The sequence below is a fragment of the Staurois parvus genome, unplaced genomic scaffold, assembly GCF_062004578.1.
Source record: "Staurois parvus isolate SC_StPar_1 unplaced genomic scaffold, SC_StPar_1.0 ptg000267l, whole genome shotgun sequence".
NCBI classification, from domain to species: Eukaryota; Metazoa; Chordata; class Amphibia; order Anura; family Ranidae; genus Staurois; species Staurois parvus.
In genome coordinates, this window is record NW_028318063.1 from 2,750,500 (window position 1) to 3,038,857 (window position 288,358).

General features: G+C 42.6%; 1 protein-coding gene across 1 annotated transcript; it reads left to right on the forward strand.

The window, feature by feature from the left end:
• Positions 1-39,336: 39,336 nt before the first annotated feature.
• Positions 39,337-182,272, forward strand: FSIP1 (fibrous sheath interacting protein 1). The gene is made up of 10 exons (XM_089681490.1): positions 39,337-39,527; positions 53,655-53,844; positions 65,038-65,200; positions 70,066-70,235; positions 85,233-85,326; positions 110,125-110,226; positions 127,312-127,418; positions 142,379-142,486; positions 147,711-147,872; positions 179,965-182,272. Exons 2-10 carry the CDS (start codon positions 53,662-53,664, stop codon positions 180,166-180,168), a joined length of 1,293 nt encoding a protein of 430 aa, XP_089537616.1. The 5' UTR covers positions 39,337-39,527; positions 53,655-53,661; the 3' UTR covers positions 180,169-182,272.
• The last annotated feature ends 106,086 nt before the right edge of the window (positions 182,273-288,358 follow it).

A 288,358-nucleotide genomic window follows, 5' to 3' on the forward strand; every position in this document is an offset into this window, starting at 1 on the left:
TTTGCTGCAGATTCCTGTGTTTTATTGCTGTGAAGAAATATCTGTGTGTTTGTCTATGTTGATACGCAAAGTGAGTCTGAATGGGCGTGATGGTCATTAGCAATCAGCTGATGCACTTGCAGGGTTCTAATGCGGGAAATTGCAGTCTGAATCTCTTTAAACGTGAATAACCCTTTGGTAATATCTCATCTAAAATGACTTGCATTTTAGTGCAGACTTTTGGGAAATCATTAGGCAATCGCACAAGCAGGAAATGACTTCGGGGGGGGGGGGGGCGTCATTCTATATAACTGTGTATAGAACGCCTCCAGTTAGCCATATTGCATTGAATTTTACAGAAAATTACAGCACTGCAGATTGAAATGGAAAAGTCATTTTTTAATCAATTACAATATGGCTTGTGTAGCAATTGTATATGCTATATTTTATTTTCCCCACAAATGTGGAGTTACCTTTTAAATCTAGAACATAAATGGGTAGAAATCCTAAACCATTTTGCTATATGCAAATATGTGTATGAACCATTTCATACCTTGAGGGTTATGTGGATTTAATGCTATTTTATATTTCTGATTGTTCAAGGCACACAGGAACCTTAGGATATTGTGCTGCTTTTACTAGGAGTTGGGCACTAGTAAACAAAAGTATAGCCTTCCATTATGCTTCAGTTTTGCTAGTGTCCATTCAAGATCGTGTTTTTTTTGTTTGTTTGTTTTTTTTTCCTCTTTTTGGAGAGAAGTATACCCATTTGTTCTAAACATTCCTACTTATTTTTGTTTTTTTTTTTTGTTCATCTTCTTCAAACTTCTTCCTTGTGCTGCTGAGATAGTACTCGTTATGCAGCTATCCAGATAGACTGATCCTCTGCACTGCCTTAAAGGCCATACCCAGAACCCCCTGGACTGAAGATTGCATTTCTAACCTGCAATGTGATCCTTGGGCACAGGGCTCTGCTTGTTGCACTCCCCAGACAATTTGTGTGCTTTGCAGGTCCAGGGCTGTAACAAAGCCTCTGGTATTATCCTTATCCCTGCAGACTCGCTAGGGAATATGCCCATACTAGAGATTAAGATTGCCTGCAATGTTGCATGTTCAATGGGTTCTACATGTGGCACCGTCCACTGCTTACTGTGCTTGATAGCTGCAGTATGCTTTTCAGGATTACCACATTGGTAAGTCTGGGACTTGTCCCTGTTAGAGCATATCACATTATCACAGTTTTCTCCTGTTATTCCTTGGAAGAGTTAACACCCTGGAGAATGAATTACTGCATCCCAAGTGCCCCTCACACTGCCACTTCCTGCCTTTTCAATGTGAATTAGTTTTCCACGACTGCTCTCCTCACAAGAGAGTCACAGATCTACCTCAGTTAGTCCTGGCTGCCGCTTTTATAGTGACTTTTCACATTGGGCCATATTGGTTGTGAGTACCATGGGTGCTCTGGCTGTGTGTTGGCTTTGTGCTTTAGTATCTAAAATACTGTGGTACAATAAGGACAAAGGAAGTTGTCCAGAAGGCTCCTCTAACACCTCCTGGGGTGGCCGGGAGCATTATTCCTAGAGGACCTGACACCCGTTGTTTAGAAAGTTTGGAGAACCCTGATCTGAGCTAAGAGCCAGTTTACTGTCCTTCATACTTTAGGGGAGCTGGACTGTGGCCAACAAGACTAAAAAAATGTCCTGGTGTCAGTGGCGATAAACCATGCCTCATTTCTTGTATTGGGGGAGAAACAGTGCCCCATCATTGGTGTCAGTGGGAGGAATAGTGCCCCATCATTGGTGTCAGTGGGAGGAATAGTGCCCCATCGTTGGTAGCAGGGGGAGGAATGGTGCTGCATTGTTGGTGGCAGAGGAATAATTCCCCAAGGGCCAGATAAAAGCAAGCAATGGGCTGCATCTGACACTCATGCCACAGTTTGGTGACAACTGGCTTAGATTGTTGTCCCGTTTGAATCCATACACCACTCAGATTCTGACCTGGCTTCCTTTTCTGCTTTGTCCAAGTAGGAGTTTTCTATGGCTATGGAGGATTTTATGACCACAATTTCTGCCAGGATAGTGACTCGGAAAGCAGAGACCATAAGTGTACTTCTATGCTATCTATTGGATTCAGGCAGCAAAGGTGCAGTCAGCTGCAGGTGAGTCTCACTTGCTATTCCTTTTTGGGTGAGTTTGTGCCTGAAGAGACTGCGGAAAAAACTCCTCCAAGTCTTGGAAGATTCTATTTCACTTCCATGTTTAAAACTGTCTGAAACCACCTTTGTTACGATTTTAGGGTCCTTTACAAGTTTTAAGAATGTCAATGTTTCTATTACATTTGTTACTGAAACTCATTATGTTTGGGAATGGAATACTCCAGACAAATTGTTTCTCTAAAATGCTTTGCCGAGCAATATCCCACGAAACAAGAATTCACTAAGCGTGTACTCAACCATTTCTTGCCTAACCAAAATGACTGTTCTGTGGAGGACATTCCTGTGTTTAGAAATCAAGTTGAAAAGCATCTGTAACTCTTCTCAGGTTTTTTTCCCTTATGCCCTGCAACCTGCTATTATTGTCATCACAATTTTCCAAACCCTAGGAATGTGATCCAAGGACATATCTAAAAAAAACTGAAAGCAATTCTTACTGATCATTTATGGAATGTTTGCATATTTTGTCTGCTGCACTGCACTATTGTGTTGATGGGTTAGTAAACATTGTCACCTTTCCAGCATGAGCTCCCTTGTCTATTAATATTCTATGGACTCTGTTGTTTTGTAGGCAAGTATTTTGGCTACTATGTAAAAACAATTGCTTTGCATGCTCTTTGATGGACGTTTTTTTTCTTAAACCACAATATGCGAGCCCCAAACTGGAAATACTAATTCCACCTCTGAAGGCAAAAAGGTTCACTTGTTTCTCCCAGCTCTCTAAATTGAGGCCAAAACCTAGGACCAGCTGAACTGTAAATACTGGACTCCCATGTCCTTCAACCCTGGGGACAAATCCTCCTAACAGTAAGGGGTTACCCGCACTTTACAAAATGGAGGGACATCTGTTAGCCTTTATGAACACCTGGACCACCAGCATTTCTGATGCATGGTTAAAAGTTGTGGTATCCAGGGGCTACAAGCTGGAGTTTCCAACCTTTATTCTTGCTTCCTGTTGCCATATCTACCAATCCAGGCTGACAGATCTCCATCCTGAAAAGGTATGTACCTGAACTTGTTCATTGTTTCCAAAGCATCTGCCCCATTCAAGATCTTAAGGCACTTGGTGTATTCATTTGACTGCAAAACATTACCATTGAATCCCAAAAATTTGGCCCATCCGTAGGACTATCTGGCCTCTCGACATCAAGGATGGATGCTTGCATACTCCTCTTTCCAGATTCCGTTTGTTATGATATGGCCTGTCTTCTGTACTCTGAGTGTTCAAGGTCCTAGCGCTGGCCTTGCTACACTCACAGGTCATTCCCATAGTGGGATACTTAGATCTCCTGCTAAGATCAGTCATATGGGACAATGTCAGCTGGAAGGTCCATCCACTAGGTTTAGGGTCCAACTGAACTGCAGATGTTGTCACTGGAATGGACTCTACCTTTGGAGTACCTGGGTCTGATACTGGCTATATGGCTCAGTCCAGGGTTTTCTTTCCTCAAGAGAAACTCCTGTGTCTTCACTCCTAGCAAAGGTCTGCTTTTGCATGAGAGTTCTAGATCCTGATGGTAACCTCCTTATTCGAAGCTGTCCCAATTGCTCGGTTCTACTCTAGAACTTTGCAACTCAACATTCTGGCTGTATGGAACAAGAAGGTACAGCCTCTATACCTACCAATGCACCTGACTCCTGGGACCAAGTTGTTTTTTGGCCTGATGACTCAACAACTCAGGCTTAGAATTTGGTAAATCATTTCTTACACTGTCCTAAAAGAGCCTAACAGGGTCTCTAGGATACCTCCCTGACCAGACTGTACAGTGAACTTGGAGTTCCAGAATTTTTATATAAGTAGATGAGCTTTGCTGGTGACCAAGTTATTTGTCTGTCCTTTCAGTAGTGGACTTTACGACTGCATGTCTTATGATCAGAATTCAGTCAGAGAATGCCGTGCACATCCTTCATGAAGGAGGAACTAGAAGTCTTGCTGTGGAAAGAGAAACAAAACAGATTCTAGCTTGGGCAGAACTGCAAGTTCCCGCCTACTCTTCTGTCCACATCCCAGGTGTGGACAATTGGTAAGTGGATTACCCAAGTTGTCAGCACCTGATCTCAGGATAATGGTTTTCTCACCCATTATGTTAAAAAAATCTGTCTTAGGTAGGGGATGCCAGATGTGGACCTTCTAGTCTCCAGGTTCAACAAACTGGTCAGGTTTTTCCCCAGTTGGGATCCACTAGTAGAAGTCATAGATGCACTGGTCCAGAAAGATGTGGGTTCAAGGGCCAGTTTACTCACCACCCTGCTTCAGTCACTGGCTTGGACATGACATGGTGGTTGATACTATGCTTGGTCTAACACCACATGTTGAAATACTCCTTTGAACAAACCATAAAATCTCCCCCTTTTTTTTTTTTTTTTTCTTCCTTGATTGATCCACAGATGGCAAAAGTTCATCTACAAGGAACCAACATGTTTTTTGCAAAACGATTCTCCTCCATCAGGGCTTTAACCTCTATCACAGTATATACTGTACTCACAGTGACAACTTTGATCTATCAGACAAAGCAAGGGAGAGCTTCATTGCTCTGATATACCAAGATTGGCAGTTTTTGTTTTGCCAGTGTCCAGTTACATCTATAGGCAGTAGTATCTGAGTTTCCTGAATTCTACTGTTCTTGTGTCTCTTGAACTCAAAGAAAAGGATTGTACAGTGAGTTCAAAAATCCTATTTTACTATGCAGTCAGTTGAGTCAATGCTCTCAGTAATTGTCAGTTTTATGATGTAGGAGTCCAGAGGGTATCTGTAAGAGCCTTCAGTGTGCTAAGTGAATTGCAGATCGCTTGAATAGAAGAAACTTTCCTCCCAATAGACATATTTTTTTTTTTTTAATACAAGTCACTTTGACAATCACCAGAAAAGTTTTATATTTTTTAGTGTAATTCTTAGATGAAGTTGTAAGTTAGAATTATTGGTCCTTGTGGGTCATCTTAAGCATATTCTAACAATTGGTCTTGATGTCTCAGAATAGCTGTTCTCAGCTATTTAAGAGGACAACAAATTTATAGCTATAAATATAACCTCCCAATTAGATTTACATGCAAGAACAGGGAAACTAATTAAGAGACCAGCCTACCCTAAAGTGATATTCAGTTATAGCTAGGGCCAAGTGGTCTGCGTTAGCTTCTTTTCACTTGGATATTCCATTAGTGATGTTTTGCTGATGTTTCTAACTGTTCCTTTCCACTTGGGGATATTGGGCTATTCCACCTTTTTGTCTGGGAACAGAATGATCGGTATTGTTCCCTGTACCATTAACCTATTTGCTGCCAATGATGTGTACCACATTCTTGATATGGGTTCTCTGTTTTGGGAAAATGTCTTTATTTTTTAATTTCCTTTTAGAGACTGACCTCGCCTCCCCTCCCAGCTAGCCTCAGTTTTGTAGCAAGCAATAGGGAGAGCGCACAAATTATGGGGAGATATCTGTGTCCTATACTGTACTTCAAGAAACTGGTAAATTAAAAATCCTGTTTTTAATGTAATAAAAAGGCCTGGCAGTGAAAGGGTTAATGGGTCACACAAGGTTTTATGCTTGTACGGTACTTTGGATAAGAGGCCATTATAGAAAGTGAGCCAATGTTTTTTTTTTGTTTTTGTTTTTTTTGATTATTCCTTCAAGTTGAACTTTAATAGGTTTAACACACATTGATTAAAAGTTGTATGTGATGTTTCAAAACCTATAGTTTAAATACTTAAAGTCCCCTTGTTACATTAACCCCTGCACATTAGAACATAGAATAAGAATGTAATGTGTTCCTATTCTTACAGCGAGTTGTTTTTTTTTTTTTTTTTTTCTTACCTTTTTGGATGTTTCTCAGGAGAAGGTGTCAAAGCTGCCCAAGATTTTTTGAACAATGCCTGAGTCTTTCCTAAGTCTGTCCTGGCCCCTAAACCTTTAACCCTTCGTTAGGAAAGAATGTTTAAATCTGTTGCCTGCACAATACAGAAAGGGTACATTTTGGCAAACACAAGTGCCCAGCCTCCTCATAAACAAAGAACCAAGCAGGATTTTTTCTTGCTGGATGGTCTGGAGTAAGGCATCTAAAAAAAGGTAACCTGCAATTTTACAAAAAACTGGAAATATATTTTAAAGCACAATTCTGTGAAAAAAGTTTTTTCCATGCAGTGGGGCTGTGACCACACGGCATGGGTTAACTGCTTGTTTCTCTCTAGGGGAGAGGAGAGCAGACATGTACTTGCCTAATCTGCCAATCCTGCCAGCACAAGACCGTGCACCCCACTTCCCCCCTGCAGTATACTGGACTGTTCTTAGACTGGATATGAGGACAGCAGGAACAGTCCACTGTTGGATGTAGGGGAGTGCTGTTTGTTTCTGTAATATTAAAGGATCGGGTGAGAAGTTCTGTGCTCCCCTATAGACAAAATGTGCAGTTAACTCACACAGTGCAGGCACAGCCCCACTGCACGGTGGGAAAAAAACATTCCCGGAGTTCTGCTTTAAGGCTTTGACTGCTTACAGAAAGGAAGCGTAAATGGATGGCCATATCAGTAAGAAATTTCAGCCAGTAGAATTGCCAAGCTGTATAGTTTGTCTGTGCTAGAGAAATGTAATTGCTCATAGTTTTATAGTGTGGTTAGGGTTATGTGAATCACAAGTTATTTAATAGAATCACAAATATTTTGGGGGGAAAATAGAAAGTAAAACAATTTTACGTATATATTTAAAGGTATGAATTAACTTTTGGTCATGTTTTGATTGTTTTTGAAATTGCTTGCAATTTTAACTGTTAAAAGCCCATGCAGGGCAGCTGAGTAATATTGGTGGCAACCATGTTCAGAAACCCTTCTCAGTGAGAACAGTGCTGCCATTGCCATACCTTTTGTTCACCCACAGCATTACATTGGCAGACTACATAGTTTGTGTTACTCCAAGGGTGGAACATGACCAGTGTTTTTACTAAATCCCTTCCTGGAGCAAGGTATGTATTAAAACTCTGCAGCCAGACTACTGGGCAGTACAATAAACTAAAACCTTTTATATCATTGAAGTGCAAAATGTAACATTATGGAGCTTACCTATCCTTGGGCGCCTGCCTGCATTCATTTTCTTTTTTTTTTTTTTTTTCTTCAGCTGGTAATCCTGTAAATAGCACTCTTCCTCTCCCTGGTTGGTGATATTTACTCCTCTAATGTATCCATGAAGGGAATCATGATTGTTATCCAGGCCGGGCTACTTATGTTTTTTTTTTGTTCATCTCCATTACCGGAGATTAGTAGTTTTTATGTAAGAACTTTTTTTCTTCAGTGCATCTCACAAGACCTGACAAAAACATTGTATTTCTGGCGTTACCATTACTTTTTGTACTTGCTGAAAATGTTCTTGGCCTGACCAAATTAAAGTAATGCAGCCACCACCTCTAAAGAATGTTAAGCTGTGATATTACACTTTTGTTCTCTGCTGTAATTACTCTTTTAACTTTGGAATGACAAAAGTTAATCCAGCTGAATTATATGGAAGTTTTGTAGGTGACTACTGATCTACATTTTACATGAATAATTAGGATACACCAACATTAATTTTTTGAGTTAATAAGATCTCTATCTTGTCAGGATTAAGTGATAGTGGGGTTTATTTACTAAAGCTGGAAAGTGCAAAATCAGGCTCACTTCTGCATAGAAACCAATCCGCTTCTAACCTCAGCTTGTTCATTAAGCTTTGCAATAAAACATGAAAGCTGATTGGTTTCCGTGCAGAAGTGAGCCTCGTTTTCCACTCTCCGGCTTTAGTAAATAACCCCCACTGTTAAACTAGACCGAACTCCTTCAGGGGTATGTAAAAAAAAAACATAAGTCTGTAGATCCCCTTTCATTTGTGCTGATTGTTGTGACATACACTTGTGTACATACATTGACATGTAGGTGATGTCATTCCCTAGAATGATTGGTGTCCATTTGTTTACAGGCTGTAAATTCTGTTTTTGTTTTGTTTTTTCCAAACTGCACACATATTGGCATCTTCTATATAAAAACCAAAAGTTCTGTTGATATAGTTTGCATATATTGCTCTCAATAACAGGAAATAAAATGTAATATTTACTACTTGGTAATGCGTGTCTCCACTTATTACCATGTTTGGGATATATATTTCTGAAGCCTTTTTGAAAAAAGTGAGAATTGAATTAAAGGACAAAGATTTATTTGAACAGGTAATGGATTCCTAAGATTCATTGATTATAACCACCACTTGGTGGTTGAGGGCTCTTTAGTCATCTGAATGTTAAAATTAAAGCCAGTGTTTTTAACTGAATGGTATGGCAGAAATCTGTGAGCAAATTGTTATTGGATAACAAAAGGTGGACAATATGGCTTTAGTTTATTTAAAACAAAAAACTAAGATAAAAATGTTGATTTTATTTTTCAGAAAGGAGTAAATGTGATCTAGTTTAGACTGGGCTTGTAATGGTTCTTACTACACCAGCTATAAACTCTGTTGTGCTGTCAGCTGTGATCCTGTTCCATTATTTTGTTCCTGCAGCCAGTGTCTGTACCCTGATCCTGGTATCTTGCTCCTGCATTCAGAGTTTGTATCCTGATCCTGTTACCCTGTGCTGTATCTCTGCTATTTTGGATTCTGCCCTTGGCCTGTCTTTGGAATACTTGCACTCTGTCAAGACTGACCTTGGCCTATCCCTGGAATGCTTTCTAGTCTGCTGCCAGCCCTTACATTGGCCTGTTTCTGCTTACTGATTGCCTCTATGCTGTCCCTGCTGACTCCAGTTTTTATGCTCCCCTCCAGGCTCTGGTTTTATCTATACTGGTAAAATTAGGAAATGAAGGGCTCATAAAATAGTACTTATCGCTAGACGTACAGTAGTCGCCCAGTAACCAAACATCAAAAACAAGGAAATGTGAAAAGAGATTCACAAAAAAAAGGTTACATTATGGACAGAAAGTGATACTCAAAGTAATTTCAAAAAATTATGCTTTATTACACAATGCATATATAGACATATAAGGTAAATACCTTAGACTTGAGGGTGACAGGTTAGTTACTAAAATGTTCAGAAAACCAACTGTAGCTAATACTCTACTTGAGGCAAGGAGTTATCATCCACGTTCATTGATTACTGGGATACCTATTGGTCAGTTCCTGAGGTGTCGCAGAAACTGCTCCAACATCAATGATTTCAGATTAGAGGCTGAAGACCTTTATAAAAGATTCAGGGAATTTGGATACTCCCATTCACAGATTAGGAAGGCAAGAAAATAAGCATATCAAACTGATCGGAAAACCTTACTGTCTTCAAAAGAGGAAGCGAGTTCAGGTAAACGGACTCCACAACCAGTTAGAATGATCACCCAATTTGGAGCACAATGGGGGGGGGGGGGGAGGAGTAAAACTTGTACTTTAAAAACATTGAAAGATTCTTATGCAGTGCCCCAATTTAGGTAGAATTGTTGGTGACCATCCATTAATGGTAGCAAGGAGAGCACCAAATCTTGATTTACTTATCCACTCAGACTATCGGCCAATAAAACAATCAACATGGCTTACGGCATGCACCAAAGGGATGTTTAGATGTGGAAAATGTCAGATCTGTAAATTTGTAGATCGCACTGTTTAGGTTCTCTGATTCGAACAATAAGGCCCATTTTAAAATTCAAAGCTTTATAAATTGCTATACAGCTAGAGTACTATATATGTTGACTTGTCCTTGTAAAAAAAATGTATATTGGTAAAACTAAAAGGCAGCTTAAAGTGCGAATAGGTGAACACTTTAGAGATATTAACCTCCCTAGCGGTCCAATTATGTCCATATTTCTGTGCTCAAAGCGGTACTTTTTTGCATGGAAATATGTATTTTTTTTATTGTAGGCCTGTAATTTTTAGGAATAACTCACTGAAATCTGTCCGAACAAGTCTAGTAAACATCCCGGGTATGTTAAAATTTGAAACACGAAATCATAATTTAATAAATCAAAAAATATAATAAATTTAATTTAATAATATAAGCAAACCAAAAACACTGACATTTGAAATATAGCGCCAAGTTCGCACATCACTGAGCAAAGTCGCAAAATTGTTTTCAGTGTCTGATCATGAATTTCCCCACGAATCATCACTCAATTCTGCAAGTAGTTCTAATTTACTATCACTGTTCTATAGCTGGTCTAAAACCGATTTTGACCTAAAGGGATGCTTTTTGAACACCATGGATGTTTCTCAGTTTCCAGGCAGAAAGAACAGTAAAAATGCAGGCAGGGCGCAGGACAAAGCACTAGGGACAAAATGTATGTGAAATGGTTTGATACAGTAATGTTTTACTATGTGATTTTAGTGTATTTAGTGAATGTCACTTTTTGCCATTTTCAAATTTCCCGCCGTTACGTCCCGACGTCACAGGGGACGGAACCCAGAAGACAGATGCTCGCATCCGCAGGAGGACATTACAGGGGACACTGCAGGAGGGACATCGCGGGAGCGCAGGACAAGGTAAGTGAAGAAAAAATCCTGGAGCAGCGCCACATAGTAAGCCCGAGTGTAGCTCGGGGTTACCGTTTTTGGTACTGAAACTTTACCCCGAGCTACACTCGGGAATACCGCCAGGGAGGTTAAATCGAATGACCCTGAAAGTAATTTAGCTCAACATTATGCAAAATACCATGGGGGTAAACTAAAGGGCACTAAAGTTAAAGGAATTTATGCACTTAATTTCCCGCAAAGGAGAGGTGACTTTGACAGAGAACTTTTAAAACATGAAAAACATTGGATATATAAACTTGATACTTTATCCCCTAAAGTGTTAAATGTGAACTTGACCTCCAACTGTTTTTGCAAAAATAAGTCAATATGAAGATTTGCAGCGTAAGTCTGCCTTCTGCCATCTGTGGGTGATTAAGTTTATCATTAGGATTGAGTTCTTAATAACTTTGTGTGACTATAAGAATATTTTCTTCCCACTATGGAGCCAAGTACCTCTTTATTTATGTGTTTTATGACCAGTTATCTGCTGACTATTTTAGTTTTTTCTCAATGAGTTAAATTGCCACCAGCTGATTTACATATATGGGCGGTACAAGCCTATTATAAATAATGTATGTGAGGTAGGCATCTTATTGGTCCTGACGAAGCTGAGTAAGATACGCCCATCGGCGAAACGTGTTGACGTCAGTTACGTCACTTCCGGTCGGACGCTTTGGCGCCACACACATAGTCTTGCAGGGGATGCGGTAACACACACCGGTATTCGGCGTTACCAGGCTGCACGAGTACCAGGATGGGAGCGGAGCCCGTCTGCTTCTAGTCCCGATGGTGGCGGCTGCCTCCGGGACCATGGGCGGTTATCCCGATGAGAGAAACTTCACCGAAGGCAAGGCTATCACCTAAGGCATGGGTGGTGAGTGATATACAGCATATATAAAAGGAAATACGGAGCACTACGCCATTGCCTATCTACCTAAAGTGACAAACTCACTGACTTTCAATATGTCACCTATTTATTTCAGGATGGGGACATCATGTTACACAACTTGAAAGGTGCACAGCACCCCATGTTTACAATCGGGCACAGATGCTCCTGTATTCTATATCACAGTATTATTATAAAGGAGGTGTGAAGCCCTTTACATATTGGCAGGGCCCTGCCATTTCTACTACATTGTGTAAGTCACATGGTGAAAATACTATGGCTATCAAGCTCATCTTATCAAGTATTATGGACATGACTGCTGCTGTTTGAAACCTCACCACCGATATTTTCCATTAACCTCCCTGACGGTATTCCCGAGTATAGCACGGGGTAAAGTTTCAGTACCAAAAGCGGTAATCCCGAGCTACACTCAGGCTTACCATGCGGCGCTGCTCCGGCATCTGTTCATCACTTACCTTGTCCTGCGCTCCCGCGGTGTCCCCGACAATGTAATCTGGCGGATGCCGGCATCTGTCATCTGGGTTCCATACCCTGCGAGCGTCGGGACGTACGGGGGTACAGAACGGCGGGAAATTTGAAAATGACAAAAACTGACATTCACTAAAATCACATAGTAAAACATACCTGTATCAAACCATTTCACATACATTTTAACCCTAGTGCTTTGTCCTGTGCCCTGCCTGCATTTTTACTGTTCTTTCTGCCTGGAAGCTGAGAAGCATTCAAAAAGCGTCCCTTTAGGTCAAAATCGGTTTTAGACCAGCTAGAGAACAGCGATAGTAAATCTGAACTACTTGCAGTATTGAGTGATAATGATTCGTGGGGAAATTCGTCATCAGACACTGAAAACGATTTTGTGACTTTGCTCAGTGATGTGTGAACTTGGCACTATATTTCAAATTTCATTGTTTTTGGTTTGATTATATTATTGAAAAATATAATAATACATTTATGATTATTTATTAAATTATAATTTTATGATTTCGTGTTTCAAATTTTCATACCCAGGATGTTTACTAGAATCTTGTTCGGACAGATTTCAGTGAGTTATTCCTAAAAATGACAGGCCTACAATAAAAAAATACATATTTCCATGCAAAAAAAGTATCGCTTTGAGCACAGAAATATGGACATAATCAGACCGCTAGGGAGGTTAAGCCTGCTATAACCACTACCTGATTTGGTTATTACCCAGCTAGTGGTTGTGGGGGTAGATTGCTTCTATATATCGCTCTACAGTCACTATATACCTATTTAGGTTATTGGGCTATCTTATCCATTGTCTGGTACTTATAATCAGCTATAATACTGCATTGCTTGCTTTACCTGTTGGTACAATTTTTTTAAACACCCCCTACATGGCGGTGTAAGCATTGTGTCAGTGCTGTGTATGTATATATATATATATATATATATATACATACAGTCAGGTCCATAAATATTGGGACATCGACACAATTCTAACATTTTTGGCTCTTTACACCACCACAATGGATTTGAAATGAAACAAACAAGATGTGCTTTAACTGCAGACTGTCAGCTTTAATTTGAGGGTATTTACATACAAATCAGGTGAACGGTGTAGGAATTACAACAGTTTGCATATGTGCCTCCCACTTCTTAGGGGACCAAAAGTAATGGGACAAAATAATAATCATAAATCAAACTTTCACTTTTTAATACTTGGTTGCAAATCCTTTGCAGTCAATTACAGCCTGAAGTCTGGAATGCATAGACATCACCAGACACTGAGTTTCATCCCTGGTGATGCTCTGCCAGGCCTCTACTGCAACTGTCTTCAGTTCCTGCTTGTTCTTGGGGCATTTTGCCTTCAGTTTTGTCTTCAGCAAGTGAAATGCATGTTCAATCGGATTCAGGTCAGGTGATTGACTTGGCCATTGCATAACATTCCACTTCTTTCCCTTAAACTCTTTGGTTGCTTTTGCAGTATGCTTTGGGTCATTGTCCATCTGCACTGTAATGCGGCGTCCAATGAGTTCTGAAGCATTTGGCTGAATATGAGCAGATAATATTGCCCGAAACACTTCAGAATTCATCCTGCTGCTTTTGTCAGCGGTCACATCATCAATAAATACAAGAGAACCAGTTCCATTGGCAGCCATACATGCCCACGCCATGACACTACCACCACCATGCTTCACTGATGAGGTGGTATGCTTAGGATCCTGAGCAGTTCCTTTCCTTCTCCATACTCTTCTCTTCCCATCACTCTGGTACAAGTTGATCTTGGTCTCATCTGTCCATAGGATGTTGTTCCAGAACTGTGAAGGCTTTTTTAGATGTCGTTTGGCAAACTCTAATCTGGCCTTCCTGTTTTTGAGGCTCACCAATGGTTTACATCTTGTGGTGAACCCTTTTTGTATTCACTCTGGTGAAGTCTTCTCTTGATTGTTGACTTTGACACACATACACCTACCTCCTGGAGAGTGTTCTTGATCTGGCCAACTGTTGTGAAGGGTGTTTTCTTCACCAGGGAAAGAATACTTCAGTCATCCACCACAGTTGTTTTCCGTGGTCTTCTGGGTCTTTTGGTGTTGCTGAGCTCACCGGTGCGTTCCTTCTTTTTAAGAATGTTCCAAACAGTTGTTTTGGCCACGCCTAATGTTTTTGCTATTTCTCTGATGGGTTTGTTTTGTTTTTTCAGCCTAATGATGGCTTGCATCACTGATAGTGACAGCTCTTTGGATCTCATCTTGAGAGTTGACAGCAACAGATTCCAAATGCAAATAGCACACTTGAAATGAACTCTGGACCTTTTATCTGCTCATTGTAATTGGGATACTGAGGGAATAACACACACCTGGCCATGGAACAGCTGAGAAGCCAATTGTCCCATTACTTTTGGTCCCTTAAGAAGTGGGAGGCACATATGCAAACTGTTGTAATTCCTACACCGTTCACCTGATTTGGATGTAAATACCCTCAAATTAAAGCTGACAGTCTGCAGTTAAAGCACATCTTGTTTGTTTCATTTCAAATCCATTGTGGTGGTGTATAGAGCCAAAAATTTTAGAATTGTGTCGATGTCCCAATATTTATGGACCTGACTGTATTAGACTATGTGTCAAAATATTTACAGCACCTTACTATTTTGACCGGCCATGACGTCTGTTTTTAATTGATTTTAGGTCATACTTTGATGTATTATCTCATTCTGAGGTGATGGCTAACTGAGGTATTTACCTTATATGTCTATATATGCATTGTGTAATAAAGCATAATTTTTTTTTAAATTACTTTGAGTATCGCTTTCTGTCCATAATGTAACCGCTTTTTTGTGAATCTCTTTTCACATTCCCTTGTTTTTGATGTCTGGTTTTATCTATCCTTTGGTCACTTGACTCTCAATAACTATAGGTCTCATTTACGTTCCTGCTTTGCCTCCAGCGCTGCTTGGCACTGTGTATTAAGTAAACAAAAGCAAACAAGGGCGTACTCTCATCGAGCATTATCGTGGTACGCCACAAATTTATTTAGAAAACATGGATGTATACTCACAAACCAAAGCGAATAAAATCAGAGCAGATAAATCTGTAATGTCAGTCCAATGGAATACTAGACCCTTGTAGGGATAGGCTAAAGCATTTTAGGGAGACAGACACCCAGCAGCTTTACTAACAATAAGGGTTCCAAAGTTGTGGATACTGGTACAGGCCTGAGGCCTACTAAAACAGATGTTGCCAAGGCCCCCCACCCCTCTCAGGCCATATAGGCATAGAGGAAACCACAAATATATAGAAAATGGGAAGGGCAAACATAGGAGTCAATACAATCATAAACGATTTAATAGAGTCTTTCAATATCCTAGAGAGGCCCACCATTCTGATACATTTCCCTATGCCCATACAGGGGATAGACAGGACACCTCTTTGTTCGCACGAGTGCATCACTCTGACATCTGCCCTACCGGAAGGCTTTCCCAGTGAGCCCAACACATCAGTTCAGGGCACACTAAAGGAGACACATTTCATCATCTAAGACACTGCCGGCACAGGATGAGCAAGGTTCTATACCCTCAACCTCGCTAGCCCCTCCGGGCAATTTTTAGAGAGAGGACCCCTCTCAGGGGACCAACACAGACAGAAAAGATCCGGAGAACCCGTAGAGGAGGGAGAGGTGGGGTCAAGTCCAAAAAGAGGAAAAAAATAATACAACATAGCACTATCAAAATCTTTAATTTGTCCAAAGCCACCTTCAGTGCGTCCGAATACAGTTTATTACAGAAGGGTCTTAATTTTGCACCCCCCAATTTGCCCAATCTTTTTGAGCTTTTCATTGACCTCAACAAATTTACACAGGAGTCTCACCCTCCAGAGGTATTTCTCTATGAAAAATAAGAACACAGAGATAGAAGGTCATAGTGAAATCAATGATTTAAGATCTGACATTGATTTTGATGGGGAGGCTCTGGCTATTCTAGAGGACCTTTGGACGGAAGGTGGTGAATCAACAGAATACGGAGAAGTCAATCTTTATGGTCCCTGGACCACTGACACACTTGGGCTTACACATTGTGATCACATACAACAAACTACCTTCAAACCTAAATCCACATTGGGCCAAGGGATGTTACATTTCCTCTTTCTATGAGGGTATACACAGAGTTTAAAACCATGTGTCTCAAGTCTGGGCTTGATCATAATGCCAATATGACTCCCACAGATAAAAAATATCTCCAGTTATTGAAAAAGAATTTAGATGTTGTTATTAGACAGGCGGATAAAGGAGGGGGCCTAGTCATCTTGGACAAAGAAGCATATCCAGCTGAAGCTGATCAACTCTTGGGGGACACTGACACATGAACGTCTCCCTGGAGACCCCATTGTGACATACAGATCTATTCTTAAAAGTCTGCTAGTTTCAGCTGTCCATGACAAAATCCGCAATAAGCAAGAGTTGGCCTTTCTTTATAGACCATTTCCAATGACACCCCACTTCTACCATATCCCTAAGATTCATAAGGATGCAAAAAATCCCCCTGGAAGACCTATCACATCGGGGATAGACAGCCTTACTAGCAATCTGGGCAATTACATTGATAATTTTTTGCAGAAACTGGTAGTTGATTTACCCTCATGTGTGAGGGATTCAGGCCATATACTTGAGATCCTATCCAACTACCAGTGGGAGGAGAACTATAAGTGGGTGTCCCTAGACATGTCCTCTTTGTACACCAGCATTCGCTATGAATTTGGCCTACAGGCAGTGCAACATTTTCTATCTAAGTATCATTCTTTAAAAGAAACAACATTTGGGAAGGCTGTAAAGTGCATTGAGTATACCTTTACCCATAACAATTTTATTTTTATAGAACAATTTTATAGGCAGATCAGAGGCACAGCTATGGAAGCAAGGTTTGCCCCTAGCTATGCCAATCCTTTTTATGGGTTTTTGGGAGCAGCATTTAACAACATAACCCGTTTGGCGCCAATCTGGTCTTGTACACCCGATATATAGATGACATTTTCATTATATGGGATGGCGATCTAACCAGGTTGAAGGAATTAATTTCTTATTGTCAATCAAACCCAAATGGGATCGAATTTACATACATTGTGGAGGACTCTAGTATTGTTTTTCTAGATCTGGAACTCAGAGTTGGACCAAACTCACGGGTGGTATCTAAGACCCACTTCAAGCCCACAGCTGGGAACGCATATTTGTATGCCAGGAGTCACCATCATCCGAGATGAATTAATAGTGTCCCTTTAGGGCAATTCTGTAGACTAAGGAGAACATGTACTTTAGTAGAAGACTGACACTCAGGGGTTTATTTACTAAAGCTGGAGAGTCCAAAATCAGACTCCCTTCTGCATAGAAACCAATCAGCTTCTAACCTCAGCTTGTTCAATGAAGTTTTGGCAATGAAACCTGGAAGCTGATTGGTTTCTATGCAGAAGGGAGTCTGATTTTGGACTCTCCAGCTTTAGTAAATAAACCCCTCAGAGCCTGGTCTTAAAAAATACATTTTTGGAGAAAGGCTATGCAGCCACTAACGTAGAAGAGGCATACAATAAATATAAATCACAATATTCCAACATAGCAGTTACAGATGGAGACCTTCACATTTCACCCAAGGCAAATACCTCCAAAAACAACAGGAATACACATGGTGCCGCATTTTGTACCAGGTATAATCAAAAGGCTTTCAACATCCAGAGGACACTCAACAAATATTGGGGTATTTTGGCTCAAGATCCTCACCTTTCTGCACACCTGTCACTTCGGCCGAAAGTGATCTTCCGACGCCCCTGTGATCTTAGAAGTATTATTGCTCCAAGTAGAGTTAAACCCACTACCACACGTTTCACCTCGGTATGGAGCACTTTGTTTGCTCAGAAAGGCAGTTACAAGTGTGGGGTACCGAATTCTGTGGCCTGTCCATATTTGGGGCACAGGAGGAGGGAATTCATGGATACTGATGGTAGGATATCCTATCAGTTCATCAACTGTGGCACGCAGTTTGTAATCTATGGTTTGGTTTGCCCATGTGGGCTCCTTTATGTGGGTCGCACCACACGTTCACTTATTGCGTTTTTGTTCGCCAAAACGAGTCCTATCGTACATGGGTTTGATAAAGTGTCCTACCACTTCAGTGAGATACACGATGAGAGTCCTGTTGGACTCAACGTATTTTGCATAGAGACCATATAAGGGGACAAAGACACAGGCAGAAGGTTTAACTCTGCCAAAGATAATCGTATTGTATACACAAATTAGATACTTTGTTGTCCAAGGGTCTTAATGATGCACTTGACATTCAGTCCCTTATCTAGCATCATATTGACAGATTGGTTTCCAATGGTTTGCCCTACTACTATTTGTGACTTCACCTTTATTGTTATATTATTTTTTTATTTTGACAATGGTACATTAAGTGCAGTGGATGTTTTTTTTTTTTTTACCACTGGTCTTTTCCACTGTGCAATATTTTATATATTCTCCCCCCCAAATTTTTTTTTTTATATGACATTTGTAGGACAGTGGATGTCATTGTCAAGCATATATTGCATGAAAAATTTTCTTATTGCTTCTCGTTTTTTCTTGGTGTTTGATTAACACTTAATAACAGCATATATTATTTCAGATTCTGCTTCCATTTTATTTTATGCTATATTATTTTTTCATATATATTTTTTTCCCCCCCAAGGATGATGGAATTGCTTATGCACCTTCTCTCACTTTTTTTTTTCTATTATGACTCTTCCATTATATATATATATATAATTAATTTATATATTGTGATTTTAAATCATATTGTTATATATATTCATTCATTTTTTACATGGTTTTTATACAACTTTTATATATGTATTGATCATTATTTTATGTATGCCTGCTAGGCCTATATACATCTATATTAGAGGGTCACACTCTCCTTTTGGGCACCTGTCAGCATTTAACATCATTATTTATATATATTTTTTTTATATTTTTCCATTTTCATTTATACTTTATATTTATTTTTTATATTTTTATTATTACCATTATTCATTATTTTTCTATATTTTTCTCTATTATATCATCATTCTTTATTATATCATATTATTTTACTAAACCTTTGTATTGCATATAATTTCTATATAATTACCATTCTATTTAATTTTATGAATTAATATTTTTATTTATTATTTTTTCATTTAATTTATCATTTCTTCTTGACTGGCATTCATGGTGTTTGGGGCTTGCTCCTACACCCCCTCACAGCATGGTACGCTTGTGCATTCATCCCTTTGCCTTTTACATCAGCAATTGCTAGTAGTGCTATTCCAGCACTACATATGGAGTCAGGTTTCTCCTTCCGCCCCACCTCTGACACACTTCCTTGGAGTGTGTCAGTCAGAATGGCTATCGGGCGCATGCGCAGACCCTTACGGCACAGTGCGGACGGGGCGCCGTGTAGTGTGCATGCGCACCGGCATGCCCATTCACCATCAGTCACGTCCACACCATTACAGCTTGGCGAACAGTACAGACGCCATGATAGTTCCTCCATGTATATCTGGCACATATAAACAATCAGTTATGTTCACTTTACTACATGGTCCATTCAGATTTCCGGCATATGTCCTAATGTACAAGTTATTTATTCATGCATATCCTGGTACTTCTTGTGAGTAGAGTTCACTCATTTATTATTTATTGTTAATTATTTATTTCTTATGTATTCTTTTAGAATCTATTTTTTTTTTTTTTTTGCTGGAGGTGGATTTGATTGGCTCTTCTCAGATTGGGCTGTCGTGTGTGGGGGTGTGGTTTAGTCCTCTTCACCATTTTTAGGTTATAAATGTGGGATCAGCAGGTTTACATTTTAGCTCTGAAGAAGGGAGTCCGTCTCCCGAAACGCATTAGCCTATCCCTACAAGGGTCTAGTATTCCATTGGACTGACATTATGGATTTGTCAGGGCAGGAGCTGGGAAACGGACAGGCAGGCCTAATATCAATGTAACGCACAGGCTGACGACAACCACCACCCACAGACCGAAGTCCCTCAGGGCGCGGAGTCTAAGTCCCAGGCTGCCCTTCACCAGGGCCCCTGATGGTGGGGATGGACTTGACGCAGCCAGGAACCAGGTCGCGGCCCCCGAGGCACCCCAGCTGCGGTAATGGCCGACGCCAATGGCGTGTAGCTAGTGGTAAAGACAATAGAGTAGTCAGACAGGCCGGGTCAACAACAATGAGACAAAAACGGTACAGGACAGCAGACGAGAATCACAGGTCACGAGCCGGGTTCAGCAACGGAGGGTCAGATCAAAGGAGACCACAAAGAATGGTCAGGTCACAAGCCGAGTCAGATTCCAGGAGAGTCACGAGAGTCAGAACAGAGTAACAGCAACACAAAGACACAAGTGCAAAGAGCATGTGCGGAACACAGGCTTATATGTCATCAGCCACACCCCTCTGGGGGATGGACCTCAGAGACCTGAAGGCATAAAAGATTCCCACCATGCTCTGCAGAAATCCAAGATGGATGCCAGCACATGGAGTAACATAACCTCTGGTAAAAAGGTAGGACCTTGACAGTACCTCCTCCTCAAGGGCCCCTCCCCCTCCGCGGCTATACAAAAGGTTTCTGAGGAAAGCGGGTATGAAAAGCGCGGAGGAGGGCAGGAGCATGGACATCCGCGGAAGGAACCCAGGAACGTTCCTCTGGACCATAACCACGCCAATGGACCAGGAACTGCAACCGACCGCGCACCAATCGAAAGTCCAGGATCCGGCTCACCTCATACTCCTCATGACCATCAACCCGGATGGGACGGGGCCGAAGCAGAGAGGTAGTGAAGCGATTGCAGACCAGAGGTTTCAACAGGGATACATGGAAGGTATTGGAGATCCGCATCCCAGGAGGAAGGGCTAAGGCATAGGCCACTGGATTCACCTTGCGGAGAATGCGAAAAGGACCAACAAAATGGAGCTAGTTTGGGTATGGGCACCCAAAGATTGAGGTTGTGAGTAGACAATCACACCCGATCGCCGACCTGATATGAAGGGGCGGGCAGCCGTCTGCAATCAGCCTGGAACTTCTGGTGCTGAGCTGAGTCCCTCAAGGCCCTCTGGATCTGCCCCCATGAAGAATGCAGAGCAGCAAGATGGTTCTCCACAGCTGGAATGTCCTGGGGTGAGAACCTCTCAGGTAATACTGCGGGTTGGAACCCATAGTTGGCCATGAAGGGAGACATCCCGGAGGAGGAGTTGACCGCCGAGTTCCTGGCAAACTCTGCCCAAGGCAGGAAATCGGCCCAATCGTCCTGATGGTCCGAGATGTAACAACGAAGGAATTTCTCTAGGGCCTGATTGGAACGCTCCGCATGCCCCATTGGACTGCGGGTGGTAGGCTGAAGAAAAGGAGAGCCTAATACCCAACTGGGAACAGAAGGCGCGCCAGAACCTAGACACGAACTGACTCCCGCGGTCCGAGACAATCACCTTGGGCAACCCATGCAGGCGAAAAATCTCCCTGGAAAAGACTGTGGCCAGTTCTTGCGCTGTTGGTAATTTCTTGAGTGGAATGCAATGGCACATTTTGGAAAAACGATCGATCATGAGAATGACTGTATGACCCCAAGACACCGGGAGCTCTACAATAATGTCCATACCCAGGTTTGACCAAGGACGCTCCCCATTGGGAATGGGTTGCAGGAGACCCAAAGGGAGATGCCGCAGATCGAACATGCCGCTACATACGAAGCAATGTCGGCACGGAGAGTTGGCCACCAGAATAAGCGAGAGACGACCCAGAACAACTGGTTCCTCCCCAGATGCCCGGCCGTTTTGGAGTTATGGTATGTACAGCAGGCGGGTGCGCAATTCCTCAGGTACGAAGCATCTACCCTCCAGTCTCTCGGGAGGAGCGTCAGTTTGAGCCGCCAAGATCTGCTCCCCAAGAGGAGAAGTCAGACTGGTGCGAATGGCAGCCAGGATCTGATCCGGAGGTATAACCGAGGTTGGCTCAGAGTCCTCGCTGGACAACTCCGAGTATTGCCGTGATAACGCATCAGCCCTGACATTCTTGGAACCAGGCAAATAGGACACCACATAGTTGAAGCGTGACAAGAACAAGGCCCATCTGGCCTGACGAGGCGTCCACCTCTTAGCCTCCGAGAGATAAGTGAGGTTCTTGTGGTCAGTGAGAACTAGGACCGGAACCACAGAACCCTCAAGCAGATGCCTCCATTCCTTGAGAGCCAGAATAATGACCAACAACTCCCTGTCCCCGATCTGGTAGTTGCACTCTGTGGCGGAAAGCTTCTTGGAGTAGAACCCACAAGGAAGTAGGGGTCCCTCGGGTGACCGACGCCGAGACAAGAGGGCTCCCACTCCCGTCTCAGATGCATCAACCTCGAGGACAAAAGGCAACCCAGGATTGGGATGAGACAGAATCGGGGCCGAAACGAAGGTGGACTTCAGGGCCTCGAAGGCTGAGATGGCCTCGGGTGGCCACTCGTGAGGGTTACTCCCTTTTTTGGTTAAATCAGACAGAGGTTTCGCCAACGTGGAGAAGTTCCTGATGAACTTCCGATCGTAGTTGGCAAAACCCAGAAAGCGCTGAATGGGCCGAAGACCATTGGGATGAGGCTACTGCAGAACCGCCGCAACCTTCTGAGGGTCCATAGAGAATCCCTCCAAGGAGATGATGTAGCCCAAAAAGGCAACTTGGGATCGATGGAACTCGCACTTCTCGAGCTTACAAAAGAGTTCGTTCTCCCGTAATCGTTGCAGCACCCACTTGACATCCTGGATATGGGACTCCATGGAGGTAGAATAAACCAGGATGTCATCCAGGTAAACCACCACGCACTGCTGCAACAAGTCACGAAGGACATCATTTATGAATTCCTGAAAAACCGCAGGCGCGTTACACAACCCGAAGGGCATCACCAGGTATTCATAGTGCCCCGTTCTGGTGTTAAACGCGGTCTTCCACTCATGTTTGATCCGTACGAGGTTGTACGCCGCCCTGAGGTCGAGTTTGGTAAAGACTGTTGCTCCTTTAAGGCGGTCGAACAACTCAGAAATCAAAGGAATTGGATAGGCATTCTTGATGGTGATCCGATTGAGACCCCTATAGTCGATGCAAGGCCTCAATTCCCCACCTTTCTTCTTCACAAAAAAAAAACCTGCTCCTGCTGGAGAGGTAGACTTACGAATGTGCCCCCGAGAAAGCGCATCCGTAACGTACTCCTCCATGGCCTTATTCTCCGCAACCGAGAGAGGATACACCCTGCCACGCGGAGGAGTGGCACCGGGTTGCAAGGATATGGCACAGTCGTAATGACGATGCGGAGGTAAGGCACCAGCGCGTACCTTATCAAAGACGTCCAGGTACTCCCCATAGTTGGTGGGCAATGCAGCGTCCGAGGAGGCACACAACACCTTAACCGGCCCCCAGATGCAGCCGGCCCCACACTGTGGGGACCATGAGAGGATCTCGGCTGTTTGCCAATTGAAGGTTGGATTGTGCCTCTGGAGCCAAGGATACCCCAAAACCACCGAATAGTGTGGGGAAGAAATCACCCTAAAACAGGCCAACTCCCTGTGAACAGCCCCAATAGCTACCTCAACTGGCAGAGTCTCGTGGGTAACCTGCGGCGGTTGCAGGGGCCTGCCATCAATTGCTTCGAGAACCAATGGGGTGGCACGAGCCTGCAGGGGAATGGAGTGCTGCGCAGCAAACGAGCTGTCCAAGAACAACCCACCGGCCCCAGAATCTACCAACGCCTGGCCGTCACCGAGCCCTCCTTCCAAGAGAGGACAACGGTGATCAGTGGTTTATCCTTGCGGCACGCCGGGGATGACGAAACTCCACCCAAGATCTGTCCCCGACAGGATCTCAGGTGTGAGCGTTTCCCGGACGGACCGGACAAGACCGACGAAAGTGCCCATCGAGGCCACAGTACAGGCAGCGACCCGCTCTCCCTCGGAAAGGCGAGCAAACCCCAGCTGCATGGGCTCACCTCCAGACAAGCTATCCCCAGGAGGTGTGGGAGGAGAGGGAGGAACGGGTGGGACAGAAAACGCAGGTGCCAGTCGATTGGAAGGCCTCCGCAGGCGTTCCTTGAGTGAAGGCCTCTCCCTGAGCCTGGTGTCAATCAGGATCAGGAAAGAGATGAGCTCCTCCAACTCCACAGGCAGTTCCTTAGCTGCAATCTCGTCCTTCAATGCGTCAGAAAGACCATGGGAAAACGCAGCCACCAGAGCCTCATTGTTCCAACCCACATCTGCCGCCAGGGTACGAAACTCTATGGCGTACTCGGCCACGGTCCGTGAACCCTGATGCATGGTCATGAGCAGCTTGGCCGCCGAGGCGGAACGAGCCGGTACGTCGAATACCCTACGGAAGGCATCGACAAAACCGGAAAAATTTTGAATCACCGGGTCGTTCCTCTCCCATAAGGGATTTGCCCAGGCCAGGGCCTTGTCTGAGAGCAGCGATATTAGGAACCCTACCTTTGACCTATCAGATGGAAAGGCGTAGGGTATTAGCTCAAAATAAATGCCCACCTGGTTGAGGAACCCGCGACACTAACTCGGCTCACCCCCAAAGCGCTGTGGAAGAGGGGCAGAACCAGTCATACGTCTGGGTGCCGCCGATGACGCAGCAGCCGAGGTGGTGGGCGCAACAAGCGGAGTCGCAGTGGGAGCGACCACCGGAGTGACTACCGGCCTAATAGCCCCAGGAGCAAGGTGCGCAGTGCGTGCAAGCAGAGTTTGCAACGCCTGAGCAAACTGATCCAACAGGTGATCCTGTTGATCGAGTCTGGCAACTAGCGGTGGGAGCGAAGGCGTACCTGCACCGTCAGGATTCATGGCACTTGTATAATGTCAAGGCAGGAGCTGGGAAACGGACAGGCAGGCCTAATATCAATGTAACGCACAGGCTGACGACAACCACCACCCACAGACCGAAGTCCCTCAGGGTGCGGAGTCTAAGTCCCAGGCTGCCCTTCACCAGGGCCCCTGATGGTGGGGATGGACTTGACGCAGCCAGGAACCAGGTCGCGGCCCCCGAGGCACCCCAGCTGCGGTAATGGCCGACGCAATTGGCGTGTAGCTAGTGGTAAAGACAATAAAGTAGTCAGACAGGCCAGGTCAACAACAACGAGACAAAAACGGTACAGGACAGCAGACGAGAATCACAGGTCACGAGCCGGGTTCAGCAACGGAGGGTCAGATCAAAGGAGACCACAAAGAATGGTCAGGTCACAAGCCGAGTCAGATTCCAGGAGAGTCACGAGAGTCAGAACAGAGTAACAGCAACACAAAGACACAAGTGCAAAGAGCATGTGCGGAACACAGGCTTATATGTCATCAGCCACACCCCTCTGGGGGATGGACCTCAGAGACCTGAAGGCATAAAAGATTCCCACCATGCTCTGGAGAAATCCAAGATGGATGCCAGCACATGGAGTAACATAACCTCTGGTAAAAAGGTAGGATCTTGACAGGATTTATCTGCTCTGTTTTTATTCTCTTTGGTTTGTGAGTATACATCCATATGTTTTCTAAATAAATTTGTGGTGTACCACGGTAATGCACGATGAGAGTGTGCCCTTTTTTGCTTTTGTTTACTAGTACCAAGATTTCACGATCTTTGAAGGGCTGCACCTCAACGTTTGAAATTCAAAATTCCTTCTAGTCTGCATGAAGATTTGAGCGCTGGTTTCGTTTGTACTTTTGCACGGTGTATTGAGACCCAGGGTAACCAAGTACTGGGAATGGTGGCTGCAAAAGGCAGAAACTAATTTCCACTTCCAAGCTTTACTAGGCAGACCTATCTGTTCTGAATTAAAACAAATATTTCCTGTATGTGTTAATCTCCTTGTTGTGTCCAGTCCTTTTTGTGTCTAAGTCCACCACTTTTGAATGTGAATTGGCCTTTGTCAAATGTGTAACTTCCTTTTTTCTTCTATTTTTTTTTCTAATAGTGAGAATTTTTTCTCTGCTTTCCTGAGACTATGCTAGTGCCACACACTCCTGAGACTCCACCAATACCAAGCTCTCGTGCTACGTGTTATGCCACCACTTGGAAATGCTTGTGCACTGGCAGTACTCCTCACTGTAGAGAAGGCATCCTTCCTGCAAACTGACATCCTGATTGCATCTCTGCAATCCACACAACACTGACAGTCTCTTTCATTACCAGCACAACCACTGCAAAATCCTTAGGGAAAGTCCTGGCCTAAGCCCCCACATGTATTGCTTACTCCCAAAGGAGCTGCTGGAAATTTGCCATGTTCTTCCTCAGTTTGTTTTTATTTTTGGAGAACTTAGATGGAGTTGAGGGAATTGGGTGGGATACTCCAAAAAGAGAACTACACTATATTGCCAAATGTATTTGGATGTCTGCCTTTACACGCACATGATCTTTATTGGCGTCTTAGTCCGTAGGGTTCAATATAGAGTTGGCCCGCCCTTTGCAGCTATAACAGCTTCAACACTTCTGGGAAAGTTGTCCATAAGGTTTAGGAGTGTGTCTATGGGAAGGTTTGACCATTCTTCCAGAAGCGCATTTGTGAGGTAAGGCACTGATGTCAGACGAGAAGGCCTGGCTAGCAGTCTCTGCTCTAATTCATCCCAAAGGTGTTCTGTCAGGTTGAGGTCAGGACTCTGTGCAGGCCAGTCAAGTTCCTTCACCCCAAACTCGCTCATCCATGTCTTTATGGACCTTGCTGTGTGTACTGGTGCACAGTCATGTTAGAAAAGGAAGGGGCCATCATCAAACTGTTCCCAAAAAGTTGGGAGCATGAAATTGTCCAAAATGTACTGGTATGCGGACGCCTTAGAGTTCCCTTCACTGGAACTAAGGGGCAAGCCCAATCCCTGAAAGATAACCCCCCCCCCCCCCCCCCTCCACGAAACTTTACACTTGGCACAATACAGTCAAGCAAGTACCATTCTTCTGGCAACCACCAAACCCAGACACATCCATCGGATTCCTAGAGAAGTGTGATTTGTCACTCCAGAGAACACATCTCCACTTCTCTAGAGTCCAGTAGCGGCATGCTTTACACCACGGCATCCACCACTTTGCATTGCACTTGGGTGCAGCTGTTCGGCTATGGAAACCCATTCCATGAAGCTCTCTATGCACTGTTGTGCTAACCTGAAGGCCACATGACGTTTGGAGGTCTTTAGCTATTGACTCTGCAGACAGTTGGCGACTTCTGCGCACTGTGCTTCAGCATGCACTGACCACGCTCTGTCATTTTACGTGGCCTACTACTTGCGTGGTTGAGTTGCTGTTGTTCCCAGTTGCTTCAACTTTGTTATTCCACGGTCAACTGTTAGTGGTATATGTAGTAGCAAGGAAATTTCACAGATATCACAGTACCACGCTTGAATTTACTGAGCTCCTTAGAATTATTATTATACAGTATTTATATAGCGCCAGGGTATGCTCAGCACTGTACAGTAGCAAGGGGGACAAAACAGTACACGAGGGGTTCAAGGGCCCTGCTCTTTTGAGCTTACAATCTAGGAGGGAGGGGAAGGTGATACAGGAGGAGATGGCTGTGAGGGATGGAGTGGTGGGAGGAGTGGAGGAGGTTGTTAGGTGAGGTCAGGTGTTAGGTGAGGTTGGGGTAGGCTTCCCTGAAGAGGAGGGTTAGAATGACCCATTCTTTCACAAATGTTTGTAGAAGCAGTCTGCTTCCATAGGCGCTTGATTTTATACATCTGTGGCCATGAAGGTGATTAGAATACCTGAATCCAATGATTTGGAGGGGTTTAACAATACTTTTGGCAATATAGTGTATGTACAGGTTGTAGACCGTGAACTAAAGCTGAGGTCCTTGCATATAGCAAACTGTGGATTTGTAGCAGAAGCAGTTAAATGTACAGAACTTTAAGCAGGTATAGCAGTAGCCTTTTTTTTCCTTTTGGGATACTTTTTTACTAAAAGGGAATAACAGCTGCCCGTTGTAAGTACCCCTGTCAGTATTCAATGGTTTATCCTAACCCTCTATCTGCCACTTTTGCTGGAGAGCCTGATCTATTAAAGAAAGTTGAAATTTAATATGCTTACTGGCCAGATCACCAGGTACTAAATTATATTACAACTGGAGATCAGAAAGATTGTCTTTTTTTTTTTAATTTGGCCATAGTTATTGATAAATCTAAATTATGATTCGGCACTTATATTGATGGCAAGCTTGCAAAATATTTGGTTTTTATGATTAGTCATAATTAATATTAGTATGTGTAAATGGTCTTTTGACAAATGGTAGTATTACTATTCTTCAATTATAGCTGAGACCAAAAGATATACAAGTTAGGCTGAGTATACTATATTTAGGCTGGTAGTATATTTCAAGGTTATTAGGAGGACTCATTACATTATGTATTTTAATAGTATCTGTGTGTATTTAGTATACGTTTCTAACATTGATACATATATAGTTTAGTGATTATACATTGATATGTTCTTAAGCTATACTATTCTTTAAATATATAGCTGAGGGTTATAATATTATTTACATCAGCATACATATGTTCCTGTCCATCAAACATCATATGTATAGCATCAGCTCCTTTTATGAAATGGCTTTGCTAAGCAGTGATAATTTCCATAGAAGGTATTAAGATCACTAACTATGACGTACATTTGCCTCATAAAAGACCATGAGACAATGGACAAGGAGGAACTCGCTCACACACACACGCTAACACACACGCACCTACCTGTTCATAAGAACTTTCTGAGATGCTGGAACAGGTGCTGCAAGACAAGAGATCATCATTAACGTCACGTCCGGCTTCTTCTTTCTCGGACTCTGTGTTGGACAAGGACAGCCATGACAGATAATGGTGACTCTTTCTTTGAACATTTGCTTGTTATTTTTACAGTAGTTTTATCTACATGGAACTGTTCATAATACGCTTTACATTGTTATTTGACACCATTGTGTGATAGAATAAAATCACACTTCATTTTTTATTTCAATGGCTCTTTCATTCATAATCGCCTCAAGACACTAGAAGAAGTATTATATGTGTCTAAAAATCCAACAGTTATATTTAAAGGCTAAGTTCACCTTTTGTAACATGTTACACCCATATTCAGGGTGTAACATGTTAGGAAAGGACTGGGATCTTCTCCCCCCCCACTAGCTATCACAAAAGAAATGTCTGTGCAGAGCTCCACCTAGCCTTGTCACTCATTCACACTATTCTGTAAATAGGAAACCTACAAGTGGTAGTTCCTTGATTCTTCCTGTCAGAGTGTATCTGTTTGCCTGTTCAAGGTACGAGCACATAGATAAACGGACAGGTCTGCATGAGTCCTGCATGGCACCAGTGATCTACTGATTGCTGGTGCAATGCTTTCCAGACTCTCAAAAACAAAAAAACCATAAATGCACTTTTTTTTACCTGCAAAAAGCTTGTTAAAGGTGAAATTATTCTTTTAAAACACCTGTCAGTTTGCATTTTTTTTTTTAACTACAGTTCCACTTCAATATTTTCTTCTTCATTTCTTTTTTTGCAGCATTTTTCAAATAAGCAGACCTAGTTTGCTTTAGATACTAATTTGACCTTTATGACCATGTTTCATGTTACTTCCAGAATCTGAATCAAGTGCATCATCCATTCACAGATGCACTCACACAAATCTGTGAATGGAAGAATAAAAGTCTCATGTACTACGGCAGCAGAGGGACTCTTAGGTTATGAGTGTGAGTTCTCAGTAGAGTACAGGGAAGTGAAATCCTATTGACCACTGGACAGGTTGTTCATAAACAGGCTCCTGCAGTTTACTTCTCTGCGCAGAATAAAAAAAGCCATATTTTTCGCTATCTAGCAATTTTTTTAATTTTTTTTTTTTGTTTACGTATCTGAACACTGCATTGTTGTCTATGGAACAATGCACACAGCTGCGTATACAGCAGCGATGAGTTCAGAGCCCTAAAATAAAAAAAGAAAATTTTACATTTGAGTGAGTGCATTAACTTGTTGCCGACCGCAGATAGCCGAATGACGGCTGCACTGCGGCCGGCCAGTTCTGAGTGGACGTCATATGACGTCCCCCCAGAACGCGCTCTGCGCGCACCCGGCGATCTCCGTGATCGCTGTGTCTTACGGACACAGCTGATCACGTGATGTGGTAAAAGGCAAATCACAGCGGCCTTTTACCACCTGATCAGCGGTGTCCAATGACACGCTGATCAGAGGGAAATGCAAGTGCCGGTTCTCGGCTGCACTTTCCTCACGCTGTCAGATCGTGAGGAAAGTACTGCCGAGAACCGGCAGTTGTCAGAGCGGGGATCGGCACCGATCATCAGGGCACTGATGATCAGTGCCCTGATGATCGATGCCCAGCAGTGCCACCCGCAAGTTCCGCCCACCTGTGCCCAGCAGTGCGCCCACTAGCTCCGCCCACCTGTGCCCAGCAGATCACCCACCTGTGCCCAGCAGTGCACCCACCTGTGCCACTCTGCAATGTCACACACCTGTGCCCAGAAGTGCCACCTACCTGTGCCCAGCAGTGCCACCCACCTGTCCACCCACCTGTGCCCACCCACCAGTGCCGCCCACCAGTGCCCAGCGGTTGTGCCAGTCAGTGCCGCCAGTCAGTGCCCAGCGGTTGTGCCAGTCAGTGCCCAGCAGTGATGCCAGTCAGTGCCGTCTATCAGTGCTGCATATTAGTGCCGCCTATCCGTGACACCTCATTAGTACTGCCTATCAGTGCCGCCTATCAGTGCCCATCAGTGCTGCCTCATCAACGCACATCAGTGAAGGAGAAAAATTACCTGTTTGAAAAATTTTATAATAGAAACAAAGAAACTTTTTTTTTTTTTTTTTTAATTTTTGGCAATTTTTTATTTATAGCGCAAAAAGTAAAGTGCCTAGTGGCGATTAAATACCACCAAAAGAAAGCTCTATTTGTGAGAAAAAAATGATCAAAATTTTATATGGGTACAATGTTGCATGACCGCGCAATTGTCAATCAAAGTGCGGCAGTGCTGAAAGCTGAAAATTGGCCTGGTAAATAAGGGGGTATAAGTGCCTGGTAGGCAAGTGGTTAATGTATGCATATATGTGTAAATCATGAACACTGGCAGTTAGAATATGATGAGGAATGTTATGCATGTTTATGCACAAGGTCTTTATGCAGCATATAACTTGTGTTTTTAACTGAAGATCTTTCTGTCTGCCAGCAAAATCCTGTGTATGCGTATAAACATCCATAAATTATGACATCTGTGCACACGAGCTTGCTATATTCCATCAGGACTCGGTGTGGTTGCAGGAAATAAATTCAGTTGTTCTGTGGCCTGCCTTAGGTCAGGGAACCTGCTGTCTCCATAAAGAGTACACGTGACCTGCCATAATCTATTACAAGGGGGCTTGTTTGTGGTGATAGTGATAAAGTTGAGTGAAAAAATAAAGCAACTTTTTTTAAATAAAATAAATAGAAATTATAAAGAAAAAAAATCAATCCACAAAATATTAGCTCCATTTCTATTGATATACAGTAAGTGGTTATGTTTTTTGTACATCGCCCTGTTACTTTAGCATAATGTAGATTTTTGTATGAGATGAAAACACAAAAAAAAAATACATGTATTGTGGGAACTCGCATCAAAATGGTAGAGCTTTCTTTTTAAAGCACACAGCAACTTGCTTCTTCTTTTTAAAGGCCTTTTAGCCCAATTTTATTTAAACAAAAGTTCAATAACATGCTTCCCAGGCAGGGGTATCCATCATCAAACAATTGCAACAAATATTCAGCCTCCTGCCTTGTACACCGATCTACGTCTGTCTCTTGCAGACTATCCAAAATGGTTGTTTTGCACACAGCAAGCCTCTAGCACACAGCTACTCTGGCTTCCACCTCTCCTAGGTGAAGCCCACCTGACTCCAAGGCAGTGACCTCCCGTCTGCCAGGGTGGAGCCCTCCTGACTCCTGTCTGCTGTGGTGGAGCACAGAACCCTGGTCCTGATTCTAGAAGAGAGCCACACACACCTGACCAATCAGTATCCTGGCCATTCCCAAAACCTGGTCCCAGGATTGGAGATTTCATCCCTCCCAAATCGCTTTGAAATCTCCAGGTCCCAAATTGGACCTAACAAATGAGGAAAGTGAAAATCCACTTTCCTCTGCATCAAACAAGTACCCTGGAGCCCCTCAAACTGCCCTGTTGAGAATCTTGGGTGAAATATCCTTTATATACCGTGACAGATCGCCACACTGTCACAATATATATATAAAAAAAAAACCCTTTCCATGTGCAAGTTCCATACGCATATGTAAATAAGAATTGCACCACACGTGATGTCATGAAGAAGAGCTTACTCAGGGTTCTAATTACACTGTTCAACAAATTTTTATTTTTTGCCAGTTTTGGAAACAAAAGGATCCATTTCTTAATGAATTTCACATTCTGAGTTCAAATATAACAATGAAATTTGTCAATTGGCTCTAGTTTTTCTGTAAACGGAAAGTTTTCTACTATAGGCGTAATGACTACATAATGCACAATAATTATATAGATAGATGTCTTTCCACAAATATAAAGCAAGTGATATTGACTACATAACAAAGCCTAAATGGCATAATATATTGCATAGGATTACCAAGAAAAATTATAGCCATAAGCTAAGTTGAATCATTTTAATACTTAGGATTCTCACTAGTTTTGTCTTCAGTTTGTGTCAGTTTTGCTTCTCTTGGCTTTTCTCTTGTATTCGAGGAAAAGGCTATCTCTTACAACTGCACGTGACTACACGCTTCAGGTTCTTCCTCACTTGACTCAACCACGAAGGATTCTGGTGCTTTAGGAATTGGTAGCCCCTCTCCATGAGGAACTGGACGTATTGCCGATGGAATATTTGGATAGTGCACAGATAACTTTTTCTTCTTATTTAGCCCTTTTACAATTGGAGGCACCATACAAAAGTAACAATTACTAACATGATCTGTTGGCTCTCTCCAAATCATTGGCACAGCGAAAGGCATAGATGCCTTTTTTCCATTCAACCATTGCTCCAGTGCCGTCCCACAAGAATTGCAGCATATATGTGGTGCCCAGCTCTTGTCCTGGTCTCCTATCTTGCAGCCAAAATACAAGTTGTAGGCTTTCTTAATCATTCCTGTTATCCTCCTTTTTTGTGAGATAAAAGTTATTTCACCGCAGATATAGCAGAAATTATCTGCTTTATTCACACAAGTTCGAGGCATTACTGAGTAGCCTATATAAGCATAAAACGAAATGTAAAGACGCTGTCGAACTACAATCAGCTACAGATACTGCAGCTTTTATGCAGTGAAGTGATGCAATTAAAGGCTAATATTGCATCATCTCAGTATACATGCAATTTTCTATTGGTCACCAGTATCAATTGCGCAATATGCAGCTGAAGTTGCATCATAATTTTGAATGGCTTACGTCATTAGATGGGTGAATATATCATGGAAACTAGAGCCAATCAACATTTTTTAGGGTCATTTTCGTTTTCAGCACCCCAAAATTATGTAAGATTAGCTAATTTTATTCCCAAAACTTTTTACCTGTTGAACAGTGTTATTAACTAACCTTAAAGTGGTTGTAAAGGCTCAAGGGTTTGTTTGTTTTTTTTTTACCTTCATGCATTGTATGTCAATCACAGCCAGTCGGCCAATGAGGAGAGAGGGGGCGGGGCCAAGCTGCCGCTCTGTGTGTGAATGGACACACAGAGCAGCGGCTTGGGAACACTTCTGCTCGGCAGCAAGCTGCTTGCTATGGGGGCACCCGACAGAAAGGGGGAGGCAGAAGCATTGGCAAGGAACCAGAGAAGAGGAGGATCAGGGCTACGTATTGCAAAACCACTACACACAGCAGGTACATTGCCTTGAAAAAGTATCTGTACCCCTTGCAGGTTTCCACATTTTGTCTTGTTACAACCCAAACCATAAATGTATTTTATTTGATAGACAAGTGGCACATAATTGTGAAGTGGAAGGAAAATGATAAATGGTTTTCAAAATTTTTTACAAATATCTGAAATGTGTGGCGTGCATTTGTATTCAGCCCCCTTTACTCTGATACCCTTAACTAAAATCTAGTGAAACCAATTGCCTTTAGAAGTCACCTAACTAGTAAAAAGAGTCCACCTGTGTGTAATTTAATCTCAGTATAAATACAGCTGTTCTGTGAAACCCTCAGAGGTTTGTTGGAGAACATTAGTAAACAGCATCACAAAGGCCAAGGAACACACCAGACAGGTCAGGGATAAAGTTGTGGAGAAGCTTAACCACTTGCCGTCCGGCCGCTGTATATAAACGGCTGGACGATGGCAGTCCAGGGGCGGGTTGCCGTTCAGAAAACGGCGCCCGCCATTTTGGACTGGGAGAGCGCAGCACTACGATCCGGTGCCTGCTGTGTCCTCCGGACACAGTGGAACACCGATCGTTGTATGGGACCTCTGTGCGAGGTCCCGATCATGTGATCACTGATTGGCCAATCAGTGATCACATGCAGAATAGTAACCAAGATGTCACTTCTGACATCATTGCTTACTACGTGTGAAATCTGTGAATGATCACAGAGGTCACATGGTACAAGGCTATTCACAACAGCCTTGTACCATGTGACAAGCTCTGACCAATCACAGCTCACACAGTAGTTCTCAATGGCTGCAAGAATACAGCCAGAGAGAAGGAGAAATGATTGCTTTTACAGCCTTTATGGTTGTAAAAGCAATCGGTGTAAAAAAATAAAAAAATCTTCATCACCCCCCACAAGTAGTACAGTGTCACCATGGTGACACTGTACTGCTAGGGCGACAGTATGTAGGAAAAAAAAAACAAATAATATAAAAAAAATAAAAATATTTTAAAAAATTATAATTTTTGGTTATAAACTAATTTGGGTTTTTTTTTTTTTACTAAAAAGATAACTGAATACATTTTCTGCAAGATTTATGATGAAATATTATTTATTTGCAAAATTTTATAAGAAAAACACTTTTTTTCAAAATTTTTGGACACTTTCATTTATATAGCAAAAAAATAAAAATCCCAGTGGTGAATAAATACCACCAAAATAAAGCTTTATCTGTCTCAAAAAAATGCTAAAAATTCATATGGGTACAGTGTTGCATGACCGCGCAATTGTCATTCAAAGTGTGATAGCGCTGAAAGCTGAAAATTGGCCTGGACAGGAAGGAGGTAAAAGTGTCCGGACTTGAAGTGGTTAAAGTAGGGTGAGGTTATAAAAAAAAAAAATTCTAAGCTTTGAACATCTCATGGAGCACAGTTCAATCCATCATCCAAAAATGGAGAGTATGGCACGACTGCAAACCTAACAAGACATGGCCGTCCCCCTGAACTGACAAGACAGGCAAGGAATGCATTGATCAAAGAAGCAGCCAAGAGGCCAATGGTAACTCTGGAGAAGCTGCAGAGATCCACAGCACAGATGGGAGAATCTGTCCACAGTACATTAGTTGTGCACTCCACAAATCTGGCCTTTATGGAAGAGTAGCAAGAAGAAAGCCATTGTTGAAAACCATAAGAAGTCCAATTTGCGCAAAGCCATGGGGGGACACAGAAAACACGTGAAAGAATGTGCACTGGTCAGGTGAGACCAAAATTGAGCTTTTTGGCCTAAAAGCAAAACACTGTATGGTGGAAAATTAACACTGCACATCTCCCTGAACACACCATCCCCACTGTGAAATGTGGTGGCAGCATCATGTTGTGGGGATGCTTTTCTTCAGCAGGGACAGGGAAGCTGGTCAGAGTTGATGGAAAGATGGATGGAGCCAAATACAGGGCAATCTTAGAAGAAAACCTGTTAGAGTCTGCTAAAGACTTTGCGGAGGTTCACCTTCCAGTAGGACAATGACCCTAAACATACAGCCAGAGCTACAATGGAATGGTTTAGATCAAATAATATTCATGTGATAGAATGACCCAGTCACAGTCCAGACCTAAATTAAATTGAGAATCTGTGGCAAGACTTGAAAATTGCTATTCACAGATGCTCTCCATCCAATCTGACAGAGTTTGAGCTATTTTGTAAAGAATGGGCAAAAATGTCACTCTCTAGATATGCAAAGCTGGGAGAGACATGTCCAAAAAGACTTCCATCTGTAATTGCAGCAACAGGTGGTCCTACAAAGTATTGACTCTGGGGAGCTGAATACAAATGACTGTCACACTTTTCAGATATTTATAAAACATTTATCATTTTCCTTTAACTTCACAATTATGTGCCACTTTGTGTTGGTCTATCATAACATCCCAATAAAATACATTTACGTTTTTGGTTGTAACATGACAAAATGTGGAAAGTTTCAAGGGGTATGAATACTTTTTCAAGGCACTGTAAATATAGACATGTTTGTTATTTTCTAAAAAAAAAAATAAAAAAATAACATTTTAGTATTACTTTAAATTGATAACCTGTAAAGGTCTCACTTATGGACAATCTTGGATACCTTCGTTTGTCACCATTTCACAGGCACGCACAATTTTAAATCTTGCCATGTTTATTATCTATTTACTTGACTCAACATCATCTTTTTTATTTGACAAAAAAGTAGGTATGATATTGCACTTGTGTGTACTAAATTTAAGTGTATTTTTTTATTTGATGTTAAAAATCTGAAAATTGCCCCAATAGGCGATGATCACATGAAAGACATCGTTCACATCTTATATATAATATTTAGTTGTGCTCTACAGTTTGCATACCCTGGCTGAAATTGTGAAGTTTTGGCATTGATATTGAAAATATGACTTATCACGCCAAAAAACATTTGTTTAACAGGTTCCCGCCCGGCCTATAGCCAGATGGCAGCCTGCAAAACCCCTCGTCCCTCCGGGTGGATGCCATATGGCGTCCTTTCAGGCATGCGCAGTTTGCATGCCCACAGAGCCACGCAGCGGCGCGATCTGTCACCGGCCGCGTACCTCGGACACGGCCGATGACAGATCTGAGTACCAGCCCCGTTGCCGGTACCATGTGACCTACTGTGACCAATCACAGCAGGTCACATGACAGTTGTATACAATGAATGGCTTTCTGTCATGCCATCCATTGTATACTAGTGTGTCTAGCTGTGAATAGTCACAGCGATCACGTGCACAAGCTGGGCCAATCACAGCCCAGCTGTGTCATGTGATTAGCCATGGCCAAATCACAGCGAAGCACAAAAACCCCCCCTGAATGAATCAATGTCATTCAAGTAAATGTTTGCTTATAGCAAAGTAATTTTTTGCTATAATCAAATTGTGTAAAAAAAAAAAAAAAATACTGAGGTATGTATGGTAACATTATACTACTTTGGTCATAGTGAAATATGAAAAAAAATCTTAAAAAAAAAAAAAATGTAATGAAAAATTAAAACTAATAAAAAAATTATATTTTTTTTTCATACTGTTACCAATCAGTGTCCCTGATCACCGCCATGTCAGTTATATGATGACGCTGTACTGCACTGATGACAGTATGTAAAAAAAAAAATATTGAAAATAATTTTATTTTTTCATTTTCCAAAAAATTGACAAAAAATTACAACTTCAAAAAACTCGCCATGCCTCTTATAAAGTACATCGGACTGTCTACTCTGCAAAAAGGGGTCATTTGGGGGATATCTGTACTGTTCTGACATTCTTGGACCTCAAGAAATTAGATTGGCCGTCAGTACTTCAGGATTGATCAATTTTCAGATCTATACCATAGTTTGTGAACTATATAACTTTCCTACAAATTATATAATACATCCTAATTTGGGTTATTTTCACCAAAGACATGTAGCAGAATACATCTTGGCCTAGATTTATGAAGAACAATTATTTATTTGCAAACTTTTATAACAGAAACAAAGAAAAACGTGTTTTTTTTTCAAAATTTTCGTTTTTTTTTGTTAATTTAGCAAAAAATAAAAACCCCAGTGATGATTAAATACCATCAAAGGAAAGCTCTAGTTGTTTGAAGAAAACTATAAAATTTTAGTTTGGATACAATGTATGACCGCACAATTGTCATTCAAAGTGTGAGAGCGCTGAATCCTGAAAAATGGCCTGGGAGGGAAGGGGGTAAAAGTGACTCTAAACAGTTTTTTTTTTTAAAATAACAAATATGCTATGATTACCTGCTCTGTGCAGTGGTTTTGCATAGAGCAGGCCCAATCCTCCTCTTCTCGGGTCCCCCGCTGGTGTCCTGGCCCCACCCTCCTGCTCAGTGGCCCCAGGGCAAGCAGCTTGCTATGGGAGCACCTGAGCAGGCTCACTTCTCTGACTCTCCTCTGTGTGTCCATTCACACACAACCATTCTTTGGCCCCACCTCCTGCTATCTCCTCATTAGTTCACTGGCTGTAACTGACAATAGCAGAAACCAATGGCTCCTGCTGCTGTCTCAGCCAATGAGGAGGAAGAGACCCAGGACAGCCAAGGCTGTTGTACAGAGACGAAACAAGACCTCGACCAGACCACAACCAGACCAGACTAGAACCAAACCGATCCAGACCACAACCAACTAGAACCGAACCAGACTACAACCAAACCACGACCAGACCAGAACCAGACCAGACCACAACCAAACCAGACCACAACCAAACTAGAACCGAACCAGACTACAACCAAACCACGACCAGAATCAGACCAGCCTAGAACCAGACCACGACCAGACCATAACCGAACCAGATCAGACCACAACCAAACTAGAACCGAACCAGACTACATCCAAACCACGACCAGACCAGAACCAAACCAGACCCAGACCACAACCAGACCATAACTGAACCAGACCACAACTAAACTAGAACCGAACCAGACTACAACCAAACCACAACCAGACCAGAACCAGACCAAAACCATGACCAGACCATAACCGAACCAGACCACAACCACACCACAACCGAACCAGACTAGAACCAAATCAGACCAGACTAGTACCAAACCGAACCAGACTACAACCAAACCAGACCACAACCAAACCAGACCAGACTAGAACCAGACCACAGCCGAACCAGACCACAACCAAACCAGACTAGAACCAGACTAGACCACAGCCAGGATAGCACATCTTTTGGTCCTAGCTATCTCATTGGCACACATCCTGGGAATAGATAGATTAGGTTAGATGAAGTCTAACCAGGCGAACACTGTGGTTTCTACCCTCAGTCTATACAGATAGGAAAAGCGCTGTGAGAAGGATCTTGAACCATGAGAGGCACCGTAGCCCGCATCCAATAATGAATGCACCGTAACCTAGCAACCATGAACGCTGATAACAGAACACAGCTGACTCCGGCGGATTCTCGAGTAAAAGTCGGGCGGGATGTGCGGACATATGGCGGATGAGTGAATGACACAAGTATTTTCTTTGTGAATGGTCATTTCATAGAAGCGTACACTGTGTGCAGGAAACGTTCATCGCTGTGTTTCGGGAAATATCTGGAGGCCCCGTGTGTGAGCTCAGGTACGTGTCACGTGATTCCAGCTCCGGCGGCGTGTTCGCCGTCCAATGGGCGCTCAGTACTACATAGATGCTGTGTTTGATAGAAGGGGATTTCCCTATTGAAATGGCCACACTCTCTCCGTATATTACCTGTGCTGCTTCCCGCCCTCCAGGACCATCGTGGACACATTCGTTTTACGTCTAATTCTGGACAAGAGCTGAAGATGCTTTGTGTTCCACATTTGTATGTCATCTTTAACCCTTTCACTGACAGCCATTTTTCGTGGTTTTTTGCACGTTTATGTAACCACTTGCCCTGAAGATTTACGCTCCTTCCTGACCAGGCCATTTTTTGTGTTACAGCGCTGAGCTGCTTTAACTGACAATTGCGCGGTCATGCAGCGCCGCATCCAAATGAAGTTTACTTCCTTTTTTCACCACAAATTGGGCTTTCTTTCAGTGGTATTTGACCACCTGTGCATTTTTTTATTTTTTGCGCTATAAACAAAAAAAGACTGACAATTTTGGAAAAAAACCCCAATATTTTGACTTTTTGCTATTAAATATGTCCAGTAAAATATTTAAAATTCAAGTTTCTTCATAAATTTAGGCCAAAATGTATTCTACATCTTTGCTAAAAAAAAATCCCAATACGTATAAATTAATTGGTTTACGTGAAAGTTATAGCATTTACAAATGACGATATAGAAACTGGGATTTAAATTTTTTTATACTAGCAATGGCAGCAATCAGCAACTTGTGGCGGGCATTCTGACACTGGGGGGGGGAACTGACTGTCACTGACATCCCCAATGACACCAATATAGTGATCAGTGCTAATGAAAAGCACTGACACTGTACTAATGACACTGGGCAGGAAGGGGTTAACATCTGGGGTGATCAAAGGGTTAACTGTGTGTGGTTTTACAACATGTGTTGTGTGTGTTTTACTAGAGAGACATGCTGCTTTGTATTTTTCTGCTGGGCAGGGAAATACAAAGCAGCATGTCCTTGCTGGCAGGAGAGAGATGTGTTTACACACAGGTCTCTCCCCTGTCAGTTTTACACGGCAATAGCCGGGTGCCGGCTGGGAATCCCTGGCCGGGACCTAGTGCTTGATATCCGTAGCCGCCAATGGCGCTGCAGGTAGGGCGCTGCGCACGCCCCCTACCCGGAAATGCAAATCGCATATATATACGTGCTTTTGGACAGCCCTGAAGCAGTAGTTCTACTATATATATTCAATACCGGGCACTTTCACCCCCTTCCTGCACAGGCCAATTTTCAGCTTTTAGCGCTCTCACTTTGAATGATGATTGTGCAATCATACAAAACTGTACGCATACACACTTGACCTCTGGAAGGTTTTACCCCTTTCCTGACCAGAGCATTTTTTTTGCTATTCAATACTGTGCTACTTTAACTGGCGGTCATAAAACACTGTACCCTCAGGAAATTTTTATAATTTTTTTTCACACACATAGAGCTTTGTTTTGGTGGTATTTAAACTGGTTTTAAAGGCTCAAGTTTTTTTTACCTTCATGCATTCTAAGAATGAGGGTAAAAAACCTTCTGTGTGCAGTATCCCCCTCAGCCCCCCCTAATACTTACTCAAGCCCCCTCTTAATCTAGCGGTGTGCACTGGAGTTTCAGCTAGCCCGGGACTCCCTCTCCTCATTGGGTGAGACAGAAGCGGGAGCTATTGGCTCCCACTCCTGTCAGTCACAGCCACTGAGAAGAGAGAGGGGAGGCCCCATGTTTAAATGAACACACAGAGCAGCGAGTGCCCCATAACAAGCTGCTTGCTGTGGGGGCACCCGACGGAAGGGAGTGGCCAGGAGTGCCAGCGGGGGACCTGAGAAGAGGAGGATCCAGGCTGCTCTCTCAAAACCACTGCACACAGCAGGTGAGTATAGACAGGCTTTTTTTGCTCTAAATATAAGCCTTTAGAATCACTTTAATTACCACTGGGTTTTTAATTTTTTTCAAAATAAACAAAAAAAGAGAACATTTTGAAAGAAAAAAAAATGTTCTTTTCTTAGTTTCTGTTATAACATTTTGGAATGAAAAAATTGTTCTTCATAAATTTAGGCCAAAATGTGTTCTACATTTCTTTTGTCAAAATAATCCATAGTCCACAAACTATGGGATATATATCTGAAAATCGATCAATCCTGATGTACTGACGACCTCTTATTTCTTTCTAAAATGCCAGGATAGTATAGATATCCCCTAAATGACCCACCTTTTGGCAAGTAGACAATCTGAGGTATTTAGTAAGAGGTATGGCGAGTGTTTTGAAGTTGTAAGTTTGTGTCATAATGTTTTGGAAAATGAAGAAATAAAAAAAAAAATTTTTTTTTTCTTACATATACTTTCACTAGTGCAGTACATGATCGTCGTCTAACTGGTGTGGCGTTGATCTGGGACACTAGTGACAGTACGAAATTTTTTTTTCCAATTTTTTGTTTTCTATTACATTTTTTTTCTTTATGATTTTTTTTGTTAACACACTGTAGCCAGAGCAATATAATGTTACCATGGTAACATTCTACTACTCTGGGAAAGTAATCAGGAGGTTTTTTTTTACACATTATGATTGCTTACAGCAGTGAATTTCACTGCTATAAGAAAGCTTTTATACTGAGTGAAATAGATTCATTTAATGTGTTTTCTTGTGATTAGCAGTGATTGGCCAAAGCTAATCACATGGTACAGATGGGCTGTGACTTGCCCTTTCTGTACCATGTTGTCACTGAGACCAATCACAGCTAGCAACACAATTGTACTCAATGAATAGCATGAATCAAATCCATTCATTGTGTACACTTGTGTCCTGCAGTGATTGATCACAGCAATCACACGGTATCGGCAGTGGGCCGGTGGACACAGCGGGTGACAGATCGCGCCCACACAGCCATGTCATATGACATCCACTCGGAACGACAGAAGTCCTTCCTCATGACACAACATCAGGAGTACCTAGGCCTTATCCTGAAAATAGCAAGGGTTCTTTTACTGCCTAACGCTTCTAAATGCTGCAGATCAAGTGTATCTGGGTGCAATACAGGTCCTGGGGCTGGTGTCATCTTTTTGAGACAGTCACCTTTGATAAGATACACACTAGGACTTTGCAGAGGGACATACTGATTTATTTATTTATTTCAGGTACTTATATAACGCTGTCAATTTACGCAGCACTTTACACATATATATTGTACATTCACATCAATCCCTAACCCTCAAGGGGTGTACAATCCAAGGTCCCTAACTCACATTCATACATACACATATTAGGGCCAATTTAGACAGGATCCAATTAACCTACCAGCATGTCTTTGGAGTGTGGGAGGAAACCGGAGCACCCGAAAGAAACCCACGCAAGCACAGGGAGAACATGCAAACTCCATGCAGGAGACGCCATGGTCAGGAATCAAACCCATGGCCCATTTACTGCAAGGCAAACGCGCTAACCACTAAGCCACCGTGCCGTCCTGTTTAGATGAGAGAGAGGTCTATCCTGTAGACATGTGCACACCGTAAATTTTCGTGTAGTTTTGGGTGCATTCTTTAATTGAAGAATTTCCTTTCATCACATTCATTATGTTGAACCAATTCATTTTCAGAATTTGTTTTGCATCTTTGGCATTCGTTTTGTATATTCATTGACGGATTTGAAAAACGTTGCCGTTTTTCCAGAAGACTGCTATATCTTCAATATAGTATTGAATTGGACAGATTCGAATTGTAAGGATTTGATCTTTTCGGACACTAGTTCAAAGCACCAAGAGAAATGGCATGAGCTGATTAATCACTTCAATACCAGACACTTTCACCCCCTCCTGCCCATGACAATTTTCAGCTTTCAGTACTGTTGCACTTTGGCAATTGCATGGTCATGCAACACTGTTCTCATATGAAATTTAATCACCACTGTTTTTTTTTTTTTTGCCTTTACCTCGGTCTGTGATCAGCTGTGTCTAAAGGACACAGCAGTAATAGGATGCGTCCCAGGGGGAGAGCGGGTGACTTTTTCTGGGAGGAAGTTCATGGATGCCCTCCCAGAACAAGATAGAGGCGCTGTAGCCATCTTTCAGCTATGGAGCAATATTTAGATGGCTAAATGTCAACGACTGTCGTTATGTGCACCCAAATTAATGAATGGAACAAAATTCGGATCTGTTCGTTATACTAATCCAAATTATAAAACAAGATCTAAAATTTTATTTATTTTTCCTTGGAGCTAATGTTCTATTGCATCATGTGATAAACAAATGCATTTGTTATTTTGATATAACTTTTTTTTTTTGATTGGTTGATATTCGTTGCTATATCCATTCGGAGATTTGTGTACATTCCAATCTCCAAAAATGAAATTTTTGCCCGAAAAGCAAGTTGTAACGAAGTGCACATTTCTACTCTCCCGTACCTTCTTCTATTGCTGATGGTATTGCAGGGCAGATTCATATTGAGGTCCTCACCACAGATACAAGGTTCTATGTCACCTGTCTTTACAGGGACATTGCAATTAAGGGAAATCTAAACTATTGAGCAACCTATTAAAAATTTGTGTGATACACCTGTCTTTCCTACCATGGACCTAGTAACTGAAGCAACCCAATGAGGATCCAGTCTAGTTAGAACAATGGCTTACATAAAGAGCACAAGAAACCTGGTCAGAAGTGGAGAACACATCTTTTGCAGAGTGAAATGCCAAGTCCCGACTATCTCATTGGACATGTGGACTTGCTTCTACAATGCAAGAGGTGTTGCATCAAATTTGCCAGTGGTGGGGCACCCTGGATGTAGATCTGATGGTATAACTTAATGATTGCAGGGTTCACAGGTTTGTAGGAAGGGCAAGAGATCCTCTTTTAAGTTAGCAATTTTCCCATCCTTAAGAGATTTCTCTGCACATGCTAGACATAGTTAGAGCCGTCAATGTTTGCCTGAATACAGAAGACCGTACCTTTGTTTATCTTTCTGAAAGTTCCTTGCAAAGGATTCCCAACATCCAGTGCAACCATCTGAAGATGGATTTGCCTGACTATTAACAGTTATATTCCCTGTGTGGTGGGCAGATCTCTTTCCTCTCACGGCCCTGTCTAGTAGTGGAGTGAGCGCAATCTGGGCCTTTCTTCACCAGGCGTCTCTTTTCCAGCTATGTACAGCGGCTATGTGGCCATCGATTCACAGTTTAACGCGTTTCACAACATGAATGTTACAGTAGCAGTAGATTCCAGCTCTGGAAGTAATGGTGAACATTTCTATCACACAAACATACTGTGTATGAATGTCTCACATATGGGTAGCATGAGTATTTTGGGGTTGCTGGTGACACTAACAGCCAAAAGTAACTAACTTTTAAACCTCCTGTCCTACACTGCTATGCCGTGAGTATAAAACAGTTCACAGCCATCAAAGACACCTTTTAATAAACCAACCTAAAGAAATGTCCAGTACTCCTTAAAGTGTTACTAAACCCACAACAGTAAAATCAGTCTGTATATGCAGTAAAGTATGCTTGTTATACTCACTGTGGAACCTAAGGAGTTCATCCTCTGCATTGTGTAAAAACACTGTTTAATCCTGACTTCTCTGATCCTCCCCTTCTTCTACTGTCCCCCGACAAGATATATTGTGTGGAGTCACTCTGCACATGCTCAGTTTGGTGTGTATTGCTAGAGAGGGTTTGTTTTTTGTGGGGAGAGTGCATGTGGGTCAATCAGCACTTTCCAGACAGAGGTCAGGGGTCCTGCATCCTCCTAGAGCAGAATGAAAACTCGTTCTACAAGCTTTAGCATGTGCTCAGGTGGAAACTGATAGAAGTCACAAGACTGCTCTAACTGCTGATGAGAAAAGGTATTTAGCAGTTTATATTTACTAAAATAATTGTACTTCCATGTTCTGTGTACCATGGGAGACCAGATATAGTGAATGCAGGGTCCTGGGTTTAGTAACACTTAGTAAAAACTTAGCTTGAAAATAGAGAGATGATTACCTCAGCCAAGGGACACAGCGGATCACGGAAAGAGACGAAGATGTTGGCTCGGTCATGTGATCAGCTGTGTCCAATCACAGCTGATCACATGTAAACACGGAAATGCCGGTTATCGGCATTTCTCTCCTCTCGAGCTGCCACGCTGACAGCTCGAGAGGAGAGCCGGTAATCGGCTTTCTGCGGAGGGGACATGTACACTGATCATCAGGGCACTGATGATCAGTGTGCCCTGATGATCAGTGTGGCCCCAGAAGTGCCACCTGTCAGTGCTCATCAGTGCCAGTGCCTATCAGTGCCACATCAATGCCACATATCAGTGCATACCAGTGCACATCAATGCCACATATCAGTGCCCATCTGAGCTGCCTTTCAATGTCACCCATCAGTGCCAGTCAGTGCCACCTATCAGTGCTGCCAATCAGTGCCACTCAGTGCTGCCTAACAGTGCCACTCAGTGCTGCCTAACAGTGCCACTCAGTGCCGCCTAACAGTGTTAGTCAGTGCTGCCTATCAGCGCCGCCTATCAGAGCCATATATCAGTGTCATGTATCAGTGCTGCCTTTCAGTGCCCATCAGTGATGCCTGTCAATGCCCATCAGTGCAACCTACCAGTGCCTCCTCATCAGTGCCGATCAGTGCCACCTATCAGTGTCCATCAGTGCAGCCTATCAGTGCCCATCACTGCAGCCTCATTAGCGCACATCAGTGAAGGAGAAAAATCACTTATTTACAAAATTGTATAACAAAAACTAAGAAAAACGTTTTTTTCTCAAAATTGTGGTTTTTGGTTTGTTTAAGGAAAAAAAAAAAATCCCAGAGGTGATTAAATACCACCAAAAGAAAGCTCTATCTGTCTAAAAAAAAATGATAAAAATTTCATATGGGTACAATGTTGCATGACCGCGCAATTGTCATTCAAAGTGTGACAGCGCTGAAAGCTGGAAATTGGCCTGGGCAGGAAGGGGGTATAAGTGCCCTGCAGGCTAGTGGTTAAAATGGCAACCAAAACCTGAAAGACGTGGAAGAAAGTGAAAAACTACCATTCGAATGGATAGAAGAATAGCCAAAATGGCAAGGACTCAACAATCAGCTCCAGGAAGATCAAAGAAGGTCTAGAGTTACCTGTGAGTACTGTTACAATTAGAAGACGCCTATGTGAAGCCAAGCTATCTGCAAGAAGCCCCCGCAAAGTCCCACTGTTGAAGAAAAGACGTGCTGAAGAGGTTACAATTTGCCAAAGAGCACACTGACTGGCCTAAATAGAAATGGTGCAACATTTTGTGGACTGATGAAAGTAAGAATGTTCTTTTTGGGTCTAGTGGCCGGAGATAGTTTGTCCTTAAAGAATTGAGCTCTGTCATTTCAAAGCCATGGTTTCTAATTTTTAGGGACTCTTTAATGACTGGCATAGTACCATTGGATTGGCGTAAAACCATCTATAGTTGGGAAGATACTGGAGAGTTTAATAAAAGACCACATAGATGAGTTCTTGCTTGAAAAAAAGATTTTAAGCAACAGACAGCATGGATTCATGAAAGACAGAAGTTGTCAAACAAATCTGATTTCTTTTTATGAGGAGGTGAGAAAAACCTTGAACAGAGGGGTGGTGGTGGACGTGGTATACTTGGATTTTGCAAAAGCATTTGACACTGTTCTCCACACACGGCTAATGTGTAAGGTAAAGTCTACAGGATGGAAAAATCTGTATGTAAATGGATAGAAAACTGGCTAAAAGACAAAATTCAGAGAGTAGTGGTTAATGATTCACACTCTGAATGGTCTCTGGTTGTCAGTGGTGTCCCCCAAGGTTCAGTGTTGGGACCCTTACTTTTTAACATTTATAAACGATATAGGGTCTGGGATTATAAATACTATTTCAGTCTTTGCAGACGACAACAAGCTGCGCAGTGGAATAACGTCCTTACAGGATGTCTCCAATTTACAAGCCGACCTCAATGCACTGTTTAATTGGGCAAATATGTAGCATATGAGGTTTAATATTGATAAATGTAAGGTTATGCACTTGGGAGCTAAGAATATGCATGCATCATACATGCTAGGGGGGAGTAAAACTGGGGAAATCAATGGTGGACAAGGATCTGGGAGTTCTGGTAGATCGTAAGCTTAATAATGGCATGCAATGCCAACCTGCAGTTTCTAAAGGGAGCAAAATCCTCTCTTGTATTGAAAGAGGTATAGACTCCAGAGAGAGATCATATTACCCCGGTACAAATCATTAGAAAACCTCATCTGGAATATGCAGTTCAGTTTTTGGCACCAATTCACAAAAAGAACATTGGGGAAGTGGAGAAAGTGCAGAGAAGGGCAACCAAACTGATAAGAGGCATGGAGGAGATCAGCTATGAGGAAAGATTAGAGGAACCGAATGTATTCTCTCTTGAGAAGAGGAGATTAAGGGGGGATATGATCAACATGTATAAATACATCAGTGGTTCATATAGTGAACTCGGTGTAGAGCTATTCACCCTGAGGTCACCACAGAGGACAAGGGGACACTCTTTAGGTCTGGAAGAAAAGAGATTTAATATCTAAATATGTAAAAGGTTTCTTCACAGTAAGAGCTGTGAAAATGTGGAATAGACTCCCTCAAGAGTTGGTTCTGGCCAGCTCAGTGGATTGCTTTAAGAAAGGCCTGGATTCTTTCATAGATACACAGAATATAACTGGATACTAACATTTATAGGTAAAGTTGATCCAGGGAATGTCCAATTGCCTCTCGGGGGATCAGGAAGGAATTTTTTCTCCTGCAAGAGCAAATTGCATCATGCTTTGCTGGGGTTTTTTTTGCCTTCCTCTGGATCAACTGTGGGCAGGGGTGGACTGACAACTCATGGGGCCCCCGGGCAGTAAGATATAATGGGGCCCTCTGTGCTCCCGCTTGCACTCAAGCCACAACCACACAACAGCCAACCTACATATTGCAGCTCAGCTGCATAGAAGCGGCATTTAAATATTTACTGCAGCAAAGACTGCATGAATGTTCCTGGCTTCTTTCCGTAGAAGCCACTGGGCACTTCCAGGTTTAAAAATGGCTGCCATGTAGGGGAAGTGAAAGAGAGAGAGGGTGAAAAAGAGGAGGGATGTGAGAAAGAGAGGAGGCGTGAGAGAGAGAGGAAGGGATGAGAGAGGAGGGGTGTGTTTTAAATTGTGCTAAACATTGGGCATGGCTTAAAAGGGGTGTGGTTAAATAGTGTCTGATATTACTTATATAGTGCAGAATGGGGTAATGTTAAATAGGGAATGTACAGTGTGGTGTGTATGACAGTGGGTAGTATGTACAGGGAGAGGAGTGTGGAGTGTATGGCTGTGGGTAGTATGTGTAGGATGGTGTCAGTAGTTCTTCCTTTTTAATTAGTATTTTTTTTACAAATTGTTTTACTATTTTTATCATTTTTTTTCAAAATGCTTTTGGGTGGCCAGTGGATGGTGTCAGTAGAGCAATGGTGTGGGTGTCAGAATTTATTAATTTTTATTATCTAATTTATTTATTTTTTACAATTCATTTCTGTATTATTTTTTCACAATGATTTTGTGGGGGCAGTGGACAGTGTCAGTAGGGAGTGAACAGGGAGCACTAGTATATGTTGGGCTGTCACTAGATTGGGATGAATAAACAGAACCTGTACCCCCTTATAACGGAAGGGAATGGATGGAGAGAAGGAAGGAAGGAAGAAAGAAAAGGGTTGGAGGGAATGGGTGGAGGAAGGAAGGGGAGGGAGGAAAGGAGGGATGGGAGGAAAGAATGAAGGAAGGGGATGGAGGGAGGAAGGGAAGGAAGAAAAGGGAGGGAATGGATGGAGGAAGGAATGAAAGAAAGAAAGAAAGAAGATGGAGGAAGGAATGGGATGGAAGGGAGGGAGGAAGGAAGGAATAAAAAGGGAGAGAGGGAATGGATGAAGAAAGAGGAGGGAAGGTAGGAGGGGTGGAAGGAAAAAATGAAGGGAAAGCAGAAGAGGGAGGGAGGGAATGGATGAAGGAAGGAAAGAAAATGGATGGAGGAAGGAATGAAGGAAAAGGAGCGAAGGGAGGAAGATAGGGAGGGAATGGATGGAGGGGAAGGAAGGAAGCAAAGGGAATAGATGGAGGGAGGAAGAAAGGTGAGGGAGGGAGGAAGGAAGGAAAAAGGAGGGAATGGATGGAGGAATGAAGGGAGGGGATGGAGGAAGGAAAGGAAAGAAGAAAAGGGAGGGAAGGAATAGATGGAGGGAGGGGAGGAAGGAGGGGTGGGAGGAAAGAATAAAGGGAGGGGATGGAGGAAGGAAGGGAAAGCAGAAGAGGGAGGGAATGGATGGAGGAAGGAAGTAAAGAAAATGAAGGGAGGAAGTTAGGAAGGGAGGGAGGAGGTAAAGGATGGAGGAAGGAAGGGGAGAAAAGAATGAAGGAAGGGGATGGAGGAAGGAAGGGAAGGAAGAAATGGGAGGGAATGGATAAGGGAAGGAAGAGGAGGGAGGGAATGGATGGAGGAAGGAAGGAAGGAATGAAGGAAGGGGAGGGGAGAAAGGAAGGAGAGGGAGGGAATAGATGGAGGGAGGAAGAAGAGGGAGGAAGGAAGGAGGGGTGGGAGGAAAGAATGAAGATAGGGGATGGAGGAAGGAAGGGAATGGATGGAGGAAGGAAAGAAAGAAAATGGATGGAGGAAGGAATGAAAAAAAAGGAGGGAAGGGAGGAGGGAATGGATGAAGGAAAGGGAGGAAAGAATGAAGGGAGGGAATGGAGGAAGGAAGGGAAAGCAGAAGAGGGAGGGAATGGATGGAGGAAGGAAGGAAAGAAAATGGATGGAGGAAGGAAGGAAAGGAAGGGAGGAAGTTAGGGAGGGAGGAGGTAAAGGATGGAGGAAGGAAGGAAGGGGAGGAAAGAATGAAGGAAGGGGATGGAGGAAGGGAAAGAAAAAAAAAACTGAGGGAGGGAATGGAATGGAAGGGAGGGGAAGAAGGAAGGAAGGGAAGGAAGAAATGGGAGGGAGGGAATGGATAAGGGAAGGAAGAAAAGGGAGGGAGGGAGGGAATGGATGGAGGAAGGAAGGAATGAAGGAAGGGGAGGGGAGAAAGGAAGGAGAGTAGGGAATAGATGGAGGGAGGAAGAAGAGGGAGGAAGGAAGGAAGGAGGGGTGGGAGGAAAGAATGAAGATAGGGGATGAAGGAAGGCAAAGAAGAAAAGGGAGGGAATGGATGGAGGAAGGAAGGAAAGAAAAGGAGGGAAGGGAGGAAGTTAGGAAGGGAGGAGGGAATGGATGAAGGAAGGGGATGGAGGAAGGAAGGGAGGGGATGGAGGAAGGAAGGGAAGGAATAAAAGGGAGGGAGGGAATGGATGGAGGAATGAAGGAAGGGGTGGGGAAGAAGGAAGGAAGGAAAGGGAGGGAATAGATTGAGGGAGGAAGAAAGGGGAGGGAAGGAAGGAATAGATGGAGGAAGGAAAGAAGGAAGGGGAGGAAAGAATGAAGGGAGGGGATGAAGGAAGAAAAGGGGAGGGAGGGAATGTATGGAGGAAGGAAGGAATGAAGGAAGGAAGGAAAGAAAATGGATGGATGACGTAATGAAGGTAAAGGAGAGAAGGAAGGGGAGGGAAGGAAGGGAGGAATAAAAGGGAGGGAATAGATGGAGGGAGGAAGGAAGAAAATGGATGGAGGAAGGAATGAGGAAATGAAAGGAGGGGAGGGAAGAAGGAAGGAATTGAAAGGAGGGGAGGGAGTAAAGAATAAAGGGTGGGGATGGAGGAAGGAAGGAATGAAGGAAGGGAAAAAGGAAGGAAGGGGAGGGAGGGGGAAGAAAGGAAGGAATGATTGAAGGAAGGGGAGGGAGGGAATGAAAGAAGGAATGGAGGGGATAGAGGAATGTAAGGAAGAAAAGGGAGGGAGAGAATGGAGGCAGGAAGGAAGGAAGAAAATGGATGGATGGAGGAAGGAATCAAGGGAGGGAAGGAAGGAAGGAGGGGAGGGAGGAAGGAAGGAAGAAAAAGAAGGGAGGAAATGAAGGAAGGAAAGTAGAGGGGAGGGAGGAAGAACGAAAGGAAGGGAGAGAGGGAGGGAAGGAAGGAAAGAAAGAAGGGAGGGGATGGAGGAAGGAAGAAAAGGGAGAGAGGGAATGGAAGGAGGAAGGAAGGAAATGGGTGGAGGAAGGAAGGAAGAAAAGGGAGGGAATGGATGAATAAAGGAAGGAGGGAAGGAAGGGAGGGAATGGATGGAGGAAGGAAGGAATGAGGGAAGAAAAGAAGGAAGGAAATGAAAGGAGGGGAGGGAGGAAATAATGAAGGGAGGGGAGAGAGAGATATGACGTGGTACATTCAGAAGCATCACAGAGCTGCCAGCTGATCTGGATAGGGGAGGCAGAGCAGATCCCCTCTCCTCTGCCGTGGAGGCTGGGGGGAGGGGCTGGACACTGTCAGAGAAGACAAGGCATGAGAGATCTGCGAGGGGGGGGGGACTGAGGAGCACAGAGGGAGGGGGCAGGAGGGAAATCCGATGCACAGTTTGGGATGATTGGTGCAGTGGAGGGACAGTGACAGCACCGATCTCTCTGCATGGATTTCAAGGAGGCAGCTGGAAGTCTCTCCCTCCAGCAGGGAGATTGATGCTGTCACTGTCCCTCCACTGCACCGATCACCTCCGACTTTGTTCCTGACACATATCATCCATGGGGGGGGGGAGGGTGTGCGCAGGGTGTGTACGGTAAACACACTGCACCATGGATGATATGCCTCTCACCTTCCCACTTCCCACCGGCTCCATCACCAGCACGGACCCTTCACACGACTCATTCTGCCCCCATGTGAAGTTGTGAAGTAACAGGTGAGGTACTTCTGGGTCGGGATCTGAGACTGCCTCCTCCCTACACTGTCACTGGACAGTGATCCTCTCACGGGCCCCTACTGACCCCGGGCCCTCGGGCAGTGGCTGCCCCTGACTGTGGGTATAGGATTATAACTTTTTTATGGTTGAACTAGATGGACTTTTTTCAGCCAGAATAACTATGTACTGCTACAATGGTGGTGAGAGGTTCCCCTATATGCTAGGCTGGGTGACAGAGCGTGAGCTTTCATACTCACAGCTTTCTGCTTTCTTGGTTAGCTACTGCTAGAGGTTGATACCAGGTCAAATTCAGGCACTGCTTGCATTTAAGCTCCATGCACACTAACACTTATATTTAAGCTCAAAAAATGCTGGTAATAGCATTTTAGTAGCTTTTTAGTAGCGTTTAGGAACGTTAGCGTTTTATTAGCGGTTTTAAGGAAAAAAAGCTAGAAAAAAAGCTGTTAGCATTTTAGTAGCATTTGGCAGTATTTAGGAGCACTTAGTATTTTTTCTGCTGGAAAAACACTTAAAAAAACTCTACAAATACAATGTACTTTTTGCTCCTAGACGCTGAAGCTAAAAAAGATGCTAAAAGCCTAAAGTAGTGTGCATGAACACATAGGATAACGCTATTTAGCTTCTAGGAGCAAGCAGAAAAAAATGCTAATAACTTCTAGAAACATAAAAAAATGCAAGTTTGCATGGAGCCTAAAAGAATCAATGTATAATTAATTATTCTGTATTAAAGGAGAAGTAGGCCAAAACAGCTTTGGCCCTACTTCTAGGGATCATAGAAGTGCACTTTATTCTGCACTCTTGTGACCTATTTACAGCCGACAGCAAGCTAAAGCCCACTGTTGGCTGACATCAAACAGCCACCCCAGTCTCTGGAGAGATCCCGACTTTAATGTCAAGATCAACCCAGATGCCTGCACTGGCAGCTGGCTTATCCTTTCAGTGTGCCACTGAGAGCCTGAGCCAGCCACTTCCACCCCCTTTCCGGCCCAGTGCTCCAGTGAGTGCTGGAAGGGCAGAGCAGAGAGCCGACTCTGCTCAATGAAGTCTGAGAACTGAGCAATCAGCAGTCTTTGATTGCTCAGTTTTCAATGTAGAGACAGCATCAGATTGATGCTGCATCCACCTAGGAGAGTATGAATGTTGAGGGTTTTTTTTTTAATTCCAAACTTCTCTTTTAAATTAATACAACACTGTATTCATTTGTGTCTTATATCTGCCAGGAGTTCAGATTAAATACAACCATTCCACTTGTAATTGCAGGGATTAAAGTTTGAAACCTATCTATAATAATATGTGATAAATGTTTTGTATTTGTATTTAGATTTTAGATGACGAGTGTTCTGGAGATGGATATTGTGAAAGGAAACCTGGATGACATTTCCAGACCTGCTTCAGTGTCTCGGTCCCGTCCTGAAAGCCGTATCTCAAGTTCACTGCATGCAGAGAACCCAAAAATGTTTTCCACAGTAGGCTCTTTGGAAGTGTTAACTCCAGAACTGTGTCTTTCAGAGGTAAAATTATTTAAAGTATCTTGAATCACTGTCTACCTTCTGCTATGCAATTTTTGATCAAGTGCTTAATGCATTGTTGAGGAAAAGAGAATCCTTTGACTAGATTCCTGTATTTATTTCAATATGTCCATAGTTTTGTTGGTGTCAAGAGAAGATCTAACATTAGTGGATGTTTGATTAAATGGCCCACAGTTGAACCATCTTATTAGTATATGTAAAATAAAAACCATGTTGATCATACCTACCAATCAGATTCAGATTGATTGTTTTGGCCACCTTCTTGGACAGCCATCACTAGCTCCTATTAGCATACATAGTTAGTCTGGCTGAAAAAAGATAAAAGTCCATCTAGTTCAACCAAAAATAAAAAAGTTATAATCTTATACCCACAGTTGCTCCAGAGGAAGGCAAAAAAACCACAGCAAAGCATGATCCAATTTGTTCCTGCAGGGGAAAAAATTCCTTCCTGATCCCCCGAGAGGCAATCGAATATTCCCTGGATCAGCCTTACCTATAAATGTTATTATCCAGTTATACTCCATGTATCTAGTAAAGAATCCAGGCCTTTTTTAAAGTAATCCACTGAGCTGGCCAGAACCAACTCTTGAGGGAGTCCCCTTGTCCTCTGTGATGACCTCAGGGTGAATAACTACATCGAATTCACTATATGAACCACTGATGTATTTATACATTTTGATCATATTCCCCTTTAATCTCCTCCTAGAAATATTTAAAGTAAACCTGTCCTGGAAAAAATGTGGTGCTGCCATTGCTTACCCCAGACACCCATTAACTCACAGACCCCTTATATCAGAGCCCTCCCCCTTATAGACCTCCATTAGATCAGTGAGACCCCCCCCCGTATCAGTACCTCTGCCCATAGATTCAGGACATGGGAGCTGCTGCAAGTTAGTAAGTGAAGTGGAGTTTAGGGGTGGAACAGGGATGTGGAGCTGCGGCTCTAAAGATATATTTGTTCTTGCGTTCTCCAGTGTGCACAGGGTGCAAAGGAGATCACTGAGGCTGGGGAGCCTACCTTGGGCTGTGCTCCCTGCATGGCTTGGCCAGTTCACTCTTGGCCATCGGACAGAGCTGGAGATCACGGTCAACTCCTTCGTGCACCGTCCTCACCATCTTCCCAGCCAGCCAATTGGAGAAGCCTTCATCTCCCAGCTCCCCACCCAATTAGGGGAGGGTCAAAAGGGGCATCCAGTGGAGAGGGGAGAGGCTGACAGGCTGGCCAATCATCGCTCCCCCACGTAAGGTAGGCATATAATACATGGCCCATCAGAGAAGACAAGGTGAGGAGTTCAGTGGACGGCTGCCCTAGAAGGTTGCTTGTGCCTAGTGACAGTGGTGGATGGTGCTGGACCGTGATTTCTGGTCACTGCGGCGACCTGGCACCTTTGATTTGTCGAGCCCTGGCTTACCCTCTACAAATATCTAGCTGTTATGCTGACTCATTGACTTTAATACTTTCCAAGTCATTTATCCATTTTTTTTTTAATAGATTACAGTTTTTTGGGTTTTTTATTTAAGAAAATACATAAAAGTGATCATATACACTCACTGGCCTCTTTACTAGACCTGTTCAATTACTTTGTAACACAAATTGCTAATCAGCCAATCAAATGGCAGTAACTTAATGCATTCAGGAATCTAGATGTGGTGAAGACGACTTGCTGAAGTTCAAACCGAGCATCAGAATGGGGAAGAAAGGGGATTTGAACGTGGCATGGTTGTTGGTGCAAGGCGGGCTGGTCTGAGTATTTCAAAAACTGCTGATCTACTTGGATTTTCACACACAACCATCTCTAGGGTTTACAGAGAATGGTCCGAAAAAGAGAAAATATCCAGTGATCGGCAGTTGTGTGGATGAAATGCCTTGTTGATATCAGAGGTCAGAAGAGAATGGGCAGACTGGTTCAAGATGATAAAAAGTCAACAGTAACTCAAATAACCACTCATTACAACCAAGTTATGCAGAATACCATCTCTGAATGCACAACACTTTGAACCTTGAAGCAGATTGACTACAGCAGCAGAAGACCACCCCGGTTGCCACTCCTGACAGCTAAGAACAGTAAACTGAAGCTACAATTCGCACAGGCTCAACAAAATTGGACAATAAAAATTGGAAAAATTTTGCCTGGTCTGATGAGCCTCGATTTCAGCTGCAACATTTAGATGGTAGGGTCAAAATTTGGAGTAAACAACTTGAAAGCATAGATTCATCCTGTCTGGTATCGATTCAAGCTGGTGGTGTAATGGTGTGGGGGATATTTTCTTGGTACAGTTTGGGCCCCTTAGTACCAATGGAGCATTGTTTAAATGCCACGGCCAACCCGAGTATTGTTGCTGAACATGTCCATGCTTTTATGACTACAGTGTACCCATCTTGCACCATGTCACAGAGCACAAATCATCTCAAACTGGTTTCTTGAACATGACAATGAATTCACTGTATTCCAATGGCCTCCACAGAAACCAGATCTCAATCTGATAGAGCACATTTGGGATGTGGTGGAACGGGAGATTCGCATCATGGATGAGCAGCCGACAAATGTGCAGCAACTGAGTGATGCTATCGTGTCAATATGGACCAAAATCTCTGAATAATGTTTCCAACACCTTGTTGAATCTATGCCATGAAGAATAAAGGCAGTTCTGAAGGCAAAAGGGGGTCCAACCTGCTACTAACATGGTGTACCTAGTAAAGTGGCCGGTGAGTGTATATACTGTAGTTCAGAGTTCTAGCATATTGACCTCAGATGAAACTCGAAAAATTAGAATATTGTGCAAAAATTCATTTATTTCAGTAATGCAACTTAAAAGGTGAAACTAATATATGAGATAGACTTATTACATGCAAAGCAAGATAGTTCAAGCCGTGATTTGTCATAATTGTGATGATTATGGCTTACAGCTCATGAAAACCCCAAATCCACAATCACAGAAAATTAGAATATTGTGAAAAGGTGCAATATTCTAGGCTCAAAGTGTCCCACTCTAATCAGCTAATTAAGCCATAACACCTGCAAAGGGTTCCTGAGCCTTTAAATGGTTTCTCAGTCTGGTTCAGCAGGAATCACAATCATGAGAAAGATTGCTGACCTGACAGTTGTGCAGAAAACCATCATTGACACCCTCCATGGGAGGGAAGGCCTCAAAAGGTGATTGCAAAAGAAGTTGGATGTTCCCAAAGTACTGTATCAAAGCACATTAATAGAAAGTTATTTGGAAGAGAAAAGTGTGGAAGAAAAAGGTGCACAAGCAGCAGGGATGACCGCAGCCTGGAGAGGATTGTCAGGAAAAGGCCATTCAAAAGTGTTGGGGACTTTCACAAGGAGTGGACTGAGGCTGGAGTCAGTGCATCAAGAGCCACCACACACAGACGGATCCTGGACATGGGCTTCAAATGTCGTATTCCTCTTGTCAAGCCGCTCCTGAACAACAAACAACGTTAGAAGCGTCTTACCTGGGCTAAAGAAAAACAGACCTGGTCTGTTGCTCAGTGGTCCAAAGTCCTCTTTTCTGATGAGAGCAACTTTTGCATCTCGTTTGGAAACCAAGGACCCAGAGTATGGAGGTAGAATGGGAGGCACACACTGAAAGATGCTTGAAGTCCAGTGTGAAGCTTCCACAGTCTGTGTTGATTTGGGGAGCCATGTCATCTGCTGGTGTTGGTCCACTGTGCTTCATTAAGTCCAGGGTCAACGCAGCCGTCTACCAGGAGATTTTGGAGCACTTCATGCTTCCTTCCGCAGATGAGCTTTATGGGGATGCTGACTAATTTTCCAGCAGGACTTGGCACCTGCCCACACTGCCAAAAGCACCAAAACCTGGTTTAACGACCGTGAGATTACTGTGCTTGATTGGCCAGCAAACTCACCTGACCTGAACCCCATAGAGAATCTATGGGGCATTGCCAAGAGAAAGATGAGAGACATGAGACCGAACAATGCAGAAGAGCTGAAGGCCGCTATTGAAGCATCCTGGTCTTCCATAACAACTCAGCAGTGCCAGAGGCTGATAGCTTCCATGCCACGCCACATTGAGGCAGTAATTGCTGCAAAAGGGGCCCAAACCAACTACTGGGTACATATGCATGCTTATACTTTTCAGAGGTCCGATATTGTTCTATGTACAATCCTTGTTTTATTGATTGCATGTAATATTCTAATTTTCTGAGATTGTGGATTTGGGGTTTTCATGAGCTGTAAGCCATAATCATCACAATTATGACAAATCACGGCTTGAACTATCTTGCTTTGCATGTAATGAGTCTATCTCATATATTAGTTTCACCTTTTAAGTTGCATTACTGAAATAAATGAACTTTTGCACGATATTCTAATTTATCGAGTTTCCACTGCCTGACAATTAGCAGCAGCATTATTATGCGAGCCAAGCAAGCTGTATTTTTCTAGTTTGACTGCCTTTCTGAAAGATGCAATAAGCAGCCCAATGGTCCACCTCATGGAGCGCACATGGTAGGCTGACAATGCTTCTGCTGTTTGCAAGGCAGTAGATTTGTATTGTCAGTCTGCAGGAAGGAGTGCTATTACCCAAAAAAGGAAATTTTGGAATATATTCACAAAAATGTATACAGTGAGACACAATATCAAATATTAAAAAAACAGAATAAAAGAGACTTTACTAAATCTAAAAAGTATTAAAGTGTTATACCAATTTGGCTGCAAAAGCGGAAAAATAGTTTATCACCTACTGTGCTTTATATTTTGTTACGTTACAACTTTTTTGCTGGTTACTTGTTTTTTTTTTCTTTAACACTCACTGCATTTTAGACTATATGCACAATAGGAGCTGAAAAAAAGCTGGAAAAATGCTGTATAAGAACCGCTCAATATTTTTATAGTGTTTTTTTTATGGCAGTTTTCCCTTCTGTTTGCCAGCGTTTAGCAGTTTTAGCTGGTTGTTAAGGATCAGGCTGGCAAGGCAGCCACCATGTCCTTAACAACCAATGATTCATCAGCTGTAAACAAAATAATTGCTGGCAATTGATATTTGAGAAAAAAAAACAACGTGAGGGTCCCCCTCAATACATTCTAGGCCCTTGGGTCTGGTATGGATTTTAATTTAACCACTTGCCTACCGGGCACATATACACCCTTCGTGCCCAGGTCAATTTTCAGCTTTCAGTGCTGTCGCACTTTGAATGACAACTGCACCCATATGAAATTTTTATAATTTTTTTCACCGAAATAGAGCTTTCTTTTGGTGGTATGTACTCGCCACTGGGCGTTTTTTGCGCTATAAACAAAAAAAGAGCAAACATTTTGAAAAAAAAAAAAGTTTTTCTTTGTTTCTATTATAAAATTTTGCAAACAGGTAATTTTTCCTTCACTGATGTGCGTTGATGAGGCTGCACTGATAGGCAGCACTGATAGGCGACACTGATGGTCGCTGACTGGCGGCACTGCTGAGCACTGACTGGTGGCACTGCTGGGCAGAACTGATGGGTGGCACTGATGGGCACAGATCATCAGGGCACTGATCATCAGTGCCCTGATGATCGGTGCCGATCAGTCCTCTGACAATTGTCGGTTATCAGCAGTACTTTCCTCATGCTGTGACAGCGTGAGGAAAGTGCAGCCGATAACCAGCTGTAACTGTATTTACTGGTGATCTGCTGTGTCATTGGACACAGCTGATCACGTGGCTGTGATTGGCCTTTTACCACATCATGTGATCACGGAGATCACCAGGGGCGCGTTCTGGGAGGACATTACAGTGGGGCAAAAAAGTATTTAGTCAGCCACCATTTGTGCAAGTTCTCCCACTTAAAAAGATGAGAGAGGCCTGTAATTGGCATCATAGGTAGACCTCAACTATGAGAGACAAAATGAGAAAAAAAATCCAGACAATCACATTGGCTGATTTGGAAAGAATTTATTTGCAAATTATGGTGGAAAATAAGTATTTGGTCAATATCAAAAGTTCATCTCAATACTTTGTTATATATCCTTTGTTGGCAATGACAGAGGTCAAACGTTTCCTGTAAGTCTTCACAAGGTTGGCACACACTGTTGCTGGTATGTTGGCCCATTCCTCCATGCAGATCTCCTCTAGAGCAGTGATGTTTTGGGGCTGTCGCTGGGCAACACGGACTTTCAACTCCCTCCAAAGGTTTTCTATGGGGTTGAGATCTGGAGACTGGCTAGGCCACTCCAGGACCTTGAAATGCTTCTTACGAAGCCACTCCTTCGTTGCCTGGGCGGTATTTTTTGGGTCATTGTCATGTTGGAAGACCCAGCCATGTTTCATCTTCAATGCCCTTGCTGATGGAAGGAGGTTTGCACTCACAATCTCACGATACATGGCCCCATTCATTCTGTCCTGTACATGGATCAGTCGTCCTGGTCCCTTTGCAGAGAAACAGCCCCAAAGCATGATGTTGCCACCCCCATGCTTCACAGTAGGTATGGTGTTTTTTGGATGCAACTCAGCATTCTCTCTCCTCCAAACACGACGAGTTGTGTTTCTACCAAACAGTTCTATTTTGGTTTCATCTGACCATGTGACATTCTCCCAATCCTCTTGTGGATCATCCAAATGCTCTCTAGCAAACTTCAGGCGGGCCCGGACATGTACTGGCTTAAGCAGGGGGACACGTCTGGCACTGCAGGATCTGAGTCCCTGGCAGCGTAGTGTGTTACTGATGGTAGCCTTTGTTACGTTGGTCCCAGCTCTCTGCAGGTCATTCACTAGGTCCCCCCGTGTGGTCCTGGGATTTTTGCTCACCGTTCTTGTGATCATTTTGACCCCACGGGGTGAGATCTTGCGTGGAGCCCCAGATCGAGGGAGATTATCAGTGGTCTTGTATGTCTTCCATTTTCTAATTATTGCTCCCACAGTTGAATTGTTCACACCAAGCTGCTTGCCTATTGCAGATTCAGTCTTCCCAGCCTGGTGCAGGTCTACAATTTTGTTTGTGGTGTCCTTCGACAGCTCTTTGGTCTTCACCATAGTGGAGTTTGGAGTGTGACTGTTTGAGGTTGTGGACAGGTGTCTTTTATACTGATAACAAGTTCAAACAGGTGCCATTGATACAGGTAATGAGTGCAGGACAGAGGAGCCTCTTAAAGAAGAAGGTACAGGTCTGTGAGAGCCAGAAATCTTGCTTGTTTGTAGGTGACCAAATACTTATTTTCTACCATAATTTGCAAATAAATTCTTTCCAAATCAGCCAATGTGATTGTCTGGATTTTTTTTCTCATTTTGTCTCTCATAGTTTAGGTCTACCTATGATGCCAATTACAGGCCTCTCTCATCTTTTTAAGTGGGAGAACTTGCACAATTGGTGGCTGACTAAATACTTTTTTGCACCACTGTATATGGCTATCTTCGGTCGGCAAGTGGTTAAGGGGAACCCAGTGCCAAAATAAAAAAAACAAAAAAAAACCAGCATGGGGACCCTTATCTGAACCTGGCAAGCCAGGAAAGAGGGGGGGGAGGGGTGAGCGTCCCTCCTCTTAAACCATACCTGTCCACATGCCTTTGACATGGGCATTGGTTGTGGGGGTCTGTGGACAAGGGGCTTATTGAAATGTGGAAGCCCCTAGATCCCGATTCCCACCCCCCATGTGATTGAGTATCCCTACTCGTTCACCAAAAAGTGTTACGCGAGTAAGAACACAGAGCCGGTTTTTGACAACAAGTCCTTTATTAAAAATAAATAAATAAATGTCCCACAAATGTTCCATTGTCAAGCATGAAGTAAATCCAACATCACCTGAACAGAAAAAAAAAAAGAAAAGTCCGTACCTGACGCTGGCTCCCACTGACAGATTCGCCGCCTTCCGTCGCTAAATAAACTAAGGTGCAGGCATTCACAGCCAAGCAGGCCCAGTCAATGATGTCACAAGGTGGCTCCACCCCCTTGTTTAATTAGCGGCGGAGCTGTGAGATAGCAAAAGTAAGCGTCAGGTGCGGACCTTTTTTCTAAATTTTTTTTGGGGTCAGCGGCCGACACTCATCGTGATTGATGTTGGATCTACTTTGGGGGACATTTATCTATTTATTTTGAATAAAGGACTTGTCAAAAGCCAGCTCTGTGTTTTTACTTACTTTTAACACTTTTTTCGTAAATGATTAGAGGTACAATGTACCCCACACTCATTCACATGGTGATGGCTGGGTTCTGGGGGCCCCTTTGTTAAAGGAGGCTTCCAGACTCTGATAAGCCATCCACCCAAAAACCACCACCACAATCACCGCATAAGGTTGTGGGGAAGAGGTCCTTGTCCCCATTAACATGGGGACAAGGTGCTTTTGGGGGGGGCCCAAAGCACCCCCTATGTTAAGGGCATGTGGCCTGGTATGGTTCAGAAGGGGGGGCTGCTCGCTTACCCCCTCCTTTCCTGACCTAAAAGGCTGCATGCTCGGGGTCTAGTATGGATTTTGGGGGGGACCCCCACACCATATATTTATTTATTTTTTTTAATTTTGGGCGTTTTTTTTCTCAAAATTTTAATTGCCAGTAATTTTGTTTACATTCAGCTGTCAGCCGGGAAGCCAGCTGACAGCTGGTGAGTCAATTGTCGGTAAGGATGCAGCAGCCGCTAAGAAAAAAACAAATCACTGGAAACCAGTTCTTAGCAGCTTTTAGGATAGTTTAGGGGCATTCAGTGTTTTGTTTTGTTTTTTTGTGCCGACAAATCGCTCCCAAAACATGCAAAAAAGCCCTAGTAGCTGAAGCTTGAAAAATGCTTCTAGCTTACAATAGTGTGAATGGACACACAAGATAACATTTCTTGCTTCTAGGGGCATAAAAAAACCTCATCAGTAGCTGCAAGGGGCATAAATAAGATTGTGTGCATGGAACCTTAAAGTAGAGCTATGGACAAAACTTTTTTTTTTATTTTATTTTGAATAGAGCAAGGGACTGTCATAACCCGTCGGGTTTTTTTTTTCGCCATTTTTGTCCCATTGGGAAGATTTACCTTCACTTCCTGTCCCATAGCCAAACAGGAAATGAGAGGAAATCCCTGCAAATTAAGGGAATTTCTTGGGGACCCCCAGGTCACCAGAACTAGTGGAAGATTTCCCCTCTATTACATTTCCGGGGACAACCCAAAATTTGGGATTTTCTTTTACTTTTACTTTCAATGATAATGGCAAACAGGACAAATAGAGAAGGTGAATCTGCTTAATGGGGACACAGACAGCAATAAAACCTGACAGGGGTTCTAATCCCTCTGCATTGTATCCAAAACAAAAAAAGTTTAGTTATAGTAGACGGTGTTCTGAACTGTGCTAGCAGATCTTCATTATCCTTTGTAAACTAGCTTTGAACACTGTCTGTCCTAACAAAGGACTAAAATGTAGAACCATTGTATGTTAATGAGGGATAGCTCCGTGAGTCCCCACCGAGTGGCAGACACCGTGAGATTCTGCCAAGACACCTTCTTCTCCAAAACATCAATTTTTTTAGGTATACTTCTGAACTTCAGATACAGTTTCATTGCATAGTTACATTGACCTAGCTTGTTCACTGTAAGTTTATACAGTATTCGATACCTGTGAAACTGGAGATTTACTGCAGTAGTTACTGCTACTACAGTGATTGTCGTGGTCCTCTGGGTCCTGTGTTGAGCAGCTAGTTTTGTACATAGTGAACACAGGGGTTCCCTTGCTTGGCACAGCCACCGTTCACAGGATGCCAAGCTGGACAAGTGTAACTAAGTAATAGAAACCATACATGAAGTTCAGTTTTAACATGTCATAAGGCTGTGACACATTGGGGTTAATTTACTAAAACTGTAAAGTGCAAAATCTGGTGCACCTATACGTGGTAGCCAATCAGCTCCTAATTTCAGCTTGTTCATTTAAGCTTTGACAAAAAAAAAGACCTGGAAGCTGACTGGTTTCTTTGCAGAGCTGCACCAGATTTTGCACTCTCCAGTTTTACTAAATCAACCCTACTGTCTGATTTACATTATGTAAAGCATGTAATAGTTTCAGTCACTGATCATAAAAATTCGAACCTGTCATAGCAGCTGTTGCTTAGGTATTGGGACTTCTGGATTACCAGGAAAATCCTCGGGAGCATGTACAGAATGGTGCAATGTGGTGTCTCTCGGACAGTACCTACCTATGTTTTCACCAGCAGAAGTTTCCTTTTATTATATTTTAACCGTAATCTGCAAGTTGGGAAGCAGAAGGTATGATTTGAGTGGTACCAGGCTCTTGGTTGGCATACCATAGGGCAGGGTTTCTCAACTAGGTTTCCTCCAGAGGTTGCTAAGGGTTCCTTGAGCAATGAGAAATTTCTCCGTCAGATAAATTCCCTCTGACACCACTGATCCTTTTGAGGAAAGTGGAAAGATAGCGCTGGACCCGTAGGTTTATTTTATTGGTATTTTTATTTATGGTATTAATGTTGGTGTAAATGATCTGGTTCCTGTGTAGGTGGCTTCCATGCTCCTGAGAATCTCCACAGTCTCCCTGGCTTGTACCACTGATAAGAGGTCCAGATACAAATTTATTCCATTAAAGGTCAGGGGTATAATTCAAGAAGTAGCCAACGCATTTCGGGGATCTAAGTGCCCCCTTCTTAAGGACTAGAAAGAACATAAGAATATTTTCATATCAATCTGACATCAATACAATGTCCCCCCCCATGGTGTCATAAATAAATAAAACCAGTCAATCGTAATGAGAATATTAAAATAATTACATAAAAATGAGAACATGAGTGCTGAACAAAATTGAGAATATGGGTACTGAAAACCAAACCTACAAATAAATACATAAATTATAACAAAAATCATAATAATAATCATTACTATTATTACAATGACACATTATAGGTGATATGTTAACCTAATAAAAGGGAGAGGGAGAAAAAATTGGGTAAAAACTCTCAAAACCATTGATCCTTTTAGCTATCTGTAAAGTGGGAATTCTTTCCAATGACCACAAGCGTAAATAGCATTCTTTCTACTGACCATCACACTAATATATCATGAGTTGTAGATGTAGAAATTTTTAGAAGGGGTTCCCTGAGACCGGCGTGCATTAGTATGTTTATTAGTTTTGATGTGAAAATAAACTGGTGATTCATAAAATATATATAATACATATGAAATATTACAGTATGTCATGTAACCCTTGATTAAACCGCTTTGTTGATCTGTATATAAATGTAAATTCAAATTTTTTTTAAAGCTGCAGAATTTTACTTCAGATGATGAACAAGAAACTCTTAAAGCTCAAAGTCCAGAAAACCGCTTAAATGGTCAGAGGTCACAGAGCCCTACAGTGATCTCATTAAACAGCGAGCAAGAGAGAGTTAATGAAAATCTGAAATCAACAGCGGCTGAGGAGTCAGGTAGGTAATGTGTGGTCTTGAAAACATTTTTTTCTAAGGATAACGACCATTATTTAGCAGAGGACAGAGGTAGCGATATGTGTGATCATCTCATCTCACGTAACCGCACACTGCAACAGAAAGACCCTCTTGGACTTTTTGCATTCTCGTGACAGATCACATTGCACCAGGTTATTTTAAAATAAAGAATGAGAATTACAGTGCCTTGAAAAAGTATTCATACCCCTTGAAATGTTCCACATTTTGTCATGTTGCAACCAAAATCGTAAATGTATTTTATGTGATAGACCATCTCAAAGTGGCACATAATTGTGACGTGGAAGGAAAATGATAAATGGTTTTCAAAATTTTGCACAAATAGGTCCTTACTGTGTAGAACCACCTTTCCCTACAATTACATCTGCAAGTCTTTTTGGGGTTTGTCGCTACCAGCTTTGTGCATCTAGAGAGTGAACTTTTTGCCCATTCTTTGCAAAATAGCTCAAGCTCTGTCAGATTGGATGGAGAGCTTCTGTGAACAGCAATTTTCTAGTCTTGCCACAGATTCTCAATTGCATTTAGGTCTGGACTTTGACTGGACGATTCTAACACATGAATGTGTTAGGTTGTGTGTTTAGGGTCGTTGTCCTGCTGAAAGGTGAACCTCCGACCCAGTCTCAAGTCTTTTGCAGGCTCTAACAGGTTTTCTTCTAAGATTGCCCTGTATTTGGCTCCATCCATCTTCCCATCAACTCTGACCAGCTTCTCTGTACCTGCTGAAGAAAAGCATCCCCACAACATGATGCTGCCACCACCATGTTTCACAGTGGGGATGAAGTATTCAGGGTGATGTGCAGTGCCAGTTTTCCGCCACACGTTTTGCTTTTAGGCCAAAAAGTTCAATGTTGGTCTCATCTGACCAGAGCACCTTCCACATGATCACCGGGAATTATTATTATTAGAATTTTTTTTTTTTATCAGGGCAAGTAGATTGTCATTAGGAACAAGTAGATTGGGACCCCAATTTAGTCCTTGGGCAAGTAGTTTTTTTTTTTTTAAATTTCCACACCCCTTTATTACACCAATTGCTAAAGAGTCTCTAAAATTAGAAACAATGGCTTGGAAACAACAGAGCTCAACAATTAGAGGACATATGGGTGTATGCCATTTGGTCCAGGTGCTTTATTCACATTTAGTATGTGTATGTATGAATGTGAGTTAGGGACCTTAAATTGTATGCCCCTTGAGGGTTAGGGATGGATGTGAATGTACAATATGTACGTAAAGTGCTGCGTAAATTGACAGTGCTATATAAGTACCTGACGTAAATACTTTGTCTAAAGGTTTCTGGAATTGACAACACATTGACTCTGGTGAGTGGTTCCTGCATCAGGAGTTATTTCTAATCAGGTCTCTGAATGCTGGGGCACATAGATAAGATGTTGTCCTGTTACAATTGCATGAATTACAGGGTTGTAGCCTAGGAGTCCTGCGAATGTCCTGGTAGCACCATGAATGCAGTACTTCCTGCTATATCTTTTTCCACCACTAAAATGGCTCCTTAACCCCTGCAAAAGATTAATGCTTGGGGCTCATGAGACTTCAAAGATTGGATTTGCCAGACACGTATTTATCATATTCTTTTACAGGTTGGTTCTGCTTGAGTGGTTTTATTCTAGCGACAGAGTTGCTTTAAACCTGGCACAAACTTGGTAGTAATACATATAGTAAGCTGTAGTTTCCTTCTACCCATATCTCTGCATATACGTTGATCCGAGGTTTTTGCTGAAAATTTCTGCTCAGCATTTTATTCTTTTACAAAATAGTTTATTAGTAGAATTAATTAGTAGAAAAATTTTACATCCAAAATAAAATGGAACATTTTGTCAAGCATACAGTAAGTAGATTGAGTTAAACAAATACCCTGTTTCCCCGAAAATAAGACCTAGGAATATTTTTGGGAATTGCTAAAGTATAAGACCTAGTTGTGATCAGGGCTTCTGCCACCCCTGGCACTGGCCCTGTGCACAGTAATATCTACTGTCTCTTATTAACACAGAAGTGCGACTTTTGTGTTTGCAAGTGACAGTCCCTCTTGTAATATAAAATATATGCAGCGCAATATTGTATAATCCAGTCATCAAAATGTACATACACCTTGCTGTGTGACAGTACTAAATTATCATACAGTGCATATTCAGTGCTACCAACATATCTCCTTATATAACATAAACGCACTTAATTTCATATACATTCCCCTATTGATCATGTGTTTACCAAATCTTGTATACTGTGCATTTACATATAAACAGTGTCCCACTTCGACAAAATGATATATTGTGAACTTCCCCTTTAAGGCTCTGTGCTCCACGTGCTCATGTGCAATCGCTTCTCTTTAAATAACCATCCAGTGTATTCGTGCGACCCCCCCCCCCCCATGTTGTAACCATCTCCGACACACTTATGCACTCACCTTATGGTTTGACCCGAACCGTCAGGTCAAACCTAGCCTTTCCCTTTAACCCGGGCGGGTGTAATGGTATGCCAATCTCCAATTGCTCCTGCTCCTCCAAACTCCACAACGCACTGCTCAGAAGTGGGTCCGAACCGTTTGGTCAAAGAACGCTCCTCTCCCTTTCCACAGATGGGAACGCTGGCACATACAATCTCCAACTCCTCCTCACTCCAAAACGCAATTCGTTTGTGTCCTCCTGGGACACTACAGGATCAAATACTCTATGTCAGTGCTTTTGTGAATGAAACAGCATACATTCCCGTATCCAAGATGGCGGTATGTACACTTCCGGTTATGGCTTGACGTCATCGGCGTGCTCTACGCTTTACGTCAACACGTGACTTCACCAGGACTCCTGATGAAGTCACATGTTCCTGCATCCCCTTTCCTCAACTCACCACTGCACCCTGTCTGAAACTCACCTGTCAATTCACCTCTGCAACACCTGACTGCAGCTCACAACTGTCATCAGTTGGCCCTCTCTATAGTAACCATCATCCACAACTGCCTGCAGCTCACCTCTGCACCCCATGTCCACACCTGTACATTAAAAATATAAGACCTACCCTGAAAATAAGACCTATTTGTGTTTTTTTTGAGGCAAAAAAAATATAAGACAGTATCTTATTTTCAGGGAAACATGGTAGTATAAACACGAATAATCGCAGTGGTAGAGATTGTGGCTTATGAACTTCAAAATAAAAAAAAAATGTAATCAGGGTATACAGCTTATCAAGCATGGGAGGTTCATAAAACTAGCTTATGTAAACTGTAGCATTTGGTTTAATCATATGCATATTGTACTGTCCAGATACACTATGTGACAGGTTAACTATTAAGGCCCCATGCACACAGGACATTTTCCCAATTCTCCTAGAAGCATTTCCTCCTGGAAAAAAAAAGTTTCAAGGCTGTGTTATCTGTCCCTTGCACCCAGAAATGGTGGCAGTGACCCATGTACTCAGATGGTAGAGTTATGTGAGTAACACTTGCTTTATTAGGTAAAAAAGAAAATGCATGCTAAATGGACAAGTTAATTTTTTGCCCAGACATGGGCCTTAAGCCTCCAGTCACATCTAAGCCAGTTTTGAGTATGGTATTAAAACCCTAGCGAGTATTATGCCCTCTGGGGTGCTATTAACATTTTCTCAACTTTCCTAGAAGTTCCGACTTCCGCAGAAGATGTTCTTCCATTATTTCCAACTGCGACATGCAGCCAGGGCCCAATTCCCACAGCCACCTATCCTTCAGGGAGACACTGTTGACTCAGGAGGACCTCCCCAAACCACTGTCTGCCCTCTAAAGAACATTGCTTGGTGTTAATTCATCTAAGGTTGAGAAATTATGGGCTATATGGAAAGAAGATATTCCTTCTCTGGATGAGGAGGATTGGGCGAAGGCTCTGGAACAGGGTCCTACGTTGGTTATCTCCTCCAGGGATAAGCTCATACAGGTCAAATTTTTACATAGGGTTTACTTTACCCCCTTGAGGCTCTCTCGGATATATCCAGAGCGGGACCTTACCTGTCCTCGTTGTAGGTTACATCCCGGTACCTTTCTACATATGTTTTGGACGTGTCCTAGAATTGTATTATATTATTTTGGACTGATGTTTTTGAGCTAATTAATGTACGGCTTCAGTTGTCCTTGGCCCTCTCACCTGCCTTAGCATTGTTGGAGCTTCATGATGATGTGCAATGATCCCACCATCTGAAGTTGTTGATATCCTACCTCTTTTATTATGCCAAAAGAGAGATTCTGTTAAATTGGAATTCTGAGGATCCCCTGGTGGCATCGTCCTGGGAAATGGCTGTGGATGCGGCCCTCCCAATGTACAAGCTTACCTATATCAGTAAGGGCTGTCCATGGAAATATAAGGTGTGGCTGCTCTGTACGTCTTACTGAGGGATTTTGGAGACCCATTTTTCTCTACTGGAATTTGAGTGGGGACTTATGGTAGCATCGCCCTTCTTTTCCCCCCTTTTTCCTCTTTCTGGTGCTTTTTTCCTTCTCCCTCCCTTCCTTTCCATCGGGTGACCTGCCAATTTCAGTTGCGATTTGCAAGGCATTTGACACCGATGTCTATGCAAATCACAAAAAAAGTAGTGCATGCACTACTTTAGACAATCGGTGCGACTCCGACCAAGTCGGAACCGCACCGATATGACCACACTAATAACAGACAATAGGGTGCGACTTGGTATACGATTTGCAAGTCGCATGGCATGCAATTCGCATGCCAAATCGCACCCGATGTGACCAGCGTGTAAGTCAGTTTGCACTGCAGTTTTGTTTGCATGTGTGAATGGTTACTGACCTATTTACATGCGTGAATGACTTGCATTTCTCTCCAATTTTGTTGTTTGAACAGATTCTTCTGAGATTCCAGTTGCTGCAGAACCCAACATTGACCCCAAACTGGAAAAAGCTATAAAGAGAATGAAGGCTCTAGATGAAATCTTGCTTAAAAAGACTGCAAAGGAGAAGGAGGTTTTAGCTCAGAGCAATGCACTTAGAAAGCAATTGTGGGAAGAACTACAGGTACAGAAATTTTAATTGAAATCTTCACTGCAAACTCCAGTTTTATAAAAAAAAATAATATTATCCAGGCCATCTATATACAGCATGTTGCATCACATTTATTAGACTTAATTGCATATTTCTAACTGCTTTTCCCTTATCAAGATACTGAGACAGGCTACTGCAATAATGTTTTGAAACTGATGGCTGCTTGGGGGAGGCTCTTCCTGCTGTAATTGCTTGATCAGCCTCTGGACTGCAATAAAAGAAACTTAGCAGTCCTAGCATCTCTTTATATTTAAATATTTTTATTGGAAAATTTGAAACATACAGAATAATTGAAAACATTGGTATAAAGAGGTGCATCTTTAATACAAAATCTTGTATAGGTAGGATAAAATGGAGTAGGGGTACCTCGCCATCTGGCCGAAGTACATTGCAAAGTCTAGATTCAGTTACATGAGAGGTATGCTCAATTTTGTGCACCTTATTGGACTGTAGTAGGAACATTAAGGGGGAGATTAGAAAAGGGAAAGAAGGGGGAAGAGGGGGAGGTAGAGGCACCTAGAGTGTCAAAATCATGTAGTGTGGGTGAACATTATATAATCATTTTATTGAACAGTTGGGGTTGTGTAACCATCGGGTCCAATGAGTCTCAAATTTGTGGTGTGAGAAGGTATGGAGGGCTGTTCTCCTCTCCATTTCACATAGGAAGTTAAGATCGGACAGTAGTCGGGACAAAGAGGGAGTGTTAGTAGATCGCCATAGCCTGGTGATATTGAGCTTTGCAGCTGACAGAGTGTGTATGGTAATGGTGCGTGAGGGCAATGGAATTTTGTCTATTCCAATATGGAGGAGCGCTAGAGCCGGGTTTGGGGTTATTGGAGTCTTTGTAATGGAAGAGATTATTTGAAAAACTTGGTTCCAATAAGAGGTCAGGGACTTACATGTCCACAGTAAGTGCAGAAGAGTACCTGATTCCCCACAGTGTCTCCAGCAGGATTGTGAATGTTGTGGATAGAATAGGGCTAACTTAACAGGAGTTAAGTACCCTTGGTGGAGTACTTTCAGATATGTTTCCCAGTGTGAACTGCACTTTGAAGATTTGTAAGTAATGGCAAAAGTGCTGAGAGATATGGGTTGTTGAATTACTTTTTCCCAGTTTGCTATGGACGATGTGTGTGTATTAAATTGTGATTCAACTAGAGTCGTGTAGAACGTTGAAATACCTTTTTTTGGATAGGTTGTTTTTTGCAAGAAATGCTGTGTAGTAGCTGGGATTTTTATGTTGCATGGTACGTTTGCCTTGTAGAGGGTATGGGTTATACGTATATAGGTAAAGTATTCAGTAGCTGGGATTTGGTATTTTTCTCTAATAGTCTGAAATGAATGTAGTGTATTGTTAGTGTACAGGTTTTGTATGTAAAGTAATCTATGGTTTATCCATAAATTTAGGTTTAAATGAGGAGAGAGGAAGTGTAGGGACGAAAGCGGAGTGAGAATTTGAAGGTTGTCTTTACGTAGTTGGGTATGAGAAATAAAGTCATACCAAGCTGTTAGAGAGGCTAATATGCAAGGGTGATTATGTAGGTGTGTAAGGTGAGCCCCGCGAGGTATGAATAATTAGTCTGACAAAGTGTGCGGTAGGAATAAGGAAATTTCCATAAGAGTCCAGGTTTTGTTGATTGTGGGCTGCCACCAGAAGAAGAGCTGATCAAGTAAAGTGGCGAGGTAATAGGATTTCATATGTGGGAGTCCCGCTCCGCCTCTGGAGGTTGGGCGGATTAGGAGATTTGTGGCATATCTAGGCTTTTTCGAATTCCAAAGAAATTTGTTCAGTATTGCCTGAAGTTTTGTAAAAAAGATGTGAGGGACTGGGATAGGGAGCGTGCGAAAGATGTAAAGTATCTTGGGTAATATACACATCTTAACTGTCGCCAATCTGCCTAACGTCGAGAGAGTAGTGGTGCGTAGTGCTTTAATCTCTTGTGGAATAGATTCAAGTAGTGGTTTAAAATTAGCGGTATATAGTTGGTTGGTCTTTGCAGTCAGTTTGATTCCCAGGTATGGGATGCTAAGTTTTTCCCAAGTAAAGGGGAAGTGTTTGGAAATTAGATTTTGGGTAATCTCAGGTGTGTGTAAATTTAGAATAGAAGATTTCAGTTCATTAAGTTTGTAGTAAGACACGGATGCGTAGTTTTGGATATGCGTTCGTATGGTGTTAAGGGATTTGTATGGATTAGTAACCATTAGGATAATGTCGTCTGCAAATAGACTGATCTTGTGTTCGGATTTTAGGCATTTAATTCCCGTGAAATTGGGGTCGTTTCTAAGGGTGGTTGCTAGTGGTTCAATGAGTAGCGCAAAAATTATAGGGGATAGTGGGCAGCCTTGCCTAGTTCCGTTGGAAATGTAGAAGGGTTGAGATAGTGTGCCGTTAGTTTGGACTCTGGCCGATGGCTTGGAGTAAAGGGACAAAATGGCCGATAGCATCCAATCAGATATTCCAAATTTTTGGAGTGTATGCGTCAAACTTCCAGTGGATTCGGTCAAACGCTTTTTCTATATCAAGCGATAGCAAGAGCGAAGGTTGGGTATCTAATTCAAGGTGGTGTATCAGGGATATGATCCGTCTGGTGGCGTCAGGAGCCTGTCTACCAGGAATAAATCCTACCTGGTCTGGATGAATTAAAGTCGGTAGGTAAGGGATTAGTCTTAGGGCGATTATCTTAGCGTATATCTTTATATCTGTGTTAAGGAGCGAAATTGGTCTGTAATTTTGTACTAGTTGAGGGTTTTTACCTGGTTTCAGGATGGTGGTAATTATTGACTGTAGCATGTCTTGGGGAAATGCGCCACAGGTGGCGACATGGTTGTACAGGGGGGATAGGTGCAGAGAGAGGTCGGGGGCAAATGTTTTGTAGTATTCATTAGTGAAGCCATCATTTCCTGGTGACTTGTTCAAAGGGAGGGTGCGTATGATTTTTTCAATCTCAGCCGAGGAAATCGGTATAGAGATAGATTCAAGTTGAGATGGGGTTATGTGTGGGAGATTAGTGTTATGTAGAAATTTCTCTATTGAGTGTGTCTTGGGTTGGGTTGTATTGGTGTCATCTTTTAGGCTATATAGTGTCTGATAGTAGGCCGCAAAAGCATTTGCGATATCCTGTGGGTTTGTCAGAGTGTTGTGCGAGGTAGGATGTCAGATTGTGGATATTTTGGTTTTAAGACGTTTTTGTTTGATAGTTTTACTAAGGAGTGAGTTTGCCTTGTTACCGAGTGCATAGAATTTAGCTTTTGTTTTTTGTAGGTTGGTGTCGTATGCGTGCAGTAAAATGGTACGTAATTTATTCCTGTCTGAGTTTAGGGTCGCTGTTATAGCGGGGTTTGGATTCTGTTTGTTGAGTTTTTCATTGAAGCGAATGGAGGTCATGAGCTGATCAATTTGTTGAGAACGCTGTCTCTTAGTGCGGGCGTTTAACTGGATGAGGATACCTCTCATGTAGGCCTTGTAGGCCGACCAAAGTGTGGTGATAGATATATCATGGGTGGTGTTGATGTCAAAAAAGAGCTTGTGGGCTTCTTGGATACGCTTCTGGTTATCCGGTGCTGTTAAAAGTGAAGAGTTGAGTCTCCAGATGGGTGGGAGCGCTGTGTTTTGGTTGTCGTCTAATGATATGTGGATTGGAGCATGGTCCGACCAGGTTATAGTCCCAATTTTGGATGCTGTCACTTGTTGCAATGTCCATTTGTCTGTGATAAACATGTCTATGCGTGAGTATGAAAGATGTGGAGGGGAGTAATAAGTATAATCTCTTTCAGAGCCATGTTGACATCTCCAGATGTCATAAAGGTCATTGTCGTGCAGAAACTGATTAAGAGTTGGTTTCGTGAATTTTGAAGTGGAAGATGAGTCCATGTCCGAGTTTCCCGTAATGTTGAGATCACCACCGATGATGAGTTTCCCTTGTTTAAGCATGGAGATGGTTTTGTAAAGTTTACGGTAGAAACATAGCTGTTTGCAGTTCGGACCATAAACATTTACTAATGTATGAGTCTTGTCGTTTATTTGGCATACTAAAATGTGGAAGCGTCCAAGTGGATCCGCCTTCTGTGATAAGAAACGAAATGAAAGAGAGTCCTTAATGGCCGTGATCACTCCATTCTTCTTTTTGGGGTTGGTTGCCATAAATGTTTGAGAGAAACGATGAAGGTATAATTTGGGCGCCTTTTCGGTAGCGAAGTGTGTTTCCTGTATGAAGAGTATGTCCGCTTGTGACTTCCGTGCTTCTCTAGAAAGTAATGAACGTTTATATGGCGAATTAAGGCCTCGGACGTTGAATGATGTAAAATTAATCATTTGAAATCATGGTTCCACGCTTTTTTGTAACCTGAGGTGGTGTTTGGGAGAGGCATATGATTATGTATCTTGCGAGAGGATAAACATTTAAGTGGAGGTGATAGGACTGAGACTCAATCGGAGTGTTGAGGGAAGTATTCCGAGGTGTGTCGAAGTAAGTGACATATGGGTGTTGCGTGGGTATCCAAAGGTGCCATGGTAGGGAAGGGGTAAGGATATAAAGAACAACAATAAAAAAGGATTTGCGAAAAATGCAAATATCTCGAGTAGCCAACTTTGCTAGCTCAAAACCGGGGGGTGCGGGTGGGCTTGACCGCCAGACGGGGGTCAAGCCAGTTGCAACCATTTTAAACAAACTTTGCAAAATTTAGGCCAAACGCCAGACAGATCGGATGAAGAAGTGGCTCCTGGGAGAAAGTGTGGACATATTTTAGTAAAAGAGGAAAAACATGTCATGTAATGATTATGTTGCCTCCATAGAGCTATCCGCGGGTTCTTGCGGTTCCACAGGGATGATATTCCAGGTTTTCAGTAGATCCAGGCCTGCCTCCAGTGTATTGATAGTGAAAATTCTACCATGTTGCCGCACCATCAGTTTGGTGGGGAACCCCCATTGGTATGCTATGCCATGGTTTCTTAGGGCCTTGGTGATGGATATCATTCGTTTTCTGTTAAGGAGGGTAGCTTTAGATAAATCAGCGTATAAGCGGAGATTTGTGTACAATGGTGGGAGCGGCGGTGGATTTCGGGCCGCCGACATAATTTTATCTTTCACATGGAAAAAATGAATGCGGGCTAGTACATCCCTAGGGGTGGATGCCGGCAAAAAGGAGGGTTTAGGTAGGCGATGTGCCCGGTCAATTGCGATCTCTAAATCAGTGATGGGAGGAGGATTTTGATATATTGCTGTATGTATGGGAATAAGTCAACGTTGGTGACAGATTTGGGAATTCCTCTGAATTTGATGTTGTTGCGACGTGATCTGTCTTCTAAATCAGCTAATTTTTGATTGATTTGCTCAATGTCGTTCGAGTGCTCTGTGTGCGCATCAATTAGGTTGTTGTGCGCCTTTATTATGTCTCCCATGCTATTCTCAATGTGGCTGATTCTGTGTTCTTGTTGTACTATAGTTGACAGTTGGTTGAGTGGCGTAAAGATGTCATTATGCAGAGATTGGCGTAAAGACGTAAGCATGTTTTTCATGCATATTTCTGTCAAGGTATGTCTGACGCAGGGAATGCGTCTAAGTCAGGCATAGCTACGTGGGGTGGCTGTAATGGAGGATTTGAGGCCTGGTAAAGTGTGCTAGGGTTCTGTTCTAGCCGTGGCCTGGATTTAGCTGGGCTGCGTAATGTAGGGGACAGTGGGGGTGACAACTCACCAGGGTCCCTGGGGTATAGCAAGTTCTGCAGCCTGGAGTCTTGTTGCTGGGCCCTTTAGTCCTCCTGCTGAGCGCTGCTGCTGTCTCCCTGTTTGCAGCCGCGGGCGCCATCTTGGACTCCCGGCCCGACGGCCGGGAAGAATTGTGTCAGCTTTCCTGGCTGATCCAGGGATTTTTTCCTCCTCGACATGCCTGCGGATGGTTGTGCACCTTATATTGTCGGTGCAGTGCTGGTTTGGGTTCCCAGGGCCGGTTTGTGCCGCTTATAGGCTGGCGGGTGGACGGCGCTGTCTTACTGCACGTCCACCTTCAGTGCTGGCCGCGCATGCGCCCCCCCTAGCATCTCTTTAAATACATGGACAAATTATCAAAGATGAAAGCAAATCATGCTTGCTGCAGCAAATATAATGACAGAGCTAGGAAAAATTAAAATGTTACAGCTCCTCGAACTTTGTGCAGGTGGCTAGGGTAAATAATGCGCATATCGCACAAGGAGAAGTGTAGTTTTTTGGAAGTGTCTACGCACAGAGTGTGGACAGATCCCCCAGAAATCCATTGTGGTAGCTACAAGAAAATGTGTGCATTTTTTTTTGGTAGTTTGACATTCATGACTGGCTGAATATTGATTATCTTTAGTGATATTTATTTCATTATGTATAAACCCGCATGTGTAACCATTACATACTGTAGCCATTACATAATTTGGCAAATTAACAAAGGTGAAAAATCCCTTCGAAAGAATGACTAACCCTGCATGTTACCTGTACATAAAAAGAGCTACAAATCTTTCTAAACAATTGGAAGACAGACAGCAGGAAAACATTCTCAGAGATCAAGTCGGATTGAAGACATCAAAAGGCATAGAACAGGACCCAGTGTAAGAAAAACCCAGTACGTATCAGAACAAGAAGACTTTTGCATGCTCATGTGCATCATAATTCGGAGCAAAGGCTCACTGCAAGGCATGTACTAGCTACAAATGTATTAGTTTGCATGCACAGGTACACACTTGGCATTGGCATTGATACCAAATTACCTATTTAAGATGGATTGTGACATGTACAGATTGCCAAGTGGTCTTCAGCTAGTTCCTGCTTTACCTGTGACCCGACCTGCTATATTTGCCTTCCTTTTCTTGACCTGGCTTGCCCTTGGCCTGTTTTTGGATTCCTGCCTACCTGTTGTGATCTCGGCTTGTACCCTGCTTCCGCTTCTGCCTTATGTTCCTGTACCTCACTGCCCGGCTGTGAACAGATCCCAGCTTGTATCCCAACTCTGCCTCTGACTTATGTTCCTGTACCTTGCTGCCTGGCTGTTGATGACCTTTTGGCTTATGTCCTGACTTTGCTCCTGTCTGCTTGTCAAGTGTCACCATATTCCAGTCTGTAGGTGTTTTCTGGTAATCCACTGTCATCTGTATCCTGCAACCAACAGCTGGTGCTTCCTACTACATAGGCTTTTGTGCCACATTGTGTCCTTACACCTCCTGTAACCACTACCATGGCTGTTGGAGAAAAGGTGCAAGAGAAGCCCCCTTTCCAGTTTGATCTTCGCTAGGTATGTGATACCCAGTGTTACCAGTAGTAGACCCAGCTTGGTCATCATTACCCTCTGAGGGTATGTTAGGAAATTAGCAACAGGTTGTTTCAATTCTTCAGTTCCCTATGGTCATTTTAACGGGAACAAGCTGGAAAATATTAGCTTTGGAAATGAAGAAGCTACTCTTTATATCAGAGAATCAAGCAGAGATGATATCATATGCAGGCCAAAATCATAGCCCAAATGAATAAAAGAAACTAGACATAACAAAGCTTTAAACCGAAAGACGAGGTCAAAATCTGGACGCAAAGGGATCAGAAGCCAGTTATGGTCTCAAGGACACAAGGAAGAAGCTGAAGCCAGGAACTAGAGTCCATTCAAAAGATAAAGCGATAATATAGAGAGGCAAAGAATTGCTGTACATTTAGGAAGACCATCCAGCAACTTGCACAAGGTCTTGGCTTCACTGAATTGAAGTTGTACATGTGTTGGCATGAGAGCAGGGCTGAGCTGACACAAGGTAGAAGAGACACCTACCTCGGGTGCTGTGGTGGCGCAAGGCTGGGATTGGGGCCTCTCCTGGCTCTGTAGGGTCCCAGCCTTTCCATGCATTGTGCATCATGACAGTACAGTCCTGCTGTTTACATTGGCAGAGTGGCTCTTCCAGTGTTATCATTGGGGCTCTTCTATGAGGGTGAGAGGCAGCCCCACTCTGTATCAGGATCACTGTGTGCTGCTGATATATAGAGCATAGCAGACCAGTTACTAACATGACAGCAGAGCTTTACTTACTCTGAGAGAGCCGCTCTCCTTATGTAATCTGCAAGGCTAGGCTGTCAGTGTGAGAAAGGTCGCAATATATAATAAGGGCTCATTCACACCATATTGTAGTGCAGGAAAGGCGCATTCTGTGTATTCTACATTACAGGTGAATGTGCTGCCATTGTGAGACACATGCAGGTGCCAATGCGTTGTTAATGGTACCCCAAATGCAGTACCATTCAGTGTGGTTTACAGCCCATTCCAATAAATGAGCTGACAAAACTGGATCATGCGGGAGCATGTGCTTTCTAGTGTGAGCTTGTCCTACAAGTTACTGCACTAACTCTTCCACTAGAGCGGGCTGGAAATGAACAGTATATCAGCCCAAATCAATATGCTTGGGTTTAGTAATGCCTGCTACCTCCACAAGTGAAGGATAAGCAAAGCATGACCCAAAAGGTTAACTACTAGTTGGATAGACGTAATTAAAACATTCTAAATCTATCAATTTAACAGTTTCCCAAAACGGTTGCACTCAAGGCATGCTGTGAATGATCTCTGTCACAGCTGCTTGTGCTTTCAACCAAACTATCAAGCAATCAAATGGCTGGTGTCATAACTGTCTACTTATGCAGTACCACAGACACTGCCGATCAAACAGGCTAAAATGGCAGCTTGAGTGTAAAAGATAAGGAAGGTTTAGCTCCACTTTAAGTCTAGATGGAGCACATTGTTTCTATGAAATATTAGTTACATATAGTCATTTTCAACCACCAAGAGTCCTTCTGTTCCTCCTCTTCTGTCAAGCCCCATAGCCATAATGAATGAGTCATTTGAAAATCTCTGAAACATGATGGATTCTATAATATGAGAAAATAAACATTTTGTTTGGTCTCTCAACTAAAGGCATTTTCATCAGAATGCAGTGCGCTGCAACATATGTATTTTTTTATGTTGAGGCACTTTGGTACACATTTTCCATTGTGTTCTGTAAAGATGTTTTCACATATTTTATTTATATACTGTGTATATATATATATATATATATATATATATATATACATACATACATACATGATTTTGCATTTCCGGGTAGGGGGCGTGCGCGAGTTGTCAATCACCAGGTCCTGGCTTGCTTTACTTGCTGGCACCCGGTGATTACTGAGGATCTCCAACAGGGAGGAGGACTGTTTTGTTTACTAACAGTTATCCTCCCTGTCAGCACACTGCTTTGGATGGCTGTGCGCACAGCACAGCCAAAGCAGTATGCTTACAGTAAAGCACACAGACCCCCCCCCCCCTAGTAAAACACTCCCTACACAGTTAACCCTTTGATTGGCCCTCATGTTAACCACTTCCTGCCCAGTGCCATTAGTACAGTGGGTTTTTTTTTTTTTTTTTAGCACTGATCACTGTATTGGTGTCACTGGGGATGTCAGTGACACCAAGTCAGTTCCCCCCAGTGTCTGAATGTCCCCCCCCCCGCAGTCCCGCTATAAGTCTCTGATTACCGCTAGAGATGAGCGAATCGAACCAGGCGAACCGGAATTCGATACGAATTTCAGGAAAAATTCGATTCGCGTCGAATCCGAATATTTGCCTACTTCGGGTGCGCGAATCGGATATTTCCCGATCAGCCGGCAAAAGTGTCCCTGCAGAGAGCTCCGCTATTTCTGACAGTTCTCTGACAGAAGGAACACATGTACAGCGGTTGAAACATTGTATCTATTAGTTTCCATTTAGGATACAGATGTTTCCACCGCTGTACATGTGAAGAAGCTGTCAGAGAACTGTCAGAAATAGAGGAACTCTGCACATACACTTTTTGCCGGTTTGGAATTCTTATTTTCATCCTACTTCTTCTTCTTCTTCTACTTCCTCATCCTCATAAGAAGAAGAAGAGGATGAGGATGAGGAAGAAGAAGAAGAAGTAGGATGAAAATAAGAATAATTCCAAACCGGCAAAAAGTGTATGTGCAGAGTTCCTCTATTCTGCAGATACACTTAGAGGAGCTCTGCAGATACACTTAGAGGAGCTCTGCACATACACTTTTTGCCGGCTTGGAATTAATCTTATTTTCATCCTACTTCTTCTTCTTCTTCTTCATCCTCATCCTCAGAAGAAGAAGAAGAGGATGAGGATGAAGAAGAAGAAGAAGAAGAAGTAGGATGAAAATAAGAATAATTCCAAGCCGGCAAAAAGTGTATGTGCAGAGTTCCTCTATTCTGCAGATACACTTAGAGGAGCTCTGCAGATACACTTAGAGGAGCTCTGCACATACACTTTTTGCCGGCTTGGAATTAATCTTATTTTCATCCTACTTCTTCTTCTTCATCATCCTCATCCTCAGAAGAAGAGGATGAGGATGAAGAAGAAGAAGTAGGATGAAAATAAGAATAATTCCAAGCCGGCAAAAAGTGTATCTGCAGAGCTCCTCTAAGTGTATCTGCAGAATGTCATTTATGGAAACAAATAGATACAATGTTTCAACCGCTGTATGGAATGAATGTCCCAGAAATGTCAGAAATAGACTATTTCTGACAGTTCTGGGACATTCCCTCCATACAGCGGTTGAAACCGCTGTATGGAGTGAATGTCCCACAACTGTCAGAAATAGACTATTTATGACAGTTCTGGGACATTCCCTCCATACAGCGGTTGAAACATTGTATCTATTTGTTTCCATAAATGGATCCATTTATGGAAACAAATAGATACAATGTTTCAACCGCTGTATGGAGTGAATGTCCCAGAACTGTCAGAAATAGACTATTTCTGACAGTTCTGGGACATTCCCTCCATACAGCGGTTGAAACCGCTGTATGGAGTGAATGTCCCACAACTGTCAGAAATAGACTATTTCTGACAGTTCTGGGACATTCCCTCCATACAGCGGTTGAAACCGCTGTATGGAGTGAATGTCACAGAACTGTCAGAAATAGACAGAAACTGTCACAGAACTGTCCTTCTTCTCATCCATCTCCTTCTTCTCATCCTTCTTCTCATCCTTCTCCTTCTTCTCATCCTTCTTCTCATCCTTCTCCTCCTTCTCCTTCTCCTCCTTCTCCTTCTCCTTCTTCTCATCCTTCTTCTCATCCTTCTCCTTCTTCTCATCCTTCTCCTTCTTCTCATCCTTCTCCTTCTCCTCATCCTTCTCCTTCTCCTTCTTCTCATCCTTCTCCTTCTCCTTCTTCTCATCCTTCTCCTTCTCCTTCTTCTCATCCTTCTCCTTCTCCTTCTTCTCATCCTTCTCCTTCTCCTTCTCCTTCCTCATCTCCAAGGGCATTTAAATTAAAGGTACAGTGTTCTGCACTAATTTAAAGGCTCTCTGAAGCCTAGAAACCCTTTTTATAAGTTAACTTCGTAGCGAATTAATTCGCATCGAATCGAATTTCTTCCTGGAATTCGCCGAATCAGCCGAATCGAATTTTTGAAAAATTCGCTCATCTCTAATTACCGCTATTACTAGTAAAAAACAAAAAACAAAAACAAAATTCCAGTATCTATACCGCCATTTGTAAACGCTATAACTTTCACGAAAAACAATTAATTTACACGTATTGGGATTTTTTTTACTGGACATGTTTAATAGCAAAAAGTAAAAAATATTGTTTTTCTCAAAATTGTCAGGTTTTTTTTTTTTTTTTTAATAGCGCAAAAAATAGAAACCGCACAGGCAATGGGTGTAGCATGGCAGGACAGTCAGTTAAAGTAACGCAATGCCGTAATGCAAAAAATGGCCTGGTCAGGAAGGGGGGTAAATCCTCAGGAGGGCAATTGGTTAAAGGGAGTACAAAAATCTTCTTATATTGCCTATTTCACTTAATGTACAGAATATGTTCAGTTTACCTTGTCCTGAGCAGTTCCACTTGATCACAACTCTCAAGATAAAAATCCTTTGATCAGCAGCTGCTGGCAGTGTTATACTGAACCTGCAAATCCTGGATATTGACTCTAGTAGCTATCGTTGTTTGCGTAATACCGGACCCCAGCTTAAACAATTTACCACAACAGTCATTCTGCTCCCTTGTAACTTACTGGACACTAGGGGGTTTATTTACTAAAGCTGGAGAGTGCAAAATCTTACTCACTTCTGCATGGAAACCAATCAGCTTCTAATGTTAGCTTGTTCAATTAAGCTTTGGCAATAAAACTTGGAAGCGGTTTGGTTTCAATCCAGAAGTGAGCCCGATTTGCACTCTCCAGCTCCAGTAAATAAACCCCTAAGGGTCGAAAAGTCATGCAGCAGTTATTACCAGAATTAGTGTTCATACCTTGGGTTAAGTTATGCAGGGTGAGACCCCTCTGCTCTACCTGTGTCCAACTGCATTTTCAGATTTGGTTATTTACCACAACATTCACATCTGGCTGAGTGTCCTCTGATATCACAGCTGTCACCTATCAATTACTAGAGAGTTGAGTAGGCTTTACATAGAGGTGTCTGCTATGTCTCTATAGGGACCAAAAAAAATGCTGTAGCGTTTTTTTTCTCCAACCTCTTTTTTTTATTTACTCTATCTGGGCCATGTTTTTTTTTACTTTTAATTTTTACAGTCTTTGTACAATTTTTTGAGGGTCCCTTTTTGAGTGCACACCAGGAAATGGGCAGGTCTTGCCGAATGCACTGTACAGCAGCATTGTTAGGTTCTGAATGTATATTCTCATTCCTATATATAGCCTCAAAAGAAGGAAACCATACCTTCAGAGGTCTAGTGGAGCCTTGAGGATTATAGTAGGTGGTCATAATGTTATGGCTGATCTGTGATGTACTGTACCTGCTTGTGTAGCATCTTGTCATGTTGGCCATGATTGTGTGGGTTGCAATCAAACTGCCTCACTCTCTGCTGAGTCAATTTCATTTTATTCCTACAGCTTCTGTTCAGCTGAGGCCAATGTGGAAGTGTACCCTATTTTTTTGAATGAGTTTATATGTGGGAAGGTTTAGTCTATAGACATTTCCTAGCCTGGAATTTTATGTTGCCAACCTGAGCACCTATTGAGATTTAAGGCATTTGAATCTGTCACCATAGTTTAATGGACCTTAACACTGCTCTGACACAGCTTCTCTCTCCTGGAATCATGGACAAGGAAGTATCCTTCCCATACTCCTTCCTTCATGTACAGTAGTCCTGCATGTAAACTGACAGGTCTGCAATGACTCCGTTTTATATGGGGGACCTGATAAACTTGTGAAATGCCTACTCTGTGTCATCTTTTCTGGGGCTCCAACATTGCCTGTAAACCGTGAGGAACACTGGATGTGGGTCTGATGGTGTCCCAGCAGAATTAGCAGGTGAACAAGTTAATAGCCAGAGCAGAAATCCACTGGTGGACACAACGGATGTTCTGTTTACTTCTAAAGGATGCTTGGGTGCAAGAGGTGATATTCAATAGTTAAAGTTTGAGTTTTTTTCCCTGCCTTCTCTTTGCTTTTTCACCTCCAATCTTCTGATGTCTCCTTTGCACCTGGCTGGCCTCCTTTGTGTGCTTAGGCACTTTGTTGGTGCAGGGGACTTGGTCATCTGTGAAGTTGCATCCCCTGATAAACATCCTGGAGCTTGACTGTCTCTCCAGCCTTGGACCCATCTCAACTCTTCTGTTCCGGGTTAAGATAAAGATACGGTGGGGGGTTACATCAACCATCTTGTAGCAACAAGAAGACTTACTGTGGCAAAAGAGGTTGAGCAAATCCTGTCTTGGACAGAACAACGTTCTCCAGCTCTCTCAGCTGTGTACATCCTTGGCAATGATAAATGGCAGAAACATTTTTCAAGTGTGAGACACCGGATGTGGACCTTCTGGGCTCCAAATTCAACAACAAAGGGCAGGTTCACAGGTTTGAGATGGAAGGCATTTTAATAGTTAATATTGCCCTGAATTGGCCCAGGAGAGTGCCCCATGCTGACCTGGTAGGACCTCTTGCAGACACAACATGGGCTCTGCTAGCCAGATCTTCTGTCCCATGGACTGATTTCCAACCCTGCTTCATGATCGCTGGCTTTAACAGCATGACTGCTGAAGCCTAGGCTCTGAGGTGCCAGGCTTTAAAAAAAAGTCTTAAAATGCTCAGGTCCACTTACCACAAGGTTTATCATCAGGCGTGGAAGGCATACTTTGCTTGGTGTGAGATTAGAGGCTTTAACCCCAGGAGTTTCTCTGTAAGATTGACCCTCTGTTTCCTGCAGTTTTGTCCTTAGTACCATCAAGTGTCATATCTCTGCTTTTGGCATTCTTTTTCAGAGACTGTTGGCTTCCCACTCTCTGGTCAAGACCATTGTGTGAGGATTCTCCCTTGTGGTTCTCCTTGGGTCAACATTTCCCATAGACCTAGGTGGTTCCCAGTTGTCTTCTTTTCCTTCAGGCTGCACAACAGCCAATCACAGTGCCCTCTGCAACCTGGGGCAGTGGACAGACTCTTCTCCAGCTCCATGTATCTGCAAACACAGCCTGAACAAAATGTCCTGTGACTCTCTTGCTCTCCCTTCCTCCCCTTCTATGGTCACCCCTGACTGTACACTGGCGGTTGAGATTCTGCTGTGCCAGCAGCTTCAGCCTCACTGACAAGCCAGGTCCTTTGCAATGGCAGGTGAGAGTGCTGAGGACTCAGGCTACAGTAGGGAGGTGAAAGAAGGGGCAGAATAGCTACCAGCACAGACTAATTAGATACTCCCAGAACAGGAGAGCACCATGATGAGCAAGAAGTGAGGGCAATGTGCTAGAGAATTGACTGTACTGAAGTTTTCAAATTTGCCGGCAAGTTCAGAGACACATTGCAAGGAATTAAAAATATTTTATGGAAAATAAAACACTAAGTAAGCATTTAAGTATTTGAATGTTAGGTTATAACTGCAATTTAAGTTGGTAACAGTGTCTCTTTTTAAAAATCATCTGATTTGGTTAATAGAAACCCTATCACTTTTCTTACAGGCACTTTATAACTGAAGCCTAATTTATTTTATTATGTCTCCTCTTTAGAATGTTTCCAAACATTCTTTGTCATGCAGTCATGAAGAAATTGTGAATACTAATACATTTTTGGCACTGAGTCCACAGTTCAATATCTCTGCAGGTAAGCTATGAATTATACTTTTTATAAAAACATGCATGTGTGTAAGTCAATGGAGGTGGCAGACTTTGGCTGTAAGGTCCGGCAGGCAGTAGTTAAATTCATTTTGTTGAGGTTGAGCTCTCCAGGTTGTGTACTTTGCATTATTGGTGTTTGCCCCCAATTTTAGAACTGCTTGTGGATGTTCTACGTGTGTCTGGTTGTTATTCTATCAATGGCCATGTCTCTCAATGAACGATACAGAAAATAGAATATCTTTCTCATTCAGTACAGGACACAGAAATTGATTCATAGACCATAGGTTATATACAGCTACATAGTCAGTTTTTTTTTTTTTTTTTTTAAGGTGATGGACATCTCCCTTGGAGAAGATTTTCCTACTTATTTCATTAGAATATTTTGTCTCCTTTAACACTGCTGTCAACATTTGACTGCCTATTTCCTTCCTGTAATTTGTAGATTGAGGCACAGTGACTACTCTTCTGGAGTTTTGCTGATCTTGTTGCCAATGTTACTTGTTTTTGTACTGCATGCTACTAAATGGATGCTCTCTGAAAGTTGCAAGGTTAAAGTGGAATTCCTGGATTACTAACTTTTCTTAAACCTCGCCTTTTCCCCCCTCCTAACACCTATTCTAACTTAAAGCACTGTGCAAAATGTTGGCACTATATAGATACTGAAAATAATAATAACATGTGTCAATAAGTTCTGTGTACTTACCTATTTTCAGACCACTCTGGTATGGTCACGTGATCTCCGCTATGTCAGACGGGGAGGAGGGAGAGCTTTCACAACAGCTGGTAAAGCCTGGAGTGGTGACGTTACCCAGAGACCTTTATGACACGTCTGTTGTCAGTTCCCTCCTCCCTTCACCTGCAGCAGCAGTGGCTGACACAGTGGAGTGGGATCAGCATGAAAATAGGTATGTAAATCTTTCTTACACAGGTTAGTAAGCATAATGTGTTAGGAGGAGGTGAGGGGAGAGTTTTAAGTAGTTAGGGTTATCTCAGCATTCCACTTTATTCTCCAATGGTTTTTATTGAAAAGTTTTCAAAATACAAATAACGTCAAAGACAAATGCCATGATATATCACAAAAATAAGACTCAATACTTGTAGCCACTTGAAGCGCCTTAAATAAGCATTAAGAAAAACATGACAAATGTTGTAGAACCAATACAAATGGGCTCACCTATCCTCATTACACAGAGAAGTGAGAAAAGACCTAATAAAGTAAGAAAAGAAAGAAATAAGAGAAAGAAGAAGCAAAAGAAGAGGGTCACCGCAGGAAGGATCAAGGTACATAGATGCTTTTGAATCCATGGGTCCCATGTTTTGTCAAATTTAGTAGTATTGTTGTGTAGAAGTTTATTATTGATCATGATCCAGTTCAATTTAGTTTTAACATATTCTAGAGGGATAAGAGAACTCTGCCAATATTTAGTTATAGTAGGTCTCAGTGTAGACATGAAAACAAAGGCAGAGCAGCGATGACATGACCCATATATCCACAAATATGGATGTCAGGAATTCTGATCCAAATAGAAGAGCTTGAAGTGACCCTCACATAGAAATTGTGAGAAAAGGCGGGAAAAAGAAGAAAAAAGGAGAGAAGAAACAAAACATGCCGAGCCCAAAAATAGGCTAGCATCCACCTAAATAGCTAATGAGCAACATAAAACAACTGAAATTCAAGTATCCCAGACAAAAGTCAAGGAACAGAAGAGTCTCCACCAAAGCAAAGCAATGGGGAGAGTCTTTCGAGTAGAGAGAGTGCATAAACTCTTCCCGGCACCATGAGGTCTATGAAAAGAGCAAGATTATAGAAAATTTCCTTACGCCAAAAGCTAGAATATCTAGCACAAAAAAGGACCAACACAGAACAGTTAGAAACCAATAAGGCTAAAGGCATAATTTAAATACCAATAATACAACAACAAAGGCGGAGACCAATCTCCCCAGACAGGACCACGGAGAGGTCCCTGCCAACTAGAAAAATGTGTGGTAGCTGGCAAGGTCCTCGGGACTTGGAGCGGGAAGCAGCAGATTGCTTCTTCCTGGGAGATGGAGAGCATAGAATCGAGAGTGGAGGAGGAGGGCCCTCAGCCCTAGGAGGATACCATGATGGGGGGCTAAGGGAAATAAAGCCCCAAATTCAGCACGATTTTCTCCCCTCCAGAAAACAGAGAACGCGTAGGATTTGCCATTGTAGATAAATTGATTCAGAGAAACATCCGCTATAGATGAAACTATCTATTCCACCTTCAAAGGTGAAAGTAGCAGTTTGAACACCCTCTGTTTTTGGATAGTAGCTTGCGAAATGTCAGCAAAGACTTGAAGTTTATATCCATCGATTTCCAAGTCTGGATGTTTTCTAGCGTAGCGCATCACCGCTTCCTTAATTCTGAAGAAGTGAGGTTTGACGATCACATCCCGAGGGGGTCCATCAGGCTTTAGGGGATCAGAGCTCTATGGATGCGATCAATCTCCATGTGAATTTTGTCAGTATCTGGAACCGCTAACAATATGAGGGAGTGGGCAAAAGTAGCGATATCTTTATCCGTTTCTGATAGGCCTCTAATTCTAAAATTGCACCGGAGGGCGCGATTCTCAAGGTCGTCTATCTTTGTATAAGCTTCCTCAAGGCAATCTTGTAAGTCCACAGTCCTGGTAGAATTCTGCGACACTCTGTGAATGGTATCATCAACTTTATATTCAATATTCTCCAGGCGATTGCCAATCTCCGTAAAAGTTAATTTAGTGGTAGCTTTTTCTAATTCCCTCTAAAGCAAATCAGCAAAACGAGCAATGAGAACAGAATCACCTAAGTAGTGCTGGGGCACATCTGGAGGAGCAGGGGATAGAACTGTACCATCAGGAGCTTAATCTTGGCCACTGAGCTGACTATTGAATATCTCCGCCATTTCCCTATCAAGTAGGGAGGACGTATGTGACTCCTGGCCTGGTGACAGGGCCACAGCTTGAGGGGGAGACCTGGCATGGCTGGATATGGACCCAGAAGGAGCAGAGAAAACACTTGCAGGAGCCTGGGAGCCGTCACTGTGAGATCCAGGGCTGGATGGGGAGAGCTGAACCCGCTGCTGCAGAGGCAGTTTCTCCTCTGAAGTGGAGGAGCTCCAGGATCCAGAGCCGGCCACCATCTTGCCCCCTCTTCCTTTCTTCAAGGCGGCAGTGCAGGAGCTGCTCACTGATCGTCAAGCCGGCCAGGTGGGCATCAGAGGTCCCCTCCTACTCCGCCAGCTGATCGGGTGGTTGGTCTGGCAAAACGAGGTCAGGGTGTAACGTGTGTCCCCAAAAGTGCCGGGAAGGTGCGGAGCTTAAGTCACAGCGTCCGCTCTGGCTGCCCGCGCATGCCCTCTCCCAGCATTCCACTTTAAAACGGCGCACCACCCAAAAGGGGAAGCTCAGCTTGTCTGCCTCCTCCCCCCATCCACTGCCACATTTGGCACTCTTTGGGGGGAGAGTGGGTACCTGGTTTTGATAGGTACTCACTCTCTCACTTCCAGCTCAGTTCGCCGTGGTGAACTGAGCCGGATGTTTGGCCCCCTTCCTTCCCCCCACAGTCCTCTGGAACACTTCACAGGTTCAGGAAAACTGCTGGACCAATCTCAAGGCGCAGCGTGACTCGCACATGTTCAGTAGGAAACCGGCTGTGAAGTCGCAAGGCTTTACTTGCGGTTCCCCTCACTTGCAATGCTGGCATCGGGAACCCGGAGGCTAGTGAAGAACTAGCTGGGGTGAAGACAGCGCTGGACCACTGAACAGGTAAATGTCCTTATATTAAAAGTTAGCAGGTACAGTATTTTTAGCTGCTGACTTTTCATTTTTTGGGGGGAGCCTGGACCTCCTGTTTAAATCACCAGAGCCTTAGTTGATTTTTTTATGCACCTGGCACCCTACTCTTGTAGGTGGTAAAATAACATGAGTGTTTATGTTTGATCTTCTATCAACTATTGTGTCTCTCATGTAATCCTAGGGCAAGTACAAAATATACGTACTTATATAAAAGAAAAAAGAAAAACAAGGAAATAAAGTGAAATAAAAAAAAGTGAACTTACAAAAATAATCAAATACAAACAAAAGAAAAACACATACAAAGATCCTTAAATAAACATAACTACCCTAAATACACAAATACATTCAAGTAAACATCATACCCTCTAAATAAAAAAAAAAAAAAAAAGGCAATAGCAGCACTTTGTGTCAACAAAAGCTAATGGACAGAGTGCATTACACACACACATGCGCACGCACAAAACTTTACTGTAATTCTTGTCATGTACTATTGTCAATGGAAGCTACCAACCTTCATAAACTAAAGCTTTATTATTAGAAAAGACCTGTCTTTTTGTCCTTCATTAAAAGTAGATAATCGCAAACATTTTGCGGCTCTAGAGACTTATGTTCAGAAAACATCAATACTAAGCTACTATGGAAAAAAAATCCAATTTTTTTTTTTAATCCGGCTCTTTAGAAGATTCCTTTGTAGAAACCTTTGGCTCTTTGATAATGCAAGAATTTAGAGAAGTATTTATTTTTTTTAATTTAATTCCCCAAGGGTAGTAGTTTCGCTCACTTTTGAAGCCCAAGTTATTGGCGTCCCCGTGCAGGAGGTACAGCCAGCAGAGAGCCCTGCCCTTAAGCTGCCGATCTGAAATTATTATGAATGAACAAACAGTGCTGCATGTTTAGTCATAATGTAAAAGATCACTCAAATAAGAGAAGAACAGGAGGCGCCAGCTAAGTGCAGTAACTGGATGTTGTATTTAAAAATATAAGATTAAAAACACTCACAAGAGGCAAGAAAATGACAAACTCATCTGTATAGGGGGATGTGGCCACTCCTCTCTGTCCTGCTGGTACCGCCAGTCATACACCTAGGGTGCCACGGATGTAAGCTGGGGCAGAGGCCTGTAGAAGGAACTAGAGGTTCCGAGCGTGTAGCCTGTGTTCTTTGTGTCTTCTGTGTTCCACAGCCGGCCCTCCACCTCTTCCGGTGACGTCACTTCTGCTGGTGCATTCCACGCTGGTCAGCGCGGACTCTCCTGGTCCAGACGGCATTTGACCGGCTCTGCTGCACCCTCATGATATCCTGGAGGTCTCTCAAACAGCACACATGGCTCCACACTGTCCCAGCTCACATCCATGGCACCCTAGGTATATGACCAGAAATAGTGTGACACTCCATCTCTTGAGAAGTCAGACCATGCTCAATCTTAACTGTTGGTCCCAAACCAGTCCGCTCAGGATGCACACTTTACAGGAAGTCATGTGGTAACCGGTTAACGCTCAAAAAAATAAAAGGAAGGAGCAAAAAGGTCACATAATATGGAATCTTTATGGTAAATTTATATAAAATGGTTAGAAACACTTACAAGACCCATAATAGAGAAACGCCAGCATAAAACTACAATCCCCAGAATTCCAATGGTGGCCGCACTTGTGTGGTAACGTTGCCGTTTCCTGCTCTGGACTAATACCATCTGATGTAAAATTATGCAACACACACCATTTTATTCTCTAGGGCCTCTACTTAAAAATATTTAATGTTTGGGGTTTTAAGTAGTTTTCTAGCAAAAAATTATGTTTTGTATATGTAGGAGAGGAATGTAAGAATTTCACCCAGACTAGAAGTGGTTAAGGTTCTTCTTGGATGTCGGGCCCCTCTGTGTGGCTAGGTTGTGAAAAATTCTCTCACATCCCGTAGTATCCCCTTACTCAGCAGGAGTAGCAGAATGTGCTTTGGGGTGTAATTATAAGTATGCCCATGCCATGTGTGAGAAATATCTTAAATTGACAATGTTGTTTAAACCAAAGATTTTCATTTTCTTTCCACATTTTCCAAAATCTTGTAGCAAAAACAAAAAAAGTCTTCAAAAGACACCCCATTCCCCTTAAAAATACCTTGGGGTGTTTACTAAAAATAGGGTCATTTTCTGGGTTTTTCTTCTGTCCTGGTGCTCCAGAACCTCCAAAAATATGAGCAGTCAGGAAATTAGATGTGTAATTTATGTCCCTAGAAAGCCTGAATGTGCTTCTTGGATTTTGGGCCCCTCTGTGTGTGCATAGGCTGTGAAAAAGTTTAACACGTGGTATTGCCACACTCGTTAGAAGTAGCAGAAAGTGTTTTAGGGTGTATTTCCAAGAATATCTTATTAATGGACAACTTTGTGTTTCATTTTCTTTTCTACATTTTCCAAAAACTTGTTTAAAAAAATACATTTTCAAAAGACTTATGTCTTTCAGAAAATACCTTGGAGTGTTTGCTTTCCAAAACTGAGTCATTTTTTTGGTGTTTCCACTGTCCTGGTGCTCCGGGGCCTCCAAAAGTATGATAGGTAGTCAGGAAATTAGGTGCATAATTTATGCCCCCAGAATGCCTAAAAGGTGCTCCTTGGATTTTGGACCTTTCTATGCATCTAGTCTGTGAAATAGTCTCACACTTGTGGTATCTCCATACTCAGGAGGCATAGCAGAATGCGTTTTGCGGTGTAATTGCAAGTATGCTATGCTGTATGTGAGAAATAGCTGGTTAAAATGTCAAATTTGTGAAAAAAAAACCATTTAATTTCTTCATTTTCCAAAAAACTGTGACAAAAAATTACAAGAGGAATGGGGTGTCTTTTGAAGCCTTCATTTTTTTGCTACAAGATCTTGGAAAATGTGGAAAGAAAATGAAACTATTTATTTTGTTTAAACAACGTTGTCAATTTAAGATATTTCTCGCACATGACATGGGCATACTTAAAAAAATTCAAGTGTCTTACGAAATACCTTGGACTGTCTACTTTCAAAAGGAGGTCATTTGTGGGGTATTTGTACTGTCCTGACATTTTAAGGTCTCAAGAAGTGAGATGGGTAGTTAGTACATCAGGACTGATCAATTTTCTAATATATGTATCATAGCTTGTAGACTATTACTTTTACACAGACTAAGTAATACAGTATATACCGTTTTGGGTTTTTTTGTACTAAAAAAAGTGTCAATACATTTTGGCCTAATTTTATAAAGAAATCATTTATTTGCAATTTATTTTATGAAAAAAACTGAAAAAAAGTGTTTGTTTTCAAAATCTTGGTATTTTTTGTTTATATAAAAAAAACCCTAGTATCAATTTAATACCACCAAAGCAAAAGCTCTGTCTAAAAAAAAAAAAACAAAGTGGTAAAAATTAAATTTGGGTATATTGTTACACACCTGAGTAACTGTCACTTAAAATGTTACAGTGCTGAAATACGAAAATTGGCCTGGACTGGAAGGGGGTGAAAGTGTCCGGACATGAAGTGATTAAACCCGTTATCATAAAAAACTCAGTAAATGCTGGATTACATGATATTCATACTCAGTCACTATGGGATTAGTTTTCTGTACTCTGCAAAAACCTGAGTGATTCGTCTGTTCTCTATCTCCCCCTTCTGTCCATGTCCCTATTGCAGTCAGGGATTTTTCAGAGCAGTGTTGGCAGCTAGTGCACATGCGTAGTTTTCAGTGAGTTTCTATTCTGAGCATTTCCTCCCTGTCACATCTGAGAAGCCCATGTGACTATAGAGTGAAACCCGTGGGTGCATACACAGTGGTAAATGACAGCCCCCTCCCTCCTCCTCCATGCCCACTAACCAGTTAAACACAATGGGTGGAATATTACATCTTGATTGATAGAGGCTTCACCTCCCTGTTATTCTAATACACAGGCTGGAGGGTGTGACACGGCATAAATGAGATAGATCTCCAGTAGTGAAGTACCATCAAAATGTTTATTGATGCAAGCCAAAAAACTACTTACAAGATATCTTTCTAGTATGCACATGTAGTATAAAACGCCGCTGGCGTCGGCTCCAGCAAAGTGTGGGAGATGTCAGCACAAACTCCATCCGACCCCTGGGTAGTTTTATTGGCTTGCATCAATAAACTTTTTCGATGGAACTTCACTATCGGAGATCAGTCTCTTTTATGCCAAGTCACATACAGAGTAGGAGAAGGAGGTAGTAGTGCCGCATGCTATTCTGTATTGGATGATCCGGGTCAAGATCTTCTTGTGCAGGTAGTGGATTCACATTTCACTGGGTCTTACCTAGGATACTATGTACACTTGACTTCACCGATAAATTATGTCATATTTTCATGTATTCACTTTATGTACTTATTGTATTTGTGAACACTTTAGCTGATTTCCTTTTGTCACGGAACAGACGGACAGAGTTTATTGGGATTATTGAGATACGTAGTGCAACAATATTTGGTTTATACATATGATAGAAGAAAACATCCGCCATCCATCTTGGAAAACAACTAGGGATGTGTAATCGTCCTACTGAGGAAACACCAGAGCTGGGATTATATAATATAAGCATGCAGCGTTAAAAAACGTGATAAGAGCATAAATAACATATAAAAAGTCCAATTGTTATCAATATAAAATAAGTGACTGTAAAGTGGTTATATCGTAACCTTTAGCAGCAATCAAAGCAAATGAAACAAGTAGATATGCGCACTCAGGCGTTATACGGGTTCACATGTGAAAAACGTCCAGAGTTGGCGTTTATAAGGTGCATAAAGTGAAACAAAGTCAATCACAATAAATTGGTGGAAATCTGTGATAATAGTGTTGAGATAAATGAGTGTAGATTGCACTAACCAGAGAGCGCAAATCAATGCGCATTTGAGTACTTTAGGACCGACTCCTGGTCATCAACTTCTGGTAACTGGAACACTGGGTCATCTAGTGAGCATCAGTTAAGCAGGCAGCACACCATCAGGGCATCCAGGCACCAGGAGTACACTCATTCAACACCAGGGGGAACCACACTTGTAGATTATGCGGGGTCACCACAGATCTCCTGAGAGGGGGGGGCCCTCATAACAAACGAGCCAGAGCAGACGTAATTCCCATAGTGTAGTACTTGATTAGATATGGGGGTAACAGAATATAATAAAATGCACTCACATTAAGGTAGAATGACAGTAGTCAAAATAGCCGCCGGCCGTCCATGTGGGCCGTGCAGGGTGACTGGATACGGCACCTCCCTACCAGGCCTGGGATTGCTCAATCCAGCATGGCACATTGGAAATAATGTCATAGAAAACCGAAAGCCACAAAAGGATTAGGATGAACAGCAAGCTATGTGGTTGCCGTGACAACTCGTTTGGAACGCAAAACACGTTGTCACGACTACCAGATAACTTGCTGTTCATCCTAATCCTTTTGTGGTTTCCTGTGACATCTTTGCCAGAGTGCCGTGCTGGCTTGAGCAGACCCGGCTCTGGTGTATCCTCAGTGGGACCATTACATATCCACAGCCGTTTTCCAAGCCGGATGGCAGAGGTTTTCTTCCATCACAGCCACTTAACATATTGTAAATCCCCCCCTTCCCCCACTGCATACCCAACATTTTTTTTTTGTTGCCGTCTTTGGCCTGCTTCTGTGGGTGGAATGTTCTCTGAAAAATGTTGCTTTTGATATCTGCTCACAGAATCAGAGCAGATGCTCTATAGTGGAGATCCTTGCTGGTAGATCAAGGCAGTGATAACATCTTCTACAAATCTGAGAAAGGTGATGGGACTTTCTGTTGACTTGTGATAGGTAACATATGCATTATAAAAGGCCAAATGGAAAAGGTAAATTGCCAGTGAAGTGGGCAAGGGTTCTGGAAGCTTTTTTGGGCATGTGATGACATGTCCCACAATTTTGTTTGTCACGCAGAAAACTGTGCCGCACTCGAAATGAAGAAATGAATGGCACCTGAACACACGAATGCGCGTTTTCACAGCACATTTTCAAATCAAGGGCATTATCGTGACAATTCTGCCCACGATTTGCAATGCCTTAGTGTGAATGGTGTGTTACTGGCTCATCTCGGGTAAAAACAAAGGAATAAAAGCCTGAAAAAAAATTTACACTAATGAAACCACCACATCCAGTGATTGGTAAGCTGCAATATAATACATTTTTATTTTTGGGTTTAGTTACGCTTTAAACTAAACAGTGCAGGATTACCCTCCAGAGAGGTTCTAGCACAGCTAATGCTGCAACTCTTGTTATGGATACTCTATGGGAATGGGAACAGTGGCACTTTTCAAAACACATTAAGACGATAAAGAAGAATCATATTAACCGCTTCCCGTTTGGCCCATGTAAATAAACGGCCGGACGGGAGTATTTCTCAATGGCTGCAAGAATGCAGCCAGAGAGAAGGAAAAATTATTGCTTTTACAGCCTTTATGGGTGTAAAAGCAATCAGTTTTAAAAAAAAAGTAGTGACACTGTACTGCTAGGGTGACAGTATGTTAAAAAAAAAAAAAAAAAAAAAATATATATATATATATATATATATATATATATATATATATATATATATATAAAAATGTAAAACTTTTTTTTAAAATGATAATTTTTGGTTATAAACTAATTTGGGTTATTTTGATTTTACTAAAAAGATGAATACATTTTGGCCAAGATTTATGAGGAAAGATTTATTTGAAACATTTTATAAGAAAAACACTTTTTTTCAAAATGTTTGTACTTTTTCATATAGCAAAAAAATTAAAAATCCCAGTGGTGAATAAATACCACCAAAATAAAGTTTTATCTGTCAAAAAAAAAAATGCTAAAAAATTCATACGTGTTGCATGACTGCGCAATTGTCATTCAAAGTGTGATAGCGCTGAAAGCTGAAAATTGGCCTAGACTGGAAGGGGGTGAAAGTGTACGGACTTGAAGTGGTTAAAGCAGTAGTAAACTCATTTTTTTTAAGGGCCTCCTGCAGTGTTATTCTGTAATGTGCTAGCATGGCAGACTTACCTGTCAAATGCAGCCCTCCAGCTCTGTGCTGTGATTGCTCCCAGCACTTCCATCTTCACCCAGTCTTCCTATCGTGTTCCTGCTTACTGTCCATTTGAATGTCCTGGCCATGATGACAGTACACCCGCATATGCACATGAAAGACACTATCTTGGCATAGTGCTCTCTGCATTCACGACACATTTAGAGTGCCCTGTATGTAGAGCTTACTGTATAAGCACAGTGACTGGAGCTTCTGCTAACTGGCAGACGTTTAGTAGATATTCACAGTACATATTGACAAGACTTATTATATGTTTGCCTGTAAAATCAAAGCTAACTACCGCTTTAATATCTCTCTCTCTTATCCACACGGTGAAATAAAATGCTAATTTCAACGAAATGGGAGAAATAAAGTCAAAATCACTCCACATATCCCTTCTCATTGTGCAATATTATTTTGTCCTGACCTCATCCCATCTGGCGCACATCACGTATGAATGTTTAAAACACAACACTGTCATTCAGCTAAAACGACTGTACTTCGTTTTGTCTTATCGGAGTCCTGTGTCAACTTGTTTTGTACTTTTAAAAAATCTGTCCAGCAGATGGAAGCATTTCCACACATATGCATGCATTCTCAATTCTGTTATGGAAATATTTGCACAGTTTGCTTGTGTTTTAATTTACTATTGCGTACATTTGTACAATTTTAGTTAACATTTTTTGAAGTTTCTCTGTTGTTTTTTTTTAACTATTAAAGTGATACTAAAGGTTCAAGTTTAAGAAAAAAAAAAAAAATAACAAACATGTCATACTTCTGGCAAAACGTCATCTTATCCCTGTAAGACTGAGAATGAGCTCTGCAGTCACTTTTGCAGCAGTTTTCTTATTCTGGGTCACAATCGTGCGCAATGTCCTTTTATCACTTTTGTTAAGTTGACCATATCAACCACGCTTATGCTTATCAGACGATGTTTTTCCAGAAACTGTATATGCCATCATAATCTTTGATACTGTTCCTCAGCACAGCAAATAAATTGGCAGCTTCAGTCACAGAGGCTCCAGCTAAGCGGCACCAACAATTTGCCCTCTTTAATGGTCAATAAGCTCTGACATGACTCCATAGTACTATCAGCGCACGCAGTGAATGATGAAAGTGAGGCTTCCCACCTGTTAACTAGGTGGTTCATAACACAGCGGAAGCAAATGAATGTTACATCGGTTACTCTTTCAACGCAAAACATGTCATCACTTTCACACCTGCAAATCATGTAGAGTTTTAATTTTTTTTTTCGTTTTGTTTTGCACAGAGCAGCCCCAATCCTCCTCTTCCCAGGTCCCCCTCCAGCGCTCCTGGCTCCTCCCCTCTGCTGAATGCCCCTAGAGCAAGCTGCTTGCTATGGGGACACTTGTGCAGACTCGATCCCGAGCTGCGCTCTGTGTATCCGACTCAGCTCCACTCCCTCCTCACTGTCTGGGATTGACAGCAGAGAGAGACCCAGAAGAGCCCCTGGCGGGTTTAGGCAAGTATTAGGGGGGCTGGTGGGGGAGCTGCTGCGCACTGGAGGTTTTTTAACCTTCATGCATAGAATTCTCAGCCTTCCATTGAAGAGCCTTTATATCAGCAGGTTCCCTATGACTGCTTTACAAGGAGCTCTTGATCTTTTGATTGAGGCAGTGCATTCCACTCTACAATTGGAGGATATGCCTGCTGTTACAGGCATAGGTCCTTTGTTTGGACATATTTTGTTTATTCAGCCAGTGGTTAAAGGATAAATTAACCTTTAGGAACAAGTTACATGTTCCACCTGTTTTTTAGGGTGGAACATGTAACAATCCGAGCCCTATGTGTAACAGCAGTATGGGGAGACGTTCTCGGTACCAGCCGTCACTTTTTGAAAAGAGCGCAGCTGTGCAGGGCTCCACCCACAGGGCCACGTCATTTATTCACTGATTTCTGTGAACTAATTAGCTACAAGTACCGACATCCTTTGCAGATGTCAGCTTGTAGTCCTCAATGAACTACCATGGTGCTGTTGAGTTCTGTGGTAGTTCTTTGGTTCTTCTTGTCAGTGTAAAACTGACAAGAAGACAGCTTACACTATCAGTTTGCAGGAGTCCTGCATGGCACCAACAATCTGCTGATCTCTGGGCAATGCTTTGCAGGCTTCTTAAAAAAAAATAAATAAAATGAACACATTTTCTTACCTGTAAGGTAAAGTTATCCTTTAAGGACATTCCACTTAAGCCTGCAGCTGTTAACTAGTAGGTCCTTTCCCTACAGTCATGAGCTTGGTATGCTAGGCTTTGGTCTTATATCTTATTTGTTGTTCACCTTAGCTGTTGTTCTCCTGTTTTCTTTATAGTGGATGATTGGTTTTCCTCTAAATTGTTAGATTAGTTCCATTATTCTTTTGGGTAGAAGTTTTACCCTCTTAGTGGTACTTACCTGTCTTCATCTGGAACACCAGGTTATTCCTCAGTACCTTTTCTAGTCCTGGCAATTTTCTGTTTTTACTTTCATCCCTTCATTTCTTCTGACCTTTGTTCAGGCATTGACTCCTTCAGATCTTCTTGTGTTAAAACAGTTTATTGTTAAGTCTCGCTTCCATCACAATGCTGAAAATAAGGGAGTTTTTAAATTATTTTTGGTTAAATTCATTTTAGAATAACTCTGCAAAATAGGCAGTTTAATGAAAAAGATTTGAGAAGTGAAGCATGATGATATTTGCAGTAGCAATGCTTTATTATGGTTAGTTTTTTCAACTGGTCCTGACTATCCTGGCTTACTGTAAACACCTTGGCATGCTAGGAAGTATGAAAGAAGGTTTTCTTTTCAGAACTGTAGTTGAAAAATTCTATGAGAAAATGGATCTCTACTGCAATAAAATACATGAACCCTGATGCAAGGCTTTGTTTGCTACTGTTTATTATTAAGAAAATGTACTTGAAAGTGTATACCTAATAGCAAAAAAAAGGTTTTCATCTCTGTATCTAGCAGTATCTTGAACGATATGTAACCCAAGTGGGCAAAATGGTGGGGTCTGGAGATGAAGATGCCAGCAACCAAGGCGGAGAAATCAAATCACCCTGTAGCTTGCTGAACCTCATAAATGTGGACATTATGCTTTGTGGTTTTTTTTAGGTCATTCATGTTGAGTAGACAAAGTGAAAAGACTTAGAAGGTAAGTTGGGCAGTATTTTAGATAGGTACCTCTGGTTTTGTTGCCTGCTTCCCCAATTCAAACATTTATTCTGGTCATAAAAGGAACAAAATTTCACTCTTGTAGCTAATGATTTTTAGAATAGGTCATAGTGCTGTTTGCTTCCAGGTGGGTGGAATGTGAAGCAGAATTCTGTCTAATATTTGAAGCCATGAAAGGGACTTTTGCTGCAAGTGACTGCATACCTTATGCCAGTGTGATGTTCATTCCTCTCCAGGAGTAAGTTACTTGCGAATCTCCTCTCTGCTTGGGAAGCTTCCTTTGTTTTCCACCTACCTGTATTGGATTGCTGGGAAGATAAAGAAAAATAAAGCTTGTAGAGATTTTTAGGGCATTTTTGTTTTCTGCTATGTTGAAGGTTTGCCATAATATGATCACTTTTGTCAATGAGCTTTGGGTGTCTATGGCATTCAGTTTGACATCAGTTTAGGATGCTTCTGATATCATTCAGAATTCATTAACAATGGCATTTGACCTGAAATTTACTGACTTCAATCAGGTTTGCATTCCTGTAAACTTGTATGGGAATAAAAATCTCATCTGGTGCAAACAAAAACCTGTCACCACACAGGTTCTTAAACTGAGGCTTTGACAAGGCTGTGAATGTTAAACTATTAAACTGTGGATGTTAAATATTCTTAACAAGCCATAAATGAACTTTATAACATTCCATCACTAACCTCTGTAGCTACAGACACTGGGTAGCAAGTTATCCTCAAATTTCACAATTGAGGCACTTAAATGTCTGTTTGCAGTTGGGTTCTCAAGAGAGCATCTGCTGTTTGCTTTCAAAAGCTGCAAGTTACTGCTTCGAGCAGGAGTAGGGGAAGATGAGCTGTGACTTCAAGTGAACGTTAAAGGATGAATTTCTCTTCAATGCCTGCAGCTACAGAGGTCAGTGTGGGTTTTTATAAGTTTTAAGTATGTATAAGTTATATACAACCACTTTTGTTATCCAGACAAGCATAGCCAAATTTTAAGCTCCATTTTAACACAAATACAACATAATCAAGGACACTCAGCAGTTTGCAGATTAAGTGGTTAACTAGCAACAGTACACTAATGTATTAACCTCTTTGTTCATTCTTCTTTTTCCTTTTATTAGCATGTTTACCTCAGACATGCATATGCAGACCCTGATTAGCTAGTAATCTATGAAACCATGATTATGTGTTAAAATTAGCAAAATGTTATCCACATTTAAAAGTATGTTTTTGTGATTCTTTGGTCAGGGTCACATGACATTGACAACATAATGTGGCCTGCCAACTTTTTGAATTATTTGTTTATGCCGACAAAGATTTTGAGTAAAGACTCTGATGTCTACAATCCATTGGATGGCTCCTGTTGCATTGGGTAATGTGATCCAGAATCCACTATGTGATCTCCATGCTATAGCAGATGGGTAAATATATACTCATTCTGCTCATCACCCCTCATTTGTAAAAAGAGGATTTTAGTTCTGAGTTTGGGTTCACTCTAGGACACAATAACCTTAAACTCTGAGAACTGCAAAATATTCATTTTTAGATGCATGAGATAATCAGAAAAGAGAACATTCTTTCCACAGTGTTCATCTAAATGTTGTGATTGTTAAAAACACTATTTTTTAGTTGGAGATCTATCCTTGTATAAACCTACTAAAGGCAAAGACAGTTTCTTAACTAAAAAATGTTCTTATTGGCATGCTGTGAAATAACTCAAATAAAAACCAATATGTGGATATAATAATATAATATAATATAATGGAGTTGTTTTCAGGCACAAGTTACAAATCCATGGTCACTGTTTTTTTTTACTAGGTGAAAGCCTATACAAATAATTAAATTGGTTATACTTTTATATAGCTTTGGTTTCAGTTCACATTGTCTAGTAGTTGTTAAATGGACAAGTCTTTAGAAATCTGGAGCCAGTTGCTATGGAAAAGTGAAGGCTTACATTTTTTTAGCTGGTGGTTAGTTTATTTTTCCATTAATATTTCTGTTCAAATGTCTCTGGAAGACACATCTATCTTGTACCATCTGCTTTATTTACCAGTTCCCACAACAAGGAATGTTTAAAGTTAGTGATTATTTAACTTTCCCTGGAACTGCTGGTTTTAATGGATCCTGATTTTTTCTGGATTTGTGGTTCTGAATGGTCCATCTGCATTTGTTAGAAAAACAGGAATTGTATTGTCTTTGGCCCTCTTTCAATACAAAAAGCACACCTTCCTTTCATAATGGAATATTTTGTCCACTTCAAACAAATAAAGCTATAGGAGTCAAATAAAGAATGTATGGACAGAATATTGCCATGATATTCTAAGTTCTGTAGAAAAAGACTTTTTATACCGAATAGGACAGCCTTTCTGAATGTTTTCAACACAGAGCAACCCTTAATAATTAATACAGACCATCACTACCTGCACTGAAACCAAAAACACAATATTCTGTAAAGTATATCACTCATAGGAAAGTGCAATATGCAAAGAAAACACAACCTCAAACACACATTCAATATCCTCCAATGGTATCTTTATAAAGTGCATAAAATCAATGTGCAAAATATATACAGTTGCAAGAAAAAGTATGTGAACCCCTTGGGATTACGTGGCGTTTTGCATGAATTGGGCATAAAATGTGCTCTGAATGTCATCTAAGTCACAACAATAGAAGAACACAGTCTGCTGAACATAATACTACACAAACATTAGATGTTGCCATGGTTTATTTGCACATAACATGTAAACATTCACAGTGCAGGGAGGAAAAAGTATGTGAGGCCCTAACTTAATGACTTCTCCCAGAGCTAATTGGAGCCAGGAGTGAGCCAACCTTGACTCCAATCAGTGTGATGATATTGGATGTGTTGCTGACAGCTGTCCTGCCCTTAAAAAACACACACCTGTTTTGGGTTTACTGGTTTCAAGAAGCACTGTCTGATGTGAACCATGCCTCGCAGAAAAGAGCTCTCAGAAGACCTACGATCAAGAATTGTTGACTTGCATGAAGCTGGAAAGGGTTACAAAAGTATCTCCAAAAGCCTTGATGTTCATGTGTCCACGGTAAGACAGACTGTCTACAAATGGAGAAAGTTTAGCACTGTTGCTACTCTCCCTAGGCGTGGTCGTCCTGTAAAAATGACTGCAAGAGCACAGAGCAGAATGCTGCATGAGGTAAAGAAGAATCCCAGAGTGTCAGCTAAACACCTACAGAAATCTCTGGCACATGCTAACATTTTTGTTGACACATCTACAATAAAAAACATTAAACAAGAATGGAGTACATGGGAGGACACCACGGAGGAAGCCATTGCTGTCCAAAAAGAATATTGCAGCATGTTTGAAGCTTGCAAAAGAGCACCTGGATGTTCCACAGCACTACTGGCAAAATATACTGTGGACAAATGAAACCAAGATTGAGTTGTTTGGGAAGAACACACAACACTATGTGTGGAGAAAAAAAGGCACAGCACACCAACATCAAAACCTCATCCCCACTGTAAAACATGGCGGAGGGAGCAACATGGTTTGGGGCTGCTTTGCTGCCTCAGGGCCTGGACGGATTGTTGTCATTGATGGGAAAATGAATTCCAGAGTTTATCAAGACATTTTGCAGGAAAACGTACGACCATCTGTCCACCAACTGAAGCTCCGCAGAGGATGGGGGATGCAACAGGACAATGACCCAAAGCATACAAGTAATTCAACAAAACAATGGCTGCAAAAGCACAGAATACGCCTTCTGGAGTGGCCCAGTCAGAGTCCTGACCTCACCCCGATTGAAATGCTGTGGCATGACCTTAAGAGAGCGATTCACACCAGACACCCCAAGAATATTGCTACACTGAAACAGTTTTGTGAAGAGGAGTGGTCCAAAATTACTCCAGATCGTTGTGCAGGTCTGATTTGCAACTACAGGAAACGTTTGGTTGAGGTTATTGCTGCCAAAGGAGGGTCAACCAGTTATTAAGTCCAAAGGTTCACATACTTTTTCCTCCCTGAACTGTGAATGTTTACATGTTATGTGCAATTAAACCATGGCAACATCTAATGTTTGTGTAGTATTATGTTCAGCAGACTGTGTTCTTCTATTGTTGTGACTTAGATGACATTCAGAGCACATTTTATGCCCAATTCATGCAAAACTCCACGTAATCCCAAGGGGTTCACATACTTTTTCTTGCAGCTGTATAACACTCCCATATAATAATAAAAGTGTAATATGCATTTATTCTGGTGGCATACTGAGCCAAAAGTATGAAAATTGTGCCAATAATTTGTGTCCAAATACATATGGACCTAACTGTTTTTGGTGGTGTGTTTTATGTACGAGTATTGATTTATGTTTGTCCCCAGCATGTTTGAATTCACTGATGACTGACTCACTACCTCTGCTGGAAGTCTATTCCAACTACTCTTCCAGTAAAATAATACTTTCCAAGATTAGTTTTGAATGTTCCTCCTGCTGGCTTAAATGGTTACAAAGTCTGGTTGGAAAAAAACCACAAGCCCATCCAGTTCAACCAGTGAGTTTAAGGTCATGTCCGTGTGTTGATTTTGGCTTGAAAATACTACCCTCCTGAACCATGTTTGTTGAGGATTCTCTACTGAATGCATCATACTGTAATAAAATCTTGCTAATGCTCATAATATCTGCTGTAACAGCATTACAGCTACACTAAGTTACAAAGGGTATATTTATAAAAATGTTTACATAGCTATTCGTCCAGTTAAATTGCAGATGCATTTATTCGAATGGGGCAAAATCTGGGTACTCCAGTTTCCTCCCACACTCCAATGACATGCTGGTAGGTTAATTGGATCCTGTCCAAATTGGCCCTAGTATGTATATGTATGAATGTAAGTTAGGGACCTTAGATTGTACGCCCTTTGAGGGTTAGGGACTGATGCGAATGTACAATATATATATATATATATATATATATATATATATATATGTGTATATATGTGTGTGTGAAGTACTGTGTAAATTGACAGCGCTACTTAAGTACCTGTAATAAATAAAATAAAAATCGAATATTCTTCTAATTCCTCTACAACCACTCTATATATATATTTTTTTAGGCATTAACAATTAGCCTGAAGAGGAAATAGAGGCAGATTATTCAGTTTTACCCTATTCACATAGAATGCATAAGGAGCCGTTTCACTGGACAAATAACTGCAATTTTTTCTTAACTACACCCAAAACTGTGTGGTGTGATTAAATTCACAGTGTCTGCAATTTAAATCCATAAGAATGTCACTTAGTTAACTTTCAATGTTTGACAGAAGGTTGTGTGCATTCATTTTACACTCGACAATACAAGAGGCCCTGCTCATCACCTGCTCAGACGTTAATTGCCTTGCAAACAAGCAGTAGCATTCAAACAACCTCCTTTTGGTGCTGTTGTCTAGTGACATGACCAGTATAGCTTGCAATTTAAATAATGAGCATAGATGTACAAGTCAGTGCACTGTGATTGAAATCTGACCTTGGCTAGGAATGCGCAGCTAATGAATGTATAGGAAAATGGTTAGATCTGCCTCTTATCTACCAGCATTTATTCCCCTTACTATAACAACCAACTTATTGATCAGAAAACCTGCCTCGTTTTGCCTCCCCTACATTTCTTGGTCTGTCATTGTGATTGGCCAGTAGAGAAAGCAGAATGCTGTTAAATGCCCTACAATGAATGTCCATAGTCTTAGTAAAATGTTTACAGCCTTGTTACAGCTAAGTGAATGTAGCCAAATCTAAATGCAGCCCATGGTTTTTAATGGCACATGGACTAGTGCTATGTATAGATCAGTAAAAAAAAAAATCTGCTTTGCTGGTCATTATTTTATGAGCATATGCCACACTACCTTAATAAAAAAAGCTTGGGGCTAGGGGAATGTGTACGTATACATGCATATATGCATGTATTATGAAGCCTTTATTTATGTTTTTACTCTGGAACTTTCTGCCAGGAATATCTGCGCTTCATACATCAGTACCGTGTGCGAGAACCCTTAAGGATATGGAACCTTTCATGGAGATCCGAAAGGAAATGGTTTCCAAAGGGGGGCAGTTTCTGCCTGTATGACCCAACGGCAGAATCAGCAGGCTTGGGTCTGTCTTTGGTAGCCCTGCTGGCGTTCTCCTGGAAGGGGATAGTTACAGAGTAGAAATATGGTATTAACCCTATGTTTAAACCCTCTGATACAATGGCGAGTAAACTGGAAACGTTTCTTTACTGAGGAATTTAGGAAGGCATTTGAAATTGAATAATATGAACAGCATGTAATGGTACTATTGATTTATGTGCAATGAAGGTCTTATGGACTAATGAGGGAAATTTGCTGAAATGGGAACACAGAATCTGGAGCGGTTGTGCACAGTGATCCATCAGCTTCCAGGTTTTATTGTCAAAGCTTAATTGAACAAGCTGAAGTTAGAAGCTGAAGGACAGATGAAGTTGTCAGCAGACGGACTTAGGAGCACGGATCGGTATTATGTGAACGCTGTAACTGTATACAGTACTGAGTGAACGTAGATATGCTATTAATTTATTACAGGTACTTATATAGCACCATCAATTTACGCAGCCCTTTACATATACATTGTACATTCTCATCAGTCCCTAATCCTCAAGGGGCGTCCAATCTAAGGTCCCTAACTCACATTCATACATACACATACTTGAGCCAATTTAGACAGGATCCAGTTAACCTCCTAGCATGTCTTTGGAGTGTGGGAGGAAACCGGAGTACCTGGAGGAAACCCACGCAGGCACAGGGAGAACATGCAAACCCCAGACAGGTTGTGCCATGGTTGGGATTCGAACCAACGACCCTAGTACTGCCAGGCAAAATTGCTAATCATTTATCCACTGTGCTACCATTGGTACAATATAGCACCCGCAATATGTGAGTGCGTAATTTTATTAAATAAAAAAATCTAATTTTAAAGGATAAAGCACTATTTCTTGCCTATTCATTTTTATGCTGGAGGAGAAGGATCCATAAGGAGGAGGTTGACCATTGAAAGAGGATTCCAATTCAAGAAGCTTCATTAATAAGTCCAAAATAAAGGGAGACAGGTGCTATTTGACCAAATATTTTTATGTGAGGTCAGTCTCCAGGTGAGGGCAAATCTGGGTTGTTGGTGGAGGTGCACAATTGTTATGATATGAAGACACGAAATGATGTTGAATATATACACAGTGATTGAATTAATTTATGGAAGACACATTTTCAAGAAATAAGGACTCATTGGTGATTCTGGACTTGAGATTCTTGATTATATGGGTGGAACTTATATAATTAGATGAATTTTTATTGATATTTATTTATGATTTTTTTTTTTTAAATATTGCTGAACACATTTGGAGTTTAGTCATCGGTTGCACTGAGAGAAAAGCGTGGCACTGTTTTAAATTATTGGAGCAGAAATTCTATTCATTTCAGAAGCTGCTCGCAAGATTTGTTTTATTTAGAAGCCAACTGGTTACCATGCACAGCTGCACCAGATTCTGTGTGCTGATTTTAGTAAATCTCCCCCATGGTGTTGTAAATTGTTTAGATGGGGGTCTTTTTCATATAAAAAGCTTTAAATTGTTTTGGTAATATTGTTTTAACCACTTTGCGCCCACCTGCCCGCAATGTACCGTGGACATGCGGCCGCTTTAGGCAAAGCAACGTATGGGTACGTGGCTGCCTATTTCTGGGTTTCGGCCAGCTGCACACCCACCCTCTACTGGCATGCTCTGTGATTGTACACAGCAAGAGCCTGTTAGCCAGTCCAGACCAATGATTCATGGCTAGGACCTGCTGATTAACTGTGCAAAGCAGGGATGAGAAACTTGCAGATCGTTTAGTAAAAGCAGAACACTTTACACACATTACATATAGTTAGGCACACATTTAACCCCTTGATCGCACTAGCTAACCACTTCCCAGCAAGTGTCATTCGTACTGTGACAATGTATTGTAATATCACAGATCACTGTATTAATGTCACTTATGATGTCCGAATCAGTTAGTGTCATGTTGCCCGCTGCACTTCCGCAGTCCCATTAAAAAAAGTCACTGATCATCGCCATTAGTAGTAGTAGTAGTAAAAAATATCCAGGATACAGTATAAACTATAGTTTGAAGGCGCTATAACTTTCTCGCAAACCAATCAATATACACTCGTGATATTTTTTTTAAAAAATGTAGCAGAATACATTTTGGCCAAAATGCATGAAGAAATTTTTGTTTTTTTAAATGTTTTATAGCAAAAAGTAAACATTAGTGGGGGTTTTTTTCCCAAAAAATTGGTGTTTTTTTGTTTATATCGCAAACAATAAAAAAAAACCCAGTGGTGAGCAAATACCACCAAAAGAAAGCTTTATAGTGTGAAAAAAATTATACAAATTTAATTTGGGTACAGTGCTGCATGATCATGCAGTTACCAGTTAAAGTTGCTCAGTGTGGTATAGCAAAAAATAGCCTGGTCATGAAGGAGGTTAAATCTTCCGGATCTGAAGTGGTTAAAGAGTACCTGATAAATACATCTAACAATGTTATTTGAATTAATCCTAAAGCAGACCTAAGAGTTTTTTCTTTTTGATGAGGAATTGTTGATTAAAAATATGACTTTTTTTAAGTGAATGATTGATTTATTGACAACCCATCACATATGTGTTAAAAAACCTCAGCGCAATACAATTCCTACAAAATAAATAGTGCAGCTAGTATATAATGTGTTCCCACATGTAAACCGTAAATCAATATAGAACATGCATCACAGCAATATAAACTCAAATGGTGCTCATAATCCAAACAGTGTGGACAAGACTTGTGTGCGTGACAGAAAATATGTGCTACATCCAATGTATTCTTCACACATGTACATAAATCACCATGGACTTGCACATATAAGTGTTAAATGAATATATACATAAACCAAACAAATTATATATAATGGTGAACTGTCCCTTTAAATCTCAGAAATCTTCACGTGTTTGTGCGATGTGTATCCTATATATCGTGCTCCAATTATATCAACAAAAATCTCCAAGCAAATGGTGAACAGTCCCTTTAAATCCACTGTACTGCGGGTGAATCGGTGTAATCACACTACTGCATACACATGTGCGGTGCTCCTGTGTCACCCTTTAGTGTACATCCACCTCTGACACACTATTGCGCTCACCTCCAAGTTTGACCTGTAATGCCAGGTCAAACAACACTTTTCCCTTTAACCTGGGTGGGTATATTGGTACAGAGAACTTCACCACCGTCAGCACTTTAAACTCTACAAAGCGCTCCATAGACATAGGAAAAAATACTCCATATAGTGTAATATTGCCAATTAAAACCAACTTTATTCAAATGTTCAAAATAAACTCACATTTAAAAGTGTCCACCTGGGACACTACAGGGTAAAATTCACTATACGGATAGTACAGGAATCCCTTTTCCAAAATTGGCGGTATGTGCACTTTTGGTTTGCAGCTTGACGTCATCAGCGTACGCTACGCGTTACATCACATCACGTGACTTCAGGAGTGCACGTACTGCCATTTTGGAAAAAGTACAGAAATCCTTTTTCGAAAATGGCAGTACATGCACTCCTGCAGTCATGTGACGCGTAGGGTATGCTGATGACGTCAAGCCGCAAACCGAAAGTGCACATGCCGCCATTTTGGAAAAGGGTTTCCATGAGCGCAACCCAAAACGTTTATTTTACTTTGCCAATGCCACAAAAAACTCTGGTTACAATATGCCTGACAACACCTTGACACACCTCTCCAGGCTTTTTTGGGCCTTGGCGCAGTAAAAGCTTCTTTCTGGCAACACGACCATATGTCTTATTTTTGTTCGAGTATTGTTGTATTGTAACAAAAAAAACAAATCGTCTTTTTCCAGAGCAGCCGGTATTTTCTCCTGAGGTTACCTGTGGCTTTTTCTTTGTATCCCACACAAATCATCTGGCAGTTGTGGCTGCAATCTTTCTTGGTCTACCTGACCTTGGCTTGGTATCAAGAGATCCCTGAACATTCCACTTCTTAATAAGTGAACAGTACTGACTGGCATATTCAAGGCTTTGGATATCTTATGTCCATTTCCATCTTTATTAAGTTCCATTACCTTGTTACGCAAATCTTTTGACAGTTCTTTTCTGCTCACCATGGCTCAGTATCTAGCCTGCTCAGTGCATCCACGTGAGAGCTAACACACTTACTATTTATACACAGACATTGACTGTGATGTAAAAAGTCACAGATGTGGGTATTTAACCTTTTAATTGCCATTTTTAACCTGTGTGTGTAACCTTGTGCGTCTGTACCAAGGTCAAACATTCCAGGGTATGTAAACATGATAAATGGCTGTATATGATCACTATCCTTAAATAAGACAGTCTTTTGGCATGATCAGTTATATTTTCAATGTAAATACCAACATTTCACGATTTCAGCCAGGGTATGCAAACGTTTCGGCACAAATGTTAATTCTTGATATACATTTTAGGTCATTTTTCCAGTATGCAGTGGATTAAAGAATCAAGTATCATTTTATTTCTTTTAACATACTTATAAAAAACCCAGAGCAACCTTAGTCTATTAGTTTGGCGCAAAGCAGTTTCACTGTATTTGTTTGAAAATTGCAAACTGTGGCTATACTTCACTTTGCTGCTACTATGCTGGCACTAGTCGCATTCTGAGCTTTGTCACTACCTGTGGCAAACAACTGTATCTTTTAAATAAATATTATAATCTTATTAGATGCTTAACATTGGCTCACATTTTTCTTTTATATAGGAGAAACCTCTGGTTTGGAAACAACATTTTCTCAAGTATTCTCCACTCAGCTTCCAGTTGAAGAGTGTGATGATGATGATGATGAACTAAAGGACTTACAAGGTAACATGCACATACAGTATTTTATTAGTTAAGTGTAGTCTAACCTAACATACATAACTCCATGTGTTTTGAATCCAACAATCTTCCATCTCTAATGCCAGGGGGACAAAAAGAAAAAGCATGTATTGTATAAAGTATATTTAGTACATATTTCTTTTTTTATTATCTGAGCTAAAAAAGAATAAAAAATATTATTTGAAAATGCATAATGATATTTTGAAGCCTCATATCAAGCCAGAAATTGAAACACTGATCTCTTTTGCACATGTTAAACAGTGTCAGTCTTAGCTTTGCTGAAATAAGCCTGTTTAATCTCTATAAATTGCGTTGCGTCACGCTTAGCATGTGACTTCCTCAGGGTATTACCCATTATTTTTTATGTTCCAATATGGCCGCCACGCCGGAAGTGACGTCACCGCGTTACCAGAAGTGCCTCCTTGCGTACCGACGCATTGTGTCACGCTTAGCATGTGGCTTCCTCAGGTAATACTCTGAGAAAGTCACATGCTAAGCGTGATGCCACGAGTTGGTACGCAAGGAGGCACTTCCGGCGTGGTGGCCATATTGGAACACCTTTTGTAGATACCCATGCAGTACACCTTTAGCATGAGGTAGTAAAGAGGATTTTGAAGGGAGAAAAATTACCTGCCATAAAACATGGAGTCTCCAGCAGCCATGGATTGGATGGTGCGGGGGTCGGGCCTCTGGGACTCCGTATGGCCGTGCTCACAGTGGCATGGTGGTGGGATGTTGCGGGCCGAGATCCAGTCTCCAAGTCAGGACTCATTCAGTCAGGCGGTGCCTGGCCGAAAATGTCCAAGCTCAGACAGCTGTGGAACTGCACATGCACAGTTCCAAAGTCATCCCACGTCCATATTTTATACTGACGATTGACAACCCTGGTGTCACCCCTCTTGCGGTGCGGTCCACATCCCCATTGCAACACCACTGTACCCAGATCCTAAGGGACAGGGGCCTATTAGATTTGGTCTTTCCTACAGTATGCTTTTAAAGGCTATGAAATCAACTTCTAGCACGGTCTACCACAGCACTTTGGAAGTCATGCTTTGCTTGCTGCAAGGCAAGAAAATTTCAGCCCAGTAAGTACTCTGTGGGATGAACCTTGTCTTTTTTCCAGTCTGGTCTGGATCAGTATTTTGCCTTGAGTACCATCAAGGGTAAAATCCAAGCCTATTTTTTTTTCAAAGGCATCTTGTCTCTCTCTCCTTAGTACAGGCATTTATACAAGGTATTGGTTACATTGCTCCTCCTGTACATTCCCCAGTGAATCTGCGGGATCTCAACCTAGTCCTGTCAGTCTTTTTAGCCTATTAATGATATTCCTCTGTCTACCGTTACAGAGTCGCATTCCTAGTCACCATCACTTCTGCAAGGCAAATTTCTGAGTTGGTGGCCTTGACCTATATTAACCCTTTGTTTTCTTACACAAGGACAAGATTGATTTGAGGCTACGGGCCTTACCCCTTCCCAAGAGGGTTTCTTCTTTACACCTTAACCAGGATATTGACTTACCATTTGTATGTCCTTTGCCATAACATCCTAAGGAGATTCCCCTCCATTATTTAGCTGTGGTATGCACTGTTCAGGTTTACCTCTAAGCTACATCTTCTTTTTGTCAGTTCCACTCACTGTGTCTCCTTCCTGAAGTGGATCTGCTAGTGCATCCTGGGTTTTATAGCATCATTCTTCAATTTCTCAGATTTACAAAGTTGCCACCTGGTCTTCAGTTTACATGATCATTAAGATAGACATTCAGGCTTCAGCAGATTCCAGCTTCAGTCAGAAGGTTCTTCAGGTGGTTATAAAAGCTGTAGGGTGCTATTTGTTCTTTTGTTGATTTCTATTAGCTGTTTGCCATTCATTTGCCATTCATTCTCCTCAGTTGGACTGCTTTTGGCCATCATATTGGTTTCAGAATGACATCTTGTCCTGTAGTGTACAATTAGGAAAACAGGATTTTTGCCTTACCTGTGAAATCCTTTTCTTGGAGTATATTACAGGACATTGGTTGCACCCTTTGTTATCTTCTGCACCACCCCGATTAGTGTGCTTCCTATAATACTGAGACTTACTAGGGGGGAGGGGGCTTTCAGCTCTTACAGCTTTGTTTGCAGTATCCAATCTCCTGAAGGCAGCTGTGTACCCAATTGATTCTAGAATATCACCCTGTGTCCTGTATTGTACTTCAGGAAGAGGATTTGTATGACTCCACACAACCTGTCTGGTGATTTCTTTCCCACCAAACTTTGTTTACTGTTAAAGTATATGTAAACCCAACATTTTGTATTCCTAATATGTGCCTGCTGTACCATGTACTTGTATGAGAATGTATCCTGTTCTCTTTGTATTGCTTCCTTTGTGTTAAAGCCCTGCCGTTCCTGCAAATCCCTCTGCTTCTCTATTAAAAACTGACCACACTATGCAAGAGAACACACCATGGTCAGTCTTCTAGCTGTGCTGGAAACTCAGCCTGCTCTCCTCCAATTATCAGACTTGTCTTGACACCCCCCCCCCCCGCTCAGTCTTTCATTGGTAGGATTAGAGTGCTGTTATTTCTCCTCTCCTAGCTTTATGCAGCTGAGTATAGAGGGTATGTGTCCACCTATAAAGGTGGGAAAAAAGGTATTTATATTTTATATCTATACATAAATGTTTTACTTTTCATTTCTGTTTTAAACTGAATGGGTTCTTTTTACAAGGTGAGGGTTTGCTATCATTTTAAAGTCATCATAGTGCCGACTCATCCCTTGTTAAATGACTTACTGTAGTATGAGATTTCAGTCACTCTGACCCTTAAGCAATCTTTAGCTGCTGTGCTATCCTTGTCAGCCCATAGCGCTTTTGGGTTTTTTTCCTGTCTTAAATGTTTGTGGTTAGTCAATAAGGGTCAATCAATGTTTGTGTAAAACAAAATTAAATTTACAGTAATGTAATATGTTACTATATATACAATTTTTACAAACTGTTTTTAACACTTATAAATGTACACAATAAAATAAATATGATCAAAAACTATTTACTCTTTAAAGTGGTTCTTCTTTCAAAATTAAAAGTCGGCAGCTACAAAAACTGTAGATGCTGACTTTTAATAAACAGACATTCACCTGTCCCAGGATCCAGCGCTGTCCTCACCCGGCCGGTTTCTTCATCAGTCTTCAGGTCCCTGGCGCTGGTATGTTAACTGTGGGCAGCCGGCTATGACTCCTTGCGCTTGCATGAGCCACGTGTACTTTGTGAATGGTCCTGCAGCCTTCTGGGACCAGTGACAGGTCCCAGAAGGCTGTGGGCAGGGAGTGGGGGAGAAGAACTTCAACTTGGATTGCCCAGGCGATCTGAGTAGTAATGGGAGCGGGTACCTGTCAAAACTAAGTATCGACTCCCCCTTCAAAAAATGGATTAAAAATATTTTGTATTAGTTGTGTTTGATCTCAATTAATCAGGCTTACGTTATCATTTGTTAAGGTAGTCAGGTGTATGATTGAACTGCATTCTAGCAGTCTGCTTCCTACTGAACACCGACTTCTCACTCAGCATGGGTGTCGTTCAAATAACACTTTGCATTTTCTCAGTGAATGCAAAGTGTTCTCTCATTGGATCAGGTGAAGGTTATGACATCACCATCCAATCAGAGAATGCTTTGCATTCATTGAGAAAATGAAAAGGGTTCCTTGATTGGTGGCTGTGCCAAGTGAGTGACCTCCTGTGTTCACAATGCAGACAGGCAGATGCTTGGCACAGAGCCCAGAAGCTAGTGGAAATCACTGTAGTAGTGGTGCCTACTACAGTGATTTCCACCTTCCACAGGGTTCTCACAGATATAACAAATAAATATTTACATTGGTCCAATGTGTCAGGAACCATGAACCAGGCGGAGACAGAAAGTGCAGTTAAAATTACACCTTTAATACAATAGCAAATAGCAAATATAACACAGTCCAGGAACATAGTCAAAACAGAAGCCAGGGTTTGGATGCCAGAGCAGATAGTCAGAGGAGCCAGGGTAAGATAACAGAAGTCAGCGTAGTCAGGAGCCAAAAATCAGGAACAGGAATTGTGAGAGAAGTAATCACGGGAACACACTGGAGATCATAGACCATGCAAGGGCAAAGAGGAAATGAGCTAAGCTGCTAAAATAGGCAGGTAATGGTATCTAGGTGAGTCACTGTGGACATGAGTAATGAAGGAATAAGTTCACCTTTTGGAACTGTTACATGTTACTCCCATATTTATGGTGTAACATGTTACGATCAGACCGGCCCCCGGTCCTTGCTTTGACAGCTAGTGGGGGATCTTCTCCCCCCTTATTAGCTGTCAAATTTTTTAAAAATGTGGCTGTGTGGGGCTCCGCCCACACAGCCACCTCACACATTTACAGTCATCTGTAAATGAAAGACTACAAGTCCTGACAGCCTTAGCAGCTGTCAGCTTGCAGTCCTCAATGAACTACCACAGCATTGTGAAGCACCATAATAGTTCATTCATTCATTCATCCTGTCAGTATATCCGCTTGCTTGCACATCCCGATATACTGACAGATCTGCAGGAGACCTACATGGCACCAGCGATCTGATCGCTAGTGCAATGGTTTACAGGCTCGTGCAGACAAAAATAATAAATGCATTTTTTTTTACCTGCAAAAAGGTGAACTTATCCTTTAACCGACAGCTGAGCAGTTTCTGAGCACTGAAAGAAAAGAATCGCTTGTTAAGTAGCAGGACCCCTGACACAATGTGCCCTTGATTCATTTGCATATTAAACTGATATAATATACAGCCAGGTGGAACATATTTACATATAACAGTGCTTACAGATACAGGTGTTATAGTTAAACAAATACATAAGACGGCATACACACACTAGTTCTAAAAGAATTGAGCTCTGTCTTTTCAAAGTCATCATTTCTATTTTTTAGGAACTTATTGACTGGCACAGTACCACTGGATTGGTGTAAGGCCAATGTGGTGCCTATATTTAAAAAGCACAACAGCAGCTGCATCCAAGCCTTACATCACCAAGTAGAATGCAAGGCGTTGGATGCAGTGGTGTAAAGCACACCGCCACTGGACTCTAGAGCAGTGGAGACGTGTCCTCTGGAGTAATGAATCATGCTTCTCTTTCCAGCAATCCAATGGACGTGTCTGGGTTTGGCGGTTGCCAGGAGAATGGTACTTGCCTGACTGCATTGTGCCAAGTGTAAAGTTTGGTGAAGAGGGGATTATGGTGTGGGATTGTTTTGCAGGGGTTGGGCTCTGTAGTTCCAGTGAAGGGAAATCTTAAGGCGTCGGCATATCAAGACATTTTGGACAATTTCATGCTCCCAACTTTTTGGGAACAGTATCAAGATCGCCCCTTCCTGTTCCAACATGACTGTGCACCAGTACACAAAGCAAGGTCCATAAAGTGTGTTTGGGTTGAAGGAACTTGACTGGCCTGCACAGAATCCTGACCTCAACCCGATAGAACACCTTTCGGATGAATTACAGCTGAGACTGCGAGCAGGGCCTTCTCGTCAGACATCAGTGCCTGACCTCACAAATCCGCTTCTGGAAGAATGGTCAAATATTCCCATAGACACTCCTAAACCTTGTGGACAGCCTTCCTAGAAGAGTTGAAGCTGTTATAGCTGCAAAGGGTGGGCCAACTCAATATTGAACCCTACGAACTATGCCATGCCGTTAAAGTTCATGTGTATTTATACAGTAAATGATATAGGATCTGAGATTAAAAGTACCATTTCAGTCTATGCAGATGAGACCAAGCTATGCAGTAGAATAATGTCCTTACAGGATGTCTCCAATTTACAAGCCGACCTCAATGAGGTTTAATGTTGATGCATGTAAAGTTATGCACTTGGGGGCTAAGAATATGCATGCAACATACATCCTTGGAGGAGAACAGCTGGGGGAATCAATGGTGGAGAAGGATCTGGGTGTTCATGTACCTCATAGGCTAAATATTAGCATGCAAAGCCAAGCTGCAGTTTCCAAAGCATGCAAAATCATTTCTTGTATTAGGAGAGGTATAGACTTCAGAAAGACATAATTTTGCCCCTGTACAAATCATTTGTAAGATTTCATCTGGAATATGCTGTTCAGTTTTGGGCAACAGTTCACAAAAAGGATATTAGGGAACTGGAGGAAGTCCAGAGAAGGGCAACCAAACTGATAAGAGGCATGGAGAAGATAAGCTATGAGTAAAGATCAGAGGAACTGAATTTATTCTGTCTTGAGAAGAGGAGATTAAGGGGGATATGATCAACATGTTGTGACAGTAGGCAGGTGAAATCACCTGGTTGCGTCCTGGATGGACGATATATTTGTCCGAGATTCAGGGTTTATGGGGATTTGTACCACTAGAGGGAAGTGCTGAGTCCTTCAGCACTGAGATAATGAGCCCAGCTGAAGGTAGTGGGCTCATTAACACTTGTATAAAGCTTCCCAGAGTGCTTAGGGAGTTGCTCCACCCTGGAACCAGATCTGTGCCTGAACTGTCTGGGGAGCTGACCTGTTATCTGTGTGCAGAGAGACCAAAGCCTGTGTGGCTAACCTCCCAGTACTAGCAACTAGGTATAGCAGCAGGCTGTACCTAGTGGGTAGCTAGGGTAAAGCTGTTGTTGCAGTAAGTAGCCAAGTTGGCCAGGATTTATTTTGATGTCTCTTTTTGTTTATCATTTTTTCTGTAAATATTGTAAATAAATTGCACCTGTTTGTTTTCACCTCCACTATTGTTGTGCTGTGCCTATCTTTTTGTGTTGTGCACCCATCCAGGGGGTCACACACACCCGCTGCCGAGCTAACCTTGTTACATATGGTGGAGGACGGCGGGCAGTTGTGGTAACTAAAGGCCAGCATGGAGGAGATAATCAGACAGTTGGCTCTGGCAAATGCCAATCAACAACAGGCAAATGCCAATCAACAGCAGGCAAATGCAAGTTTCCAGCAGAGCATTGCAGCCCAGCAGAAGGCCTTGGAACAAGCAGAGGTCCGCCATAGGGAATTGCTGGTGCAACAGGACCAGAAACACCAGAAACAAATTGAGGCTGTTTTGAAGCAGCTCCAGCAGAGGCAGCAGACTGAGGCTGGTGATGATTCTGGTAAAACACCATCATTTTCTGTGGGCCGTTTATTGCCAAAAATGACTGGAGAGGATGATCCGGAGGTGTTTCTAACCTCCTTTGAAAGGACTGCTGAAAGGGAAAAGTGGCCTAAAGAACAGTGGGCTGGATTGATGGCCCCATTATTAACTGGAGAATCGCAAAAAGCTTACTATGACCTGGAGCCGGACCAAGCCAAAAACTATGATGTGCTAAAAGTGGAAATTTTGGCCCGGTTGGGTGTTACCCTCGCTGTCCGTGCTCAGCGGGTACATAATTGGACTTTTCGGCTTGGGAAACCTCCCAGGTCACAGATGTATGATCTCATTCACCTGAGCAGGAAGTGGCTGCAGCCAGAGACTTTGACCGCCCCAAAAATTGTGGAACGTGTCGTCATGGATCGGTTCCTAAGGTCTCTGCCTAATACTATTCAAAAGTGGGTCAGCCATGGAGACCCAGAAACTGCAGACAAGCTGGTGGATCTAGTGGAGAGATACTTGGCTACTGAGAACCTGACCTCCTCTTCCAGAGACTCACGGACTTTCCACCCTAAGACCAGACCATCCCCAGCGGCGGGTAAGATGACTACAAGGGGTGAGGGTGGAGAGAGTGAGAGGGTGGGAGTATTACCCAATGTCTGGCAAGAGCGGCCAGGAAGGCCAAGGCCGCAAGAAGCGGTGAAAAAAATTATTTGTTACCGCTGCCGGCAAGAGGGACATATTGCAGCTAATTGCCCAGTGGTGGATGAGCCTATGCAGTGTGACTTTCTGAGCAATAGACGTCAGTCGCTGTTTGCGACAGTGGTATGCACGGCCAGCCCGGGCACTGAGAAACATTTGTGCAAAATGACTGTTAATGGAAATAATATTGTGGGGTTGCTGGATTCAGGTAGCTTGGTAACCTTGATAAGAGAGGAGATGGTCACTACAAAGGTCTCTGGGCATAAAAAGGTGGCAGTGATTTGTGTGCATGGGGACACTAGGGAGTATCCCGTGGCTACTGTGTTTTTTGAGACCCCCAAAGGTAACCTGTCTCATCAGGTAGGATTGGTACCTCATTTACCACATGATGCCATTGTGGGGAGGGATTTTCCAAAATTCTGGGAACTCTGGGATTGTTCTGACCCCCCCACTGTCTCCCCTGCAGACCAGGAAGGTGAATCCCAGAAAGCGTCTGAGTGTGGTGAGGTCTCTCCCAAGTTCCCCTTGTCGGTACTAGCTGGGGAGACCCAAGGAACTGGGGAGGAGCCCACCTCCTCAGATGAAAATCTGCCGGTTTTGGATTTCTCGGACTTAGAGGTGCATAGGGAAAATTTTGCCACCGAACAGCTGAAAGACCCCACGCTGATAAAAGCCCGGGAAAATGTAGTAAAAGTAGATGGCCAACTAGTGAGTCCTGAGAAAACTGCTGCTTATCCATACTTCCTTGTGGAAAGGGACCTACTCTATCGAGTTGCTCAGGGGGCAGAAGAAACCATTGAGCAACTGGTGGTGCCCAGACCTTACAGGAAGTTGGTGTTGGAGTTGGCCCATGGACACATCCTTGGGGGTCATTTGGGGGCGGAGAAAACCCGGGAAAGAGTACTGCAGCGGTTCTATTGGCCTGGGGTCATTAAGGAGGTGGAAAATTACTGTTCCTCTTGCCCTGTGTGTCAGAAGTCGGCCCCTATGCCCCATTTCCGTAGTCCACTGGTACCTCTTCCCATCATTGAGGTCCCCTTTGAAAGGATTGCCATGGATTTGGTAGGTCCGCTGGTGAAATCCGCTAGGGGGCATCAGTACCTGTTGGTCATACTCGACTATGCCACCCGCTATCCAGAAGCAATTCCACTCCGAAATACCTCTGCCAAGACAATAGCTAAGGAGCTATTCCTCGTTTTCAGCCGAGTGGGTATTTCAAAGGAACTGCTGACGGACCAGGGAACCCCCTTTATGTCCCGGGTGATGAAAGAGCTCTGCAAACTGTTCAAGGTAAAACAGTTGCGCACCTCTGTGTATCATCCCCAAACTGACGGGTTGGTGGAAAGGTTCAACAAAACCCTGAAACAAATGCTAAGGAAGGTGGTAGATAAGGATGGAAAGGGTTGGGATTATTTAGTACCCTATTTGATGTTTGCCATCCGGGAGGTACCCCAGTCCTCCACAGGGTTTTCACCATTTGAGTTGCTCTATGGGAGACACCCAAGGGGGCTGTTAGATATCGCCAAGGAAACTTGGGAAAGTGAGAGTTCTCCCCAACGGAGTGTGATTGAGCACGTCGCCCAAATGCAAGATAGAATTGCCCAGGTCATGCCTATCGTAAAGGAACATTTGTCCCAAGCACAGTTAGCGCAGCAGAGGGTGTACAATCGGGGGGCCCGGACCAGGTCGTTTGCTGAAGGAGATAGAGTGCTAGTGCTAATCCCTACGGTTGAAAGCAAATTCCTGGCCAAATGGCATGGCCCATACGAGGTGATTGAGAAAGTGAGTGAGGTGAATTACAGGGTCAGACAACCAGGAAGGCGGAAACCGGAGCAGATCTACCACATCAATCTGCTAAAGGCCTGGAGGGACAGGGAATCCCTAGTTGCTGAGGGTTTGTCACCAGCGCCATCTAACTGCTTGGTTCCGGAGGTTGGAATAGCAGTCACCTTGTCTACAATTCAAAAACAGGAGGCTAAAGAGTTTGTGCTCCGCAACATAGAGGTTTTTTCTGAGCTGCCGGGACAAACCTCGGGGGTGGAGCATGACATTATCACCCCACCGGGTGAAAGAGTAAAACTGAAACCCTATAGAATCCCAGAGGCTCGACGGGAGGCAATACGTGGGGAAGTACAGAGAATGCTAGATTTGGGGGTGATAGAGGAGTCCCAAAGTGACTGGTCCAGCCCCATAGTGTTGGTGCCCAAACCAGATGGGAGCTGGCGATTTTGTAACGACTTTCGACAGTTGAATAAAGTTACAAAATTTGACACCTACCCCATGCCAAGGATAGATGAACTAATCGACCGACTGGGAGCAGCCCGGTACATGACAACACTAGACTTGACGAAAGGTTATTGGCAAATTCCCCTAGCTAAGTCGGCAAAGGAGAAGACTGCATTTGTAACCCCAGAAGGGTCATTCCAGTATAAAAGAATGCCGTTCGGGTTACAGAATGCACCGGCCACCTTTCAGCGAAAAATGGATCAGATTCTTCGTCCCCATCAGAAGTATGCTGCAGCGTACTTGGACGATGTGATTATCCATAGCGCAGACTGGGCCTCACATTTGCCAAAAGTTCAGGCTGTGCTAGACTCAATACGGAAAGCTGGGTTTACGGCCAACCCAAAGAAGTGTACGATTGGACAGGAGGAGGCCAAGTACCTGGGGTACACTATTGGGAGAGGGGTAATAAAACCTCAGATAAACAAAGTGGAAGCAATACAGAATTGGCCACGCCCAAATAACAAAAAGCAGGTACGGGCTTTTCTAGGAATTGCTGGCTACTATCGGCGATTCATTCCCCATTTTGCTTCTATGGCAGTACCCCTAACCAACCTGACAAAAGGGAAGGAGTCTGTCATGGTTAAGTGGTCCCCTGAGGCTGAAGCAGCCTTCCTGTCTTTAAAAAGGGCCTTATGTAGCCAGCCAGTCCTATACTCACCAGACTTCTCAAAAGACTTTGTGGTCCAGACAGATGCATCCAATGTTGGCTTAGGAGCAGTGCTGTCCCAGGTTTGGCAGGGGGAGGAGCACCCGGTAATCTATCTCAGCCGAAAGCTAAAGTCTCACGAGGAAAATTACGCCACGATTGAGAAGGAGTGTTTAGCGGTAAAGTGGGCCCTAGATTCCCTTCGGTACTATCTGCTGGGCAGACATTTTGACCTGATCACAGATCACGCTCCCTTGAAATGGATGGCTCAAAATAAGGAGACCAATAGAAGGGTAAATAGGTGGTTTCTGGCCCTACAGGAATTTACCTTCAAGGTGAAGCATCGCCCCGGTGTTCAGATGGGAAATGTGGATGCTTTATCCCGGGTACATGCCTGCCTGGCTACTGGTGTTACAACCCCAAGGTTGAAACAAGAGGGGGGGGTATGTGACAGTAGGCAGGTGAAATCACCTGGTTGCGTCCTGGATGGACGATATATTTGTCCGAGATTCAGGGTTTATGGGGATTTGTACCACTAGAGGGAAGTGCTGAGTCCTTCAGCACTGAGATAATGAGCCCAGCTGAAGGTAGTGGGCTCATTAACACTTGTATAAAGCTTCCCAGAGTGCTTAGGGAGTTGCTCCACCCTGGAACCAGATCTGTGCCTGAACTGTCTGGGGAGCTGACCTGTTATCTGTGTGCAGAGAGACCAAAGCCTGTGTGGCTAACCTCCCAGTACTAGCAACTAGGTATAGCAGCAGGCTGTACCTAGTGGGTAGCTAGGGAAAAGCTGTTGTTGCAGTAAGTAGCCAAGTTGGCCAGGATTTATTTTGATGTCTCTTTTTGTTTATCATTTTTTCTGTAAATATTGTAAATAAATTGCACCTGTTTGTTTTCACCTCCACTATTGTTGTGCTGTGCCTATCTTTTTGTGTTGTGCACCCATCCAGGGGGTCACACACACCCGCTGCCGAGCTAACCTTGTTACAATGTATAAATACATAGGTGGTCCATATAGTGAGCTTGGTGTAGAGTTATTCACTTTATCACAGAGGACAAGGAGCGCTCTTTATGTCTCGAGGAAAAATTATTTAACCTCCAAAATACGAAAAGGCTTCTTCACAGTAAGAGCTGTGAAACTGTGGAATAGACTCCCTCAAGAGCTGGATCTGGGCAGTTCAGTAGATTGTTTTAAAAAAGGCCTGAATTCTTTCCTAAACACACAAAATATATTGAGATACTGATATTTATAGATAACGTTGATCCAGGGAATATCCGATTGCCTCGTGGGGGATCAGGAAGGATTTTTTTTTCCCCTGCTGGAGCAAATTGCATCATGAGTTTTGGGGGGTTTTTTTTAACCTTCCTCTGGATCAATTGTGGGTATAGAATTACGTATATAGCACTGTATATAATTTTTTCTCCCATTTATTGGTTGAACTGGGTGGACTTGTATCTCTTTTCAACCAGACGAACTATGTAACTAAGAAAAATTGGCATTTTCAATAAAATATTCAACAAAAATGGATCTCAAAATTGTAAATGTTTTGATTTAGTTCCAGAAATTCTGCATGGAATCCCTTAAAGCTGTCACCATCCCTGTTCACCAAGGAAACTTTACTGCTTCTGTGGACATCAAGGATGATTACCTACACCTCATGTCTGCACCTCTGATGTTCACGAATGTGCTTGGCTTCAGATCAGCCACAATGCGCTAATGTGGTATCCCCACTGCGGGATACTTAGAAGATCCCGAGTTGATGGAACAGCAGGCATAGGCTCTGTCCTGACTCTTTGAAAATCACAGATGAACAAACTCATAAGTTGTAATATCTGTAATAGTTCAGGCCAGAGCATTCCATCCACAGAAAAGGCTTCAGACTTTCTGGTCTCCAGTTTGAACCCTGCAGCCCAGGTGTTGTCTGACTCTCCACTATTGCATGAAAGTCCTTGGTCTGATGGTAGCTGGTTTTAAAGCATTTCAATTCACTCAGTTTCACTGGTTTGGTAACTCAGGAATCCCACTCTGGTTCAAGGAAGTCCTTCATAACCGTCTTTTGGGGGACACTAATAATGGATGCCAGCCTGTTGGGCTGGCCAAGTCCCCTGCATCCTGTTGGGGCAGGGGACTTGGTTGTTAGAGGAGTCTCATCTCCTGATTAACTTATTGGAACTTCAGGTGATTGGTTTTCTCTACAGCATTGGAACATCCTACTTGTCACGATCGCAAGGTCGCCGCCACCATCATGCGACAATCCTACGATCGCGGCGTCAGACCCCAGACCTTCTCACCCAAACTCGTGACCGAAGGACTAGCCGATCTAAAACCGTGATGTGCGTAACAATGTCACACCCAGCTGCACCATGCACAACGATTTTCCAGCTAACTTACCACAATCGATGTACCAGCAGCATGGGCGATTGTTACTGGGTCAAGTTAATTACGCAATTAACCCTTCACACTGCCACCACCGCCTTTTTGTACAGAGAAAGAGGAAACTCGGCATTATCAGCTGTAACACTATAATGATTGAGATAATCGTCTGTATAAAACGGTCATAACACAGTCCTGTTATACAGAGGGTTAAACAAACAGTAGCGTTATCTTTAGAGGCAGGGATTTGTAAATTGCAATACAGAGCTATAGAAACAGTTCAACACTTTCAGAAAGAAAGATTTATTACTAAAAGGTCAAACAGGTGCAATAAAAATATTTTCAGAAAAAAGATGTAACTATATATAAAAATATACAAAGAACCATAGCACAGCAAAGAGATATCAGAGAGAGGTGAAAGGGTTAAGGTACTTGCCAAAGTCCTGGGTTAGCAGATCCAAGTTTCAGAGCGAGAGGGCAACTTCTTCCACTCTTAGGTCTGACAGCCTATTTTGTAGTTCCCCAGCAGGGGGTGTCTCTGGACCAACAAGTCTGAGGATTGATTAGATATGAATTATGAAAGTGTACACTGAATGGTTTGCGAGATCTATTTTTCTGCTTTCCTATGTGTCCGAGACAAGGCGAGTGACCCATCAAACGGTTTGCCTGCTCATAGTCCATCTGACGATATGTTCGGTTTTTATGTAAGTCTCTCATATTCCAAGATATGAGACATAGGGGAAAAATGGTTTTAACCGAAGTTATCTGATTCTGTCACCTACGCTGAGTTACGTTTTATGAGGTTGGAATCTCTCAACTCTGTAGAGAGCCTGCCTTATCTCTGCCGAGGTGTGAAATGGTACAGCTTCTTGGGACAGTGAGGTACCTCATGGCTCCCTGCTGGGATCTGGCCTGTGACACTTTCAACACACACACATCTGTCACTGTGCCTCTCAGAGTGAGAGGGGGGGGGGGGAAGAATGAGGGAATAACATGGCTACTCTTAACAAAATGGCAGACTGCGTCAGTCTCTGGTGCGCACGTTTGCGACAGGGGGGTCATCTGATCCAGATTCAGTCACACAGAATCACGGCAGTGATACGAATAGGCCTTTGCAACCAAATTTACCCTTATGGTAGGAACATATTATTTAAGGTCTTATGCACTTGAGAATAGTAGGTGTCCATGCATACATTAAAAGCTGCTCAGGAGTACATCTGTTACATTTCTTTATCTTTCCAACGAGCATATATATCATAAATGAAAAACACACAGTAAATACAACTTATTAATATGTTTTAAAGCTGAACTCCAGGTAAATAGAAAAATATGCATATGAAAAGCATACAATGGAGGTGTTTTACCTGCTAAAGGATTTATATATTTGTCTATTCACTTCTGAGATTTTCAGAAGTCTGCCAAACAGAAAAGACCTGTCTGGCAGTGCAGAAGACCTCATATTTAAGTAACTCTTACAGGTCTTGTCCCTCACCTAGTCCATGGAAAGACAGTGAAAGTAGAAGAAGCAGACTGTAGATTTCATCTCTCTGTCACACTGCTGTGCCTTAATTACCGTAGTTTAATAAAGACTACTTGACTGGAAAAAAAAAAACACATGGTCACTGCAGTACAGTTGATTCCCAGTCTGAGATCTGCTGTACAGGGACTGGCTAATATCAAATTGATACTCAAACACGCACACAGAGTGACTCCACCTCAACAAGAAGACATCAACAAGAGTAACCTCATCTAAGTGTATAAAAAAATATCAACTGAACACATTCGACTTCTCATTCTATGTTCACATACACATGATCAAACTCCTATACATTACGTCACATAGATTTCATCAGGTGCTCAAAAGTGAACATTCACCTTCCAAATAGATCCCTGCTGATACATCTACAGGGCCACCCACAATAATGTGCTGGTCTGGACACCCAAAAATAATAAATCTTACTCCTACCCAGGTATTTACATCTCCTTATACTGTGTCATTTATCATCCAAAAATACAAAGAATAACTAAGGTAATATATACAGTATATAGTGCCTTTAAAAAGTATTCATACTCTGAAATTTTCCACATTTTGTCATGTTACAGCCAAAAACTTAAAATTTTCACCTTCCAGCAGGACAATGACCCTAAACATACAGCCAGAACTACAATGAAATGGTTTAGATCAAAGTATATTTATGTGTTAGAAGTCCAGACCTAAATCCAATTGAGAATGTGTGTTAATACTTGAAAATTGCTGTTAATAGATGCTCTCCATCCAATCTGACAGAGCTTGAGCTATTTGGAAAAGAAGAATGGACAAAAATTTCACTCTCTAGATGTGCAAAGCTGGTAGAGGCATACCCAAAAAGACTTGCAGCTGTAATTGCAGTGAAAGGTGGTTCTGAAAAGTATTGACTCAGGGGGGCTGAATACAAATGCACACCACACTTCAGATATTAATTTAAAAATAATAATTTATAACATTTTGAAAACCATTTATCATTTTCCTTCCACTTCACTATTATGTGCCACTTTGTTTTGGTCTATCACATAAGATCCCAATAAAATACATTTACGTTTTAGGTTGTAACATGACAAAATGTGGAAAATTTCAAGGGGTATGAATACTTTTTCATAGCACTGTAACTTTAGCTTTTTCAATAAGGTTTGGCAATAAAACCTGGACACTGGCTGGTTTCTACGCAGAGTTGCACCACATTTTGCACTCTCCAGTTTTAGTAAATAACCCCCAAGGGGGGAAGCATCATCCTTCTTTAAGCATCATGGGTTTTTTTTGCAGCCCTTCTGCTTTGGCTTTCAGGCTTAGGGATCCTGTCTATTTCTCTGCCAGAGATTTTTCACAAATTTTCTGTGCCCCCACACACCACACCATTTATCTGCTCTCTCCTGCTCTTGATCACCCTGTCATCTGTCTGAAGATCTCCCCTGAGTAGAGCTCTGAGCCACACTCCATTCCCATAGCAAAACCCAGCACAATCAGTTGGTACTGGTTACCATCAATATACGGACCTAAGGTTGGAGGTTTCATTCCAACCAAAACAATACAAAACTATATAGAGACATGTCTTTTTCTAAGTACACAGTGGGTCCTTAATGGGGGTTACTTCGCTGATACAGTGTCCATTTGACACGTCCACTGATAAGTGCTTCCCAGCATATGTGTCATGAAACATTTCCTAATTGTTTTGCCCAGTGCCTGCATTATTTCAGTGAGGGCAAAGCATTCCGTGAGGACACCGTTTCAGAATGGTAGTCTGAGTTTTCAATTACTTGTGTTTTTATGTATACACATTATATAAAGTTTGTAAATAGTGAATAGTGTTTTGATATGCCATTATCGGAAAAGCAGTGGCTGAGTGCGTAAAGCCATCTGTTTTACAATATTAGAGCCAAATGGTCTTACCAATAGAGGTCACCTGAAAACAAAGACCTATAGCAGTGGTCTCCAAACAGTGGCCCTGGGGCCAGATGCGGCTCTTTGCTTGCTGGTTCTTGAGATATTATTCCTGCCACTGACACAAACAATGGGGTATAATTCCTGGCACAGACACCAACAATAGGGCACTAGTCCTCTCACTGACACCAACTATTTATCCCCCTAATACCAAAGATCGGGGATCTTTTACTCCCACTGTGCAAAGCCAGGCCCCTAAGGTATGAAGGACAGTAAAATGGCCCTTTCTTTGGAAGTTTGGAGACCCCTGAACTATAATAAAGAAGTGAAGTGCCTCCTTTTTTTTTTAAACTGCTGAGAGACTACCACAGGCTTTTGAAAGAATCACATGTCTTTACCCACATAGACTTCTAAATTTAATGTACACATGTTGGCAATACATTAAAAACAGCTGTGACTTTCTTGCAAACTTCTTGTGTATATAGAATGCACCATAGGTTTATTGCTCTTTTCACCAAAACATTGTCTTTTAAAACTGGATTGCATAGTCATTCCAAACTTTTGTTTCAGGTAAAGCTTCTGGAATGGAAACTAGTGAGATATTACACCAGAACACAAAACAGAAGAAGCAAAAAGACCATAAAGGAAGGATAGATTTTATTCAAAGGAACATTGAGGTATGTTAGTAATTTTTTTTAAAACATAAGAGTATAAATGGCAGTTGGTGCATGTGGTTTGCTGCAGAGGTTCGCAGTGGATGGCCTAAGTGGTCTTGTAGATGGGATGGGGGTCTATGATGGCTGAAGGTTTCTATGGAACATTGTAGAGGGAACTATATTGATGGATTTCTTTTTAAGGGAGAGTTGTGGGGCTGTTTAAGTTTTGTTATGGGGCTGGTCAATTTTGTTTACTTATACCTTGGTAAATCATGTACACCTTTGTGATGCAATGATTCTTAGGTTGCTGATAATAGAAGCCATCCTAGAATTGTTTTCTTTTTCTGTACAGCATGTGTTTATTGATGTGTCTCATGCAAATGTACAGAAGGGAGGAAGGGGAAAAAAAAGACTGTTTCACTTATATGAGAACAGATGTCTTGGCATTTCTATTGATTAACCACTTGCCCTGCTGAGGATTTACCCCCTTTCCTGACCAGGCCATTTTTTGCGCTACGTTACTTTAACTGACAATTGCACAGTTATGCAATGCTGCACCAAAATGAAATTTATGTCCTTTTTTCCCATGAATTGAGCTTTCGGTGGTATTTGTTCGCCTGTGTGTTTATTTTCTGCGCTAAAAAAAAAGCGACAATTTTGAGAAAGAACTATTTTTTACTTTTTGCTATTAAACGTCCAGTAAAAAAATTTTAAAAAATCAAATTTCATCAAATTTAGAACAAAATGTATTCTGCTACATGTCTTTGCTAAAAAAAAAAAATCCCAATACGTGTAAATTAATTGGTTTACGTGAAAGTTATAGCGATTACAAATGGCGGTATAGATACTGGAATTTTTTTTTCTTTTAATTTTTACTAGTAATGGTGGCAATCACCAACTTATATTGGGACTGCGGTGGGCATTCTGACACTGGGGGGAACTGACTTGGTGTCACTGACATCCCCAGTGACACCAATACAGTGATCAGTGCTAAAAAAAAAAAAAGCACTATACTAATGGCACTGGGCAGGAAGGGGATCACATGAGGGGTGATCAAAGGGTTAACTGTGTGCTGGGTGTGTTTTACTATGGGGCCATGTGTTTGTGCTTCACTGTAATCACACTGCTTTGGATGGCTGTGCTGTGCACAGCCATCCAAAGCAGTGTGCACGAGCTGACAGGGAGGAGAACTGTTTTGTTTACAAACAGTTCTTCTCCCCGTCAGAGATGCCCGGCAATCACTGGGAGCCGGCAACTAATCACCGGCCGGGACCCGGTGATTGACAGTCACGGCCGTGAATGGCGGCGCGGGTAGGGTGCGTGCAAAATGCAAAATCACACACACACACATACATATATACTTATACACACACACACGTGATTTTGCTCACCCGTGCTGCCCTGCAGCAGTTAAGTATGAAAAATCACATCATTTGGGCCACAGACACCTCTCCTCTCTGAAAAATATGCCCTTTTATTTTAATCCAAATCAAATACAGTGGGGCAAAAAAGTATTTAGTCAGCCACCAATTGTGCGAGTTCTCCCACTTAAAAAGATGAGAGAGGCCTGTAATTGGGATCATAGGTAGACCTATGAGAGACAAAATGAGAAAAAAAATCCAGACAATCACATTGGCTGATTTGGAAAGAATTTATTTGCAAATTATGGTGGAAAATAAGTATTTGGTCACCTACAAACAAGCAAGATTTCTGGCTCTCACAGACCTGTACCTTCTTCTTTAAGAGGCTCCTCTGTCCTGCACTCATTACCTGTATCAATGGCACCTGCTTGAACTTGTTATCAGTATAAAAGACACCTGTCCACAACCTCAAACAGTCACACTCCAAACTCCACTATGGTGAAGACCAAAGCGCTGTCAAAGGACACCAGAAACAAAATTGTAGACCTGCACCAGGCTGGGAAGACTGAATCTGCAATAGGCAAGCAGCTTGGTGTGAACAAATCAAATGTGGGAGCAATAATTAGAAAATGGAAGACATACAAGACCACTGATAATCTCCCTCGATCTGGGGCTCCACGCAAGATCTCACCCTGTGGGGTCAAAATGATCACAAGAACGGTGAGCAAAAATCCCAGGACCACACGGGGCGACCTAGTGAATGACCTGCAGAGAGCTGGGATCATCGTAACAAAGGCTACCATAAGTAACACACTACGCCGCCAGGGACTCAGATCCTGCAGTGCCAGACGTGTCCCCCTGCTTAAGCCAGTACATGTCCAGGCCCATCTGAAGTTTGCTAGAGAGCATTTGGATGATCCAGAAGAGGATTGGGAGAATGTCATATGGTCAGATGAAACCAAAATAGAACTGTTTGGTAGAAACACAACTCGTCGTGTTTGGAGGAGAGAGAATGCTGAGTTGCATCCAAAGAACACCATACCTACTGTGAAGCATGGGGGTGGCAACATCATGCTTTGGGGCTGTTTCTCTGCAAAGGGACCAGGATGACTGATCCATGTGCAGGACAGAATGAATGGGGCCATGTATCGTGAGATTTTGAGTGCAAACCTCCTTCCATCAGCAAGGGCATGGAAGATGAAACGTGGCTGGGTCTTCCAACATGATAATGATCCCAAACATACCGCCCGGGCAACGAAGCAGTGGCTTCGTAAGAAGCATTTCAAGGTCCTGGAGTGGCCTAGCCAGTCTCCAGATCTCAACCCCATAGAAAACCTTTGGAGGGAGTTGAAAGTCCGTGTTGCCCAGCGACAGCCCCAAAACATCACTGCTCTAGAGGAGATCTGCATGGAGGAATGGGCCAACATACCAGCAACAGTGTGTGCCAACCTTGTGAAGACTTACAGGAAACGTTTGACCTCTGTCATTGCCAACAAAGGATATATAACAAAGTATTGAGATGAACTTTTCATATTGACCAAATACTTATTTTCCAACATAATTTGCAAATAAATTCCTTCCAAATCAGCCAATGTGATTGTCTGGATTTTTTTTCTCATTTTGTCTCTCATAGTTGAGGTCTACCTATGATGCCAATTACAGGCCTCTCTCATCTTTGTAAGTGGGAGAACTTGCACAATTGGTGGCTGACTAAATACTTTTTTGCCCCACTGTATACAGGTGAAACTCGAAACATTAGAATATCGTGCATTTATTTCAGTAATGCAACTTAAAATGTAAAACTAATATATGAGATAGACTTATTACATGCAAAGCAAGATAGTTCAAGCCGCGATTTGTCATAATTGTGATGATTATGGCTTACAGCTCATGAAAACCCCAAATCCACAATCTCAGAAAATTAGAATATTACATGCAATCAATAAAACAAGGATTGTACATAGAACAATATTGGACCTCTGAAAAGTATAAGCATGCATATGTACTCAGTACTTGGTTTGGGCCCCTTTTGCAGCAATTACTGCCTCAATGCGGCGTGGCATGGAAGCTATCAGCCTGTGGCACTGCTGAGGTGTTATGGAAGACCAGGATGCTTCAATAGCGGCCTTCAGCTCTTGTGCATTGTTTGGTTTCATGTCTCTCATCTTTCTCTTGGCAATGCCCCATAGATGCTCTATGGGGTTCAGGTCAGGCGAATTTGCTGGCCAATCAACACAGTAATCCCATGGTCATTGAACCAGGTTTTGGTGCTTTTGGCATTGTGGGCAGGTGCCAAGTCCTGCTGGAAAATGAAGTCAGCATCCCCATAAAGCTCGTCTGTGGAAGGAAGCATGAAGTGCTTCAAAATCTCCTGGTAGACGGCTGCGTTGACCCTGGACTTAATGAAGCACAGTGGACCAACACCAGCAGATGACATGGCCCCCCAAATCAACACAGACTGTGGAAACTGAACTTCAAGCATCTTGCAGTGTGTGCCTCTCCATTCTCCCGCCATACTTTGGGTCCTTGGTTTCCAAATGAGATGCAAAAGTTGCTCTCATCAAAAAAGAGGACTTTGGACCACTGAGCAACAGACTAGCCCAGGTAAGACGCTTCTGACGTTGTTTGTTGTTCAGGAGCGGCTTGACAAGAGACATTTGAAGCCCATGTCCAGGATCCGTCTGTGTGTGGTGGCTCTTGATGCACTGACTCCAGCCTCACTCCACTCCTTGTGAAAGTCCCCAACACTTTTGAATGGCCTTTTCCTGACAATTCTCTCCAGGCTGCAGTCATCCCTGCTGCTTGTGCACCTTTTTCTTCCACACTTTTCTCTTCCAAATAACTTTCTATTAATGTATTCTTTGATACAGCACTTTGGGAACATCCAACTTCTTTTGCAATTACCTTTTGAGGCTTTCCCTCCTTATGGAGGGTGTCAATGATGGTTTTCTGTACAACTGTCAGGTCAGCAGTCTTTCCCATGATTGTGATTCCTACTGAACCAGACTGAGAGACATTTAAAGGCTCAGGAACCCTTTGCAGGTGTTATTGCCTAATTAGCTGATTAGAGTGGGACACTTTGACCATAGAATATTGCACCTTTTCACAATATTCTAATTTTCTCAGATTGTGGATTTGGGGTTTTCATAAGCTGTAAGCCATAATCATCACAATTATGACAAATCACGGCTTGAACTATCTTGATTTGCATGTAATAAGTCTATCTCATATATTCGTTTCACCTTTTAAGTTGCATTACTGAAATAAATGAACTTTTGCACGATATTCTAATTGTTCGAGTTTCACCTGTTCTTCCTGTGGAGTCTTCTGGAGGGGTGGAGGGATTTTCTAAGCACACCCTCCTGCCTGCATGCCTGAGCTATGAGCAAACAGATTCCAGGAAGTAAATGCTACATGAATCATTTGCCCATACGCAAAATGGTCATGGGAGCCTGGTATGGATTGGGGGCGCTGTACACTGTTTTTTAATGTAGGCTATTTTGTTTACAAAAGATGACTCGTTGTTAGGAAGCCGGCAGGTGCCACTTAGATGCTGGCTCCTGACAACCAAAGCTCAGGAAAATTTGGTTAAAAGAAGAGGGGAAAAATGCATCAAAATTGCATCTAAACATTCATGCAGAAAAGCATTCGGAACGCATCTGGACTGCGTTTCTGTGGTGTGAACCGGCCCTATAGAGGTGGCAGTTATACCTATACAGTGAGGAACAGAAGTATTTGAACACCCTGCGATTTTGCAAGTTCTCCCACTTAGAAATCATGGAGGGGTCTGAAATTCACATTGTAGGTGCATTCCCACTCTGAGAGACAGAATTTAAAAAAAAATTCAGGAAATCACATTGTATGATTTTTAAAGAATTTATTTGTCTTGCACTGCTGAACGTAAGTATTTGAACACCTGAGAAAATCAGTGTTAATATTTGGTACAGAAGCCTTTGTTTGCAATTACAGAGGTCAAACATTTCCTGTAGTTCTTGACCAGGTTTGCACACACTGCAACAGGGATTTTGGCCCACTCCTCCACACAGATCTCCTCTAGATCTGTCAGGTTTCAGGGCTGTCGCTGAGCAACACAGAGTTTCAGCTCCATCCAAAGATGTTCTATTGGGTTTAGGTCTGGAGACTGGCTAGGCCACTCCAGAACCTTGATATGCTTCTTACGGAGCCACTCCTTGGTTATCCTGGCTGTGTGCTTCGGGTCGTTGTCATGTTGGAAGACCCAGCCACGACCCATCTTCAATCCTCTGACTGAGGAAAGGAGGTTGTTGCTCAAAATCTCACAATAAATGGCCCCATTCATCCTCTCCTTAATACAGTGCAGTCGTACTGTCCCCTTTGCAGAAAAGCACTCCCAAAGCATGATGTTACCGCCCCATGCTTCACAGTAGGGTTGGTGTTCTTGGGATGCAACTCATCCTTTTTCCTCCAAACACAACGAGTGAAGTTTAGACCAAAAAGTTCTACTTTGGTCTTATCTGACCACATGACTTTCTCCCATGCCTCCTCTGGATCATCCAGATGGTCATTGGCAAACTTCAGACAGGCCTGGACATGTGATGACTTGAGCAGGGGAACCTTCCCTGCAATGCATGATTTGAAACCATGACGGCGTAGTGTTCTACCGACAGTGACCTTTAAAACTGTGGTCCCAGCTCTCTTCATGTCATTGACCAGCTCCTCTCTTGTAGTTCTGGGCTGATTCCTCACCTTTCTTATCATCAGTGATACCTCATGAGGTGAGATCTTGCATGGAGCCCCAGTCCGAGGGGACTGACAGTCATCTTTAGCCTCTTCCATTTTCTAACAATTGCTCCAACAGTTGATCTGTTTTCACTAAGCTGCTTGGCAATTGCCCCGTAGCCCTTTCAAGCCTTGTGGAGGGCCACAATTTTGTCTCTGGTGTCTTTTGACAGCTCTTTGGTCTTGCCCATGGTAGTAGTTGGCGTCTGACTGACTGTGGGGTGGACAGGTGTCTTTAAAGAGCTCAGACAGGTGCTACTAAGTTAGATTAATGAGTGGAGTAGAGGTGGACTTTTTAAAGGCACAGTAACAAGGCTTTGAGAGCCAGAATTCTTGCTGTTTCTTAGGTGTTCAAATACTTATGTCCACAGTGCAAGACAAATAAATTCTTTAAAAATCATACAATGTGATTTCCTGAATTTAATTTTTAAATTCTGTCTCTCAGAGTGGGAATGTACCTACAATGTGAATTTCAGACCCCTCCATGATTCCTAAGTGGGAGAACTTGCAAAATCGCAGGGTGTTCAAATACTTCTGTTCCTCGCTGTACATAAAAGACTAGGATCTTGTGTCCCCCAAATAACTACTAGATAAAAGGATTTTACAGTGAATCCAATAAAATGAAGGAAAATATGTTTTTTTAATTTCACTGACCAACCATTTAAGGGCATTTTATTTTCAGCACTGACTATCTAATGTACTTTGTTGTAAGTGCTGTCAACTGATAATGAAATTGTATAAACTTAGTGTGACGATTGTGGCGTCAGACCCCTGACGTTCTCACCAAACTCGTGACCGAAGGACTAGCCAATCTAAAACCGTGATGTCACGTGAGTAACAATGCCACGCCCAGTTGCACCCTGCACAACGATTTTCCACCTAATGGACCACAAATCGATGTGGTGCCTACAGGAGCCTAAGTGCAATTGTTATTGGGTCAGGTTAATTACGCAATTAACCTTTCACACTGCCACCACCTCCTTTTTGTACAGAGAAAGAGGAAACTCAGCAATAACACTAGGATGATTGGATAATCGTCTGTATACCACTATCACCGCAGACAGGTTATACAGAGGATTAAACACACATAGTAGCGCTCTTCAGCAGCATGAATTCGTAAGTTGCATTAAAGAGCTATAGAAACAGTTCAACACTTTCAGAAAGAAAGATTACTAAAAGGTCAAAAGGGTGCAATAACAATATTTACAGAAAAAAGATGTAACCAATATATATATATATATATATATATATATATATATACATACACAGAGAACAATAGCACAGCAAAGAGGTAACAGAAAGGAGGATAAAGGGTTAAAGTACTTGCCAATCAGCCTTGGGTTAAGCAGATCAAGTTTCAGAGCAAAAGGGCACCGTCTCCCAAGTTGGTTCTGATGTTAAAAGGGAGAATTCTTCAACTCCCACTCTTAGGCCTGACAGCCTATTTTGTAGTCCCCTAGCAGGGGGTGTGTCTGGAGCCAAGGACCAATGCCTCAGTTGGGGAGGGGTGTCTGGGTGGAGGCCCAAACTAGAACCAAAATCTTTCCTAGCTCATATTTTGGCTCATAACTTTTCCTAGGCACAAGTACCATTCCACCCGCGGGTAGATTAATATGCAGACGCATCTGAGAAACGGTTAGATATGAAATACATACTTGAAGGGTTGAAGAGATGTAATTTTCTGCTTTCCTATGTATTTCAGCCAGGGAGTGTGACCTATAAAATGATTTGTCTGATCGTGAGCAATCTGAAGATATTCCTGGTTTTTATGTAAGTTTATCATATTCCAAGATATGAGACATAGGGGAAAAGTGGATTTTAAAAGTTTTATCTAGTTTCTTACTCCTCTGGAATGTCTTTGAACTCAGGGGAAGGCTTGGGTTATTCTTTTACGATGTGCCAGATTGCACAGGTTCTTTAGACAGCGAGGCCCCAGCTCAGAGATGTTTTATAGCTCGGAGCCCCGGCCTGCCTGTGACACTTCCAACACACACACTGACCAAATGTCACTGTGACTCTCAGAGAGGGAGGGGGATGATCCAAGAGGGGGAGAGATGGAGGGTTTGGAGCAAAATGGTTGAACAGTGTCCATCTCTGTGGGCATGATTGCTACACTTAGGGCTTGTTCACACCAGCTGCTGAATTGCAATGAAAATTTTTTTATTTGATAGCGAATGTAAGTTTTAAATATGTTAATCAAATTAATTAATCCACTATGATGTTTTGGGAATTTACTCAATGGTACTAGCGTTCGAGTTGACGACAGCCAGGAAATAAGTTTCAGGGCTTGTTGACTCACTTTTAGTAAAGTAAAAAATTCCACAGAATAAATGGTTGCCCTGGGGGGGGGAGCTTTGTTCCAACACCAGTTCCAAAACACAACAGAATTGGTGCAGGGGAGTACAGTATTCCTCCACTAATGCTGTATAACAGGCATGTGCTTCCTTCAGCCTCTTGGCTTACTTCTGCAGCACTCCTGCTCAGGCCTCAGACGCAGATCTTTTGGCTGGTCCCTCAGACCAGTACACAGTACCACTGTGTTCACATGCAATCTATGTGCATCTCTCTTGCAGCTTCCTACTGAACAGGGCCCACACCCTGACCTGCGCAGTAGACCACCTGTTTCCTGGATGGAGCCCTGAACTATGGCCAAGTCATAGACTAAAAAGGCTGTGCACATCTGCACACACAGCCCGCTGGTCCCCAGTAAATCTAGACACTGGGTTTGAGACTTCTTCCCTTCTAAAGCTCTTCAAAGCCTCTGGACTCCAGACCTCAATCCGGGAGTTAGAAAACTGAAAATACAATTTTCTCTGTTCAAAACAGACACCTTGGTGCCCATAAGTCAGAATCCTTGAGAACCCTGTGTAATTTTTGCCTATTTCAACCCAATGGCAGGGCTCACCGGGAAGTTAGATGAGATAAGTTTCACATGTACATGAACTATCACTAATATTCATATGCTCTCTACAGTCACTGCAGACAAATATGTAGTAGAAGACACCAGAGGATATTTAGTACTCAAGCAATTTTATCGGTGACTCCCTCACTAACAATTGGTATAGTTAGGCATGCCATGGAGGTACCATCAGTCAGAATTATGTGGTATATTATTTGATTCAGGAAATTGTCTAATTTTAATCAGACCCAGAAGAATTTTTTGGTGTTTGTCACAGTAGTGTTTTTTTATTATCTCTGGACAAACACTGTTATATTTAGAGAAAATGTAAACCTAGTGACCCTGTATATATATTTTTTTTAACATGAGTTTTTTAAGTATGTAATGTCTCCCTTCCATAATGTTTCTATTATACTCCTTTCCATTCATCTGTTGATGCAAATACTGTATGCAGCTGACAAAGTATGGTCCTTGTAGTTTGTCCTGTGATGATGTGGTTAGAGTCTTCTATACAAAATGAACTGTTCCCTGTACTTTTGGTTTCCTTGAATGGAGAAATGTACAGAGAAAATTCCATGTGATGAATTTTGGCACTTCCTATCTATCATAAATCCAAGAAGAACAGCTCTATCATTATATTTCCTGATTTATTTTTTCCAAGTTTATTTTGTTAGCACTTGTGTTAAATGGCATAAAATTGCTTGTTCTTGTAGTGCTACCTCCACTAAAGCCACTGGTGATGATGGGTCCTCTGTTCTGCCATAACTTTTTTAACTGCTCCTTCCCTACTAGCACACATGGCCTTAGACTCAAAGCCGTTTACACCTGTGGACGTAAGGGTAATAGGCTACCACTCTTAGATTGCACAGGAATAAGGCCACAAACTGCATGGGAAAAATTATTTAAATGTATTAGGCAAAGCAAACAAATGTGTAAATCAATAAACTTGTAATTATACAGACTTGAGAACACTGTGAAGGGTGAAATGGTTAATTACCCACTATCTGACACTTAAAGTTAAACTGCAACTAGGTAACTAAGGCCTCTAACCAAACTCAACCAGTCAAAAGAACCAAAAAGGGTTCTGGTGCACACCTTGTGCATACAACTCCAACAGCAGGTGGGTGTATGCATCTCTAGTGAATAGGATACCCTGAATGTGTCTGAATATCCCTGGGGCCTGGTATTCAATGCTGGCCAGCTTTCGATGAGGCCCTTCTTTAGGTGGTGCACTTTCCATTTAAGAGTGCCACTAAATAACAGAGGTTAAGCGGCAAGTACAGTAGGTACAGTGCGCTTTTGGGCAAACAGTGTGTGGCAGGCGTAGAGGATATGTAGTCCAGCTCACAACTTTCTGGCAGGCGGACCCTGAAGCTGCAGCATTTCTCTCTCTCAACTCAGTCTCTGAAGCCAGCTCCAGCAATCTGAGATGCAGGTTTGTTCCCTCTCCCTGATGTGGGGGAACAGAAAAAGCAACAGGTCCTCTCAGCTACTCTTTAATGGCTCTGGTCCATCGGCTGTGGTACACAGACCCTGACTTCCCTAGGACTGCCCAGATCTCGATTAGTTTACCCAGAAAGACTGTTAAGCTTTCCTCCTCTAGCAGCATGGTTTTGTGTGAAATGAAGTCCAGTAGCCACAAGTCTCTGTAAACAAGGATGATGCAGTGCTTCTTTAAGAATTACTTTTCCCACGAGGCTCTGCAGCCCAGTAACTTTTCTTTCATATGCTCCATTTGGCTCAGACTCTCCTGCTCCTTGATTGTCTGAAGCTCCCCTGCTCCTTAATTGGTTCAAGCTCTCTGCCAGGAGGGAGGAGGGAGGGGGGAAAGGTGCAAGGAGGATTTCACACAGATTATTCCTGAAAGCTGACTGCAGCACTTACATTCTCTTTTTTGAATACTGCATTAGGTGATTGTAGCCCTATTAGTGCACTTGCAGAAAAACAGTACATGATATTTTAATTTTTTTTTTTTAACTTGCGTCAGCAGTTAAATCAGAATTATACTTGCCTCTGCTGCAGTGATAAGATGTCCACAAGCTTTCTCGCCAGCACCGATTTTTGTTCAGGATTTTCAACCATCTTCATTGGCCAGGCCTGGATGATTTAAGGTGTTAATAAAGGCAACACTTTTTATTTTTATTTTGGATATAGTAAAGCAGGGTTATAACCTTTTGTCAGTTGTTTTGTTTTTCCCTTTACTTCCTGTACTGTAGACAAAAAAAGGAAGTGATAGGAAATCCCTCCAAAGTGAGGGAATGTTTTGCTTGTGTCTAGTAAGGTTCTTTGTGGTACATGTGATAGACATTAGTATACTAATAAGATACTCAACTTGGGTATCCAGGTAATGGAATTTTCTCATGGCTCCTTGCTTCTTAGAGTCCAGCACCAAACATTTGGCTCTTCTCTGTCTCCAGAAGAAGTGTTCCTTCTTTGTCTTCCAGAACAACTCTGTCTTTGTCTGAGCACATGGCCTGATTTCCTGTGCTGAGCTCATAAACCAGTGCAACAGGTTCATTTGCATATCAATAGGGGTATCCTCATCTTCCAAATGCAACACATAACTAAAATCTAACCACTAACATATCTAATCTATACAAAATCAACATTTTAGCCATAGCAACACAGGGAATCCTGGGGTGTCACCAGAACTAGTGTCCTTGGAAGATCTTCCCTCTATTATTGTTCTGATGTCAACCCAAAATATGGGATTTATTTATACTTTATTTTTCGATGTTAAAGGTAAACAAGACAAATAAGGAGGGTGTATCTCCCTACTGGGGGCACAGATAGCATTAAAAAGTAACAGGTGTTTTAATCCATCTCCACTCTATCCAAAAAGAGAAAAAAAAAAAAATAGCCTCAAGTGACACTTTAAAACGGTAGTAAATTCTACTACTGTTTTTAAAATTGACACCCTGCAGTGTTATGCCATTGTGCACAAGTATGTACCACATACTATCACATTATGATAGACTTACATTTAAAACTGTACTGTCACCAGTTCCTTCTTTGCCTAGTCTTCTTTCTAGGCTCGCACTCTCCACTCGTTTGAATAGTGGGACTGGGATGATGTCACTCCCGTGTATATACAGTTGTGTTCAAAATAATAGCAGTGTGTTTGAAAAAAGTGAATAAAGCTCAAAATCCTTCTAATAGCTTTTATTTCCATACACACAAATGCATTGGGAGCACTACACATTCTATTCCAAATCAAAACATGAAGAAAAATATATCACATTTGTGTTGTTCCTCTAAACAAATTGAAGAAAAGTGAATATTAGACTGTTCAAAAAAATTGCAGTGTTTGTATTCTTCTTTGCAAACTCAAACATTCACTATATAAACTGAAAAATGTTTGAAGATTTTGCTTTCCTTTGAATCACTTAATTAATATTTAGTTGTATAAGCACTGTTTCTGAGAACTGCTGTACATCTGTGTTGCATGGAGTCAACCAACTTCTGGCACCTGTGAATAGGTATTCCAGCCCAGGATGCTTGGACTACATTCCACAGTTCTTCTCGATTTCTTGGTTTTGCCTCAGAAACTGCATTTTTTATGTCACCCCACAAATTTTCTATTGGATTAAGATCTGAGGATTTGGCTGGCCACTCCATAACATCAATCTTGTTGGTCTGGAACCAAGATTTTGCACGTTTACTGGTGTGTTTGGGGTCGCGGTCTTGTTGGAACACCCATTTCAAGGGCAATTCCTCTTCAGCATAAGGCAGCATGACCTCTTCAAGTTTTCTGATGTATTCAAACTGATCCATGAACCCTGGTATGCGATAAAATAGGTCCAACACCGTAGTATGAGAAACATCCCCATATCATGATGCTTGCACAACCATGCTTCACTGTCTTCACAGTGTACTGTGGCTTGAATTCAGTGTTTGGGGGTCGTCTGACAAACTGCCTCCTGCCACTAGACCCAAAAAGAACAATCTTACTTTCATCAGTCCACAAAATGTTGCGCCATTTCTCTTTAGGCCAGTCAATATGCTCTTTGGCAAATTGTAACCTCTTCAGCACGTCTTTTTTTCAACAATGGGACTTTGCGGGGGCTTCTTGCAGATAGCTTGGCTTCACATAGGCGTCTTCTAATTGTAACAGTACTCACAGATAACTTTAGACCTTCTTTGATCTTCTTGGAGCTGATTGTTGGCTGAGTCCTTGCCATTTTGGCTATTCTTCTAGCCATTCGAATGGTAGTTTTTCGCTTTCTTCCACGACTTTCAGGTTTTGGTTGCCATTTTAAAGCCTTTGCGATCATTTTAGCTGAGCAGCCTATCATTTTCTGCTCTTCTTTATATTTTTTCCCCTCTCCAATCAACTTTTTAATCAAGGTACAGTGTTCTTCTAAACAATGTCTGGAACGACCCATTTTCCTCAGAATTTCAGAGAGAAATGCATTGTAACCAGCATGTACAACATTTGCTGCCTTCCTTCCTTAAATAAGGGAAATAATTGCCACCTGTTTTTCAAAGAATGAATGACCTCACTCCACACTGCTATTATTTTGAACATGCCCCTTTGAATTAGTGATTCAATTACACAGAATCAGCAGCATGCATGTCATGACTGTTGGATCTGTTGGATTTCTATTACTCTACTACACCTGCTAGTAAATTATTTTCCATGTAGAGATATAATTTCTACCAAAAACAGTGATTGATCAGGTTCGTGATGTCTGACTGCTATTATTTGGAACACAACTGTACATGGGAGTAATCGCCATGGCATGGTGCTCTCTGCATTCATGGCATACTTAATGTGCTCTGATTGCAGAGCACACTACACATATGCAGCATCACCGTTGGCTAGAGGCAATGTAGATATCTCCTAGACAGTACAAGTTTAGGAGATATTCATCATAATAGTGTAAGACTTTTTATAAGCTTACATGTAGTACAGAATTCAATATAGAAGTTTGCTACCACTTTAATTCCCTTGCATTGCACACTTGAGTGAATTTATCCTGGCAATCAGCAGGTGCCAGGATTGAATAATGAGCTGTGCATCCGTTGCTCTTTGTACAGTAAAAAAAAAGTTTGAGAGAAGAAAGGTAAGAATGCTTTACTGCAAAAGAGTACATCTCTTTGGCCAAATTTACACTTTCTTTCAGGGGAAGCTAGTTTCATGTTAATCATTGCCATTATTTTGCTAAAGCTCGTTGTATTGGTATTTGTTGAACATAGAAGAAGGGGGTATACCCCTGAAAGCTTGTCCTGAAAAATTATTGGGACAAATATAGGAATGCTCATTGATCTTACAAGAGTCCCAAGGAGCTATGAAGTTCATAATGACGTGAAGTTCAATGAGCTCCTCAGTATTGATGTACAGCAGCTCACTGGATGTTGTTCTCAGTGCCTGGTCGCAGCAACTATATTACAAAAATTGAAATCGAAGCGTCACACTACTGCTAAGAGGTCCAGATACAACTTTATTCCGATAAAGGTCCGGGGGTTGATCCAATTAGTAGCCAACGTGTTCCAGGGGTCAAAGAGTACCTCCTTCATCAGGGCATGAGTGAGAGCAGTGTGAAAAAACTAGGAGGGAACTGGATCCTCTGGGGTGTATAAACTGCCTTCCTGGGAACCAGATCATTTACATCAACATCAATACTTTAAGGTAGAAATAACAGTGAGATAACCATATGGGTCCAGCACTATTTTTCCACTTCTTTAACTATAGCAAATGTATTTGCGGATTTACTATGATGTCATAGGCAATAAAATATGCTGTTTTTGCACACTGCAGCTTAGAGTTAGAAGAGTAAATGAAGTGTCTACCGTAAATGGGGAGATGGGCAATCTTATGCAATAGAACCTGGATTCCAGAGTCCAGCTTTAACTGTGTTGAATATTATATATATTTTTTTCATTTATTCAGGCACTAATGAGGAAGTGAAACTATATAAGTTGGAGAATAATGAAACCTTAATGATTTTTTTTCCCTACAGTTAGTTAAAGAAGCTGGGTCTCATGTCTTTTTCATGGATGAGGAAAAACTGCGTTTGGAACAGCTACTGGCAGATATTCAAGATGGCTGTAGTGATGATGATGCCACAGTGAGTGAAAAGTTATTCGAGCTCTCTAGCTATGATTATTTATACATAGTTCTATAAAAAAAAAATTAAACAGCGTTATGTTTTTAGTAGAGGAAGATTGCTGATGTGAAAGTGTTAAAGCATCAGTTCAGCTTTTGGAACATGTTACATATTGCACCAGTTTTTTTTTTTAGGGTGGAGCATGTAACATGTTACCACTGCTGCAGCCTCTCCTCGATCCACCACCTCTGCTGACAGTGAGCCGGGGATCTTCTCCCCAACTCACTGTCACGATTTTTTTTTAAAAGTGGCTGTGCGGGGCTCCGCCCATCCAGTCGCATGATTCATTCAGAGTTCTGTGAATGGGAACACTACAACTACTGTCAGCCTTTGCAGCTGACAACCTGTAGTTTCAATGAACTATCAGAGCACTGGTGAGCATTCTAGGTAGTTCATTGATGGTTCCTGTCATTGTGTAACTGCTTGCCTGTATGAGCAGACAGCTTACACTGACAGTCTGCAGAACCCTCGCATTGCACCCACGATCTGCTTATGGGTGCAATGCTTTACAAGCTCCTAATAAAAAATAATAAATGCATATGGTGAACTTGTGTAGTGCTGACAATTTATGTAGCCCTTCACATACTGTAAATTCACATCAGGCCTTGCCCTTGGGGAGCTTACGAGAATATTGCAGTAGTTGTGGTGGGAAAATTATAAAGGTTGTGAACTAGAATTTTATACACTCCTTAGTAAAGAGAAGGCTTATTTTTGAGATCATGCTCAAGTAAGACTCATGCATCCTCTTTCTTGTTCAAGACATAAGCAAAGTTCTAATCCTTACCCCCCCAGATATTTTACCTTGACTGCAGCATATGCTTCTGTCTGGTCCTCCCCTTTATATAATCCATAGACATCTACCATGGTCATAGAAAACACCACTTTTGGCAAGTATGCCTTCTCCATCAGAGCAAGTAGCATACGGTCACTCATAAAATGTCTGCCCCTTTAGTTACCAACAGTTGAAACCAACAAAATTGTTGTGCCATGTCTCCCGATAACCACAATACCAGTGTCACTGGGCATCTTAGGCAGTACCGTAGATGCCATAAACCTAGGCTGAAGGGCAGTCACTTTCTTGCTTTAGCATTGTCTACCTATCCCCTGTTCTACTAGGTAACTGATGTTTACAAACTGCTAGGCTAAAAAGTATGTTCAAAAACCTTTTTCATGGACACACACTTTACATTGGAGAGCCACCTAGGGTGCTGCCAATAAAGGCATGTAGGTATTAGTTTTATAATGATGGTACACGTGGAATATTACAAAGGATTAGATTTGTTTCTTATATGTCTAAGCCTGCAAACTGTAGAACATTTTAGTATGATGCTCTGATATGCTTCACGTTATTTTAGTGTGATGCAAAGTGATCACATCTTTACATATGATAATTTGTTTTTATTCTTTTTTATTTTCTTGTTCAAACAATTTTATTAACAATAAACAGGAATGACACAAACAAGGAGACATCGTTAATGTATACTAGGCATTAAAGTGACAGTAGGACATAATAAAATAAATGAGGGTCAAGGCATTAATGCCTATACATTTCCAACGGAAACAGGTAAATAAAAATCAACAACAGATCACAATATGGTGTCAGCCAAGCATAGCAATGTCTCCCAAGTGCATTAAAGAAATAGGGGGAAGTTTTGAGGGGGTCAGACAGGGGCGGAAGGGGGGGGGAAGGGGAAAAAGAACAACAACCATGACTCCATGAACATTCATCAAGTTTACATCAGGCGCTACGCACGAAGGGCTATTGACCATATCCTTGGCGTACAGTACAGAACTCAAGGGAGAAGTAGTGATTCGTCAAAGTTGGACGGGAGGAAGCGCTCTACCCAAGGGCTCCATATGCACAGGAATTTAGGGATTGTGTCAAGAACTGTGGCTTCCACTTTTGCGTGTATCATGGCTTGTGTTATTCTGGTTTTGACGGCCGCGACACTTAGGGTAGGGGATTTCCAAGACTTCGCTATAACCTGTTTAGCCGCTGTCGTGACTTGCATAAGGAGCTTGAATTGCGAGTTGGAGATGTCAGGAGGGCATTGATTGAGTAGGGCTGTTGTTGGGTCGGGCCGTATAGTGATAGTGCTAAATGTAGATATCATGGTGAAAATTTCATCCCAAAAGGTTCGGGCTACAGGACAGTAATTAAATTAAAGTTCCGCGTTTATGGTGATCTATAACCGAGAGTATGTGTGAAAGGAAAGGTAAAGGGTCTTGGTTTGGGGCATAGTATGCAACAATGGTGACATCTACGTCAAGGAGTTGCCCTACTAACAGGAGGTAACGACCCTCCGGGTCTTTGATTTCGGTGCATGGCGTGAAAGGTGTTGTGTGATGGAAGGCAATCAGTACCCCCCTACGTTTGGCGGTGGCAGAGGCTGTATAGACCTGAGGATATCGAGGACCAAAAAACTTAGGAGTGGAGTTGGTAGTAAAGTGCGTTTCCTGAAGACAGACCACGTGGGCTTTAAGTGTAGCGAAGGTTTGGAAAGCCTTATTACGTTTCTGCGGGATATTGAGGCCCTGAACATTCAGGGTAAGGACATTTAACGAGCCCATGGGGAAAGTGCATAGTGGTTTGGATAGCATGGTATCACCGCCCAGGGTGGAGCCTGACGATTACTGCGGGGGATAAGATTGTTGCGGAGTATGTTGTGCAAGGTCATGGAGTCATGTTGGAGGGAGGGAAGAGGGGTACGGTAGGAGAGAGGTAATAGGAAAGAAGGGGTGTAGGAGGCCATTTAAGGCCTAAAAAAGGTGGGCTCCCAAGGACACTCTGGATCAGGGTGATCTAGGGAGCAACAGTAGCCCAAGTGTTATTAAATAACCAATAACACAGGGGCTAAGGTGGAGTGTGCAGGTACGCGGACCGTAAGGATGACAGCAATGTAATTACTAAATGATGGCAAGGTCCTGGTAGAAAAAACAGGTATATTAAAAAAAAGACATTCGAAAAAATCAGGGCATCCCAGACTCAGACGGCACTAATAGTGCAAGTGAAACCTCATGGGTGCCGGGGTACGACATCGCATGCCGTCAAAGCCTAGGCTCCCAGATATAAACTAATATGGAACCCAGGAGGGGGGGCGCAGAACAATCCCCATGTTGTGGGGCAATCCAAGATTTAATGGGTAGAGGGAGAGAGAATATTAACGGTGTTAACCGTGATGATAATGATAACCAAAAGAATATATTGTATGGTGTGTGCGGCAAAAATAGGGGGGAAAAAGAAGGATAAACGTGGGACACAGTTCAGTCCATGGTATCTTGTGAGGATAGGCCTGGAGACGAAAAACGCCCTCTCTTGTGGAAGTTGAATTGACCATCAGTTGTACGCGCGGGGAAGGACTTGAGCTGGATGTGGACCTCCGCTTGGTGCTCTCCGATGGCGTCACTGGGGGATGTAGTTGCAGGGTCTGCAGGGTGTCTAAAAGGTCCTCCGGAGTCTTGCAGGTGTAATCCCGTGACTGGTGTCGGAATCGCACTGCAAAAGGGAAGCTCCACCTATATTGTATTGCATTGCATGTTGTTGAAGTACTTGTAGGTGGGGTTTCATAGCCCTGCGCTTGGCGATGGTTGTGGGGCATAGATCCTGGAATAATTGGTAGGTATGACCTTGGAACTGTAGAGATTCTGCGTTACGGACAGCTTGTAGAAGTTGCTCCTTGGTACGGAAAAAGTGAAGCTTGGCTATAATGTCACGTGGCGGACCGTCAGTGCGTCGTGGTGCTAACGCCCTGTGAACTCTATCCAATTCCAATCTATCGATTGGGATAGCTGGGGCAAGCTCTTGGAACAGAGCTGTTATTGTTGATTGAACATCAACGATCGTTTCCGGAAGGCCACGGATACGTAGATTTGAGCGCCGTGCTCGGTTTTCAAAGTCCTCTAGTCGTGTTAATAATGTAGCGTTTTCGTCACGCAGGAGATCAAGGTCATCCGTATGCGTCTGAAGTGAGGCGTCAAGACCATCCACCCTCTGTTCTAGGTCCGCAGTGCGTTGTCCTAGCTCACGGATTTCCCTAGACAGTGTGGCAGTGATGCGGTCCGAGGTTTGCTTCAAAGCTTTGTGTAGCATTTGTTCAAAGCGGGTTAACAGGTCAGGGGTTGTAAGGTCAGACGTCAGGGCTTGTGCAGGGGCATCTGTTTCAGTGTCAGACTCACCCTCAGATGTGCAGGGATGGCTGGGCTGCGGATCCTGCAGGGCTGCATATGCCCCTGCTGCTTGCTTGCTTCCACGTGCTGGGGCGGTGGCCATCTTTGTGGAGGCCTTTGCCAGGGCCTCCTTGATGGTTTTGGTGGATGGGGGGACCTGGTGCCGGGGTGCCCCTTTGACCATATTGCAGCTTTTAATGGGGGGGGCTGTTATTCTGATCTCAGCCCCCCCTGCTCTCTCTCCTCTCTCCTCTGCCTCCGTGTAGCGTGGGCAGCGGTGGGCGGGCCTATAGACGGCTCACTGCAGGGACGGAGTCCCTTGTCGGATTTCTCCGACTTGCCGCGGAGGATCCGCCTCAGACCAGGGCGGATCAGACCCTGGGAGGATTGCCACGGGGACCGGGTCCCCTCCTTGTGTATTGCGGGCCGGGACCCGCTGCTTCCAGGCACTGTCACCCGACGGGGAGACGGAGCCTCAGCGGGACATGTTCTTCCCGCCGGCCGCGCATGCGCACTCGTTTTTATTCTTTTTTATTAAGTAGTGGAGTCTTGTTCCATGTTAGTCATTGCTTGGGAAAGTTTTACGTTTAAGCAGTACCCTGATTTGGCTAACATAAGTTATAAAATTTTTCATAAAAAGTCAGGTTCCTTCCTCAGGCATTGCATATACAATTGTATAATGACTGAGGAAGGAACCTTTTTAAATTTAATTTAAATTGAAGCCAATGAAGGGCATCACTTAAACTCCAAATGTTCTGCACCCTTTTATTAAAAAACAGTTTTAACCTACCACACTATGCAAGTGAGCTTGGGGTATTTCTGGTGATTGCAGTGTGTGGACAGTTGATCTTAACAGTGCAAGATTTCTAATAACCAGCATCAGAACCTTGGATGTCACCATAGCTGTTATCAGTTCAGTTCAGTGGATCAAATATAAAAAAAATTCAAAATATCACATTATCCTTTATAATCCTTTTTGTTTCATTTTCAATTCATATAAAATGCATTGTATTCATAGGAAAATGTTTCCCTTTGGCTGTTGCCTGGTGAAGGCTACACTCCAGAACCAGAAGAACTTACACAACTGGCAATGATAGAAGCACAACTTCAGATGTTTTGTATTCCTACAGAAACCAGTGATTGTGACTATGGTGGTATGTCGCCCAAACAATCAAAATCGGTAAACATTTTTTTTTTAAATACACATGTGTAGTAGTGATTTGCAGCATAATTATTTAACAAGGCTTTACAGCTATCCCTTTGTCCCTTTTGCTATTACATAGCTTGTGCTTTAAAATTTGTGCGCCATCAGTTCATCACAGAGCATGTAGGTCATCATTAAAGTGGAACTAACTGTAAAAAGTAAGCAATTGCGAACAGGCAGGCTTTTTATTGCAGAAGAGACATGCAATCTCTGCAGAATGTACACTGAGCTGCACACTGCCAGTTTGCTGGGATGCATGCATTTCCACCATGCGGGACGTTATCCCGCAGGAGCCAATCTAAATGGCCAAAGAACGTCACCCAGAAGAACCTGAGAAGATGCTGGAGCCATCGAAGGACGTTGCAGGCATCCGACCATTGGAACTATGATACTTTTTGAGCCTTTAGTTCTGTTTTAATAATACATTTATTAATAACCTCCATTTGTGTGAATCAACGCTGTACTGTATATAGATAATAATGCTAGGAACTAACCCTTTTACTGACCCAAAGGTAAGAGTTATATCAGAGCAGAATTGCTTGCAACAGGCTGGCCAAGTTGCAGTTGCACTTACTGTAGTGACCATGAGCTTATGCTAGAGAGGTAGCTCAATTGCTCCCACAATGCCTCCTCCGCTCTCCTGATGCTTCCTTCAGTCCCATGATGCATCCCTTGTTCCCCCAATTCATCCATCGCCAACACTTTCTCCTAGACCAGGAATAATTGGTATTACAACATTGTGAATATTGCAGTGATTGACCCTGGGGTTGTTCCGGATCAATCTGACCTTCAGCTGCAAGGTCTAATCTTCCATTCTTCTTGCAGTCGCTGGTTTTTATTTTAATGACATGGCTGTTGAAGCCGCCTATAAGTATAAACAGAAGAGTCTGCACCCATATAAATGTAGTCTGTTTATTAAAAATAAAAAGAAAGAAGAATAATGCACTCACTGCATTTGAAGAAATAAAAGCATGTCACTGGTGGTATTGGTGTCCCTGGTGTAATGGCTCCCGGATAAAGAGTTCCACAGGTAATCTGCTGGTCTTCTTCAGAGATTGGCAGGCAAGCAGCTGGTAGCTTAATCCTCTGGCACAAGGAGAACTGTGCTGCCAAGAGATGGGAAGGCCTGGGAAAAAATGGAAAAATTGGGGAAATATGTTTTTCGTTTTTTTTTCCCAAAGCCGTTTTTTGTGTTTGAATATGTTCTTTTACAATGAATCTATGACATGGTATTCAAACTGTATAACATGAAGACTTTTAAGTTTTCTGGGACTTTATGTAAAGTCTTAAATTATTGCAAGTTCTCTCAGCTGAAGACAAGCAAATCCTGGGATACAATTTAAGCAACACTGTTTTTCTCAGTGCAGTTCTCAAACAAGAGAAATGTGCATTTCTGCCACTATAAAGGCACTGCAGAGGAAAGACTGCAGTTTAGTTTTCTTGTGGGCTACCTCTTGTACCTCCTACAGTTGGGTCATTGTTGGGATACAGTAGATGATAGTAGGGTAAATTTATCTGACAAATTTGTTTATTTTTATAACCTTTTAAATGTTTCCTACGAATGTTCTCTGCCATCACAGCATAATGTTTCACAGCATATCGTCTGCTCAGTAAATTTGTTTTTGTTTTCCTTTGCTCAGTAAAATGGTGAGACCAACAGTTAGAGTTTGGAGACATTACCACAGTGCAATTTCTGCTGAGTGCAAAGCTGTAATTTGAAAATATTGTGAGGGAAAAAATATTTTCCAAATGCTACAAGAATGACAAAGCACATCCTTGCATGCCAGTGGTGCCCTAAAGACATGAAAAAAATACTTTATGGAATGAAATGATGAAGACGATCATGAAAGTGCAAGTAGCTTTTCTGTCCAGAGTTCTCAGTCCAGAAACACTTTCTGCTGCTTCTGGATCATCACAAAGTGTTTCTTCACAGCAGTATCTTCAAGTAATTTAACTTGGTTTGCAAGTGTTGCAAACCACACCTTCTCAAAAAATACATATCTTCATTCATAGATAAAGTGACACCTGAAATCAGGAGAACCTTGATCAAGGTCTCGCAAGAGCAGTATATGCTTCTGGATCAGCATTGTCAATAATTGAAAATGCATATTGGCAGGAAGCTTTTAAATTATTAAGACCATCATATGGTTTGCCATGAAGACATCATTGAGCAAGCCTCTTTTCAATTTATAAAACTACTCCATGCAAATGTTTGAAAATTCTACCAAAAATTTCCATTTTTCCCCAAAAAATACAGGGAAAAAATTTTTTTTTTCTCATAGCTTCAAAATTTCTGGACATTTTACATCTCTAGTGCTACCAGACATTAGGCCAGAGGATTAAGCTACCAGCCTTTCCTGTGACATTTGCCTCTGCTATCCCAGCCCCTTCTCTACATATACCCATGACTTTCCATTGACTTCTGGGAAGATTTACAGAACTTGAAAATTTTCATTTCTTGGTGTGAAGCTAGAGAATTCTTCCTCACAAGTGTTTCATGGGTTGCATCACAGTTTTTTATCCAATCTTGATTTGACCTGGGATTGGCTTTGAATATAAATCAAAATCAAGTCGTATTTTGACCTTAGTGGCTCTTTCTACTCCAGGCCAATGTATGCGGAAGATGTCTAGAGCCAGTGCTGTGTAAAGAAGACTACAGTGGCAAATAAGTAGTAAATAAACCTAGTAATACATTCATAGAAAAGAAAAGATGAGAAAATATTGTTAAAAAATACAAGTCCTGTTATCCCGGAACAGACTGAAGGGGGTTAAACTACATTCACTGTGGTCCCAATCGTCCCAGATTTTGTTAAAGTGCAATAAAGTGTTATCCGTCAGAACTGTGAGGTACCATATTCTCCTAACATCTTCAATGACACTCAGACGTTGAGTAAAAGAGAGTGCATTAGTGAAGAGCCAACGTGAGGAAACAGCTCTTCTAGCAGTGACCAAAATATGTAGTATCAATTTCTTAAAGTGTTTGGAAGTCCCAGGAAAAGTTAAACCTAATAAAACAATAGAGCGGATCAGGGGGAGAGGAAATTCCCAATACCTCAAAGAATATTTGAAACACATGTCCAAAAGGGCTGGGTGCGGCGGCATAGCTAAAAGATCTGCTATAGAGAGCCTATACTGTCAAGACATTTCTAGCAAGATTATGACAAAGTCGGGTTGTGAGAAAGTATTTTGTAAGTTGTCTCTTTCTGCACCAGACAGTGTGATGATTTGGTTGTCGATTCCCAAATTCTTTCAAATTGTTAAAGATAAATGGGACGAACTAGAAGATGAACCCATTTATGATCACCGCGCTGCGTGCCCCCAGAGCCGCGCATGCGCAGTTTGAGTGGGATGACGCCCTCCCAGATCAAGAGAACCGCCTTGCGCCCATAATTATCTTAAATGGCAGGCGGGAGGCGGTTAAATTCGAAGGTAAAAGTAAAAATCACATCTGGGTATATGTTTCTTGAAGAAATGGAGTTAAAGGAGTGCACTTTGTGAGTAACTGGATGTACAAGATGGAAAAGTTTAAATATATTAGCCTGCGCCCAGGGCATCATACACCCATAGAAACCGGTGGGTTAGGGTTATATAGGACATTGGACAGAGGTGGACATAGTGAAGAAAGAGAATACTGTATGGCACCTTTTTTCCTGCCTGTGTAACTCTTACCTCTTTGCTGCAGTGCTTCTCCCAGACCTGTGATCTCATTCACATGTGTAGTTTGGCTTCTGTGCTCACCTATGGGTGTTGCCTACTATTCTGTGGGTTTATATTTATCTTCCATCACTTCCTTGCCTGCCTCCCAGTTTCCTTCCCTGTATAAGACATTTTCAGCCCGCGTTCCCTGAGCAACTTCCCAGTTCTCTTATTTCCTGTTTGCCTACTACTATGTGTATTCTTTGTCTGTACCGCCCTGGTTCCATCTTGCTGCAAGTCCATCCTCACCATCAAGTAACCTGGTGAAGAAGCAGGCTGAGGCTTAAAGTCTGTGCCCTGAGAAAACCTGAGTTACGATCTATAAGGGCTCACTATCACTTTAACCTGACAGCCATGTTTTAATTCTACTGGTACTGGGCTTTCCAAAAATATTTGTTTTTGGGGGTCTTTTAGAAACTTTCAAAGCTATATAGTGGGAAGTGACATAAAAATGAAAAATAGCCACCTGAAACATGAAGGGCAGGGCTCGGCTGTAAAGAGTTAGAAATTGCATGACCAGAGCTCTATATGACCGTTTTGTTATCGATTGTTACCGAGGGGAGGTAGCAAATGGTAGACAATTATATGAAAGTATGGGAAAAAAAGAGTTTTTTAAGGTAGCCCAACTTGACACAAATATTTATAAAAACATTTTATTTCATTGATTAAAAATAAAAGTGAACAAAAATTTAAAAATCTTGCAATCACCCAAACAAAACCATGCATAATTACCTGATCCAACACCTACATAGCTATTACTATTCAACACATCTTAAATTTGGCAATATTGATTCAGAACTGCAGCTAGTGAAGAATGGATGGATGTTCTCAACTAGCTTCTTCGTAAATACCTGCTTCTTCTTGAGTATAGTGGCATAGATAATAATGATAAAAATATACATAAACATCCAGAACATAGATATCAATACTAGTGTTAGAATACCAAAATTACACGTTTATTATAGCATACCAGGGTGATGTTAATATTGGAAAGGATTCCCTTTAGGAACATGGGTATAAGACCGCAAGGCTGAAAACATGGTATCCAGCTGGGAGAGGAAAGCAGAACATTGCAGTATCTAAGCACCAGAGGAATAAAGCACCGGGGACCAGATGGCATACACCCATGTGTCCAAAAATGATTGTGCTCTGTCATTTCAAAGCCATTGTTTCTAACTTTATGGACTCTTTAATGACTGGCATAGTACCATTACATTGGTGTAAGGCCAATGTGGTGCCTATAGTTAAAAAGGGTTTAAAGTCTGTCAAGTAATTACAGACATGTTAGTTTAACTTCTATAGTTGTGAAGATAGTTTATTAAAATACCACATAGATGCGTTTTTGCCAAAAAAAACAATTCCATATTTCTTTTTATGAGGAGGAAAGCAAAAACGACAAAAAGGAGTGGCTGTGGGTATAGTATACTTGGATTTTGCAAAAGCGTCAGACTCAGTTTCCCACACACGACTAATGGAGGAGGCTACAGGGTTGAAGACCAGTCTGTATATAATGTACTGTACGGTACAGTGTCAGGGCACAAGACTGGTCTGTATATAATGTACAGTATGGTGTCAGGGTATGGACTGGTCTATAAAACCTGACACCATACTCTACATTATAAACACTGACCTGTTTGCAGGATTCACTCCCCTAAGCACCAGTTCTGCTTCCAGGGACGTGTTCTGCATTGCCTCACAAATGCAACAGTATCCACTTCCGGTTCTATCCCTGGGCACACTGCCCATTCTCATATTCGTGAGTGTCATTGGATGTCTAGCTAACTCTCCTATTGGCTAAGCTATTGCACAGTCCATGAAAGGAGGAGTCATGATGTCATCCCACACTCTGCCTATTGGGAGATGTAGTCTGAGTATGATCTATCGATATGTTCTGTATGGTGTGCACAGGAGAGGACTGCAACGCTACATACTGACATAGGAGTGTGGCCAGCAGACTCAGATCTGGGGAAGGCACAGACCTTCCCAACAGGCTGGAGGGACGGACATCACGGTAGACAGTGCTGAGTGATGGAACCCACCTTGTGCTGGCCAACCCTAGGAAGAAGGAGAGGAGATATTATCCTTATCACCTGAATCGTCACAGGAGGAGACAGATGTGGTGGGGAGAGACAATATCCTTTTATTTTGAACTGGTGCCTAAAAACTGAACTGCATATTCAGGATGAGTTCTTACTAATGGTGTGTTGAAGGGTAAGATTTTATCTTTTTTTTTTTTTTCTTGAGGAAAGTGGCATAACCTGGGTCACGTCTAAATGAGAGCAGTGCAAAAGGAGAGGGTTTCAGCTGTGGTATAGTGGGACAACATCATTGTGAACTGATGGCCAAAACTGAAGTGCATATTCAGGATGAGGTCTAACTAATGCTATGTACAAAAGATTGTTACTTCTTTTTGTGTGTATTGGGATCCAAGCAGTTCACAAAGGGAGAGCTTCAGCCAAATTTTTTTTATTTGTTTTTAAAATATGTTTTTAAATTGTAAACTGGAGGACACTGCTTTCTTCCGCCATCTGAGGTTTGCTTTTTTCTCTAACTGATGTATCACCAGGTACCACTGTTTTAACCTCGTCAACAGGCAAGGTTTTAACTGTACCACGACCTGGATAAATGAGAACTTTCACAGATTTACTACATATTTTGTGTTTTTGTTTGAAATGTACTTTTGCATTGCATGTTAATATTATCTCTATCTTTGATACATAATACTTAATGCATAGAAAACACTAACGCTTCTACAGCAGAAATCCAGTTCAATGTGCTGTAAATACATTGTTTTTCTGAGTAAACTCTGGGCAAGTGTTGCAGATGTCATATACTGGTAGTATTGGTCTTTGGAACAGGTGCCTAGAGTTAAAGGTTTCATGTAGAACATAAGATGCAGGGAATTACACCTAGTTCTGCTTGTAAAATGAATCCATACAGATGTCTCTCTAGCTCTCACCAGGGAAACTTGACTTGCTTTTAAATTATAGACAGTTCCTCGCACAGGAAATAAACACAACAAAATCTTGCAGTCCAAGTTATATTTAAAACACGAATATAATCTTTATGGGTGTCATTTTGAGACAAACAAGTGTTTCAGAAAAAGAAAATACACAGACGTGCAATTATGTCTCACCACATAGTATATAACACAAAGCTCCTAATTTTAGAAGGATTGTTTTACGTTGCTTTTTGGCAGCCTGCAAATGTACTATAATTCCCCAGCAAAAATGACATTCTGCTTTTCAAAGAAGAATTCTTTAAACCTATATTATTGTTGTATTTACCAGTGCTTTTGTCAGTACATACCAGCACTGAGTGCAAATAGAAAGAGGATAAGAAAAAACAAACCCTTATTTTCTTATAGCTATTTTAACTGATAGCATATGATGCCCATTGTATGTATCGGGCATTGTAATACATAATTCATTGTGGCTCCGATCATTTACATGCAGTTTAACTGGAAACAGATGTGTTTTTCATTATATTAGTAGTATTAGGGAGGATAAGGTGTCACTGCAATGTATATTGTCAGGGCACTGGCAGCTTTATGGATACATTACAAAAACATCTGTATTTCAAGTTGGCAATATTTGTAATATTTTTGTGTATCCCAAGGGCCAGAACAGCAGTTTTACATTTTCCTTTTATCGGCAATTCTGTCTATGTGCTCCATGAATATGACATTCACTCAATGTAAGGTATTTAAATACAGTCAGATATGGTTCATACTGCTTTGTCAAGACTGATCACTGCAGAACCAAAAGGGCAGCCAAGCAGGTAATATAGCCTGATAACTTCCTTCACTTATTGAAACTACAAATTCCCTCCCAGAATTACCTGCTGTCTGCTGATGTCATCAATGTACTGAAGTTGCATAGGAGAAGTTTTATAGGTTCCAACTACAACCTTGACAGTGTGTCCTAGTGCCTAAGGGCCTGAAGGTCCTCCCAGCCAACCTTTGGGACTAACAGGTTGCATTCTATAAGTCTTTTTAATGAATTGCAGTTAAAGGCTGTCTGATATGAAGACAATATAATGGGAGTAAAAGTGAACGCAGAAATAAATGGAGATAAAAGCAGCTAGCATATAAAAGGTAAAACCTCAACACCTTAAAAATGACATAAAAGATGTAGACATCCTGGTCTCCAGGTTCACCAACAAATGAATAAATTTGTAGCCAAGACCAGGTATCCTTTAGCCTGTACAGTAGATGCCCTGGTGATGTTGTTTAATTTGCTTCAAACTAGTTTATGCCCCCCCAGTTGATTATTTTTCCTCAACTGCTGCTCAATGCACATGGAGGGCTGTCTGATATGAAGACAATATAATGTTTTATCAATAATAGTTGATTTCTATCATATTCTATTTTATTTTTACTCATTTTTTGAGATTTAACAATAAGGTTACCTTTTATATACTTTTTATATACATTTAAGATCTTTGCTGTTTTTATCCATCACTTAGCCATCTATTACAATTAATTTTGAGATTTTTCCTCCATTTTTAACATACTTTTACCTTTTATCCTTTGCACATGAGGTATATCTATATACATTTATGGTTTATATTTATTGCCCACTTTTACAATATTCTTTTATACATATCATTTTTACCTTATTATGCTTTTATTGTAGTTTATTCACATTATCTATGTATGTTATTTAGATTTATTAACTTGATCTAATTTATATTTGTAATAATTTTTATACCTTTTTTTTAATTGTGAGATATTAATTGGATATGGATTTATAGATTGACCTTTTTAGAATTATTTATGAATATTCACTTAAAGGTTTTAGATACATTATTTTTTATGCTGGGCTTTGTAGTTCCATAACTTCAGCACTTTTTATGCTCTTTGCACTTTAGACTACAACAAAATGGAGTCCGCCTATTGAATATCTCTCATTGTATACATAGGATTGGTCTCCTGTATAATGGTGTCTCGAGTTTGCCATTAAAAGTATTTTAATGTATTTGTTTCCCCAAAAGTCCCCTTTAAGTTGGGCATATCCTTACCAAACCATATCCTCTTAATTATGCATTTATTCACGGCACTGTCGGACAACGAGTGACGTTGCTGTCACCGTTCCGAATGCAGGCTTGCGCATGCGGTGACGTGCCCTCGCATGCGCCCATCTCTCCATACGGCGCGCGATCTGCTATTTAATTTCAGTGGCGTCTTGGTGGTCTCACCCCTTTGACAAAGTGCTTGCTGCACGTCAAGGGAGCCCACCAGATTGATGACTAGCCGCACATGGCCGTGAGGAAGGCCAGCGGCCATTTTGTGAACACATGTGAGTTTACTGTTTTTTACCTGGATACTTTTTTATACTTATAAATAAACATACTACACTATCAGTACTATTTTGTCCTCTGGCTTGGTCATTACGAGCCCCATAAGGTGGAGCCATCTTGGAATGTGAAGCCATTACGTAGAGCTGTTTTGATGAGTTTGTGAGCAGAGTGAGACCCCTGAGTGTGATTTGCATCATCCTGAGTGTCCACTTTTGAGCCTGATGACCCCGCAATCCTAGACCAGACCCAGATGACCCCATTATAAGGATATACATATAATGTGCATATTATATGTACTTCTGGTAAGTGCACAATTTTACCGGATCTTGGTACCAGCAATTACCAACACGGAGCACGGATCACCTCGCATTATGGACTATTATATTTTGTGATTGGACTCACCATCACCTTATCATTTTGCTTATACTATACTGATGCGTCACTCAGACGCAGTCATCACTGCACTACTTTTGCGCCAATAGTAGCGCTCACCTATAATATACGTTTACATTTACTTATTAATATTATAGATTTCATGTTCTTTAGTGCTGCATATTTATTTTTGATATGAAGACAAGATGGCTGAATTTTAGATAATAAGTTATCACCTTGGCCTTTCTACAGTCTAATCTTGACCAGTGTCTGGCCCAGAATACCCTCAAGGCACAGGTTACTGCCTTTTCCACCTCAGTCAGGACATTGTTCTTCCTTCCCAATGTCCTTCATGACAAGGAAATCAACTTACACTCCCTGGGTGTGGTCAGGGCTGTTACGGTCTGTTTGGCAGCCAGAGTCTCTGTCCTCAAGTTCTAATCCCTCTCTGTTCTGTCTAGGGCTCCTCAGAGAGGACATCACACTTTCTAATCCACCATTGCCAGGAGATTCAGACAACTTATTTACAGGGCCTACACCCTTAAGGAACAGGTTCCCCCCTTCCCCATTAGAGCCCGTTCCACCAGGGCTGTTGGTAACTCTTGGGCTTTCCAGCATCAAGCATCTGTATCCCATTTTTGCAAGGCTTCCACCTGGTCCTTGTGACAGACCCAGCCGGGACAGAGGCTTTTGGAGGGAACTAAGGGCTGGTCCACTTTTTCAGACTGTTGGAATATTGTATGAGTTTGTATGACAGCATGTGTAATGTACTTTGTGAATTCAGGGTTCTAGGTGCCGAACTGTCTGAGGTGGGCTCCCTGACTGGTCTGGGTGCCTGGCTGTTGATAAGCTTATTGTTAATTAGATCACTGTTTAATTCGGTTACGGTTAGCTGCTAGCTGTTCATTAGGTGTACTCTTAGATATACTGATGATATTACTGGTTAAAGGTTGCATTGTTTAGGATGATGTGATCAAGCTCTTATCTGATTTTGTGTAGTATAAATTCTGTATGAATTTTTAATAAAGGGGAGTTCCAGGTTACACCTAAGGTAGTGTTGTTTATTTCTTAGGTACTATGCCCAGCTATAATACCTTGGTCCTGTGTTCTAGTGGTGAGGAAACAGTGCTGTGACAGAAGCACCTAGGTGGGGTGCTAGGTAGCCCGTCACCGTCCTGATGACACGCGGAGCATGAAATGCATTGAGGCTAAGTCGCTGGCATCACTTTCAGTTCAGTGTTGAACATTACTTTTGGTCTCTGTAGAAGACACACCGGCTCCTTGGACACGAGTGGTGGTGCAAGTTGTCAGGTCCCAATCCAAGAAGCTGATTATGTTGGTGCCTTTCCTCAGCACCCCTTATTGTGAGTGCAATACTTTATGTTCACTTTACTGTGGATTGAATACAAATGTACTTCACTATTCATTTTCTCCCTGGATTTTTTGTTTCTCTTTGGTGGATGTGAGCTGTCTATCAACAGCTATGGGCGGTCTGGATATGGCTATTGTATGACTTGGATTGTGGTACTATATGCTTTCAGGCTGCCATATCAGCCAAAGGGTTCTGGTAAATGAATAATTCACTTACATATGGTGTGCTGACCCCCCTCTTCTTGCACAGCCATTCAGTGGGAAGACCAGTGTGCAGCTATTTCTTTTCCCTGAGCACTGAGAACAGAAGGTCAGAAGGTATGTGATCTCTTATAAATAATGGGAATAAGGTGTTTATTGTTTATGTTTAATATATATACACAAATGTTTTATCTTTCATTTCTATTTTAAACTAAATGGGTTGTTTCACAAGGTGAGGGTTTACATATTCCTTAATATCCAGTTATATTTTGTGCATTTATGAGCTCTTTTTTAAAACAATCTACTGAACTGGTTAGAAAGGTCTTGAGGAAGTATTTGCCACATTTTCACAGCTCTTACTGTGAAGAAGCCTTTTCTAATGTGACAGTTAAATCTCTTTTCCTCTAGGCGATCACTATATGGACCACTTATGTATTTATACATGTTAATCATATCCCTGTTCATCTCCTCTTCTCTAGAAAATAAATTCAGTTCAGCTATTTTTTCCTCATAGTTGAGCTCCTCCATGTTTTTCATCAGCCTGGTTGCCCTTTTCTGCACTTTCTCCAGTTTGCCAATAACTCTTTTTGTGAACTGTCGCCAAAAATTGAACTGTATATTTTAAATGAGGTCTTACTAATGATTTGTACAGGGGCAAAACGATGTCTCTCTTTGGAGTCTATACCTCTTATAATACAAGAAAGTACAGTATTTTGCTAGCTTTAGAAACTACAGCTTGGCATTGCATACTATCATTATGCCTATATTCTACCAGAACACCAGCTCCTTCACCATTGACCCCTCCCAGCTGTACTCTTCCTAGTGTGTATGATGCATGCATGCATGATTAAGCCCCCAAGTGCATAACTTTACATTTATCAAAATTAGACTTAAAGCTGTCCTTTAACTTACCCTGATCCCATTTGTTTTTCTGCCCTTGCTTACCTTGTGGTGGTCTAAGCAAAGTTCGGATACTCACTCAGCCACCAGATCCAGCATTGCCCCAATAACATCCGTCAGTCAACAGACACCGCTGGGTCTCACGTCATCGCAATGCACGCTGGCTCTTTTGGGTTCATCTTGGGGGGCCTTGCAATGACATGCTGCTAGGCCCGCCCATGTCCAGCCTAGTGAATGAATGACTAAAGGCCTCCTGGGATATGTTATGTGAATATTCCAGGAGACCCAGTGAGCACTGTGAACATCATTCATATAGGCAAATGACGTGCATTGAGGAGCAGTGCTGTCTTAATAACATCACGGACCCCTGGGCAAATTAATGCTCTGGGGTCCTTACCAGCCTGCCCCCATTTACCTATTCTCAAGAATGAGAGTATAAACAAGTAGTGGGGGAAGATGTTATTCCAATTGTATATTTACCTGACAGGTTGCTGTTATCCCTGAAGTACTGATTCCAGGATGCTGCCCAGGACACAGCCATCTCAGGACAGCTTATAAAAAAGCGTGACTGTCCCAGCAAATCCGTGACAGTTGGCAAGTATAGTGTAATGCAGGATTATCATGGGCCCCTTGGCAGTGCCCAGGGGTGTCCATGTATTAAAATGGCCCTGTTAGGGGGCATACGTGGGTGGTGAAGATGATGGACGTGTAACTGACCAACTCCACCACACCACTACCTTCCCCGGCTCCTCCGCAACAACAAACAGCACTTTTTAGCAGGAAGCATTGCCATTGGACTCTCATCCAGGATCCACATAGGAAAAAAATCGGGCAGCAAAAACCTCCTTCCTTTCCAACCAAAGACCTGAGGCCTACAAACGTGGAATGGTTCCTGTCCCACGCTGTATCCCAGGCCTCAAGTGAAGCGACTCCCCCAGAGGCGATCGCGGACGATGCAGAGGCTTCAGCACAGGTGGTAATGTTATGTCATGTCATGCCCCTTCAACACACTCAACACCCTACTTAATAGTAGACGTATTAGATGCTAAATTACATACCCTGCTGCAAAACATCACTCACACAATATCATCAGAAATTGGAAAAATAGCACAGGAATTGCAGGGTGAAATAGTATTAATAGAGGAACGCACAGATCAATTGGAGTCTAAATTTTATGACTTATTACATTACGTCCAAGTACAAGAGGAGAACAATCATATCCTTAAGCAACATATGACTCAACAGGAAGATTTGGAAAACCGAGAAAGGCGTCAAAGCTTCAGTATTAGAGGAGTACCAGAAACAGTGGGAGACGCTGACCTACAGTTTTATCTGAAAGGTCTCTTCACTAAATTGGCGCCTAATATCATTGATATTGATTGGCGCAGGGACAGAGCCCACCGCTCACTGGTCCCCAAATGGGTGCCCGCCCACGAGACATCAGGGGCCGCTTTCATTATTATGATAGTAAGGAGTCTCTGTTAAACTCCACCAGGAAATCCTCCTCAATTGACTACAAAGGGGAGAAAATACATATATTTTCAGCGACCTTTTACCTATTACGTTGGCAAAAAGGAGATCTTTGTGCCCAGTAATGATCCACCCCCCAAAACATTGTGTCCCCCTTTAAACTTACAGTCTCTAAAGATGGAGTACAGCATAGTATCTGAGATTTACAGGAAAGTGAAGCCTTAAGAATCTGGGACTTCCCCCTTTACCAGAAGAGGCCATGTCAATGCCAGTTCCCAGGCCTAGACCGATGAGCACTCCAACCAAAATTTGGACCCCAGCTAAGTCCAAGGGAAAGACCCGTATTTCAGTTTCTCAATGTATGCTTACCTCTTGATTTTCTGATGCTTCATGAGAATACCCAGTTGTCCTGGATCCATCCCTGGGACTCTATTTTGGTATCTGCCCACATTCCTGTATTCTTAAGTGGATGCTTTGGCTTACCTTTTGTGGATCAAATTACAGATCTTTCTAATGATTACTCCCATTGAAGTCCTGTTGGGAAGATGCAGGAGGCTTCCGCCCTGTCCTCGACATCACCATGTCCCCTCCTACTACCTATGGCTTTTGCCATGGTCACCTGAGAAGGCTATGGCTCTCAGGTGTTCTATTTGTGATAACTCTATTCTACTGGCGTTTTGGGTATGTCCTATAACCCTCTTCTTTGAAGAGACCTTTTTCATGTCTTTTTTATTAAGACTCTTCTCCCCTTTTTCTTACAATTACCATCCCTGGGTACTACAGTTTCTTTTTGTCAATCTATTTGATTTATTTGACCTGCACTATCATGATGCTATGTTATTTTAAGGTACAATGTATTTATGTATTTTATCCTGTAATGTAAAAGGTTTGAACTCTATGAAGAAGAGGTAGCAGGCCGTGAAGGAATTTAGACACTCCCACGCTGACATTCTGTTTTAGGAAACACATTTCTGCAAAGGAAGTCCCTTTCATTTTGCACTTAAATATTTCTCTTCAGTATATATAGTCTCAAATGCAACAGGAAAAGTGGGAGTTGCCATCCTAATTAGACGAACATGCCCACTACGGGTCGATTCCTCCAAATTAGACCCTCATGGCTGTTTTGTATACCTTGATTGTAATCTAGGAGCAACTCCCATTACTTTTCTCAACGTCTGCACCGAACTCTGTCCAAATGGGTGTTCTAAACGATGTAGTTTCCCCCCTGCTACATTCTTTACATTCATTGAAAGTTATGGGGAAGACTTTAATTTAATCATGTCCCCCAACAGAGATTGAAAGTCCCTTTAGGGCCACCTGCCTCTAAACAGCTTTCAAAACTTTCGATGTCTTTTTGTCAATAGGTCAGGGAGTCTAGACGGTTTGACCCCTGAAGAATAGGACATCCTACTTCTAAACAATACTCATTTTATTCACCGGTGCACAGTGTCTACACCAGATTGGATAATTTTTTGTCTCTACCCCACTATTTAAGTTTATGACATGCTCAGGCATCAATCCAATTACATGGTCCGATCATTCCTCTAAAGTGTTAGATATAGTATTAGGGTACTCCAAATCACGCATGTGTCATTGGAGATTCAATGACTGATTGCTATGCGATGTAAATACTAAAACTGTTTTGTTCGAAGCCCTTCAGGAGTTTTTCAATTATGGGAGGTCCACATAAGAGGACATTGTATAGCAGCCAGCTCCTGACTTAAATGAGATTCTGCAAGAGCTAGAGCTGAACTGATACAGCTGCTCAATAAAGCAGAATCTAGTCTTTTGAACTTTCCAATGACCTCATATGACGTCCTCCTATTCTAACCGCACATGCGTGGCTCCCGGAGCGCGGTGATCAGCGGTGCGCTTTGTCCCTCGGACACAGCGGATCACCAATCCACGTAAAGAGCCGAAGATGTCGGCTCGGTGTGTGATCAGCTGTGTCCAATCACAGCTGATCACATGTAAACAAGGAAATGCCGGTTATCGGTATTTCTCTCCCCACGAACTGTCACGCTGACAGCTCGTGAGGAGAGGAGAGCCGGTAATCGGCATTCCTCGGAGGGGACATGTACACAGATCAGAGCACTGATGATCAGTGTGCCCTGATGATCTGTGTAGCCCCAGCAGCGCCACCTGTCAGTGTCCATCAGTGCCAGCTCTCAGCGCTCATCCATGCCACCTGCCAGTGCCCATCAGTGCCCATCTGAGCTGCCTTTCAGTGTCACCCATCAGTACCGCCTTTCAGTGTCACCCATCAGTACCACCTATCAGTGCCAGTCAGTGCCGCCTAGCAGTGCCAGTCAATGCTGCCTACCAGTGCCGCCTAACAGTGCCAATCAGTGCCGCCTATCAGTGCCATATATGAGTGCTGCCTTTCAGTGCCCATCAGTGATGCCTGCCAATGCCCATCAGTGCCACCTACCAGTGCCTCCTCATCAGTGCAACCTATCAGTGCCCATTACTGCACCCTCATTAGCGCACATCAGTGGAGAAAAATCACTTATTTACAAAATTTTATAACAAAAACTAAGAAAAAGTTTGTTTTTTTTTCACTGGTTTTTGGTTTAAGAAAAAATAAAAAACCCAGAGGTGATTAAATACCACCAAAATAAAGCTCTATCACAAAAAAATGATAAAAATTTAATATGGGTATCGTGTTGCATGACCACACAATTGTCATTCAAAGTGCAACAGCGCTGAAAGCTGGAAATTGGCCTGGGCAGGAAGGGGGTATAAGTGCCCTGTAGGCTAGTGGTTAAGAAATCAGCTTAAGGCTATGGATGCCAATGGTTTGGTGAAGAATATGTTGTGGATGAAACAAAAAGTTCTACAAATTTGCTAATAAACTCCATAGACTATTGGTGAATGAGCTGCGAGCCAATTTTCATCAATCAATCCCTGACTTCCTTTTTTTTAATCAGATGGTACCCCTACCTATTGCCCTTACACCATAGCTAAAATATTTGGCCTCTTCTATAGTAAATTGTACAACTGTCTCTCTCCAGAACTCCATCCACAATTCAATATAAAAGCCTTTGAAAATGTCATGTCCAATCTTCCTTTACCTAAACATACTGACCTCACCATTCTTAATATTGATATTACCTATGAAGAATTAGAAAAAGTAGTTAAAGATCTACCTTTACATAAATCACCAGGCCCAGATGTGTTTACCTATTCTTATTATAAATAATTTTGTCCTAGCTTAGCTCCCCCGTTCTTAGCCCTTTATAAATCTCTACTTTCTGGAGAAACTCCCCACTCCCAATTCCAGCACTCATATATTACCGTCATCTTGAAACCTGGGAAAAACCCTGCAGCTCCGGCTAACTAGACCTATTGCTCTTAACTTGGACTACAAAATTTTCATCAAATTCTGGCGAACAGACTAGCCCCCATCCCACCTAGACTTATCATCAGGACCAAGTTGGCTTTGTGCTAGCTAAACAAGCAGGTGATAATATGAGAAGGACGATTGACTTAAGTTTGCTTAATTGTACTAAAACATCAGTCCTACTTTTAAAAGGCATTCGATAGGCTGAGCTGGCCTTATATGTTAGCAATTCTATGCCACATTGGACTACGTGGTCCGTTCTTTAAAACTATCAATGCATTGTGCTCCTCGCCCATGGCACAGGTTAGCCTTTCCATGTGCTGTGTCTTATCCCTTCCAAATGTTTAATGGTACCAGACGGGTGTCTTCTATCCCCCCTCCTTTTTATGCTTAGAACCATTAGCGGCAATTAGGCTACATCCAGACATACAGGAGTTAGGGTTAGACAAAAGGAGTTTAAGCTATCATTATTCGCCTGACGACATCTTATTGACCATTACAGACCCTCGTATTTCCCTGCCAGGCCTACATAAGCTACTTCAAGACTTTAGCAACTTATCAGGCTATAAAATTAGCGCTTCCAAAACTAAAGCCCTCCCCCTCAATCTTTCTCCTGAACATCTTTCTCTTCTCCAACATAACTACCATTACCATTGGTGTTCTGACTCTATAAAATACCTTGGTACTCATATTACGCTTACATATTTGAATCAAACTTTATACCTTTGTCTATGGATATACAGAACTTATAAAACAAATAGGGCACCTATACTGTCACATTGCTAGGTAGAATAAATGTGTTAAAGATGTCCATATTGCCAAGGATACTGTATTTGTTCGAGACACTTCCAGTTTATATACGGATGGTACAGCTTTGCTCTCTCCAGAATGCTTTCCTTAATTTTGGCATGTCATAGTTCACAGAATCTCTTGTTCTGTGCTTTTAGCTCTCAAGGGGGATTGGGAGCACCCAATCTAATGAAATACTACTGAGCCACTCATTTACGGCATATTCTGTCCTGGTCAGTTAAATTACCTAGCAATAAGTGGTCAGAAATTGAGATATCTCATATGTTTCCTATACACCCATGCACTCTTATTTGTTCTATGCTACTATACCTAAATTACCCCTCCACACTCAACTTTTAACCTCCCTTGCGGTCTGATTATTTCAGATTTTTGGCGCTGAAAGCGGTACCATTATTTTGCATGGAAATATGTAGTTTTTTTATTGTAGGCTGTAATTTTTAGGAATAACTCACTGAAATCTGTCCGAACAAGAGTCTATTAAACATCCCGGGTATGATAAAATTTGAAACACGAAATCATAAATTATAATTTAATAAATAATCATAAAAAATAATAATATAATAATAATACATTTAATTCAATAATATAATCAAACCAAAAACACTGAAATTTGAAATAGAGCGCCAAGTTTGCACATCGCTGAGCAAGGTCGCAAAATCGTTTTCAGTGTCTGGCGAATTTCCCCACGAATCATTATCACTCAATTCTGCAAGTGGTTCTGATTTACTATCGCTGTTCTCTAGCTGATCTAAACCCGCTTTTGACCTAAAGGGACACTTTTTGGACGCCATGGACTTTTCTCAGTTTCCAGGCAGAAAGAACAGACAAAATGCAGGCAGGGCACAGGACAAAGCACTCGGGACAAAATGTATGTGAAATGGGTTGAAACAGCAATGTTTTGCTATGTAAAATTTGTTTGAAAAAAAATGACATTTTTTAAAATTTTCAAATTTCCCGCCGCCGCCCGTACGTCCCGACATCACAGGGACCGGAACACAGAAGCCAGATGCCGGCATCAGCCGGAGGAGATGGCCGGGGATGCTGCAGGGGACACATCGCGGGAGCAAAGGACAAGGTAAGCTCTGCAGGGACTCCCTATGCAGCGCCCGAGTGTAGCTCGGGGTTACCACTTTTGGTACAGTCATTTTACCCCGAGCTACACTCGGGAATACCGCTAGGGAGGTTAAATACTATGTCATTTACGGTAAAAATCTGGCACAAATGTAAAAAAAAAATTGACTCATTACCCCCATGCTCCCATTTGACTAATACACTATACAACCCTGCATTACCTGATAGCTTAATCTACTCTCATATGCTAAGGGTGGCGTATTTCAAATGCGCCATTTAATTCACCCAGTAACCCAGAAGTTTCTCTCCTTTGAGGAAATCAGAACCAGGCACACAACTAATCTTTCCAAGCTCTCTCTATAGATATCGAGAGATCTAGAGAGAGATCTAGAGAGAGATCTAGAGAGAGATCGAGAGAGAGATCGAGAGAGAGATCGAGAGAGAGATCGAGAGAGAGATCGAGAGAGAGATCGAGAGAGAGAGAGATTGAGAGATCTAGAGAGAGAGATCAAGAGATCTAGAGAGATTGAGAGAGAGAGAGAGAGAGAGATCTAGAGAGCGATCTAGAGAGAGAGATCTAGATAGCGATCTAGAGAGAGAGAGCGATCTAGAGAGAGAGAGAGGGAGAGAGAGAGAGATTATATAGATAGATAGAATATGGCCAAAATTGTAGCATTTCAAATATATGTTAATATATTTGGGAAGAATATTTTTAAAATATATTTCAAATATATTTTCTTCCATATGGGCTTCCTGAAAGGTTATTGGTCTCAGTCATGTTCTTATGAACAACCTAAAGGCCAGCTCCACATTTTTTATCATGTTAGTAATAGATAGTCCACATCTTGGAAGGTTCCAATATAAAACATGGAATTGCAATTATTTTAGTAAATATGAACTGCTAAATACCTTTTCTCATCAGCATTATATAGCAGTCTTGTGACTTCTATCAGTGTCCAGAAGAGCACTGATTAAAGCTTGTAGGAGGAGTTTTCATTCTCCTTTCACTGTCCTATGAGACTGCAGGACCCCTGACCCTCTGTCTGGACAGCGCTGCACTCCCTCAAGAAAAAAAAAATCTCTACCAATACACACCAAACTGAGCATGTGCAGCTTGCCATCAAGGCTCTGTTCTTTTAGCAGATGAGTCGAGGACAGTGGAAGAAGGGGGATCAGAGAAGTCAGGATTAAACATCCTTTTTACACAATGCAGAGCATTAACTCCTTAAGTTCCACAGTGAGTATAAGAATCACGCTTTACTGCATATATAGACTGATTTTACTGTTATGGGTGTGTGTAAGTGTTTTTAGCGTTATGCAATCAATACAATTTATTGATTATTTTTTATTGGAACCTTATGTAATGCAGACTATGCATTATGTATATCCTATTGGAAGCAAGCTGGCAGAAGCTTGGAGTTGGACTCTGAAGCCCTGCAGTCTGTTAGATTGGTATAATGGTATTGAGCACTTCTTTTGAGTTTTAGATTTCATGTTACATGTGTATTTAGGATGTAACATGAAACATGGCATGAAACACCATCCCCAAAATACAAAATGCCACACCTTCATCTAAATAGTGGATGGGGGGGAGGCGGGATCATCTCCCAAGCAGATTCCTGATATTTTGGTTTGTTTCATTTATTGAGGCTGGGAGTAGCTCTGTCCACACAGCTGCATAAACCAAGTTCTGAAGGCCCTGTTTAAAAAAAAAAAAAAAAAAAAAAGTAAATGCACATTGATCACACGATTATTGTTGTTGCATTTACTATATGTTTGCAAAAGGTGTACTGTGCCTTTGAACTTTTATCTAGATCAGATTAAATTAGTTCTAAAGCCTGAAGGGTTTTTTTCACCTTAATGCATTCTCTGCATTAAGATGAAAAACCTTCTCCATTCAGCTTTTCCCCCATTATCCCCTTATACTTACCTGAGCCCGATCCAGCTATGTGCACAAGAACAGCGGATTTCATCTCTTCCCCTCGTCATTGGCTCAGACACAGTAGCAGGAGCTATTTGCTACCACTGCTGTCAATCACAGCCAGTGAGGAGGGAGCAGGGGGTGGGGCTGAGCCACACTCTGTGTGTTTATGGACACACAGAACCAGCTCAGGGGTGAGCACGAATGAGTGCCCCTGGCTTGCTATGGAGGCACGCAGGGGGAAGAGACCAGGAAAGTTGGCGGGATCAGGATTGCTCTGTGCAAAACCACTGCACACAGCAGGTAAATATGACATGTTTGTTACTTTTAACCACTTCCAGTCTGGACACTTTTACCTCCTTCCTATCCAGGACAATTTTCAGCTTTCAGTGCTATCACACTTTGAATGACAATTGTGCAGTCATGCAACACTCTACCCTTATGAATTTTTAGCATTTTTTTTGAGACAGATAAAGCTTTATTTTGGTGGTATTTATTCACCACTGAGATTTTTATTTCTTTTGCTTTGTAAATGAAAGTCCAAAAATTTTGAAAAAAAAGTGTTTCTTAAAAAATTTTGCAAGTAATATTTCATCATAAGTCTTTGCCAAAATGTAATCCGTTATCTTTTTAGTAAAAAAAAAAAAAATAACCGAAAATTAGTTTATAACCAAAAATTATAATTTTTAAAAATTGTTTTACATTTTTATATTATTTGTTTTTTTTTTTACATACTGTCACCATGGTGACACTGTACTACTTGTGGGGGGTGATGAAAATTTTTTTTTTTTTTTTACACTGATTGCTTTTACACCCATAAAGGCTGTAAAAGCAATAATTTCTCCTTCTCTCTGGCTGCATTCTTGCAGCCATTGAGAACTACTGTGTGAGCTGTGATTGGTCACAGCTTGTCACATGGTACAAGGCTGTTGTGAATAACCTTGTACCATGTGACCTCTGTGATCATTCACAGATTTCACACGTAGTAAGCAATGATGTTAGAAGTGACATCTTGGTTACTATTCTGCATGTGACCACTGATTGGCCAATCAGTGATCACATGATCGGGACCTTGCACAGAGGTCCGAAGGCCCCAGATCGCGGTGCTGCGCTCTCCCAGTCTAAAATGGCGGGCGCCGTTTATGAACGGCAACCCGCCCCTGGACTGCCACCGTCCAGCCATTTATATACAGTGGCCGGAAGGCAAGTGGTTAAGCTTCTCCACAACTTTATCCCTGACCTGTCTGGTGTGTTCCTTGGCCTTTGTGATGCTGTTTACTAATGTTCTCCAACAAACCTCTGAGGGTTTCACAGAACAGCTGTATTTATACTGAGATTAAATTACACACAGGTGGACTTTTTTTACTAGTTAGGTGACTTCAAAAGGCAATTGGTTTCACTAGATTTTAGTTAAGGGTATCAGAGTAAAGGGGGCTGAATACAAATGCACGCCACACATTTCAGATATTTGTAAAAAATTTTGAAAACCATTTATCATTTTTCTTCCACTTCACAATTATGTGCCACTTGTCTATCAAATAAAATACATTTATGGTTTTGTAACAAGACAAAATGTCCCATAAAGGCTGTAAAAGCAATCATTTCTCCATTCTTGCAGCCATTGAGAACTACTGTGTGAGCTGTGATTAGTCACAGCTTGTCACATGGTACAAGGCTGTTGTGAATAGCCTTGTACCATGTGATTTCTGTGATCATTCACAGATGTCACATGTAGTAAGCAATATCAGAAATGACTTCTTGCTTACTACTCTGCATGTGATCACTGATTGGCCAATCAGTGATCACATGATCGGGACCTCGCACAGAGGTCCCGTACGACGATCGGTGTTCCACTGTGTCCAGTGGACAAAGTGGGCATTGGATTGCGGTGCTGCTCGCTCCCAGGGAGCGCGCACAAGCAGGGGGTGGGGAGGCCATTTATAAACGGCCACCCGACCCTGCACTGCCACCTTCCGGCCATGTATATACAACAGCCGGACAGGAGGTGGCTAGAAAGCAAAACACGAACGTCTACAATCACTTTAAGAAACCAACCCTTACCACCCAACAAAAATGTTTTGTATTCACAATTACAAAAGAATAACATTTATGTCTTTGCATCCTTATCCAAAAACATATTTCTGGGATTAGATGGCTATCTTATAGCATGGTATCATAAATGGCATGGTTACACTGTCTTCTGGAGTTATATAATTACAGTTAAGAAGAATGGGGTTTAAGAAACCACTAAATTGCAAGTCATGTTAAAAATTTCATTAGTAAATATGAATGTTAAAAGAGTAGCAAAAATCTTAGCACTTAGAATAAATTCAGTTAACATCTGTTCAAAAATCTTGGCTCTGATTGGTTTAACCATTAGCCGCCCGGCCAATAGCCGTTTGGCGGCTTGAAAAGCGCTGCAGCTTTCCGGGTCCACGCCATTTGGCGTGCTCCCGCACATGCGCCGTTTGCGCTATTGCAGAGCGGCGCAGCAGCGGGATCTGTCACCGCCCGTGCACCTCGGACACGGCCGATGACAGATCCGAGTACCGGCTCCCGTTGCCGGTACCATGTGACCTGCCGCGACCAATCACAGCAGGTCACATGACAGCTGTATACAATGGATGGCTTCATTCATGATGCCATCCATTGTATACTAGTGCCTAGCTGTGAATGGTCACAGCTAATCACATGCACATGTCATGTGATTAGCTGTGACCAAATCACAGCTAAGCACAAAAAAAAAAAAAAAAAAAAAAAAGCTGAATGAATCGATTTCATTCAGCTAAATGCTTGCTTATAGCAAAGTAATTCTTTGCTATAAGCAAATTGTGTAAAAAAAAAAAAAAAAAAAAATACTGATCACTTCCCCAAAGTAGTACAATGTTACTATGGTAACATTGTACTATTTTGGTCATAGTAAAATATGAAAAAAAATCTTAAAAAAAATTAAAAAAAATGTAATAAAAAATTAAATATAATAAAAAAATAAAAAAAAATAAAAAAAAAATATAATTTTTTTTTTTTTCATACTGTCACCAGTCAGTGTCCCTGTTCACCGCCATGCCAGTTATATGATGACGCTGTACTGCACTGGTGACAGTATGTAAAAAAAAAAATAGTGAAAATAATATTTTTCATTTTTTCATTTTCGGAAAAATTATGACAAAAAAATACAACTTCAAAAAACTCGCCATGCCTCTTATGAAGTACGTCCGACTGTCTACTCAGCAAAAAGGGGTCATTTGGGGATATCTGTACTATTCTGACATTCTTGGACCTCAAGAAATTAGATTGGCCGTCAGTACTTCAGGATTGATCAATATTCAGATCTATACCATAGTTTGTGAACTCTATAACTTTCCTACAAACTAAATAATACATCCTAATTTGGGTTATTTTCACCAAAGACATGTAGCAGAATACATCTCGGCCTAAATTTATGAAGAACAATTATTTATTTGTAAACTTTTATAACAGAAACAAAGAAAAATGTGTTTTTTTTTCAAAATTTTTGGTCTTTTTTTGTTAATTTAGCAAAAAATAAAAACCCCAGCGGTGATTAAATACCACCAAAAGAAAGCTCTAGTTGTGTGAAGAAAATGATAAAATTTTAGTTTGGGTACAATGTTGTATGACTGCGCAATTGTCATTCAAAGTGTGAGAGCGCTGAAACCTGAAAAATGGCCTGGGCAGGAAGGTGTAAAATTGCACGGTATTGAAACGGTTAATACCAGGTAGAGCCACACATATACTGTAAATATCTGACAAATTTTTAAAGGCAAATTTGTCTTATTTTACGTAAATTTAACAAACAGAGCATAGGAAGTATACAAAAAACAAGTACAAGTATATAAACAAAAGAAAAACCATCAGAGAGGTGGTTACGATCCATGTGGGTAAATGAAAATAGTGCAATATAACAGTAAGAGGGAAGGAGCGATAACCCATATTACGGAGGTAAAACATAACAGATTGTCAGGGGAGTATCCCCTGGCACGATGTATGAACCAGTATGAAAGAGCTCCGCACAACCAAGATGGTAAACAGTAATTGAGGAGAAAGAGAAAAAAAAAAGGGGAAGAAATAAAAAGGGGAAGAAACAAAAAGGAAAAAGAAAAGAAGGGGTCAGTGGAAAAAGTATTGAAGGAAAAGAAAGAAAAAAGAAGGGGATAGGGAACAGGGAAGGCAGTAAGCAGCAATGGGATAGCTGCCCACACGTGTCTCATAGAAGCAACCCTGCCGCACACAGCACTGCATGCTCCACAGGGTCCAGCCAGTGGATAAGCCAAAATGAGATTGAGTTGGGGGAACCAGGCATAACTCCACTAGAGCACAGCAGGGGTGCACATTTCACGGAGAGATCTGACAAATTTTTAAACTTTGTAAACTTGTGTTTACAAGCCTGTCCTGATACAGTCGGCTTCAGAGTCATTATGGATTTGAAAATGCACAAGGCATTTAATTCTGTTGAATGACCCTGTATTCTTCGGTTACTGACTATATTTGTATTTTGTCCCACCTTTGCAAGGCAAATTAAAACACTATATAACAACCATGAAGCCTGTATTTCATTTAAAGTGGCACTAAACCCCAAACCAAAATGTAATACATTTTTAGATATGTAACAAAAATTATAGATATGGTGGCTACATTACTTTTCTTTTTGCAGGCTTTTTATTTTATTTTCATCTGGTGATCCAGCCAGTAAGTGTTATTTTTCAACTAACTTTAACAGACCAAGCTGTCCTAGCAAAGTAGCAGTTAGAGTGTTGAGACAAGCTATTTAATACTGTCAGGAGTGCTTACAATGATTGACTTTTATTCATTAATGTAAAACTTTTATCCTAAAAAGGAAAAAAAAACTGTTGCTGTAACTGTTAATAAAATGTTAGCTTGAGATCGGCTTCAATTTGTTAGTCAAATTCATCTAAAATCGGTTAGTCCAACATTACCTTCTCCCCAGGCTGACAATGCTGCTGTCCAGAGATGTCTGCTTTATTACTTCATCCATAATTCAGACACTCTTAAGACGGTGTCATGTTTACCTCTAACTTAGGTGATCAGATACTACAGTTGGTTTCTTTGTTCTTCAGCTATAGCAACCCCCTTTCCCATAAGGCAAGCAGGCCTATCAGTATTTGGTTTCCCCCAGCACTTTTACACAATGCTATAGTGCTTGGCTACCATGCTGGGGCAGGCACGAACTGAGTACAGTAAACAGGTACTTCCGGTTTTCAAGACAGACAGAGCGGTTCAAGGACAGCCCAGGTACAAGGCAAGCAAGGTTCAGAATAGTCCTGGTCAAATCCATCCATCAAAAGGCATGAATAGTTCAGAGAGTAGTCAATATCTGATCCAAGGTCATCAACAAGTGAATCCAAACTAGCAGGCAGGACAGACAGCTTGCAGCACATGTTACACATGCAATATCACAAGCATGAGACTGTAGGCTTGTCTGGCTTAAATCAGGCTTGGTCTCCACCCAGAGACTGGCTGTATCAATTACCTTGCAGGTGGACAGACAGAATGTATTACAGCCAAAACCAGGATGCTGGAATGAGACGAGCAGCTATCAAGGATCAGGAGCACTACACATTCCTGGAAGTCAGGAATTGTTACTGGCTGGATCAAGAAAAAAGCCTAAAAAATATTACTAACACAGTCACCACTAAGGATTGGTAAACTGCAATACATTTTTTGGTTTGAAGATTATTACCACTTTAACAATTCTGTCTCTGAATGTGTCACTATTTTAAGGGGAACAATAAGCTTTAACCACTTGCCCTCCTGAGGATTTACCCCCCTTCCTGACCAGGCCATTTTTGCGTTATTTTAACTGACAAATGCGCAGTCATGCACCCAAATTAAATTTACGTCCTTTTTTTCCCCCACAAATTTAGCTCTCTTTCGGTGGTATTTGATCGCCTGTGCGGTTTTTATTTTTTTGTGCAATAAAAAAAAAAGACCGACAATTTTGAGAAAAAAGCAATATTTGACTTTTTGCTATTAAACATGTCCAGTAAAAAAATGTAAAAAATCTAATTTCATCACAAATGTACGCCAAAATGTATTCTGCTACAGGTCTTTGCTAAAAAAAAAATCCCAATACGTGTAAATTAATTGGTTTACGTAAAAGTTATAGCATTTACAAATGGCAGTATATATACTGAGTTTGTTTTTTAAAAATTATTTTTAGTAGTAATGGCGACGATCAGCGACTTATAATGGGACTGCGGTGGACATTCTGACACTGGGGGGAACTGACTTAGTGTCACTGACATCCCCAGTGACACCAATACAGTGATCAGTGCTAAAAAAACAAATAAACAAAAAAGGGTGATCAAAGGGTTAACTGTGTGCTGGGAGTGTTTTACTAGGGGGCTGTGTCAGTGTGTTTCCCTGTAATCACACTGCTTTGGATGGCTGTGCTGTGCACAGCCATCCAAAGCAGTGTGCACGAGCTGGCAGGGAGAACTGTTAGTAAACAAAACCGTTCTCCTCCCCGTTTGAGATCCTTGGAAATTACTGGCTGGGACCCGGTGATTTACAGGCGCAGCTGTGAATGGTGGCACGGGTAGGGCGCACGCCCCTACCCGGAAATGCTAAATCACATATATATACGCAATTTTGTGCACCCGTGCCACCCTGTAGCAGTATTTCTGCTATAGGCGGTTGGGAAGCGGATAAATCAGCTTTATAAAGTGAAAGGAAAGTTTGTTACACCTCTTCATCTTCTATGCTTGGAAAAACCAAACCTCTTTGATTCAATGGATGGAAAAGGCCAACAAAGCCGGCCCTGCTAGTGTAAAGATTGTCAGAGCCTCCATTGAGGACAATAGTTAGCACTACAGCAGTGAGTCAGTCAGAGGCAGCAGTGTCTTAGATCTCACATTGCAGTTATACAGCTATGAGGCAGGAGGCCTAGGAGTCCCTAGGCATCATCACATATCAGAAAGTGTACTGTTATATCTTAGGCTGTTTTCACACTGGTCTGTTTTTCTTTCAATTTTGCAGTAAAAAAAGTGGAAGAAAAAAACGTGTGACCATGTAATCCTATGGAACGCTTCACACTGATACATTGCATTTTTAAAATCCCGCTTTCTGCATTTTTGGTGCAGTAAAAAACTGCACCAAAAATGCACCTCCCCATTGAAATAAATGGAAAACAGCAAAAACGCATAAAAAACTCCCAGCATTTTTTGTGTGGTTTTTGAGTCACATGTCCTGCAAAAAATGCACCACAAGCGCAGTGAAAACGTGGCAAGAACGCATATACGGTTTTGCCACAGATCAGTGTGAAAGTAGCCTAAAATCATAAAGTACACAAAACAGGATGGCTATTCATAGACTCTGGCATACAGTATAGGTTGCTACCTTCAGGTGATTGGACCCTAGCAAAGCTTTTTAGACAGGCCCATACCTCTATAACCCTACCCCACTCCATGAGACCTCCATTGTTTCCTAGTGTCTTTGGGTAATGGACCTCAGAAGGAAATTAAAATAAAATTAAATGTTTTTAGAATACTGCTTAGACACAGTTAACATTTATAAATGTGCCCTGTAACATATCACATCTGCACTTTTGAGCTCAGGTACACTTTAAATAAGAAAAAAACTTTATTTTATGTATTGTGAGGAAAGTAAAATATAGAAATAACTTCTGTTCTCAGAAGGCAGTGCCAACGTTTACATTGTCTTTGGCACTGCCTTCTGGGAACAGAAGTTATTTCTATATTTTACTTTCCTCACAATACATAAAATAAAGAGTTTCTTTCTTATTTAAAGTGTACCTGAGCTCACATATACACTTGTGTGTTGAAGTGCAGTGCTAGAGGTAAAAAATAGAATTAAAGCTGTGTCCTGTTTTTAGAGTAATGTGCAAAAATTAACAGAAACATTGCAAAAGAAAGCTTTGTGAGTCCAAGATAACACCTTTCACAGGTACTTCTCCAAAACTTATTTTATTATATCAGCATATGTAGAAAGACTATACATCTACAGTAAAGTCACTAGCAGCCTTTCACAAGGTCCTATGAATCATTATCAATAATAATGGAAAAAGTGGACTTAAGCATTTCCCTCTATCCCCCTTCATCTAATCTTTCCTCATAGCTGAGCTTCTCCATGCTTCTTATCAGTTTGTTTGCTATTCTCTGTACTTTCTCCAGTTCTCCAAAATCCTTTTTGTAAACTGGTGCCCAAAATGGAACTGCATATTCCAGATGAGGTCTAATGATTTTTCTCCTGTCTTAAGGCAGGGGATCTCCAAACTACAGCCCATGGGCCAGCTGTGGCCCTTTGCTTGTCTTTGTCCAACCACTAGGGCACTATTTCCTCCACTGACACCAGAGATGGGGAATGAATTCTCCCACTGAAACCAATGACAGGTTACTAATCCTTCCACTGACACCAAAGATGTATTTTGTTTTTTTACTCCCACGGATACCAAAGATGTAATATTTTTACTCCCACTGACCACCAGGCCTATGGCATTTTTTACTTCCACCTATACCAGGGCATTTTCTACTACCACTGGCAACATTCTGGCCCCTGTAAAACTTGAAGGGCAGTAAACTGGCTCTTTATTTCAAAAGTTTGGAGATCCTTATAAAATAGGAAAAGCATCATTATTATTATACAGGATTTATATAGCACCAACAGTTTGCTCAGCTCTTTACAATATAACGGGAGACAATACAGAAACAATACAGTTCAATACAAGAGGGTTTGGAGGGCCTAACCATTAGACCTAGTTCTGTCCACCAGAATGCAAGCTTCCCTAAATGCACTGCACTACACCACGTTAACTGCTGCAGGGGTAATCCCTGTTTATTTGGACATTCTTTGTAATTTTAGTCTTTTTTTTTTAAATTTAGAATTTTCTGTAAAATGGCAAGCTATTGGAATGTGCAGCAGTCTCTGCAATATGGAAGCTCTCTCTCGTAACATAGCACAGCATACTCAGAGTTGCTGGTAACTTTTAGACTTGCAAGCGTAGTCAGATGAAGGAAAACTTCAAACAAGTTAAAAATCTCCATCTTTCAAAAATTCCACACAGCAAGGCTTCCATTAATGGGCGCCCAACAGTAATTTAAAACAGAAATACAAAAAGGAGCGCCAAACCAAAATCGTATAGAAGAGTCCAAGATAATATTATTATTGATTAAAAAAAATCATATAAAACATTCAACATGTTTTAGGGGCAATACCATTCCCCCTTCATCGGGATTTCAGGAATAATAAAAAAAAAAACAGAGCCATAATGATGAACAATTATGTCTAGATGATTATTATTATTATTATACAGGATTTATATAGCACCAACAGTTTGCTCAGCGCTTTACAATATAACGGGAGACAATACAGCAACAATACAGTTCAATACAAGAGGGTTAGGAGGGCCCTGCTCCTTGGAGCTTACAATCTAGGAAGATATATAATATATATTTATATACGTGTGTAAAAATCACCGTATTTTTCTGGGTCAAAAAAGAAATTGACCTTCAAAACACAAACTGCACTAAATAAAAAAGTATATATAAAATATACCCCAATATAAATTAAATAATCAGCTGCCACATTCCATAATAAAAAAATATTAACAAACCATATTCTGTAATTCCAAAATATTAGTGCAGCGCTCTGTAAATAATAAAGTGATAATCAACAAAAAAGTCCATAAGTTGAAGTCCTTCTCTAATCACCATGTGAATTCAATCATGATTGCAAGAAAATCACCACGTGACTGCTTAAATAATTTCTTCCAATGTGCCATGCTCCCCCTTCAGGTGTGCACTCACCAAAATTATTTGCCTTCAATTCTCATGGTTGACAAATGCGCTTTTATATATATATGTTCCTCCAGAGTAAAGATGATTTCTCAGGTCACAAAAACAATTCCTCCCAGGAATGATTCAAATTCTCCAATATATTATTGCCTCTGATGGTAACATTCCACAAACATCACATAAAAGAAAAAACAGAGACCCGACATGGTGCAGTACCATTTAAAACTATTTCATCTCTCTCCAAGAATCTCACTTACAAGATAATAGAATGAAACAAGCCCAAAGATATGAAAATATCCATGTATCGGTAGTATCAGAGAGGGAACATCGCACAATGCTCTCACCACTGCCGCTCCTCGCTCTCGGACAGTCCCTCGTCACTTCCGGTTCCAATGTTCATTACTTCCGGTTGCCGCTTAACCAATCTGATGTGTTTCTTCACTTCCCGACTTAATCATAGGGAGTGGCTATGCGGTGTGGCGTCACACTTTTTTAGTGTGTACAATCAACTCACGGACATGATAATTGATTGTCACGATCCGTCATTATTACTTCCCTTATACGCCCTAAACCTGGCGGAAGTCCTCCACCATTGATACAATCGTGAAGGGCAAAGAAAGTTATATATATGTGTGTGCATTACTCAAATCTATCACTAGATGTGAGTATGACTTTCAGCACCGTTGGGCTTTTACAATAATAATAGCAGACATATTTTAATACATAACCACAAATAATTATGTCTTTACACATCCAGCCCTCATATGCAACTTACCATAATGTCAGTACAAAAAATGGCCAAAATTGTTTGTCAAGGGGGCGCACTGGACACGTTAGCTGCCATTGTGCTACATGCTGGGTGTGCAGTGCACTCCTGTACCTTTAAGGAGGGATGGGCTCCTTCAGGTCAACCTGCCCTTGGTCTATCCATTAAATACATGTGCCTCTACTATGGGGGCTCTTAACATTTCTAGAGTTGGGAACTACAGAGTACTAAGGTGCTCTGACAAGGCTCTGTAGCTTACGAATGTATTTGCGTGCTAACTAAACCCCTGTTTTTAACGCATACTGTTAGACAGGTTAATTCGGTTTGTTTGCAAGCTGGCTGGCAAGTTGAGCTGGGAATTATTCTGTTTTGTTGTTTGACATAATTTCAGTATACCTAACCTCAGGGAACTGGATTAATTCCTGTCACCAGTAAAGAACCTGTCCTCAGTGATCTCTTACAAATGTAATGTTTAGAGTGTATGCCTTCTTCCTTGCATTACTGTGTAGATGGCTTAGTTGACATTGCTTGTCTACTTTCCAAAACTGACTTTACTGTAAAAACAATAATCCTGTTTTTCTGTGAATTAACTTGATATTTCTAATTGCTCTTTAAATGTTGGTAGGATTTTAAATTTTTTCAAATATCTTTTTATGATGGCGTTAATACAGTAGTCCCCATTGGCTCAGGAGTATGTTTAATTACCCTGTGCTTATGCAATGTAAGGTTTTATAATGTAGTTTCACATTGCTATAAATGCGTTATTGTCAGTTTAATATATTAATATTGACAAATAGCAAATACATTGGCTTTTGACCTGGAAATGACTGGAAACTGTAGTGGATGTGCATTTTATATTTGAAGTTGTTACACTGCTATGCCTTTGGATGGAAATTTGTTTCATTATATAAACATAGTTGTCTACATTACAGTCCACAGCTGCCTGTTTTAAACAATGTCTGGAGAATTCTAGTACACACTGACGGGAATTGTGATATGTATGTGAGTCATCAAGCACACCCCTTGTATGTAATCATCTGTCTGCTACTTTTCAGGAAGTGTCTTTGGACAAGTTTGGGAACTCAGTTTCTGCACCCGGGGAGCAAGCATTACGTTACACAAAGGAGCTAAGAGAACAGAAAATACGCCTGAAAGAAATAGACCAGCAACTTGGCGATATAGAGCAAAGAAGCAGCATTACGCCACAATCAATATCATGCTTTAGCTCGATGTCGAATGAATCATCTCTAAATGTTTAAAGAGTTAATTTCCTTCCCCAAACCATGATTGTTTACTTAAGAATTTAAGAGTAATGAGATCTGGTGGGTATTCTAAAATTAGTGTAAAAAAATTGTAGTTATAAATAGTTTTTACCTATATTGCACATATAGAGTAAGTTTAACCACCTCCCATCTGGCCGTTGTATATAAATGGCCAGACAGCGGCAGTGCAGGTTCGGATGGCCATTTATAAACGGCCTCCAGGGCCCCTGCTTGTGCACGCAGCACCACCATGATCTGGTGCCCGCTGTGTCCTCCAGACACAGTGGAACACCGATCTGTGCTAGGTCCCGATCATGCAGAGTAGTAAGCAAGATGTCACTTCTGACATCATTGCTTACTACATATGAAATCTGTGAATGGTCACATGGTACAAGGCTATTCACAACAGCCTTGTACCCTGTGACAAGCTGTGACCAATCAGAGCTCAGACAGTAGTTCTCAATGGCTGCAAGAATGCAGCCAGAGAGAAGGAGAAATTATTGCTTTTACAGCTTTTATGGGTGTAAAAGAAATCAGTGTAAAAAAAAAAAAAAAAATCACCCCACCACAAGTAGTACAGTGTGACTAAAAATAAAAATCCCAGTGGTGAATAAATACCACCAAAATAAAGCTTTATCTGTCTTAAACAAATGCTAAAAAATTCAGTTAGGAACAGAAGTATTTGAACACCCTGTGATTTTGCAAGTTCTCCCACTTAGAAATCATGGAGGGGTCTGAAATTCACATTGTATGTGCATTCCCACTCTGAGAGACAGAATTTACAAAAAAAAATTCAGGAAATCACATTGTATGATTTTTAAAGAATTTATTTCTTGCACTGCTGAACATAAGTATTTGAACACCTAAGAAACAGCAAGAATTCTGGCTCTCAAAGACCTGTTAGTGTGCCTTTAAAAAGTCCACCTCTACTCCACTCATTAGTCTAACTTAGTAGCACCTGTTTGAGCTCTTTAAAGACACCTGTCCACCCCACAGTCAGACGCCAACTACTACCATGGGCAAGTCATGAGCTGTTAAAAGACACCAGAGACAAAATTGTGGACCTCCACAAGGCTGGAATGGGCTACGGGGCAATTGCCAAGCAGCTTGGTGAAAATAGATCAACTGTTGGAGCAATTGTTAGAAAATGGAAGAGGCTAAAGACGACTGTCAGTCTCCCTCGGACTGGGGCTCCATACAAGATCTCACCTCATGAGGTATCACTGATAAGAAAGGTGAGGAATCAGCCCAGAACAACAAGGGAGGAGCTGGTCAATGACATGGAGAGCTGGGACCACAGTTTCAAAGGTCACTGTCGGTAGAACACTACGCCGTCATGGTTTCAAATCATGCATTGCACGGAAGGTTCCCCTGCTCAAGTCATCACATGTCCAGGCCCGTCTGAAGTTTACCAATGACCATCTGGATGATCCAGAGGAGGCATGGGAGAAAGTCATGTGGTCAGATGAGACCAAAAAGTAGAACTTTTTGGTCTAAACTTCACTCGTCGTGTTTGGAGGAAAAAGAAGGATGAGTTGCATCCCAAGAGCACCATACCTACTGTGAAGCATGGGGGTGGTAACATCATGCTTTGATGGTGCTTTTCTGCGAAGGGGACAGGACGACTGCATTGTATTAAGGAGAGGATGAATGGGGCCATTTATTGTGAGATTTTGAGCAACAACCTCCTTCCCTCAGTCAGAGCATTGAAGATGGGTTGTGGCTGGGTCTTCCAACATGACAACAACCTGAAGCACACAGCCAGGATAACCAAGGAGTGGCTCCGTAAGAAGCATATCAAGGTTCTGGAGTAGCCTAGCCAGTCTCCAGACCTAAATCCAATAGAACATCTTTGGAGGGAGCTGAAACTCCGTGTTGCTCAGAGACAGCCCCGAAACCTGACAGATCTAGAGGAGATCTGTGTGGAGGAGTGGGCCAAAATCCCTGTTGCAGTGTGTGCAAACCTGGTCAAGATCTACAGGAAACGGTTGACCTCTGTAATTGCAAACAAAGGCTTCTGTACCAAATATTAACACTGATTTTCTCAGGTGTTCAAATACTTATGTTCAGCAATGCAAGACAAATAAATTCTTTAAAAATCATACAATGTGATTTTCTGATTTTCTTTTTAATTCTGTCTCTCAGAGTGGGAATGCACCTACAATGGGAATTTCAGACCCCCTCCATGATTTCTAAGTGGGAGAACTTGCAAAATCGCAGGATGTTCAAATACTTCTGTTTCTCATTGTATGGGTACAGTGTTACATGACCGCGCAATTGTCATTCAAAGTGTGATAGCAGTGAAAGCTGAAAATTGGTCTGGACAGGAAGGGGGTAAAAGTGTCCGGACTTAAAGTGTTTAAAGATACGGTGGTCAGATGTGGTCCAAAAGATCCTGAAGAACTAGCCAGGGATCTCTGGCATAGCTCAGCCTGTCCAACTAAAAAAAAAAAAGAGAGGGAGGCAGGAGAGCCCTTTTAGCGTAGTACATAAATTAAAAAACAGGATGAATTGCTTCAAAAGGGGATAAAGATCATTTAGAATTCATCCATAGCAGAAAGAGAAAAAGATAGACTTACATATGTTGAGGCTGCAGTCTTCCAAAGAGGTGTGCGCACTCAACTTTTCAAGTGCGCAGATGGAGAAAACCTATCTCCATGAAGGGTCAATGTGGTTACTCGATATCTCAGGGGAATTCCCATCCTGGGTTCTCTGCAGGATTCTCAAGTGTGTGTAGGAATCCATAAAATGAATTGACGCAAAAAAGCCCCTTCTGCAAAGTCACCCGAAGTATAGAATATGCATATAAAATAAGCTATAATAGGGTCATTGTTGTAAGAGAGGGATAAGATTGTGTTGTTGGACCTGTTAGCCTTAGACTTTGTTAAGATTGATGTTTAATTAAAGTATACCTATAAGAGAATGTTTGCCAGGCTATGTGCATTCAAGTATTTACAAATTCTTAAAAACAGATTTTAAAACAAGTCTTCGCTGGCCTCTGGAGCTGCAGGCATTGTGGAGCTATTCATTCTCAAAGTTCACAACAAGAGTCATTGACTTTATTCTCTCAGCAGCTTCCCTTTCTCAGTAGTGACTTGGCAGCCTTCCAGTCTTCAACCGGAAGACAAAGCAGGTGGTCAGGGATCGCTGAGCTGCTGAGAAAATTACTTGAGCAACTTTTTTTTGCCTTTTTTGAGAGCTTATATACTGCTTGTTAAGAATGCTAAAATACTTAAATGTCCATAGATTGGCCACAGATTTACTTTGTCTTATTTATTTAGAAGAATTTAATTTTATAATCGAAGGTTATCAACAATCACAGGCTTCAGCACTTCTAGCATTAAAAAAAAATATTAGAGATAATACAGTGCTAAATAATGATTACGTCATCTCATCAAAACACTATAAAATGAATTTCATAAATAGTTATGCACTGTGAGATATGAACAGCTATCAGTAGATCATATACTGGATAAAATAAAGGCAGATTTAGTTTGTTAGAAGAGGAGGGGCAGTCTGATTTATTTCATCTAGTGCTGTGAACCTTTTCAAACAAACGTTTATAACATTACTGAACTGAATAAAATGGAAAAAATCTTGCTCTCTTCATGTATATCCTCTTACAAATACCGTATTTGCCGGCGTATAAGACGACTTTTTGACCCTTGAAAATCTTCTCAAAAGTCGAGGGTCGTCTTATACGCCAGTACACATGTTAGGGGGGCTGCGGCATTAAGTACAGGGGTTTGCAGGGGCTGACGTCTCTTACCTGGATCCAGTCCCACGACGATCCGGTCCAGGAAGCGCGGCGTCTCCTTCAGTTCGGCCACTGGATGTTCGTGCGGCTGCGCGGCTCCGCCTCCTCACCGGTGATTGGCCGCCAGAACTGTAGCTCAGGAAAGGCACACAGGCGGCCAATCACCGGCGAGGGGGCGGAGCCGAGCGGCCCCGCGAAAATTGAGTGCCGGAGCAGCAGGTAAGTGCTCTGTGTAGAGGTGCTGCTGCAACCACATATGCTGGCTGCAGCAGCACCATACGAGAACAGGGTCAGCAAGTCTCAGTGGGAGGAATAGTGCCCCATCATTGGTGTCACTGATACCAATGATGGGGCACTATTCCTCCCACTGATACCAACGATGGGGCACTATTCCTCCCACTGATACCAACGATGGGGCACTATTCCTCCCACTGACACCAACGATGGGGCACTATTCCTCCCCCCCACTGACACCAACGATGGGGCACTATTCCCCCCCCCACTGACACCAACGATGGGGCACTATTCCTCCCCCCACTGACACCAATGATGGGGCACTATTCCACCCCTCACTGACACCAATGATGGGACACCATTCCTCCCACTGACACCAATGATGGGGCACTATTCCTGCCACTGATACCAATGATGGGGCACTATTCCTGCCACTGATACCAATGATGGGGCACCTATTCCTCCCACTGATACCAATGATGGGGCACTATTCCTCCCACTGACATCAATGATGGGGCACTATTCCTCCCACTGGTGTGCATTGGAAGAGGGGTAGTCTTATACGGCGAGTATAGCCCAAACACTACATTTTAGCAGGAAAAGTAGGGGGGTCGTCTTATACGCCCAGTCGTCTTATACGCCGGCAAATACGGTAAATGTGTTGCTCTGCAGTTACATATATGGTACTATAGCTGACAAGGTGTAACTGCTTTTTGCATTTTTTCAATGGTGTTTTCAAGCTCTTAGCTGTAGCTAAATTGCTGGTAGGAAAGCAAGAACGGTTGTAATGCAAAGTTAGTATCAAGTTAAACATAACTGAGTTCGTAAGATGGTTGTAGAACAGCATCATTTGACTGAATATTTTTGTTTTTTTAGGGCCAGTAACAATTTGGAATAGGCTTTCTTTCTGCTTATAGTGAAAGGAACAACAGACATTGTTTTAATAATCCAAAGACCTATTCAGAATATATAAGAACATTTCTTCGAAGTATAGGACACGTAAACTTGGAACATTCTGATTATGTAAGGTCATAACTATCAGTATTCCAGTTGTACTACGCTAGTCTGTGCTTATCAGCTGACAAAAAAATGATTATTATACAGGGACAAAAACATAATTTTACATCTTTACAAGTTGTATAGAAACTTTTTCGCTGAATATATCCTGTTAGCGCAGATTTGGTGCAGAAACTGTAAGGCTAAGTGTACACTGGCATCAAAAGCAGGAGTTTCATCTGCGTTTTTGAAGGCTAATAAATGCCTGTAAAGCTCTGTGTAAATTATGTGCATTGCAGAGGACAGTGTTGTTCACATGGTCATGTTTGCACTGCATCATGTCAAAATTTTATCAAACATGTAGAATTCGACTGGCTTTACAGCTCCCCTAATGTCCCAATTCAAATCAATGTAAACTTGCCCAAAATGACTCTATTATTTGAGTTGCATTTAGAAAGCGTTACTAGCTGAGATGATGATACAAGAATCCATACAATTGAAAACCAACACAGAGAAGACATCTTGAAAGTGTTATTTGACACAAGGCAAACACATAAAAAAATGCATGCAAAGTGTGTCTATAATGCATTTTCAAAGCACATTTTAACAAGGCCTAAGGATTTAGTACCCAAAATTTTCAGTTACAAATGTAAAGATTCAATTTAGGGGGCTAATCTTTCTGCCTATTGATCCCCAATGTGAAGCACAGTATATCGACTCGGTACGGTGTACATCACATACGCCTGACTTCTGCACTCTTCTCAAGGACATCCTAGGTCCTTTACAATCCTAGCAAGGCCCCTCCTGGGGGATCAGGAAGGAATCCCCCCTTACCGGAGCGCATGCTTTATTAGGGTGGGTTTTTGCTTTCTGGATCAACTGTCAGTATGCGATTGTGTAAACAGAGGTTTTCTATTTGTTGAACTAGATCAGCAGAGGGTACGAAAATGAAGTGTTTCCAACATAAGAGTTGTGAATCTACAAAAATCTTACTCCTACCTTAAAGTGTTGGTACAGGCGTTTTTTTTTTTTTTAAATAACAAGCATACTTACCCGCTTTGTGCAATGGTTTTTACACAGGCTAGCCCCAAATCTAATTTTCTATGGTCCTCCACGAATGATCTTGGCTCCTCCTCTTGTGTCTGACCTTATAGCAAGCTCTTGCTATGGGGGCAGACATGCAGGCTCAATTCTGAGCCGGGCTGTGTGCTCCCATTGACATACACAGTGCAGCTCGGCCTGGCCCTGCCCAACCCAGCCCCCACTGAAGAATTGAAACTGAGCACAGTGCTGGATCAATGCAGGACTCAGATGAATATTGGTATAACCAGTTCTTCTCAATGAGTGCAAGAATGCACACAGAGAGAAAGAGAAATTATTGCTTTTACATCCTATGGTGTAAAAGCAATCAGTGCAAAAAAAAAAAAAAAAATCTTCATCACCCCTCACAAGTATTACAGTGTCACCATGGTGACACTGTACTGCTAGGGTGACAGTATGTAAAAAAAAAAAAAATAAAAAATAATAATATAAAAATGTAAAATAAAATGTTTAAAAATTATAATTTTTGCTTATAAACTAATTTTGATTTTTTTTTTTTACTAAAAAGATAACGGAATACATTTTGGCTAAGATTTATGATGAAATATTATTTATTTGCAAAATTTTATAAAAAAAACACTTTTTTTCAATTTTTTTGGACATTTCATTTACATAGCAAAAAAAATACAAATCCCAGTGGTGAATAAATACCACCAAAATAAAGCTTTATCTATCTCAAAAAAATGGTAGAAAATTCATTTGGGTACAGTGTTGCATGACCGCGCAATTGTCATTCAAAGTGTGATAGCGCTAAAAGCTGAAAATTGCCCTGGTCAGGAAGGGGGTAAAAGTGTCCGGTCTGGAAGTGGTTAAAGTAACGCTGCGCCTCTGGAGGGCAAGTGGTTAAATACTGTTTTTTTTATTTGATTAAAAAGAGAACATAAGAAGGTCCCTCCCGTATATTAAAATGACAAATAATATATTTTTTATTGTTTGGCGTGGAACCTGAAAGACACTTTATGGATAAAAACTACTGCAACACATGAAGTGTTCCATGTATAGGTACTCTGAAACAACCTATCAAATTACTATATGTACTTTACAGTGCTGTGAAAAAGTATTTGCCCTCTTCCTGATTTTTTAGTACTTTTTCACATAGAGTCAGACAGGTTTGGACAGCTTTTTTTTTCCTTAATAAATGAAATCATTTAAAAACTACATTTTGTGTTTACTGGGGTTATCTTTGTGTAATAAAAAAAATGTGTTTGATGATCTGAATCATTTAAGTGTGACAAAAATGCCAAAAAAAAAGTCAGGAAGGGAGCAAATACTTTTTCACAGCACTGTATATATACATTAATACTAATAACAGTATGTAACTGTGCTTTTCAAAATGTTGTAATAAAGAAGTCAACAGAACAATAACTGTCAAAGATTGTAAGATCCAAGGAGCAGGGCCCTCAAATCCCTCTTGTATTGAACTGTATTGTCACTGTATTGTCTCCTGTTATAATGTAAAGCGCTGAGCAAACTGTTGGTGCTATATAAATCCTGTATAATAATAAAGAAATACTGTGTGTCAGTACCTATGGGAGTTATCTAAAGTAAATGCATTCTCGCCTACTGCACAGTTTCAGCCCTGTGTACTGAAAAGTTTCTTTGGATAATCAATAGATTAGTGCTTGGACTCCAGAAGAAAAACAGATAAATACAACGTGGCAGCCGCTCCGTCATCCCGCAGTCTAAACTGACATAGAACAGTGTCTCTGTCTGACAAGCACTGTTCTATGTCACTATAGACAGCTGGCTCTCAAAGCCCCCCCTGTCCTCAGTGCTTCACGGTTCCCCTACTGCTCCTGAGAGATCTAGACCACATTAACCACTGCCAGGTGCTGAGAGTTGTAAGTTATGGTGTATTAGTGTGATTGGATAAATGTTTGCAAAATATACTTAGAGAACAAGTGTGAACCAGGAAGCTTTCAGCTCTAAGTACTTACAGGTCACATCTGTCAAAATCCTGAAAAGTGCTTGACCCACTGGAGCAGGGAATAGGGGAGATATTTGGGTCTATCAGACCTGTTGTTTCCTAAAAGGTACCTGTCACCTGTTCAGTGCTATATTACGGTAACTAAACAATTGCACAAAAGATATTAGGCATCCCCTGATGAAGTCACATGATCCAATGACATAACGTATTGGGAGGAGCCGGTGATGTCACGACACAAAACAAAAGTGTGTGGTTGGCCATTTTGTTGGTTGGTTACCAAAATACATGCCTGTACCAGATTTGTGTACCACAAAAGTTGAGTGTAATCTATTTTTAAGCAATAAATGGTAGTTTTTATTCAGAGAGCACTATATTTTCGGCTTTATTCTGAGTGCATTACCAATATCCACCCAAGGATTGCAAAGGATGGAGATGGATTGAGAAGCATCAGTGGATTGGAGAAAGCCATCACATCTGTGGTATAAGAGACCCCACTGCAAGGGACAAGCACATTAGACCTACTTCTGAGGTCTATTAAAAAGGTGAGAGGAAATTATTGCTGGTGAAGGGTTCCGTATGTGGTGACTATATAAAGTGGAGTATTATTAAACATAGAGTTAAAAAATGACAAATGAGATGATTGCACAAGAAGGATATCCATGAGAATATATGAACACTTGGGACTTTTATGTTTTGTTACAGTGAATGCTGATTTTTCAAGGATATATTGTTTGCTATAAACGCATAAGATATATGCATGTTTAATATTTTTCTTGGTATAGTTGGGATTTAAATGATGTTCTTTCAGTAGCGCACGGTATGTGATTTTATGATTTATCACTAGTAACATTTGTACTGCGCTGCACTTATTCATTTATATTGTGTATGCTTTTTTGTGGGATCACAAATGGTGTGAGCAGCAGCATCAACATTAGTTATGCACATTTAAGCCCTAAAGAATAGGGACACTATTTCGATTTATTTTTTTTGGTCTGCAACTTTACAAGTAATTTAACAAAGTTCTTATAGGGTGATTGCGCTGAGGTTTGTCTCTTATCACATTAGACATCGCCTCACACACTGGAGTGAGAGCAAGTGTAGCACCCTCCTTGTTTAGCTAATGGGAGCTAGATCCCAATGGTTAGACAGGAGCTGTTAGCAGCTCAGGTGTAATAGACAATGGGTCAAATTGTGGTCAGGGCTGAGAGGCTCTGCTCTGAGGCCTTTGGAGGAGGACCTTGAAGGCAGTGGGTGGATTTTAAGTGTGGCTGGCTGCACTCTTGAGGGACCTCAGCCAATCCCCAACAGAAGGTTTGGCAAAGGGGCTGGGACTCCCTTAAAAGTGATGGAGCCTGCTCAGTGGCAGGAGTCCAGAGGAAGATGTGAAGTTGGAGGAAGGAGGCTACCAAGAGGCCTAGTGAGATGGGGCCTGCCTGTGAGCCTGGAGCTGGAAAGGCGGAAAACTTGAGACTCACTGGCCCCCTGAGTAAGGACCACCTGTATAGCAGGGAAGGAGCAGCCCAGCTGATAGGCCTGGTAGCAGCAGCCAACCCACAAGCAGTACAGGAGAGGATCTGAGTGAGTACACCTACACCCCCTGGGTGGATAGGGGAAGAAGAACTCTGGTGGGGAAGCAGATTAGCCCTCTACTAGTGATTGTACACTCATTTAAAGGAACAGGAGCCAGATCCCCTGATCAGGAAAAGTCTCCAGGTTTTTGGGTGAAGAGGATTTCATCTAGGGTCTGGGGTGGTACAACAAGGAGATGCTGGCTAGCTGTCCAACAGAGACTATGTTGCAGAAGAGAAGCTTATGAATAATTCCGGGAAGCTTGTCCTCAGTTATCAGTTGGGCATCTTATCCCAGTTCTAAATCCCTCAATAAACAAAACAAAAGCTCTAGGACTGGTTTCTGACTCTAAAGCAAGCTTGTGTGGAAAATACTAAATGCCTGGCTGTGCAGGACTATAAGGGGACCCAATTCATCAGCAACCCCTAAGGGGATAATGCTACACAAGAATTCTAGGATCCTCATTTCTGATTAACTCAAAGGCCGGTTCACACCACAAAAACGCACTCTGCATGTGTTTTTACTTACAGTTCACACCAAATAAAAAAAACTCCCTTTTGGATGCGTTTCTGCGTGCACATTCTGATGCATTGTCAATGTGTTCCAGTGTGTTTTTTGCTCTCGTTTTTTTTCCCTAAGTTTTTTTTTTTTTTTTGCTATAATGTGTTTTGATGCATTTAGATGAATTCCAGTGCATTTCAGAAGTGTTTAGCTGCAATTCAGTACACTTCAGTGCAGAAAAATATGCATGCTCTAATTTTTTTGACTGGAACAAACTGCACTGGTGTGAATTATACAATTGGAACCCATACTGTTCATGCATTTTTAATGCAGAAAAAAATGCATTGGACTGCATCTGGTGTGCCCTGTACTCCTGAGCTGTAAATGCATTTAAAGCATTCACTATTGATAATTGTGGGTTATTTTTCACCATTTTACTGGTGCATGCAGTTTTGAACACATTTGATATCCATTTACGCAACACTACTTCATCTTTTAATTTTTCTACAAAAAAAAATGGGGATTAGTTTGTGTTTTTGTGCTTAAAAATTTATTTCATTTTCACAATTGCTGTGGCATAAAAAAGTGCAGCTACCATCTTTTTATGCTACAGGGCTTCTGTGTTACATAGTTAGTCTGGCTGAAAAAAGACAAACCTCCATCCAGTTCAACTATAAAAAAATAAAAAATTATAATCCTACACCAACAGTTGAACCAGAGGAAGGCAAATAATCCAGCAAAGCATGATCCAATTTGCTCCTGCAGGGAAAAAAAATTCCTTCCTGATCCCCCGAGAGGCAATCAGATATTCCGTGGATCAACTATACACCTATAAATGTTATATTAAGTTATTATCTGTGTATCTAGGAAAGAATCCAGGCCTTTTTTAAAGAAATCCACTGAGCTGGCCAGAACCAACTCTTGAGGGAGCCTATTCCACATTTTCACAGCTCTCACTGTGAAGAAACCTTTCCGTGTTTGGAGATTAAATCTCTTTAAAATCCAAGTATACCACGTCCACCGCCACCCCTCTGTCCAAGGGTTTGCTCACCTCCTCATAAAAATAAATCAGATTTGTTTGACAACTTCTGTCTTTCATGAATCCATGCTGTGTGTCTCTCAAAATATTTTTTGGTCTTTTATTAAACTCTCCAGTATCTTCCCAACTATATAAGTTAAACTAACAGGTCTATAATTACTTGGTAAAGATTTTGACCCCTTTTTAAATATAGGCACATTGGCCTTATGCCTATCCAGTGGTAATATGCCAATCATTAAAGTGTCCCTAAAAATTAAAAACAATGGCTTTGAAATGGCAGAATTTCAGTAATTATAATAAGAATAGCGCCAAAAAGATGTGAAAATATGAACTATATGTGCAGCTGCAAAACCTAACCAAAAAAGGTGCATAAATCAAATAAAAAATGGGTTTGCGCTTATATAAATCCCATGCCATCTACAGTGCTAAATGAATCAAAATGTCCACATCATAAAAAAATATAAATGTGAAAAATAAAAACTGGCAAATAAAGTCCAAAAAAAAAACCTGATAAATATTATTTAACAATAAAATATATTGAGCGCTCCGTGAGGACGTCTAGTGATGAAACGCGTAGGGTGGGGCTTATGGATGTGACGTCACGACGTTCCTGAGGCTGTCAGCGGTTGTATGATCTATAGCAAGCTGGGTTTGTCTTGCACTTCAGAACGCTGTTTTTTGCTGGTGTCAGCTGGGACAACTTGTTTTACTGCTATGATTATATGAAGAGGCGGTGACCAAAATGAGAGATTCCATCTTTTGCTGAGTGTCCTCCTGCAGAGTATTGTTCCCAGACCATTTGAATATTGCTGACGATTTTCCTGCAGAACATTGCTCCCAGAGCAAGAAGGGCTTATGCTGGTTTATAATTTAATCAGCATATAGCTCTGGTGAGTTCATTCAATTTATCTGGTGGTGGATTTTGTCACGGTGGAATTATTTGAACACTGAAATTTTGAATCTGAATATTTTTTATTGTAAATTAATATTTATCACTTTTTTTTTGGACTTTATTTGACACAGTGTTTATTTTTCACATTTACCGTATTTTCCGGTGTATAAGATGACTGGGCGTATAAGACGACCCCCTACTTTTCCTGCTAAAATGTAGTGTTTGGGCTATACTCGCTGTATAAGACTACCCCTCTTCCAATGCACACCAGTGGGAGGAATAGTGCCCCATCATCGGTGTCCGTGGGAGGAATAGTGTCCCATCATTGGTATCAGTGGGAGGAATATTATCCCATCGTTGGTATCAGTGGGAGGAATAGTGCCCCATCATTGGTGTCAGTGGGAGGAATAGTGCCCCATCATTGTTGTCAGTGGGAGGAATAGTACCCCATCATTGGTATCAGTGGGAGGAATAGTTCCCCATCATTGGTATTAGTGGAAGGAATAGTGCCTCATCATTGGTATCAGTGGGAGGAATAGTGCCCCATCATTGGTATCAGTGGGAGGAATCGTGCCCCATCATTGGTGTCAGTGGGAGGAATAGTGCCCCATCATTGGTGTCAGTGGGAGGAATAGTGCCCCATCATTGGTATTAGTGGGAGGAATAGTGCCCCATCATTGGTGTCAGAGTGACAAATCGTGCCCCATCATTGGTGTCAGTGGGAGGAATAGCACCCCATCAATGGTGTCAGTGGGAGGAATAGCACCCCATCATTGGTGTCAGTGAGAGGAATCGTGCCCCATCATTGGTGTCAGTGGCAGGAATAGTGCCCTATCATAAGTATCAGTGGGAGGAATAGTGCCCCATCTTTGGTGTCAGTGGGAGGAATAGTGCCCCATCATTGGTGTCAGTGGGAGGAATCGTGCCGCATCATTAGCATCAGTGGGAGGAATAGTGCCCCATCTTTGGTGTCAGTGGGGGGAATCGTGCCCCATAATTGGTATTAGTGGGAAGAAACATGCCCCATCATTGGTATCAGTGGCAGGAATAGTGCCCCATCATTAGTATCAGTGGGAGGAATAGTGCCCCATCATTGGTATCAGTGGGAGGAATAGTGCCCCATCATTGGTGTCAGTGGCAGGAATAGTGTCCCATCATTAGTATCAGTGGGGGGAATAGTGCCCCATCATTGGTGTCAGTGGGAGGAATAGTGTCCCATCATTGGTGTCAGTGGGGGGTAGAATAGTGCCCCATCATTGGTGTCAGTGGGGGGTGGAATAGTGCCCCATCGTTGGTGTCAGTGGGGGGTGGAATAGTGCCCCATCGTTGGTGTCAGTGGGGGGGGGAATAGTGCCCCATCGTTGGTGTCAGTGGGGGGGGGAATAGTGCCCCATCGTTGGTGTCAGTGGGGGGTGGAATAGTGCCCCATCGTTGGTGTCAGTGGGGGGGGAATAGTGCCCCATCGTTGGTGTCAGTGGGGGGGGGAATAGTGCCCCATCGTTGGTGTCAGTGGGGGGGAGGAATAGTGCCCCATCGTTGGTGTCAGTGGGAGGAATAATGCCCCATCATTAGTATCAGTGACAGCAATGATGGGGCACTATTCCTCCCACTTACACCAATTACACTTGCTGACTCCTGTTCTAGTATGGTGCTGCAGCAGCCAGCATATGTGGTTGCAGCAGCACCTCTACACTGCACACTTACCGGCCGCTCCTTCACTCGATTTTCGTGGGGCCGCTCGGCTCCGCCCCCTTGCCGGTGATTGGCCGCCTGTGTGCCTTTCCTGAGCTACAGTTCTGGCGACCAATCACCGGTGAGGAGGCGGAGCCGAGCAGCCGAGCGAACATCCATTGGCAGAACTGAAGGAGCAGCCGCGCTTCCTGGACTGGATCGTCGTGGGACCGGAGCCAGGTAAGAAACAGCAGCCCCTGCCCACCCCTGTACTTAGTGTCCCTTCCGTTGGAAGGGGGGGGGACGCCGGAAAATACGGTATATTGTTTATGATGTGGACATTTTGATTCATTTAGCACTGTAGATGGTATGAGATTTATATAAGCGCAAACCTAATTTTTTTTTGATTTGAAATGGCAAAGCTCAATTCTTTAAGGACCCGTGGGTGTATGCCATCCGGTCCAGGTACTTTGTTCACCTTTATTCTGTCTAAATATTTTTGGATCATAGTTGCGAGCCAATGTGGGATCATATGGAGCTGTGCCAATACTAGGCCCATTATGGACAAGAGCTCCCCCCCATACTTATTTGTATACAAAGGTATTTAATAAAAAGGTATTTAATAAATCTGCCTTCTCTTTATCCCCAGTCACCCACTCTAGATTATTTTGTAAAGGGCCTACATGCTCAGACTGTACATTTTTACTATTAATATATTTGAAGAATTTTTTGGGGTTGGTTCTGCTATCTTTTGCAATGTGTCGTTCGTTTTCAATTTTTGCGGCCTTTATTTCCTTTTTGCATATTCTGTTATATTCTTTGTAATGTTTAAACGATGTTAGCGTTCCTTCATTTTTATATTTTATAAAAGCTCTTTTCTTATCTATAGCTTTTTTTTACTTTGGCCATAAGCCATATAGTTTTGATTTTTAGTCTTTTAAACTTGTTGCCCATGGGAATATATTTTGCAGTGTGTTCACATACAGTCTTTTTGAAGAACTTCCAATTCTGTGTTGTGTTCATTGATGCCAATATTCCCTCCCAGTCTAAGTCTTGGCAGCTCTCAGCCTTGGAAAATTAGCTCTCTTAAAATTGACCGTTTTTATTTTTCCCATATGTGCTTGCTGTTTAAACCTAACAATAAATGAAATCATGTTATATGGACATTCGTAATAAGCTCTGCATGGCTTGAGATTACCAGGTCCAGCAGAGCATCTTTCCTAGTTGGGGCCTCTATGATCGGTGCCATAAAATTGTCCTGTAGTAGGTTTAAAAATGTTTGCCCTTTAACTGTTCCTGCAGTTAAAATCTCCCATTATTATCACTGTATCAGCCCTTGCAGCCCTTTCAATCTGTGCAAGGAGCTGAGGCCTATAACAGACTCTAATGATTACCTTTGTAGTACACACCCCCATGTGCAGTTCCACCCATAATGCTTCAGCCTCATCACACTCTCCATCAACTAGGTCCTCTTTCACACTCTCTCTGAGATCACTACTCACATAGAGACAAACTCCACCATCTTTCCTATTTACCCTGTCTCTCTGAAAGAGAACATAGCCAGGAATATTAATGGCCCAGTGATGTGAAGAATGAAGCCAAGATTCAGCAATACCAATTAAATCACCAAAGCTTACAACTCACCTATTTTGCCTGGCAGACTTTTGGCACTGGTGAACAAAAACTTTAATTCATTGACACCTTGTGTACACTTATTTTGCATATTTTTTATTTTCATACAAATGGTACCAATTCCACTGGTTATTTGTAACATGGGAACCGTCTTATCTGCCATAGCCCTTCCCCCATGTTTCCCCATTCCACCCTCCAATAAGATCTGACCCTTGTCTGATCTGTCTGCCCCATTATAATCTAATTCTCCCTCCCCCCTCGATCCCAGTTTAAATACTCCTCCAGCTTTCCTATAAACCTCTTCCCCAGCACAGCAGACCCCCTTCTATTTAGGTGCAAACAATCTCTATCATATATCCTGCAACCCAATGAACAGTCAGCCCACTGCTCTAGAAACCCAAATCTTTCCCTCTTACACCAGGTCTTTAGCCATGCATTGAGTTCTCTAATCTCCCCCTGTCTTTCCTGAGTTGTGCATGGCACAGGTAATAGGTGTTAAGAAAATAAAAAAGAAAAGATGTAACCAATATATATATATAAAATAAATAGAGCAATAACACAACAGAGAAATAAAGGAAGAAGTTTAAGAACGTAGAATACTTGCAGAAGTCCTGGTTTAAGCAGAGTCCAAGTGTCCTGAACAAAAGGGTGCCTTTTCTCCCAAAGTTGGTTCCTGATGTTAAAAGGGAGAATCTCTTCATCTACTTCCCCAGGCATAACAGCCTTTTTGCATTGAGTTCTCTAATCTCCCCCTGTCTTTCCTGAGTTGTGCATGGCACAGGTAATAGGTGTTAAGAAAATAAAAATGTTCTGGGGCTTCAAGAAATTTTATAGTCAAAATGTATATTTTAACATGTGTGCAAAAAATTAAAAAAAAAAAAAAGAAAAAAAAAAAAAGGTTCAGAGGGGAATTGGTAATAGATATTTCAACACTGGTTGGTAGTACCTTTACCTTCAGTGGACTTCAGTGATAGGCAGTTGGACTCCCTATTTCAATTCCAATTTGGCTTAACTGGAATAATTTTCCATCCTCTGTTGATGGTGACTGTGACGGGCGTGGCGTCAGACCCCAGCCTTTCTCACCAACTTGTGACCAAAGGACTAGCCAATCTAAAACAGCGCTGCCACTTGCGTAACAATGCCACTCTCAGCTGCACCCTGCACAAAGATTTTCCAGCTCACTGGACCACAATCTATGTGCCAACAGCCTGAGAGTGATTGTTACTGGGTCAGGTTAATTACGCAATTAACCCTTCACACTGCCACCACCACCTTTTTACAGAGAAGAAGGAAACTCACAAATCTTAGCAGTAACACTATGATGTTTGAATAAGCGTCTGTATACACACTGTCACCGCAGACAGATGTATCCAGAGGTTTTATAACACACAGTAGCACTCTTTAGAGACAGGGATTCTTAGTTTGCATTAAAGAGCTTTAGAAACAGTTCAACACTTTTCAGAAAATAGGATTTATTACTAAAAAGGTTAAAATGGTGCAATAAAAATATTTACAGAAAAGATGTAACCAATATATATATATAAAATAAATAGAGCAATAACACAACAGAGAAATAAAGGAAGAAGTTTAAGAACGTAGAATACTTGCAGAAGTCCTGGTTTAAGCAGAGTCCAAGTGTCCTGAACAAAAGGGTGCCTTTTCTCCCAAAGTTGGTTCCTGATGTTAAAAGGGAGAATCTCTTCATCTACTTCCCCAGGCATAACAGCCTTTTTTCTAGGAACCCAGCAGGGTGTCTGCTTAAAGCAGAGAACCAATCCCCTCATTTGGGGAGGGGTGTCTAGGCGGGGATTCGGGCTATGACCAAATCCCTCTCACATTTATACCATGGCCAATAACTTTCCCTAGGTACATGTAGCAGCCTAGCCACTGGTAGATTAATATGCAGAATGATATCCTGAACGTCCAGACATCAAATATGACATATCTTACCATTCCAGATAAAGACATATTGCTTTCTACTCTCATGTAGGGGCCACATAGGGGTGTAAAGTGTCAGGTGACTCGTATTAAACTGACCTATCTGAATATATGCTTTATTTTATTGTACCTTGTCAAAGACTGGGGGAGATACAAGGCCTGTAAGTTTATTTAACTCCAGCAGAGAATATTTAGGTCTTCAGCCCTGTCAGATAGATAGGGCTTTGCTGTGTGGTAGATCTGTATAAACCTCACACCTGAATGAACTGAAAGTGTATTTAGTTGTGTTCTTTGCGTACTGTAATAACACTGCTCATACTGTTATAAGTAACTGGTTTGCTACAAATAGGTCTCTGGAGTTGTGTTTGTTTCATACATCAGAACATAATATTTGGAATTAATCTAATATGGTTTAATCTCCCTGGCGGTAATCCCGAGTGTGGCTCAGGGTTAATTTTCAGTACCAAAAGCGGTAACCCCGAGCCACACTCAGGATTAAACTGTAGTATGTGTAGTGTAACTTACCTTGTCCCTGCGATCCCCTGGTGTCCTTTGGCCGATGTCCTCCCGCTATGAGCTCTGGCCGATGTCCTCCTGTTGTGTCCACTGGCCGATGCCGGCATCCGTCTTCCCTTCCCTGTGAGCGCTGCGACGTGAGCGGAACCAGCTGGATATTCAAAAAAGTAAAAAAATTACACACACAATACATTGTAATCTCTTAGGATTACATTACTGTATCAAACCATTTCACCTCAGTTTTGTCCAATGCCCTGCCCGCACTTTTACCGTTCTGCCTGGAAACTTGAGAATGTCCATGGCATCCAAAAAGCATCCCTTTAGGTCAAAAGTGGTTTTAGACAGCTAGAAAACAGCGATCGTAAATTAGAATCACTTGCAGAATTGAGTGATAGTGATTCATGGGGAAATTCGTCAGAAACTGAAATTTGCATGCAAAACAATGTACCGCTTTGACATTCAAAAATATTGACATAATCAGACCGCCTGGGAGATTAATCTACTCTGATTATTTTTTTGAGCATAGACAGAAATTAGATAGTATTTTTATTGAAAGCAATGATGGAATTAAGGCAGTAGTAAATTCTTTAATATTTTTTTTTTATTCAGGCCCCTTGCCATAGTGTGCTAGTATGACCTGTATACTAGTACATTATGGCAGACTTACCTGTCAAAGGGAGACCCTTCAGCACTGCGCTGTCAGTGCAGGGACACTTCCATCTTCACATAGTCTTCCTTACGGATTCGCTTTGTTCAGCTGCTTGAATGACTGGGTCGTGATGATGTCGCTGACATGCAGAGTCATATCATAGAGCGGGTGCCATAATTTACTCTAAACTGCACACATGCAGCTCACTGTACATTACTGCTAACTGGCAGGAAAGTATTTATGGCAGAAAGGTAGATGCATGTGGTTGGATAAAAATATGGAAACACTACACGATTTGCAGGTGTGAACATGTTTTGCGTTAAAAGTGTAAGTGATGTAACATTTGTTTGCTTCTGCTGTGTGATGAGACACCTAGTTTACAGGTGGGAAGCCTACCTTTTATCATTCACTGCATGTGCTGCTAGAGATATGAAGTCATGTCAGAGCTTACTGAGTTTCAAAGAGGGCAAATTGTTGGTGACACTTAGCAGGTGCCTCTGTGACTAAAGTTGCTGATTTATTTGCCATGTCATGAAAGTGCAGTATTAACGGTTATGACGGCATATACAGCTTCTGAGAAAATGTCATCTGTAAGCATAAGTGTGGTCAACATGGTCATCTGACTGACTGAAACGAAAGGACATTGTGCAGGATTGTTACCCAGAAAAGCAAAACAAGTACTGCAAAAGTGACTGCAGAGCTTAATCTCACTCTTCCAAAGTCTGTGTCCAGACTGTGTGGAAGTAACTCCATAAGCAAAACATTCACAGACGAAGTGCAGGCCTCATCATCACCTTGAAAAGTAGAGTCACTGCCAGCGACTATGTACAAATTTTAGCCAACCGCATGCAGCCCATGGTGCAGACATTGTTTCCCGAAGACAGTGCCATTTACCAAGATGATAATGCTCTGATTCACAGAACCGGTGTTGTCAAATCGCTGTTTGACGAGCATGCAGACAGTCTCGCAACTTCTCTGGGTGCAGCAGTCCGCCAGACCTAAATATCATAGAGCCACTATGGTCAATTTTGGAGAACAAGGTTCGGGCTCGTATTCCACCTCCGGTATCTCTGTCAGAACAAGAATGATTTTTCATCAAGAGTGGTATCCGATTCCATTGTCCACCATCCAAAACTTATGTTTGTCAATTCCCAGGAGAATTCAGGCATGTCTTGGATGCCAAAGTTGGTCCACCACCATATTAGGTAATGTTCTTTTACCTGGTGTTTCCATAATATTGTCCAACTGAGATGGATACTTATTGTAGGTAGATAGATACCCTACCTGTCAGCGCTTTTTTTTTTATGTTTAAGTTTAATACCACTTTAAGCATTTTAATGGAATGAAAATCTCAGTTTATTGTGCACTGTGGGAAGAGATCTCCAATTGAAAAATATTGTCAAAATGATTCTTTGGGGAAACAAAAATAGAAAGGAATGGTGGGTTTTACAAGAATAAAAAGTCCAACGGATTCTGCATAGCTGTGTTATACAATCAATTAATCCTTATTAGTCCTTTGCATAGCTGAGCACGTCAGTGGAAGTTCTCTGGAGCGGTTACAAAACAATGCTTCATTTGGCTGTATAAAGAGTCATAGTGTGGGAAATACTTATCCTCAGTGACTTCAGAAAGTAGGAAGCCAAAATTATATCACCAGACGATGTTACATCATTCAGATTGATGAAAACATCTGCTGCACATAAAATGAACAAAAAGATTCATCTCCCTAAAGATTTCAAATAATTATTTTCACAATTCAGGTTCTGGAATTCACATGGTAGTTTTACGAGATTTTATAAGAATATGCAATCAATTAAACTTTGACTTGTGTAGGCTACTCAGAAAGAAGAGGGAAGGGGAACAACACAGTACAGTCCCTATCTAGTGTTAAAAACTGTTGAGAAGTATAAAATGCACTCACAAGGAAATGCAAGTAAATGTAGTATGTATGGAGTATGAAAAGCCCATTGTCAGATAGGTATCCATACATTACAACAGCTTCCTACCCCTGGCCAAGGAGAATAGAGTATGGAGTTTTGGGGTCAGCCAACAACCACAGAGCATCAATATAGATGAGCCCACTGTCACTTCAGATTGTGTTGGGTCCACCCACTGCTAATGTCACTCCTTAGGCATGTACAGGGATGTGTTTCTGGGATCCAACCCCTTTCTCAAACCCTTTGACCAGGGATAGGGGGTGGCTTCCCCAGATACCTGCCCGACAATGGATTTTCATAGAGAAACACTCAATACATGCTACATTTCCTTTCAAGGGGATTAAAGAGGGGGATTGGTTCCCCGAAATGCGTCCCCACACATACCTAATGAGTGATGTCGGTGGTAAGCGGATCCAAGGTGATCTGAAGTGAAAAGGAGCTGGATGTTGGCAAACCCCAGAGCTCCATACTCAAATTTCCTTGGCCAGTGGTAGGAAGTTTCTGCACCAGATATCTATCCCCACCTGTCTGACAGTGGTTTGGCAGCAGCACTTGTTTATTAGTGCTAATTAGTGTTAGTGTTGTTCTTAATTAGCTTCACAGACTACCTGCACCTTAGGCTTATGTTTATGATGTTGATGTCATTTTTCTACTAGTGTACCGAGTAGGTCCTTTTTAGTATTCCCTCCATGTGATTTCCCCAGGACAGTTACATAGTTAGTCTGGCTGAAAAAAAGACAAAAGTCCATCCAGTTCAACCATTAAAAAAAAAAGTTGATTCAGAGGAAGGCAAAAAAAAAAAACAGCAAAGCATCATCCAATTTGCTCCTGCAGGGAAAAAAATTCCTTCCTGATCCCTCGAGAGGCAATTGGATATTCCCTGGTTCAACTTTACCTATAAATGTTATTAACCAGTTATGTTCTGTGTATCCAAGAAAGAATCCAGGCCTTTTTTAAAGCAATCCACTGAGCTGGCCAGAACCAACTCTTGAGGGAGTCTATTCCACATTTTCACAGCGCTCAATGTGAAGAAACTTTTCTGTGTTTGGAGATTAAATTTCTTTTCCTCCAGATGTAAAGAGTGCCCCCTTGTCCTCTGTAATGACCTCAGGGTCAATAACTCTATACCAAGTTCACTATATGAACCACTGATGTATTTATACATGTTGATCATATCCCCCCTTAATCTCCTCTTCTCAAGAGAATAAATTCAGTTCCTCTATTCTTTCCTCATAGCTGAGCTCCTCCATGCCTCTTATCAGTTTGGTTGCCCTTCTCTGTACTTTCTCCTGTTCCCCAATGTTCTTTTTGTGAATTGGTGCCCAAAATTGAACTGCATATTCCAGATGAATTTGTACTAATGATTTGTACTGGGGTAAAATGATATCTCTCTCTGTGGAGTCTATACCTCTTAATACAAGAGAGGATTTTGCTCGCTTTAGAAACCGCAGCTTGGCATTGCATGCCATTACGCAAATTATCTACCAGAACCCCCAGATCCTTCTCCACCATTGATTCCCCCAGTTGTACTCCCCCTAGTATGTTTGATGCATGCATATTCTTAGCCCTCAATTGGATAACCTTACATTTATCAACATTAAGCCTCATTTGCCACATAGTTGCCCAATTAAACAGTGTATTGAGGTCGGCTTGTAAGTTGAAGAAAACCTGTAAGGACGTTATTCCACTGCACAGCTTGGTGTCATCTGCAAAGACTGAAATAGTATTTATAATCCCAGACCCTATATTGTTTATAAATATATTAAAGTAAGGGTCCCAACACTGAACCTTGGGGTACACCACTGACAACCCGAGACCATTCAGACTATGAATCATTAACCACTACTCTCTGACTACGATCTTTAGCCGGTTTTCTATCCATTTACATACAGATTTTTCCAAGCCTGTAGACTTTACCTCACACATTAGCCATGTGTGGGGAACTGTGTCACACTATTTTGCAAAATCCAAGTATACCACATCCACCACCACCCCTCTGTCCAAGGTTTTGCTCACCTCCTCATAAAAAGAAATCAGATTTGTGTGACAACTTCTGTCTTTCATGAATCCGTGCTTTCTGTTGCTTAAAATATTTTTTCCCACAAGAACTCATCTATGTGGTCTTTTTATTAAACTCTCCAGTATCTTCCCAACTACAGAAGTTAAACGAACAGGTCTGTAATTACTTGGTAAAGGTTTTGACCCCTTTTTAAATATTGGCACCACATTAGCCTTACGCCAATCCAGTGGTAGTATGCCAGTCATTAAATAGTCCCTACAATTAGAAACAATGGCTTTGAAATGACAGAGCTCAATTCTTTAAGGCCCCCGTGGGTGTATGCCAACCGGTCTAGATGCTTTATTCTCCTTTATTCTGTCTAAATATTTTTGGATCATATCAATTGTGAGTCAATTTGGATCATCTGGAGCTGTGTCAATACCATGCCCATTATGGACCAGAGCTCCCCCATGTTCCTTTGTATACACAGAGCTGAAGAAGGTATTAAATAAATTTGCCTTCTCTTTGTCCCCAGTCACCCACTCTAGATTATTTTGTAAAGGGCCTACATGCTTGGACCAGACCTTTTTACTATTAATATATTTGAAGAATTTTTGGGGGGTTGGTCCTGCTATCTTTTGCAATCTGTCGTTTGTTTTCAGTTTTTGCGGCCTTTATTTCTTTTTCGCATATTCTGTTATTTTCTTTGTATTGTTTAAACAATGATAGAGTTCCTTCATTTTATATTTAATAAAAGTTCTTTTCTTATTATCTATAGCTTTTTTAACTTTGGCCATAAGCCACATAGGTTTGATTTTTAGCCTTTTAAACATGTTGGAAAATTAGCCCTCTTAAAATTGAGCGTTTTTATTTTTCCCGTATGTGCTTGCTGATTACAGCTAACAATAAATGAAAACATATTATGGGCAATGCTACTTTGCAGACTTATGTATGAAGATTTGCATTTGAGTTTTATCTATTTACATTTTTAGCTATTTGCTGATTGCACTATAGCCAAATGACTGCTATAGCGCTGTCATCCAGTTCAGGGAGGGCGTCTATTGGCATCCTCCCAGATCTGCGTCCGCTGCAGTCCACACCTGGTGCTCTCTGTGATTGCTATGTCCTTCAGGCCAAACACAGCGGCCCTTTACCACGTGATCAGCTGTGTCCAATTACAGCTGATCACAATGTAAACACACTTACCGGTTATCGGGTGTCCTAGGTTATAAGTACTGCCGATAACCGGCAAGTACGAAAGGGGATATCTACACTAATAATCAGGGCACTGATTATCAGTGCAGCCTCAACAGTGCCCATCAGTGCCTTTCAGTGCTGCATATCAGTGTAGCCTCATCAGTGCCGCCTCCTCAGTGCACATCAGTGAAGGAGAAAAATTACCTGTTTGCAAAATTTTATAGTTTTATAATGTTTTTAGTTTTTTTGGTCTTTTTTCACTTGTTTAGCAAATAACACCCAGTGGTGATTAAATACCACCAAAAGAAAGCTCTATTTGTGCAAAAAAAATTAAATTATAAAAATGCCATTTAGGTACAGTGTTGCATGACTGAGCAATTGTCATTCGAAATGTGACAGCACTGAAAGCTGAAAATTGGTCTGGGCAGAAAGGGGGTAAAAGTTCCCAGTAGGCAAGTGGTTTACACAAGAAAAAAAATATTCACATTTACAATTACAAAAGAAAGATTGTTTCACAGTATGCTTATATCAAAACATTTTGTTAGTAACAGGATAATTAGCCAAATATCATAGCTAACACCCAAAGTTGGCATATCATTTAGTTTCTTACCTTCTACGTAATCATAATATTCTGTGATTATATTTCTAGTCATTCTTGTTGAACGTGGAATGTTCCTTTTTTACCCATTTACTAAAAAGCATCAACAAAATTATTATTTCTTTATTGCTGTCCTTGAAGCGGGCTATAAATAATTAATAGTTTCAAATGAGAGTGAGATCCTTTGCTTCAAGGCTGGGTTCATTTCTGTGGCCCACCAATGTATGTGTGTTGCTGCATAACACAGTGCACAGATGTAAACCATCTGTGAATTGTGGTGAAATGAGTTTTGTTTTAAGAAAAAGGCAAACTTAATTTTTTTGCACCCTTAACACAATGCATGTTAAGACATAGTGGGTGTTTATTCACTAAAGCTGGAGAGTGCATTATCAGGCTCACTTCTGCACAGAAACCAATCAGCTTCCAGGTTTTATTGCCAAAGTTTCCTTCCCCTACAGACCTAGTGCTACCATTGTGTGACTGGGCTGATTGGCTGCACTTCTACATAATACTACTGGCTGCCTGTGGGTTGACACATCTGATACTACCCAAGTTTGGGCAGTGCCATTTCTAGAATTGGCAACTATCTAAACTGCATAGAAGGTGTACTAAGTGCACCTCAGTGTAGCACTATTTTAGAGGGGTTATGATAAATGTCTCTCCCCAAACAGGACAGTGCGCTAAACCGGTAGGCAGGGCTGGATTTCCTAATAGGCACTGTAGGAATGTACCTACAAGTGCCCTTCCTAGAGGAGTGCCCATTGAGAGAGAGAGAGATCCTCCATTCATCAAGTCTGCAGAGAATTCTCAAAGGTACAGTCAGTAAAAGAGAAACACAGCAAAGTGTGTGTTTTGCGCCAGTGCTCTGCCCTGGTTGTTGCCCATGATTAATTAGGCCCCTTTCACACTAGTGCCTCACAGTGCAAGGGGACCTCTGTGGAACCTCATGTAAAGAGGAACTGTGATGTAAGAGGGAACATTGCGGACCCTGATGTAAAGGGTAACGCTGCTGACTGCGTGAAAATATATAGTGCTGGTCAAATGTGTTTGTATTTTTATATAAGATCTTTTTTTTTCTTTTTTTAGTTTTGGTGCTTACAAAGTCCCTTTTTCTTCTCTGTATTTTTTTTGTATGGCTTCTGACTGTGATGTGATTGGGGGGGTCGGGACTAGACCCCCTTAGAGACCACCTTAAATCAGAGTTCACCTTTACATCACAGTCTGCAGTGTAAAGGAGAACTCTGAGGACTCTGATGTAAGGGGAAGTCTGGGGACTTTTGTGGTAAGGGGGGCCCTGGTGACCAGAGACACCCCTTACATCAAAGTTCCCCTTTACATCAAGGTCTGCACTATTCCCCTTAATACATTTAAAAATATTTTAGCAAAATAAAAAAAAGTCAGTCTTCATTTTTTTGAGGGGGGGGGGGGGCTATAGGCTTATGCGATGTAAATCTGGCCTTGCCTGTAGGTAAATAGGAGAACCAGAACCTTCGCTAAGTGCAAAAGTGGGTTTGATAATGAAGTTGGTAGTGCTTCCACCCATGACGGGGACTCTGAACAGAAGGGATTCCTGTCTTGGGAAATTAAGCAGTAATCTAATCAAAGTAATTGGGAGCAGAGGAACTACAGCAACCAGCATTATCCTTAAGTATATAGATACACACCAGTATGGAAATACTACAAGCTTTATATAATAAACTATTAATAATAGTACATGCATCCAATGTACAAACAAGTATTATCAGCAAAGAGGCCAACAGGAGTCATGATGGAATTGTGCACATGTACTTGGGTAAATATAGTTATTAATAAAGATACCTCCAGATGAAAGTTGCAGCAAAGTCCAGTTGCAGGAGCCCCTGAGGATGATAACTACATCCATCTTGGTGTCAAAGACCTGAAGACAGAATCAGCAATGAATGGGAGATCCTCCAACCATTGCTTCCAGGTTTTATTGCCAAATCTCAATTGAACAAGCTGAAGTTAGAAACTGATTGGTTTCTATGCAGAAGTGATCCTAATTTTGCACTTCCCAGCTTTAGTAAATAAACCCCTCAGAGTCCACCTATATACCCTGCTTCTAAGTCCCTAGTAACTTCTAATCCTGCCATGCAACCAGACCTCTAACTACCAGTGGAACATTGGACACCTAACCTGACTATATACTGGTTACTGAGCCCTGAGCTAACACTAGCTTTAGAATCCAGACCAGAAGGGGCACGGTTAATTGAATAACATGATCTATATATAAACTCTGCTGCTCTAGGTGAAGCAGGCCCAGACTGGCCATAGGGTGCCAGGGATGCATGTCCTAGGAAGAGTGGCACAGTGGGAGGCAAGTGGCGACCGCGGTCTGGAGAGGGTTAACAGACCCTGGCCACTGCTTGCCTCCCGCTATGTGACCACGCATACAGCAGGGCCAGTTCTGACAAACTACAGGGTGCAGATGAGGACCTGCTAGCAGGGGACACACCTCCCTGTCCAGCTGCTGGAAATACACTGCACGAAACCACAGCGGGATCTCATCTAACCATGATGGCTGCACAGGGGAGGAAGGTGAGTGCAGTGCAGCCAAACATCCTGTTCTGTAGCAGCAGTGTGGGGGGGTGGATTGGGCCGTCTGTTTGCTGGATTGGGCCGTCTCTTTGCTGGATTGGGCCGTCTCTTTGCTATATGGAGATGTCACTTTGCTAGATGGGGATGTCGCTTTGCTGGATGGGGATGTCTCTCTGCTGAATCTATGGGGTTGTCTCTTTGCTGAATCTATGGGGATCTTTCTTTGCCAAAGGTAGAACTGTGCATGGGAGGCAGAGAGTAAAAGAGGGCACTGTGATGGGGGGGCTGTGATTATGTGATTACTAGGGGCACTGTAATCAAAACAGTGCCCCTTTACAGTGCAGTCCCCTTTTACATCACATTGCAGAGGACCCAGACTCTGTGAACATCCCGTCACCAACCACCCCCACGAGTTGTGGTTCATTTATGCGCATTACTGCATGCTTTAAAGTTCATTGTAAATGGGCTGCCAATGCACCACAATGGATAAAAATTGTACATAGACTTTTTTTTTTCAGCATCACAGCAAGCCACAACAGTGTATTGTATTCTGCTGTACAATGCATTGAGGTGCAATTTAAATGAATGACACTGCAAATAGAGCAGGTGAATTTTCATGTATTGCAGAAACACATGTTTATGAGTGTGTTTTAGATAGTTAAGTATAGTTACATAGACAAAAAAGTCCATCTAGTTCAACCAAAGAAAAAAAAAAAGCTATAATCCTATACCCACAGCTGATCCAAAGGAAGACAAAAAACCCAGCAAAGCATGATGCAATTTGCTCCTGCAGGGGAAAAAAATCCTTCCTGATCCCCCGAGAGGCAATCGGATATTCCCTGGATCAACTTTACTTATAAATGTTAGTATCCAGTTATATTTTGTGTATCCAAGAGAGAATCCAGGCCTTTTTTAAAGCAATCCACTGAGCTGGCCAGAACCAACCCTTGAGGGAGTATATTCCCCATTTTCACAGCTCTCACTGTGAAGAAACCTTTCCTTGTTTGGAGATTAAATTTCTTTTCCTCCAGACGTAAAGAGTGCCCCCTTGTCCTCTGTAATGACCTCTGGGTGAATAGCTATACACTGAGTTCCCTATATGAACCACTGATGTATTTATACATGTTGATCATATCAGCCCTTAATCTCCTTTGTGTTTTAGCATACACATGTGTGAATGGGCCCTAGACATTCTTTTCGATTAATTTGGAACCTCCACCTCCCCACCCTCTAAAAAAAGACAAAACTAAAGCACTGATCTCTTCTTATGCTTGTCTGAATGACATTTAACTGTATATTGTTTACCTGGTCATTTGTTTGACTACTTTTATTTTAGTGAGTCACCACCATAATTTATTTAGAAACTTTTTAAAAATTCTGTTTTTAACATGTCAGCATTTCTTTTAAACCATAGTTATTATTTCAATATGAAATACAGTATTATATAGGAAAGTGCACATAATAACTAGGAGTCTTTGTCCAGGGTTCCTAACCCTGTGCTGGGAATAATGTTTTCCCTTCTGTTGGTAGGCAAGTAACATTGTTCACATACTACCGGCAATACTATATGATTTATCATGCGGAGTGCTGATATTATCCCCTGCAGATATACGTATATCTCTTGGTGTGCTAATGACTCTTGAGAACTTTATTAAAGAAAGGCAGCATTTAAACAAACTATACGCAGATGGCAAGCCACATTTTTGTTTTGTTTTTTCATATTTTTTTCTAGTTTTGTCAAATCAAAGACAAAATAATGTATATAATGAATGTCAGTGTTTTACATTGTATTTAAATGTCTTTAACCACTTGCCCTCCTGAGGATTTACCCCCCTTAATGACCAGGCCTCTTTTTGCTACTCGGCGCTGCACTAATTCAACTGATAATTGCGCGATCATGCAATGCTGCACCTAAACGAAATTTATGTCCTTTTTTTCACACAAATAGAGCTTTCTTTCGGTGGTATTTGATCACCTGTGCGCTTTTTATTTTTCACGCTATAAACAAAAAAAGACCAAATATTTTAAAGAAAAACAATATTTTTTACTTTCAGCTATAAAAAATATATAGTAAACTCAAAGTTAGTTATAAATTTAGGCCAAAAGGTATTCTGCTACGTTTTTGGTAAAAAAAATCCCAATAAGTGTATATTGATTGCTTTGTGTGAAAGTTATAGCGTCTACAAACTATGGTATAGATACTGCAATTTACAACATTTTTTTGCTATACAGCGCTGCGCTAGTTTAACGGACAATTGCGCGGTCATGCAATACGGTACATAAATGAAATGTATGTCCTTTTTTTAACACAAATAGAGCATTCTTTTGGTGGTATTTGATCACCTGTGCACTTTTTATTTTTGGCGCTATAACCAGAAAAAGTTTTGAAGAAAAAACTTTTTAAAAAAAAAAAAACTATTCTTATTTTGGTCATAAAAAATATCTAAAAACACTAAAATTTCATCATAAATTTATACCAAAATGTATTCTGCTACATGTTTTTGGTTAAAAAAATCCCAATAAGTGTATATTGATTGCTTTTTGTGAAAGTTATAGCGTCTACAAAACTATGGTATAGATAATGGAATTTACATAGCTTTTACTTTCTGACTGCCCATCACATTTCTTGAGGTGCTAAAATACCCCTTTTCGTAAACTAGACACCCTAAGCTATCTGCTGAGAGGCATATTGAGTCCATGGAAGATTTATTTTTTTTCCACTAGTTTCTGGAAAATGACAAAAACTTTTTTTTTTTTACACGAAGTTGTCATTTAAATGATTTCTTTCTCGCACAAGCCATGGGTATATGTGGAATTACACCCCAAAATACTTTCTGCTACTTCTACTGAGTATGGGGATACCACATGTGAGACTTTTTGGGAGCCTAGCCACATACAGGAGCCTGAAATCCAATGACCACTTTGAAAGCCTGAAGGTGCGTAACTTCCTCATTACGCTTCCTCACTACCTATCACAGTTTCGAAGGCCCTGACATGCCAGGATAGCCCCAAACCCCCCCAAATGACCCCTTTCTGGAAAGTAGACACCCCAAGGAATTTAAAAAGAGGCAAGGTGAGTATTTTGCAGATCTCATTTTTTTCTCACAAGGTTTTGAAATATAAACAAAATAGAAAAAATATGTTTTTGTTTTTTTTCTTCATTTTCCAAAAACTTGTGGCAACAAATGAGATCTGCAAAATACTTACCGTGCTTTTTATCAAATTTCTTGGGGCGTCTACTTTCCAAAAAGGGGTAATTTGGGGGGGGGGGGGTTAGGTGCTATCCTGGCATTTCATGGCCTCCGAAACTGTGATAGGTAGTCTGGAAGTGTAATGAGGAAATAAAGCCCTTTAAAAGCCTGAAGGTGCTTATTGGATTTTGGGGTCCTGTACTTGGCTAGACTGCCAAAAAGTCTCTCATGTGGTACCCCCATACTCGGGAGAAGTAGAAAAATGTATTTTGGGGAGTAATTCCACTTATAACCATGGCATGTGTGAGCAGTAAATCATTTAAGTGACAATTTTGTGTAAAAAAAAAAAAATATTTTTGTCATTTTCCAAAAACTTGTAAAAAATAAATTATTCTATTGATTCAACATTCCTCTCAGCAAATAGTTTGGGGTGACTACTTTCCAAAAAAAGGTCATTTTGGGGGGTGGGGGCGTTTTATGCCCAGCATTAGAAGTTTATGCCACACATCATTCACTCTTCTAACCACCTGAAGACCAAGCCTTTTTGTTCACATGAAAAAAAAAATCAGTATTTTTTGCTAGGAAATTAATTTAAACCCCCAAACATTATCTTTTTTTAAAGCAGACACCCTAGTAAATAAAATGGTGGGTACTACAATTTTTTATGGCACATAAGTACTCGCGCAGCGATTTTTCAAAAGCATTTTTTTTTAAAAAAACACTTTTTTTTACTTTTAATGCACAAAAACACAGTATATTGGCCAATTGTTTGGTAAAATATAAAAGATAATGGTATGCCGAGTAAATAGATACCAAACATGACATGCTTTAAAACTGCGCATGCCCCGTTCAATGGTGACAAACTGCAAACATTTTTAATAATATCCATAGGCAGCGCTTTAAAAGCCTTTAAAAGCCACCATTTTAGATTTACAGAGGAGGTCTAGTGTTAGAATTACTGCCCTTGATCTGACGTTCAAGGCAATACCTCACATGCATGGTGCAACCGCTGTTTAGATAACGGCACAGGGTCAAGGCTTGTGCACACAGGTGTGTGCGCATGGGAGGGGCAATTTTTTTTTTTTTTTTTTAGTTATTTTGATTTTTTTAAAATTATTTTTACATTGTACCTTTCATTTTTTTTATCACTTTTAATGCTATAACAGGGAATGCAAATGACCCCTATAACTTCAATGGGCATTGTCATATATTCTTTTTTGAGAAATCTGGGGTCTATCAGACTCTAGATATCTCCTCTGCCCTTACATTATCTAATCAAACCAAAATCGGTGTGATCACATGCTTTCCCAATTTACAAATGGCGCTGTTTATATCCTGCGAAACTGAAGTGATGAAATGCTTCTAGCTTCCGAATTCTTAGACTATAGAGATGATTGGCACCATTCTGGTCTCCAATCAGCTCTATGGTCAGCTGGCAGAAACATCGGCTGCATTCTCAGGTTCCCCTGATGGCACGGGACTGCCCGAGAAGGCCGTGGAAGGCAGCGGGGGAGGGGGACATCATCTCCCACTGCTTGGAAAAGCAATCTTGCAGCTAATTAGCCACTAGGATTGCTTTTACATGAAAGCCGATCACCGGCTGAAAAAAACAACACCAGGATGATGCCTGCAGCTGTAGGCATCATCCTGGTATAACCATTCAAATCCAGTGATGTACCAGTACATCGCTGGTCCTTGTTGGTTATATATGCTATGTTCTTTTTTTTTTTGTATGCAGCCAGTGGACTGAATGACGAATCGGGTCTGCGGACCAATACAACCGCAATTCATTTCTTTTAGTAATGCCCATGTTGAGGGTTAGGCCCAAAAAAAATGTAAATTTTAAAACCGTAATGAGTTTCCATGCGAATGGTCTGGCAAAGTTTGAATTTGGGTTGGCAGCAATAAATTGTTGTGCATATAAACTGCTTTGATCCACAATCAACGAATACAGATATTCCGTGAAAAACAGCTCCAAAAATCAAGGAGGTATGTGAAAGACCATGATGTACTAGACCGCTGGTACTCGACAGTTCACCAAAAGGTAGCATGGCACTAGTACTTGCACTCTGCTGCATATGAGAGTCCTAAAAATTTACCGGCAAGTGCTAACAGAGATCAGGCCTGATTCTGCGAACATTGCGGTTTTGTGTGCAATGTATCAAGTGACAGTGACCTACTGACATTGCACTTGCTGGGGGAGAAGGGGGGGTAAGCGTAGGGGCTAAACTCAGGTGTTGGCAGGTGCAGGGGCTGATCCCGCTAACACTGCATTTTTGGGGACGCTATACTAATGTGAATGCTGGTATAGTGCTGACCTGATCAAAGATATTGACCCGTTCAGACACTATACTAGCAATGGAGGTTTATTGTACATGAGCATGCTCCTGGCAATCAAGGGGTTAAATGTGATGACTGGTGTACTGACAGGCAATCTGACGCTATCTGGGAGGGGCGTGAAAACCACGGAAGCGCGAATCATGTATATATACTGTGTATATGTATCAGTATTTTCACAAATTGAGCTTTCTTTCGGTGGTATTTGATCACCTGTGCGTTTTTATTTTTTGCGCTATAAAAAAAAAGGCTGACAATTTTGAGAAAAAAAAACAATATTTTGGACTTTTTGCTATAAAACATATCCAGTAAAAAATATTAAAAAATCAAATTTTGTGACAAATTTCATCCAAAATGCATTCTGCGACATGTCTTTGCTAAAAAAAATCCCAATACATGTAAATTAATTGGTTTATATGAAAGTTATAGCGTTTCCAAATGGCGGGAAAGATACTGGGATTTTTATTTATACTAATAATAGCGGCAATCAGCGACATATGGCGGCGATCAGTGACTTATGGCAGGACTGCGGCGGACATTTTGACACTGGAGGGAACTGACTTGGGGTCACTGACATCCCCAGTGACACCAATACAGTGATCAGTGAAAAAAAAACCCACTGACACTGTACTAATGGCACTGGGGAGGAAGGGGTTAACATTTTTTTTCACTGAAAGGGTTAGGGGAGTGTTTTACTAGGGTGCGGGGGGGTGTGCTGGACGGGGGCAGGCTGTTCGAGAGAGAGAAACTCTTATCTCCCTCTTCAGCTTGTCAGGGAACTGACAGATAGCAGGGCTGTGTGTAAACAATGCAGCCCTGCTCTCTGTCAGCGATCACCGCTAATCCTGGGGAAATGGCCGGTAATCACCGGCCGTGACCCGGTAACTGACACCCGCGGGACAGGTAGGGCGGGCGCGCGCCCCCTGCCTGTTTTGCAAAACTACATTTTAAAACGTGGTTTTGCCCAGCCGTGCCGCCCTGCAATCGTTTTAATGCGGTGGCTGGGCGGCAAGTGGTTAAACCCAAAACCTTTTTTTTCATTTTTGGACTGAGTAGGAAGTATTCGAACCCCAGCCAAGAAGGTACTGTACTGTATACCAAAGTGAACAAACCAGACACATTCCTAGCCCTTTCACTTCATAGACTTGACCGAATCACTAAAACCGATCCAGTTGCGCATATCTCCTGGTAATTACACTAGCAACCCAGTGCGCATCCTGCAAGTTTTTTGTAAACATTTGTCTCAGTTGTATTCCCCAATGGATCCCTTTGATCAATCCTGTGCTGAGGCACTCCTAGCCCACCTTACTTTCTCGAAATTATCAGACCACCAATTTACAAGTTCTCGAGTGCCCAATTACTGCATCTGAAACCCTAAACGCTATCAAAAACCTGAAGCCCCACAAACGCCCTGGTCCAGATGGCTTCTCCACCGCTTACTACAAGAAGTTTGCCCACCTACTTTCCCCAGTTTTAACAAATGCCTTCAATGCCATCCTGGCCGGTCATTCTTTTAGCCCCAACACAGTGACGGCTAATATTTCTATGATCCCAAAGCCCAACTCAGATACTTCTATATGGTCCAATTACATAACAATTTCCCTCCTTAATATCCATATCAAACTCCTCGCAAAAATTCTCCCAACCTGTCTTAATCCATATATATATAGGCTCTTTCATTCACAACGACCAAGTGGGCTTTATTCCCACTCGACAAGCGGGCGATAATGTTAGACGTGTGGTCCTCCTTTCCCATTTAGCCCATTCCCGCAACATCCCCACTTGCTTTTTGTCCTTAGAAAGGCTTTCGACATAGTCTTGTGGTCCAATCTGGACTCTATCCTGCGTCACTGGGGCTTCGGATCTAATTTTTTTACATGGATTTCCTCCTTATATTGTATACCATCGGCTTGAGTCAGATACTTGGGACATAAATCAGCATTGTTTCCAATCCTATGAGGCAACCGCCAAGGTTGCCCACTTTCTCCCTTGCTTTGCGCCCTTGGTCCTCCTGATAATATCCAACCCGGATATACAAGGACTTGAACTAGGGGGATCTCACCACAAGTTTTGTCTCTTTGCGGACGACATGCTCTTCTTTCTCACCTATCCCTTGACCTCTACTCCAACTCTTCTTTGGCTCCTTCAGGAGTTTGGTTATATTTCTGGCCTTCACATCAACCCCCAGTAGTCGAATGTGCTCAATATCTCCCTACCACCCAAAGACTTGGCACACCTACAACAGGTCTTGCCTTTCTCCTGGTCCCAGCACTCCATTCCCTTTTTAGGCATCAAACTTAACTCCTACTACTCCAACTACTTACCAATGTTGGCCCATCTTACTGGTCTCATGACCAAATGGTCCTCCTTACCATTGGCCTGGATGGGCAGGATTACTGTTGTGAAGATGTCTATTCTCCCCAAAATTCTGTATTTGTTTAGAGTACTACATATTCCCATACCCTTTCATTTTCTCCATATCCTACAACGACGAGTGTACGCATATGTCTGGGGCTCCATCCATCCTCATGTGCCCCGCTTTACCATACACAAGCTAAGCACAACACTAAGCTCATGGGTGGCCTAGGTCTCCCGGATTTTACTAAGCTTACAGGTGGCCTAGGCCTCCTGGATTTTACTATTACCAAGCGGCGCATCTTGCACAATATCCCAAATATCACGCGTCTCATGAAATTCCCCAAAGGGTTATTCTTGAATCGATTGATTGCGACTCTCTTTCAGTTGCTAACCTTCTATGGCTTCGACCACCAGATTGCCGTCCGCTCCATAACCCTGTAACATCCCATTATATATCACTAAAATCTCGTTATTCCCTTCAGTTGCCACATAACCCTCTACTCTCATATCTACAAAACCTGGCCTTTCCCCCGGCTTGGTCTTCACCATGATCCTTCAAACATCCTCAGCAAATCTGCTACGTACTCATTTTATTACCAACAAAGGCTTCAAATTCTTCCCTTCTCTCAGTGAATCGCATGCTATACCGGCTTCGGAAATCTTTAGGTACCTCTAGTTCCAACATTTTTATGCGCCGCTGTCCATCCATTCTCGCTCAACTCATTTGATGTCTTTGAACTATCTTGCGATAGAGACCCACATAGATGGGGCCTTATTTCTGACATCTATAGTCACTTCACTACTTCTGAGACCTCGCCCAACCACCCTTATGTCGCTAGGTGGGAGAAAGACCTGGGACTCCAATTGAGCCCAACGAATTGGGACCACATTTGGTCAGCTACCAAATCTTCCTCACAGAACGTGGTGGCTTCGGAAACTAATTAGAGTTTTGACTAGGCGGTACCTAGTCCCTGCGAGGATTGCTAAATATACCCCCAATTACTCTTCTGAATGTTTTCGGGGTTGTGCGATGGTAGGGACTTACTTTCATGTCTGGTGGTCCTGCCCAGTTGCCCAAACCTTTTGGGCCGAAGTTTTCCTCATGTTATCCCAGCTTTTTGCAAAATAATTACTATCAGACCCAACTGTGGCACTGTTAAACTTACCCCCCACGTCTATTTCCAAATCCCAATTTAAACTTCTACAAATCACCACCACAGCTAAACAGATCATGGTCAAATCATGGAAGTCGCCGTCTCTATGTATACTAGCAGTTCCAAACAAGGTCACACAAGCACACATCCACGCCAAAATTGAGGCTACCATTTTAGATTCGGTCCCGAAATTTCTATCAACCTGGTCCCCATGGGAGGAACGTTACCTCCCACCAAACTTTGATGACTCGTTGCTCCTTCCCTGATATCCTGTAATCCCTCATGATAGTCCTAAGAGACGCGTCTTACATTTTCCTGGTCCAGAGATTTTCTATTCTCCTCTGGAAGTCACATGCCCAAAGTCACACGCCCTTTCCCTCTCTCTCCATCAGTCTCTTCTAATTCTCCCCCTCTCCTTTTCTCTTTCTTCTTTATCTTCTGTTCACTATTGTCCCCCTCCTCATGCCTCATACAGAACCCTCAAATAGTCATTGGGAACAGTTCTCCTTTTCAGTTGCTCATTCATGTTCCATCTTCCCTTGCACCTGTCACAAGTTAGCCTGCAGCCTCTTGTATGTTTATTCTTACCTTCTTTGCTGCTCTTGATTCCTTCACATGTGTTTGTCTGTGCTCACCTATGGGCGTCGTTTGCTATCCTCTGGGTTTTATGTCCTTCCCTTCTATCACTTCCTGGCCCGCATCCTAGCTGGCTTGTCTATTTAAGACATGCTCAGTCTGTCCCACTTTGCCTGAGCAACTTCGTGTTGTTGGAGCTCCCTTGTGTTTCCGCTGTGAATCCTGTGGTGTTTGTGTACCAACCCTGGCTTCTTTCCTGACCTTGCTTGTTTTCCGTCTGTCCTGACCTCGGCTTGCCCATTGGATTCCATGTGTCTTCTCCCATTGTATCTTGCTAGCGGTCTCCTCCACCTCAGCTGGGTGTACCTGGGGGCTGCGAACTGGTCCCAGCCTGCTTCAAGTTCATCCCCACCATCAGGGGCTGGGGCTTAGACTCCGCACCCTGGGGAACCCCAAGCCCTGGACCTATAGAGCTCAATACCATAGGAGTTGACAGCACCACTATGCCCCTTATGTTATCCTATGGTTCCTCGCAACAAGTCTTTTATGCAATAATCCTCCTCCTCCATAGGACACCTTATCTTTCTGTATTTACAGTATTTGTGTCTGCACATGTTATGGACTGTCCTACTGTCTCATGCATCTTAAAACAAGAAAATCGTTTCTAAGCGCAAATGCTTATAAACGTAGTTAACCGCATTTACAAGTGTTTGGTGTTCCAAACACTGGTAAAATCTACTCCTGAATGCAAGTTTGGTGTGTTCAAAAAAACGACTGTAAACGACTGTGTGTACCTGGACACACAGAAAAACATTAGGGAGAGTTCACTGCTGGAAAAAAACGCTGAACAGCTCCTGAACGTCAGTTTAGCACCTGCAGTGTACATGAGCCCTTAGCTGTGGTGGCTGCATTTCTTTTTACTTTTAAGGCTAAGAACATTTTCAGCAAGTATAGAAAATACCTGCTGATCTTGCCAAAAATGCAGTGTCACTTTCCTGTGAGCCAAACCACCCATATCCCTTTTATGGACCAGAGTCCTTTTTCATTTCTGCTTTGGGCCAGTTTGTTCAGAAGCAACTTTCTCAATTCTTATTGAATTAATATCTTATTTTCCAGTGATGCCAGAGGTTGCCCTCCTTTCAATGAGAACTGGTACGATTAAAAATATTAAAAAGTCTGTTTCGATTCCTGCGTATGGCAGGTCCTGCCCTGATCCCCAGGCATTGGAAATCCTCCATGATACCAACAATTCGAGAGTGGGTTACTCAAGTAAACTCCATTATGCAAATTGAAGAATTAATGGCCATTGCAAATTTCGAGACTTGTGGTTTTAATGGACTGACTTTGCTGATTCTCCTTAAATCTTGCCTTTTCTTCAGGTGATCGCCTGAGAACAGATAGACCCTTCCATCGGATATGCTACTCCCCCCCCCCCACTTGTCTTTTTTGCGTCCCTTCTTTACTGTTTCCAACTCATCTCTTCATTAGATCCCCCTATCTTTAAATACATGATTGGAAAAGGTGGCTTTATGCAAATTTATATTCTACCCCGTGCAAAGGTTCCCCCCGCATTGAACGACATTTAATTTTTTGCTACCTTATGGTGACGTTTGACCTGGCCTTCTGTTTCCCAAGCCTGTAGATCCCATATAAATGGGCATTAGTGCGCTCTTGAGCCTGTCATTGATACATATTCTTTTTGTGTCTCTTGATCACTGTGTTATATTCTTACCTGATTTGATTCTTTAAGGCAAATATAATTGCTTATCAATATATAGCTGTTGCTGCAGCACTGCGTTTGATATTGTAGAAGTGCCACATTAATACTGGTTGCAGGATGTAAATTAAACACTAGATGGCAGTGTTCTGCGGTTCAGTTATGCAGACTTTATTGAAGAAAAGCCTTGTTGAACTTGTATGCTGGTAGCAGGACTTCTGTGCTCAGAGAAGGAGTGAACAGACTACATTTCCCAGAAGAGCTAGCAAAGTGGTGGGAACAGATATGAGAAGCCCAGGAACTTTACAGTAAGTAGATGGTGAGAAGCGGAGGACGGGTGAGTGTGTCTGGAGAAATTTGTGTGGGACCCTGGAGATCCGCGCTAGATTGGGCCTTTGAGTGGAGGAGGAAAGGTCTGCAGACTGTTGGTATTTCTGACAAGCAGGAGAGTCAGTTCTACAGGCAGTTGGATCTAATGCTGTAGCTAGAATATTTGCTCACTTTAATCTGACACCCCTGACGATGTCTTTCTGATGAAACGCGTTGGGTGGAGCCTTGGCGTGTGATGTCACCACATTCTGGAGGGACGGCGGACATGTTTTTGGTTTGAAACAATTTCAATTCAATGGTGGTTATTTTAATTCTTGATGTACGTGGATCTTGTAATAAATCTGCCAAAACTTTAATGAATTACTGCACCATGAGTTGCTTTTTTTTTCTTCATTTGAATATCAGATGGGAGTTTCTTCAAGTGGAGGAACCACCTTATATCTGGGAGAGGATTTCTATTGAAGATTACCTGAAATACTGATTCCTTATTACACTGCGCTTATTGGTCAAAGTGCCCGGTAACGGGCTAATTTTTTTGGGTGTATGGTGACGGCTCATGACATCAGAATCTTCTCTTGCAATTTGTTTCATTCATTTGAGGACTTATATGGACTTTTATTTCTGACATTTGTATGTTTTTTAATTAGCACTGCATTTTTTCTGTTTACATTTAAACTTTAAACTGTGTGTTTACTTTATGGTTCAAAGCCAGGGATTCCTCAAGGTCAAAGATTCACAGTGGGGACAGCAGGGGCTGTACTTCTAAAGCAGGCTCAGGACAGACCGGGAACCCACAAATACTCAGCAGCCCTCAAGAGGATAATGCTACACCTATAAAAATATCTTAGGAAAAAAATACATATATTATTTTCAGGACATACGCCTTCTTTTGTTATTTTCTTGCAAAAAATTTTTTTTGTTTTTTACGCAAACTACAGACAAAAGGGTAACAAAACTAAAACTAAAAAAACACAAACCAAACACTTCCTCATCCATTCAGACATTGGGATATTATAGGGTTTTACTGTCACCTACAGGAGTTTTGAACACTGACAAATATAAATATTGTAAGCCAGCTCCTGTTTAGCTCTACCCACCATGCCTTGTTTTTTGCTAGTGTCCTAAGACTCAGCTCTGCTGAGAAGTTATTTTGCTTGCTTTTTTTTCTTTCTGGATTTTTCTTACGTGATTTCAGGATTCCTCACCATCCACTGCTTGAGTTGGTCTCTTTGTAGCAGCTATCTGGATCTGTTTTTTCTCAGCTTACCTTTTGGAGGTCATACCCAGCTGGATCGGATGTGCAAGGCTAGCTGGGAATATGACCTAGGGCACTGGGCTCAGCATTGTGGCACTTTCCAGACATTAGTATATTGCATCAGCAATAGAATGCTTTTCAGGGCCGAGGCACAGCGCTAGGTGTGAACTTGTCTCCTTACTCTGAGTAAAGCAATTCAGTTTAAAATACTAGGAAAAACCTCTTTGTTTATACCACTGAGTACCTTTTAAAAGGTTTTAGTGCAGTAAGAGTTAAGGCTGAGGGACCTAGAGTGGAGATCGTCCTCAGGATGAAAGGATATTCCGGCTCAGCTTTTAGCTCCATTAGGGGTGGTAGTCAAGGACTCAGGACTTTAGTATCCTTTCTTCTGATGGTTGCACTCACTCTGACCACCAGCCTCCCTCTCTCTACTCAGCTGGCCCATCAGCCAAACCTCTTTCTTGTACAGAGAAGAATTTTCAGCCACAATGTCAGATTTCATGGGCAGAATTTTTATCTTTGAGGTCAGTGATAGCAGGGAACACAGCTGTGCCCCTTTGACCTCCCCTCCTGAATTTGTCTTAAAATTCATCTTTTAGCCCTAGTGCCTGAGTTGGAGATAACAGTTGAAGAGCATCCCTCATCTTCTCAGGCATCAGATCAATTAATAAAACGCCATGTAAATAGATAAAAATCACCATCTCCAAGCTGCACTTCCTTGCAGCTATAATCGTGATTTGCATCTGTCCAAAGCCGCGCCCCTTACACAATGCATCACACCCAGGTGACTTCATCAGAGGGATCCCTTTAATGAAGTCACAGGGGCATGACACAACGCATATTTCTATTGCTCCAAGGTGAGAGTTCTGTGAGCACTGAGGTGACACTGCCTGTATGATCTATAGCACTTCATCTGATGGTGTTGGGGTATCAGCACGAGTAGAAGCATATTAATCTGAAAAGTTATACCACTGAATCATTATTGTTGATTTTACATTTATGGACTCATTTTCATGGACACTTTGTTTCAGTTATGTTTTAATTCAGTTAAATTTTATTTTTATTTAATTTGCAGTGCGGCATTGTGTCTTATTTATGATTTATGGTTTGGTTGTGGGAACACAATTTTAATGCTATCAGCAGCCTTCATTGTTAAATATTTTTCACATAATTTTGTTTGTTCACTTTATTTAGGTAGCGCAGGGTTTTTTTTTCGCATTTATTTAGTTCAACATATAACCCTCCCCCCAAATGTCAAAGCCACATCCCTTCACCAGAGGAATAACTATATAACAAGACAAAGTTGTCTTGTTTTATGTATATTCCTATTATGAAGGAATATGGTTTTGACATTTGGGGGGGAGGGTTATATGTTATTGTGAATTTTTGTATTTTGGTAAGTGTCCACTAATGAAAGAAAATGTTCTTTAATAGGATACTAATGGTTGAAACAGAATTTAAGGAACCCTATATATTGGATACCATAGAGTAACCTGATCTATGCATTTCTGCCCTTCCAGATTCTCCATATTTTGCTCCACAGGATCAAGATGGAGGTCATTCCAGTGATACTCATCACATTAAATTGGCCCAGGAGGAGGTGGTACTTAGACATACTCAGACTCCAGACAGGTGATTCATGGGCCCTTCCAGATTGTCCAGACGTTCTGTTCTGAGGGCCTTCTTCTCAGTTGCTGGCTTTAATGGCATGATGTTGAAGCTACAGTTTGAAGGGATAGGGGACTTTTAGATCCAGTCATCCTTATACTCATGAAGGCTATGAAAGTCTACCTTCGCATCTGAAAGGTTTATTTTGTTGGGTGCAAGTCAAGGAACTTTCTTCTTAAGAAGTACTCAGTGGGACATATTCTGTCTTTCCTCGAGTCCAATCTGGACCAACACCTGGTTTTGAGTACCATTAACCACAAGCCTACAGGGCACTTATACCCCCTTCCTGCCCAGGCCAATTTCCAGCTTTCAGCGCTGTTGCACTTTGAATGACAATTGTGCTGTCATGCAACACTGTACCCATATCAAATTTTATCATTTTTTATGACAGAGCTTTATTTTGGTGGTATGTAATCAACTCTGGGTTTTTTATTTTTTCCTAAACCAAAAACCACTGAAAATTTTGAAAAAAAAAGTTTGTTTTTGTTATACAATTTTGTAAATAAGTGATTTTTCTCCTTCACTGATGTGCGCTAATGAGGCTGCAGTGATGGGCACTGATAGGTGGCACTGATGAGGAGGCACAGGTAGGTGTCACTGATGGGTATTGACAGGCATCACTGATGGGCACTGAAAGGCGGCACTGACTGGCAGCACTGATGGCTGATACTGAAAGGCAGCTCAGATGGGCACTGATATGTGGCATTGATGTGCACTGGTAGGCACTGGCACGTGGCACTGATAGCTGGCACTGCTGGGGCTACACTGATCAGGGCACACTGATCATCAGTGCTTTGATGATCAGTGTACATGTCCCTCCATGGAATGCCAATTACCGGCTCTCCAGGAGGAGAGAACTGCCGATAACCGGCATTTCCCTGTTTACATGTGATCAGCTGTGATTGAACACAGCTGATCACATGACTGAGCTGACATCTTCAGCTCTTTCCATGGATCGGTGATCCGCTGTGTCCAAGGGACACAGCGCACCCCCGATTGCCGCGCTGTGCTCTGGGAGGTTAGAATGGGAGGAAGTCATATGACGTCCTCCCAGAACAAGAGAACCACCTTGCGTCCGTTATTTTACTATATGGTGGGCGGGAGGTGGTTACAGGACAAATCTCAGTCTCAGCCATTCTGTTTTGGAGACCTTAGGCCTCTCACTACCTAGTTAAGGTTCTGTTTAGAGGGTGCCTCAATTCCTCAGCTTCCCCCCAGTATAATCTCCTGTATCCCCTTAGGACCTCAATTTAGTTCAGTTGGCTTTGCAGCAATTAGGGATATTTTCTTACCTGGCCTTGCCTGTAAAGTGGTCTTTCTTGTTGGTATCACCTCTGCGAGGAGGGAATCTAAATAAGCAACCTAATGCCTCCTTCTCCACAAATGTGATCGTGGGCCTTCCACCCTAATCAAGATATTATTTCGTATTTTTGTTCTGCTCTGAAACATCCTAAGGAATGTTCTCTCCACTGTCAGAATGTGGTGCACGCTGTGAAAGTTTGGGGTTGTTTAGCTAAAGGCAAATAGGCTGTTAACTTTGCAATGTAAGTTGCTCTTTGCAATATAATTTTCCCCAGAGCAATTTCTGTTGCAAAGTGAACAGCCTATTTGCTTTTAGTAAATTAACCTCTTTATCTCTCAGTTACTGCTACATTTAGAAAAGCAGATTCCCTCTTTGTGCTTTCTGAAGACTCTCCCTGTCTCTGGTTCTACTAATGCTAGAGAAATCTAACAGATTATCATTAGGGTTTATAGTCTGAGGAAGAGGATTTCTACCTTCCCTGCTGAGACACATTCTACTAGATCTGTTAGTGCTCCATGGGCTTATCATTGGCATCTGGTTTTCAGATTTGCCATTCTGCCACCTGGAATTCTGTTCAAACATTTGTTACGTTCTACTAGATCGATGTTCAGACCTAACCTGATGCTAATTTTGACCTGAAGGTATCTGTATATAAACTAGGCATAGTGATTATAGTGCCCTGTACTCGAAGAAATGGATTTTACCAGAAAGTCAAAATTATTTTTTTTACAGGCAGCTCTCTGTCAAGCAGAGTATTCCAGAGTTTCCCTGGAATAGTCTGTAGAATGTTGGAAGAGAATTTTATTGTTGATTCCCTGTTATAAACAATACATTTCTTACTGGACTTATTCAACCTCTCTCATCCTGCCAATATTCTACACATCTCTCTGGATGGGGTCAAGTTTCATGTCCAACACACAAGAATTTTACTACATATATACACTTAGTTATGCTGATCTGTTTGGAATTATGTTTAGAATTGCTGTTATTTTTTTTTTTCTTTTGGATTTTATTTACACCTGATTGTAATAAAAATATAACCTGATTATGTGTAAATATATTATAGAATCTCCTATAAAGTAATTTCACAGTTAGGATTTCAGTTTTATATGATCACTATTACTTCAGTAATTTAGTTAATTTTATTGGTCTTATTGTAAATATTGGCTGAATAAGCAGGATGTCTGGTGATCAAGAACAGACTTTTGGGTTTTTATGTACCCATTAATGTATACGTGCAAGGCCTGTTCTGGCAGATTCATCTAACTCACTTTTAATTCAATTAAACCATCAACGTATTGTTCATCATATAATTTTCCAAACATGTTTTAGCGTATTATTACCATAAAATTATTATTGCGATGTCTTGGCTTTTCATTCATTGTCTCACTTACATCATCCTCCAGCACACAGAGATCCTATAATCCGTGTAACAAGTTTTTTGTTCTTCAGAAATTGCAACCATTGTACTTTTAAATATTGTTTGAAAAATCATGAAATACTATGCTATATTTGACGGCTTTAAAATGAATTTGGCAGTAATTATTTTGTGTATTGGTTGAACACATCTGCTGTAAATCAATATCTATTGATTGCAAGAATGATTGGCAGACAAATTTAGATTACATATATCAAAAAGGTGAAAAATCAGTGTTTAACAACCAATAGCATCCCACAATAGTGCAAATGTAAAAATAAGAAAGATTCACAATTAAAAAAAAAAAAAAACCTAAACTAAATAAGTCCTTAAAGTCCATAAAGTGCCAGAAAAGTGCTTCATCTCATTCCAATGAAGATAATATGTGTGAATCCACCACCAGAGTATCACTCATCGGACCTAATTGCCACTCAGTCTTATGGCTGGCAATAGCGCAAAGCAATGGTGATTAGATTCCACCTCAGGAATTTACTCTTAGCCTCCGACTCTTTCCTCAAGTTCTCAAGTCATTAAAACATGTAGGAAAAAGACACCTCCAATGGTATAGTATCTCAAATCACATCTTAAGGACTTCTATAGCTTTTTTTTTTTCTTGGGTTTTTTTTTACTTTGAATCTTATTGGTGGTTGTTGGTTCACATTTTTGATATACTGTATGTTTTTTCATTACGTAGCAGCAGTGGATACTTTCTTTTGTATGGAATTATTAATACTTTTTTGAGGGCACAGTGAATTTTGATGAGAAATTTGTATTACAGCCACATTTGTTGTCAAAGAACTGCACTGATTTGTCCTGGGACAATCTGTATGTTTGTGCATATTTTTCAGGCTTGGTAATACAGGAAAATAAAGCTGATTTTGTGGGGTTTTAAAAATAAAAATGTAAAAATATGTTTCTTTTTTTTCATTTGTTTCTTTTGCATTGCATTAAATAAAAAATACACACAATTTTAAGGGCTTGTTCACACCATGGTGCAGAGAGTAAGTGTTTGTGGAATAGAACAGTGATTTGTGCTGGGTAGTGCAATGTATAGCACCTTTTGGTTTATTTATTACAGGAACTTCTATAGCGCCGTCATTTTACGCAGTGCTTTACATATATATGGTACATTCACATCAGTCCCTAACCCTCAAGGGGCATACAATCTAAAGTCCCTAACTCACATTCATACATACACATACTAGGGCCAATTTAGACAGGAGCCAATTAACCTACCACACTTCTTTGGAGTGTGGGAGGAAACCAGAGTACCTGGAGGAAACCCACACAGGCACAGGGAGAATATGCAAACTCCAGGCAGGTGGTGCCGTTGTTGGAATTCGAACCAACAACCCGAGTACTGCCAGGTGGAAGTGCTAACCATTTAGCCACTGTGCTGCCCTAGCATTTATATCTCTATAGTGGTGTTGATGAGCTTGGGAGTCTCCTGTGGTTTCACGATGTTCGCCTGTAAGACTTTATCTGGATCCTTCAGCAATTTGCCCCATCTATGTGGACCTTCTTCATTGGTTTTCTATTACATGTAGAAATATAATTTATGGATTGAAAATTAGTGTATTATGTTTTCTACAGTACTATTTTTCTGTCTCCTCAAATATACAGTCCTGAAGAAGCTAAATGTGAAACACATTGACCGTTGAAGATGGATAAAATATGAACATGTTATAGATGTTTACACTAATTATATGTACATGAGGTGGTTAGAACTGTTTTGTGAGTATCCCCCCATATTTACTTTATTTATATTTTAATTCAGGCATATATGTCTGATATGTGCCTAATTATATTATAATGTTTGAATAAAATACATACAATTTTTATTACAATTTTATGTGTGGTCTCCTGTGGTGCCTATAAAGTCTGCTTCATACCCTCTAAAATACTTTTGGAGTTTTTTGGTTCTTTTTTTCATTTATTTCTGTTGCATTGCATTAAATAAAAAATACAATTTTTAAGGATTGTTCACAACATGGTGCAGAGAGTTTTTCTGCATGCATTCTGACATGGCAAAACAAAATCAATCGTTCTCTATGTGCTATGTTCACACCACAACACTGGTATCACAGGCAGATTTTTTCTGTGCAGGAATCTGCAACATGTATAAAACTCATTGAAGTGTGCATGAAAACGGATGGAAACTGATGTCTCTGCAAGCGAAATATGCTGGTCAGTTTCCATCAGTTTTTCTGCACGTATGGAGCACACCAGGCCTAAGACATCCCTGCATGTCATTTGTAAATAACTTCCCTAAACTTTGTTACAATAACCTAATTTTAGTGTTATTTAAAGTTATCACAAATCAAGCTAAAAAGAATAAAAAAAAAAACTCATTTTGTCGTGTATATTTAGATGTGTAGAAAATATATATTTTTTTTAAAATATGAGAATCAGAAAGCCTTGCATGTTCTGAAATAAGTAATTACTACTACCAATAATAATAGTTGTGCTGGGGGAGGGAATATGGTGGGTTTCAAGGGGCAAGAATTGTTCTAGGAGTGGTGATTTGGGTTGATTTGTGTTGGGAGGGGGATGAGGGAAAATTATTTGTTCTAGGAGGGTGGATGTGAGGACATTTGCATGGTAGAGGATATTTTGCTAGGAGTGATTTTTTTTTGAGGAGAGAGAGGATTTGAACTGTGAGGGGGGATGGGGTGGCAAAGATATGTGCTGTGGATTTGTACTGGGAGGAGGGGGAATTTTGCTTAGGGGTAAGCATGCAGGTCAATTTTTTTTGTTGACACATTAAGCGCATACATCTTGGGGGGGGGGGGGGCACAGTTTGCTATGTTCATCCTGGGTTCTAGATGATCTTGTCCTGGCACTGGGTCCCATATTGTGGGTGATGCAAGATAGAATGCACAATATCCAAAAGATATCGATAAGTGGAATTGAGGGAGTGTGTGGGAGTATGGGAAACCAAAAGTTCAGTCACATAGGCAGGGGTTATTTAGGGCTTTAAAAATAGTTACATAGTCTGGCTGAAAAAATACAAAAGTCCATCCAGTTAAGCCATTAAGTAGGCCAGTGTAGAGAACAAAGAATTGAGGTGATCTGGCAGTGATAGGGTTCATGGAAAAGTAGCCTCATGGCTGCTTTATATACCAGCTACAAATGTAGTTCTACCTCACGGAGTCTACGTTTAAACCAGCTTGGACGTGTTTGTTGCCACTTTAATGTTGGCTTCTGCCTTCAAATTACAAGCACTGCTCTCTTACCTGGGTACAGTTTCATCCTGTTACAATTCATTGATTCTTGTATGTCAGTAAGACTCCTGTTGAGGCTGGTAACAGGGTCACCAGTGTTTGGTTTGAAGGACAGGTAGATTTTCATGTCACCTGCTAGCAACAGTAGTGAAGACCATTCTGTTAGATGATCTTTTTAATGTATATGACAAATAACACTGGTGACAGAATATATTCAGTGTATACAGTCATGGTCAAAAATATTGGCACCCCTATATTGCTGTCAGATAATGCACCACTTTGACCAGAAAATTGTTGCAATTACAAATGCTTAGGCATTCTCGTGTGCAAGCAAAAAGTAAGTTTGGAGTTTGTCTAAACGTACCTGTGGAAGCCAAAACCCTTTTGGGAGAATGCGGTGGACAGACAAAACAAAATTACAGCTTTTTGGTAAAGCCCATCATTCTGTTTTTATTTATGATTTATTTCAGGTACTTACAGTGGGGCAAAAAAGTATTTAGTCAGTCACCAATTGTGCAAGTTCTCCCACTTAAACAGATGAGAGAGGCCTGTAATTGGCATCATAGGTAGACCTCAACTATGAGAGACAAAATGAGAAAAAAAATCCAGACAATCACATTGGCTGATTTGGAAAGAATTTATTTGCAAATTATGGTGGAAAATAAGTATTTGGTCACCTACAAACAAGCAGGATTTCTGGCTCTCACAGACCTGTACCTTCTTCTTTAAGAGGCTCCTCTGTCCTGCACTCATTACCTGTATCAATGGCACCTGTTTGAACTTGTTATCAGTATAAAAGACACCTGTCCACAACCTCAAACAAACAGTCACACTCCAAACTCCACTATGGTGAAGACCAAAGAGCTGTCAAAGGACACCAGAAACAAAATTGTAGACCTGCACCAGACTGGGAAGACTGAATCTGCAATAGGCAAGCAGCTTGGTGTGAACAAACCAACTGTGGGAGCAATAATTAGAAAATGGAAGACATACAAGACCACTGATAATCTCCCTCGATCTGGGGCTCCATGCAAGATCTCACCCCGTGGGTTCAAAATGATCACAAGAACGGTGAGCAAAAATCCCAGGACCACACGGGGGGACCTAGTGAATGACCTGCAGAGAGCTGGGGCCAACGTAACAAAGGCTACCATCAGTAACACACTACGCCGCCAGGGACTCAGATCCTGCAGTGCCAGACGTGTCCCCCTGCTTAAGCCAGTACATGTCCGGGCCCGTCTGAAGTTTGCTAGAGAGCATTTGGATGATCCAGAAGAGGATTGGGAGAATGTCATATGGTCAGATGAAACCAAAATAGAACTGTTTGTTAGAAACACAACTCGTCGTGTTTGGAGGAGAGAGAATGCTGAGTTGCATCCAAAAAACACCATACCTACTGTGAAGCATGGGGGTGGCAACATCATGCTTTGGGGTGGTTTCTTCGCAAAGGGACCAGGACGACTGATCCATGTACAGGACAGAATGAATGGGGCCATGTATCGTGAGATTTTGAGTGCAAACCTCCTTCCATCAGCAAGGGCATTGAAGATGAAACATGGCTGGGTCTTCCAACATGACAATGATCCCAAACATACCGCCCAGGCAACGAAGGAGTGGCTTCGTAAGAAGCATTTCAAGGTCCTGAAGTGGCCTAGCCAGTCTCCAGATCTCAACCCCATAGAAAACCTTTGGAGGGAGTTGAAAGTCCGTGTTGCCCAGCGACAGCCCCAAAACATCACTGCTCTAGAGGAGATCTGCATGGAGGAATGGGCCAACATACCAGCAACAGTGTGTGCCAACCTTGTGAAGACTTACAGGAAACGTTTGACCTCTGTCATTGCCAACAAAGGATATATAACAAAGTATTGAGATTAACTTTTGATATTGACCAAATACTTATTTTCCACCATAATTTGCAAATAAATTCTTTCCAAATCAGCCAATGTGATTGTCTGGATTTTTTTCTCATTTTTGTCTCTCATAGGTCTACCTATGATGCCAATTACAGGCCTCTCTCATCTTTTTAAGTGGGAGAACTTGCACAATTGGTGGCTGACTAAATACTTTTTTGCCCCACTGTATATAGCTTCATCAATTCACGCAGCTGTTTTCAAAAAAAGCAATGAGGCCTTTAAAGAATACAGTCCATACTGTCAAACATGGTGGAGGTTCACTGATGTTTTGGGGTTCCTTTGCTGCTTCAGGCACTGAATGTCTTGACCGTGTGCATGGCACTATGAAATCTTATGACTACCAAAGAATTCTGGGGTGCAATGTAAGGCCCAGTATCAGAAAGTTGGGTCTCCATCAGAGGTCAGGGGTCTTACTACAGGATAATGACCCAAAGTACACATCAAAAAGCACCCAGAAATTGTTTAAGACAAACTGCTGGAGAGTACTGAACTGGCCAGCAAATCTCAATCCCATAGAGAACCTGTGGAAAGATCTCAAAACAGCATTTGGGAAAAGAACCCTTCCAGTCTGAGAGACCTGGAACAGTTGGCAAAAGAGTGTTCCAAAATTCCAGTAGAGAGGAGTAAGGAACTGATAGTTACAGGAAATGATTGATTTCAGTTATTTTTTCCAAGGGGTGTGCTACCAAATAGTAAACTGATGGTGCCAATAATTTTGTTCAGTCCATTTTTGGGGTTTTGCATGGAATGTGTCAGAATTGGCTTTTTGTTTCTCCACTTTTTTGTGTCAAACCAATACAAACAAAAAGAATTAAACATGAGAATGCCTAAACATTTGTAATTGCAACAATTTGCTGGGCAAAGTGGTGCATTATCTGACAGGAATGCAGGGGGGCAATATTTTTGGCCATGACTGTGTATATATATTGATTTGGAATTATAAGTGAGCTATTTTTGGTCAGTCAGTAGTGATTTACATTCTTTCAAAACCACTATACATTTCATCAACAGTTGCTTGTCCATTTGTACACATATAAATAAAATCTGCTGTACCAAACAACATTCTGTTAATCTGAAACAGAAGACAATAAACTTTGACAAAGAGAATTTTTCTTTAAATTCTTTTTATTATACTTTTGCATATAACAGTACAAAACGATGCACCTAAAACTGCTCACAAATGCACGGTGCATAAATTGAGAACAAAAGGTAGAAAAATGACAGGTACATTTTTATAAGTATTTTTACTATATTTTTTAACACATTTATGTTATATTATGATTGGGCACGCTTTCTCCATGAACATTTTGTTTATTCTGTGGCTCTGTGTAGCTCCACTTTAAACATTTAGTAGTATTTTTAGCAAACTGTAATAACACCTACACACATGTGCCACTTACATGTTTACAAGAAGATAAACAAGGTTTTTATGATGTCTCCACCTGTTTGTACTAGCTGAAATTCCTATGTGCCTGTAACACATTGGTAAGATAACTGAGCTGAGAAAAGATCTTCCCCCTGGGAATCGGTATGCAGCTCTTGAAGAAAATGCCTCATTTGCACAGAAAATACAATGGCGCATGTCCACGCAAGGCCATATTTACCTGCATGGGGGGTGTTCCATGCATCCCCGTGGCAGGCAGTGCCATTGATATCACTTGGGACACAGGGGCTGCAAAGACAACCGTTGCTTACAATTTGACAATCGCGTGAGAGCAGCACCTGCCTCACATGAGGGTATGCTGTAGTACAGCCCGTGAGAATGAGGCCTAAGGCTCACAATTTGTGGACTATGGTAATTGCTTTAGGTTCACATTGACACATGCTCTGAAAAGGTTTCCACATTGGATTGTTTTTCAGAGTGCAGCTAAGCAGCCACTGTCAGGTGTTCCTGAGGCAATCTTGCCACCTCCTGAATGCCTATTTTTTTTCTTTTCTTCTTTTTTTTTTGCTGAGTGGCAAATTTATAAAGTGGGTATTGTGCCGGAACTTTGAGCCAAACGTTTGACTTGCGGTTGCAGTACGGCCCCATTGGCTTCAATGGCCGAGTTCGAAAGGCAGTGTCCCTTCTCAACTTGGCATGTGAACTAGGATTGCCACCGCTTCCCTTTAAAACTGAACACATATGAATTACACAGGTTCGGTGGCTGATTAAAGGTGGTAAAACTCACTTAGTGCATTATCTGCAATAAATTAGCCTCAGAACCTGTGTAATGTGTTCAGTTGTATAGGGATGTGTGGGTTAGAAAGACTTGGTTAATTTACCCTTAATTGCATAAATGACAGAATCATTTTAACTGGTATAACAAGGGTTCAGAAACAAGACCACGTTGTACTTGAATGGAAGAAAACGGGCTGCACACTGACAACATGATAGAAATCAAGTTTGTTTTATTGAACTAGCAAGTAGCTTCCAGCACACACTGCAAGCCTTCCACCTTAAGTCACACTCCCAACGCGTGTTTACTCATGACATGTCTTAATCACTGAGGTCTCCATGAGTAAGCCCTGCCATGGGTGCAACAAGTTGGAACAGTGGCTTAAGATGGAAGGCTCGCAGTGTGTGCTGGAAGTGTATGCCGCTATCAATAAAACAAATTGGATTTCCAAGACATCATTGTTATGCGGCCCATTTTTCTTGAATTTACGTGCAATGTAGATTAAGTCTTTGGCAAGGGCAAGGGCAGTTTTGGCAGTGGTGGGACGTGCTATGAAAGACTACCTTGTAGTAATTTGCAAACTGCTTCAGTAGTCAACAATGTTTGCCGATCTCTTTAGAGTTTAAGTCTACGGTTCCATCATCCTTTACTTTTTTCATTTTGACAGGTGGTTAGCTCCATTACTAAGATACAGCATTCTTTCTCTGTCTCAACATCCATGAAACTTTCTTCTTCATCCTCTACTTCCTTATCTCACAGAAGTTTCCAACAGCAAAAAAAAGAAAGTCAGACACAGAAATCTGACCTTTTCCTTGCTCCACTAGATTCATGTCAGCAGCTTGCCTAGTTTCAATGTAACGTGGAATAGCATCATTCATGCCACAGCTCTCATTACTAATAAATCTGTTTTTTTTTAAAATAGCCTCATTCATCAGCTTTCACTGGATGGTCTCAGAGAAATACTTATTCAGAGGTGTTTTGCATAATGTAATTGTTTATTGCTTTCCATTGCTTGTAGAGGATGTTTTAACATTTCTAGGATTCCACTGTGCGGTACACTGAAGATTAACTTGTAAGAACACATATGCTCTCTAAAGAACATTTGTAGCAGTGTAGAGTATGGAAAAGTGGACACACACTCTACCTACTGTAGATATGCCCATTACCTATGTAAACTCTGTATATTTCGGTAGGAATTTGTGCACTAAACTGTTGACATGAACCCAGCAGAGATCAAGTGTTGATATGACAAAAGTGCAGTGATGTTCTGGCAATTGTGACTTTTCTTTTGTCCACTTTGAGAAGATATGAGAAATGGACATTAAAAGAAACCATCATATTTAAATTAGTCAATTTCATTAAAATCTTTCAAAACTTTAGTGAGTACAGAATGCCAGGGACGGGTCTTAGCAGTTAAGTGTCCTCATTTACGTTGTGGTCCCATTAAAGTACTACCAAAGGAAAAATCTCTTTGCCCCCGTTAAGGAGATCCACCCTCTCTATTTGTCCTATTTACCATTATAATGGAGAGTGAAAGTAAATGAAAATTCCAAATTTTGGGTTGTGCCAAAAAAAGTAATACAGGGCACATTTTCCAATAGGGCACTAGCTCTGCTGACCTGGGGGTCCCCAAGGAATTCCCTTAATATGCAGGTATTTCTTCTCACTTCCTTTTTGACTATGGGACCAGGGGAATGGGTGAAGGGAAATCTCTGCTATGAGAGACAGATGGCAAAAAGAAATTTGACAGGGGTTATAAACTTCCATTATGCTATCCAAAATAAAAAAAAAAAGTCTTGCCTATAGTTCTACTTTAAGGGGGACCAAAAGAAGCTTAGTTGGAGTATTCAGGAATTCCCACTCATACAGGGTGAGAAGTCCGGAGTGATCTGATAGAGAGGGAAATATTAGAGGAATATTAAGTCCTCATATGAAACCTGGAATTTGGAGGCTGAGAGATTTTGGGTGGGAAAGAGCCTCTAACCTTGATTATGGGTACCTCAGTTCTGCAAGGGTTAACTGGCCCGAAAGAGGACTGAAAAGGGCAGGAAGCTGGCAAACAATGTCTGTGTGGTGTTGAGTGGAAAAGGAGACCCTTGTGAGAGGACTGTGAACTATCTGGAACCTTCATGTAGCAGGTACAGTTCCTTCTCCCAGTCCTCTCCCTCCCGTGTAACACTCCTCTGACAGCCGGTACTTGCAGGGCACAGGGTGTATGACTCAGAGAAATTACATCTCAAGAATATGAATTCCAGAGATGTAAGTCATCCATTAATGACCCAGCAACCGGCCCCGCATTCCAGTATTGCCGGATCATTTCCAGCAAATGCCCAGCTATGTGCATGAATCCATATGTTAATGATTTGCTCAGAAAACTACAACTAGCTACAATGTAGTAGTGTTCTAACAAATACTGACAACAGCTGTTTCTACTTATAATTGTTGATATAGTTCCTAATAGCAGCAAGGACTTGTCTTATAAGTCCCTTTGTGAAAGTAATAAAGCTAAATTATTATTATTATACAGGTCTTATACAGTGGCAAAAAATTGTGCAGCACTTTACAATACAAAGGAAGACAGCACAGCTACAATACAATCAAAACAAAATCATAAGTGCTTACAATCTAATGGGGGGGGGGGGAAATGGTACCAAAGGTTATAACTAGAGATGAGCGAATCGAAGTATCCGAAGTGGAATTCGAGTCGAATATCGGAAAAATTTCGATTCGTGCCGAATCCGAAAAACAGCCTAATTCGGACGCGCGAATCGAAATTTTTCCGAAAATGGCGGCTGACATGTGCGGCGACGGAGCGGGGATGTCGGGGAAGGCGCGCAGACAAGGCGCGCTGCCCCATAATGCATTCCTCAACGACATGCGATCGCATCAGCCAATCAGCAGCCAGCCAGCCAGCACTGTGTAATGGTCGAGGTATATATAGCGGCCATTTTGGAAATCTTCATTTGCCTGCAGTCATTGAACAGAGGCAGACCGCTCTGTACTAGGGACAGGGACAGAGTTAGGGCCACAGAAACGAGAATTGGGGACAGAGAGAAGTTACTTAGGGACAGAGAACCATTACTCAGGGACACAGACTTGTTAATGAGGGCCACAGAATCGTTATTTAGGGACAAAGAAACGCTAGTTAGGGCCACAGAATTCATACTCAGGGACAGACAGAATTTTCACTCAGTACCAGAGAATTGTTACTTAGGGCCACAGAAACGTTATTAGGGCCACAGAATTTTTACTCAGGGACAGACAGAATTGTTACTGAGTGCCAGAGAATTGTTACTCAGGGACAGACAGAATTGTTACTGAGTGCCAGAGAATTCTTACTCAGGGCCACAGAATTCATACTCAGGGACAGACAGAATTGTTACTCAGGGACAGACAGAATTGTTACTGAGTGCCAGAGAATTGTTACTCAGGGACAGACAGAATTGTTACTGAGTGCCAGAGAATTGTTACTCAGGGACAGACAGAATTGTTACTGAGTGCCAGAGAATTGTTACTCAGGGACAGACAGAATTGTTACTGAGTGCCAGAGAATTGTTACTCGCACAGACACAAAATTGTTACTTGCACAGACCCAGAATTGTTACTCGCACAGACAGAATTGTTACTCAGGGCCACAGAATTCATACTCAGGGACAGACAGAATTGTTACTGAGTGCCAGAGAATTGTTACTCAGGGACAGACAGAATTGTTACTGAGTGCCAGAGAATTGTTACTCAGGGACAGACAGAATTGTTACTGAGTGCCAGAGAATTGTTACTCAGGGACAGACAGAATTGTTACTGAGTGCCAGAGAATTGTTACTCGCACAGACACAAAATTGTTACTTGCACAGACACAGAATTGTTACTCGCACAGACACAGAATTGTTACTCAGGGCCACAGAATTCATACTCAGGGACAGACAGAATTGTTACTGAGTGCCAGAGAATTGTTACTCAGGGACAGACAGAATTGTTACTGAGTGCCAGAGAATTGTTACTCAGGGACAGACAGAATTGTTACTGAGTGCCAGAGAATTGTTACTCGCACAGACACAAAATTGTTACTTGCACAGACACAGAATTGTTACTCGCACAGACACAGAATTGTTACTCAGGGCCACAGAATTCATACTCAGGGACAGACAGAATTGTTACTGAGTGCCAGAGAATTGTTACTTAGGGACAGACAGAATTGTTACTGAGTGCCAGAGAATTGTTACTCAGGGACAGACAGAATTGTTACTGAGTGCCAGAGAATTGTTACTCGCACAGACACAAAATTGTTACTTGCACAGACACAGAATTGTTACTCGCACAGACACAGAATTGTTACTCAGGGCCACAGAATTCATGCTCAGGGACAGACAGAATTGTTACTGAGTGCCAGAGAATTGTTACTCAGGGACAGACAGAATTGTTACTGAGTGCCAGAGAATTGTTACTCAGGGACAGACAGAATTGTTACTGAGTGCCAGAGAATTGTTACTCGCACAGACACAAAATTGTTACTTGCACAGACACAGAATTGTTACTCGCACAGACACAGAATTGTTACTCAGGGCCACAGAATTCATACTCAGGGACAGACAGAATTGTTACTGAGTGCCAGAGAATTGTTACTCAGGGACAGACAGAATTGTTACTGAGTGCCAGAGAATTGTTACTCAGGGACAGACAGAATTGTTACTGAGTGCCAGAGAATTGTTACTCAGGGACAGACAGATTGTTACTGAGTGCCAGAGAATTGTTACTCGCACAGACACAAAATTGTTACTTGCACAGACACAGAATTGTTACTCGCACAGACACAGAATTGTTACTCAGGGCCACAGAATTCATACTCAGGGACAGACAGAATTGTTACTGAGTGCCAGAGAATTGTTACTCAGGGACAGACAGAATTGTTACTGAGTGCCAGAGAATTGTTACTCAGGGACAGACAGAATTGTTACTGAGTGCCAGAGAATTGTTACTCGCACAGACACAAAATTGTTACTTGCACAGACACAGAATTGTTACTCGCACAGACACAGAATTGTTACTGAGTGCCAGAGAATTGTTACTCAGGGACAGACAGAATTGTTACTGAGTGCCAGAGAATTGTTACTCAGGGACAGACAGAATTGTTACTGAGTGCCAGAGAATTGTTACTCAGGGACAGACAGAATTGTTACTGAGTGCCAGAGAATTGTTACTCGCACAGACACAAAATTGTTACTTGCACAGACACAGAATTGTTACTCGCACAGACACAGAATTGTTACTCAGGGCCACAGAATTCATACTCAGGGACAGACAGAATTGTTACTGAGTGCCAGAGAATTGTTACTCAGGGACAGACAGAATTGTTACTGAGTGCCAGAGAATTGTTACTCGCACAGACACAAAATTGTTACTTGCACAGACACAGAATTGTTACTCGCACAGACACAGAATTGTTACTGAGTGCCAGAGAATTGTTACTCAGGGACAGACAGAATTGTTACTGAGTGCCAGAGAATGGTTACTCAGGGACAGACAGAATTGTTACTGAGTGCCAGAGAATTGTTACTCAGGGACAGACAGAATTGTTACTGAGTGCCAGAGAATTGTTACTCGCACAGACACAAAATTGTTACTTGCACCAGACACAGAATTGTTACTCGCACAGACACAGAATTGTTACTCAGGGCCACAGAATTCATACTCAGGGACAGACAGAATTGTTACTGAGTGCCAGAGAATTGTTACTCAGGGACAGACAGAATTGTTACTGAGTGCCAGAGAATTGTTACTCGCACAGACACAAAATTGTTACTTGCACAGACACAGAATTGTTACTCGCACAGACACAGAATTGTTACTCAGGGCCACAGAATTCATACTCAGGGACAGACAGAATTGTTACTGAGTGCCAGAGAATTGTTACTCAGGGACAGACAGAATTGTTACTGAGTGCCAGAGAATTGTTACTCAGGGACAGACAGAATTGTTACTGAGTGCCAGAGAATTGTTACTCGCACAGACACAAAATTGTTACTTGCACAGACACAGAATTGTTACTCGCACAGACACAGAATTGTTACTGAGTGCCAGAGAATTGTTACTCAGGGACAGACAGAATTGTTACTGAGTGCCAGAGAATTGTTACTCAGGGACAGACAGAATTGTTACTGAGTGCCAGAGAATTCTTACTCAGGGACAGACAGAATTGTTACTGAGTGCCAGAGAATTGTTACTCGCACAGACACAAAATTGTTACTTGCACAGACACAGAATTGTTACTCGCACAGACACAGAATTGTTACTCAGGGCCACAGAATTCATACTCAGGGACAGACAGAATTGTTACTGAGTGCCAGAGAATTGTTACTCGCACAGACACAAAATTGTTACTTGCACAGACACAGAATTGTTACTCGCACAGACACAGAATTGTTACTCAGGGCCACAGAATTCATACTCAGGGACAGACAGAATTGTTACTGAGTGCCAGAGAATTGTTACTCAGGGACAGACAGAATTGTTACTGAGTGCCAGAGAATTGTTACTCGCACAGACACAAAATTGTTACTTGCACAGACACAGAATTGTTACTCGCACAGACACAGAATTGTTACTCAGGGCCACAGAATTCATACTCAGGGACAGACAGAATTGTTACTGAGTGCCAGAGAATTGTTACTCAGGGACAGACAGAATTGTTACTGAGTGCCAGAGAATTGTTACTCAGGGACAGACAGAATTGTTACTGAGTGCCAGAGAATTGTTACTCGCACAGACACAAAATTGTTACTTGCACAGACACAGAATTGTTACTCGCACAGACACAGAATTGTTACTGAGTGCCAGAGAATTGTTACTCAGGGACAGACAGAATTGTTACTGAGTGCCAGAGAATTGTTACTCAGGGACAGACAGAATTGTTACTGAGTGCCAGAGAATTGTTACTCAGGGACAGACAGAATTGTTACTGAGTGCCAGAGAATTGTTACTCGCACAGACACAAAATTGTTACTTGCACAGACACAGAATTGTTACTCGCACAGACACAGAATTGTTACTCAGGGCCACAGAATTCATACTCAGGGACAGACAGAATTGTTACTGAGTGCCAGAGAATTGTTACTCAGGGACAGACAGAATTGTTACTGAGTGCCAGAGAATTGTTACTCGCACAGACACAAAATTGTTACTTGCACAGACACAGAATTGTTACTCGCACAGACACAGAATTGTTACTCAGGGCCACAGAATTCATACTCAGGGACAGACAGAATTGTTACTGAGTGCCAGAGAATTGTTACTCAGGGACAGACAGAATTGTTACTGAGTGCCAGAGAATTGTTACTCAGGGACAGACAGAATTGTTACTGAGTGCCAGAGAATTGTTACTCGCACAGACACAAAATTGTTACTTGCACAGACACAGAATTGTTACTCGCACAGACACAGAATTGTTACTCGCACAGACACAGAATTGTTACTCAGGGCCACAGAATTCATACTTAGGGACAGACAGAATTGTTACTGAGTGCCAGAGAATTGTTACTCAGGGACACCTAATCGTTGAATTAAATAGTATGTCAGACAACATGCAGAGGAGTGGCAGAGGAGGCAATGTTTTAGGAGCGAGCAGACGTGGCAGCAGAGGAAGGGGTCGAGGCAGCAGTATTCGCAGCCAGAGGCCAGTGCTCCCGGTGTCATCCAGCGGTCGTGTCTCCACCGACAACCCTGCCGTCATTGATTGGTTGGCTCGGTCGTCTTCCTCTTCCCAGGTCACCTCTGACACCTACAGCCAACGGTCGGTGGGTACGTCAGACACAACCGTTAGTTGGCATGGCCCGGGAGCAAGCCCACTGAAATCACGTGTCCTCTACTTGCCCCTGTCCTTTGCTGTTCCCTCACCAAGCGAAGTATCGCATGCTGTGGGCTCAGCCCCACTGTACAGTGAGGAAGAGCTAACAGAGGGCGGTCAGGAACGGGGGGAGACATCGGCCTTTTCAGCAGCCAAGCGAACAAGTACTGGCGAGGAGAGTGGCTCGGTAGCCGGTCTAGAGACAGGTCTGTCTCCTGACCCAGACGCAGCCGAGGGGGCTAGTAGTGAGGCGGAGACCCTACTTGATGATGAGGAGGTTGATCGCACTTGGCAGCCTCGTCGTCATCAGGCAATTTCTTCCGCATCATCAGGAGAAGAGGGTGGCAGCTTGGCAGCGAGCAAAACAGTCGGTGGGTTGCCCAGGAGACAGCAGCAGGGTCGCATCAGTGTCAGTGGAGCCAAACGTCCACGGAGTAGAGCACCAGCTCCACTGCAGCCTACCACCACGGCCAGTAGTGGTGCCGGTGCGCACGGAGGAAGTAGCAGTCAGCCAGTGAAGAGTAGCGGGGGCAAAGTTTCCTACTCGGTGGTGTGGCAATTTTTCCTCAAGCCGCCCGAGGAAGTAAACGTAGCCGTATGTCGACTATGTGGCCAGAAATGCAAGCGTGGCCAGGGGGCCCATGTTGGGACTACAGCGTTGCGTCAGCATATGCAGCGTCACCATTCGGTGGCCTGGGAAAACCGTGATAAACATACGGCGGTTCTGCCTGCCCCAGCCCCCGCTCCATCACCCGCTCCGTTACTTGCTCCGTCACCCGACGTCGTCAATCGCCCTCTATCAGCCAGTCAAGGCTCCAACACCTCTGCTGAGGGGAGTTGTCGCTCGTTGGCATCTTCCGCTCGTTCAGATGCTCCTTCTCCTGCTACTCCTCTTCTCGGATTCCGTCAACAGTCTTTCTTGGAATCCGTATCCAAGAGACAACAGTTTGCGAGCACGCACCCGACGGTGCAAAAGCTGAACGTCCTCCTGTCCAAGTTGCTGGTGCTGCAGTCCCTCCCTTTCCAACTGGTGGACTCAGCACCTTTCCGAGAAATGATGGCTTGTGCCGCGCCGCGGTGGAGAGTGCCAAGCCGTCATTTCTTTGCCCAAAAGGCAGTGCCAGCCCTGCATTCACATGTAGAAGAGATGGTGGGCCAGTCTTTGAGCATGTCGGTCTCTGCCAAAGTGCACGGCAGCGCCGACGTGTGGAGCTGTAACTACGGTCAGGGACAGTACATGTCATTTACGGCCCACTGGGTGAACGTGGTGCCGGCACAGCCGCACCAGCAACTTGGACAGGTCACGACGCTTTTGCCTCCACGTTTGCACGTCCTTGGTCCAGCAAGCATGTCCGCCTCTACCACCTCTTTTTCCGCCGTGTCCTCAGCCGCCACCCCCGTGCCAAGTCCCATTACCCGACCGGCATATCACATGTGCAGGGCGCAACGGTGTCACGCTGTGCTGCACCTGGTATGCCTTGGCGAACGTAGTCACACAGGGGAGGAACTGCTGAGTGTAATGAACAGAGAAATCGACAGATGGCTGTCTCCGCGCAAACTAAAAATCGGAACCATGTTGACTGACAACGGAAAGAACATGGTGTCTGCTCTGCGTCAAGGAAGGTTGTGCCATGCGCCATGCATGGCTCACGTGTTCAATCTGGTTGTCAAGCGGTTCCTAAAATCCACCATCCCACTGCAAGACATCCTTAAAATGTCACGTAAACTGTGCATGCATTTCAGCCATTCCTACACCGCAAAGAACACCCTCATTGAGCTGCAGCGGCAGAACGGAATTCCACAGCATCGCCTGATCTGCGACGTTGCAACAAGGTGGAATTCAACCCTACACATGTTAGACCGCCTTTACGAGCAGCGAAAGGCCATCACCGATTTCCTGATGTTACAAGCGGATAAAGGTACTCCCCTGTGTAACTTAGATGTCAGCCATTGGCAGCTCATGCGTGACACCTGCCGCTTGCTCAGGCCCTTTGAGGAGGCCACGCTATTCGTGAGTCGGCAGGGACTATGGGATGAACGACGTCATTCCTCTGTTGCACGTCCTGGAACAAATGCTGTTAACAATGGCTGGTCAGGGTGCGGTAGACGTGGCGCACAGATCTCAACGCCACATGACCCCTGTGGGGGCAGGACAGGAAGAAGAGGAGGAGGTAGAGGAGGACATTTGTGCTCAGGAATTATTGAGTGAAATGGGTGGTTTTTCCACTCAGCGGACAGGAGTGGAGGAGCAGGAGCATCTGGTAGAGGAGGAGGAGGAGGAGACAGAGGACCCAGACGCACCGTGGCAGTATGCTGTGGAGATGGAGGCAGGGAGTCCCTCGCATTCCTTGGCACAAATGGCCCATAGCATGCTCGGTTGCTTGCGTAGCGACAGCCGAATAATAACCATCAGACAGAGGGATGACTTTTGGCTGTCCACCTTGTTGGACCCTCGCTACCGGTCCAAAATGGTGGCCTTTTTCACACCTGCTGAGAGGGAGGCCAAAATTACGTACTATAAAAACCACCTATGTAGTCAGTTGGTCTCTGCCTTTGTGCGCCAACGTCCATCCTCAGACACTGTGGGCCCTGTGCGCTCGCGTTCCGCTGGCATGGCAGCAGGGGAGGGGTGGGGTGGTAGGAGCAGTGGCAGCTCCACCAGCAGCGGCTGCCTCAGTCTGCAGTCGATGATGAGTAGCTTTCTTCACCAGCGCAGTGAGGAAACTACTAACCAGCCGCAGCAGCAGCAGCAGCATCAGGTGGACCTGGAGCAGGAGCTCAAACAACAGGCTTGGGCCTACTTGGACAGCACCCTGCCAACCGAGGTAGACAATCCCCTTGACTACTGGGCAACGAAACTTGACCTTTGGCCCCAACTAGCTGAATTTGCCCTTGAAAGGCTGTCATGCCCGGCCAGTAGCGTGGCATCGGAGCGCGTGTTTAGTGCGGCAGGAGGTATTGTAACTCCGCGGAGGACACGAATGTCCACCCAAAGTGTGGAGAGACTCACGTTTGTGAAAATGAATCAGGCGTGGATTAGTCTGGATTCAAACCACCAGTTCCTGACACAACTGACTAAATCCGCCATGAATCATGCCTCAAACATGTGCCACTTTCAGGTCTCCTCACACTGCTGGTGTGTTTAATTTTTTGACATAGGGTGCTGGCAGATTACGGGCCTCCTATAGCTGCTGCCAGGCCCCTAATCTGCCATAGGCCCCTATATACCGCCTCCTCATGCTGCTGCTAGGTCCAGAGTCTCTCATGGGTCCCTGTACGGCCTCCCATTGCTGCTGTCTCCATCGCCACACTCTGCTGCCATGTGCCACTTTCAGGTCTCTTCACACTGCTGGTGTGTTTAATTTTTTGACATAGGGTGCAGGCAGATTACGGGCCTCACATAGCTGCTGCCAGGCCCCTAATCTGCCATGGGCCCCTATATACCGCCTCCTCATGCTGCTGCCAAGTCTAGAGTCTCTCATGGGTCCCTGTACGGCCTCCCATTGCTGCTGTCTCCATCGCCACACTCTGCTGCCATGTGCCACTTTCAGGTCTCTTCACACTGCTGGTGTGTTTAATTTTTTGACATAGGGTGCAGGCAGATTACGGGCCTCACATAGCTGCTGCCAGGCCCCTAATCTGCCATGGGCCCCTATATACCGCCTCCTCATGCTGCTGCCAAGTCCAGAGTCTCTCATGGGTCCCTGTACGGCCTCCCATTGCTGCTGTCTCCATCGCCACACTCTGCTGCCATGTGCCACTTTCAGGTCTCTTCACACTGCTGGTGTGTTAAATTTTTTGACATAGGGTGCAGGCAGATTACGGGCCTCACATAGCTGCTGCCAGGCCCCTAATCTGCCATGGGCCCCTATATACCGCCTCCTCATGCTGCTGCCAAGTCTAGAGTCTCTCATGGGTCCCTGTACGGCCTCCCATTGCTGCTGTCTCCATCGCCACACTCTGCTGCCATGTGCCACTTTCAGGTCTCTTCACACTGCTGGTGTGTTTAATTTTTTGACATAGGGTGCAGGCAGATTACGGGCCTCACATAGCTGCTGCCAGGCCCCTAATCTGCCATGGGCCCCTATATACCGCCTCCTCATGCTGCTGCCAAGTCCAGAGTCTCTCATGGGTCCCTGTACGGCCTCCCATTGCTGCTGTCTCCATCGCCACACTCTGCTGCCATGTGCCACTTTCAGGTCTCTTCACACTGCTGGTGTGTTAAATTTTTTGACATAGGGTGCAGGCAGATTACGGGCCTCACATAGCTGCTGCCAGGCCCCTAATCTGCCATGGGCCCCTATATACCGCCTCCTCATGCTGCTGCCAAGTCTAGAGTCTCTCATGGGTCCCTGTACGGCCTCCCATTGCTGCTGTCTCCATCGCCACACTCTGCTGCCATGTGCCACTTTCAGGTCTCTTCACACTGCTGGTGTGTTTAATTTTTTGACATAGGGTGCAGGCAGATTACGGGCCTCACATAGCTGCTGCCAGGCCCCTAATCTGCCATGGGCCCCTATATACCGCCTCCTCATGCTGCTGCCAAGTCCAGAGTCTCTCATGGGTCCCTGTACGGCCTCCCATTGCTGCTGTCTCCATCGCCACACTCTGCTGCCATGTGCCACTTTCAGGTCTCTTCACACTGCTGGTGTGTTAAATTTTTTGACATAGGGTGCAGGCAGATTACGGGCCTCACATAGCTGCTGCCAGGCCCCTAATCTGCCATAGGCCCCTATATACCGCCTCCTCATGCTGCTGCCAAGTCCAGAGTCTCTCATGGGTCCCTGTACGGCCTCCCATTGCTGCTGTCTCCATCGCCACACTCTGCTGCCATGTGCCACTTTCAGGTCTCTTCACACTGCTGGTGTGTTTAATTTTTTGACATAGGGTGCTGGCAGATTACGGGCCTCCTATAGCTGCTGCCAGGCCCCTAATCTGCCATAGGCCCCTATATACCGCCTCCTCATGCTGCTGCTAGGTCCAGAGTCTCTCATGGGTCCCTGTACGGCCTCCCATTGCTGCTGTCTCCATCGCCACACTCTGCTGCCATGTGCCACTTTCAGGTCTCTTCACACTGCTGGTGTGTTTAATTTTTTGACATAGGGTGCAGGCAGATTACGGGCCTCACATAGCTGCTGCCAGGCCCCTAATCTGCCATGGGCCCCTATATACCGCCTCCTCATGCTGCTGCCAAGTCTAGAGTCTCTCATGGGTCCCTGTACGGCCTCCCATTGCTGCTGTCTCCATCGCCACACTCTGCTGCCATGTGCCACTTTCAGGTCTCTTCACACTGCTGGTGTGTTTAATTTTTTGACATAGGGTGCAGGCAGATTACGGGCCTCACATAGCTGCTGCCAGGCCCCTAATCTGCCATGGGCCCCTATATACCGCCTCCTCATGCTGCTGCCAAGTCCAGAGTCTCTCATGGGTCCCTGTACGGCCTCCCATTGCTGCTGTCTCCATCGCCACACTCTGCTGCCATGTGCCACTTTCAGGTCTCTTCACACTGCTGGTGTGTTAAATTTTTTGACATAGGGTGCAGGCAGATTACGGGCCTCACATAGCTGCTGCCAGGCCCCTAATCTGCCATGGGCCCCTATATACCGCCTCCTCATGCTGCTGCCAAGTCTAGAGTCTCTCATGGGTCCCTGTACGGCCTCCCATTGCTGCTGTCTCCATCGCCACACTCTGCTGCCATGTGCCACTTTCAGGTCTCTTCACACTGCTGGTGTGTTTAATTTTTTGACATAGGGTGCTGCAAGATAACGGGCCTCACATAGCTGCTGCCAGGCCCCTAATCTGCCATGGGCCCCTATATACCGCCTCCTCATGCTGCTGCCAAGTCCAGAGTCTCTCATGGGTCCCTGTACGGCCTCCCATTGCTGCTGTCTCCATCGCCACACTCTGCTGCCATGTGCCACTTTCAGGTCTCTTCACACTGCTGGTGTGTTAAATTTTTTGACATAGGGTGCAGGCAGATTACGGGCCTCACATAGCTGCTGCCAGGCCCCTAATCTGCCATAGGCCCCTATATACCGCCTCCTCATGCTGCTGCCAAGTCCAGAGTCTCTCATGGGTCCCTGTACGGCCTCCCATTGCTGCTGTCTCCATCGCCACACTCTGCTGCCATGTGCCACTTTCAGGTCTCTTCACACTGCTGGTGTGTTTAATTTTTTGACATAGGGTGCAGGCAGATTACGGGCCTCACATAGCTGCTGCCAGGCCCCTAATCTGCCATGGGCCCCTATATACCGCCTCCTCATGCTGCTGCCAAGTCCAGAGTCTCTCATGGGTCCCTGTACGGCCTCCCATTGCTGCTGTCTCCATCGCCACACTCTGCTGCCATGTGCCACTTTCAGGTCTCTTCACACTGCTGGTGTGTTAAATTTTTTGACATAGGGTGCAGGCAGATTACGGGCCTCACATAGCTGCTGCCAGGCCCCTAATCTGCCATGGGCCCCTATATACCGCCTCCTCATGCTGCTGCCAAGTCTAGAGTCTCTCATGGGTCCCTGTACGGCCTCCCATTGCTGCTGTCTCCATCGCCACACTCTGCTGCCATGTGCCACTTTCAGGTCTCTTCACACTGCTGGTGTGTTTAATTTTTTGACATAGGGTGCTGCAAGATAACGGGCCTCACATAGCTGCTGCCAGGCCCCTAATCTGCCATGGGCCCCTATATACCGCCTCCTCATGCTGCTGCCAAGTCCAGAGTCTCTCATGGGTCCCTGTACGGCCTCCCATTGCTGCTGTCTCCATCGCCACACTCTGCTGCCATGTGCCACTTTCAGGTCTCTTCACACTGCTGGTGTGTTAAATTTTTTGACATAGGGTGCAGGCAGATTACGGGCCTCACATAGCTGCTGCCAGGCCCCTAATCTGCCATAGGCCCCTATATACCGCCTCCTCATGCTGCTGCCAAGTCCAGAGTCTCTCATGGGTCCCTGTACGGCCTCCCATTGCTGCTGTCTCCATCGCCACACTCTGCTGCCATGTGCCACTTTCAGGTCTCTTCACACTGCTGGTGTGTTAAATTTTTTGACATAGGGTGCAGGCAGATTACGGGCCTCCCATAGCTGCTGCCAGGCCCCTAATCTGCCATAGGCCCCTATATACCGCCTCCTCATGCTGCTGCTAGGTCCAGAGTCTCTCATGGGTCCCTGTACGGCCTCCCATTGCTGCTGTCTCCATCGCCACACTCTGCCATGTGCCACTTTCAGGTCTCCTCACACTGCTGGTGTTTTAAATTTTTTGACATAGGGTGCAGGCAGATTACGGGCCTCACATAGCTGCTGCCAGGCCCCTAATCTGCCATGGGCCCCTATATACCGCCTCCTCATGCTGCTGCCAAGTCTAGAGTCTCTCATGGGTCCCTGTACGGCCTCCCATTGCTGCTGTCTCCATCGCCACACTCTGCTGCCATGTGCCACTTTCAGGTCTCTTCACACTGCTGGTGTGTTTAATTTTTTGACATAGGGTGCTGCAAGATAACGGGCCTCACATAGCTGCTGCCAGGCCCCTAATCTGCCATGGGCCCCTATATACCGCCTCCTCATGCTGCTGCCAAGTCCAGAGTCTCTCATGGGTCCCTGTACGGCCTCCCATTGCTGCTGTCTCCATCGCCACACTCTGCTGCCATGTGCCACTTTCAGGTCTCTTCACACTGCTGGTGTGTTAAATTTTTTGACATAGGGTGCAGGCAGATTACGGGCCTCACATAGCTGCTGCCAGGCCCCTAATCTGCCATGGGCCCCTATATACCGCCTCCTCATGCTGCTGCCAAGTCTAGAGTCTCTCATGGGTCCCTGTACGGCCTCCCATTGCTGCTGTCTCCATCGCCACACTCTGCTGCCATGTGCCACTTTCAGGTCTCTTCACACTGCTGGTGTGTTTAATTTTTTGACATAGGGTGCTGCAAGATAACGGGCCTCACATAGCTGCTGCCAGGCCCCTAATCTGCCATGGGCCCCTATATACCGCCTCCTCATGCTGCTGCCAAGTCCAGAGTCTCTCATGGGTCCCTGTACGGCCTCCCATTGCTGCTGTCTCCATCGCCACACTCTGCTGCCATGTGCCACTTTCAGGTCTCTTCACACTGCTGGTGTGTTAAATTTTTTGACATAGGGTGCAGGCAGATTACGGGCCTCACATAGCTGCTGCCAGGCCCCTAATCTGCCATGGGCCCCTATATACCGCCTCCTCATGCTGCTGCCAAGTCTAGAGTCTCTCATGGGTCCCTGTACGGCCTCCCATTGCTGCTGTCTCCATCGCCACACTCTGCTGCCATGTGCCACTTTCAGGTCTCTTCACACTGCTGGTGTGTTTAATTTTTTGACATAGGGTGCTGCAAGATAACGGGCCTCACATAGCTGCTGCCAGGCCCCTAATCTGCCATGGGCCCCTATATACCGCCTCCTCATGCTGCTGCCAAGTCCAGAGTCTCTCATGGGTCCCTGTACGGCCTCCCATTGCTGCTGTCTCCATCGCCACACTCTGCTGCCATGTGCCACTTTCAGGTCTCTTCACACTGCTGGTGTGTTAAATTTTTTGACATAGGGTGCAGGCAGATTACGGGCCTCACATAGCTGCTGCCAGGCCCCTAATCTGCCATAGGCCCCTATATACCGCCTCCTCATGCTGCTGCCAAGTCCAGAGTCTCTCATGGGTCCCTGTACGGCCTCCCATTGCTGCTGTCTCCATCGCCACACTCTGCTGCCATGTGCCACTTTCAGGTCTCTTCACACTGCTGGTGTGTTAAATTTTTTGACATAGGGTGCAGGCAGATTACGGGCCTCCCATAGCTGCTGCCAGGCCCCTAATCTGCCATAGGCCCCTATATACCGCCTCCTCATGCTGCTGCTAGGTCCAGAGTCTCTCATGGGTCCCTGTACGGCCTCCCATTGCTGCTGTCTCCATCGCCACACTCTGCCATGTGCCACTTTCAGGTCTCCTCACACTGCTGGTGTTTTAAATTTTTTGACATAGGGTGCAGGCAGATTACGGGCCTCACATAGCTGCTGCCAGGCCCCTAATCTGCCATGGGCCCCTATATACCGCCTCCTCATGCTGCTGCCAAGTCTAGAGTCTCTCATGGGTCCCTGTACGGCCTCCCATTGCTGCTGTCTCCATCGCCACACTCTGCTGCCATGTGCCACTTTCAGGTCTCTTCACACTGCTGGTGTGTTTAATTTTTTGACATAGGGTGCTGCAAGATAACGGGCCTCACATAGCTGCTGCCAGGCCCCTAATCTGCCATGGGCCCCTATATACCGCCTCCTCATGCTGCTGCCAAGTCCAGAGTCTCTCATGGGTCCCTGTACGGCCTCCCATTGCTGCTGTCTCCATCGCCACACTCTGCTGCCATGTGCCACTTTCAGGTCTCTTCACACTGCTGGTGTGTTAAATTTTTTGACATAGGGTGCAGGCAGATTACGGGCCTCACATAGCTGCTGCCAGGCCCCTAATCTGCCATGGGCCCCTATATACCGCCTCCTCATGCTGCTGCCAAGTCTAGAGTCTCTCATGGGTCCCTGTACGGCCTCCCATTGCTGCTGTCTCCATCGCCACACTCTGCTGCCATGTGCCACTTTCAGGTCTCTTCACACTGCTGGTGTGTTTAATTTTTTGACATAGGGTGCTGCAAGATAACGGGCCTCACATAGCTGCTGCCAGGCCCCTAATCTGCCATGGGCCCCTATATACCGCCTCCTCATGCTGCTGCCAAGTCCAAAGTCTCTCATGGGTCCCTGTACGGCCTCCCATTGCTGCTGTCTCCATCGCCACACTCTGCTGCCATGTGCCACTTTCAGGTCTCTTCACACTGCTGGTGTGTTAAATTTTTTGACATAGGGTGCAGGCAGATTACGGGCCTCACATAGCTGCTGCCAGGCCCCTAATCTGCCATGGGCCCCTATATACCGCCTCCTCATGCTGCTGCCAAGTCTAGAGTCTCTCATGGGTCCCTGTACGGCCTCCCATTGCTGCTGTCTCCATCGCCACACTCTGCTGCCATGTGCCACTTTCAGGTCTCTTCACACTGCTGGTGTGTTTAATTTTTTGACATAGGGTGCTGCAAGATAACGGGCCTCACATAGCTGCTGCCAGGCCCCTAATCTGCCATGGGCCCCTATATACCGCCTCCTCATGCTGCTGCCAAGTCCAGAGTCTCTCATGGGTCCCTGTACGGCCTTTCATTGCTGCTGTCTCCATCGCCACACTCTGCTGCCATGTGCCACTTTCAGGTCTCTTCACACTGCTGGTGTGTTAAATTTTTTGACATAGGGTGCAGGCAGATTACGGGCCTCACATAGCTGCTGCCAGGCCCTAATCTGCCATAGGCCCCTATATACCGCCTCCTCATGCTGCTGCCAAGTCCAGAGTCTCTCATGGGTCCCTGTACGGCCTCCCATTGCTGCTGTCTCCATCGCCACACTCTGCTGCCATGTGCCACTTTCAGGTCTCTTCACACTGCTGGTGTGTTAAATTTTTTGACATAGGGTGCAGGCAGATTACGGGCCTCCCATAGCTGCTGCCAGGCCCCTAATCTGCCATAGGCCCCTATATACCGCCTCCTCATGCTGCTGCTAGGTCCAGAGTCTCTCATGGGTCCCTGTACGGCCTCCCATTGCTGCTGTCTCCATCGCCACACTCTGCCATGTGCCACTTTCAGGTCTCCTCACACTGCTGGTGTGTTTAATTTTTTGACATAGGGTGCTGGCAGATTACGGGCCTCCCATAGCTGCTGCCAGGCCCCTAATCTGCCATAGGCCCCTATATACCGCTTCCTCATGCTGCTGCTAGGTCCAGAGTCTCTCATGGGTCCCTGTACGGCCTCCCATTGCTGCTGTCTCCATCGCCACACTCTGCCATGTGCCACTTTCAGGTCTCCTCACACTGCTGGTGTGTTGAATTTTTTGACATAGGGTGCTGGCAGATTACGGGCCTCCCATTGCTGCTGCCAGACATGTAATCTGCCATGGGCCCCCGTACCGACTCCTCATGCTGTGACGTTGCAACAAGGTGTAATTCAACCCTACATATGTTAGACCGCCTTTACGAACAGCTAAAGGCCATCACAGATTTCCTGATGTTAAAAGCGGATAAAGGTACTCCCTGTGTAACTTAGATGTCAGCCATTGTCAGCTCATGTGTGACACCTGCGCTTGCTCAGGCCCTTTGAGGAGGCCACGCTATTCGTGAGTCGGCAGGACTATGGGATGAATGAGGTCAAATCGGCCATGGGCCCCCGTACCGCCTGTTCACGCTGATGCTGGTCCCACAGTGTGACCTGGGTCCCTGTACGGCCTCCCATTGCTTCCACTCTGCCATGTACCTCTTTGAAATCTCCTCACACTCCTGCGGTTGTCCATTTTGTCATAGGTTGCTGGCAGATTAGCGGCCTCCCATAGGTGCCGCCAGGCCCCATATCGGCCATGGGCCCCCGTACCGCCTGGTCACGCTGCTGCTGGGCCCACAGTGTGACCTGGGTCCCTGTACGGCCTCCCATTGCTGCTGCCAGGAGGCAGCAGGGTCGCAGCTGTGTCAGTGGAGGCAAACGGCCACGGAGTAGAGCAGCAGCTCCACTGCAGCCTACCACCACAGCCAGTAGTGGTGCCGGTGTGCACGGAGGAAGTAGCAGTCAGCCAGTGAGGAGTAGCGGGTGCAAAGTTTCCTACTCGGCGGTGTGGCAAGTTTTCGTCAAGCCGCCCGAGGAAGTAAACGTAGCCGTATGTCGACTATGTGGCCAGAAAGTCAAGCGTGGCCAGGGGGCCCATGTTGGGACTACAGCGTTGCGTCAGCATATGCAGCGTCGCCATTCGGTGGCCTGTGAAAAACGTGATAAAGATACGGCGGTTCTGCCTGCCCCAGCCCAGGGTTCCATTTTGTCATAGGGTGCTGGCAGATTAGCGGCCTTCCATAGGTTACGCCAGGCCCCATATCGGCCATGGGCCCCCGTACCTCCTGGTCACGCTGCTGCTGGTCCCACAGTGTGACCTGGGTCCCTGTACGGCCTCCCATTGCTTCCACTCTGCCATGTGCCACTTTGAGGTCTCCTTACACTCCTGCGGTTTTCCATTTTGTCATAGGTTGCTGGCAGATTAGCGGCCTTCCATAGGTGCCGCCAGGCCCCATATCGGCCATGGGCCCCCGTACCTCCTGGTCACGCTGCTGCTGGTCCCACAGTGTGACCTGGGTCCCTGTACGGCCTCCCATTGCTTCCACTCTGCCATGTGCCACTTTGAGGTCTCCTTACACTCCTGCGGTTTTCCATTTTGTCATAGGTTGCTGGCAGATTAGCGGCCTTCCATAGGTGCCGCCAGGCCCCATATCGACCATGGGCCCCCGTACCTCCTGGTCACGCTGCTGCTGAGCCCACAGTGTGACCTGGGTCCCTGTACGGCCTCCCATTGCTTCCACTCTGCCATGTGCCACTTTGAAATCTCCTCACACTCCTGCGGTTGTCCATTTTGTCATAGGTTGCTGGCAGATTACAGGCCTTCCATAGGTGCCACCAAGCCCCATATCGGCCATGGGCCCCCGTACCGCCTGGTCACGCTGCTGCTGGGCCCACAGTGTGACCTGGGTCCCTGTACCGCCTCCCATTGCTCCCACTCTGCCATGTGCCACTTTCAGGTCTCCTCACGCTCCTGCTGGTTTCCATTTTGTCATAGGTTGCTGTATGGCCTCCCATTGCTGCTGCCTCCACCGCCACACTGTGGCTCCAAACACTGGTTTTGGCCCCGTGACTGGCCAAAGGAGTGAAGTGTGCAGTGATTCTAAGATCGACGGCACTCATCTGCATGTCATACTGACAGACAGTATTATTTCTCTTCCCCAGCAGACTCCAAGGGCATTTAAATTAAAGGTACAGTGTTCTGCACTAATATTAAGTCTCTCTGAAGCCTAGAAACACCCTTTTTTAAGTTAAATTCACAGCGAATTTATTCGACTCGAATCGAATATTGTCCACGAATTCGCCGAATCAGTCGAATCGAATTTTTCATTTCTTCGCTCATCTCTAGTTATAACTGTGGAGGATAAGCTGATTGAAGTGATAAATGTCTATTCGGAGGCATGATAGGCTTCACAGGTGAATTTTCAGGGATCGACTAAAGGCAGCCAGACTAGGGGATAGCTGGACAGATTGAGGTAGAGAGTTCCAGAGAATGGGAGAGTCTCTGGCAAAGTCCTGGGGAAGAGCATGGGAGGAGGAGACAAGGGAGCTTGAGAGCAGGAGATCATAAGAGGAGCAGAGAGGGCGGTTTGGGTGATAATTGGGGACAAGTTTAGTGATGTAGCTCAGGGCAGAGTTGTGGATGGCTTTGTGTGTTGTTAGTATTTTGAATTTAATTTGCTGGGCAATCGGAAGCCAGAGGAGGGATTGGAAGAGAGGGGTTGCAGACACTAAATGTAAAAATAATAATTTACAGACAAAACTACATTAACCTGCACTTTACACATCCAATATGATCACGCATAATGTACAGAACATGCAGTAAAAGCATACGTTGGGATAGGGATTTCCATGGGATGGGAGAAGCTTGGGAGAAGTCCTGGAGGCAAGCATGGGAGGAAGTGACACAGGAACTAGAGAGCAGGAGGTCTTGGGAGGACCAAAGAGTGGTTTGGTTGATATTTTGAGACTAGATTAGTGATGCAGCTGGGGGCAGAGTTGTGGATGACTTTGTAAGTTGTTGTTAGTACTTTGAATTTATTCTTTGGGTGAGTGGAAGCCTCAGCAGAGAGACCAGACACTGAACGTTTGGTAAGGTGGATGAGTCTGCAGTGTTCATGATGGACTGAAGGGGGGAATAGCCTATGTAAAGGTAATTCAATGAGGAGAGAGTTGCAGTAGTAGAGGCAAGAGATAATCAAGTAGTGAATTATTAGCTTTGTGGTGTTATTGTTTAAAAAGTGGAATATTCTGGAGATGTTGTGGAGGTTGAGCCAGAATGATTTGGACAGGGATTGGATGTGGACATGAAAGGACAGTTCAGAATCCAGAGTTTCCGCTAGCATACTGGCATGTGGGGATGGGTTGATAGTTGTACCATTGTTCTTGACAGAGAAATCAGGTGAAGAGGCATGTGGGGGAGGAAATATTATGAGATCAATTTTTGATTGAGAATGAAGAAGTGGTGTGACATCCAGTCTGATAAGTCTGTTAGTAAATCAGTGATACATGAGGAAACTGATGGGGTGAGCTGAGGGCTAGAGAGAGAGGTTTGTGTGTCATCAGCATATAAATGATATTGAAAGCCATAGGAAGCTATCAGCTGACCCAGGGAAGACATGTAGATCAAGAAAAGGTGAGGTCCAAGGACAGAACCTTGGGGATCCTGACGGAAAGAGGAATAGGAAAGGAGGTAATAGAGTTTTTTGAGGAGTAAGGGGTGGTCAACTGTATCAAAGGCAGCAGAGAGGTCCAAGAGTAAGAGTACAGAATAGTGACCATTGGTTTTAGCTGCTAGTAAGGCGTTTGTGAGTTTTAGAAGATCAGTTTCTGTGGGGTGTTTTGGGGGCAAAATCCAGACTCAAGGGGATCAAGAAGGTTATTTTCAATGAGGTGGCATCTCATTGGAGTAAATAGATGGGTCTTTGTTTGTTAAGATTGGTGGAGTCCAGTGAGGCCTTTTTAAGTATGGGGGTGACTAGTACATGTTTTAGAGGGTTGGGAAAGATGCCAGTAGAAAGGGAGAGATTGACGATATGAGTTAAAGAGTGTAGGATAGAACCAGAGAGTGACCATAGTATTTGCGAGGGAACAGGTGGTTAGGTTGATATTAGAAAACCGTTTAGTGACTTCCTCTAATGTAGCTGGGTTAAACAAGGGAAGTTTTGATTGTGCAGGTGGATAAGGTGTGTAAGGTGAAGGAGTTCTGTACAGTGGTGATCTCATCACTACTTGTATCAATCTTATTTTTTGATCAGTGATCTCCTGGGTAGTGAGTGAGTTAGTGGGTGGAGGTAATGAAGATCAAAGTATTTTTGGAGGAAAGATTAATATTGGTCAAAGTCTTGCTGGGACTTAGTCCTATGGCACAGACTCTCAAGAGCGTGGCTATGTTTTTTGAGGCATCTGGTATTGTCTGCCAGGGTTGTTGTGGTCAGGGCCTTATTCGTTGTGTAGTGAGGGGGGCCAATGTGTCCAGGGTGGATGACCGTGAACTGTTGTAAACAGAAGTGGCCAGGTTGGAGCAGGACAGGGATTTTTATCATAGAGGCAATCTGTTTCAGAAAATAGAAGAGAAGGATTAATATGGCCAAGGTTTCTATGCGTAACTGTTAGGTAGGTGGAAGACAAGGACAGAGTGAAGCTAATAAGGTGGTGATCAGAGAAGAAGAAAGGGAATGTTAGTGAGGGTGCAAGGAGTGCATAGGTAGGAGAATACAAGGTCAAAGCAGTTGCCATCAGAGTGAGTAGAAGCATGTGTCCATTCTTTTAGGACAAAAGAGGAGGTTAGGCTCAGAAGTTTAGAAGCAGTAGAAGTGTTAAGATTAACAAGGATAGTGAAGTCATTGAGAATGAGTGGGGGAATTTTAAAAGAGCGAAAAGTATGGCAGCCAGGCAGAGAAGTCACCAAGGAAGCTTGATACTGGTCCAGGAGGCTAATAGACATAGCCTAACACATTTGACTGTTGTAATCATTATAATCCCCAAAAGAATTCTTACACATACAGTAGACATGAAATATCCACACATATATTGGTACCAAATTTGGTCAGGTAGAGTGTTGACAGATTGCATACAAAACTAATACCAGCGTGTTTCGCCCAGATAAGGCTTCCCTAGGGGAACTATGGGGGCTATGTTCTATAAATTCACATCGATGAGGTTTAGACCCATCCAAAACACTCGCCGAACCACTTATTATTATTATTATTATTATTATTACTACGAGTTTATATAGCGCCAAAGGGTTTGCTCAGCGCTGTACAATAGAGGGGGGGACAATACATGGCACAGTATAACAACAACAAACAACGTACGAGGGGTAAGAGGGCCCTACTCTTTTGAGCTTACAATCTAGGTGGGAGGGGGTAAAGGTACAGTAGGAAGTGGCTGAGGGGAATGAGGGGTGGGAGGAAAGAGGGAGAATGGCCATTAGGTGAGGGTGGGGTAGGCTTCCCTGAAGAGATGGGTTTTGAGGGAGCGCCTGAATGTGAAGAGGGAAGGCGACAGTCTGATGGATTGGGGCAGTGAGTTCCAGAGGATGGGGGAGGACCTGGAGAAGTCCTGCAGTCGTGCATGGGAGGAGGAGACCAGGGAGCAGGATAGAAGGAGGTCCTGTGAGGAGTGAAGGGTACGGGTAGGGCGGTACTTGGTGATCAGGTTGGTGAGGTAGTCAGGGGCAGAGTTGTGAACAGCTTTGTAGGTCAGGGTTAGGAGTTTAAATTTGATGCGTTGGGCAATCGGGAGACAGTGGAGGGAGAGGCAGAGGGGAGTGGCAGAGGTGGAGCGGGTGGTGAGGTGGATGAGTCTAGCCGCTGAGCTCAGGATGGTCTGGAGCGGGGAGAGCCTGCACTTGGGTAGGCCGGTGAGAAGAGAATTACAGTAGTCAAGGCGTGAGATGATGATGGAGTGTACTAGAAGTTTGGTGGTGTCAAGGGTGAGGAAGGTGCGTATCTTGGCAATGTTGCGGAGGTGGAGCCTGCAGGTGTTTGTAAGTGATTTGACATGCGGTTGGAAGGAGAGGTTCGAGTCAAGAATGACGCCAAGGACTTTGGCTTGCGGGGCGGGAGTGATAGTGGAGTTGTTGGTGATGATGGATAGGATGGGGGGGGGGGTGTTGGCAGGGGGAAATACGAGGAGCTCGGTTTTGGAGAGGTTGAGCTTGAGGAAATGTAGCGACATCCAGTCTGAGATGTCATTTAGGAGGTGAGTGATGCGGGCGGAGATAGTGGGGGTGAGGAGAGGGGTAGAGAGGTAGATTTGGGTGTCGTCAGCGTAGAGGTGATAGTTGAAGCCGTGAGAGTGTATGAGTTTGCCCAGGGAGGAGGTGTAGATGGAGAAGAGAAGGTGTCCAAGGACAGAGCCTTGGGGGACCCCAACAGAGAGGGGGCGGGAGGGGGAGGTGGCACCATTGTAGGTGACACTGAAGGAGCGTCGGGATAGGTAGGATGAGAACCAAGAGAGAGCAGTGTCTCTGATGCCAAGGGAGAGTAGTTTATTAAGGAGGAGGGGGTGGTCAACTGTGTCGAAGGCCGCAGAGAGGTCCAGGAGAAGGAGGACAGAGTAGTCGCCCTTGGCTTTGGCGTTTAGTAGGTCGTCAGTGATTTTGAGGAGGGCAGTTTCAGTGGAGTGTAGGGGAAGGAAGCCGGACTGTAGTGGGTCAAGGAGGTTATTGTCTGTAAGGTGGGAGCTTAGGCGATCGTAGACTATGCGCTCCAGGAGCTTGGAGGTGAGTGGCAGCAGGGAGATGGGTCTGAGGTTGTTGGGGTCCGCGGGATCCAGGGAGGGCTTTTTGAGGATGGGGGTGATATGCGCGTGCTTTAGGGGGGAGGGGAATACGCCAGTAGAGAAGGAGAGATTGAAGATGTGGGTGAGGGAGCGGATGAGGGAGGCAGGGGGTGACCGGAGGAGTTGAGAGGGGATAGGGTCCAGGGGGCAGGTAGTGAGGCGGGCTTCTGAGAGGACTTTGGCGACTTCCTCAGTAGTGACAGGGCTGAGGGAGTGCAGTGCGGGGGGGGGGTTATGGTGGGCGGGGCATTGGGAGAGGTGGGGGGCAGTGCGGTTGTGAGGGCAGAGGAGGGGGGAGATGAGGGGGTGACGGGGGTGAGGAGGCTAGGTGGGGAGCTAGATTGCAAGTTGACGATGTCCTTACGGATAGCGTCAATCTTGTTGTGGAAATGGGAGGCAATCTCGTGGGCGGTGAGAGAGGTACTGAGTGGAGGAGGGGGGGGGGGGAGAGAGCAGGGAGTTGAAGGTGGAGAAGAGTCGGCGGGGGCAGGAGGGGAGGGTGTTGATTAGGTTAACAAAGTAGGCCTGCTTGGCGGCGTGGAGGGAGGAGGTGTAGATAAGAAATGCAGATTTGTAGAGGGAGAAAGTATGAGGGGACCTGGTTTTGCGCCACAGTCTCTCCAGTGCGCGACTGCGACGTTTGAGGCGTTTAGTGCTGTCGGTCTGCCAGGGTTGAAGCGGTCTGGGTTTGATGATGCGTGTGGTTAGGGGTGCCAGAGAGTCTAGGGCAGCTGACAGTGAGTCATTCTACAAGGTGGTGGCAATGTCAGGACATGACAGTGAGAGGATGCTGTCGTGTAGGCAGTCGGTGGCAGAGTGGAGGGGGGCCGGGTTCAGGTTGCGGAGGTTGCGGCTGGTGATGGTTTGGCGTTTTTGAGGGGGGGAGTTGGGGGAAGGGGAGATGGAGAAGGTGATGAGGTGGTGGTCAGAGAGAGGGAAGGGGGTGTTAGAGAACTGGTTGAGGGTACAGAGGTGGGAGAAGACAAGGTCCAGGGTGTTCCCTCCGAAGTGGGTGGAGGATTGAGTGTGCTGTGTGAGCGCGAAGGAGGAGGTTAGGTGGAGGAATTGGGAAGTAGTCGGGTTGTTGTCATTGATGGGGATGTTGAAGTCCCCGAGGATGATGGTCGGTAGCTCAGAGGAGAGGAAGAAGGGGAGCCAGGCGGCGAAGTTGTCCAGGAAGCGGGCTATGGATCCGGGAGGCCTGTAGATCACTGTGATCCTTAGGGGGGTGGGTGAGAAGAGTCGGATGCAGTGCGCCTCAAAGGAGGGGAAGGAAAGAGAGGGTGGGTTAGGGAGGACCTGGGAGGTGCTAAGCGGTGATAGGAGCAAGCCGCAACCACCACCTCTGCGATCGCTCAGTCTTGGTGAGTGGGTCCAGATGAGACCTCCATGGGTGAGTGCCGCAGGGGAAGTGGAGTCAGTGGCCTGTACCCAGGTTTCAGTGACTGCTAGGAGGTTGAGGGAGCGGGAGATGAAGAGGTCATAGATGGCGGTAAGCTTATTGCAAACCGAACGGGCATTCAGGAGTGCAACCGAGAGAGGGGGGATAGATATGGGGAGGAGGGGTACATGTATGAGGTTGAGGGGGTCGTAACGGCTGGCGTGAGCAGGGGGGGCTCTAGGGGGGGGGGTGAGGTGGTGAGGGGCCAGGGTTTGGGGAGATGTCTCCAGCTGATATGAGAAGGAGGAGGGTGAGGAAGGTGGCGTGGGAACGGGAGGTGTAGGAGCGCTTGGGTCTGAAAGTGGTGGCAAGTGGGTCAGCGGGGAAGTGGAGTAGCAGGAGGAGGTGGTGGGTGCCGTAGTGGGGGGAGGGGAGAAGTGAGGGGGCGATATAGAGCTGCTTAGTGGGGGTGGGTGGGTAGAGGAAGGCTGTTTTAGGGATGGAGGAGAGGAGGACGAGGAGGAGGAGCGAGGGCGGCACTTACAGATCGAATGTCTATCCGTATATGGGGAACAACCCTTATTGATGTAAACCAGTAAGTTGTAGAATGCAGCCCTATGGAGCTTAAGAGAGCACATACGCTGGTCTTGTTAAGAGGAATTTCCAGTCTTGAATGATGCCACTACATTAAGCAAATCCAGGGCCCAAATTTCAAATTTACCACTTATTTTCCTGAACCTTAAATCTTTCTCCCCTAAAAACCTGGCTGCAATGTAGCAAGGTCCAAATGGTGAATGCAATTCTGTTGAGATACCAACCACCCTTAAAGTCCTTCATTTTTTGTGCCGTTCCAGGTTTTACCCGGTAATAAATATTGTCCCTATATTGCCACTGAAATAGCTTAGCAAGGGTATAAGTTGTATGTAATATAAACAACTGCCTTAGACTTTGTGTAAAGGATAAATACACTATTTTAAGTAAAGTTAACACCTATTCACATAAATACTCCAAAAATAAGTCCTCTATGCAGATGCCTTTCCACGTATAATGTAGAAACAGGAACAGTAAACATGCACAGGCATACACTATATAAACCTTTACTGTACCTTTGTTTTATAAAAACACAATTTATCCAAACCTGTTACACAAAAGGCCTATTTATATCTGGATATCAGTCCCCATAATGGGGTGTACCCACATCCTATTACATAGATCAGTGTTTCTCCACCTTTTTTCAATCAGGGCAGCCTTTAACATTATGCCCAATCTCGAAGCTCTCCATTCTGAAATATAAATAACAAATAGCAACAACATCCACACACGCTGGACACCGAACCTTAGAGGGGATTTATTCATCAAAGCAAACACACCTTCACATGCTGGTACTGATTACTATTCCAGTGTATCTCTTCTCCTCAGTTTCTCTCTCTCACTCAACTAATGTGACCCCAGTGCTGATGGAGAGAGGCAAACAAGGATGCAGTGCAGGCACCCTACATTCTTATCAACCAATGATGTCATTGGTTTGAAACAGAAAACAAAAAGGTGAGCGCTTTTAAAATGGACAAGCAGCTGAAACACACAGGACAAACAAAAAATTCCTCACATGAATAAATATAAAGTGCAGCGCTATAGATGCGCTATAGAGCTCCGGCGGCCACTACATCTGACAGGACGGTTAGTCCTGTTTGCTTTGTTGCTAGCCTTCATGCTTTGCTAGCCGTGTGCTAACTCATTGTATTGCCATTGTATTGGATGCATCCTGTTTTATACCATTAAATCAATTTTACTGTACCTCACCATGGGCATTTCTCTTGATTCCTTGTGGGGAGTATCTCCTCCTAGATACCGTTGATGTGCAGTGGAGGAGTGGTGGTTTTCTCTGGTGGAGCTGTGATTTCTTCCTTGCTGTCTAGTGGATCCTGTGCTGCTTTGGTCTGAGGATTTTCATCGATCCAGGGATTACATCTACCCCCCTTTTTCCATGATGACTACGTCCTGAATTCCATCTCTGCCACATTGCATGCACCTCTGGTCAGTGTGCACGGCCGCCTGAAGTCACCTTTACTGGGACTTTTCTACATTGGGACTTTATTTTTTCTTATAATTTGATTCATTTTTTATTCATTTATATCCCTTTTTATAATTTTTTGTCACATCTATAGCGCTGCACTTTATATTTATAATGATGTCATTGGTTGTTAGGATGGTTGGAAGGTTGGAATGGTGCACAATCAAAAAATTTTTAATTAAAAGGCTGGCTTTATCCATCCACTGGCTTGTACACAATTTTTGGAGAATTTCTAAGCATTTTGCCAAGGCACCCCTGAAGAAACCTGAAGGCACCCAGGTTGAAAAAGGCTAATATAGTTAAAGGCAAAGAGAAAAAGAATATACAGGATTTTACAAGTACAAATGGCTCCTTACAAATATATTATGCCTAAAATCAGTATAATTTTTTTTAGATCAGATTAAAAGCACAAGAAAGGCTGATACTCATTAGCATTGTCACTTGTTGCTACCTCCACATATATACCTTCTCAATAACAAAGCACGGCTATTGCTAAAATCATTACAGTGTACAATATTACTACATAAACCAATAATGAATATTAGATTCTCCATGTGTTTCAAGGGGACCACGGTCAGTTGGTAGACTACTATCGATTGTATTAATTGTACCATACATGTTTAGATTCATAGCACCAATTTTCTTTGCAGGTTATTACCAACTTTTAGCCATTTCAAGTATAGAATTTTATTAAACCAGATGCACACAGAGAAAATCATCAGCCTGCAGCAAGCATAATCAGTTTATTCATGTAGAAATAGCAGAAATGTGAATCCATCATTAAGGCCTGAAGAGGCCTTAGATCCCAATCTAAAAATCCATCTAGACTTAGCTCTCAGCAGCATTCTATCCAAATTGCCCATTCTCTGTCTCTATTTAATGCCCTGCACGACCCAAAATTTTAGACCGTCAGGTTTATCCTTCTGTGTATACCAGAAATGTCTATCCTTCTTCATGAGTATGTAATTTATATGTTCCACGGCACGTTGCCTTAGTTGTCTAATCAAACTACAGTTGTAAAAAGATTTTGTTTGTATTTTTTCACAGTTTTTTGGGGTTTGTGAATTCCTTCACTGTGGGAACAAAAAGACATGTTTTACAAAGGCCCTAATGAAAGGAACCATTCGGTTCCAGTGGCAGCCATGTTGATAATTGCTAGCCCCTTCTATCCTTGTCCAAATGACTATGCACCAGTATATCTCTTAAATTATTTGCTTTCCGATAGGTGACAGATGGAGTAGGTGGTAAGCAGTCTCTCAGATTTCTATCGTCCAGGAGAACCAGCTAATATTTCTGTAAGATGTAGTGGGTGCCTGTCAGCTGCACCACATTATTATCATCTTTTTTTCTATCAGTTAGTAGTAAGTCTCTTGATGTATCCCTGGCCTTACAAAAGAATCTAAAAAGATCTCTTTTGAGGAAACTCCTATCCATTAACTTTTTAAAAAGAGTCCTTCTTTCATCCAAAAAGGCTCCCTGCACTGAGCAATTACGTAGTGGTAGTAAAAATTGCCTAGTATGAATGCCATGTTTCAGATTTTGGAGTGATGGCTCGACCAATACAAAAGATTTGTAGCAGTTGATTTATGATAAATTGTTGTATCAGTTGTCCACCTTCACCTCTACTTCTCTTCAGACCTAAGAAATTAATGGTGTCTTTTTGGATTTTGCTTGTGAAATACATGCCAATTTCGTTGGAATTAGGTACCTCCACAAAGTAATTAAACACCAAGACACTGCCATCCCATAATATGAAGATGTCATTCAAGTATCTTGCCCAAGCAAGATTCTAGAGGTGTATTCATGCATTTTTTCCAAGAATACAATTGTTTTTTCCGACCAACCTAAGAAAAGGTTGGTGTGTGTCAGTGCACACGCTGTGCCCATTGCTTTGCTAGTTGTCTGCTGGTACATGGTCCCATTGAACAGGAAGTAATTATGTTAAAGTATAAATTGTAAGAACTCAAGGACAAAAGAGTTATGCTGCTGAAAGTCCCTTCCCCTAGTTTGTAAATAGTATGCGCTCGCAGCTATCCCAAGATGGTGTTTGATGTTACTATATAGCGCTTCCACATCTAGACTAGCGAATGGTATATTTGATGTGATAGTAAGGTCAGCTATTTTCTTAACCAAGTCGAGAGTATCCTCTATAGAAGAGTATAAAGATTTAACATGTGGGCAGAGTATCCCGTCCATATATTTATTCGCTCTTTCAGGTAAATTCTCATTCCCTGATATAATAGTGTGGCCTGGAGGATCTTGTTGCAATTGGCGGATTGAGCTTAAGAATGTAAGTATATTTATCTTTTGAGATCAGTTCCCATTTAGTTTAGTTTCTGATCAGTTTCCTTATTACAGTAGTAGGTATATTGTCCAACAGGATTGGTGATGTGACCCAGTGCATGTCTTGCTCCATGTACTCTCTGTACAAGAGTCGTTCAAGGGCGAATATTGCTGTGCGAGATGTGAGCTAGTTGTTTCTCTGGAAGCCCAGATCTTAGATCTAGAGAATCAAGTGGCAACACTGCGAAGCATCAACAACCTAGAAATGAGCTTGGACATTACCCAGCAGGTGCCAGTGGGGGCCAGTATATTGGGGGGGTGAGTATATGGAGGTACACCAGAGAGATTACTGATTGACAGAAGAAGAGGTAGAGGGAAGAGCCTTAGAGAGGCTAGTCCTGATTTGGTACATCCCAATAAATATTCCAAGTTGCATTATGTTGGGGATATCAGCTCAGGGGTGGCATTGCTGGAGCAATCTCCTTCCCCTAGCTGCCAGGGAAATGACTGTTCTGGTAAGTAGAGGAGGAAGGATACAGACAAGGTTAGGCAGATTCTGGTGGTAGGGGACTCAATTATTAGAAGGACAGACAGGGCAATAGGGCAATAGGGCAATCTGTCACAAAAACTGATCTCTGAAAGGCGATGTTTACAGGGCATTGGGGTTTGGCATATCGCGGATCAGATTGACAGATTGTTGGGTGGGGCTGAGGAGGACCCCACTGTCATGGTACACGTTGGTACAAATGATAAAGTTAGAGGAAGGTGAAGCATCCTAAAAAAATTATTTCAGGGACTTAGAGACTATATTGGAGAAGAACCACATAGGTGGTAGTCTCAGAAATACTGCCTGTACCACAAGCTACACAGGAGAGGCAGCAGGAACTCAGAGAACTTAACAAATGGCTGAGGAATTAGTGCAGGAAAGAGGGTTTTAGGTTCCTGGATAACTGGACTGACTTTTCAGTTGGTTAGTGCTATATCAGGGACAGACTGCAGCTTATTGGGGAGGGTGCAACTCTGTTGGGGGAGAGGATGGCCAAAAAGTTGGAGAGGCATTGAAACTAGGTGGTGGGGGAGGAGGGATCAAATGAAGCGATAGCCAGCAGTGAGCGAAGTTGTAGTCCCTGTGGGTGGAATTTCAAAGGTTAGAAACGTGGGAGAATATTAGTGGTGGTATAGTGTAGGCCCCCTAACCTGAAGGATGAGGATGAGTTGGATATTCTATCACAGTTAGAAATGGCAGTGAGGCTGGGCAATGTTATCATAATCTGGGACTTCAACTATCCAGATATTGACTGGGTGGAAGGAACAGCTCACTCATTTAAGGCTTGTAATTTCTTAAATGTTTTACAGGACAACTTCATGTGCCAATTGGTGGATGCCCCAACTAGAAAGAATGCAGTACTAGATCTATTAATTACAAACAACACAGATTTGGTCACAGATGTGGAGATACGGGAAAACTTGGGAACCAGCAATCACAGGATAATTAGGAAAAGAAGGCACAAGCATAGTGCAAGAACACTGAATTTCAAAAGAATCAACTTTTCTAAACTATGCTCAATACTACAAGATATTAAATGCGACCAAATCGTAGCACAATTGAACAATGAGGAAAAATGAAAGTACTTTAGGAACATATTAACCTTCATGACCAGCGATGTTTGGTGATACGGTGCTGCGTTACTTTAACTGACAATTGCGTGGTCATGCAACGCTGTACATAAATTACATTTTTGTAACTTTTTTCTCACAAATAGAGCTTTCTTTTGGTGGTATTTGATCACATGTGCGATTTTTATTTTTTGCACTAAAGAAAAAAAGACAAACAATTTTGAAAACAAAATGTTTGTTAAAAAACATCCAGTAAAAAAATTTAAAAATCTAATTTAGTCATAAATTTAGGCCAAAATATATTCTGCTATGTCTAAACAAAAATCCCAATATGTGTAAATTAATTGGTTTACATGAAAGTTCTAGCATCTACAAATGGCGGTGTATATATACTGGAATATACTTTCTTATACTAGTAATGGCGGTGATCAGCAACTAGCAGGACTGCGGTCTGCATTCTGACAGTGGGGGGGAACTGACTAACTGCCACTGACATTCCAATGACACTATTACAGTGATCAGTGCTAATAAAAAGCAATGACACTGTACTAATGACACTGGGCAGGAAGTTATTAACATATGGGGCGATCAAAGGGTTATCTGTGTGCTGTTTTACATCATGTGCTGTGTGTGTTTTACTTGGGAAACATGCTACTGTGTAGAGAAATACACAGCAGCATGTTGTTGCTGGCAGGAGAGAGACCTGTGTTGTTTACACATATGTCTCTCTCCTGTCAGTGTTACGCGGTGATCGCTGGGTGCCGGCGCTGAATCTCCAGCCGGGGCCCGTTGATTGACATCTGTAGCTGCCAATGTTGGAGCAAGTAGGGCAGCACGGGCATGTGCCTCCTACCTGGAAATGAGAATCACGAATATATACGTGATTTTTTTCGCAGCCCTGCCACCCTGTAGCAGTACTTTTGTTGTAGGGCGGAGGGGAAGTGGTTATATAAAGGCATTAGCCAGTACATTCCAATAGGCAATAAATATAAAAGAGCAAAGGTTAAACCTGAGTGGCTAAACTGTAATGTAAAAAGATAAAATAGAGGGGATATTGTCAGCATTCCAACACTACAAGGAATACAATAAGAGGTACGAGAGCGCAATCAGGGCAACTAAGATACAGTAGACTACGAGAGGCACATAGCGAAGGAAAGAAAAAAAAATCCCAACATTTAAAAAAAATATTAACAGTAAAAAAGCAAGGTCAGAGCACATTGGCCCCATAAAAGATGATTAACCTCTTCCCGTCCGGCCGTTGTATATAAATGGCTGCACGGTGGCAGTGCAGGGGTGGGTGGCCGTTTATAAACGGCCTCCCCGCACCCTGCTTGTGCGTGCTTTCTGGGAGCGCGCAGCAACCTGATCTGGTGCCCGCTGTGTCCTCTGGACACAGTGGAATACCGATTGTCGGACGGGACCTCTGTGCGAGGTCCCGATCATGTGATCACTGATTGGCCAATGCTAGAAGAATATTAGCATGCATAAAAAGGGTATTTACTCAAGAAATAAAACTATAATCCTGCCATTTTATAAAACTCTGGTTCGGCCGTATCTGGAGTATGCTGTCCAGTTCTGGTCACCAGTCCTCAGAAATGATGTGCTGGAACTAGAAAATATCCAGAATAGGGTAACAAAACTAATAAGGACACTGGAGGACCTCAGTTAAGAGGAATGACTACAAACAAATTTATTCTCCCTGAAGAGACGCTTGAGGGGGGATATGATAGCGATATACAAATATCTTAATAGTGATTCTAGTATAAAGAATAAACTATTCAGTCTCAGGGAGTATAAAAAGACACTATAAACTACGTAGGATTTTTTTTCTTTAACTCTTAAGGAGGTAAGGATGAGGAACTCATGTCCATAATCGGTGGTATCAGCAGGAAGTATTGATAGTTTCAAAAAACTCTTGAATGGGCTTCTTAGCGAACACCAGGTGTTCGATTGTGATCTTACCTAAAGCCGATCATACATGGGTCGAATTCTGAAAGAATTTTCTTTTGAAAATCTTTTCTGAGAATTTTCTTTAAAATGTTGCATTATTAGTGGGCCACAGCAATGGTCCATTTTCGAGCGACCATCGAATTTGAGTGATCGGGCATGTTGGAAATTTTTTTAAAAACAAATGAATTTCTAATCAATGATGGAAGAATCGTGCGAGAAATGTAATTGGACAAAAAATGAGCATGAGCTGTGACCTTAAAAAAATAAAATTCTTGTCTACTAAATTCTTTTCTATAGCAACATGAGGTGAAATTAAAGGCTTGGTTGGTCAAATTTCAAAATCAGTGGTGGCATCGAATTACAAAATTCTGATTTTCTAAAGAAAATTTAGTCAGAATTCGACCCATGTATGGCCTGCATAACTCTTCTCTTCCAAAGCTGGTCAAAATCATTCTTTACCAGTTTCACAAATAGCTGGATTTTACTCCCCTATGGGAAAGGTGGTGTATAATCACTCTTAAGCTTGAGATCAGTAAAAGAGCACCTCAACATTTCCTGTCTTGTTTTCTTGTTTTAGATATTCTAATATTCTCAGACTTTCAATCTCTTTTTGGGAGATCAATGATAACCTATTTTATTTTTATATTTTATTTTTTTATGCCAACTTTCGTGCAAATTTAAATCTTTGACCCAATCAAAGAGATTTAAATCTGTTGATGGGACAATAGTCCTTTTTCTAAAACGCTAATGTGGTCAAAAAGAAAGATTTAAAATCCTTAATTTATCTGTATTGCTTCTAGTCATTTCCAATTCCAATGTATTCTTTGAGCCTCTAATTTCTACCTCTACTTCCCCCTCCTTGTGCCTGTACACCCCCACTGGTCCAGATTTCTTAGTGATTGGGTCAATTGAGATAAAAAAATGTTCTGATTATCCCTCATCCACCTCTTTTCATCTGTCCTCTCTGTGGTTGTGGTCTATGTTCTACATGGTTAACTGCTGTATTCATGGCCCTGGGGTTTGACTCATTCAGCTCTGAGCTGTCAGAGTCATTAGATATATCAGATGTCTTCGTGGACTTGTATATTGTGAAAACTGCCTATTCCTCTTGGACCAAGTATAAACTTTCCCCTGTTCAAACTCATGTGCATCTCTCTAATACATTGTTTTCTTTTATTTTGTCTTTATATTGTTCTATATATTGTTGTAACCTCTCCTCCAGGGTTTTGAAATCAGTATGGGACTTCAGGATGTTCGCCTGCTACTCTTTCAATTATGAGTTTAAGTTTTCAAAATCCAAGAGGTTCTGCATTTTTTGAAAAATATTCGAAGTCTGAAGTCTTTCCCAGCCTTCTACAAATTCACAATCATTTTTGGGAATGAGGTCTTGTCATAACTCCCAATCAACACACAGTGAACTTCTGTTTACTATACATCTTTAAACTCACCACCTCCCACCAGGCATGTGTCTGCTTTTTAGATATCCTCCTGAATGCATCGGTTATGGTAGGTTCCCTTTGACTAAGTAACTCTTGATTTGAAATAGCTTGGCTGGTTTCTTTGGACAATGAACCAAAGTCAATTTATTTTTCTAAAAAGCCATTGTTATGGCCCACGTACTTAATGCAATCAGAACTATAAACCAATAAATTTACCTGACTAGTCAGAATCAAATTATTTACAGGCTACAGTGTGGGAATCACAGCTGACAAATCAAGCTCTGTACACACAGAACCCACTAAGCCCTAAAATACAACTTTTAGTCATACACAGCTGAAAGTTTTGAACCTGCAGGTGGATGCAGGGGATAAAAAAAATCTGGTAGCAGTATTCAAATTAGGTTTTCCATGAAGAGAAACGTTCCCTTACTTATATCCAAATATTGGTCATACTAATGAGTGCCTCCCACACCAGACTATTTTTCAATTCTTCCCTACATCTTCTGATAATATAAAGCACATCAAAAAGTGAGCATCCCCAACCCCAAAACTAAACATGTTTCTCCCATAAAATGGCTTTGTCAGGATTGAAAAAAGTCTCATTTAAAATAAAACATGCTTAAACACTAACATGTGTAATGAAGGCGGCCGCCATCTTTAACTCTTATTTATAGATTTTAGTCACCACTAGGTGGCAAACAGGCATCCAATTCAGACAGGAGCTCCACCATACTACCAGAGCTCCCCCCTGTGGTCAATTGGCAGACTACTATCAATTGTATCATACATGTTTAGATTCATACAGTACCACCAATTTCCTTTGCACGTTATTACCACCCGTTAACCATTTCAAGCATATAACTTTATTCATTAGGGAATCAATAAACCAGATGCACACAGAGAGAAACATCAGACTGCAGCAATCATAATCAGTTTATTCATGTATAAATGGAAGAAATGTGAAACCTTCATTAAGACCTGAAGGGGCCCTAGATCCCAATCTGAAAATCCATCTAACTTCAGCTCACAGCAGCATTCTATCCAAATCACCCTTTCTCTGTCCCTATTTAATATCCTGCACGACCCAAAATTTTAAACCATTGGGTTTAACCCCATGTTTCCAGGGCACGTCGCTTTAGTTGTCTAATCGTTTTCCCAACATAAAATAGTGGGCAAGGACAACTGGTGACATATATAAGCCTACTGGAACTACAGTTGTAAAAAGATTTTCTAAATATTTTGTTCAGTTTTTTGGGTTTGTGAATTCTTACACTGTGGATACAAAAGGACATGTTTTGCAAAGGCCGCAATGGAAGAAGCCATTCAGTTTCTGTGGCAGCCATGTTGACAATTGCTCGCCCCCTCTATCCTGTTCAAAATGTCTATGCACCACATTGGGGACAATTCAAGTGGTATATTACCACATCCAAGTATGCAGTCAGATACCGCACAGCATTTTTTAAAAAACTAAATATTGGCTTTCACTAAAAGATGCTACAAAAATAACGCATGAGTAAGTCATGCGATATTTTAGTATTGAAAACTTGCGGCCATCAGCTGTCAGCGGGAATGCTGATGAAAGGCCAGGCAAATATACTGATAGGTGTGCAGGGGACCTGCATTGCACCAGCGATGTGCTGATGCAATGCTTAAGGCTTTGTTCACACCAGCGATCTGCTGATGCAATGCTTAAGGCTCCGTTCACACCAATGCGTTTTTTAGTGCTTTTTTGCAGAAACGCACTACAGTCCATTAACATGGTTTCCTATGGAACATGTTCACATCTATGTTTTTTTTGAGCTGCTGCATTTTTGGAAAGGACTTTTTTAAAAGCAAAAAGCAGCATTTTTGTTACAATAGAGTTCAATGGAGAATCTGCTGAAATGCATGGTAGTGCATTTTTGCTGCATTTTGCATTTTTTTTTTGCCCAGCAAAAAAACATTCCGCTTTAAAAAAAAAAGAAGAGCTGAACAAAACGCAAAACACAGTAAAAACACACAAAATGAACTGCGGAAAGCACTGCAAAACGGACAAAATAGCAAACTGCATAGGTGTGAACAAAGCCTTACAGGCTCCTGCAACCAAAAATAATAAATGTACACTGCAAAAAAAAGGTGCATTTATTATTTTTGGTGAAAAGATGAATTTATCGTTTAAGAGTGTTTATACACCCGGGGGGGGGGGGGGGGGGGTGTAATATCCAGCTATTCGTGAAGCTGGTGGATAATGATTAGGCCAGCTTTGGAAGAGAAGAGCTGGGAAAGGTCACAATCTAACACACCTGGTGAAATTAAGGCTTTGGAGACATTGTAAAGAACTTGTAAAACCCACAGAAAAGAGTAAAAATGTGGTTCTGTTAGACAAGAGCCATTATTTAAGAATGTGTTTATCAAATCTTGGTAATGAGATAATTATGCGATACTAGCTGGAGATTTGACTGAGGAATACATGCATAAAATAAAACAAATACTTGATAATGTAATCCATATAGAACTGATCTCAAAAGATGAATATAATTACATTCCTAATTTCAATCTGACAATTGCAACATTTTATGCATTACCAAAGGTACATAAAAATCAACAAGATCCATTAGGCCACCCTATTATATCAGGGAATCAGAATTTATCTGAAAAGAGCGAGTAAATATGTGGACAGGATACTCTGGCCACATGTTTATTCTTTGTCCTCATATATAGAGGATACTTGCAAATTGGTTAAAAAAATAGCTGACCTTACTATTATGTCAGATATACTATTCTAGTCTAGACATGAAGATGCTATATAGTAACATCAAACACCATCTTGGGATAGCTGCGACCTTATACCAGCAGACAACTGGCACAGCAATGACCAAAGCGTGTGCACTGACGTAAGCCAACCTTTTCTTAGGTTGGTGAGAAAACACGATTGTCTTCTCAGAGGAGATGTATGAATATACCTCTAGAATCTTCCTGTAGGCAACATTCTTGGATGATGTGTTCATGTTATGGGATGACAGTAACTTGGCTTTCAATCAATTTGTGGAGGTACTTAATGCCAACGAGATTGGCATGTACTTCACAAGCTAAATCCAAAAAGACACCATTCATTTCTTAGATCTGAAAATAGATAGAGGTGAAGATAAAGGACAAATTGAAACAGTAATTCATTGTAAATCAACAGCTACAAATCATCTTGTGCATTGGTCCAGCCATCACCCCAAATCCCTAAAACATGGCATTCCTATTGGGCAATTTTTATGTGCATGACATAATTGCTTGTCACAGGGAGCTTTTTTGGATGAAAGCAAGACTCTTTTTAAAAAGTTCATTGATGGGGGTGACCCCAAAAGAGATCTTTTTAGATCGTTTTGTAAGGCCAGATATACATCAAGAGACTTACATCTAACGGATAAAAAGAATGATAATAGTGTGGTGCACCTACTTTCAACAATCTGGTAAAATTTACACATGTTACAGTAATATTGGCAGGGCCGGTTCTCCTGGAAGATGAAGATCTCAGAGACTGCTACCACCTACTCCATCTATCGGTGAGCAAAGAATCTAAGAGATATACTGGCACATCTCAGGATAGAGGGGGCAAGCAATTGTCAACATGGTTGCTACAGAAACTGAATGGCTCCTACCATTGCAGCCTTTGTAAAACATGTCTTTTTGTTCCCACAGTGTAGAAATTCACAAACCCAAAAAAGGTGAAAAAATACATATAAAATCTTTATACAATTGTAGTTCCAGTGGGTTTATATATGTCACCAGTTGTCCTTGCCCACTATTTTATGTTGGGAAAACAATTTGACAACTAAAGCAATGGAACATGTAAATAACCTGAAGAAGGATAGACCAGTAGCGAAGCATTTTTGTAATAAACATGGGGGTAAATCCAATGGTCTAAATATTTGGGTCGTGCAGGATATTAAATTGGGACAGAGAAAGAGTGATTTGGATAGAATGCTGCTAAGAGCTGAAGTTGGATTTTTAGATTGGGATCTAGGGCCCCTTCAGGCCTAAATGAAGGTTTCACATTTTTTCCATGAATAAACTGATTATGATTGCTGCAATCTGATGTTTCTGTCTGTGTGCATCTGGTTTATTGATTCCCTAATAAATAAAGTTATGACTGAAATGGTTAAAAGGTGGTAATAACATGCAAAGAAAATTGGTGTTACCGTATGAAACTAAACATGTATGGTACAATTGATACAATCGATAGTAGTCTGCCAATTGACCACAGGGATGAGCTCTGGTAGTATGATGGGGCTCCTGTCTGAATTGGATGCCTGTTTGCCCCCTAGTGGTGACTAAAATCTATAAATAAGAGTTAGAGATGATGGCCGTCTTCACTGCACGTTGTCTGTGTTTGAGCACGGTTTATTTTATTTTTCACTCCTGACAAAGCCCTTTTATGGGAGAAACATGTTGAGTTTTGGGGTTGGCATGCCCATTTTTTTTATGTGCTTTATATTATCAAGGGATGTAGGGTAGAATTGAAACATAGCCTGATGTGGGAGGCACTCATTAGTATGAACAATATTTGGATATAAATAAGGGAACGTTTCTCTTCATGGAAAACCTAATTTAAATACTCCTACCAGATTTTTTTATCCCCTGCATCCACCTGCAGGTTCATTAATTTTTTCCAACATTCATTATTTAGGCTGTGCATGACTAAGGGCTCGTTCACAGTTGACTGTTTTTCCTAACTCTTGCCAAACGCTCCTATAGCGTTTGACAAGCGTTGGTCTGGCGTTTGCGGAGCGTTTTTAATACTCCGCAAACGCCGCAGGTGCGGTGGTTGCTAGGCATTTGCCAAACCTTAAAAACGCCCCACAAACGCCTATAATGAAGTTTGAATGGTAACGCTCCGCAACTGCACCGGATGGGCGTTTGCGGAGCAGCACCATAGACTTTTATAGGAGGCTTCAACTCCTCCTGACTCAACCAGAGGCGTCCGTTTTGCCGTGACGCTAACGCTCCCGTTTGAACAGCACCATGTGCTGCAATGTGCAGAATTTTCCCAGGCGTTTGGGAAACGGTAAAAACGCTTCCCAAACGCCTGTCTGCCGCTTGCTAAAAAGGCTAGTGTGAACGTAGCCTTACTGTCCTTGCTTAGTGGATCTTGTGTCAAAAAAACATTTTGCACAATCTTCGAGACAAGTCTTTCACTGTATGTTCTATAGCATTTATTTTTTTGTTTCATGTGTTTTTTCACTTGATGTTTGTTGATTTTAATTAACTCTGTCTTATGTAAATCAAATTTGTTTTGTATTTTGGACAAAAAGTGCATATAAAACCTTAATAAAAATTATTTGATTAAAAAAAACAATATATACTGCTCTCAAATGTGAACAATGTAATGATTATGGAGATGGCCATGTTAAGTTAATGGTGGGGTATGTACTGTATGTGGCAGTAACAATATATACCAATATTGAGTCTTGTAAACAATGGAGTATATATGTGGAGGTAGCAATTAGCACCAATGCTAGTAAACTCCCCCCTTTCTTCATGCTTTTTAATCTGAACTAAATATAAAATAGTGATAGTTGGATAAAATGTTATTTGTAAACACAATATTATTTTACAGGTACTTTTCTAGCGCCATCAATTTACGCAGCGCTTTACATCTATATTGTACATTCACATCAGTCCCTAACCCTCAAGGGCCATACAATCTAAGGTCCCTAACTCACATTCATACATACACATACTAGGGCCAATTTAGATAGGATCCAATTCATGTACCAGCATGTCTTTAGAGTGTGGGAGGAAACTGGAGTCCCCGGAGGAAACCCATGCAGGCACAGGGAGAACATGCAAACTGCAGGCAGGTGGTGCCAAGGTTGGTATTCAAACCAACAACCCTAGTACTGCCAGGCGGAAATGCTAACCATTTAGCCACTGTGCTGCCCAATATACTAGTAACATGCGCTACTGCCACGAGTGACCTGCTTAACTCAGTCCCCAGTTTGGCAAGTTGAATCAGTTTGGCAACTGAATCCAGGTAAGCATTGCTGCTCTGTTGGCTGCACCGTGGACCTACACATACACAGGCTGCCAAACCACAAGACCACAACAGGGCAGAGAAGCGTGCCCAGCAGTGTACGCTATGTATGGCACTATGTGGAGAGGAGAATCGACATTGTGCTCTTTTCTTTGTGTCTCAAAATGTTATTTGTATCTATAGTATAAAGTTCTCTATTACTTTTTCTCTTTCCCTTTATATACATTCTTTACATATTTGTCAAATCTGTAAAGTTCTAGTTTTTAAATGTTTTAAAAAATTAGCATACATATTTTTTTTTTTTTGCAATAGAAGCTAATCTTGTAGGACTGTAGTTTTTTGAATAAATACCTTGATCCCTTTTTAAATATAGGACCATGTTTGTTTTGTGCTTGTCTAATTAGCATGAGACTATTGAAGAGTCTCTAAAAATTGGAAAAATGTACTTAAAATAACTCCGAGTCATGGATGTAAGCCATCTGTTCTGGATAGTTTGTCAGATTGAAATGAAGCCCTTTTTAAAATATTTCAGCACAGGAAGTCCAACATGACTCAAGCTTACTGTTCTTCTGTAAAAATTTTGTTTATCATTTTGTGTTTGGCTGGTCCCAAACTGCTGCATTCACCTCCTGTTTATGGTTGACTTCTTTGCCCAGCAGACTGCAAAGGAGATACCTGTGTGTGCACATTCCCAGGCAGGACCTGAGCCGAGCTGTGTGCATCAATTGAAATGCACAGTACCTGGTAAGCCATGCACCTACACCCTCCTCACAGCAATTTCACAGACAGCTACAGCAGCCTGTTGCTGCCCTACCTTCAGTACCCTCCTCTACAACCTGGACGTTTGAGAGAAGCAGCACAGATCATCCTGGAGCTGGAGGTAGTAAACATGGACCATAGGTTAGTTTTCGGGGCCAGGAGGGTATAGAAAGGCACTGGGGCATTTTTTTTTTCTTTTGTAATCTTAATGTAGGAAATGCATTAAGGTACAAAATATATAGCATTTATCAGCATTTAGCACTACTTTTAAGTGATGCTAGTGTGGCACTATTGTTCTGTAGTGCTAGGTAGTGGAATGAGTTACTTCAATCCTTTCTCCCTTTTACCCCCACTGTGGTATGTTATACAGCAGCTGGGAGTCTGTGCACGCTCCACAAGCCAAGTGCTGGCTTTCTGCGATGTGACCTTTGGACTTGTGGCATCTCCACTCGATCCCCCCCCTGCGTCCTGGGCTCTCCGGTCCCACCTGCAAGCCCAGCACCCATGTGGCTGATGTTACCAGATGGAGACCAGTGAACATCCATTCTCTGATCTCCCTTAGTAGAAAAGAATGTGGAAGCTTCCATAATGTCACTTCTGGTTTCTGTTGTCAATTTCCATGGCTGCTGTGCCCAGGGAAGAAGCTAGTAGAGTGCAATCTGTGCCCCATTAGCTTCAATGCAGGGCAGGTGAGACATCATAAGAGAACCTGTCACAGACCTGACATTACTGAACCTGACATAACTCTGCTAGTCCTGTGACCGTACTCGGTGAAGCAATTGGCTGCTAGCCTCAGGCACCTTCACAAGTGAGCAGGTCAAATGGTCAACCACACCCAAAAGTACCTGGTTGTGTTGCCAGCCCTGGAGGAGCATGGAGCTGTGAGGATGTGCAGGTAAGGTAAGTACATGGGGGTACTTTACCAGAGACTATGCCACTTTGCTCTGTATGGGCAAGGTGATAATGTATCTTTTACATTTAATATTTCATCTAATTTAAAGAAGGAAAATAGTTTTTTTGTAAAGCAGTTTCTTCTTGTGCGTCTGTGTTACAGTTGCATGTTCTTGGTAGTGGTCCTGCATGCTATTGGTGCAGAGGCTCCCAATGGAGGAAGATGTGAATATGAAGTATAACAGGGTTTAATTAGTGTTCATTTGTACAACCATTGTAGCTGTCCACAGAGAGGTAATTGAGTCTTTGTTTCACAAAGAACCCCACTACCATCTAAGATCCTGTAACCACCTCAGTACTGGCATGTTTCACTGTCTTCGATACTAGGTCATTTTGAGCTTTTTGGTCATGCAACACTGTACCCAAATGAATTTTATGTAATTCCTTTTAGATATAACTTTCTTTTGGTTGTATTTACTAACCACCAACAAACCTTTAATACTATACAGTATTAAAGAAAAAAGACAACATATTTGGAAAAAATAATTGTTTCCCTTACTTTTGTGTTTTTAAACCATAGGAGCAAAAAAAAATTCCAAGACCATATGAAACACCTGAAATGACCCTTTTGGAAAGGAAATCAAAATATATGTTGCAAGCACACCAAAGATTATTGAAATGAGGTTTTGTTATCACATCACAGGTCACATATACTGGGAGGATGGAGATACAGTGGTTAATGTACAGATGTGCAGCATAAGGGAGGTGAGGGATTAATATACAGGTCAGATCAGAGACAGGATGTGTCTAACATACTGTATACTATAGAGGCAGGGCTTTTTTCAGGCGGACTGCACCTCCAACTCTGAAAGTATGTAATGGCAAGGAGTGATGGGGTGTGCTGGAGATTTGCCGGATGCTGGGGGAATTTATTGTGGCTGGGGTGTCTATTGTTTCTTGTGAGGGATCTATCTTTGCTGGGGGGTATCTGCTGTTGAGGGGGGGGGTCTATTGCTGCTTGCTGCTGGGAGATCTATTGTAAACATTGTCTACTGTTGCCTGTGAGGAATTTGTTATTGCTGGGTGGGATCTACTGTTTAGAGAGAGGCGCCTGTTGCTGACTTCTGTGAGATATATTGTTGCTGGAGGGATCTATTGTTACTTGGGGGAATAGTATTGTGTTGTGGTGGGTCTATTGTTGGGGGATCTATTATTGCTGTGGGGTCTTCTGTTGCTGGCTGCAGGGGATCTGTTTTATTGATTTTTTATCAATACCAAATTCCATACAAATTACTTAGCACCACAAAATGATACTTGCTTCTGTATTCTCTAAAAGTGCTCTCCTGGGAGGTGAGGAGGGGGTGGAACCAAGGGCTGACACAGAAGAAGCAGGTACCTGCACCTATTCTCTGAGAAAAAAGCCCTGTATAGAGGGATAAATGACAGTGGAGGTGGGGTGGCGGGGGGTGGCTTTTAATCATGTTTGCACTGTACTGAATTGAACTGGTGCTGGTTGGTGGCCAAGAGGCTTTCTTTCTTCTCACACAGCATCAGTGTGTGAGAGCAAACATTGCTTCATAATCACTTACCAGTAAGTGACACATGACTGCTAACTGCAGTCTGTGTTTATGTTCTCTGATTGGTCACAGCGATCACGTGGTACGGAGCCATTCCCATTGGCTCTGTACCTTTTAACATGTGATACACTCTGTGCAATCACAGGACTGTGCACACGCAGGTACCCACAGGCACTCAATTCCCAGAGATCATACTGGCACATCCTCCCAGAACAATAGCGGAGTGGACTGGCCATATATGTATAGTGCAGTATAATATAAATGCAGTGCTACAAATAAAAGAAACAATAATACTGACTGGTACAAGGTGAGCGCTAGTACAGAGCTTGTAAAGTGATGTCGTGATAAATTGTCTCTTAATGATATATTAAACGAGTAAATATAAAATCAATGTATAAAATGTAGTGCATCATAAGCAAAAATGCAAATTAAGTCCAGAAAATTAGGTGATCCGTGCTTCGTGCTGGTGATCCTAAATGGTGAGGGTTGGTAATATGAATGCACTCACCAGAAACGCACAAGATATGCGCATGTGTATAAATATCCAACAGTGGTAATCAAGGTCTGGGCAGGGGCTGTGGGGTCATCAGGTACATTCTAGGCACACAGGGTAACACCACTCCCTCACAGGGCAGACTCAGCTCCGTCATACAGAATGTCTGCATGTTCCGATCCAAAAATGACAAAACATCCTACATATCTAACCAGATCAGATCAACTCCAAATCCTAGCATGTGAAGGGACCTCAGATGTCCTCAAAATGTTAACATAGGTTTTAAAATCCACATAAAGGTGCTGTTTCTTCTAAAATTCATGAATTACAACAATTGGAGAAAACGCTTGTACAGTAGAACTTTAGATTTGTAAAGTAGAAGACCATGAATAGATGTCAAAATCCACTTAGGGGAAACAAAAAGGATCTTCTGTGAAAACCTGACAGCTGTCCATCCGGTGTGTCTGCTCTCCGGGTGGAGGATGGCTCTGGATCCTTATGGTTTCTGTTTTGTTTGATTACCTTTTCTGTTATTCTGTCCATTACGGGATCTGCTTCTGGTGAGTGCATTCATATTACCAGCCCCCACCACTTAGAATCACCAGCACAAAGCACGGATCACCTAAATTTCTGGACTTAATTTGCATTTTTGCTTATGATGCACTATAGTCACTTTATATATTTGATTTTATATTTACTCGTTTAATACATGATTAAGAGACGATTTATCACGACATCACTTTACAAGTGCTATACTAGCGCTCACCTTGTACCATTCAGTATTATTGTTTCTTTTATTTGTAGTGCTGCAGTTATATTATACTGTACTATTTGGAGGTCTAGAGGTTTACCTTTAATGCCAGCTGCTATATATATATTTTGTGCTCGCTTATATTTCTCGTTTTATATATGTATAGTGGCCAGTCCAGAAGAGGCTAAACACTACCCTGATAAAAGGTATTAACCACGTGCTATACAGCTGATTTACACAGAATCTCACAGGTGAGTACACCCCTCACATTTTTGTAAATTTTGTATTATATCTTTACATGTGACAACACTGAAGAAATTACACTTTGCTACAATGTAAAGTAGTGAGTGTACAGCTTGTATAACAGTGTAAATTTGCTGTCCAGTCAAAATAACTCAACAAACAGCCATTTAATGTCTAAAGCACTTTCAACAAAAGTGAGTACACCCCTAAGTGAAGATGTCCAAATTGGGCCCAATTATCCATTTTCACTCCCCAGTGTCATGTGACTCGTTAGTGTCACAAGGTCTCAGGTGTGAGTGGGGAGCAGGTGTGTTAAATTTGGTGTTATCACTCTCTCATACTGGTCACTGAAAGTTCAACATGGCACCTCATGGCAAAGAACTCTCTGAGGATCTGAAAAAAAGAATTGTTGCTCTACATAATGATGTCCTAGGCTATAAGAAGATTACCAAGACCCTGAAACTGAGCTGCAGCACAGTGGCCAAGACCATACAGCTGTTTAACAGGACTCAGAACAGGGCTCGCCATGGTCAACCAAAGAAGTTGAGTGCACATGCTCAGTATCATATCCAGAGGTTGTCTTTGGGAAATAGACATATGAGTGCTGCCAGTATTACTGCAGAGGTTGAAGGGGTGGGGGGGGTCAGCCTGTCAGTGCTCCAACCATAGGACGCACACTGCATCAAATTGGTCTGCATGGCTGTCGTCCCAGAAGGAAGCCTCTTTTAAAGATGATGCACAAGAAAGCCCGCAAACAGTTTGCTGAAGACAAGCAGATAAAGGACATAGATTACTGGAACCATGTCCTGTGGTCTGATGAGACCAAGATAAACCTATTAGGTTCAGATGGTGTCAAGCGTGTGTGGCAGCAACCAGGTGAGGAGTACAAAGACAAGTGAGTCTTGCCTACAGTCAAGCATGGTGGTGGGAGTGTCATGTCTGGGGCTGCATGAGTGCTGCTGGCACTATGGAGCTACAGTTCATTGAGGGAACTATGAATGCCAACATGTACTGTGACATGCTGAAGCAGAGCATGATCCCCTCCCTTCAGAGACTGAGCCACAGGGCAGTATTCCAACATAACGACCCCAAATGCACCTCCAAGATGACTACTGCCTTGCTAAAGAAGCTGAGGGTAAAGGTGATGGACTGGCCAAGCATGTCTCCAGACCTAAACCCTATTGAGCATCTATGCGGCATACTGAAGGTGGAGGAGTGCTAGGACTCTAACATTCACCAGCTCCGTGATGTCGTCAAGGAGTGGAAGAGGACTCCAGTGGCAAGCTATGAAGCTCTGGTGAACTCTATGTCCAAGAGGGTTAAGGCAGTGCTGGAAAATAATGGTGGCCACACAATATATTGACACTTTGGGCCCAATTTGGACATTTTCACTTAGGGGTGTACTCACTTTTTTTGCCAGAAGTTTAGACATTAATGGCTGTGTGTTGAGTTATTTTGACTGGACAGCAAATTTACACTTGTACAAGCTGTACACTTCCTACTTTACATTGTAGCAAAGTGTCATTTCTTCAGTGTTTTCACATGAAAAGATATAATAAATTATTGACAAAAATGTGAAGGGTGTATTCACTTTTGTGAGATACTGTATGTGTGTGTGTGTGTGTGTATATATATATATATATATATATATATATATATATATATATATAAAATTAAACAAGATTTATATAGTGCCAACAGTTTGCGCAGCGCTTTACAATATAAGGGAGACAGTACAATTACAATACATTTCAGTACAGAAGGAATGTGAGGGCCCTGCTTGTGGAGCTTACAATCTAAAGGAAGGGGGAGGTGATACAAAAGGTGATAGCTGCGGGGGATGATTTGGTGGAGGTGATTCAAGTACAGTTCTTAGGAGGAGGTGGGGTAGGCTCCTCTGAAGAAGTGAGTTTTCAAAGATCGCCTAAAGGCAGACAGGGTGGGGGCTGACCGGACATGCTGTGCTAAGGAGTTCCAGAGGATGGGAGAGGTTCTGGAGAAGTCCTGGAGGAGAGTGTGGGAGGAGGTGATGAGGGAGCTAGAGAGGAAGATATCTTGGGAGGAGCGGAGTGGGTGATTTGGGCGGTATCTTTGGATGAGGTTGGTGATGTAGCTAGGGGCAGTGTTGTGGATGGCTTTGTAAGCTGTGGTTAGTGTTTTGAATTTTATACGTTGGGTTAGTGGAAGCCAGTGAAGGGATTGGCAGAAAGGGGCAACAGTCGCTGATCGGTTGGTAAGGTGTATGAGTCTAGCAGCAGCATTCATAATAGACTGAATGGGGGATAGCCTTATATATAAGGCCAGACAGTGGCTTTTTGAGGGTGAGAAACCATTTTAAAACAGCCTCCCCTTTTGTGTTGCTCATACAGGCCTTCTAGTGTGTGCACGAACATGCTCCATCAGACACAGCACATCACAGGGCAGGGTAATTTCATTGGCCATGTGATTGCTGTGACCAATCACAGAGATCACACTTGTATATAAAGGCTGCATTTTGTAGCCTACACTTTGTTTCCTTTCACCTGATCAGCTGTGAGAGGAAACAATGTGTCTCCTGATGTTCGATGCTGGCAGTTTTCTACACATTCACCAAACCAGTGCAACCAGCCAGTGTTTCTGTTTTTTTTTTTTTATCCAAACAATTTTTATTGTCAAGATAATAAATAAAATGGAACAGTACTTACATAATCCACAATGACATTACTGCATCAACAGGATTACTCATAAATAGAACAATGTGGATACGCAGATTCCGTAATGGATAGAATAACAGAAATGGTAATTAAACAAAATAGAAACCATAAGGATCCAAAGCTTTCTTGACAATACCTTATTTTTTCCCTTTTATTCCTTCCCGTCCAGATGTAAACATAAATGGGGGAAAGGAATAAAGCCCAAAACATACCTTCAAACAATAAAAATAACTATATCAACAACATCTTGTTCACCTGAGGCATCTCATCAGAAAAAATGGGGGATGCACATGATCTCCCCTAAGGGGAGGAGTGGAGCCACACACCTGATATAAAATGTCCAACTTGCAAAAGTCGGTCCACTATCAACTGAGGAGGGGCGAGCCCAGGTGTATCCAGCTAACACTGCCATACCTGCTGAAACTTACGATAAGCATTGCAATGTTGGTATGCGAGTTTTTCCCGTGGGAGTAACGAATTAACATAATCTATCCATTGCTTACTAGTCAGCAAAGCCGACGATAACTAGTACCTTGCTATCAACTTCCTAGCCAGATATAAAAGTCTAGATACCATAATATACATTCCTGGTTGGAACAGTTCTCGGTCCAGTGCCCCCAGCAGACATTGCAAGGGATCCTGGGGAACAGTATATTGCGATACAAGAGAAATGAACTGGAGAACCTCACTTCAATATCTATGTAACTTGGGTCACGCCAGAGCATATGAATGAAATTCGCCCTGTTGGACCCTACACCTCGGACAATCAGTTGAATCACGCCTGCCCCACTGGTACAGCTGCACAGGGGTCCTGGAGAATAAGCAATTGAGACAATTTATGAGAGGGAGATTATTATTATTATTATACAGTACTTATAAAGCGCCAATAGTTCACTCAGCGCTGTACATTACAAAGGGGGACAGAACATGTGACAGAACAATACCAATACAATGCAAAACATGAGGGGATCGAGGGCCCTGCTCTTTCGAGCTTACAATCTAGAAGGGATGGGATAGTGGTACAGGAGGAGATAGCTGTGGGGGATGGAGTGGTAGGAAGAGTGGAGGAGGTCAGCAAGTTAGCAGGGGGTGAGGTAGGCTTCCCTGAAGAGATGGGTTTTCAGGGTGCACCTAAAGGAGAGGAGAGTAGGTGATAATCTGATGGGTTGGGGAAGGGAGTTCCAGAGGATGGGTGACACCCTGGAGAAGTCCTGGAGGCGGGCATGGGAGGAGGAGACCAGGGAACTAGAGAGAAGGAGGTCTTGTGAGGAGCGGAGTGTGCGTGCTGGGCGGTACTTGGATATTAGGTCAGTGATGTAGTTCGGGCAGTATGGTGGACAGCTTTGTACGTCAGTGTTAGGATTTTAAATTTGATCCGTTGCGCAATCGGAAGCCAGTGGAGGGATTGGCAGAGGGGGGTGGCGGAAATGGAGCGGTTGGAAAGGTGAATGAGTCTGGCAGCCGTATTCAGGATCGACTGAAGCGGGTATAGCCAGCGGCGAGGCAGGCCAGTGAGGAGGGAGTTGCAGTAGTCGAGTCGTGATATGATGAGGGAGTGGATGAGCTGCTTAGTGGTTTCTGGGGTTAGGAACGTGCGGATTTTGGCGATGTTGCGGAGGTGGAGTCTGCACGAGTTTGTTAAAGATTGGACTTGGGGCTGGAAGGATAGGTTGGAGTCCAGAATGACACCAAGTACTCTGGCCTGCAGAGCGGGTTTGATATTGGCGTTGTTGGATGTGATGTAGAAGTCAATGGGGGGTGGGGTTCGGGCTGGGGGGAAGACAAGGAGCTCGGTTTTGGAGAGATTCAGTTTAAGGAAGTGGAGCGACATCCAATCTGATATGTCGCTCAGTAGGTGTGTGATTTGGGCAGAGACCGACGGGGTGAGGTGGGGGGTTGAGAGATAGATTTGTGTGTCGTCGGCATAGAGGTGGTAGTTGAAGCCGTGAGAGTGTATGAGTTGGCCAAGGGAGGAGGTGTAGATGGAGAAGAGAAGGGGCCCAAGGACAGAGCCTTGAGGGACCCCAACAGAGAGGGGGAGTGAGGGGGAGGTGGTAGCATTATAGGTAACGCTGAAAGAGCGTTGTGACAGGTAGGATGAGAGCCAGGAGAGAGCAGAATCTCTGAGGCCGAGGGAGTGTAGTATTTTGAGGAGGAGGGGGTGGTCAACTGTGTCGAAGGCCGCAGAGAGGTCAAGGAGTAGGAGCACTGAATAGTGGCCATTAGCTTTGGCGGTTAGAAGGTCGTTGGAGAATTTGAGTAAGACGGTTTCGGTGGAGTGTAGGGGGCGGAAGCCAGACTGTAGGGGATCGAGGAGGTTGTTGTTGTTGAGGTGAGAGCATAGGCGGGTGTAGACGAGGCGCTCGAGGAGTTTAGATGTAAGTGGGAGCAGGGAGATGGGTCTGAGGTTGTTCGGGTCATTGGGGTCCAGGGAGGGCTTTTTAAGTATGGGGGTGATGTGTGCATGCTTCAGTGGGGAGGGGAAAGTGCCGGAGGAGAGGGAGAGATTAAAGATGTGGGTGAGGGAGCGTAGGATGGAGGGGGAGGGAGGTCATAGGAATTGTGAGGGGATAGGGTCGAGGGGGCAGGTGGTGAGGCGGGCATCAGAGAGGATCTTGGAGACTTCCTCGATGGTAGTAAGGTCAAAGGTGTGGAGTGTTGGGGGAGCTTCAGTATGAGGAATGTAGGGTGGGGAGGGAGTGGAGGTCAGAGCAGTGGTGGGGCCGTGGGAGAGGGGTGATGAGGGGGTAGCTGAGTGAGGGGGAACGGGGTTGGAGGGAGTTTGAGCAGTGACGAAGTCCCTGCGGGTAATGTCGAGGGGGAGGGGGGATGAGGGGGTAGCTGTGTGAGAGGGGACGGGTTGAGAGGGGGTGTGAGTTGCGGCAATGTCCTTGCGAATTGTGTCAATCTTGTTTTTGAAGTGATTGGCAATCTCAAGGGCGGTGAGTGAGGTGCTGGGTGGAGGTGGGGGTGGAGAGAGTAGAGAGTTGAAGGTGGAGAAGAGTCGGCGAGGATTGGAGAAGAGGGCCTTGATGAGGGTCAGGAAGTAGGCTTGTTTGGCTGCGTGGAGGGAGGAGGTGTAGGTGCGGAAGGCAGATTTGTAGCAGGTGAAAGCTTGTTGGGATTTTGTTTTGCGCCATAGTCGCTCCAGGGCACGACTGTGTCGTTTGAGGGTTTTGGTGTGATCAGTCTGCCAGGGCGGGAGATAAAAAAATCACCAGAACAGATTCCAGGGCAGCATCCCAGACATCTTCAGCAAACTCTTCAACATCCCGGGACCACTGCACCCTACCTCGGAGACTAGCCTGATCCTGTACTGTGGACAACAGCTGGGAATATACATGAGAAATCATGCCCTTCTTATGGGTTGCCAGAGTTACATCCTTAAGAAAACTGAGTCTGTCAATGTGAAATTAGAGAGCGAAGACTGAGCCTGTATCGCATGGCATAGATGAAGGTAATGATAAAAATGCTTATGTGTAAATGTAAATTCCATTTGCAGTTGAGAAAAGGACTTTAGGATTACTCCCGAATACAGTTGAGATATGAATTTCAGGCCACGATTCCTCCAGTCATGAAAACCTTCCAGTTTAGCCAGTTCTATATATATTGCGGATTGTTCCACAAGGGAGTACAGGAAAGAAATCCGGTAATATGAAAAGATGCTTTTACTGTACTCCAGGCGCGCCTCAAGAGGTCTGCGGTTGGAGCCGTGGATGGAAGGACCGGTAGAGCCATTTCAAGATGAGAGAAAGCCGAAATGGTGGAATCAGGAAGGGAAATCAAACTCCTAATGGGATCAGTATTATCAGGCAAGTGCCAGGCAACCAGTTGCTGCAATTGGGCCACCAGAAAATAAAGGCTAGGCTCAGGAACCGCCAGCCCCCCTGGCTCCTTGCTATTATGTAACGTGGACAATTTTATCCTAGACACCTGTTTTTTCCAAATAAGACTCCTAAATTGGGTCTCTATGCGATGAAACCATTTCTCAGGAATCCATATGGGAGAATTATGAAAGATATAAAGAAGTTGTAGGGCCCAAATCATTTTTATTAAATTGACTCTACCCACCACCGACAGAGGGAGTTTGCACCAATTGTTACACTTCAATTTTTGCTGCTGGAGTAGAGGTAAAAGATTAAGAGAAATATACTGTTTAGGATCAGGAGAGACTACCACCCCCAAATACTTAAATGCAGACACTACTTGGATGTGTTGTGCACAGACCGGGAGGGGGAGTTCTATAGGAACCACAGGCATCAACACCGAATTATGAGAGAAGTGCCTCTAAGTGCAATATGTCTCTTTATTTAGGTTTATAGGTAGGAACACTCACATAGATAAGATAATTAGAAGCATAAAAACCGTGGTTTATGGTGACCAACAGTAAGGTGGGTATCCATGGTGAAGATCTGTCATCTGTGTGGGGTATGGAGAGGTCAGCGTGCCACTGGAGCAGCGTGGTGGCTGGAGGGGAACAGCAGTGAACAGCGGTGAGGCCGGCGTGCACGTCCTCCCTCAGAGCCGGGTGGAACGCAGCGGCGGTGTGGCCGTGATGACGTCAGAATGCACTCCTTTTTCAAGCAGGGCTTGCTTGAAAAAGGAGCGCACTTCCACGGCCAGCGCATGCTCCAAAACGCGTTGCAGTGCACCTTGGGTATTCTGACATCACGGCCATGCCTCCGCTGCGTTCCAGCGTGCGTTCCATCCGGCTCTGAGGGAGGACGTGCACGCCGGCCGGCCTCATCGCTGTTCCCCTCCAGCCACCACGCTGCTCCAGCGGCACGCTGACCTCTCCATACCCCACACAGATGACAGATCTTCACCATGGATACCCACCTTACTGTTGGTCACCATAAACCACGGTTTTTATGCTTCTAATTATCTTATCTATGTGAGTGTTCCTACCTAATAAACCTAAATAAAGAGACATATTGCACTTAGAGGCGCTTCTCTCCTTCTCTCACCTACAGAGTCTGCTACAGTCTATTTGGAAGCCTTGCCCTCACACGGACCCCCACGCTCATCTTCCTGACACAGCCATAACTACCACCACTACCCCATACCAGGATCACCCAGGACTTTTAGCAGTGCTTGCACTGATTTACTCTCCCCCCCCCCATCAACACCGATTTATGCCAATTCATTTTAAAACCGGAAAATCTACCAAACCGTTCTTTAAGGGACATAACAGCACCTAAGGATGTGGAAGTATCACCAAAATATAGCAGTGTGTCATCTGCATAAAGGGATATCTTTTCCGAGAGAAGACCGACGATATCCAGAGATTGTCGCACCAAAATCGCTAAAGGTTCTAATGCCAAAGCGAACAAAAGGGGCAAGAGGGGGCAGTCCTGTCTCACCCCCCTCTTCAACCTGAATGAATCTGACAAATCCCCATTAACCCAGATTCAGGCACTAGGGGGCGCATAGAGAAGATGCACCCAACTAATGAACTTGGAACCAAAGCTGAATCTAGACAATACTTCCCATAGATAAGGCCATTCCACATTATCAAATGCCTTGGCCGCATCCAAAAATAAAATTGCCCTCCCCCCAGGATTGTCCACCGGAATTTGCAAATTCAAAAAAAGTCTGAGAATATTATTAGCCGTTGCTCTAGAAGGAATAAACCCCTACTGATCTTTATGTACAATATTACCAATAATCCGCACCAGTCTAGTAGCTAGAACCCGGGCCATCAATTTAGCATCTGTATTCAGAAGGGAAATAGGTCAGTTTTCGATATTTCCAGGCTTCCAGGCTTCAATAGTACTATAATAACAGCTTCATTCATGGAGCGGGGCAAACCATTTCCATCCACGGCGGCATTCAGGGCATTGAGTAATGCCGGGAGGAGTTGTTCACCGTATCTATTAACAATTTTGAATGGCAGTCCGTCTGAACCCAGAGATTTACTACTTGGGGTGCCTGCCAAAGCCTCAGACAGTGCCTCAACAGTAATTGGCATCTCCAGTTCTTTCTGATCAGTCTCCAATAAAACGGGAAAAGAGCAAGTGTCTAGAAACTGCAAAAGCTCAGAATGGGTGGCTACAGTTTTAGAAGCATGCAGAATGTCGTAAAAGTGATGAAAAACTCTCAGGATTTCTGAATGACTCATGCAAATCACTCCATCAGCATCCTCAATCTTGTCTATAGTGGACACCCCTTGTTGTGACTTCGCCACAAGAGCAAGAAGGTGCCCTGTACTTTCCACGTCCTTGAAATATTTTTGTTGCAAAAATATTGCTTATCAGCCACTTGAGTAAGCACTGATTCATAAAGGGTCTGGGCCTTTTTCCATGAGGTGCAGTTACAGGAGCTTGGGTCTTGGACCATCTGAATCTCCTGCTGCATCTAACCGTACCTTCTCCTCCCACTCCCTGGATCTACGCTCACTGCTGAATGAAATCTCCCAGATAATCAAGGCCTTCAGCACATCCCAAACCATTCCTGGTGGGGACAGGCCTTCATTCCACTGCAAAAAGTCTGACAACTCCCCCCGGAATTAACTCAGACTCCAGAAACAGCGTCAACCAAAATGGGTTCACCTTCCACAGCAGACAACCGTGGGTATAACACATCTGTAGCTTGACCCAGAAAGGGGCATGGTCAAACAGAGCCCTGGGTTCATATGCAGCATCAAACACATATGGCAGGATTATCGAGTTCCCAAGGCCCAAATCTATGCGTGACAGCCCATCATGAGTAGCAGAAAAACATGAATAACATTTTGCTGTCGGATACTTCATCCGCCACACATTTACCAATAAATTAGCAAATGGGGTAGGCTGAGAGGATAATTATCTGCCCCTACCACCCAAGGGCAATCTATCCAAACTAGGGAGTAAGCAATTGTTATAATCACCCATCGCCAATAGGGGAACATCAGGATGATTGGCCATAAATTGAGCTAGGCATTTAATGACCTCTGAAGAGTAGGGTGGAGGGATGTATACTGCAGCCACTATGCAGAGAAACCCATTCAAAGTACACTGCAAGAAAATGTACCTGCCCTTGCATCAATCCACTCCTGCTCATGAACAAATTGAACAGAGTTAGAGATGAGGATACACACACCCAGGGGCGGACTGACCATTTGGAAACTTGGGTACTGCCCGAGGGCCCAGGATCAGAAGGGGGCCCCATGAGATGCCCCTGATACCTTTTTCATAGGCTTTTTTGAGTTTGGGCAAGGACACGGGCCCCATGATCCCCTATTGCCTGGGGGCCCCATGAGTTGTCAGTCCGCCCCTGCACACACCTCTAGAAAACGTGGAGTGGAAGGAATGATATTGTATGGGAAAGAAACACGAGCGGAGGGTACTGACAGTGTCAGATTTCAAATGGGTTTCCTGCAAACAAACTACAGGTGGTTTTAAATGTTTAAATACATGGAAGACAGAACTCATTTGGTTTTATC

Bases quoted from the DNA above. Each gene is read 5' to 3' on its own strand.
- FSIP1 (XM_089681490.1), top strand. From the start codon at position 53,662: ATGACGAGTGTTCTGGAGATGGATATTGTGAAAGGAAACCTGGATGAC. The intron at 70,236-85,232 runs GTACAGAAATTT...TCTCCTCTTTAG, and splicing joins AATTGTGGGAAGAACTACAG to AATGTTTCCAAACATTCTTT. The intron at 142,487-147,710 runs GTGAGTGAAAAG...TTGTATTCATAG, and splicing joins GTAGTGATGATGATGCCACA to GAAAATGTTTCCCTTTGGCT.